This window comes from Schistocerca nitens, chromosome 1 (genome assembly GCF_023898315.1).
Source record: "Schistocerca nitens isolate TAMUIC-IGC-003100 chromosome 1, iqSchNite1.1, whole genome shotgun sequence".
NCBI lineage: Eukaryota > Metazoa > Arthropoda > Insecta > Orthoptera > Acrididae > Schistocerca > Schistocerca nitens.
Window position 1 is genome coordinate 476720032 of NC_064614.1, and position 288358 is coordinate 477008389.

The following is a 288358-nucleotide window of genomic DNA, read 5'->3' on the forward strand; positions in this document are numbered from 1 at the left end:
TGGGACTCAGTTTCACAGTAGACAACCTGCCACTATATTCTCTGCCCCTGAGATATGAAACATGTGAGTTGTGAATTGAGCAATGAATTCCTCCTGTCTGCATTGTCTCGGAGAATGATGGTCCATTATATGATGGAAAAAAATGTAAGTGGCTTATTATAAGTGAGATCAGTGAAAACTATGAAATGTCTGCCTTCTGGTGTTGAAAGGAAATGTTTGATTGCTACAAAAACTACCCATAGTTCACAATTGAAAGTGCTCCATTTTGACCATTTGTTACTGTGCCACACCAACTACTGTCTGACTTCTGTCTACCTTGAGAACTATTTCAGTCTCATTATGAGTGTGTGTTAGAGTTATAGCCTGTGCAAAACAAAATTTGATCATATTAAAAGCTTCCTTGTCTGCTGGCATCTGCAGTTTCCTGATGACTCCTTGCCACACAATAATAAATTAAGCTGTGCTATATGTGGAAGCTAGTGTTGGTAGTAATTGACCATTCCCAGGAAGCTACGTAATTGTTTCAGAGTTGTCAATAGCGGCATGTTTCATATTGCTTCCACTTGGTTTGGAAGTGGCAACAACCCTTTTTCAGATACCGCATATCCTAGGAAATGTACTTTGCTCCTACCTAGTATACATTTGCTGACATTGACCACTATTCCATACTCCTACCGCCACTGAAAGAGTAAGCTGAAGTGTGACCTATGTTCTTCCTTTGAAGTCACATTGCTGAGAAATGGCTACATTGTGCATGTAGCAGGAGAAAAACGAAAAGCTGCACAATATCTCATTCATGAATATTTGCCATGTTTGTGCTGCATTTCTTAATCCAAATGGCATGAAATTATACTGGAACAAGCTGAAGGGTCTAATTACTGTGGTTTTCCATATATCCTCTTTGCTTACTGATATCTGTAAATATGCCTTTGCACAATCTATTATGTTTATACCTTTGCCTGTGCAATAGCCTTATGAAAATTACCAGATAGCTGTCAGGAATTACAAGTGAATGAAATACTCTGTAGTCACCATATAACAACTGAGACCCCTCTTTCTTACATACCATGTGTGATAGTGAAGCCCAAGGACTTGTGGAACACTTTACAATGCCTGGTGTGATTATTTCTTCAAAACTGGCTTGTGCTGCTTGTAGCCGGTCTGGTGACAGTGTCATCAGTCTGGCTGCTACTGGTTGTCATGTTGATGTGGTGCAGGTTGTCTATCTCCATCTTCTTTCCACACTAAATGGTGTGATCTCTGGATATTAATGTCAGAGATTGTTGAATCCATTGTCATTACTTGTCATTTTCATTTGTATATTTGTTTATGACGAAGTTCCACTTGAGTTTTTTGTGGAAGTCCAAGGTTTACAACCCATTCTTGCTTTCTGAATGTGATGGCTATTGATTCATTTGCTGCAATGAGAATATGTTGTGTTGGTGTGATCAGGCTGTTTGCCATCATTTTGAGGGCACACACTCTCTTTGTACCCTGAGTCAGTCAGGCAACTCTTAACCAAGAAGCAGTCATACAAGGAAAGTCTGAATTCTTCATTTATCACTGATAGCATTGCAGTAGCATGTACCAGAATGACATTTTCAATCTGCAGCGGAATGCGCACTCATGTGAAACTTCCTGGCAGACTAAAACTGTGTGCCAGCACGCGTAAAAAATTTAGTTACAAAAAAAGTTCAGTTTAAAAGGAGTCTGAAAGACTTACTAGTGGCCAACTCCTCCTACTCCATTGACGAATTTTTTAATAGAAACAAATGACGTATTGTATATACTCATACCATTAGTATTGTTATTTCAGATTAAAAAATGATGTATTGTATATACTCATACTATTAGTATTGTTATTTCAGCTTAAAAAAATTGACATGTTCCACATCCACAAGGATCTCCTCAGCACGGATCTATGGAACGAAAAACTAATCTAATCTAATTTAATCTTGAAAAGCTTTCTGAGGATGAAATTCTGCTGACAAAGTATATTGACATATGAGTGCTTCCTTTAGAGTTGTGTAGCATACCTGTCATAATATGTCTTCCACTTCTTCTATAAGCACTCCGTCTAGATGTGCCACAGTGATTTTACATCTACTTTCATCTGTGCCCATGTCATGCTATTGAAAACACATTCGACATGTATAAACCATGTTAGTGGTTGGCTTGGTCAAAAGTGTGGCAACTTGATACAAAGCATATTATTTAACGGATGTCTTTATACTTTAATCACCTGCATAGTGGTGTGATATGGTGACATTGAGGACAGTGGCAGCTCTTCCTTTACGTCAGTTTCTGCATCTTGCTTGTCTTGCTCTGCCATCACATCACAGAAAAAAGATATGCTGTCTTAAAATTCTTCTTGTCTTTCAAGTCAGGGTCCCCATTTTACCATGGACAATAGTAGAGATTGAAAGTAACAGGTGAGGAATATTTTTATACTTTATTAACGTAAAACTAAACACAAAAATCAACAAAGGTAAATCAGAGAATAACGAGGACAAAGTTCCATCCATAATAACAGTTCCATGCTGCAACCAGTGATCATCTTCTGCTATGTCATCTCCTTGTCATTTGTACTTGTCCATCACCACAGAATTCTTAGACAAAAGAAACACTGTATCTGCTATGTTTCCAGATTCATGTAAAGATTTTGATGAAAGCACCAATGCAGCTCTGATTATAAACCTTGAACAATGTGGTGTATGTGGACAAGCAGTACAATGTACAAAATTATATGTTGGGAACAAAGAGCAATACCTGATAACAGAATTTAAATGCAGATCTGTAATCAAGGCCTATTGGGTATGGTGTAGTTCAGAAATCTGTACCTAGTCCACTATACTGGAGTCAATGTATGCTGCATGCTGACAACTTGATGTTAGTAAATTTAGAAAAAAATCTAGAAACACTTGAAACAAATGCATTTATTTCAACAAAAAACACAGTGTAGTGGCCTACAGACGATGTAATTATACATTTAAAAATAACAATATTCATCCTGTTCATTAATGAAGAAAAGGAAGAGCAAACATACATATTTATGGATGAAACAAAACTTGAAGTTAGTTTTGTAAAAGTTTTGGAAATTGCATTAGACAATAAGTTCCAATGGAGACAACATATAGACAATATCTACTCTAAATTAAACACTGTAATGTTTATTATTAAACAACTTGCACATTAACCCAATAAATAAATTCATTGTACAGTGTACCATGGTCTTTTGAACAATACTTAAGAGTGTAACTACTGCGTGGAGTTATCTTGAGCGGCAATACCCATTAGGACCATTCTGAATAAAAATAAGTTGACTCATGCAGAACTTCCTTCCAGAATCTAAAAATATTGACTTTTCCATCTATGTAGATGTGTAGAACATCAGTTTCATTAGTAAAACACTACATGTTACAAGGGAAAAAATGCAGAAGTCCCTTCAGATGTCACAAGAATCAAAGACTGCCTGAAAAGTGTACCACACAGAGAGTTGTCAAAAAAGGTCCTAATACATACAAGCGCAACCTATTAAGTCTGCAGGCAGTGTGAGTGACAAAGTGTTCCAGGAACTTTTTATGGATTATTTAATACTGAAAGAATTTTTCAGTATGGAGGAGTGTGAAGGTAAGTAATGTGTAATGCTTAATTATTATTATAGATTTATTGTAGTTACCTACATGAAAGAGTGCACAAAAATAATATTTTTACTTGACTATAAAACTAGAGATAAATGTCAATTATTGTAGTAAGCCCATTATGTTTTTGTGAGTCTGTACTGCAGTCATCTCATTTAAACAATATTTAAATAACTTCGGTCTCTAAATAAAAATATGGAGGTAAATGTACACTGAAGCACCAAAGAAACTGGCATAGGCATGCATATCCAAATACAGAGATAATGTAAACAGGCAGAATGGTGCTGTTGTCGGCAACACCTATGTAAGACAAGAAGCATCTGGCATAGTTGGTAGATCAGTTACTGCTGCTACAATGGTAGCTTATCAAGACTTAAGTAAGCCAGAATGTGGTATTATAGTCAGCACATGAGCGATGGTCCTCAGAATTTCTGAGTTAGCGATGAAGTGGGGATTTTCCCACACGACCATTTCATGAGTGTACTGTGATTGTCAGGAATTTGGTAAAACATCAAATCTCCAACATCGCTGCGGCCAGAAAAAGATCCTGCAACAACGGGACCAATGATGACTGCAGAAAATCATTCAGCATGACAGAAGTGCAACCTTTCTGCAAATTGATGCAGATCTCAATGCTGGGCCATCAACAAGCATCAGCGTGTGAACCATTCAATGAAACATCATTGATATGGGCATTTGAAGCTGAAGGACCACTTGCGTATCCTTGATGGCTGCATCACACAAAGCTTTATGCCTCGCCTGGGCCCATCAACACTGACACTGGACTGCTGCTGATGGCTGGAAATATATTGCCTGGTTGGATGAGTCTCATTTCAAATTGTATCAAGTGGATAGACGTGTATGGGTATGGAGACAACCTCATGAATCCTGGACCCTTCATGTCAGTGCAGGACTGTTCAAGCTGGTGGAGGCTCTGTAATGGTGTGGGGCATTTGCATTTTGAGTGATGTGGGATATCTGACACATCTAGATATAACTGATAGGTGACACATGCGTAACCACCTGTCTGATCACCTGCATCCATTCATGTCAATTGTGCATTTTGATGGACTTGGGCAATTACAGCATGACAATGCTACACCCCACACATCTAGAATTGCTACAGGATGACTCCAGGAATGCTCTTCTGAGTTTAAACATTTCCGCTGCCCACCAAACTCCCCAGACATAAACATTACTGAGCATAACTAGGCCACCTTGCAACATGCTGTTCAGAAGAGATCTCCACACTACCACACTCTTATGGATTTATGGACAGCCCTGCAGGATTTGTGGTGTCAATTCCCTCCAGCACTACTTCAGACATTAGTCAAGTCCATGTCATGTTGTGTTGCGGCACTTCTGTGTGCTCGCTGGGGCCTAACACAATATTAGACAGGTGTATCTTCAATGTATTTACCATTCTTTTGTTTTACACTGTAATATGTAGGCTAAATATTTTAAGACATTGAATTAAGGTGACTTTCCCTATGTTACAAATACACAGTCTGTACATAATGTGGTCAAATGTGCCAAATAAAAATTAATCCATTAACTAAGAGGCAGTTAATAAGTTGTGTTGTGAAAAATGAGTCAGTATTAGGTATTTCTGCCAATCATCTGGATTTGACGTCACAAACACAAAAATGTGGGCCAATTGCTTGGTGCCTCTTGGCTAGAATTGAAGTGACACATGTTGCTGGAATACATTTATTTGTAAGTGAGTTACTGAAAGTCAAGAGAGCTTGACACCTTCTCAGTTGCAACACCACCCACAATAACTAATACAGTATATTTTGTATCACATGGGATATCAGGGGGGAAATTCCAATTTTCCACTTCATGATGGCATGGGTTTTCCTGGCTAATTAAACTGCCTGGCACTGGGTCTTAAAAGCAAATCTTTAATGGTTCTCTCCCAGAAACATGACAGATTTACCAGTAAGGTTTGACTGTTAATGTGTGGATGTGTCCTAATGATGTGTCAAAATATATTTCTTTTGGGAAAATATTATACATAATGGCATGGCTTCTGTGTTTCATCCACAATGTTTGGTATTCAGAAAAATTTAATGACAAATTCGTTGTCTATGAATTACAATCAGCAACACACATTCAGATACAGATGGCTCAGCAAGAAAGCTTGCCAGCCAAATGCCATGTGCTTAGGAACAAAACTGAAATTCCAACAAAATCTAAAGTTCCACATTTCAACCTATTCAATTAGTATGAACTTATGGCCTCAACAGATGCACTTCACAGAGTTGAATGTACAAGAGAAGCACATGCTGCTTTCCAAGTGTTCACATCTACTCACAAGAATGTTCGGTTGACAGACACAAATACATCTACAGCATCTAGGAACTGCTGTGGTATTGTCTGGATTGCATAATGAGCTTTGGATCTTTAAGGTAATATAATTAAAAGAATCATAAATGTGTGTCTTCCATAAAATTGACAGGAATGTCTGTGGGTTGGAAACAGAAGCTCCTCTACCTACTGTTCATATTCAGTTCATCAAGTTGGTTTTTGTAATAGGTATAGATTTAACCAAGATACTTTTTGTCAAACTCAGAAATTTACTGAAACTTCCTGGCATATTAAAACTGTGTGCCGGACTGAGATTCGAACTCAGGACCTTTGCCTTTCGCAGCAAGTGCTCTACCAACTGAGTTACCCAAGCACAACTCATGCCCCATCCTCACAACTTTAATTCCGCCAGTACCTCATCTCCTACCTTCCAAGGAGAGCTTCTGTGAAGTTTGGAAGGTCGGAGAGGAGGTACTGGCAGATTTAAAGTAATTGAACGGAGAGAGTTCAGTGATTATAATTTCAGATTGTTTAATTTTATACTGTCAAGGGAAAAATTGAAGGATGCCTTCAGTAAAATTTAAGTAAATAGCATATTTGACTGTTTCCACAATATGTATCAGCATTAATTTCAAATAGCATTTCCAATGAAAAAAGAAGAGGAGTAAGATAGTTAAAAGCAAATGTTGGATAGCAAATAGTATTATAAATTCCAGTAGAAAGAAAAAATTCTCCACTTTTTCATCATGTAAAATAACCCTATTCCAGAATTTAGAAATTATGTGGGAAAAAAAAGGAGATGAAAGCTGTGTGGATGGTTATTAGAGTAGAAACTAACACAGAATGGTCATTATCAAAAAATAACTCTCTGCAAATTGAAAATAACACATCCTCAGATCCAAAAGAGGTAGCTAATACATTTAATGTGTATTTTACTAATACAGCAAATCATTTAATCCTCAATCAGTATGAAAACAGACCAAATAAAAAGGTCAATAAGAACAAAATATACATGTGGGCCAAATGGTGTGACATATTATGTATTAAGAAACGTCTTCTGATAAAGTAATAAAAACACTAATGTACACTCCTGGAAATTGAAATAAGAACACCGTGAATTCATTGTCCCAGGAAGGGGAAACTTTATTGACACATTCCTGGGGTCAGATACATCACATGATCACACTGACAGAACCACAGGCACATAGACACAGGCAACAGAGCATGCACAATGTCGGCACTAGTACAGTGTATATCCACCTTTCGCAGCAATGCAGGCTGCTATTCTCCCACGGAGATGATCGTAGAGATGCTGGATGTAGTCCTGTGGAACGGCTTGCCATGCCATTTCCACCTGGCGCCTCAGTTGGACCAGCGTTCGTGCTGGACGTGCAGACCGCGTGAGACGACGCTTCATCCAGTCCCAAACATGCTCAATGGGGGACAGATCCGGAGATGTTGCTGGCCAGGGTAGTTGACTTACACCTTCTAGAGCACGTTGGGTGGCACGGGATACATGCGAACGTGCATTGTCCTGTTGGAACAGCAAGTTCCCTTGCCGGTCTAGGAATGGTAGAACGATGGGTTCGATGACGGTTTGGATGTACCGTGCACTATTCAGTGTCCCCTCGACGATCACCAGTGGTGTACGGCCAGTGTAGGAGATCGCTCCCCACACCATGATGCCGGGTGTTGGCCCTGTGTGCCTCGTTCGTATGCAGTCCTGATTGTGGCGCTCACCTGCACGGCGCCAAACACGCATACGACCATCATTGGCACCAAGGCAGAAGCGACTCTCATCGCTGAAGACGACACGTCTCCATTCGTCCCTCCATTCACGCCTGTCGCGACACCACTGGAGGCGGGCTGCACGATGTTGGGGCGTGAGCGGAAGACGGCCTAACGGTGTGCGGGACCGTAGCCCAGCTTCATGGAGACGGTTGCGAGTGGTCCTCGCCGATACCCTAGGAGCAACAGTGTCCCTAATTTGCTGGGAAGTGGCGGTGCGGTCCCCTACGGCACTGCGTAGGATCCTACGGTCTTGGCGTGCATCCGTGCGTCGCTGCGGTCCGGTCCCAGGTCGACGGGCACGTGCACCTTCCGCCGACCACTGGCAACAACATCGATGTACTGTGGAGACCTCACGCCCCACGTGTTGAGCAATTCGGCGGTACGTCCACCCGGCCTCCCGCATGCCCACTATACGCCCTCGCTCAAAGTCCGTCAACTGCACATACGGTTCACGTCCACGCTGTCGCGGCATGCTACCAGTGTTAAAGACTGCGATGGAGCTCCGTATGCCACGGCAAACTGGCTGACACTGACGGCGGCGGTGCACAAATGCTGCGCAGCTAGCGCCATTCGACGGCCAACACCGCGGTTCCTGGTGTGTCCGCTGTGCCGTGCGTGTGATCATTGCTTGTACAGCCCTCTCGCAGTGTCCGGAGCAAGTATGGTGGGTCTGACACACCGGTGTCAATGTGTTCTTTTTTCCATTTCCAGGAGTGTATATAGTAAACATATAATTATCAACTGGAACCTTTCACAATAACTTAAAAACTGCTAAAATAGCAGGGGACACTGAAAATTTAAACAACTGTTGCCCAGTATCCCAAGTCAGTGTTTTCTCCAACCTATTTGAAAGAATTTTCCACAACGGGCTTCAAAGCTATATTACAAAAAATTCGTTACTCTCATCAAATCAGCATGGATTCAGAAAATCCAAGCCTACATTAACAGCTATGTATGAGTAGTTAGAAGCTCTTTCTAAAGCACAGGATGACAGAGAGCAAACTGCTAATGTTTTCTAGATCTCTCAAAAGCATTTGATATAATTGACCATAACAAATTAGCACAAAAAGATGTCAGAGGGGTACTAAACCAGGGAATAAGATCTTACCTACAAGACGGGTAGCAAATGGTGTTTTTAAGGCATGATAATATTAAAGAAAATGTCATTACAACAACACATCTATCCAATAAATCACCAATAAAGTATAGAGTGCCACAAGACGGTGTCCTAGGAGCTCTGTTGTTCCTGCTTTACTTTACTTTATTAACGTTAAAAAAAAAAAAAATCTTACTTGGTGATGTCACCAGCATTTCAATAACAGCTGCTGACAAAATCTCTATGAAAGTAGCAATAGATACTTTAATGGCCCCAGTTACTAGATAGTTCCAAAAAAATAAATAAAGAAAAAACTGTCCCCCCTTTTAGAAGAATTTGATGCAACACCATATCTTGACAATACATTACTGAAATCAGGTACTGAAACTGAAGTTCTAGAGATGCTGATATAAAACAATTTAAAGTAGGCTTGTCATGTGAAAGGACTTGAAAACAAGCTCTCGAAAGCTTATTATGTTCCTTGTGTGTTAAGCCAAAGTGCAAGCAGTTCAGCAGTCATTCAGGCATATTACGCATATTTCCATTCAGTACTCTGGCATGGGCTAATCTTCTGAGGAAAAGAGTGGTCAGAGCGATCTGCAACCTAAAGAAACTGGAAACCTGTAGACCACATGTCATATGGCTGAAAATAATGAGCCTGCCAAGCCTGTCCATATAGGAGTGCATCCAGTTTTCAAAAGAGTATCTTTCAAACAGTACTGGACATTTATGCAAAACATGAACATTCATAGCCACAACACAAGGAACATTAGTAATATCCACATGTCTCAGTGGAGAACAGAATTGTTTTGGAAAATGTTTCGCAGATAACAGTTGAATTATTCAACAGCTTCTCTGGTGAGTTAAGCTGCAGTGACATAAAAATTTGTTTAAATATAACTTTAAGTCATTTCTGATGGCACAGTGTTTTTCCTCCGTACAAGAATTTTTAAATTTAAAAGACAGCCTTGCAAACTGAATATGTAATTATGGTTAAATTCAAATTGTGTTATTTTTGTTACTTATAATTTATGATTGTTATTTGTAAACTGAATTTTGACTTGTTCTCTCTCTCTCAGTCTGTCTCCTTCTTCAAATTTGAGTTGTCCTATATTCATTTTACTATTTAAGTATGTAATGAATCAAAATGGACCAAATGACTGAAATGATATAAAATTTAAAAAAATAAAATATATTATCAATGCATGTGGTGCATGTAATCTACAGGTAAGACACTTCAAACTTACAAATTAATAATAAAATACAATACTCAAGATCACATAATGGAGTTACAACACACCAACAGAAACTGTATAACTACACTCAAGTATGGGTGTAATAACTACCTAGAGAACACATATTGGTATCTGCTTGTCCATATCAAGGCAATAAAGTTCATTCTGATGCTTGGAGTCATAATGATAGTCATGTTATCCCTTATCCTTCCAGAATGTCACTAAATAACCAAGCACAGAATGGCTATCCCAGTCTTTGATCCGTAAACACTTACCATTATCATACCTGCATCTCTGTACACTACAAATATATTCACTTTGAAAGTTATCTGTGCTTAAGATTCTGCTCATGTTGTTGTTTCCCACTTAAGTCAATATAATATGTAACAAATTAATTTTGTTCACTTACTCTGCCAACAAATGAGCACAAAATTACCCAAAATAATTATGAAAATGAACCATGCAATTTTTAAACAAAATTATCCAGCAATAAATGGTCACAGATAACACATGCAATTTAGAGTAATTTCTTGTTATCCTATATCAAACAATATATAATACTGAGACACTGTGCAGAAAAAAGTGGATCTCACTTTTGTTATGGAAGACATCACCTCATTGCTAAGTCTCACTGCTAGAATGCTCTTCGAAGTTATTATATGTCGTGAATGTAATCTTGCCGAGCTTCCAGGTGCATGGCTATACGTCAGTGAGATTTTAGGTGACCGTTCTTCAGCCACTGCCAAGTGATATCTGTTTGCCATGGTTGCTGGCTTCATCCTCATACTGCCTTGTTACTGGCTGTGATGTCTCTAGTGCTTAGTCTTTCACTGGTAAGGCATTGTTTTCATCCTAAGTTTACTATGCCCACAGGCCATGACGAGGATTAATGATTTTTGAGAAAGCATAATATAAAAAGTTATAAAGATCTAAATCTTTGACAACAACCTGAATATAGTCAGCAACTTGCAGCTGAGTGCAAGACTGAACCCAGCTATCAAGAGGATGATGTGGGTAGAGCCATATACCCTGTTACTATATTTCTAATCATGGCTACATGGAGTTTCTTTGAAACCAGATCTAAGGCTTGATGTTAAGTTTTTGATTTTATTATGAAAAATAAGCCTGAGGTTGCATATGTTCTCATCTTGGAATTTGGTGCTACACAATCAAAAGATGCAGTGAACTATAATTCTTAAGTATGGTTTTGGTTTATCAATTAGATCTAGGTCGGTTTTGGTATGGTAAACGACTTTTACGCTTTGAGTTAGTGTTTCGTAATGTGTTAGCCTTATGGCCCATCAGTAATCAGTTAGCCCAATATCTTTGTGACAGTGAATTTAGTTTTACAGTCAAATGGAATGTCATCAAGTTAAGGAGTGTTTGGAGTTTATGCGTCTAGATGACAGAACTCATATTGCGTACAGGAAGATGTGACCAGACAGCTGTCACAGTGTACACAGTAGACTGCGACAAACATATTAAAGTCAATACTGGACGTCAGTTTAGGAAATTGATCTGTCTCTGTTTGGTTTGGGAGTGTCAGATTCAGGTTGGCAGCACCACGAGGTTCCAAGAGCAGAGCTTACCTTACGCCACACTATCGAGTGAGTCTTGCCAGTAGCGTGAACTCCCTCATGATTTTTCAAGCAGATGGGGAGCTTGGCAGTGGAAATTTTAGATTGCTCATGAGATAAAAGTGCTTTTTATGTGATATCACAATCATCATATTAATAACACAAAAACGAGAAAAATTCACAAAACAACTCAGTAGCAGAAAATCACCTTTGTTTTGTCCATTGTATCAAAGATGTGTAATATCATGTCAATATCATAGCAAATGCTCACGTGACAGCCCGAAAAAGTCATACAGAGACCGCTATTTGTAAAGAAATATGAGGTAATAGCAGAAGAATTGCCGATCACTTTAATGTAGTTATCGTGCACATGTGTAGTCAGAGAATGCCATGTAACTGAAAAACTTCAGACGTATTTGGATGCGTTCAATAGGTATCGCATTTACTTCTGCACCAACATCGTATACATCACAGTTTACTGAATGCTGTGTGAATACATTGACTGTGTATTAGTTCTGTACAAAGTCGCATAAGTTGCTTCACTTCGGTAAGATCTAGTGGCCATTGCCATACTATATGTTTAGACGATAGCTGCAGCACATCATGTACACGTAATAACTGGCCGCAGCACTCGCAGATTTTGAGTTCTGACAGCGACCATCATTGACCAAGTTAACAGTTTGAATGGGCAGCGTCATTTAGACAGATTGTCTAAGAACCCAATTCATCATAAAGCTCATCTTCCAAGGGACGAATAGTGTGACGTAGAAGATATGGATTGCATTGCATTGTCTTCTCAGGTTAGTTATGTGTTCGCACTAGGCAACAATAATGGGCACACCAGAACATGGCGTCCAACTGCCCACTACAACAGGTCTGTCATTATAGTATAAGGTAATAGTGTTCCTAAGGATGAGTTTATGGTGTGGACAGTTCTTAGTTACCAGTACAACTATACAGATACCTAGATCTAATCTAGCGTTACGTAGACAGTTTGTAAATGAAAATTGATATAGATGCGACATTCTGTTGCTTGATTTGTGACCATCTCGACTTTTCATAGATGGCATTCTGTAGCAATATAACCATCGATTTCACACTGTGGCCGTGACTTAACAAGTTGTAAAGAGCACTGACTTTTTGCGAGGCCAGCACGTTCACAACTTAATGTCAATAGAGCATCTGTAAGACCTCAGATTGTGTGTGTTTTAGTTGTAGTAGCCTGCAAACAATGGGACGATTCTAACTACAAGGTAGTCATTTATACGCTTACTGCATCTAGTCTGTAATTACTTAAGAGTAATGGCATGTAGGAAATTCTTACTTTGGCAGTATTGTTAGCTGTTCCCACCACTGAAGGGAAATATGTTGGATCACCTGTCCCACAGAGGTGGGGCAGCCATTTTAGTCCAAATATTTGCCACGCAGCAGTTGGGTAGCGCGAAGTCTGTTACTTGTACTTCAGTTTTTTTATGTCAACTTTTAACAGTGCCTAATGGATGTGGTTAGGGAAGGTATTAAGATACACTTTTAATTTCTTTACTACATACTTATAAAATATATAAACATGTTCTGGTCGAACAGAGCCTGAGTTCTAGAACGATCAGAGTAGTAGAAAGAAGGCATGCATAGGGAGAGCGGTATTGGTGGGGGTTACAGGCAGGCGCTGTAGGGGAAATGTCGAGGGCTGGAGAGGAAGTACCGTTCTAATCTGAAACTTATGCTCACATTTTTGGTACATATTAAGTGGAGTCCCTCTACGCCCACACTTCAATGGTGACCATTTAAAAAGAGCTGTCATCTTTGCTTTGGTTAGTATCTAAAAAGCATTCCATTGAAAATGCAGCCATTTACTTTCGCCTGCCCTATTAACCATTTGTAACTTTCAGAGAAGCATCATGAGTGGTGAATTTTGAGTAAAACCTACACATTTCTCTTGCTGCCACATTAAAATTTGCTTTTACCAGAACACAGTGACGTTTACATAGTGTGACCACACGAACATGTTGTGCAGATGCAGTTGTGAGAGAGTTCTGAAACAGTGGCTTTTTAAGTTTATTAGATGAAGAATTGAGAAAAAGTAAGCTCCATAGCTTATGAAAAGCGTATCCTCGGTACAAAATAAAAGTGTGATGTCGTCTTCACCTGTGTTGCTCCAAAACCCAAAGCGTTTCTCGTTTCACCATCTACTGATGACCCTTAAAAATTACTTTCTTTCTTCGAAAAACTCTGTAGTTTGTGGAATTATACGGCAGGTAACTACGTTTTGCATAATAACCATACAGCAAAATACGCTCCTCTTTACATACTATCAGTTTCCAACATTTCATTTCGATATCTCAACTCATTTATGAAATAGAAGTAATATTGTGGGTATTTATTTCACTCTGGCTTTATCGCTGGTGCAGCGCGCTCGCAAATTAGTATGCTGCAGATCAATTTTCTCGAGACTGGTGACACATAGAAATTTCCATCGTAGTCTAAAGAAAAATTCAGTTTGTTAGCTAAATTTCATACGCAGCAACATATGACCGTAGCTCTACAGTGAATATGAAGCAGCACATAATTCATAGAATAGCATTTTTGCAGTAAAGTCCTTGCAGAACATGACGTGTGTTGCTGTTGGTGAGCTCGTGGGACAGTGAGCGGGGACACATTTTCATAAACGCCCACACACACACACACACACACACACACACACACACACACACACAAAGAAAATCATATTTGTAAATTTCCAATTGCAGCACAACACAGCACATTGTGCGGAGTGAATTTTAATGTTTCGACGCACTGTTTAAAACTATATGCTCAAACACCAGAAATTTACACTGAACTAAAATGCAGTAATGTACTTACAATGAATCTTGGTTCACTAAAAAGGTTTCACTTAATTCTTCAGGAGGAAAAAGTGATATTTTCTATTGAACAATTTATGGTGGACAATTTCACAGATTTTTGCATCTTGATAAATACAGTGAGTATTGTGTAGCTGAATCAGAGGAATACGTACACTACTGTTTGTAAAAAGTGAAATACTCGGAAGTGCAACACTCCACTTTAACAGGACACGTAGAACAGCGGAAGCATAATAAGTGATTTAAATGGCATTCAAGCGGTGTGCATGTAGGCCAAACAGCGCCGTTTTGTGTGTGTCTGAGGAGGTCAGTGTTACGCAAAGTTCAGTTTGTGTGGAGGCGTCATACCAAGTTTAAACCACTAAAGACGTGCCACTATGCCTTGCTGACATCACAGGGTGGAATATCGGCATGTGAGTACGATAGAATGGGCAGAATGATTGGTCTCTGGGAGGCAGGTCTGTCGTTCCGTGACACTGCCGCCTGTACGGGGTGTGCTACTTCAACAGTGAGGCATATGTAGAACCAGGCCCGGCGCAAGACCAAGTGCCGCCCCGTGCGAGCTGCTAAATTGTCGCCGCCCCCCCCCCCCCCCCCCCGTTTTTTTTTTTTTCAAACCGTTTGTGGAATTTTATTTAAACAGATCTGTAGGAAATGTCAGCAATCAATCGCAATTTTTGTTTTTACTTTTCAGATCTACCTAGGTTTCGGCCAGTGAGTGGCCAGTCTCAAAGCTTTTAATGTGTGCTTACATCTAGTGAGCGAGTAGTATCGTCAAACAAAAGTGCCGGTCAGAGTTTAATTGTTGTTCGTGCAGGCGGAGACAGGTGTTTCATGGCTCAAAAACCAAAACGTCCGACTATCACTCAGAAACGGATAGCAACAATTTTCAAAAATACGTCGAACCCCAACTTATGCCAGGATTATTAGCAATGTCTTTATCCCTTGTTATTACTCGCAGCGTATTTCCCCATTCGGAATACTTCTAGCCATTGTAGGTGTTGGACATGTTTGACTGTAGTAACGTTCAACAATTTTTTTCCATAATGTGGGAAGAATAAAGCACTTGAAGGGCTTAGCAAAATTGCTTCAGGCTTAACATGTAACTGTAGTATCGAACATTGCATTCGAATTTTCAAATTAGATTTCGTCTTCTGCAAAATTAGTTGAATACTGGCGTGTACGCCAGACTGCTTCCCCCTCTCTGTTCCTCCGGCGCAAACACGACGGTGCTGCCACAGTGGCGAGGAAGAAATTAGTCCTCCTCCCTCCCCTTGTTGAACAGGGGCGGCCGGCAGGTAGTCGAGGCGCCATACCACGGTTCCCGAAGCCGCTCCCTCCGAGGTTTGGTTTCGAATCCCCTCTTGAGCATGAATGTTGAGTTTGGGAAAAAAAGGGAGGGGACGGCAGATTTGCCTCGGAAAGTGCCGACCCGTGCGGCAGCACGTTTCGCACGTGCCTTGCGCCGGCCCTGTGTAGAAGCATTGGAGAGAAGAACGCCATACGCAGACCCGACAGGGAATTGATGAACACAGTGTGATCAGAGTGCGAGATGACTGCCATCATGTCCACGTGGCCATAATTGACAGAACAGCTTTGTCGACACTGTTCGGCACTATGATGGAGAGCTGCAACGAGGGGGGGCATGTCTGTGGTGGCAGTTCGAAGCTGTCTTCTGCAGGTTGGACTGGTGGCACACATACCGTTGCGTCGGCTTTCATTGACCAGAATCCACCAACAACACAGTGCAATGGGAATGAGAACCAACACTGAAATGCTGAGTTGAAAAATGTAGCGTTTTCTGGATGAGTCCCGCTTCAACTTGTCCTACAGTGATGGCCACATATGCGTTCGATGCCGCCATGGCGAACGTAATCGGGCAGACTGTACTCTTGAGCGGCATAGCAGACAAACGCCAAGTGTGATGGTTTGTGGCGCCATTGACGCCGTCGCAACTCCTACGTCTTGATCGCAAATTGAACAGCTACCACTACATCAGCTTTTACAGTCCCAAGTACTGCTCCTCGTGCAGGCTGTCTCACATGCCATATTTCAGCAGGATAACGCCTGGCCGCATGTGGCGACCGATGTGTAAGTCTTCTTTGGAGAAGGATACGTACCACTACTTCCCTGGCCTGCCCTTTCACGTAACATGTCACCCATAGAACATGTCGGGCGTACAATCGGTCGACAGCTTGTTCCTCCAGGTGCTCCTGCAGCCACAGTTGATGCTTCGTGGCTGTGGCTACAAACTGTGTGGAAGAGTATTCCCGAGAAGCATATTCAGGCACTCTTTGATTCCATGGCACAATGTCTAGCTGCTCTGATTGCAGCACATTGTGGCGCTACTCCGTACTGAATTTCTACAGTCACAGTGCATGTACAGGTCCTTAACCCTTAAATGCATGATTTTTTATTTGAAGCTGTAAAAATTACGACGTTTAGCTTATAGTGCCTACATTACGAAAAAATATTTAAAAAATGTTTTAATTAAAAAACAAAGCATTGTTGTTGACAATCGCTACAAACACAAAAACAGACCTAATTTCAAATCTATCGTAAAGACACTCAAATTAACTGTCTACGCCATATCTACTTACGTTTTCAAAACAAAAAAGTAATTTTCAAACCCACAAATCAGTGTACAAACACCAAAAAAGTCTCTACCTTCCGCCAAAACACACACGCGGCAGTCCATCCCCACAGCTGATTGTCGAACTAGTTCAGTTCATCCTGCCATTTACGATCGCTATGAAGAACGACTAGCAGCTTAACAGCTGCAATAGAGTTTTTTTGGTTCAAATGGCTCTGAGCACTATGGGACTCAACTGCTGTGGTCATAAGTCCCCTAGAACTTAGAAATACTTAAACCTAACTAACCTAAGGACAGCACACAACACCCAGCCATCACGAGGCAGAGAAAATCCCTGACCCCGCCGGGAATCGAACCCGGGAACCCTGGCGTGGGAAGCGAGAACGCTACCGCACGACCACGAGATGCGGGCTCTGCTGCAATAGAGTGTATACACTTAACTACATAACGAATTTGTTACAAAATGTTGCTCAGTACGGGATACTTCGAAGAAATTATGTCTGTAGCTGATGAGCTACACTATGCATTGAAGGGTTAATGCTAATAATTTGTGCAGTATCATGTCGCTAGTCTGTGAAATAAAGTCCATTGTGATCACATTTCTCTGTCTTCGTGTTTCACTTTTTCCAAACAGTAGTGTATATAACGTTATGTAAACCTTTTCTACCTGTATTTCTTTTAAAAATGTTTCATCGTAAATTTTATCATGTTTTCTCTAAACTGAAGTTGCACACTGCAAGCAGGTATATTCCGCTGCGCGTTCCTTAGATTCATGAAATTACTGTCTGCTTCAAAACGACAGGTGACTAATTGTTTACCCTATGAGCTTAGTTATGGAGATTCTAAGAGTGAACGTGTACTCCACCGATAAAATGTCAGAGGTTGTTCAGGAACATTTTTTGAGTATTTTGGTATAAAGGATCCGTGGTCTCCAGTAATTGTATTTCGTTTGATCTCCTGCTCGTTTTTATCTTTGTATCTTTACTGCGCTGAAAGAATCGGCGCAACAGTGCAAATGTCGACGGCATTGGTACTTTTCATGTTTGGAAACGTACTTGTTCCATTCACTCACGGTACTTACTATTGACAATAGTAATGCCCATTTCACTTTGACGCTCAACCTTGCTTTCCGTACTGCTCCGTTGTGTTGCAGGATTTGCTCTTACGGCTGTGTTAGTTGTATGTTAACTTTGATGCACAGCCGTATGGACTGATGTATTGTTGAAGAACTTAGAAATACCCAACTCATGTGTGCGTTCGCTGAATGTGGTGGAAGAGCAGCACGACGCCCACTGAGCTGTCACTGCAGTGACGGAAACCACAATACGTTTGCATCTGTAGGTGGGCCCCTAAGAGAAGTTGGATAGTCACATGTTAGAACTGAAGATAGTTGAAGTAGTAGGTTTGCTTTCGATTTTGAGAAGATACTTTCAGAGAAAGAAAGATCATCGGGATAAGAAAGCGAGTAACTGATGGTTACAAAGTACTCTATAACGATTAGGCGGAGGCTACGGGTCACTTGTACCAAAATACTCAGAAAACAGCCCTGAACAAGGTCTGGTAGAGTTCGGATTCGCCGTGTTCGGTGAGAGACGTGCGTGGTAGGAAGGATCGCCGCGCGGTGGAGAGCAGCGCGGGGCGGCTAGTTGAGCACGGCGACCCAGTAGGTGAGGTTGAAGAGCGCGAAGGCGGCGGGGAAGCCGGCGCGGCAGACGATGTCGAGGCGGCCGCCGACCGCCGGGGAGCCCAGCCAGGCGCGCAGCCAGCCGCCCTCCGAGCGGCTCTCCTCTCCCTCGGCCTCGGCCTCGTCCGCCGAGGGGGCGCGCGCCGCGCCCGCCGCCTGCGACAGCAGCTTCTGCAGGCAGTCGCCGAACCACCACACACGTAGCGGACCAACGCAGTTCAAACTTCAACTACACTACTGGCCATTAAAATTGCTACACCAAGAAGAAATGCAGATGATGAACGGGTATTCATTGGACAAATATATTATACTAGAACTGACATGTAATTACATTTTCACGCAATTTGGGTGCGTAGATCCTGAGAAATCAGTACCCAGAACAACCACCTCTGGCCGTAATAACGGCCTTGATACGCCTGGGCAATGAGTCAAACAGAGCTTGGATGGCGTGTTCAGGTACAGCTGCCCATGCAGCTTCAACACGATACCACAGTTCATCAGGAGTAGTGACTGGCGTATTGTGACGAGCCAGTTGCCCGGCCACCATTCACCAGACGTTTTCAATTGGTGAGAGATCTGGAGAATGTGCTGGCCAGGACAGCAGTCGAACATTTTCTGTATCCAGAAAGGCCCGTACAGGACCTGCAACATGCGGTCGTGCATTATCCTGCTGAAATGTAGGGTTTTGCAGGGATCAAATGAAGGGTAGAGCCATGGTTCGTAACACATCTGAAATGTAACGTCCACTGTTCAAAGTGCCGTCAAAGCGAACAAGAGGTGACCGAGACGTGTAACCAATGGCACCCCATACCATCACGCTGGGTGATTTGCCAATATGGCGATGACGAATACACGTTTCCATGTGCGTTCACCGCGATGACGCCAAACACGGATGTGACCATCATGATGCTGTAAACAGAACCTGGATTCATCCGAAAGAATGACGGTTTGCCATTCGTGCACCCAGGTTCGTCGTCGAGTACACCATCGCAGGTGCTCCTGTCTGTGATGCAGCGTCAAGGGTAACCGCAGCCATGGTCTCCGAGCTGATAGTCCATGCTGCTGCAAACGTCGTCGAACTGTTCGTGCAGATGGTTGTTGTCTTGCAAACTTACCCATCTGTTGACGCAGGGATCGAGACGTGGCTGCACGATCCGTTACAGCCATGCGCATAAAATGCGTCTCATCTCGACTGCTAGTGATACGAGCCCGTTGGGATCCAGCACGGCGTTCCGTATTACCCTCCTGAACCCACTGATTCCATATTCTGCTAACAGTCATTGGATCTCGACCAAAGCGAGCAGTAATGTCGCGATACGATGAACTGCAATCGCGATAGGCTACAATCCGATCTTTATCAAAGTCGGAAACGTGACAGTACGTATTTATCATCCTTACAAGAGGCATCACAACAACTTTTCACCAGGTAACACCGGTCAGCTGCTATTTGTGTATGAGAAATCGGTTGGAAACTTTCCTCATGTCGGCACGTTGTAGGTGTCGCCACCGGCGCCTACCTTTTGTGAATGCTCTGAAAAGCTAATCATTTGCATATCTTCTTCCTGTCGCTTAAATTTCGTGTCTGTAGCACGTCATCTTGGTGGTGTAGCAATTTTAATGGCCTGTAGTGTAGTAGCTTTTTTTACAAAAAAGTATTTTTTACACCTAAATTATATTTTTATGTAATTGCTCGACTCATTACGAAAAGGAGGATGTCACACTGATCGGATGATATATCAATGGAACTCCTAAACCTGATAGAAAATAACTAAATCCAGATACAACCTGATTTATCCCTCTAGTGACCAGTGGGAACTATAATTCCCACTTATTCGTTTTCGCTGTACGTTTAGCGGTAATCCGTGTTCCCACTTCTAATTTTGCTGCCATCTCTGTTAGAGTGTGCTAACTACATGTAGATTGTCAATGGGTGCGCAAAAGCGGTTGTATTCCTACCTTGTCAGTCAATCAATGGAGAAGCGCAGTTCCCGCGTGAAAACCAGCCACTGTTTCGACCGCTACAGCGTTTTTTGTATAGTGTGCTTTCCTTTCGCGCGTGAAGTGATTTATTTTTATTTGTATTTGAAGTGTTGCATTTATCTACTTTTATATTTACGAGGGAGATAGTATTCGTGTATATTTGCTGGATTTGTCTGAAAATTACACTGCCGGCCACCGTAAATGCAACAGCCTGAAGGAAGCATCCGAATCAAGTGAATTTTACACCATGGGTTTGCAGCGATGTGATATGCAACTGATTAGAATTTCAGCGCAGACGCACATCACGCGCGCCTGTGGCGCCACCTCATAGCGCCATTTAAGGCTTGGCGATTTCGACGAGTGTACGTTCGGCACGTGTGTTTACCTTGTGGTTGTTTCACAAGACGATCAGTTATGCCTCGTAGAAAACAGCGAACATCTTTGGATCAAGTATCCGAGTTCGACAGAGGAAGGATAGTGGCTTACCGAGATTGTGGATTATCATACAGAGAAATCGCTAGTCATGTTGGACGAAACCAAACAACTGTAATGCGAATATGTGACCGTTGGATGCACGAGGGTACGACGGACCGACGTGGTCGATCGCATTCACCTCGGTGCACCACTGCACGTGCTGATAGGCAAATTGTGCGCATGGCAGTGACGGATCGCTCAGTGACATCCCGAACCATAGCACAGGACATTGCGTCTGTAACGCATCATCCAGTGTCTGCGCGTACCATTCGACGCCGTTTACAGCAGAGTGGTCTGTCCGCAAGACGTCCATTGCTTCGTCTACCATTGACGCAGAACCACAGACGCCTCCGTCGCCAATGGTGTGATGACAGACGGATGTGGACGGCAGAATGGAATGACGTTGTCTTTACTGACGAGGCACGCTTCTGTCTGCAGCACCACGATGGTCGGATTCGAGTGTGGAGACACCGTGGAGAGAGGATGCTGGACAGCTGCATTATGCACCGCCACACTGGTCTTGCACCGGGTATTATGGTATGGGGCGGAATTGGATATTATTCTCGCACGCCTCTAGTACCCATTGCCGATACTTTAAATAGCCGGCGCTACATATCCGAGGTGCTGGAGCCAGTTGTCCTTCCTTACCTTCAGGGCTCGGCCACAGCCATATTTCAACAGGATAATGCGCGACCACACGTGGCACGCATTGTCCAAGGGTTATTCGTCAATAACCAGATTGAATTGCTTCCCTGGCCGGCTCGCTCTCCGGATCTTTCGCCGATAGAAAACATGTGGTCCATGGTTGCTCAACGAGTGACCCAGATTACATCCCCAGCTGCCACACCAGATGATCTTTGGCAACGTGTGGAAGCTGCTTGGGCTGCTGTACCCCAGGAACACATCCAACGTCTCTTTTACTCAATGCCGAGACGGGTGGCAGTGGTGATCTCCAACAATGGCGGCTACTCTGGCTACTGATTCTGGCAGGAACCACATGTCACAGACGTCTGTAAACGTAATCATTTCATACTTGGTCAACACGTTATCTACAAAATAAATTTTGTTGTGCTACCTCTTGGTGTTGCATTTACGGTGGCCAGTAGTGTACATAAACATTGTAAGGTAACTTCCCACTGAACTTGTGTGAAGTGCAATGCATATGGCTGCGCAATCGGCATCGTAGTTATTGTTTGTTTCTTATTGTTTAGAATGCCTGGACTGACGCCAGAAGAGGTTTTCAGAATTTTGTACGCGTTACTAGAAGATGTAGAAGATTCAGATATTGATGCTGACTCTGATGATGATTTTGAGTCACGAAATACTTCACGGATTTTGAACGAAAATGGTGATAACTTATTGTTTCAAATGTGGACAACTGTTTGAATTTGACAATAGACACTAGTGAAATTGGGAACATGTCTCCTTGTCAGGCAAGTGTATCTGATTCAACCCCAGAAACAGCTGCTGCAACATTTTCTTCTAGTGATAACATGTGGAATGAGAATATTTCTTATTTTGAAAATCGTCCACTGAAATTAGAAGAAAGCGCAGAAAATATTGTAAATTTCTCACAGTCTGATAAAGAAATAAAATTATTTCTAGTCTATATTTACAGAAGAGCTTTTGCTTCATATCTGCAATCAGACGAACTTAGATGCAAGGCAGGAAAGGTGTGTTGTGAAGTCAGGGAAGAAAACAACTGAAGTATCTTCCAACTGGCAGGACATTACTGTTCCAGAACTAAAAGCTTTTTTGGGAATGCTTACTTTGATGGGTGTTCATCAGCTTCCACAACTCAGAATTTATTGGAGCAGTGGTCCTATTCTTGGAGTAACTGCTATCTCACCAGTCATGACAAAGCTTTGATACAAAGAAATTGTTGAGAACCTGCATTCCAATGACAACAGCACTTGTGTCAAGAAGGGAAAACCAGGTTATGACAAGTTACACAAAATTCGACCTGTCATCAGCGCAATATCAAATAAGCTTTGTAAAGTGTACAAACCATCTTCTGTTTTAGCAGTTGACGAATGTATGATAGCCTTCAAAGGACGGTCAACACTCAAACAATATATGCCAATGAAACCAGGGAAGCGTGGATGTAATGTGTGGTGCATAGCTGATGCTAGTAATGGGTTCATCATTAATTTTGACATCTACACTGGAAAAAGAGATACAAATGATACGTCTGAATTTACTTTGTGCTTATTCTAACAAAGGCAATGGCTGGCAGCAAAAGGCTGGTAGCATTTGACAATTATTTTACAACAGTACGAATAATGGAAGAGTTACAGTCTCGTGGACTTTATGGCATTGGAACTGTTCGTTCAAACAGGAAGGATTTGCCTGATATGTTGGAAAAAATTCTAGATTTAGCAGGGGAGAATTCGAATTTTCTGTCAGGTCATGTGTTGCAGCAGTGAAGTGGCAGGATAGTAAACCTGTTTGTATACTATCAAATTACCACAATCCCAAACACATTACAACTGTTTTGAGAAGAAACAAAGATGGAAGCAGAAGTATTCTGCCCACTGGCTGTGGCACAGTATAATAAAATAATGGAAGGAGCGGACAGATTTGATCAGCTGCATGAACAGTATGCTGCAGGCCATTGTTCATGGAAGTGGTGGCACAGACTGTTTTTCTTTCTCGTAGATTTGGGAGTTGTCAGTTCCTGCATTATGTGGAAGCTACAGAAGACAGAATGAGACCAGCTAACATTTAGATTGCACTTGACAAAGCAGCTTATCTCTCTGGCTTCTCAAGTCGTAAGCGAAGAGGAAGGCCCGTTCATTTTTAAACACCAAAAAGAAGTGTGTCTGGAGTACCAGATGAAGTTCGTCTGGAGAAAGTTGGAACTAATTTGCCTACAAAAGGTACAACAAACAGAAGATGCCGCCAATGTAGTACCAAGAACAAAGAAAAGAGAACAAAAGTAATGTGTAGCAACTGTCGTGTACCTTTGTATGTAGCACCATGCTTCTCTAAGTTCCATAGTACATCACCTTCGTGACCTAAAGGACAATATGAACGAATACAAATATAAATGTAATGTTTAACACGTTTTTTGTATATAAAAATAAAGGATATACATTTTTTTTTTAAATTAGAAAGTGAAGTTACTCTGGAGTTCGTTGGGAACAATAGTTCCCAGTAATTTTTTTATACTCGTAGGCCAAACTGTCACTTTCAAGATTTAAACTAAGATTTTATGAATGGTTTCTTAGCCCAATAAAACATTCATAAAAAGTCTACAACTTCTGGAAATAATTTGGTCACTAAAGGGTTATATAAAACTACTAGCAACTCCCAGCCACACGTTGCTGTGACTCAGTCCGGTTACATGGCAAAGAAAGGAAAGAGAATGCATACCTTTACAAAACGTATGAGTATTGGATATACACTGTAGAGCCAAAGAAACTGGTACACCTGCCTAATATCGTGTAGGACCACCGCGAGCACGCAGAAGTGCCGCAACACGACGTGTCATGGACTCGAGTTACGTCTGAAGTAGTGCTAGAGGGAACTGACACAATGAATCCTGCAGGGCTGTGCATAAATCCGCAACACTACGAGATTTCTCTTCTGAACAGTACGTTGCAAGGCATCCCAGAGTTGCCCAATAATGTTCTGGTCTGGGGAGTTTGGTGGCCAGCGAAAGTGTTTAAACAGCAATTCTGGACGTGTGGCGTGTTGTATTGTCCTGCTGGAATTGCCCAAGTCCGTCGGAATGCACAATGAAAACAGAGTCGTATCCAGACGTATCAGGGGTCCCATATCACTCCAACTGCACACGCCCCATATCATTACAGAGCCTCCATCAGCTTGAACAGTCCCCTGCTGACATGCAGGGTCAATGGATTCATGAGGTTGCCTCCATAGCCGCACTAATCCACTCTGGTGGCCATTGTACATGTCACAGAGAGTTAAAATTCTAATCGTTTGTATACCCACCAGTGGTGCGTCTCTTTACAAAATTTAATCGAAATCCGACTATATCTTCTGGATGTCCCACTTCTTTGTCATACATTGTAAACCTTAAAAAAAAAAAAATAAGTTTGCAAGTTAAGGTCTTTGGTTTGTGTTATCGCAAATTAATTGGCACTGAGCACGCAACGTTGTGGAAGGCACAAAATCTCGACCCAATCTCTGAAGAACTGGATAAAATCCGTACATGGTATAAAAATGGATGTACGTTTGTAGGCATGTATGTATGACGCAAATCTCCCCCTAAACCACTAAACCAATTTCAACCAGTCCAGATACACATATCATTTACTGTCTGGCGGGCGTGAATCGCTGTGGTGGGCGGCGGGGGGGGGGGGGGGGGACGGAGGTAAAACCACCTTCCCTATGAAAGGGGCGATGGTGGGGGTGAAAAAGTAGCGTTGGTCACAACGCACGAATTCGCAGACTTTATTCATCCAATATTTGAGAATGAGAGCACTTAGTGACTTCCAACACACTTTACGCATCATTTGAAACATTTACGAAACACTTTCCTATTGACACCCCGACCGCCACCTCTCCCCCTAAAATGATGAAATGCAAAAAGTTTATCGCTTTCTACATTTTAACTCTTCATGCAGTAAAAGTGCAGCACCAGGCATGACGTTTTAATTTATTACTTCTTTACTACTGACTGTATTCATGACACATTTTTCAGGCAGTAGTCACATACATCACTGAATGTACCTGCAAAATTATATTATTGTACGAGACATTGTTCAGGAGATATGACGACATAGAAGTTTAACTGTGTGAAATCGAAACTGCAGGACGAAATTCATTACAGCTACATGTGGAATATGTTTACAAATATATCTGAAATATGTGAAATATATGTGGCGTGTGTATACTCTGGCAGATCAGCAGCTAAAATGCTGCTCCTAAACCCCTGTATCGATATCTGCTAAACGTCGCGCATATATTACTACCTGGAAAGAAATGCTGTTGGTGTAAGAACCCATTATTGGGGCGGAGGTGATAACAGAGAAACAGAAGGGGGGAGAAAGAGATGTACAAGCAGAGAGGGGGAGGACTACATGATCACGGATATGGGGAAGGAGGAAATGAATACAATGAAGGGAGGGGGGAATGGACAGAGAAAGGTAAGAGGAGGAGATGGACAGAGAGAGGGAGGAGGAGCAGATGGACAGTGAAAGGAAAGAAGGGGCATTAGAGAGAGACAGGGGGGAAGAGTAAATGGACTGAAAAGGGTGGAGGAAGAGATGGGCAGAGAGGTGGGAAGGAGGAAGCAAACAGAGAAAGGGAAGAGAAGATGATGAGAGAAAGAGGGGAGGAAGAGGTGGACAGAAAGAAGGGGGGGGGAGGAGATGGACAGAGAGAGGGGGAAGGAAATGGAAAGAGATAGACGGGGGAGGAGAAGAAAAAGAGAGTGAAGAGGAGACAAGATTGGCAGAAGGAGATGGACTCAGATGCACACCTGGACGACGCCTGTACTGAGCTACTTATTTAGATAAAGAAGCCGACCGGGGTGTTGCACTCCGTTCAGCTTTTGATGGGTTGAGGTGTTGAGTTCCTGAACTTAGAACAGCGATCGGGCGGGTCGGAAGACTCATTGTCCAGTCAGTGAATAACAGCGAAGGCAAGTTGGTAAGACTAACCATGCCGAAGGAGGAGTTGGTGTCGGCCGCGTGGCTGGGCGCCGCCTCCTGCTGCTGCTGCTGCCTCGCCGCCTCCGGGTCCGCCAGCCGCGCCCGCCGCCGGCACCGCTGGTCGTACGCCAGGTACGCCACCACCAGCACCTGCGTGCCACACACGTCAGGCTGCGCTCGTCAGTTTGCTTAAAAAAGCTTAGGAATAATTAGAAAACATCAATACTACCTCCATACAGCTTGTAACAGATTTGTCACGACCCACTTTGAACACCACATCTATAGTGATGGTTGTGTTGAGCCCTACACTGGGAGCCATTTGTGTAGTTCTGTAATCATTTAAACCTCACAATTGAAGTTAGTCAACGATTATTGTGTCTACGAGGGGCGTTCGGTAAGTAATGTAACGTATTTTTTTCCGAAAGCAGGTTGGTTTTATACAAGATTCCAATACATCTAGTTAATCCCCACTCTTTTGGCTACAAAACACTATTTTTGAACAGAATCTCCATTCAGTGCGACTGCCTTAGGTCACTTTAATGGGAGGTCCTGTATGCTGGCTTGGTACCATTTTACTGGTCGACACCGGAGTCAACGTCTTGCTGCATCAGTAAGTTACCCATCATCCACATATTGCTTCCGCAGAGGGCAACCTTGACTGGGCCGAACAGATGGCAGTCGGAAGGTACGAGGTACAAGGTAGAGTGAATGAGGAAGAACAATCCAATGGTGTTCTGTTAGCTCCTGTCGGATGCGCAGGCTTGTGTGAGGTCTTAGGTTGTCATGGAGAAGGAGAAGCTCGTTTGCATTTTGGTGGCGACGAATAAGCTGAAGTCGTTCCTTCAGTTTCCTGAGGGTAGCACAATGCACCTCAGAGTTGATGCTCGTAGCGTGAGGGAGGACATCAAACAGAATAACCCCCCCCCCCCCCCCTCCAAGTGTCCCAGAAGACCGTCGCCATGATCTTACTGGCTGAGGGTGTGGCTTCGAAGTACTTCTTCGGAGGAGAGGTGATGTGGTGCCACTTCATGAACTGACGTTTTGTTTCGCGTTAGAAGCGGTGACCCACGTTTCATCGTTTGTCACGGTGTCCGACAAGAAAGTGTCACAATCAGCCTCGTAACGCACAAGGAATTCAGTACGGATGGTCCCTGGTTGGTCTTTATGGTCATCTGTTAGGCGGTGAGGCACCCAGCGCGCAAACACCTTTCAGTATTCCAACTGGTGGACAAGTGTGTCAACAGAGACTTCCCGTTGAGCAGTAAGGTGTTTGCTTCTGATCCGTCGATCACCTTGAATGAGAGTGTCCACACGTTCCAACATTGCAGGAGTCACAGCCGTGTGTGCCCGACTGGCACGCGGGAGATTGTACAGGGTTGCTCCACCTTGTTGCGATGATGACTGACTTCTTGCCCAACGACTCTTCGTGCTTTTGTGACTACCAGGTCTCCTAAACATTCTACAAGCGCCTATGAATATTTGCAATGCTCTGGTTTTCCTCCAAAAGAAACTCAGTGACAGCTCTCTGCTTTGAACACAGCACTTTGAAAGCTACGGGGGCTGAAGCAGGAATATTCCACAATGTTTCACAACAAATTCCGTATTTTTCAGCTGGAATTGTGCGCGAAAAGGATCTGTTGCATTACTTATTGTAAATCCCTCCTAGGTCACGCTGAAGGAATTAGACTAAGAGACACTGAAAATAGTAGAAGAGTTTTGATATTTGGGCAGTAAAATAAATAACGGTAACTGAAGTAAAGACGAGATAAAATGCAGACTATGAACAACAACAAAAGTTTTTCGATATATGTTAACACTATATTGTGTGTAAGAAAGCCTTTCTTGGAAGTATATGTGCGGACTGTAGCTTTATGTGGAAATGAAACATATTGGTACGGTCGTGCTCCCTGCTGATAAGAGTAATGCTACGCTCCTTTTGACAAGGAAAGCCTACAACGAGAAGATATATAGTCAGCTAAGTGACTCTATGTACCGCAAAATCGATAAGGACCCAACGAGCCGCATATCCAGAAAAACTGCTACTCTTTTGAACGATAGTTATTTACCTGAACAGATCATCAGGAGGCTGAGACAACACATTGTTGTTCCACTAAGACTGTATGGGCTGTCCAAGATTCACAAGGATGGCGTCCCACTACGATTGATAGTGAGTAATATTGGTGCTTCTACTTATTCCACTGCCAAACGTCTGGCCGCCTTACTCAAGCCATATGTGCGTAAGTGCTGCCACAATATACGTAATTTCAAGGATTTTATAAATCGTTTGAAGACTATTAAGCTGAGCAGCTCGGATTTACTAGTTAGCTTCGATGTGGTCTCACTTTTTACCGAAGTGCCTTTATTTGACTCGCTACATCTTATTGGTAACTTGTTCAGTGATGATTTGACAGCTTTGTTTGAACATACACTCTCCTCGACTTATTTTTTAATTAATAACGAATTTTTTGAACAAAATGACGGTGTCACCTTGGAAAGTCCCTTGTCCCTTGTGGTGGCCAATCTTTTTATGGAAGACTTTGAGAAGAAAGCTCTTGAGTCGGCCGTCTTAAAGCCTACGGTTTTCTGGCGTTATGTAGATGATACTTTCATTGTATGGCCTCATGGCAGACAAGAATTGGAAAAATTCCTGCCGGCCGGTGTGGCCGAGCGGTTCTAGGCGCTACAGTCTGGAACCGCCAGACCGCCACGGTCGCAGGTTCGAATCCTGCCTCGGGAATGGATGTGTGTGATGTCCTTAGGTTCGTTAGGTTTAAGTAGTTCTAAGTTCTAGGAGACTGATGGCCTCAGAAGTTAAGTCCCATAGTGCTCAGAGCCATTTGATTTGAAAAATTCCTTTGTCATTTCAACTCCTTACATGAGAACATTAAGTTTACGACGGAGACTGAGAAAGATGGGACTTTACCCTTTCTAGACGTGTTAGTACACCGCAGGAATGCTGGGTCTTTGGGACATTCGGTGTATAGGAAAGCCACACATACAGATCTGTATCTTCAGGCGATCAGCTGCCATCACCCCGCACAAACCGCCGGTGTTCTTAGTTCGGGCGCATGTAATTTCGGATGCTGATAGCCTTCACGAAGAATTAGTGCATCTGGAGAAGGTTTTTAAAGAGAATGGCTATACATCGCGTCAAACACCCAAGGCCATGCACAATTATAATAACAGGAAACAGAGCTCTAAGGAGACTGATGACAACTATAAATCAACTGCGTTCCTTCCATATGCCGGGAACGTGTATTCCAAAACAGGCAGATTGCTTAGGAAGGATAATATTGACGTCATCTTCGGTTCACCAGCAAAGAGCAGGGCCTTAGTCGGATCCGTTAAAGACGATTTACAATTGAGGAAGGCGAGTGTTTATATAATTCCCTGTGAGTGCGGCTCTGCATATATAGGTCAGACGACGCGAATGGTCCAGGAGCGCTGTGTAGTACACGAAAGACACACGCGTCTGCGGCAACCTTTAAAAGAAGCAGTAGCAGAACGTTGCATTTCCATGGGACATTCAAAGGAATACAATAATACCAACATTTTAGACCGGGTCCAGTTTCTGGGACTCTGTAATTAAATAATCCGTGGAAATACGTCTTGCTGATAATTTAAGGAAACGTGGTAACGGCTTTCAGCTGGACAAAAATTGGAATCCAATTATTAAAATTATGCGGCCACAACGGAATCGACATGCTCAGTCGATACTCAGCGATTAGATTGTTTTTACTTCACACACAACTTGGCTGCCTCGCGCATGTGACCTCCTAACGCATGCGCCGTAAACCGCCAGTACGATTCGCATGCGTGGAATTCGCTATACCATGACTGCATCAGGTCTCTTCAGTACTTCGTCTACTCACCTGAGGATGGCCGGACGTCTCTGGGCCGAAATATCGTGACAGAATGTTGGTGGGATCCGGCTGCAAACCCAAAAATTACTGTAAGGTTTACGGTGTGCTTGATGCACAATAGAGCGATCTTCTCTTCTGGTATTGGGACGTGTGTTCAGACGTGGTCGAACAGAAGCTTGATGACGAGTGTGAATGCTCTTCAAGGGGCAGTTGCTTTGTAGCAAACTGTTCTGATTACGCTAACAATCTTGGTGACGAATGATGTTCCGTGTCTCCTTCTGCTTACTTATGGAGAATACATATATCTCATCTGTTCCCTTAATTACTCAGCTTTGTCAGAAATGAGTACCATGAATCGTAACTATTTACAGGACTACTTGTATTAGCTCACTAACACAGACCATTTTTTGTTCTTATAACTATTATCTGACACACATACAAAGAACCCAAAAGTTTCTGTTGTTCTATACTTATCTAAGTCAGTAGCTCTCTGAAGTGGAATACAGATTTTATTGCACACTGCTTACTGCTGCATGACCATCTCTGAGACGTCGCGGCTATGCTGGAGCACTCCACGCGTCTTACAAGGAGGCAACATGGCAGCTGGATTTTTGTAATTCCTTATATTTATGGAATGCGAAGATCAGAACTCAAATAATAATTTCTCAAAACAGTTCAATGCATGAATGCATAGTGTCAGGGCGAACTTACTTAATAAAATCTTCTAGGACTTCCAGCTGCGACAGGTGGTTTACGATGCAGCTCTCCTCGGCCATTGTCAAGTGGTAAATGATTGCTGTGTCGCCGTGGCCTCGCCTCAGTGTCAGTTAGACCGTCAGCGAGAGCGCACCGCTAGTTCCTGCTACTACTAAGGCGAGTACACCGTTCGCTTGTTACATATTTTACGAGCTTCAAACAGGAGGAGTGCAGCAATGGATAGGAACTGTGATTGTTGTGTACAGATGCGAGCTTAGCTGGCGACCCTTCGCTCACAATTTCAGGCTGCGTTGGCTTCCGTCACACAGCTTGACGCTGCTGCCTAGGGGCGCCACTGTGGGGGATTGGACGCGGGGATGCGAGGGACGTCGAGCACGTCCCACGTGTCCTCCGGTCGGCCCTCTGCTGTCACCTCCCTGGGTACTGCCTGCACTGAGGTTGACCCCTCACCCGTGGTCGAGTGGGAGATCATTCCAAATTCTGGCAAGCAGCGAAAAACTTTCCGTGGGGCCGATTGTAGGGCTTCCCCGGTCCGTTTGACGAACAGGTTTCGGCCGTTATCTGTGGCTGACGATGTATCTGAGCCGGATGCAGTCATCCACCCCGTTCCAGAGGAAGCTTCTCGGCCCGCAAGTTCTGGGCATTCACAGAGGGTGGGTTTGCTGGTAGTTGGGAGCTCCAACGTTAGGCGCGTAATGGGGCCCCTTAGGAACATGGCTGCCAAGGAGGGGAAGGAAGCCAGTGTGCACTCTGTGTGCATTCCGGGGGGAGTCATTCAGGATATGGAAAGGGTGCTTCCGGATGCCATGAAGAGTACAGGGTGTAGCCAACCGCAGGTGGTGGCTCATGTCGGTACCAATGACGTGTGTCGCTTTGGATCCGAGCAGATTCTGTCTGGTTTCAGGCGGCTAGCGGAAATGGTAAAGACTGCCAGTCTTGCTTCCGAGATTAAGGCGGAGCTCACCATCTGCAGCATGGTCGATAGAACCGACTGTGGTCCTTTGGTGCAGACCCGAATGGAGGGTCTGAATCAGAGACTCAGGCGGTTCTCTGACGGTGTAGGCTGCAGATTCCTTGACTTGCGCCATCGGATGGTGGGTTTCCGGGTTCCGCTTAATAGGTCAGGAGTCCACTACACACAGGAGGCGGCTACACTGGTAGCGGGGGCTGTGTGGAAGGGACTGGGCGGTTTTTTAGGTTAGAGGGTCTCAGAGAACCACAGAAGGGGCGTCCGTCAGAAAGTGGGCAAGTAAAACACAGTAAGGTAGTTGTATAAACGATTGGTATTGTAAATTGTCGTAGCTGTGTTGGGAAAGAACCAGAGCTCCAGGCCCTAATAGAAAGCACTGAAGCTCAAAGAGTTGTAGGTACAGAGAGCTGGCTAAAGCCGGAAATAAGTTCAGCCGAAATTTTTTCAAATGATCTAACAGTGTTCAGAAAGGATAGATTAAATACAGTTGGTGGTGGAGTATTTATTGCTGTCAGGGGTAGTTTGCCTTGTAGCGAAATTGAAGTAGATAGTTCATGTGAAATAGTATGGGTAGAGGTTATACCTGACAATCGGACTAAACTATTAATTGGATCGTTTTACCGACCCCCCGACTCAGAAGAAATAGTTGCTGAACAGTTCAAAGAAAACTTGAGTCTCATTTCAAATAAGTACCCCGCTTATACAATTATAGTCGGTGGTGACTTCAATCTACCCTCGATATGCAGGAAAAATTACACGTTTAAAGCCGGCGGCAGGCATAAAACATCATTCGAAATTGTACTGAACGGTTTCTCAGAAAATTATTTTGAACAATTAGTTCATGAGCCCACTCGAAGCGTAAATGGTTGCGAAAGCATACTTGACCTTTTAGCAACAAATAATCCTGGACAAATAGTGAGTGTTGTGACGAATACAGCGATTAGCGACCACAAGGCAGTTGCTGATAGGCTGAATACCGTAACACCTACAACCATCAAAAAGAAACGCAAAGTATATCTATTTAAAAAAGCTGATAAAAATGCTCTTAATGCCTTTTTAAGAGGCAGTATTCACTCCTTCCGATCTGATCATGTAAGTGTAGAAAAGTTGTGGAATATTTTCAAAGAGATAGTATCGACAGCAATTGAGAGATATATACCACATAAATTAATAAGTGATGGTACTGATCCCTCATGGTACACAAAACGGGTCAGATGGTTGTTGCAGAAGCAACGAAAAAAGCATGCCAAATTTAAAAGAGCGCAAAATCCCCAAGATTGGTAAAGTTTTACAGAAGTTCGCAATATGGCGCGTACTTCAATGCGAGATGCTTTTAATAATTTCCACAACGAAATTCTCTCTGGAAATCTGGCAGAAAACCCAAAGAAATTGTGGTCATACATAAAGCACACCAGTGGCAAGACATAATCAATACACTGCGCGATAACAACGGTGAAGTCACTGATGACAGCGCCACTAAAGCAGAGTTATTAAACACGTTTTTCCGAAACTCCTTCACCACAGAAGACGAAGTAAATGTTCCTGAATTCCAATCAAGAACGTAGAAGAGAAACATAGAAGTAGATATCCTCGGTGTAACAAAGCAGCTTAAATCACTTAATAAAGGCAAGGCCTTCGGTCCGGACTGTATACCAGTCAGGTTCCTCTTAGAGTATGTTGATTAAATAGCTCCATATTTAGCAATTATATACAACCACTCGCTCACAGAAAGATAGGTACCTATAGACTGGAAAATTGCTCAAGTAACACCAATAGTCAAAAAGGAGAGTAGGAGTAATCCGCTGAATTACAGGACTATATTACTAACGTCGATGTGCAGTAGGGTTTTAGAACATATTCTGTATTCGAACATCATGTAGTACCTCGAAGGAAACGATTTATTGACATATAGTCAGCACGGTTTCAGAAAAAATCGTTCTTGTGAAACACAACTAGCTCTTTATACTCATGAAGTAATAAATGCTATCGACAGGGGATGTCAAATTAATTTCATATTTTTAGATTTCCAGAAGGCTTTCGACACCCTTCCTCACAAGCGTCTTCTAACCAAACTGCTTGCCTACGGAGTATCGCCTCAGTTGTGCCACTGGATTCGTGATTTCCTGTCAGAAAGGTCACAGTTCGTAGTAATAGAAGAAAAGTCATCGAGCAAAACAGAAGTACTATCCGGCGTTCCCCAAGGAAGTGTTATAGGCCCTCTATTGTTCCTGATCTATATTAACGACATAGGAGACATTCTGAGTAGCCGTCTTAGATCGTTTGCAGATGATGCTGTCATTTACCGTCTTGTAAAGTCATCAGATGATCAAAACGACTTGCAAAATGATTTAGATAAGAGATATCTGTATGGTGCGAAAAGTGGCAATTGACCCTGAATAAAGAAAAGTGCGAAGTTATTCACATGAGTACTAAAAGAAATCAGCTAAATTTCGATTACGCGATAGTCACACAAATCTTAGGGCTGTACATTCAACTAAATACTTAGGGATTACAATTACAAATAACCTAAATTGGAACGATCATATAGGTAACATTGTGGGTAGAGCAAACCAAAGACTGCGATTCATTGGCAGAACACTTAGAAGGTGCAAGAGGTCTACCAAAAAGACTGCTTACACTACGCTTGTCCGCCCTATTGTGGAGTACTGCTGTGCGGTGTGGGATCCGCATTAGGTGGGACTGACGGATGACATCGAAAAAGTAAAAAGAAGGGCAGCTCGTTTTGTATTATCGCGAAATAGGGGAGATAGTGTCACAGACATGATACGTGAAATTGAGGGGCAATCATTAAAACAAAGGCGTTTTTCGTTGCGATGGGATCTTCTCATGAAATTTCAATCACCAGTTTTTTCCTCCTATTGCGAAAACATTGTGTTGGCACCCACCTACATAGCGAGAAATGATCATCACGATAAAATAAGAGAAATCAGGGCGCGCACAGAAAAATTTAAGTGCTCGTCTTTCCCTTGTGCCGTTCGAGTGTGGAACGGTAGAGAGACAGCATGAAGGTGGTTCATTGAACCCTCTGCCAGGCACTTTACTGTGAATAGCAGAGTAATCACATAGATGTAGATGTATATAGCCGCACTTCTGGCTGTGACGTCACTGGTGCTCTCTTCCTCGTCAACTGAGATAATGTTTTCGTCCGGCGTCCGTCGCGCCCGCTTCAACGTCGCGATGGCCGGGTCCCAAGCCGTGATGAACTGCAAAGCGCCGATCTTATTGATGATGTTTTCTGATATTTTTTATTTCTACTGCTTTTCTTTCGACGCTATCCCAAAATCCCTTCGTCCTGATAATGACAGATGTTTCGTCGAACAGAATTCGATGTCGGTTTCCTAAAGCATGTTCTGTCACGGGTGATTTTTCAGGATGGCGTAGGAGTAAGCACCTCTCGTGTTCCGCGCGGCGTTGTTCCACAATGCGTACTGTTTGGTCGACGTAGTAGCAGCCACACTGACACGGCATTTTGTTCACTCCAAGCGTTCTTAGCCCTAGACCGTCCTTCAGAGGCCTCATTAGCTGTCGTATTTTTGCAGGGGGCCTGAACACTGACGAGATGTTGTGTCTTTTCAGGAGCCGGCTAATCTCTCTCGACACCGTGCTACAGAACGGCAAAAACGCAAGTTCCTTGTTCTCTTCTTTGGTGTTTTTCCTGCGTGGCTCACCATAAATAGCCCGTGATGCCTGACGGTGATTGTGGCCGTTTTTCCGGAAGGCTTTTCGGAGGTGGCTTCGTTCTAGCGGCAGATCTTCAGCGCCCGAGACGAATTTAGCACGGTGGACGATGGTGTTCAGAAGCCACGTTTTTGTGCCGGGTGGTGGGGGCTAGGTGCATGCAGACACCGATCCATGTGTGTAGGTTTCCAGTACACACTGTGGCTGAGGTATCTATTAGTTCTCGGGCGAACGAGGACGTCAAGAAAGACCAGTGCTCCATCTCTCTCCACTTCCATCGTAAAACTAATGTGATCATGAATGCCGTTAGGTTTAAGGTGGAAGTAGACATATTTGATGAGTTCTGTATTTAAATGGCGTAGGTATAGAAACAGAACGAAATTAAAACGAAAAAAAGTAGATAATGATCGAAACGAGACATGAACCAACGATCAGGATTACTAGTCTCGAGCACTTTATCTATTTTACGTTTCGCGGAAATACTCGTAAAACATACACCTTAGTTTAAAAACACTTATCGAGCGGGAATCGAACACCGGCTGCACGTGAGACTGCCGAACATTCTACCTCAGAGCCACATGGCCCTTGGGAAAGCTGTACAAAATTTAGTGAACTGCAGTCACTCAAAGAACTTCAAAGTCGATTTTCTCGAGAAATTTTGAGTTTCGTAGACATGCTGTGGAGGACTGATGTTTGAGTTCTTAACCATCACGTACGATAAATATAAGAAAAAGAGCGGACAAACTTGGCATTGCCCGGGAATTCATTTTGATAATTTTCTATTGGAAACGAAAACAACAAATTAACTGTATTTGTGGCGTACAGCTTCAGTACGCTGGGCGCAACTGTTTCGCATGTCTACAACGAGATTTTGTAAACATCTATATGGATACGCCTCTTCCTAACTCTTTAGACGGCTATTGTTCTCGACTAAAGCCGTTTTGGGTCAACTCAAGAATGGGATACAACTCATCGGCTTCGACGAATAACGTCATAGTTTATTCGTAGATATTAATGTATTTATTTTCGAGTCATAGATTATAAAACGGTTATCTCTTGTGGCGAAGCGTCATCGTTGTAAATTGAAAAAAAAAATGAATGTGTTTTTAAAAGACAAGACTAGACATTGTGTACAATTTTTGTCGCTTGTATTAATTTAAATGATTTGTTCGTTCCTATTCATTCGGTACTTATTTTCATTCATAGTGAGTTTGAGATATTTTGGAAGAAATGTTTTTGATTCCGTACAATTTTTACTTTTCGATTTTCGTTTGTAGCTATGAATTTATCAATTCCTCTGAATATGAAAGACTTGAAGCATGGTTCGTCAACTGCAGTACGGAATAAAAATTTTACAGTTGTCGCTTTTTCTCGCCCTCGCTAGCACTAGTATAACTACGATATTTTTCAGTCGATAGTAGTACTATCGAATGCGAAAAGACTGATATACGAAAAAGGACCTATATATGTCAGCTGAGGAATAGGACACTAGTGCTAGCAAAGACGAAAAAAGCGGCATACTGAACATTGGCATACTGTACCTCAGTTGATCTACGAAGATAGTATCCTGTTCTTCAGTTGACCTATGTCGGTCAACTGAAGTACAGGATACAAATTTTACCTATGTCGAGTTTTTCGCCTTCGCTGACACTAGTATCCAATTCTTCAGTTGACCTATGTATGTCACCTTAAGTACAGAATATAAATTTTACTGTTGTAGGTTTTTTATCGTCAGCAGTACTACTATGTAATTTTCAGTCGATACTATTAGTATCGGAGGCGAAAAAGAATTGTATCCCATATTTCAATTGACCTAGTACTAGCATCAACTGAAGAACAGGTTGTTAGTAGTAGTGGAGGCGAAAAAAGCAACACCTGTACAATTTGTATCCCGTATTTCAGTTGACCTATATAGGCCAACTGAAGAATAGGATAATGGTGCTAGCGAAGGCTAAAAGGAAGATACGCTAAATTTGTGTCCCGTACTGCAGTCAATCTACACATATCAACTGAAGTTCGTGATACAACTCATATATGTCACAACTGAGTTATTGTATGCTAACGTTACTTCTGCCCTTTTTTTTTCTTTCTTCTTTGTATTAGTCTCGCATTCTTCAGTTGGGCTATATAGGTCAACTGAAGAATAAGATACTAGGACTCAAAGAAGCTATATCTCAACATTATGTTTGAAATATGAATGTACGTGATATACGTCTACGATCTGTTTTCTGTGTCCTACATTCCTTTGTTTCTCAACGTTCGTCTTTGCTATTAGATACGTGCAATACATCATCTCTGCTAACTTCTGATGTCATTGGTCAAAGCCAACGGCTTGTATCCCATTCTCCAGTTGTCCCTCCGTTTATGCTTCGCAGTAGGAAGCTGTCATAAAACGCTGCCCGGTGGCAGGGCTTTCCGTAAGTTGACTTGACTGTAGGAGTGTCTTAGTAGCAAAGAATGAATATATTAAAACTTAATGCATAATGCGGCGTTTTTCAGGCATCTCACTGTTTACACCATCATATCTCTTGAGCTATGTGCTGTACAATAGTATATTTGTGTCGGTACATTCAGCGGCTTATGTGGATACGGTTTGCGAAGTATGTTTCGAATCGAATTAGTTGCAAAAAAGTAATAAATTTAAAGGTCGTGTACAATGCGGGAGTTTTTCACGCATAACAGTGTTTATGGTGTCATATATCGCAGACTGTGTGTGGTACCATATATAATTTTGTAAATGCGTTTAGCGCAAATAGAGTTGCTAGTAGCGCAGAAGTAATGAATGTAAATGGCATGCATGATGTGGTATTTTTTTACGCATCTCATTGCTTATGACATCACATCTTTTGAACTATGATAGGTAGGTGGTTCTTACCCAGACAGCGATTATTACCTGACAGCAAGGGATATGTGCACGGCGTTTGGCTCATATCGGTCCAGTAGTTTAGGAGGAAATATGGAACTCATTCAGTGTACGACTGCGTCTGTGCTTCGATGGCTTCGATGGCTATTAACTCACTACTACTGACTGCCACTCACACTCTATGACCCCTTAATTGTACTGCACCAACGTGTTCGCAGATTACTTTGTCACTTTGTTTCTACTTTTCCTACTGCTTTCCTAATATCTGGAAATGTCCAGCCTCGGTTTCAGTGCTATTCAAACACGGGTGGCCCTGCTAACATTTCCGCAATTCCTCGGCTGCCTCCCCGGTGTTACATGTACTGAGGTGACAGAAGTCATGGGATAGTGACATACACATATGCAGATGGCGCAAGTATCCCATACACAATCTATAAAAGGGCAGTGCACTGGCGGAGCTTCATTTGTGCGCAGGTGATTAGTTTGAAAAGGTTACCGATGTAATTATGGCTACACGACGGGAATTAATAGACTTTTAACGCGGAATGGTAGCTGGAGCTAGACGAACGGTCCATTCCATTTCGTAAATCTTTACGGAATTCAATATTCCGAGATTCATAGTGTCAAGATTGTTCCGAGAGTACCAAAGTTCTAGGATTACCTCTCACGATTGACAACGCAGTGGACAACGGCCTTCGCATAACGACCGAGAGCAGCGGCGTTTGCGTAGAGTTGGCAGTGTTAATAGACAAGCATTAATGCATGAAATAACCGCAGATATCAATGTGGGACTTGCGACGAGGGTTTTCGTTAGGTCGGTGCGGTGAAATTTGGCCTTAACGGGCTATATGGCAGCAATCGACCAATGCGAGTGCCTTTTGGAAATATGGAAATTTGTGGTAAGGTCTTATGAGAGCAAATTGCTGAGGTCATCGGTCCCTTAAGCTTACACACTACTTAATCTAACTTAAACTAACTTACGCTAAGGACAACAATCACACCCATGCCGGAGGGAGGACTCGAACCTCCGACGGGTGGAGGTGCGTGGACCGTGACAAGGCGCCCCTGACCGATCGGCTACACCGCGTGGCCGTGTGCCTTTGCTAACGCCACATCGCCTGCAGCGCCTCTCTTGGGGTCGTCACCATATCGGTTGCACGCCAGACGACTGGAAAACCCAGCCTGGTCAGATGAGACTCGACTTCAGTTGGTAAGAGCTGATGGTAGGGCTCAACTGTGGAGCGGACCGCACGAAGGCAAGGACCCAAGTTGTTAACAAGGCACTGCAAGCTGCTAGTGGCTCCATAATGGTGTGGGCTGTGTTTAGATGGAATGGACTCGGGCCTCTGGTCCAAATGAACCGGAGATAGTTATGGCTGCAGATGATTATGTTCGGCCACTTGGAGACGATTTGCACTCATGGATTTCATGTTCCCAAACGAGGATGTCATCGGATCACAATTATTCTCGATTGGTCTGAGGAACATTCTGGACAATCCGGATAAATGATTTGGCCACCCAGATCGTCCGACATGAATCTCATCGAACATCTGCGGGGAATAATCAAGGCGCCATTTCTTGCACAAAATCCTGCACTGGCTATAGTTTCGCAATTATGGACGTCTATAGAGACAGCGTGGCTCAGAATTTCTCTAGGTGACTTCGAATGACTTGTTGAATGCATGCCACGTCGAGTTGCTGTAGTACGTCGGGCAAAAGGAGGTCAGACACGATATTGGGAGGTATCCGTACCTTTTGCCAGCTCTGTGCACATGTTGCCACACTGCACGGACCGTGGTTGTGAAAGGAACTACACTACTGGCCATTGAAATTGCTACACCAAGAAGAAATGCAGATGATAAACGGCTATTCATTGGACAAATATACTAGAACTGACATGTGATTACATTTTCACGCAATTTGGCTGCATAGATCCTGAGAAATCAGTACCCAGAACAACCTCCTCAGGCCGTAATAACGGCCTTGATACGCCTGGGCATTGAGTCAAACAGAGCTCGGATGGAGTGTACAGGTACAGCTGGCCATGCAGCTTCAACACGATACCACAGTTCATCAAGAGTAGTGACTGGCGTATTGTGACGAGCCAGTTGCTCGGCCGCCATTGACCAGACGTTTTCAGTTGGTGAGAGATCTGGAGAATGTGCTGGCCAGGGCAGGAGTCGAACATTTTCTGTATCCAGAAAGGCCCGTACAGGACCTGCAACACGCGGTCGTGCATTATCCTGTTGAAATGTAGGGTATCGGAGGGATCGAATGAAGGGTAGAGCCACGGGTTGTAACACATCTGAAATGTAACGTCAACTGTTCAAAGTGCCATCAATGCAAACAAGAGGTGACCGAGACGTGTAACCAATGGCACCCCATACCATCACGCCGGGTGATATGCCAGTATGGCGATGACGAATACAAGTTTGCAATGTGCGTTCACCGCGATGACGGCAAACACGGATGCGACCATCATGATGCTGTAAAGAGAATCTGGATTCATTCGAAAAAATGACGTTTTGCCATTCGTGCACCCAGGTTCGTCGTCGAGTACACCATCGCAGGCGCTCCTGTCTGTGATGCAGCGTCAAGGGTAACCGTAGCCATGCTCTCCGACCTGGTAGTCCACGCTGCTGCAAACGTCGTCGAACTGTTCGTGCAGATGGTTGTTGTCTTGCAAACGTCCCCATGTGTTGACTCAGGGATCGAGACGTGGCTGCACGATCCGTTACAGCCATACGGATAAGATGGCTGTCATCTCGACTGCTAGTGATACGAGGCCGTTGGGATCCATCACGGCGTCCCGTGTTACACTCCTGAACCCACCGATTCCATATTCTGCTAACAGTCATTGGATCTCGACCAAAGCGAGCAGTAATCTCGCGATACGATGAACTGCAATCGCGATAGGCTACAATCCGACCTTTATCAAAGTCGGAAACGTGATGTTACGCATTTCTCCTCCTTACACGAGGCATCACAACAACGTTTCACCAGGCAACGCCTGCCAACTGCTGTTTGTGTATGAGAAATCGGTTGGAAACTTTCCTCATGTCAGCACGTTGTAGGTGTCGCCACCGGCGCCAATCTTGTGTGAATGCTCTGAAAAGCTAATCATTTGCATATCACAGCATCCTCTTCCTATCGGTTAAATTTCGCGTCTGTAGCACTTCATCTTCGTGGTGTAGCAATTTTAATAGCCAGTAGTGTAGAACAGACACGGCACAAGCCGCACAGTGGGGAGGTACAAGACCACGCCTGCGACTGCAGGGAGGCGCCCGCTGCGCACCTGGAGGACGGCGCAGGCGAGGAAGCCGAGGCAGGCGTCGCGCCAGAGCCGCAGCGAGGGCGAGTAGGGCAGCGGCGGCAGCGCGGCCAGCGGCGGCGACGTCACGTAGGCGACACCGGCGGCGGCGAGGGCGGCGGCGGCGACGCGGCCCCAGCGCCGGCGCATCCAGAAGGCGGCCCACGACGTCGCCACCAGCAGCGCGCTCGGCAGGTAGGCGCGCAGCAGTGCCGGCCGCGGGTCCCGCCACAGCCGCACCACCGCCCGCAAGCAGCTCGTCGCCGCTGCGCACAGATTAGAGATTATATTAGATTAGTTTTTCGTTCCATAGATCGGTGGTGAGGAGATCCTCGTGGATGTGGAACATGTCGATTTTTTTTCAAGCTCAAATAACAGTACTATTAGTATGAATATATACAGTACATCATTTGTTTCTATTAAAAAATTCGTCAGTGGAGTAGGAGGAGTTGGCCACTAGTAAGTTTTTCAGACTCCTTTTAAACTGAACTTTTTTTGTAACAAAATTTTTTATGTATGCTGGCAAATTATTGAAGATGAGTGTTCCTGAGTAGTGGACCCCTTTTTGAACTAAAGTAAGTGCTTTTAAGACCTTGTGCAGATCAATTTTGTTCCTGGTATTGTATGAATGAACTGAGCTGTTTGTTGGAAAAAGAGGTATATTACTTATGACAAATTTCATTAAGGAGTAAATATACTGAGAGGCAGTAGTTAATATACCCAGTTCTTTGAAGAGGTTTCTACAGGACACGGACACTCAGCGCTCCGCCGCTCTCCAGTCAAAACCTCAAAGTACTGCATTTACGGAACTGAGTACTCTCTTACGAGCAGATGTCACTTTGCACAAACAGGAGGACTTTGAATTCTCTTGCTTAGAGGGTGATTCAGCTGTTCCTACCACTGTCGTTTCATGCAGACCGCAATTTTTTATCTGTCCTATTTAATTTGAGGCCAAAATATGGTCTAGGATTGTAAGACTGATGGACTTTGGTTCTATGGGTCTCTTCTGCTGCCCTTATTGCAGGCGGCTATGAGTTGTGCTTTCTTACAACCGCTGGACAAAGCCTTTTATTCGAGGGATCTACGTTACGAAGGTCAGTTTAGAATGAATATAAGTATTTGATACATAGCGACACATCGATAAGAATTACAGAGAATCTCAAAGAAAGTTCAGAAGTACAATCACCGCGTAAGCACAGTGAATCACAGCTGTCGCAATGGTTATATAGGACGTACATGACATGAAGACATTGCGATCCACTGTTTGTCACCTAGATCTCCGAACCTGACACTCATGATATATATATATATATATATATATATATATATATATATATATATATATATATATATATATATATATGTGTGTGTGTGGAGTTTTGTGAAAGACCTTTCGTATGTGTCCAAAACAATTCGAGGGCTCCAATTGGGTATTTGGGATGGTACATTTACAAGGATCAAAAAATTTGCTCGTTCTCGAGAATATAGGCCGTCACTATAGAAGATCTATACAAGGGCGATGTACTTGAGTACAATATTATGGAAATGGAAGTCGATGTAGATGAAGATGAAATGGGAGATATGATACTGCGTGAAGACTTTTACAGAGCACTGAAAGACCTGAGTCGAAACAAGGTACCCGGAGTAGACAACATTCCATTAGAACTACTGACGGCCTTGGGAGAGCCAGTCCTGACAAAACTCTACCATCTGGTGAGCAAGATGTATGAGACAGGCGAAATATCCTCAGTCTTCAAGAAGGATATAATAATTCCAATCCCAAAGAAAGCAGGTGTTGACAGATGTGAAAATTGCCGAACTATCAGTTTAATAAGTCACAGCTGCAAAATACTAACGCGAATTCTTTACAGACGAATGGAAAAACTGATAGAAGCCGACCTCGGGGAAGATCAGTTTGGATTCCGTAGAAATGTTGGAACACGTGACGCAATACTGACCCTACGACTTATCTTAGAAGAAAGATTGAGGAAAGGCACACCTACGTTTCTAGCATTTGTGTATATAGAGAAAGCCTTTGACAATGTTGATTGGCATACTCTCTTTCAAATTCTGAAGGTGGCAGGAGTAAAATACAGTCAGCGAAAGGCTATTTACAATTTGTACAGAAAGCAGATGGCAGTTGTAAGAGTCGAGGGGTACGAAAGGGCAGCAGCGGTTGGGAAGGAAGTGAGACAGGGTTGTAGCCTGTCCCCGATGTAATTCAATCTGTATATTGAGCAAGCAGTAAAGGAAACAAAAGAAAAGTTCGGAGTAGGTATTAAAATCCATGGAGAAGAAATAAAAACTTTGAGGTTCGCCGTTGACATTGTAAGGACTTGGAAGAGCAGTTGAACGAAATGGACAGTGTCTTGAAAGGAGGGTATAAGATGAACATCAACAAAAGCAAAACGAGGATAATGGAATGTAGTCGAATTAAGTCGGGTGATGCTGAGGGAATTAGATTAGGAACTGAGACACTTAAAGTAGTAAAGGAGTTTTGCTATTTGGAGAGCAAAATAACTGATGATGGTCGAAGTAGAGAGGATATAAAATGTAGACTGGCAATGGCAAGGAAAGCGTTTCTGAAGAAGAAAAATTTGTTAACATCGAGTACAGATTTAAATGTCAGGAAGTCGTTTCTGAAAGTATTTGTATGGAGTGTAGCCATGTATGGAAGTGAGACGTGGACAATAAATAGTTTAGACAAGAAGAGAATAGAAGCTTTCGAAATGTGGTGCTACAGAAGAATGCTGAAGATTAGATGGGTAGATCACATAACTAATGAGGAGGTATTGAATAGAATTGGGGAGAATAGGAGTTTGTGCCACAACTTGACAAGAAGAAGGGACCGGTTGGTAGGACATGTTCTGAGGCATCAAGGGATCACCAATTTAGTACTGGAGGGCAGCGTGGAGGGTAAAAATCCCAGAGGGAGACCAAGAGATGAATACACTAAGCAGATTCAGAAGGATGTAGGCTGCAGTAGGTACTGGGAGATGGAGCGGCTTGCACAGGATAGAGTAGCATGGAGAGCTGCATTAAACCAGTCTCAGGACTGAAGACCACAACAACAACTATTGCTCGGCAACAATCCCGACCAGATGGGTTGCAGCTATATGTTCGGTAAAACTGCCGCTTACAATAGCCCGGCAATGTTTGCGGCAATACATTTCCGGGCCAGAAGTATTAACGCGGGCCGCGAAAGCGAACAACTACAAGCGAGTGCGGCTCTCCTGCTTCTGTCTTTCGCTAGTTGAAAACTTAGCAAGAAAAAGAGACCACGGGCATTGTGGGTGCGTTCTTTTTTAAGAACGTGAACTGCTTCCGAATCTTCAACTCGAGAACTGATGCTGAATACATACATCTTGTGGAATGCGAAAATACAGTGAAGAGTAGACCGTAAAATGAATTGACCCAAGAACTCATAAGAACAATACCAATAGGCAAGACTGTATGCCAGCTCACAAGCAGACTGACGGAAATTCTGAGGGTTTTGGCTACTGCTGGTTCACACAGAAGACTGATTTAGGCGAACGTGTTGTACCTTGGAACCCTTCACAAACTTTTGCCTCTAGCCAGCCCTGTAGTAGAAGTTTTATATATATTTTTATTCCATTTTGAAATGATAGCCCGCATCTCGTGGTCGTGCGGTAGCGTTCTCGCTTCCCACGCCCGGGTTCCCGGGTTCGATTCCCGGCGGGGTCAGGGATTTTCTCTGCCTCGTGATGGCTGGGTGTTGTGTGCTGTCCTTAGGTTAGTTAGGTTTAAGTAGTTCTAAGTTCTAGGGGACTTATGACCACAGCAGTTGAGTCCCATAGTGCTCAGAGCCATTTGAACCATTTGAAATGATATTTTTGATCCTCAGTCTTTTCCGAACTTACAGAAATTACCCCGGAAAAGTAACGTTTTTCCACATGTTTGTATGTGAAGCACCGTCCCAATGTACAACATGATCGCGTATCTCGGTACAAATGTTCTCTTCAAATTTAGAAGTGTTGCAATCTGGGAAACCTACTCAGCACTGTAGCTGATAATCTATGAGTTGCATTGTTGCTCTGCCACACAGAAATTATCGGTAAGTGAAATCAAATTAACAGGAAATGTGATCGAAAACCAGTTAAAAGTTAAAAGCTTTTTGGTATAGTAGCTGTTGGCAACTAAGACAAATTTCGCGTTAGAGGAAGGGTTGAAGGAATTAATTAATTTTCTATAAAAATCAAAATTTTATGTCAATATTTTGTTGTGATTCACCCGTACAGTAAGAGAATGATTTTTGTAAATGCAATACATCTACGACCAGTGTTATGGGATGAGAAAAGTAATGTATACAAAGATCGTAATCAGCAAAAGGACAGCTGACGAGTTGAAGAGCATGGACCACGAAAGCACAAGTGATAGGGCTGAAGAATGTTTAGAAGTCTTAAAAAGGTATGTAGAATAAAATTACGGCTCACCACTGCAGATTCTCTGCTACGATGGTGGCAGCGAGGATGCCCTTTTTAAAATTACGGTCTTTGTATGCATTACTTTCGACGTTCCTAAGCTCCTGCCACAGATGTGCAAATAATATTCATGAATTTCATGTTTCTGTCGCTTGATCACTTCTGGATTTTCATAGACGTCGGATAAATAGATGGGCTCCACATAAGCCAAATTTCGAGCTGAGGGGAAATAATGTTAGCTATACAGGGTGTTACAAAAAGGTACGGCCAAACTTTCAGGAAACATTCCTCTCACACAAAGAAAGAAAATATGTTATGTGGACATGTGTCCGGAAAAGCTTACTTTCCAAGTTAGAGCTCATTTTATTACTTCTCTTCAAATAACATTAATCATCGAATGGAAACACACAGCAACAGAACGTACCAGCCGGCCGAAGTGGCCGTGCGGTTAAAGGTGCTGCAGTCTGGAACCGCGCGACCGCTACGGTCGCAGGTTCGAATCCTGCCTCGGGCATGGATGTTTGTGATGTCCTTAGGTTAGTTAGGTTTAACTAATTCTAAGTTCTAGGGGACTAATGACCTCAGCAGTTGAGTCCCATAGTGCTCAGAGCCATTTGAACCCATTAGAACGTACCAGCGTGATTTCAATCACTTTGCTACAGGATATGTTCAAAATGTTCCCCGTTAGCGAGGATACATGTATCCACTCTCGTTGGCATGGGTCCCTGATGCGCTGATGCAGCCCTGGAGAATGGCGTATTGTATCACAGCCGTCCACAATACGAGCGCGAAGAGTCTCTACATTTGGTACGGGGGTTGCGTAGACAAGAGCTTTCGTATGCCCCCATAAATGAAAGTCAAGAGAGTTGAGGTCAGGAAAGCGTGGAGGCCATGGAATTGGCCCGCCTCTGCCAATCCATCGGTCACCGAATCTGATGTTGAGAAGCGTACGAACACTCCGACTGAAATGTGCAGGAGCTCCATCGTGCATGAACCACATGTTGTGTCGTACTTGTAAACGCACATGTTCTAGCAGCACACGTAGAGTATCCTGTATGAAATCATGATTACGTGCTCCATTGAGCGTAGGTGGAAGAACATGGGGCCCAATCAAGACATCACCAACAATGCCTGCCCAAACGTTCACAGAAAATCTGTTGATGACGTGATTGCACAATTGCGTGCGGATTCTCGCCAGCCCACACATGTTGATTGGAAAATTTACCGCCAACTGGCGGTGAATCGAGGAAGTACAGTACATACTGACGAAAGTAAAATGAGCTCTAACGTGGAAATTAAGCGTTTGCGGACACATGTCCACATAACATCTTTTCTTTATTTGTGTGCGAGGAATGTTTCCTGAAAGTTTGGCCGTACCTTTTTGTAACACCCTGTATAGGAAATGTATTCGCAGTTGAGAATATGGACAACCATCAGTTGTATAAGGGAATACAGTGAAAATTTCTGGTGTACCGGGAATCGAACCCGAGCGGTGGCTTTACCATTAGGCTATCCAAGCACGTTTCATAGCCACGCCCTAACTTCAAACTTCCAACTTATCCCCCGACACCGGGCACTTTCAACTAATATATTTTCCCTGTATATCTACATAGTAGATGTACGAGTGCCCGTTGTAGACACATAGATGACGACATATGAAAGTTTGGGACTGGCCGTGAAGCGTGCTCGGATAGCCTAATGGTAACACTACCGCTCGCGATAAGCGGGATATCCGGATTGGAGGCCCGGGCCAGCACACAGTTTCACGTCGTCATCCCATTATACAGCTGACGGTTGTCCATATTCGCAGCTGCGAATACATTTCATGGATTTCATAACGGCTGTAATTGCCGCAGTGCATCTTACTTGTGAGCAACAAGTCACTGCAGTGTCGAAATAATGTTGTTTCACCACTCAGAAATGGGACACAGTAATGAGAATGAGAGGGGAGCATATACAGACAAGGACACTGATAAATATGGCACGGCGACACGAAATACACTCCTGGAAATGGAAAAAAGAACACATTGACACCGGTGTGTCAGACCCACCATACTTGCTCCGGACACTGCGAGAGGGCTGTACAAGCAATGACCACACGCACGGCACAGCGGACACACCAGGACCCGCGGTGTTGGCCGTCGAATGGCGCTAGCTGCGCAGCATTTGTGCACCACCGCCGTCAGTGTCAGCCAGTTTGCCGTGGCATACGGAGCTCCATCGCAGTCTTTAACACTGGTAGCATGCCGCGACAGCGTGGACGTGAACCGTATGTGCAGTTGACGGACTTTGAGCGAGGGCGTATAGTGGGCATGCGGGAGGCCGGGTGGACGTACCGCCGAATTGCTCAACACGTGGGGCGTGAGGTCTCCACAGTACATCGATGTTGTCGCCAGTGGTCGGCGGAAGGTGCACGTGCCCGTCGACCTGGGACCGGACCGCAGCGACGCACGGATGCACGCCAAGACCGTAGGATCCAATGCAGTGCCGTAGGGGACCGCACCGCCACTTCCCAGCAAATTAGGGACACTGTTGCTCCTGGGGTATCGGCGAGGACCATTCGCAACCGTCTCCATGAAGCTGGGCTACGGTCCCGCACACCGTTAGGCCGTCTTCCGCTCACGCCCCAACATCGTGCAGCCCGCCTCCAGTGGTGTCGCGACAGGCGTGAATGGAGGGACGAATGGAGACGTGTCGTCTTCAGCGATGAGAGTCGCTTCTGCGTTGGTGCCAATGATGGTCGTATGCGTGTTTGGCGCCGTGCAGGTGAGCGCCACAATCAGGACTGCATACGACCGAGGCACACAGGGCCAACACCCGGCATCATGGTGTGGGGAGCGATCTCCTACACTGGCCGTACACCACTGGTGATCGTCGAGGGGACACTGAATAGTGCACGGTACATCAAAACCGTCATCGAACCCACCGTTCTACCATTCCTAGACCGGCAAGGGAACTTGCTGTTCCAACAGGACAATGCACGTCCGCATGTATCCCGTGCCACCCAACGTGCTCTAGAAGGTGTAAGTCAACTACCCTGGCCAGCAAGATCTCCGGATCTGTCCCCCATTGAGCATGTTTGGGACTGGATGAAGCGTCGTCTCACGCGGTCTGCACGTCCAGCACGAACGCTGGTCCAACTGAGGCGCCAGGTGGAAATGGCATGGCAAGCCGTTCCACAGGACTACATCCAGCATCTCTACGATCGTCTCCATGGGAGAATAGCAGCCTGCATTGCTGCGAAAGGTGGATATACACTGTACTAGTGCCGACATTGTGCATGCTCTGTTGCTTGTGTATATGTGCCTGTGGTTCTGTCAGTGTGATCATGTGATGTATCTGACCCCAGGAATGTGTCAATAAAGTTTCCCCTTCCTGGGACAATGAATTCACGGTGTTCTTATTTCAATTTCCAGGAGTGTATGTCCGTCCTTGGTGTACAACAGCACCCACTCCCCGACTATACCTTAGCAATTACCAGCAACGCTTTTCTCCAGCAGCAATAGTGCCGAGAAATACCGAAATACTGCCGTATATTGCTGTTACTTTGAAGTAATGTTGACGACAACACTATTGCGGACAACAAGGTCGTAAAACGTGATCGTGAAAAGGAAGCTTAATATGTTCGTGATGGTGGCTCCGCGTATGCACTATCTTATCCGGAGGTCCATTAGTTGACATTTATATGGGGGGTGTCCAACCTTCATCTTTATGACGCCTTAAACTCTGCTGTGGACACTTTAAGAGAGGTGTCCGCATGTCTGTGGAGAATGACGGTCCATTCTTACTTAAGAGCCGAAACAAGAGAAGGCAATGATGTTGGATACTACGTTAGGGAGCGAAGCCGACGTTCTAACTCTTCCCAGAGGTGTTCCATTGGGTTCGGGTTGGCACTCTGGGCACACCAGAACATTTCAGCACTGTTATTGTCTACAAACCATTTCGTCACGGATGCTACTTTACGACCGGCTGCACTGTCATGATCATCGCGTGCGAACTGTTCCCCTACTGTACGCAATACACAGTGTTTTAAACTGTTCATTCCTTCCGCAAAAAGCGTTTTCCTAAGTGAAATAAGGGCACCTCAGCCTACCCGCCGGAATCACCCTCACACCGTAACGCCACCTCCTGCGTCCTTAATTGTTGGCACTGCATGTGGGGAAAGCAACATTATCCAGGCAGTTGTCAAACCTAAACCCTTCCATCGGACTGTAGGAGGGTACAGCGTAAGTCATCAGCGCAAATCACTCTTTCCAGGCATTCACTCTACAGTGCCGTTACTCTTTACACCACTTCAAGTGTCGCTACCCACTTAGCACTGAGTAGAGAGATATATAGCTTATGAGGAAAAGCTAGCCCATTGAACAGTCACTGTGGTGTTTGGACTGCTGGCAGCACTTTGGAACTCACGATTAACTGCTTCCGCTCTTTTCACGCGATGTTTTACAACCTCCCTCTGCGATGTTCGGCGTCCCCGTCAGTACGTTAAGTCTGCCCGGTCTTGTTTTGGCTGTGGTTGTTCCCTTGCGTTTCCATTTCATAGTAAAATCACCAACGGTCGACTAGGTCAGCTTTAGAAGAGTTGAAAAGTCCCTGACGGATTTCTTACTCGAATGATTTCTTACTCAAGTGACTTCCAATGACTAGTCCACGTTCGAAGTCACTGAGCTGTCCTGACCGACCTATTCTGCTGTCACTGCTTTTCCACTGAGAATAATACTACCCGCGTCCTTTGCTCGCCCGCATCTCGTGGCATGTACACTCATGCTCATAAACTGAGGATAACTGCAGAATGTGGTGCCACACAACGTGGCACTACAGAAAACTGGCGGTAATAGCATAGGCACACAGGGAACACACACGACACAGTTTTGTAAGTCCACGGTATTGGTGATAAGTTGAGAAAACAGTCCCGAAACACATGTGCTACAAAACGCCACTATTTCCTGCGCATGTAACCCGACGTCAAAAATGGTTCAAATGGCTCTGAGCACTATGGGACTTAACTTCTGCGGTCATCAGTCCCCTAGAACTTAGAACTACTTAAACCTAACTAACCTAAGGACATCACACACTTCCATGCCCGAGGCAGGATTCGAACCTGCGACCGCAGCGGCCTCGCGGTTCCAGACTGCAGCGTCTAGAACCGCTCTGCCACTCCGGCCGGCACCCCGACATCAATATGGCATTTGATCACCATGCACACGTACACAGGCCGCACAACGGGTTGGCATACTCTGGATCAGGTGGTCGGGCAGCTGCTGGGGTATAGCCTCCCATTCTTGCTCCAGTGCCTGTCGGAGCTCCTGAACTGTCCTAGGGGTTTGAAGACTTGCAGCGATATGTCGACCGAGAGCATCCCAGACGTGCTCGAGGGGGTTTACGTCTGGAGAACAGGCAGGTCACTCCATTCGCCTGATATCTTCTATTTCGAGGTGCTCCTCCACGATCGCAGCTCGATGGGGCCGTGGGTTATCATCCATCAGGAGAAAGGTGGGACCCACTGCACCCCTGAAAAGGCGGACATACTGGTGCAAAATGACGTCCCAGTACACCTGACCCGTTACAGTTTCACTGTCAAAGACATGCAGGGGTGTACGTGTTCCAATCATAATTACACTCCACACAATCAAACCACGACCTCCATACAGGTTCCTTTCAAGGACATTGAGGGGTTGGTATCTGGTTCCTGGTTCACGCCAGATGAAAACCCGGCGAGAATCACTGTTCAGACTATACCTAGACTCGTCCGTGAACATAACCTAGGACCATTGTTCCAGTGACCATGTACTGTGTTTTTGACATCAGGCCTTACGGGTTCTCCTGTGACCAGGGATCAGTGGAATGCACCTTGCAGGTCTCCGGAAGAATAAACCATGTCTGTTCAGTCGTCTGTAGACTGTGTGTCCCGAGACAACTGTTCCAGTGGCTGCGGTAAGGTGCCGAGCAAGGCTACCTGCAGTACTCCGTGGCCGTCTGCGGGCACTGATGGTAAGATATCAGTGTTCTTGTGGTGTTGTACGGGCATGGATGTGTGTGATGCCCTTAGGTTAGTTAGGTTTAATTAGTTCTAAGTTCTAGGCGACTGATGACCTCAGAAGTAAAGTCGCATAGTGCTCAGAGCCATTTGAACCATTTGTGGTGTTGTACACTGGGGATGTCCCGTACTATAGCGCCTGCAAACGATTCCTGGCTGCTGGAATCATTGCCATAATCCTGAGATCACACTTTGTGGCGCACGGAGGGCTCGTGCTACGACCTGCTGTGTTTCACCAGCCTCCAGTCGCCTTAGTATTCTACCCCTCATAACGTTATCAATATGTCTGAGCCATTTTCAACACACGGTCACTATTAGAACGTCTGAAAACGTGTGCACACTTACTCGCTGCACCGTATTCTGACATGCACGAACACACCTCTGCGCATGTGGACTGTTGCCAGCGCCACCGTGCGACGACCGCAGGTCAAATGCACCGCATGGTCATACCCCGAGGTGTTTTAAAACAGCAAATAGCCCACTAGAGCGTTGTTTCACCATGTATCAACATTGTCCTTAATTTTTGAGCATGGCTGTAGTTGTCAATTCCGCACTGCGTAGTGGCATTCGGATACTTTAGATCATATAGTGTACTTCAGCATGCGCGGCGTCAAATCGATAATCACTTCGATGTTGTCCATGGTACTAGTTATAAAGTTTATTAAAAAATCCAACTTTGTTTCACATTGTCTGGAACTCTTACCGATGTGTCGCTATGCATTAGACAGTTGTAGCCGTTAATAATCCCTGTATACATTTTGGCTGGTTAAAAATGGGATGTAAGTCAGGCGATGCTGCAAACGACGGCCACCCCAGAGCAGAACAGTGGAGTGGACGCTGACTCACCTCCGCGCGCCCTGGCGGTGCAGTTGGCGGCCTGCAGGCTGGCGATGGAGAACAGCCCGGCGGAGCTGTGCTGCTTCACGAAGTGCACCTCGTCACGGTTGCTCCACGACAGCCGCAGGTCCTCCTCGGTGTACCCGTCTGCCAGCAACGCACACAACATCACAGCGCAGCTACAGTGGTTTCTCTGTACCAAATACAGCCAACACTAGCGTTTACGACTCACGTTTCAAAATGCGCTAACCGAGACCGCATTCTCACTGGCCTATTGCAGCCAACCTGACCACTTGAGAAGTTTCTCATCTACTACGAACGTACCCAATATTTACCAGATGTTGTTGTTGTTCTCCTATTATTTCACAAAGTGTAACACTTTATATTGGTCTTACATTCTATCTTTTTAGCAAGTGAGTTAGGGTCTTTCTCGCTTCATCCTTGATTAAGATATACAGAAAAAATGGTTTTTTATTGTTCTATCTTATGTTTAGGAAGTTGATGATGTTTTATGTAAATAAATGCTTAAGGGACCAACGATGCCGTGTTTCTTGACTTCCGCAAGGTTTTGGATACAGTTCCCCACAGTCGTTTAATGAACAAAGTAAGAGCATATGGACTATCAGACCGATTGTGTGACTGGATTGAAGAGTTCCTAGATAACAGAACGCAGCATGTCATTCTCAATGGAGAGAAGTCTTCCGAAGTAAGAGTGATTTCAGGTGTGCCGCAGTGGAGTGTCGTAGGACCGTTGCCATTCACAATATATATAAATGACATTGTGGATAACATCGGAAGTTCAGTGAGGCTTTTTGCGTATGATGCTGTATTGTATGGAGAGGTTGTAACAATTGCAGCAGGATCTGCAACGAATTGACGCATGGTGCAGGGAATGGCAATTGAATCTCAATGTAGACAAGTGTAATGTGCTGCGAATACACAGAAAGAAAGATCCTTTATCATTTAGCTACAATATAGCAGGTCAGCAACTGGAAGCAGTTAATTCCATAAACTATCTGGGAGTAGGCATTAGGAGTGATTTAAAATGGAACGACCATATAAAATTAATCGTCGGTAAAGCAGATGCCAGACTGAGATTCATTGGAAGGATCCTATGGAAATGCAGTCCGAAAACAAAGGAAGTAGGTTACAGTAAACGTGTTCACCCACTGCTTGACTACTGCTCACCCGTGTGGGATCTGTCCCAGATAGGGTTGATGGAAGAGATAGAGAAGATCCAACGGAGAGCAGCGCGCTTCGTTACAGGATCATTTAGTAATCCCGAAAGCGTTACGGAGATGATAGATAAACTCCAGTGGAAGACTCTGCAAAGAGACGCTCAGTAGCTCGGTACGGGCTTTTGTTGAAGTTTCGGGAACATACATTCATCGAGGAGTAAAGCAGTATATTGCTCCCTCCTACGTATATCTCGCGAAGAGACCATGAGGATAAAATCAGAGAGATTAGAGCCCACAAAGAAGCATACCGACAATCTTTCTTTCCACGAACAGTACGAGACTGGAATAGAAGGGAGAACTGATAGAGGTACTTAAGGTGCCCTCCGCCACACACCGTCACGTGGCTTGTGGAGTATGGATGTAGATGTAGATGTAGATTCAAATACTGCTTCACTATGAAGTATTATACCAATATTGCTCACTAATACCGTGTAACTCAAGATAATTGTTAGACAAACAAATTTGTGAACCATCTGTCCTATTCCCATAAAGCATATATGTTCTGTGTGTATGTATATTTTTATCTACTGATTTTCGTGTGAAAATTTTCCATTCCATTGTGACAAGGTGCTACAGCAACCAGTTCCGGATTACTTCAGAATAAAAATAGTCTTGGTTGCGAAGTTACGTAATATCAGTGACGTGTTTTACTATTTTGGGGCATCATCAGAGTATATAAAAGTCGCTTGGTATATGACCCATCCGTCAAACATCCATATAAAATGGAAAATGGACGCAACAGTAGCTGGATGTGTAATCCACCCGTCATTAAAGCACATAAAATGCTAAGTGAACTTTGAGCACAACAGCTGATTCTGCCATAGCAGTACAAAATTGAAAACGGACATTGCGCTGTGTGTGGCTCATAATGTGTTTACTTTTGTAAGCGTATTCCTATTTTGTACTGCTATGGCGGAGTTAACTGGCGTATTCTTGGTCCATTTCGGGTTTTATATGTTTTTATGACGGATGGATTACATATTACTTACTGTTATGTCCATTTTCTACTTTATATGGCTGACAGGTTACGTATACAGCTACTTTTACACAATTTGATGGAGTCCCAAAAGGGTGAAATGCGTCATTACTATTAAATAACTTTGAAACCAAGACTGTTTTTATCCTGAAATACTATTGACTTTCACTTGTATTACCATCAAACTCCTACGTCGTTGTGACCTTGGATCAAAAAATTAATAAATCTAATGAGGTAACAGCACAGCTGTTGTATTTGAAACCGTTTAGGAAATAAACCAATAGTCGCGGAATATGTAGAGGTTATGACGGAGGGTAAAAGAAATATAATGTTCGTTTCTGTAATATTACAGTAAGTGCAGTACCACGTTGCTTTAAAATGGAACAATGAATCAAGAACACTGCTCATCGGATAATTTGAAATGTATTTACAACTTTAAGCGTAAATAAATGACGCATAACAACAAGAATTGCTAAATAAAGGTGCTGTTTAAAGTCGTTGTATGGCGGAAAACTACTAAATGGCGATGCCAGCGCCGAACATAATATGCTATAGCAAGTAAGCGCCATCCTATTATGAATTATTTAATCAGGTCCATCTAATAATATTTCATTAAAGTAACAAGTTTAATGCTAGCTAAATTTTGTTTCAATCATTGGATAAATAGTGTGTTTTTTACCCTGTGTTTATTATGAATTCTGAGGTTATTTAAGAAAAATTTTTGGGAACTGGTTAGTAACTAAAACGGAATAAATTATTTCGACCATAAGAAAGATAAATGGATCGTACTACGTTAAAATTAATATCTTATTAGCGACAGCAGAGAGCGGATAGGTGAAAAACTATATTGAGGACCTCTGCGACGTGGCACAGGAAGAAATGTGTATTGATGTGGAACTTATGAGCGATCCAGCACTAAAAGTCTTATTTTATGTATAGGTCCAAAGTTGTAGTAAATATGTTAAAGGAACTTATTTTTCTGTGTTGTTTTTTTATTTTGGAATTAAAAAGATATCACTATTCGGAAATTATTAAATGTCGATCTCTTCGACACAAGTTACATCCAATAAAAATTGTTATGCATCCAGATTGTTATGTTTAATACATCAGATTGAGGGATACGTAACATGTGTTGGCGTCCGTAATAAGTCCACACGAAAAAGTGCAACACTTATACATGTTTTTATTTGTGCCAGCGTACATGAAATATTAAAATACGTTAGCGAAACTACTAAAGTAGAAACACTCATTCTGTGGTCAAAGTGTTAAAATCAAATAGTGTGCACGTATTACAGTCAGCGTTCGACACTACTTTGGAAGACATGCTATCAAAGAAGGCAGAATAAACAGATAAAAGTCCTTCGGGATTTCTAAACTAGCTAGAGCAAGTGTTGAATCCATGAGAATGAAGATATAGCATCGAACTTTCGGAAGATAATTATTCATACAATCTCAAAGAGAGCAAAGCAAGGCAAATGAGAGAACTATCGCACAATCAGTGCACCAAAGTTGCCGACAAGAATAATACACAAAAGAACGAACTCCTTTTAGATGACTATTAATTTGGCTTAGGTAAGGTCAAGTATCCAGAGGCAACTCTGACATTACACTTAGTAATGAAAGCAAGGCAATAGAAAAATCAATAGACTTTCATAGAATTAGTGGACCTATAAAAAGATGTTTGCAGTTCTCAGAAAAATAGTTATAGCGAAAGACGGATAATATATGACATGTGCTAGGATTAAAAATTGTTACTAAACCTGTGCAACGAAGAACCAATAACGGAAATATAAGGAAGGTCCAGGATCGGTAAATTCAAGTTCAAAAGATATCAATGGTAAGATTCGCTGATGTCATTCCTGTGCTCAGTGACACTGAACCTACTGAATGGAAGGAACGCTCCAGTGAGCATAGAATATGGGTTCAGATCAAACCGAAGAAAGACGAAAGTACTGAGGAGTAGCAGAAATAAGATTAGCGATAAACTTGACATAAAAATTGAGAATCACGTCGTAGGACATGTGAAGGAATCAGCTGGTTTGGTTGCAAAATATCACATGACGAATGATGTAGATCTAGCACAGGCGAAGAAAGCATCCCTTGCTGGAATCAAAAATATGCTTTAATTCGGGAAGAAGAGTGTGAGAATATACGTTTGGAGCACGTCACCGTATGGAAGAGAGTCATGGAGTGGGGGAAAGCCGGAAAATAAGAGAATCGAAGTGTCTGAGATGTGATGTTATAGAAGAGTGCTGAAAATTTAATAGACTAATAAGGAACGAAGTAGTTCCCCGCAGAATCGTCGAGGAATGGAATATATGGGGAATGGACAATCAGAAGTGACACAAAGACAGACATCAGACAATAGCAGTGATTATCAAACTTCTCTGCTTAAGAGTCAATATTGACACTGTAGGGTAACGACACCTCTGGTCACATCGGAAGGTGGGTGGGCGGGTGTGTATGTGTAGTGGCCACTAAAAGGGAATGCCAGCTTTCTTAAACTATGGTTTCTTATAGAAGATTATCACTTAAACATTTTGAATCTAAAAATTGTAAGGTACGACACCAAATATTTTAAGTGAAAAGTGAATAATATATTGGAACTACATGTATTCTTCTGAAGGCTCAAAGAGAGATCAATTTTTCGTACCAAGGCGGGGAATGTGGCTAATACCATCACAGCAGGATCCCATGTTTATTGTTCTGATTACCGGGCACGTTTTCTGGGCATCCAAAAATGGCTCTGAGCACTATGGGACTTAATATCTGAGGTCATCAGTGCCCTAGAACTTAGAACTACTTAAACCTAACTAACCTAAGGACATCACACACATCTATACCCGAGGCAGGATTCGAACCTGCAACCGTAGCAGTCGCGCGGTTCCGGACTGAAGCGCCTAGAACCGATAAGCCACCGCGGCCGGCTTCTGGGCATCTTCACGCCTTACTGTCTGAAAGAAAACCAAGGGACTGCAGCACACCACTATGGATCCAACTTCTGTATTATGTCAAATATAACAGAACAAAGTCGGCTTTAAATAGTGCAACTTTATCAATTCAAAATTGTCACAATGAGACAGTATGGCGCCGGCCGGAGTGACCGAGCGGTTCTAGGCGCTACAGTCTGGAACCGCGCGACCGCTACGGTCGCAGGTTCGAATCCTGCCTCGGGCATGGATGTGTGTGTTGTCCTTAGGTTAGTTAGGTTTAAGTAGTTCTACGTTCTAGGGGACTGATGACCTAAGCAGTTAAGTCCCATAGTGCTCAGAGCCATTTGAACCATTTTTTAGATAGAATGGCGGATGATAGCTTTGCGTTTATAAAAGAACGTATAAGTCATTCTGATCTGTAGTATTTTTACTGAGGTGAACAAATCGACCACTTTTCCCGATAAGTGGTGTGGCCACTTTTCAAGATCGGACGCTATTTCGGAATTAGTAATCCAGAGAAGAAGCTATCAAACTGAAATAAATAACAAGTAACTGCATTTTAGGCCAATAGACGTTATCTAAACATTGCTATTGAAAAAAAAGAAAAAAAGCTTATGTATTTCTATACAAGTGAGACACGTGGAGAGATGCATCAAACCATCTTCGGATTGAAGACTACAACAACAAAAACAACAACAAGTAAGGTATTTAATTAGTAACACTAATTACAGTATGAGACATGATGACAAATGTTTATTAAATGTTTTGAATGTCATTTTTCTTGTACTCATTGCATTGTATTACAACAACCTTGATTTCATATTACTTGTTACAAACAAGTACCACATTTCAATATGACCGCGTATATAACGCGCATTCACGAATCCATGTTACTACCATTTGCCATTTATACCACAACAGCTGATCAGTTGAGCGGTGATACCTGCGCGCGCGGGTGAGTTGGCAGCATTGGAAGACCAGTAATGAAATATTCCCAGTCTCATTCTTGTTAACCCTGCTGTGACCACGCTACATACACTAAGTCCTCAAAAGTATCCGGACACCTGGCTGAAAATGACTTACTAGTTCTTGGCGCCCTCCATCGGTAATGCAGGAATTCAGTATGGTGTTGGCCCACCCTTAGCCTTGATGACAGCTTACACTCCCACAGGCATACTTTCAATCAGGTGCTGGAAGGTTTCTTTGGGAATGGCAGCCCATTCTTCACGGAGTGCTATACTGAGGAGAGGTATCGATGTCGGCCGGTGAGACCTGGCACGAAGTCGGTGTTTCAAAACATCACAAAGGGGTTCTATAGAATTTATATCAGGACTCTGTGCACCCCAGTCCATTACAGGGATGTTATTGTCGTGTTACCACTCCGCCTCAGGCCGTGCATTATGAATAGGTTCTCGATCGTGTTGAAAGATGCAATCGCCATCCTCGAATTGCTCTTCAACAGTGGGAAGCAAGGTGCTTAAAACATCAATGTAGGCCTGTGCTGTGACAGTGCCACGTAAAACAACAAGGAGTTCAAGCCCCCTCCATGAAAAACACGACCACACCATTACATCACCGCCTCCTTATTTTTACTGTTGGCACCACACACACTGGCAGATGGCGTTCACCGGCAATTCTCCATACCCACATCCTGCCACCAGATTGCCACATTGTGTACCGTGATTCGTCACTCCACACAACGTTTTCGCACTGTTCAATCGTCCAGTGTTCACGCTCCTTACACCAAGCGAGGCATCGTTTGGCATTTACCGACGTGATGTGTGGCCTATGAGCAGCTGCTCCACCGTGAAATCCAAGTTTTCTCACCTCCCGCCTAACAGTCACAGTACTTTCAGTGGACCCTGATGCAGTTTGGAATTGCTGTGTGATGGTCTGGATAGATGTCTGCCTATTGCACCTTACGACCCTCTTCAACTGTCGGCGTTCTCTGTGAGTCAACACACGAGGTCGGCCTGTACACTTTTGTGCTGTACGTGCCTCTTCACGTTTTCACTTCACCATCACATCAGAAACAGTGGACCTAAGGATGTTTAGGAGTGTGGAAATCTCGCATACAGACGTATAACACAAGTGACACCCAATCACCCGACCACGTTCGAGGTCCGTGAGTTCTGCGGAGCGCCCCATTCTGCTCTCTCACAATTTCTAATAACTACTGAGGTCGGTGATATGGAATACCTGGCAGTAGGTGGCAGCACAATGCACCTAATATGAAAAAAAGAGGTTTCTGGGGGTATCCAGATACTTTTGATCACGTAGTGTACCACTCAGCTCCTCATGTAAGCTCAAGATCGAATTCACCAACATCAATTAAAATTAAGCACATATTACTGTCTCTGTAAACATTTTTGTCTGTTACTGAACAAGAAAAATACGCTCTTAACTAACTTTTAATTTTATTTGACCTTTTTGGGATTCTGCTGCTAGTTGCTAGAAGCATATTATTATAAAATAGGCTGAGAACCGCGGGGTGTACTATTACCTGATTCCAGCCGCATGCGGCCCTTGGGCCTTAGATTGACGATCACTGGACTACAGGATTCCGTAGAGAGCAAACACAGTAAGAAAAGACAAAAACAGGAATATATCCAACAAATAATTGTGGTTTGGTTGTTAAGTGGTACTCTAAGATGAAGAGGCGACAAAATAGACGAGGTCATAGTAGACCTATAGAAGACTGATGACAAAGAAATAGTGAGAAACGGCTGGCAACCTGAGGAATCGATTATGCTGAAACGTTGCTAGAAATTAGTCCCAGAAAAAACAAGCTCTACCAGTAATTACTTATTAATCATTTACTTTTGGCTGTAGGAGTCTTAGTCACTGTAGAAGTTCAGAGCAGCTTTAACGACCGACTTAGAATTTTAAAATATTTTTTAACCCATGTTGTGCTTTCTTTAGTCCTATGTAGTCGTCTCATTTTTAGATATGGTTTAGTTGTTATAATAAATGTGGTATTACTGCTACAGGTTAATTATCCATTAACTTTAAAGAATTACACACACACACACACACACACACACACACACGCACACACACACACACACACACACACACACACACTGGAGCATTTTGATGAAAAGGATATAGTTAATGACGAGGAAACATCTACAAAATGTTTATTAATTGATATACATAAATGTAGCAATCTGTTGTCGACACCAAAAGAATTACAAAAATGTAATATGGACATGGGTTCAAAAATCCTTCGTTAGTGAGTTACGAAAGGTATTGCTTGAACTGACCTCTGAGTACGCAACGCACTTGAGACGTGCAATTTTACTTATATTCTTCTTCACGTTTGTTTGTGGAATTTGTTTTTAATTCGACTTGGTTGTCTTCTGTTCAACATGGCTCTGAGCACTATGGGACTTAACATCTCTCGCATTCGGGAGGACGACGGTTCAATCCCGTCTCCGGCCATCCTGATTTAGGTTTTCCGTGATTTCCCTAAATCGTTTCAGGCAAATGCCGGGATGGTTCCTTTGAAAGGGTACGGCCGATTTCCTTCCCCCTCCTTCCCTAACCCGAGCTTGCGCTCCATCTCTAATGACCTCGTTGTCGACGGGACGTTAAACACTAACCACCACCACCACTTAACATCTATGGTCATCAGTCCCCTATAACTTAAAACTACTTAAACCTAACTAACCTAAGGACATCACACAACGCCCAGTCATCACGAGGCAGAGAGAATCCCTGATCCCGCCGGGAATCGAACCCGGGAACCCGGTCGTGGGAAGCGAGAACGCTACCGCACGACCACGAGATGCGGACTCTGTTCAACAGCAACACGTGGTGTGGAATCATTCTAGGTCATCTTAATAGTCCCTGTTTCCTCACAAAATTTCTTGCTGGGCAGGCAAACCAAAGACGCTTAAAGATGAGGTACATAACTGTACATCTAGACGTGTTTTAAGCGCCATAGCTATCCACCTCTGTTTTATCTGAACGTTCGCCAGTATCTCAATAATCAGTTGTAAAATCGATGAGTTGGTTGAAGGGTGGCCCACCCGATCTCCATATTTGAATCCAATGAATTTTGACCTTTCGGGAAATTTGTAATAGTTGATGCATTCAGGTCCAGTACCTAACGTGGACGTTGTGAGGGAGCGTACGCAGATGGATGTGATGACATATGGCGCACTCCAAGAGTTTTCAACGGCGTACGGCAAGGCTTGGAACGCAGGCTCAGGGCAGGAATCGAAGCATCATTTCGAGCAGTTTTTTTAAATGTACGTCGTTAATCTTATCGCATGCAACATCAGCAACAACCCATGTAACTCCATAACGAATGGTTTTCGGACGCAGATACTTGTGGACTTACTTTAATTTTTCGGTGTCAGGAACACATCTCTACATTTATGGACACCAATTTAGAACTACCCTGTGTAACTGTTCCGCACTATTCTCAGGTCACCGTGGCACCTATACACACTAATTAACTCACGTCCACACACACTCTGGCGTTGTTTCCCATTACATACTTACAGCTCTGCATAGAGATAGTGCAGGTCTGTGTGTCCATCGGATACCGGCGGAAATCCATGTCACATGCGAACGCCATCGATGTCCTGAAACAGAGCAGGATGGCAGGCGTGATGTATCCGTGCTTTTCAACATATAAAAATAATTGAGTTGTCTCCTTTTGTGCTCGTAATTTGAGTCCAGTGATTATTTTGCTAATGGTCCACACTAATACATAATGCTAGGTCTTTTATTGCGGCGATTTTTCCAGTGAATCCCCAACAAAAAAGCTAGGTACCGATAACGGAAAACAATAAGTGTTACAGTTTCCTTTAAATCAAGTGATAGCGTTTCAAACTCTGCAAAAACAATGTAAGGGGTTCACCACCCTGCTGGAGCAAATGTAATCTCTATGTATTGTTCACTTGCTAGAACGACAAATCACAGGCGCTGCCCGAGACATAAAATATCTTTCCCCTGTCAAAAGAGAGCTGCAATAGAGTCGCAGGTCAGAGCAGTCTCTGCCACAGTTGCAATCGCTCACAGCTACTGTGTAATTGTAGTCTGTCACTGGTACAGCGAAGTTTATAGTTAGTAGTGGTTAAAGTCACAATGCAGAACAAATTGTAAAATTTTACTATATGGAACTGAATAGTAATTGTGATCAGCCGCAGAGCTAAATGATACCATGGAATGAGACGATGATGAACAAATGAATAATTATTAATATAATGAAAAATCAACAATGTAATTAAGTCAACCATCTATAGTAAGGTAAATTTTATTATTTTTATTGGCATGCGCGTATTTAAGTCACTTGTCTGAGATGTTAATATGAATTTGTTTCAGTCTTTTCTTTTGTGATTCGTCATCACCAGTTGACCCAGATTTGTAATATATTCAATTTTCCCGTGTAATGGACTGTAGATCTTTATCAATAACGTAAAAAGTTTTCAAAATATAATTGTTTTTACCAGTCAACTATAAAAGTATAATTTCTCCTTAAGTCACTGCCAGTCCCGATCCAGTCATTTATCTAAATTAAAATATTCCAGAATTTTTGCCAGATCATAGTCATGTGCTCTTTAGTAATCAGACGACCAGCTGTGCAGCTGTGTCACTAAGTAAAGTCAGTTTTTCTAGTAATTCAGATCTCAGACAAATGTTATTCAGTATTAATAGATAGGCCAGCATTGCACTAAGCTGTGCCATTTACGAGCAGATATATAGACGGCGTTATTCGGCGACACCATCACGAAGTAAGAATTTTTCAGTTTATTTCCCACGGACAGATTCAGATTGATTTCACAGGGCCATGGCGTAGCACTGCTTATGTTAAAATTTATCAGTTTTTCATGAGTTAAGATTTATCAGTTTTCAAACGGCGGAATTTAATTATCCAAATTTAATTATTTTTATTTTCTGTTGTGGAAGGTTACACATCATTATTTTATATTTTTTTATTAATATGGAAAGGTTACAACAAACTGAAAACATTATACGGTTTAGTGATGTGTTATAACACACGTTTCCAATCAGAAGCGTAAAGTTTCTTGTCACCTACAACTTTACCAATATAATCGCCGTTGCGTCGACCATAGTATCAATATTTCAAGCAAATATTGTTTCATCGCAAGTTACCAGTGAGTGTTAATGCGATGTTACGTGTAAAGTAACATACATATGTGGAAGGCGAAGGAATCACCAGAAATCGGTAGATGTGATGGATGGGATGTACATGTGCTGACAAACAAATGATTACAGTCTCAGAAAAATTGGATGATTTATTCAAAAGAAAGAACTTGACAAATTGAGCAATAACGCGTTGGTCCACCTCTGGCCCTTATGCAAATAAATATTCGGCTTAGCATTGATGACAGATTTGTTAGATATCCTCCCGAAGGAAAGCGTGTCTCATTCCGTGTAATTGGCGCGTTAGATTGTCAAAATCCCGAAACGATTGGAGGACGCTTAATGGTTCAAATGGCTCTGAGCACTATGGGACTTAAGTTCTGAGGCCATCAGTCCCCAAGACTTAGAAGTACTTAAATCTAACTAACCTAAGGACATCACACACATCCATGCCCGAGGCAGGATTCGAACATGCGACCGTAGCAGCAGCGCGGTTCCGGACTGACAACCAAAAGGGTCCTGCTATAAAATGAACTGGCACCCCAGACCACCAATCCTGGTTGTCGGACCGTATGACGGACGGAAGTCAGGTTTGTATCCCATCGCTGTCCAGGGCGTCTCCAGACACATCTTTGTTGGTCATTCTGGCTCATTTAGATGTGGGACTCATCACCGAAGACAATTCCACTCCAGTAAATGAGATTTCAGGCCGAATGTGCCCGACACCACTGAAAACGGGATTGGTGGTGTACAGGGGTCTATATAAGTCGGCGCAAGGGGCGCCTTGAGCTCAGCCCGCTTTCTGTGGACAGTCCATTAATGGTCCTTGTGGTCACTGAAGCACGTGTTCCACCTCGGATCGATCATAATGATGAATCTACGGCTCTAACGATTACTCGGTGCTCTCGTTCTGTCTTATCTCCAGGTCGATTGTTTCCTTCTTAACGCAGTGTTCGTCCATGTTCACCCATTCGTACCAACTTCGTTTATAGTGGCATCGGTCCTATTCAAAAGTCGAGCGATTCGCCGATTACTCCGATCGCCTTCTTTGAGTCCAGCTAGATGTCCTCTTTCAAATGCTGACATCTGCGTGCATTGTTCACGCGCCTGTCTGCAAGGCATTGTAACTGTCCATCTGAGTACACGGAATGAAATCCGCAAAGACGTTTGCCCTTGTATCGACATGTCCCCTGCTTACTACCCTATCCAGCTGCCTGGTGGAACTGCAATGCAGCGTTAAACATTCATCCATCGACCGATAAAGTTTACAATTTTGTATTTTCCACCGATACTTGAATGAACATCAGTTTGTGACTAATTTGCGTAAGTCATACGTGGTGCGTCGTTTTCTTTGTCGTAGAGTGTATCAGAAATCTCGCGATACCGTGCCTTTTTTCGTAGGTTTCTTCTATTTCGCTCTGGGAGTCTGCTTTCTAGGCGTGTACTGGATCTTTTTACACTGTTTGTGGCACAGGCAAGGAGAGCATTGCTCACAAAAAGAAGTGTACTAGTGTTAAACATACGCCTTAACTGGAGAAAAAAATCGCTGAGATTGTACTCGTGGGGTACAGAATTCTATGGAAATGAACACCGTAAATGAAGACAATAGAAGAGTTTGAGACATGGCGCTAAACAAAGTTTCTGAAAACTATTTGAATTGATTAAAATAGGAGAAATTACGAAGTTCACCGCAGGATCAGCCATGAACGGAATATATAAAAAGCAATACAGGAAGGAAAAGTGCCTTCCATGCCACTAGAGAGAGTCATAGAGGACAGAAATGTAAGGGAAAGGCAGAGTACAATATATGTAACAAATAACTGAAGGCATTGTGTGTAGGTGACACTTTGAGGTGAAGAGACTTGCACAAGAGAGGAATTCGTGGTGAATCTCAAGATCACTCAGAATACTAACGATCCGAAATAAAAGAAAAGATTATATATCCAATACCTAGCATTATAATCTTTGCTATCTTTGTTCACGAACATCCACGTACTTCGCGGTTTTTCATCAAATGAGTCCTGGAAACCACGTATCTAGCCGACTTACCACACATCCGAAAGTGTAAAACCACCATCTCCTTCGATTCTAAACGAAACCTTCACTGATAGTTTAAGATGAACTAAAGGCACATTGCGCCCGATGAAGGTCAATAAAGGTAATTTGTTTGTAAGTTATGTTTGGTTTACTTTATGATACCACAAGCTGATTATCCATCGTTTCCCGATCACTTGCTTATCCCACCCCTCTCCCCTCCTGTTTTCTCCCAGTCCCTCTGCAAGAGAACATCTACATCTACATCTATATTTATACTCCGCAAGCCACACAACGGATTCTAAACGAAACCTTCACTGATAGTTTAAGATGAACTAAAGGCACATTGTGCCCGATGAAGGTCAATAAAGGTAATTTGTTTGTAAGTTATGTTTGGTTTACTTTATGATACCACAAGCTGATTATCCATCGTTTCCCGATCACTTGCTTATCCCACCCCTCTCCCCTACTGTTTTCTCCCAGTCCCTCTGCAAGAGAACATCTACATCTACATCTATATTTATACTCCGCAAGCCACACAACGGTGTGTGGCGGGGGGCACTTTACGTGCCACTCTCATTATCTCCCTTTCCTGTTCCAGTCGCATATGGTTCGCGGGAAGAACGACTGCCGGAAAGCCTCCGCGCGCGCTCGAATCTCTCTAATTTTGCATTCGTGATCTCCTCTGGAGGTAAAAGTAGGGGGAAGCAATATATTCGATACCTCATCCAGAAACGCACCCTCTCGAAATCTGGACAGCAAGCTACATCGCGATGCAGAGCGCCTCTCTTGCAGAGTCTACCACTTGAGTTTGCTAAATATCTCCGTAACGCTGTCACGCTTACCAAATAACCCTGTGACGAAACACGCCGCTCTTTTTTGGAACTTCTCTATCTCCTATGTCAACCCGACCTGGTACAGATCCCACACTGATGAGCAATACTCAAGTATAGGTCGAACGAGTGTTTTGTAAGCCACCTCCTTTGTTGATGGACTACATTTTCTAAGGACTCTCCCAATGAATCTCAACCTGGTACCAGCCTTACCAACAATTAATTTTATGTGATCATTCCACTTCAAATCGTTCCGTACGCATACTCCCAGATATTTTACAGAAGTAACTGCTACCAGTGTTTGTTCCGCTATCGTATAATCATACAATAAAGGATCCTTCTTTCTATGTATTCGCAATACATGTATGAACAAGGAGAGCTGAGATTTATTTATTTATTAAGACGCAGTCAAATAAAAATGAAGCTGATGAAAAAGAAACTGGCTAGGAGCGAGTAGGACTCGGGCGCTAAGGGCCTCGTACATGCTTAATTACGTACAAACATAGATCATCCAATCCAGAAGGCGAGAATCTTGACGATTTCTGCGTTTTCAACATTGATAGTCGCAAGATATCAATCACAGGGCTTTCAAGACTTCCGAGAATATTTTAATTTCAAGTGTGAAGTCGGAGAACAAATGACAAAAGATATTATTTTCATGTTATATAATTACAAATTAACAAATTTCTGATTTTTTTCATTACTTGCACAGTGAAACTTTGCTTCTTGCCCGTTTCCATGATTCTCAACCAACAGCAAGTATCCTATAGGTTTTGATGAGTGAAGCTGCGAGTATCGAAATATGTGACAAATGACCGACTCTTTTGATTGCATTGACTTAGAAGCTTCAATCTGTTACACCGTTAGGGGACCGTAGACCTTAGTAAGTGACATACGTTTCAACATGATACGTCCAGCCTTGCCTGAGAAGAAGGGTTTTTTCTTCAGTCCGGAACCGCGCTGCTGCTACGGTCGCAAGTTCGAATCCTGCCTCCGGCATGGATGTGTGTGATGTCCTTAGGTTAGTTAGGTTTAAGTAGTTGTAAGTCTAGGGGACTGATGACCTCAGATGTTAAGTACAATAGTGCTTAGAGCCATTTGAACCATTTTGAAAAAGGGTTTTTAACAGTCGAATAGATAGACAGACAGACACATTGACAACAAAGTGATCCTGTGATTGCTCCGTTCTTACCGACTGAGGTGCGGAACACCAAAAAGTAAGTAAACGGTTTATTATTTTAACAATAATCTCCATAACTGTGTAAGGATGTGTAAGGGCTTCCTGGATAGCTTATGCAGCGTACTCAAAACAAACTTGACAACATGTGAGCCCGCCCCTTGTTGTCAAGGTTGTTTCGACAACGCTGCATAAGCTCCCCGGGAAGCACTTACACAACTTCCATGAAATCACAATCTCTCCCCCATGCGATTTCCATATTTCTGGAGCCCTGAAGAAATACATTCGTGGTCGTGGGTGAGGTGCACGCCTGGGTAGAATCGTGGTCCCGTAGGTAACCACAGAAATTTCCCCATGAAGGTATTGGTCGTCTTGTCTCAGAGTGGGTTAAATGTACTAAAAATTACGACGATTACTTTACAAATAATAAACAGTTTACTTACATTTCCGTACCTCAGTCAGTAAAAAAGGAACCCTTATATTATCAATTCTTTGTCCGTCTGTCTGTCTGTCTCACTGTCTGTCTGTCCGACGGTTCAAAATTCTCACGAACGTGTAGATGTATCAAGTTGAAATGTGTGTCATGTATTAATGTCTATGGTCCTTTGGCGATGTAAGAAAGAGAAGCTTCCAAGTCAGTGAATAATAAAATGCGCATATTTTGACACTCGCAAACTCACTCATCAAAACCTACAGGGTTCTTCTCGTTGACCTAGAATCATGAAACTTGATAACTTCTACATCTACATCTACGTGGTGAACCTGCTATTCACAATAACGTTCCTGGCAGAGGGTTCAGTGGTGGTTCAAATGGCTATGAGCACTATGGGACTTAACATCTTAGGTCATCAGTCCCCTAGAACTTAGAACTACTTCAACCTAACTAACTTAAGGACATCACACACACCCATACCCGAGGGAGGATTCTAACCTGCCACCGTAGCGGTCGCGCGATCCCAGACTGAAGCGCCTAGAACCGCTCGGCCACAACAGCCATCAGAGGGTTCAATGAACCACCTTCAAGCCGTCTCTCTACCGTTCCACTCTCGAACGGCACGCGGGAAAAACGAGCACTTAAATTTTTCTGTGCGAACCATGATTCCTCTTATTTTATCGTGATGATCATTTCTCCCTATGTAGGTGGGTGCCAACAGAATGTTTTTGCAATCGGAGGAGATAACTGATGATTTAAATTACATGAGACGATCCCGTCGCAACGAAAAACGCCTTTGTTTTAATGATTGCCACTCCAATTCACGTATCAATTCTGTGACACTATCTCCTCTATTTCGCGATAATACAAGAAGAGCTGCCTTTCTTTGTACTTTTTCGATGTCATCCCACACCGCACAGCAGTACTCCAGACTAGGGCGGACAAGCGTGTTGTAAGCAGTATTTTTAGTAGACCTGTTGCTCGTTCTAATTGTTCTGCCAATAAATCGCAGTCTTTGGTTTGCTCTACCCACAATGTTACCTATATGATCGTTCCAATTTAGGGTATTTGTAATTGTAATCCCTAAGTATTTAGATGAAGTTACGTCCTTCAGATTTGTGTGACTTATCGCGTAATCAAAATTTGCGGATTTCTTTTAGTACTCATGTGAATAACTTCACACTTTTCCTTATTCAGGGTCAATTGCCACTTTTCGCACCATACAGATATATTATCTAAATCATTTTGCAAGTCGTTTTGATCATCTGATGACTTTACAAGACGGTAAATGACAGCATCATCTGCAAACAATCTAATACGGCTACACAGATTGTCTCCTATGTCGTTAATATACATAGATCAGGAACAATAGAGGGGCTATCACACTTCCTTGGGGAACGCCGGATACTACTTCTGTTTTACTCGATGACTTTCCGTCTATTACTACGAACTGTGACCTTTCTGACAGGAAATCACGAATCCAGTGGCACAACTGGGGCGATACTCCGTAGGCACGCAGTTTGGTTAGAAGACGCTTGTGAGGAACGATGTCGAAAGCCTTCTGGAAATCTAAAAATATGGCATCAATTTGACATCCCCTGTCGATAGCACTCATTACTTCATGAGTATAAAGAGCTAGTTGTGTTTCACAAGAACGATATTTTCTGAAACCGTGCTGACTATGTATCAATAAATCGTTTTCTTCGAGGTACTACATGATGTTCGAATACAGTATATGTTCCAAAATCCTACCGCAAATCGACGTTAGTGATATAGGCCTGTAATTTCAGCGGATTACTCCTACTTCCCTTTTTGGGTATTGGTGTGACTTGATCAATTTTCCAGTCTTTAGTTACGGATCTTTCTGTGAGCGAGTGGTTGAATATAATTGCTCAATATGGAGTTATTCTATCGGCATACTCTGAGAGGAACGTGACTGGTAAGAATCGAAGATTCCACTACAACCAAAGGAAAAAATACGAACATCGTTTATTTTGTAATTACATCAAATAAAAAATTATCACTTGTTAGGAGGCTGTCTACCCGTCCGTCTGTTTAGATCCCATTTTCTCAGACAAGGCTGGACGTATCAATTTGAAATTCATGTCACATATTAAAGTCTATGGTCTCTTGGCGGTGTAATAAACGTTACCCTTTAACTCAATACAGTCAAAACATACGGCCATTTATGTCATATATTTTGGTACTCGAAAATTCACTCATCAGTACCTGTACGATACTTCCTGTTCGTTTATACTCATGAAATTTGACAAGAAGAAAGGTTTTACTGTAAAACTAAAGAAAAAATCCTAAAATTGTGAATTTGTGTTTATAACACACGAAAAAAATGTTGCAATTGTTATCAGATGCCGGCCGCAATGGCCGAGCGGTTCTAGGCGCTTCAGTCCGGAACGGCGCGACTGCTACGGTCGCAGATTCGAATCCTGCCTCGGGCATGGATGTGTGTGATGTCCTTAGGTTAGTTAGGTTTAAGTAGTTCTAAGTTCTAGGGGACTGATGACCTCAGATGTTCAGTCCCATAGTGCTCAGAGCCATTTTTGTTTTGTTTTTTGTTATCAGATTGTGTGTGTGCACATCCGTCTGTAAAGCTCCTGTTCTCTCAGGACCACGTACACATATAAAGTTGAAATGTATGTCACATTCTGAAACCTATAGTCCTTTGGTGGTGTAAAAGTATTAAGATTTTAAGTCAATTCTGTCGAAAGATACAGGCATTTATGTCACATATTTTGATAGTAGCAAAGTCACTCGTCAAAACGTACAGTGTACTCCCCTTTGACGTAGAATCATTAAATTCGGCAAGAAGAAAGGTTTCACAGCTCAAGTAAAGGAAGAAAATCAGAAAATTGTTAACTTGTATCACACGAAATAAATATTTCTTTTGTTATTTGTTAATCGACTTCAGACATGAAATTAAAACGTTGTCGAATGTCTTGGAATCCCTGGGACCGATATGTTGCCAATATCAGTGCTCATAATAGGTAAAAGTAGTCGAGCTTCTCGATTCCCGAAATCGATGAAATGTCTATATACATAATTCAGCCTGTAAGGAACCCTCGGCGTGCTAGTCGTACTCGCGTCTTGCCAATTATTTTTCCACCAGCCTTATTTTTGTTTGACTGCCCTTTATATTTATATTTACTTTTCGCAGACCATTGTAAAGAACAGTTGTGCCAAGCTTTTGCTGGGGAACATACGAAGCCAGCTGGCAGTCATCTTTCTATGGCAGGAAGACCCACACTATAGCGTATCCACAGAGAACTCGGCCTTCGACGAAGGACAAGCCTTGCTAACGTTAGTCGACCAGTTCTGTCCGTCAATACGTGAGCGCCAAATCCAGCAGCGAATCAGGAGCACGCTACGTATTAAGTTAGCTTTTAGTTATGAAATGGCAGGTGCAGTAGTACTAGACAAGCTAAAGTCAATTCTGGAGCTGTGACTGATACATCGAAGAATCATAGTAATATTCAAATTAAAAGGAAATGAGACTCAAAATTAGCGGCGAGAAGTGAACGGATTTCTTTGATTGTATATCAGCCATTCCGTTGTATGCAAGTGGGAGGGCGGCGTTTGGCTCTTGTCACGCCTTCCAAGATTCTGTTTTAATTTAGACTTTGTATACTAGAGACACGGGAACATCGTAAGCCACCACCCTGAGGCGAACATAAATGCTTGAATGGATTAACCTGATTTGATGTTGGCACATCTCTTGTAGACTAGAGACTAATCAGACTGCTCTACAGAATAGTTCCTGTTTCTAATAAGATTAAAAGTTAACATGTTTCTTTGTAAATTTGTTAACTGCAATATAAACAAATTATTGTAGCTAGATTTTGTGGTGTCCTGTCCCAGACAAGACACGAAAAAAAGCATACAAAATTGCACTGTGTTCTTCAGGTGTTCGACCTGCTACGACAACATCGTCCAAAGAGTTTGAACAGTTTGGAACTTGAGCGGTCAGCTGTTCCAAATACCGTTGGAAAATGGCGGGGTTGGTTGGGTTGTTTGGGGCAAGAGACCAAACTGCGAGGTCATCGGTCTCATCGGATTAGGGAAAGACGGCCGTGCCCTTTCAAAGGAACCATCCCGGCATTTGCCTGGAGCGATTTAGGGAAATCACGGAAAACCTAAATCAGGATGGCCGGACGCTGGATTGAACCGTCGTCCTCCCGAGTGCGAGTCCAGTGTGCTAACCACTGCGCAACCTCGCTAAAATGGCGGGTGCAGAAGCACTGTCAAAAGGCAAACGAAAATATTTAAACAAGCCCAAATGAGTATTCGCTATACACACTTTCTGAGATCCGTCATCTAGTGGGATTTGAAGATACGCGTCTCGCAAATCAATTTTTGAAAAGTAGCTACCAGCGTCTAATCTGTTCATGATATCCTCTGGGCGTGCAGTGGATAATTATCAATCACAGTTTGTGAGTTGACTGTATACAAAATCAACACAGAGACGAATGCGACCTAAAGCTTTGGGAAGTAAAACTAGTGGACTTGCCCATTGACTAGCTTGTATGGGCACAATAGTTCCGCTGTCTTGCAATTATTTAAATTCAGCAGCGACTTGGTCCCGTAATGCAATGAGAACAGTTCGGACCCGGCAAAATTTCGGCTGAGCATTGTCTTTCAGATAAATATGTGCAACAAAATTCTTAGCCTTGCCTAAACCTTTAGAAAAGAGTTCCGGGAATTCTGTCTTTTGCGTGGAATGCAGACACTGATATCACATTGTCCTGAATGTTAAAGCCAAACAAATCAAATGAATCAAGGCCAAATATGTTCGCACAATCGCGTGATTATAGTACCGTAAAATTCGCTGTTCGCGTATGCGAACGGTACATGACACGGAAAGTAGATTTTCCGAGAACGGGAATATCTTGTTCATTACAAGCTGTCAGTTACGTGCTAGTTTTAAACAGCCGTTGAGAGCCTAACATTTCATATGTGTGACAATTTAGCAGTGTGACAGAGGCACCTGTGACCAACTGAAATTTCCCACGTTTCCCACAAAGAAACAAATGAACAAAAAGTCTGTTGGAGTGGCGTATCACTGAAGAAACCGCACGCGTGGGTTCGAATCCAGTCCTCGTCGCCAACGTGGGATCCTGACCACTGGTGTAATGTAGGGTGCCTGGGAAGCTGCTTTCTCGGATAGCTAAACAACAATCCGACCAAATCTTATTCATGGGCTTTATTACAATATGTTAAATAGACAATATACAACTTTGCCTTTTTACAATGAGGTGTCACAAGCAATTGGCGACATTATAATAATCAATGTCCTTCGATATATACAATCTCCATGCAAGCAATTAGTGTAGATCACAAATGACGGCTAAATCGTTTGGATCACAGCTCGTCTTCTACTGTGCCCGAGGCTAGCTGGAGCGCCGCTTGTATTCTCTTCGTGTAGTGGCCGCGCCTGTCGTGGTGCAGTCCTGGTCGTCATACTTCTCGGCTCTTTCTTTCCAGGTCGATGTTTATGTTACGCTAGAACAGATCTGCTTATACTGAGCTACGTTACACAGGGTATACCTTTGAAATTCAGTTGTTTATTCAATAAATCATAACAGCTGTATTGGCACTTCTTATCGCTGTAATTCTACAGCAAGCCAAATTCATTTAAGGAGTCCCAAAGGATTCCTTTTAATTCGTGGATAACTGATCAAACAGTTAATTCCTCAGCGTGTATCAGCACACTGCCCTGTGAACACTTCGAAGTTCCTGTATGTTCCCAATTCAGAAAATATTCTGTCACGACGCGAACTGTCTAGCAAAAACAGTCCCAAGAGGTGCACTATATGGCCAATTGTTGCCCAAAAATTACAACTTGCTTCTTGGGGACAGAGATTTTCACCTTGTCGACATTAGTATAAAGTTCTCTTCTTCATACTCAAGCCAGTTTACTATTCGTTACCCATTCTTCCAAACTTTCTTCCCGTTGGATGCCATTTTCGTCTCTTCACTGCCGTTCCACTCTGTGCTAGTGATGTGCACTGCATTACAATTAAATAGAACTTTTGAAACAATCGGTCAACACTAATTAAAATAGTATCATGATAAAACGTGCTCAAACACTGATGAAAATGACATCTAACACCATAATTATATTCAAAATTAATAGGTACACACTGTGGTGTGTGCATTTAATGTTTATGGGTACCAATTAGTGAAAATGCCAACTCAATCGCTTTTGGCGGAGTTTCGTGTTGAGACCCGCCGGTGCCTGCTGGCTAAGCAACATGGGCCGGCCCAGCTTACATACTTATCTTTGGCAATATTTAAGCATTGTGACCATACCTAGTGGCATACCGCAGCACGTCCTGTGCAATAGCATCCCATTCAACTTTCCGAACTGGAAATACCTCGGTTTCATTTATACACACAGACGTCATGTCCTGCTATATTTGTGATGGTCCTACCACGAAAGTTTTCTAAGTCAGATAGAGAGCTCGTGGCTTAAAATTTGAACTCTCAAGTGCTTTCATGTTCACTGTTCCTCGCCAGAATTTTGTAACACACGGAAACCCAAACCAGGATTTCCCAAGCGACCGTTCTGCCTATCACAGAATGTTTATCTAAGCTATTCAGAACCCCTTTCTCCACAGTGTAATTACAGGTCCGCTCAAAACAAATCGCAATCTTTCAAAATTACAAGTAGATTTGGTCACGATCACAGGCCCTGAAATCAAGCATTCGGTTGGTAGGCACATCCAGGAATAGATGGACACAGGCCAAAATTTAATGATAATGAAGATTAGACTGAAGTTTAAGAGAAACTTGAGAAAGAATCAATACTGATAGACGTGGTATACTGTAGTACTGAGGAATGATGGGGTGTATTTAAAAGTTCTCTAGGACCGCATATATTATGATAATGAATAGCACAACAGTAAATTCTTTGAAGAGGAATGACCATCTCTAAAATAAGCACTCACAGAGACGGAGAGACTGATACAGGCACAAGGTAGGTAACTGCGAAGAAGAAGTGATCGGTGAAAGAAGGAAGTGCGAAAACCATCAGATAAAGAAAGGAAACCAACAATATAAGTTAAATAGGATTGAAACCAAAACGAAATGGCTGCAGGAAAAACGCGAAGAAATCGAAAAAGAAACGGTTATCGGAAGGACTGGTTAAGCATATAGGAAAGTCAAAAACACCTTCGATGAAGTTAAAAGCAAAGAGTGCAAGAGAAATTCCAGTTTTAAACCCAAAGGACAGAGCAGATGGATGGAAAGAGAACATTGAAGGCCTCTATGAGGGAGAGGAACTGGCTAATAACATGATGGAAGATGAAATGTGAGTCTATATGGAAAACATAGGTGATTCAATGTTAGAGTTGAAAAGAACTTTGAAAGACTTGCAATCGATAAGACGGGAGGCACAGATAACATTCTTCTGAATTCTGAAGAATCATTGGGGTATGTGACAGCCAAATGACTATTCAGGATCAAAGATAGCAAGGGCAGATAAGCGTGAGAACTATCGCACAATCAGCTTAATAACCCTGTTACTGAGAATAATAATGTACAGAAAAATGGAAATGAAAATCGAGCGTCTGTTAGAGAACGATCGATTTGGATTTGGGAAAGATAGAGGCAGTTCTGTTGTAATACTTGACAGTGAAAGCTAGATTTAATAAAAATCAAGACATGTTCATAGGATATGTCGACCTAGAGAAAGCATTTGGCATTGTAAAACGGTGCAAGACATTCAAATTCTCACAAAAATTGGTGTAAACTATAGGGAAATAAAAATAATAAACAATATGTTTAAGTATTCGAATAGAAACTTTTTGATTGCTCCTTGTAACACATGATGGACAAAGCAGTGGGAATATACAGTATAAAGGAGACTGCTACAGACATAGAAGGCATTCCTGGCCAAAAGAAGTCTATTGGTATCAAACTTAGGTCTCAGTTTAAGGAAGAAATTTCTAAAGATGTAAGTAGGGGAGTAAGGAGAGAAAGAGCACATTTTGTTAGTGTGAACTGCATACATTTAGGAGTAGCATACATACAGGGGCAAATTTATTGTTGTGGTAATTGGTTTATGGTCTCCTGGGGGTTGATTTATGACCCTCTGGGGATAATCTATCCTTCTGAGAAACCCCCTCCTCCTCCCATTACTCGTCCCCCACCCCTCTCGGAAAACCCCAACCCCATCCCCTCCCCTCGCCTATACAAGTACGCTTTTTATAACAAATTAAATGACTAATTAATTGAATCTATCAATTAATTAATCCCTCTGGGAAATCCGCAGACCTCCCCTCCAACCTCCCACTCCCCTCCCATCAGGCAATTGGCGGGAGAAGGACTCAGTCTGTGCTGGAGAGGAAAGAATCTCATGATACGAAACTAAAGTCAATGTCAATTTAGTAGCAGAGGATATACTGTTTATTTATAAAATTCAATAGTCAGTGGTTGGATCTCTTTATTTAGTGGGAAAACCTCACATCCAGCAACTACATGCCCTAACTATGTAATTACAGTGCTGCAGATTGGAGATGTTGTGTGGTTGGAAAATTTTCGTGTGTGTGCTCACCTTGACATGCAGGATCGACTGAGGTAGTGCACAATGCAACCACCAGATGACATAATATCCCGACCCCTCGCCCCCTCCCTCCCCACAACCCTCTCAGAAAAAACTGGTGAGAAAATGACGCAGTCCATGCACGAGAGGAACAATCTCATGGCATGAAATTCGGTTCAGTGTCAATAATATGTTGTTGCTTGTTCTTTATTTAATCACTTTTCAAGGGACAGGGCTCCCCCACTTGGTAAGAGCTCATATCTGTACGCCCTACCCCCACTTCCTATGACATTATAACTGTAAGCATCGAGAAAGAGAATGAAGTGTGGCATAGTAGCCACCGTTTGGAATCTCCTGCATGTGTGTTTTTCGTTGAGGCCCCACCACGAAAGATAAAAACCCCCCAATGTCCACATTAGAGATCATGATACTAAATCCACCAACCATGGACTGGATATCAGCCTTCTTTGATCACGTGGTTCCAAACAAGGCACAAGTGGAGGCATTCTGTTGATAAGGAAACACCAGACTTGCTTCCTGTCTCTGTCTCTCTCAAGTGGCCACTTCCAGAGCCAATCATACACCTACAACTCGCCTCCTCCCCTCCCCCCCTCCCAAGCCCTTCCAAAAAAATTACTGGAAAAAAGCCTCGGCGCTGGAGCGGAACGACACCAAACACGTAGATGGAGGTTTTTATCTCTCCCCAGAATACTGTTTTCCTATAGGCTTATGCTGGGGACGAAGGGAGAGATACGCAATTTCGATATCAAAAGTAGAGGAAAAGAATTTATTTGCACTATCCTATCGAATTAATTGTTTAACAATTTCCAGGAGCCAAATATATCGGCCGACCGGTGTGGCCGTGCGGTTCTGGCGCTTCAGTCTGGAGCCGCGTGACCGCTACGGTCGCAGGTTCGAATCCTGCCTCGGGCATGGATGTGTGTGATGTCCTTAGGTTAGTTAGGTTTAAGTAGTTCTAAGTTCTAGGGGACTGATGACCAAAGATGTTAAGTCCCATAGTGCTCAGAGCCATTTGAACCATTTTTGAACCAAATATATCGCTTAAAACACTCACCACCACCTTAAAATGTTTTTTCTTCATAATAAAAACATATTCAATGTTTCAATATCACACACAAACATTATGCAAATTTAGTATTTTAATTTCCGAGGCAACACAGATGGAGAATCGGAATGCGGACACTTAAACTGAGCGCTAATACACTGCCCGCTCGCGCCCTAGGCAGCGATTAGCGGTCGCACTTTTACCGCGTCGCTCATGCGAAGGCTGTGGCCCGTTTCTCCAGCAGGGGCACTGGATGTCGCCATGCTCTATTATTCACCTACGGTGAAGTTGTAGCCCCACCTCTTGGCGCCTACGCTTTCCTAGTCAGCCAGCGCACGTACTGATGAGCCACCACCGCAGCACGTCAGTAAGCACCTGTAGGCGACGAGCAACTGTTTAGTTGAAATATTGTGCAACTTCCACGACATGAACCGACGCGACGCCCATGAGCCAATGAAGCAATAAATAAGATGTTTAACGCCATACAATATAGCGGCCCCTATGTTCTGCTTGTGGCGCAAAACGACGTTGCATCTCATTGGTCGCGCTCCTTTCCACGAGGCAAAAACAGACATGCCAGATTCTTTATTTCATATAATGTAATTGACCGTAGAATTACATGCTGTGACGTCACCAGCTATTCGTCCATGTACGTTTTTACATCCGTGGGAGGACGGACTGAGGGGCAGTTGGCGGCCGCTGTGGCCTACTCGGTTCTACATCTACATCCATACTCTGCAAGCCACCTGACGGTGTGTGGCGGAGATAACCTTGAGTACCTTTTCGGTTCTCCCTTCTATTCCAGTCTAGTATTGCTCGTGGAAAGAAAGATTGTCGGTATGCCTCTGTGTGGACTCTAATCTCTCTGATTTTATCCTCATGGTCTCTTCGCGAGATATACGTAGGAGAGAGCAATATACTGCTTGACTCCTCGGTGAACGTATGTTCTCGAAACTTCAACAAAAGCCCGTACCGAGCTACTGAGCGTCTCTCTAGCAGAGGCTTCCACTTGAGTTTATGTATCATCTCCGTAACGCTTTCGCGATTACTAAATGGTCCTGTAACGAAGCACGCTGCTCTCCGTTGGAACTTCTCTGTCTCTTCTATCAACCCTATCTGGTACGGATCCCACACCGGTGAGCAGTATTCAAGCAGTGGGCGAAAAAGTGTACTGTAACCTACTTCTAGGCGCTTCCGTCCGGAACCGCGGTGCTTCTACCGTCGTAGGTTCGAATCCTGCCTCGGGCATGGATGTGTGTGATGTCCTCAGGTTAGCTAGGTTTAATTAGTTCTAAGTCTAGGGGACTGATGACCTCCGATTTAAGTCCCATAATGCTTAGAGCCATTTGAACCATTTTGAGGGTCAGTTTTTGCTCCACGACAAATCCCCAGCTCAGTCTGCACAAGCCACAGTCAGATATATTGCTATTTTGGGCTATCAAATTTTATCTCATCCCCTTTATTCTCCTGACATGGGACCTAGCGACTTCTTCCTCTTTCCTCTTATGAAGAAAAAACTTTGTGTTCTGCGTTAAGGCAGGTCTTGTCATGGGGGAAGCCACGTCAGAGACGTCCACCGCATGAGCGTCTAATGAAGTGATTCTAGTGATGGTTTCCCGTTGCCTTCCACTGGTGATGATGAAATGAGAATAACACAACACCCAGTCCCTGAGCGGAGAAAATCTCAGCCGGGAATCTAACCCGGGCCTCTTGACGTGACAGACCACCACGCTGACCACTCTGCTATCGGGGCGGACTGGCTGAAGAAACCATTGCATAGCAGGCATTTCCAAAATGATAAAAAGGTGACTTCCGAAGCGGTACGTTTCGTGAAGAGCGAAAACACACACCGCTACAACGAAAATCTCTATCAATTCATAAATTGCTGCGAAAAATATATCGCATTGAAGCATGAGCTTTTAGAGAAGGACCAACACCAATACCAAATATCACTGTTGCAGCTTGTTGTTTTCGAGGAGATAATTAAATCTTAATGACTTTCCCTCGTACAGCTTGCTTTATTGCTGGGTTTTATTTACTCAGACTTTTCCTTGATAGTGAAAGTTTTGTCTATAAAGGATGGAATTATGGTGGCTGTTTTGTTGATGAATACAAATAATCTTCTACATCAGCCACTTGTTTATTGCCGGCCGAAGTGGCCGAGCGGTTCTAGGCACTTCAGTCTGGAACAGCGCGACCGCTACGGTCGCAGTTTCGAATCCTGCCTCGGGCATGGATGTGAGAGCTGTCCTTAGGTCAGTTAGGTTTGAGTATTTCTAAGTTCTAGAGGACTGATGACCTCCGCTGTTAAGTCCCATAGTGCTCAGAGCAATTTGAACTTGTTTATTTTGCCACTACGGGTTTCGATGGTTCACACCATCATCGTCAGGTGGACAATTGTTTATTTACATTTTTGAGGAAGAGTGCAGACTTCTTTTCACAATACCAGACCAAGGGCAGTGAACGTAATGTTGCGTCTTTTGAGGAGCGGCAAAGTCGTAAAAAGTGTGCACATTGCTGTCTGTTTCAGGTGTTCTCCACAGTTGGTTATATTTACGTCGTCACCTGAAGATGATGCTGTGAACCATAGAAATGCGTAGTGGCAAAATAAAGAAGTGACTGATACAGAAAAATGTTTTATTTGTATTAGTTGCTTCTGCAGATTGCACAAGGTATGAGAACACAGTGAGCGCTGACCTGACACTGAAGCGCACCAGGCCGTCGGGTGAGATGCGCATGTAGACGTTGGGCGTGACGATGTCGTGCACGTGGCCCTGCTTCTCCTCGCTGAAGAACACGTCTGGCTGCCAGGCGCGGCTCACCTCCGTCAGCGTCACGAAGCGCCGGCGTCCCGCTGCGGCACACCGCACGGCTTGTTAGTTACTAAGTTAGCCCCATCTTCTGTACATCATATTCACCATAAACCTCGTTATATGAAACGTGTCAGTTGAACAAAAGACACACACACACACACACATATATATATATATATATATATATATATATATATATATATATATATATATATATATATATATATAGAGAGAGAGAGAGAGAGAGAGAGGGAGAGAGAGAGAGAGACAAAGAAATTGGTACATCTGCCTAATATTGTGTATGGCTCCCGCGAGAACTCAGAAGTGCCGCAACACGACGTGGCATCGACACGACTAATGTCTGAAGTAGTGCTGGAGGGAAATGACACCATGAATCCTGCTGGGCTGTCCATATATCCGTAAGAGTACGAGGGGGTAGAGATTTCATCTGAACAGCACGTTGAAAGGCACCCCATATATGCTCAATAATGTTCATGTCTGGGGAGTTTGGTGGTCATCGGAAGTGTTTAAACTCAGAAGAGTGTCCCTGAAGCCACTCTGTAGCACCTCTGGACGTGTGGGGTGTCGCATTGTCCTGCTGGATTTGCCCAAGCCTGTCGGAATGCCCAATGGACGTGAATGGATACAGGTGATCAGACACGATGCTTACGTACGTGTCACTTGTCAGAGTCGTATCTAGACGTATCACTCCGTATCACTCCAACTACACTCGCCCCACACCATTACAGAGCCTCCACCAGCTTGAACAGTCACCTACTGATATTCAGTGTCCATGGATTCATGAGATTGCCTCCATACCCGTACACATCCATCCCTTCGATACAATTTGAAAAGAGACTTGTACGACCAGGCAACATTTTTCCGATCATCAACAGTCCAATGTAGGTGTTGAGAGACGAGGCGTAAAGCTTTGTATCGTGCAGTCATCAAGGGTACAAGAGTGGGCCTTCGGCTCCGAAAGCCCATACTGATGATGTTCGATGAACGTTTCGTACTCTGACACTTTTTGATGGCCCAGCATTGAAATCTGCACCAATTTGAGGAAGGGTTGCGCTTCTGTCACTTTGAACGATTCTCTTCAGTCGTCGTTGGTGCTATTCTTGCAGGATCTTTTGCCGGCCGTAGTGGCTGAGCAGTTCTAGGCGCTGCAGTCTGGAACCACGCGACCGCTACGGTCGCAGGTTGGAATCCTGCCTCGGGCATGGATGTGTGTGATGTCCTTAGGTTCGTTAGGTTTAAGTAGTTCTAAGTTCTAGTCCCATAGCGCTCAGAGCCACTTGAATTTGGCAGGATCTTTTTCCGGACGCAGCGATGTCGGAGATTTGATGTTTTACCGGATTCCTGATATTCGCGGTACATTCGTGAAATGGTCGTGCCGAAAAATCCGCATTCCATCGCTTCTTCGGAGATGCTGTGTCCCATCGCTCGTGCGCCGACTATAAATTCATGTTCAGACTCACTTAAATCTTCATAATCTGCCATTGTAGCAGCAGTAACCGATATAACAACTACATCAGACACTTGTCTTATATAGCTGTTGCCGACCGCAGCGTCGTATTCTGCCTGTTTACATATCGGTTTATTTGAAAACGCATGCCTACTCCAGTTTCTTATATATTTACTGATGTGGCAAACGTCATGGGATACTCCCTAATATCATGGCGGACCTCCTTTTGTCCGGTGTAGTGCACCAACCTTCCCCCATGAACCATGGACCTTGCCGTTGGTGGGAGGCTTGCGTGCCTCAGCGATACAGATGGCCGTACCGTAGGTGCAACCACAACGGAGGGGTATCTGTTGAGAGGCCAGACAAACATGTGGTTCCTGAAGAGGGGCAGCAGCCTTTTCAGTAGTTGCAGGGGCAACAGTCTGGATGATTGACTGATCTGGCCTTGTAACATTAACCAAAACGGCCTTGCTGTGCTGGTACTGCGAACGGCTGAAAGCAAGGGGAAACTACAGCCGTAATTTTTCCCGAGGACATGCAGCTTTACTGTATGATTAAATGATGATGGCGTTCTCTTGGGTAAAATATTCCGGAGGTAAAATAGTCCCCATTCGGATCTCCGGGCGGGGACTACTCAAGAGGACGTCGTTATCAGGAGAAAGAAAACTGGCATTCTACGGATCGGAGCGTGGAATGTCAGATCCCTTAATCGGGCAGGTAGGTTAGAAAATTTAAAAAGGGAAATGGATAGGTTAAAGTTAGATATAGTGGGAATTAGTGAAGTTCGGTGGCAGGAGGAACAAGACTTTTGGTCAGGTGATTACAGGGTTATAAATACAAAATCAAATAGGGGTAATGCAGGAGTAGGTTTAATAATGAATAAAAAAATAGGAGTGCGGGTTAGCTACTACAAACAGCATAGTGAACGCATTATTGTGGCCAAGATAGACACAAAGCCCATGCCTACTACAGTAGTACAAGTTTATATGCCAACTAGCTCTGCAGATGATGAAGAAATTGAAGAAATGTATGAGGAAATAAAAGAAATTATTCAGGTAGTGAAGGGAGACGAAAATTTAATAGTCATGGGTGACTGGAATTCGTCAGTAGGAAAAGGGAGAGAAGGAAACGTAGTAGGTGAATATGGATTGGGGGGGAAGAAATGAAAGAGGAAGCCGCCTTGTAGAATTTTGCACAGAGCATAACTTAATCATAGCTAACACTTGGTTCAAGAATCATAAAAGAAGGTTGTATACCTGGAAGAATCCTGGAGATACTAAAAGGTGTCAGATAGATTATATAATGGTAAGACAGAGATTTAGGAACCAGGTTTTAAATTGTAAGACATTTCCAGGGGCAGATGTGGATTCTGACCACAATCTATTGGTTATGAACTGCAGATTGAAACTGAAGCAACTGCAAAAAGATGGGAATTTAAGGAGATGGGACCTGGATAAACTGAAAGAACCAGAGGTTGTAGAGAGTTTCAGGGAGAGCATAAGGGAACAATTGACAAGAATGGGGGAAAGAAATACAGTAGAAGAAGAATGGGTAGCTCTGAGGGATGAAGTAGTGAAGGCAGCAGAGGATCAAGTAGGTAAAAAGACGAGGGCTAATAGAAATCCTTGGGTAACAGAAGAAATATTGTATTTAATTGATGAAAGGAGAAAATATAAAAATGCAGTAAATGAAGCAGGCAAAAAGGAATACAAACGTCTCAAAAATGAGATCGACAGGAAGTGCAAAATGGCTAAGCAGGGATGGCTAGAGGACAAATGTAAGGATGTAGAGGCTTGTCTCACTAGGGGTAAGATAGATACTGCCTACAGGAAAATTAAAGAGACCTTTGGAAAGAAGAGAACCACTTGTATGAATATCAATAGCTCAGATGGCAACCCAGTTCTAAGCAAAGAAGGGAAGGCAGAAAGGTGGAAGGAGTGTATAGAGGGTTTATACAAGGGTGATGTACTTGAGGACAATATTATGGAAATGGAAGAGGATGTAGATGAAGATGAAATGGGAGATAAGATACTGCGTGAAGAGTTTGACAGAGCACTGAAAGACCTGAGTCGAAACAAGGCCCCGGGAGTAGACAACATTCCATTAGAACTACTGACGGCCTTGGGAGAGCCAGTCATGACAAAACTCTACCATCTGGTGAGCAAGATGTATGAGACAGGCGAAATACCCACAGACTTCAAGAAGAATATAATAATTCCAATCCCAAAGAAAGCAGGTGTTGACAGATGTGAAAATTACCGAACTATCAGTTTAATAAGTCACAGCTGCAAAATACTAACGCGAATTCTTTACAGACGAATGGAAAAACTGGTAGAAGCGGACCTCGGGGAAGATCAGTTTGGATTCCGTAGAAATGTTGGAACACGTGAGGCAATACTAACCTTACGACTTATCTTAGAAGAAAGGTTAAGAAAAGGCAAACCTACGTTTCTAGCATTTGTAGACTTAGAGAAAGCTTTTGACAACGTTAATTGGAATACTCTCTTTCAAATTCTGAAGGTGGCAGGGGTAAAATACAAGGAGCGAAAGGCTATTTACAATTTGTACAGAAACCAGATGGCAGTTATAAGAGTCGAGAGACATGAAAGGGAAGCAGTGGTTGGGAAAGGAGTGAGACAGGGTTGTAGCCTCTCCCCGATGTTATTCAATCTGTATATTGAGCAAGCAGTAAAGGAAACAAAAGAAAAATTCGGAGTAGGTATTAAAATTCATGGAGAAGAAGTAAAAACTTTGAGGTTCGCCGATGACATTGTAATTCTGTCAGAGACAGCAAAGGACTTGGAAGAGCAGTTGAACGGAATGGACAGTGTCTTGAAAGGAGGGTATAAGATGAACATCAACAAAAGCAAAACGAGGATAATGGAATGTAGTCAAATTAAATCGGGTGATGCTGAGGGGATTAGATTAGGAAATGAGACACTTAAAGTAGTAAAGGAGTTTTGCTATTGAGGGAGTAAAATAACTGATGATGGTCGAAGTAGAGAGGATATAAAATGTAGACTGGCAATGGCAAGGAAATCGTTTCTGAAGAAGAGAAATTTGTTAACATCTAGTATAGATTTAAGTGTCAGGAAGTCCTTTCTGAAAGTATGGAAGTGAAACATGGACGATAACCAGTTTGGACAAGAAGAGAATAGAAGCTTTCGAAATGTGGTGCTACAGAAGAATGCTGAAGATAAGGTGGGTAGATCACATAACTAATGAGGAGGTATTGAATAGGATTGGGGAGAAGAGGAGTTTGTGCCACAACTTGACAAGAAGAAGGGACCGGTTGGTAGGACATGTTCTGAGGCATCAAGGGATCACCAATTTAGTACTGGAGGGCAGCGTGGAGGGTAAAAATCCCAGAGGGAGACCAAGAGATGAATACACTAAGCAGATTCAGAAGGATGTAGGCTGCAGTAGGTACTGGGAGATGGAGCGGCTTGCACAGGATAGAGTAGCATGGAGAGCTGCATCAAACCAGTCTCAGGACTGAAGACCACAACAACAACAAAGTGCACCAACGCGACGTGGCATGGGACATGGACTCAACAAGTTGTTTAAGTCTCCTGAAGAAATATTACCCCATACTCCGTTCGCAGCCGTCCATGATTTCGAAAGTGTTGCTGGTGCAGGTTTTTGTGCACCAACTAACATAACGATTATGTCACATACATTTTCGACGCGATTTATGGCAGGAGACCTCGGTGGCAAATCATTCGCTCCAGCTGGTCTGAATGTTGTGCTAACCAATCGCGAAGAATTGTGGCGCATTGTCACCCATAGAAATACCAACGTTGTTTGCAAATATGATGTCCATCAAGGGCACCAAATGGTCTGCAAGCAGCTGAACATAACAATTGCCAGTCAATGATCGGTTCAATTGAACCGGAGGACCCAGTCCATTCCATGTAAACAGAGCCCCCACCATTATGGAACCACCACCAGCATGCAAATTGCCCTGTTATTAACTTGGGCCCATGGCTTCTGCGCAACACTTGAACCTTACCATCAACTCTTAGGAACTGAAACTGGGACTCATCTGACCAGGTCATGGATTTCCAGTCGTCTAGGGTCCAACCGATGTGGTCACGAGCTCAGGGGAGGTGCCGCAGGCGTTGTCTTGCTGTTACCAAACACGCTCGCGTCAGCTTCTGCTGCCATAGCCCATTAACACCAAATTTCGCCTCACTGTCCTAATGGCTACCTTCATCGTACGTCCGACATTGATTTCTGAGGTTTTTCCACTCAAGTTGCTTGTCTATTACCGCTGACAACTCTACGCAAACGCCGTTGCTATCGGTCGTTGACTGAAAGCTGTCGGCGCTGCGATATTTGTAGTGAGACGTAATACCTGGAATTTCATTTTATGGGCACAATCTTCATACTGTGAATCTCGGAGAACTGAATTCCGTAGCGATTTCCGAAATGGAATGTCCTGTGCGTGTAGCTGCAACTGTTATTCCGCTTTCAAAGTCTGCAAACTCGAATAAAACGATTTATTGACACGTAGTCAGCACGGATTCAGAAGATAACGTTCTTGCGAAACACAACTAGCTCTTTATACTCATGAAGTAACGAGTGCTATCGACAGGGGATGTCAAATTGTTTCCATATTTTTAGATTTCCAGAAGGCTTTCGACACCGTTCGTCATAAGCGTCTTCTAACCAAACTGCGTGCCTATGGAATATCGCCTCAGTTGTGCGACTGGATTCGTGATTTCCTGACAGAAAGGTCAGAGTTCATAGTAATAGACGGAAAGTCATCGAGTAAAACAGAAATAATATCCGGCGTTTCCCAAGGAAGTGTTATACGCACTCTATTGTTCCTGATCTACATTAACGACGTAGGAGACAATCTCAGTAGCCGTTTTAGATTATTTTCAGATGATGCTGTCATTTACCGTCTTATAAAGTCATCAGATGACTAAAGCAAATTGCAAAATGATTTAGTTAAGATATCTGTATGGTGCCAAAAGTGTCAGTTGACCCTGAATAAGGAAAAGTGTGAAGTTATTCACACGAGTGCTAAAAGAAATCCTCTAAATTTCGATTACGCGATAAGTCACACAAATCTGAAGGCTGTAAATTCAACCAAATACATAGGGATTACAATTACAAATACCGTAAATTGGAACCATCACATAGATAATGTTGTGGGACTGCGATTCATTGGCAGAACACTCAGAAGGTGCAACAGGTCTACTAAAGAGACTGCTTACACCACGCTTGTCCGCCCTATTCTGGAGTATTGCTGTGTGGTGTGGGATCCGCATCAGTTGGGACTGACGGATGACATCCAAAAAGTCAAAGAAGGGCAGCTCGTCTTTTATTTTCGCGAAGTAGGGGAGATAGTGCCACAGACATGATACGTGAATTGGAGTGCCAATCATTAAAACAAAGGCGTTTTTCGTTGCGACGGGATTTTCTCATGAAATGTCAATCACCAGTTTTCTCCTCCGGTAGCGGAAACATTCTGCTGGCACCCACTTACATAGGGAGAAATGATCATCACGATAAAATAAGAGGAATCATGGCTCACACAGAAAAATTTAAGTGCTCGTTTTTCCCGCGCGCCTTTCGAGAGTGGAACGGTAGAGAGACAGCTTGAAGATGGTTCACTGAAACCTCTGCCAGGCACTTAATTGTGAATAGCAGAGTAATCAGGTAGACGTAGATGTTGATGTAATTCCCGTCGTGCGACCCAAATCACGTCGGAAACCGTGTAAGCGATAGCACGCTGTGTGTATGTGTACACATAGTGTATGTGTACATGTCGTTATCCCATGACTTTTGTCACCCGACTGTAAATCGAGAACGAATAAACGTATCGAAATGTGGTTTCGCCAAGTTATAGCGGACAGTATGGTGAATATCCTAATGTTTGTAAGTAATTTTCATCATATTTTTCCACCGGATTGCACACCGACTTTGTTTGTTTTTCTAATAGGGCTATATACTTCATTATTTCATTTCATAGAAGCTTCTAAGTGTTTTATCAGTTTTCTGTATCACACTTAAACATACAGCTGTAATTTAAACATGCCATAGATGTGATGTAGTCATAAGAGTATACAATGAAAATGATTGAGGGAGTCTTTGCAGGGTTTTAAACAATGATAAAGATTTTTCCTTTTAACAAGTTCTTGTTTATTAGCGAAAATGATAAACAGTGAAAAACACTTCTTTTTAGGATACCGAATGAAGTTATATCTACTTGCCTTCGATAAATTTTACATTTACGATGAACTACACGGATAGGTGTAGATGAAATCCTCTTAATGGAATGCTAATCAAATAAACTAACGTGTTCGGTTGGCGTCGCCTCTGTGCAAGCATCAGTCATTCACAGATCGGAAGAAATGTGTAAATATCAGTGTTCCTATAGAGTTTGTAGGAATTCACACTCACACGTTAAACTACATTATAATAACAAAAGAAAATATGAAAGCAAAGCTGTTGGAATGATATTACTTAGTTGCAGTGTTCCAACCTAAACCGATTGCTCTCAGTGCTTTATGACAAATTTCTTTGCAAACTGACTTCAGAGAAAATGATTAAATCAGGGAAAGCGCTATACATTATCAGGAAAGTATTCTTTTTATTTCTCAGGAAACAACGGTGCGTCACTACTTAAAAATACCACTGAACATTTATTTTGTCAAGCATTGTAAACTGAAACAGTGAAACCGAGAATTGTAGTAACATCAATAAGGTTAGGAATTAATGAATAATGAGGAACCAAAAGAACTAATAACGATTAAAAAGCAGTTTTGGATCTGAAAAAACGGGGTAGTGAGTAACGAATGGGAATAGTTTCACCACGAATAAAATGTCCTGACCTGCGTAGTATATTACGTCGCGTGTGATCGCATTCGCGTCCGTGGCAGGTATTATTAGGTCCCAGTCACAGATCTTACTACAACCTATGTTATCGTGGGAATCTTCTTCAATAATGCCGATGCCACTTAAGAGCTGTGTCAAGTTCATCCCGAACAGCGACAGTAATTCATCCATTTATTTGTATAGTACTTATTATACATTACATAAAGTTACTCCAGTACCTTGCCAATGTAAAGGCGAAAGACAGACATTTAAGAGATCCTCTGCCAACTGTCATTTCTCAGGAAAAGGAAGTTAAACTAAGGAAGCTTAAGACTCTGCTATCCACGAATAGTAAACAATATCATTACTAAGGAACCTTAGTAGTTCATAGACAGGCCTGTATTTGTATTATTTACGAGGGAGCGCACATGGAGGAATCGGAGACGAAACCAGGGAGTGCACTTACTGTCCATGTCGTCGTACCTGAGGCGTGGGTCGTGCCACGTCAGAACCACCGTCAGCTGCGCAGTGAAGTCCTGCAACATAAAAAAAATACACAGAAAAATTACAGACATTGGCTGCTAGTGGGCACTGATTAAAATCAGGAAGGTTGAAAATTTGTGCAAGACCGTTATTCAAACCCGGTTCTCTTTCTACCTAAGCGGCCATCCGGGCGCAGTGGTCATTGCAGCTACACGGACTGCACTAGCATGACCCCCACAAGACACAAATTCTTAACTTACACACACACACTAATAATGTAGTGCCCATTGGCCTAACTACTCGCGGCATTTCGGCGATTCCCGTAATAGTTCGAGCCTGGTGTGCATCTGCACTAAAGAGATCATAGGGTTTTGAACCAACGTTCACAGCCGCCAATGCTAGGCCTCAAGGGCAATTCCCTTTTATTGGAAAGCTTCTACTCGGCCCATACCTCAATGACTGTTTCAAGGTACATCGCGTTGTGGAAAAGATAGCAGCCATACAATTTAAGCATCTATATCTGACAGCTCTGGATTGTTTACACGACTTCTAAAGAATGGGAAGTAGGATGCAACTGTAATCGGGCTCTTTCACTACCATTTTTCACGTGGCTCATCTGCAAAGGGGGTTGGTAGTGAACGGTTGCATTTGCGCCCCTACTATTGAGTCATATATTGGCTAGCTTTTGAACAGCAGTGACCTGAACTCTACACGTTCAGATTGAAACTTATTTATTCAAAAGAAATACTTTAACCTTGAGGCCATGCATTTTTAAGTCCACAAATAAATACGATCTGTGTAAATAATAATAATCGGTACAATTCGTACACTGTTTATTGTCTCGCACCTACACACCTAAACACTTACACGTTGTTTCTTCACATACACTGGCGTCCACGCTTACACTCGCGGCACTTTGCCGCTTCCCACTTACTACCACAACGGGCAACGACCAAAGACCCCGATTTTCCAGATCATATCCATAGTCCTAAGTCGGTTCACGTGACACTACATTAGTCAAAATAATCCTTAAACATGGCCACAATTCGTTTACAATTTTTATAAGATTTAAATACTTAAACCTGAATACATTATATAATTTTATAGACATTTATCACCACAATTTTGTAATTCATTGCAATTAAAAGAAAGACAAAACACTATGCAGCGGAACTACAACGCCCATCAAAACAGAAAACAAGTATTTTCTGGTCTATTTTGCCCAACATATTATTCCTGCTGCTGTGCTTTAAATTTAAATTACGAACTAGTTGAAAGAGCTCCACATTATCCCCTGTTACCTTGCAAGGATACATTTCTTACATTTATTATCCAGTTATGGGACGTCACGTAACAACAAGGATGGAGCTACTTGATCTGTAACTAATGAATTAGCACAGTGGCTATTTAATTACAAATTTTTCTCTATAATATTCTACAAATTATTACGTGACTACTTACTCTCGGCAGGCTAATCTTATGGTGTTTCCATGGCTTCCATAAACGACGCAGACTCCTAGTTATCATGCTAACTGCTGCTTTTGATTTCCTCTAACCGGCAGCCAACAGCGTGCCTTTTTGGAAGAAACCATTCTAGCATTCGCTAAATCAGAATGGCCGGGAAGGCATTTTATCCCCGCAGCACCTAAGGGCACATGCATTTCGTTAGTTATGTAGCAATCTCCCTTTGCCCTAGATTGAAGGCTACAAATCTCTCCGTTTTTTATATACACGATGTGAAGATATGTTTCAACAAGTGAACTCGTACTTCAGAATGAATCATCACCATCTGAACCGGCAGAAGAATCTCCATAGGCATTTGAATGTCATCGCTATGAAACTGCACAGTCATTTCATATACGAAGGCATAGAAGTCTATACTTTTCCTTAGAGGTTCACTGCCTACACACGGATGCTGCCTCCTCGGGATATTGAAGTGTGATAAAGCACCTGGTTTTTGATAAAGACCAACACATCTGTGAAATGAACCCGAATTCATCAGTGTGAAGAGAGAAACTGTCCACAAATTTGCTACCCAGTGCACAATGACGAGCCAAAGCATTTCGCCATCCGCTGGAAAGCGTGCTGGTCCAGCTTTGTAACGCAATATAGAAGTGATTGAGCGTACATGGACGCGAAATGACCTTGTTAAGTTTCTGGAGATATGTGGCATCACATGTCTATGTACATGTCGCCCAACTTCCGTGAATTACAAGCCGCTGGTTTATGGGCGTGGAGCTCGCACCCGAGTGCAAAAAAATGGTTCAAATGGCTCTGAGCACTATGGGACTTAACATCTGTGGTCATCAGTCCCCTAGAACTTAGAACTACTTAAACCTAACCAACCTAAGGGCATCACACACGTCCATGCCCGAGGCAGGATTCGAACCTGCGACCGTAGCGGTCACGCGGTTCCAGACTGAAGCGCCTAGAACCGCACGGCCACACTGGCCGACTCACCCGATTGCATCCCAACTATATATGTCATACTACTCCAACCACCGTAGCACGATTCTGGCCTTGTGACACGGACAATTGACCTGTTGCAACATCCCATCGCTGTCGGGGAGGACATCAAGCATGAAACGATGCAGGTGGCCGGCGATAATGTTCACGCAATGCTCGGCACTCTTGGAGCCGTCGATCACTACCGCATGTCCCATGGAAGCGGAGGTGAACCTCGCCCATAGCACGACACTGCTGCCAGCAGCCTTTGTCCGGGTCACGGTGCATGTTTAAAGCAGCCGTTCGCCATGGTGACGGCGTATCTGAACACGACCACCGACGTGGTATAACAAACGTGAATCATCCAACTAGGCCACACCTCTCCAGTGATCCGATATCCAATCTTGAAGATCTCATTCCTGCTGCAGCCATCATTGACGGTTTCGTTGAATCAACACGAGAACACGGACGGATCGTCTGCAGTGTAGCCACATGTTCAACAATGTGCACTGAATGTTGCGTCCGAAACACTTCTGTTCGCACCAGCATTGCACGCTGTCGTCAGACCTGCCAAAGGTCGTCGCATGTCCTCATTTACAAAGCAGGCAAACCTTCGAGCTCTACGTCCCCTGATGAGGCACGGATGCCCTTCCATCAGTCCACACAGGGGGTGGCCGTTCCCAGGCGCCGAGCCATAACGATAGCTCATGACAGCAACTTAGCCCGTTTAAAGCCCATATCGTCACTAGAATTCCTCAATTGCGATTCCTCCGCTTATACAAGACGGGCGTTCATAAGCAATATAGCTCATTCTTTTCTGAATGCAGATTGTTTGTTTCATGATTCCAATATACCTTATTACTCCCAGCTCTTTCGGCTACAAAATCCTGCTTTTCAACATGGATTCCGTTCAATGCCACGACCTTAACACCACCTTACTGTTAGGGCCTATATTCCCGCATGGTACCACTTAACGGGTACATATCGAAGCCAACGTCTTCCTGCATCAAAACCTCCCAATCATTCACGTAATGCTTCCCGAGGATTACATCCTTTGTTGGGCCAAACAGATGGAAAAACGGGATCTGGGCTGTAGAGCGTATGACGAAGAACAGTCTAACGAAGTTTTGTCAGCTACTATCGGGTGCGCAATCTTGTGTGAGGCCTTGCATTGTCGTGGACATGGAGTTCGTTTGCATTTTTGTGGCGACGAAGCCGCTGAAGTGGTTTCTTCGGTTTCCTGAGGGTACCACAACACCCTTCAGAAGTGATAGCTGCACCACGAGGGAGGATATTAAACAAAAGATACACTTCACAGTCGCAAAACACCATCTCCATGGCTTTACCGGCAGAGGTTCCAGTTTTGAACTTCTTCTTCGGAGGAAAGGTAGTGTATCTCCACTTCATGGAGTCGAAGTAATGAACCCATGTTTCGTCGCCTGTGACGACGTTCGACAAAAAATTGTCTCGATTATCCGCGTAACGCGCGAGCGATTCCTCACAGAGGGTTCTTCGTTGGTCTTTATGGTCTTCTGTTAGGAGATGAGGAACACAATGGGCACACACCTTTGAGTACCTCAACTGGTGGACGAGTGTGTCAGCGCTAGCAACTCAGTCGTCCAGTTATTCAGCCAGGTGTTTGATTGTGATCTGTCGATAACCTCGGATGAGAGTGTCCGCACTTTCCGACACTGCAGATTTTAAGTCGCAGTTGTGGGCGACTGGCCGGCACGCGGGAGTCATGTTGGCACGACTTATTTGCAGTGATGACAGACGCCTCGCCCAACGACTCACCATGCTTTTTTTTCACAGATAGGTCTCAGTAGGTATTCTGCAAACGCCTATGAATGTATGTGACGCTCTGGTATTCCGCCAAAAGAAACTCAATGACAGCTCTCTGACTGGAACACACCTCCGCTACAGACGCCAATTAGAAGGCTACGTATAGCGCCGCCACTTACCGGACTCCATGAAACTATAGGGGCTAAAATGGAGATATTCCACGATGTCCCACAACAAATTCTGGCCGGCCGTTGTGGACGAGCGGTTCTAGGTGCTCCAGTCCGGAACCGCCCTGCTGCTACGGTCGCAGGTTCGAATTCTGCCTCGGACATGGATGGGTGTGATGTCCTTAGGTTAGTTAGGTTTAAGTAGTCCTAAGTCTAGGGGACTGATGACCTCAGCTGTCAAGTCCCATATGGCTCAGAGCCATTTGCACCATTTGAACAAATTCTGCATGTTGTGGATCAAAATCGGCCGAGTAAAAATCATTTTTTGCATTACTCGTTGAACACCGCTTGTAAATTCTTACCATGTTAGGTGACCCCAATGTCACCAGGCGGCATTCAGTCTCGTGGGAGTGTGGGAGGGCCAGTGATCATAATGTTGTGGCACATCAGTGTGCACCACTGCAAATGCTCACTGCTATGGAAATTCACATAACATTCGTTTCAGCTGCATGGAGCCTTACACACATGTCTCGATTCCAATACACTTTAATGATGCTGTTCCAGTCTGCACGACAGAGTCGTGATCTTCATTGCCTTTTTTTTTATTTATTTTTTATTTTAGATCAAATGATTAACCTAGCGTGTTCACACACTTCAGCTTGAAGACCCATGTCGCTTGAGAAGAACATTTAAACACGCCGTGCCTTTATTCATTTACTACCACAAAGTCTATAGATGTTCCTGTGATCGTCGCATATGGATTAGACGGAGACACATGCAGGACATCGCGCATTGTTTGTAAAACATTTTTTGTCATATGGCACAATATGGAGCTGTAATGATGTTTCGACACTCTAGACCATGGGTGTCCAAGCTGTGGCCCGCAAGCAAGGGTTACTGCGGCCCAGTCACACGATCCGGAAAAAATATCCATAAAATTCCATTGATGTAATCTTATGACAAATTGAATATTTTCAGTTTGAAATAGCCGCCACAAGTTGCTATTCTCTTATCGCTCCATCCCGTTGTCTCTCTCGCAACCCCCTTTTATTCCCCAGTTGTTGGTAGTGTTAAGTTTATTATGTGCGTGTCCCAAATACCCGTCTTCTTCCAATGTGGTCCAGGTAAGCTACAAGTTTGGGTCTTGGAACGCCTGTAATTTCACAAGCACAACTCCTGGAACTCGAGAATCTTTTTCTGGTGACGTTCCAGTGCCAGAAAACAATGTCGCCTATCAGAGAGACGACTTTTATTATTATTTCACGACCGCATGCGATAAAGAACACATACAATCTATCTGTCTTAAGTAAAGGGCTGAATTTTGCCCCTACTCCAAAGACTTTGCCGATATCATCTTTCATCAGTGCCGTTGAAGAAGCTGTCCGACAACCTGTCGAGCAATCACGAAGCATCGTCCACAAAGAAGAAATGTTTCCAAGGAAGAAAGATGTGCGATACGAAAGCTGCGTGAGGATACTGACACAGTCGTCCTGCGTGCTGTCCTTTCGCCTCGGGAAGTCTACAAGGAAAATATATGTGGTCTACTTAGTTCTGGTGCATACCGGAAGATTAACAAAGATCCTACTAACAAGGTGACAATAACGACTGCTGCCTTGCTGAACGCTTCATCTCTACCGAAGGAAGTCATAAGAAGTTTAAAAGTACGAGGTGCAGTACCACCGAGATTTTATGGTCTTCCTAAAGTTCACAAGATGGGTAAGTATGAGCGTCTAGAGAAGTTGTCTATGAGACCTATAACAAGCACTATTGGTTCACCAACGTATTTTTCTGCCAAATATTTAGCTTCCTTATTAAAACCATTGGTAGGAGAATGTAGTCACCACATTCGTAGTTCTATGGATTTTATTCAGAGACTTAGCAATGACAGGCTAAATAGTACGGATGTGCTTGTTAGTTTTGACATGGTATCATTATACACCAAGGACTCTTTATCTCTTATCAGCCAACATGTTGATAAGAACATTACAGCATTATTTGAACATGTGCTTTTATCATCTTATTTTCAGTTTAATGGTGAATTTTATGAGCAGATTGATGGTGTTGCATGGGAAGCCCCCTCTCCCCTCTGGTAGCTAAATTATTCATGGAAGACTTCGAGGACAACGCACTGGACTCAGCAAGTTTTAAACCAACGGTCTTCTGGAGGTACGTGAACGACACATTTGTGGTATGGCCGCACAGGATGGATGAATTACATCGATTTCTTGAGTATTTGAATTTTACCCATGCTAGCATCAAATTTACTACGGAAATAGAAAAAGACGTCTGCCTCCCCTTTTTGGATGTTGTCGTTCGCTGTAAAGTTGATGGCACATAAGGACAGCTGACTACACGAAACAACACACACAGATCTATATCTTCATGCCAATAGCTGTCATCACCTTTCACAGACCATAGATGCCCTTAAGACCTTAGTACATAGGGCGCACTATATATCCGATAGAGACATTTTGCAAGAAGAGCTCACGTACCTCAAGAGCATTTTAAAATCGAATGGATTTTCTCCGCAACAAATTCGTAGAGCATTCAATGCAAAACCTAGAATGCAGGTATGTGATGGGGAAGAGGATAATAATTCCTTCAGATCTAGTGCGTTTTTGCCCTGTGTGGATGCTATTTCCTCGAAGATAGGCCGTATTCTTGAGAAACACTGTGTTAAGGTGATCTTCCGGTCCCCCACGAAGATTGCAGCTTTACTCGGCTCTGTGAAGGACGATTTACAGCTTCGTAAAGCGGGTGTATATCAGATTCCTTGCGGAGATTGTGGTAAGTCGTACGTAGGTCAAACAACAAGCACCGTTGTGTGGAGCATCGAAGATAGACACGCTTATTACAGCCAGACAAGTCAGCTGTGGCCGAACATTGTATTGATACAGGGCATTCCATGAATTACCGTGACGTGAAGATTTTAACATCCACTTCTTCCTTTTGGGAATCTGTCTTCAAGGAAGCTATAGAGATTAGATTACTTAATAATTTTAATAAATAGATATAGTGGTTTTAATTTGGACAAAGCATGGAATCCGGCTCTTGGGGTAATTGAACTGCAGAGAAGTCGTCATGGTGTCACTGCCGCCCATCATACATCGATAAGCGAATCGAATGTCTGTACGCCTTCGCCACAGGTGGCGCATGTGTAGGCGTATTCATTGTAAGTAGGCTGTTTAGCTTTTTTCATTGGTAACGCCACCTCTGTATGAAAATCACTGGCTGTGCTGTGTGCAGTCTGTGGCTGCTTTGCATTGTTGTAATACTCGCCATTGTAGTGTTAGGCAGCAGGCTGTGAACAGCGCGTAGCGTTGCGCAGTTGGAGGTGAGCCGCCAGCAGTGGTGGATGTGGGGAGAGAGATGGCGGAGTTTTGAAATTTGTCATGAACTGCTATATTTATATATGATGATATCAAGGTAAATACATTGTTTGTTCTCTATTAATATCTTTCATTTGCTAACTGTCCCTATCAGTAGTTAGTGCCTTCCATAGTTTGAATCTTTTATTTAGCTGGCAGTAGTGGCGCTTGCTGTATTGCAGTAGTGGGAGAAACGAAGATTATTGTGAGGTAAGTGATTTAGTGATTTGTGAAAGGTATAGTTTAATGTTAGTCAGGGCCATTCTTTTGTAGGGATTTTGTGAAAGTCAGATTGCGTTGCGCTAAAAAATATTGTGTGTCAGGTTAAGCACAGTCCTGTAAAATTGTTCAAAAGGGGACGTTTCATCATCTGCCGCCGACCAGCATATGTGACCCGCATGCACAGTACCGCAGCGGTGGAGCGTGTAAATCCGCGCTTGGTATCTTGTCGTCAGTCTTGTTATTCATTCTGAGGATGGCCGGACGAAATGCGGCCGAAATATCAGTGGAGGATATTTTATTTGCGCGGCTGCATGCCCGAAATTTAATGGACATACAATCTTCGTTAAATGGTTATAAATGTTACATGTCTAACGGCTATTTTAGAATTATTGCCGTCGACAAATACTTGTAGTTCATTGCAACAATATTATGAGAAGGATGATTTGTGGTTATCACGTATCATAGGGAGGTAATAACATTGTTTTTCCTTTATTGAATTTCGATTCCCCCCGAAGGGGGCGGGCTGGCAGCAGCTTATTACGCTGCTCTGCAGCCTACAGACTTTTTAAAACGCAAGAAGAAGATATGAAACAATAAAAGCGGGTGATAAAACGGTGACTTAAATTGTAAAATGGCGGAAAATTGTGGAAAGTTAAAACAGAAAGCAAAGGGTTAGCAATGCTAATAAAATACACAGGAAGCAGACAGGTAACATAGTAGACAGGCAATTAAAAAAAACATAGCGACAGTCTGGTTTCTGTTCGCAAGAGATATAAAAATCACACCCAGCGACAGTATGATGTCCGTTCGCAACACCTCGGAAAAGACACACAACACTGAACACTCACTGAAAACACTGCACTAAAATGTCGGCACGAAGATGGCACACCATAGCTATGGGCAGATGTGTGTGTGTGTGTGGGGGGGGGGGGGGGGGGGTAATAACACACTCTAGATGTCGTTTATCCATTTATTTAGCACTGAAGTGAGCGAGAACAAAATGGCAGTGCAAAAGTTGTACGTTGAGAGCACAGAACACAGGTAGTACAAATATGCTAGAGTCCAAAGATATGGCGCTTTACTCCAGAGGCGCCACAGAAAATCCCCCATGGCAGTGCGGAGCACGGCGGAGACAAGCTTCCTGACTCGAACTCGTAATCGTCGTGCCAGTGCGGTGGTTGAAGACGGCGTCCAGCGCGAGAAGTGGGCGCGTCGGAAACTGCGCTGCCAGAGTCTCATGTGTCGAACAGCTGTGTAGGCGGCGGGACGCTGCTCGAAGCGTTTGCGGCTTCGGGAGGCGGAGCGGCAGTGACGGCAGGCGGGACAGAAGCGTCGGAAAGCGGGTCCGAGAGGGACCACGCCGGTTTTAAGCGGTTAACGGAAACTGTTTGAGGTCGTCCAGATGAATTATGAAAATATTCACTCCGCGACGTAAGACGCGGTGCAGGCCCGAATAAGGTGGTTGCAAGGCCGCTCGCACGGAGTCGTCGCGCAACATCACGAATACACATGATGTAAGGTCCTTGTGGACGAACACCGGTGGCGTGGAATGAGGGCGAGGCAGGGGGGTGCGCAGGCGAGTGACGTGCGCACGTACCCTTTCCATAAGGGCCGGAAGATCGATGGCGGCAGCCGGCGGTGCGTCCTCCATGAACTCTCCTGGAAGGAGGAGGAGCTCTCCATATAGAAACTCCACCAGCGATGCATTCAGGTTTTCCTTACGTATGGAGCAGATGACGAGTAAGACCCAAGGAAGGGCCTCGGGCCGTAACCCACCATGGCACATGAGTGTGGCTTTGAGAGTTAGGTGCCATCTTTCGACCAGGCCGTTCGCCGGCATGTGATAGCCCAAGGTGTGGAATTTGGTTACACCACACAGATAGCACAGTCGAGCAAAAAGTATGGATTCGAACTGTCGTCCCTGGTCAGTAGTGAGGGAAAGAGGGCAGCTGAACCTCATTACCCACGTGGATATGAATGAGCAAGCAATGGTCTCTGCTGTTATGTCGACGAGAGGGACCGCCTTGACCTAACGACTTACGTGGTTTATCCTAGATAATATGCATTTGTACCCCTCAGAAGGGGGGAGTGGCCGACCACACCAATGTGGACATGCTGAAGGAGACCCCATGGATATCGAACTTGCCTAGTGGAGGCTGCACAGGTCTGCCGACTATACTGGCATGGGATACGTGCACAGGTCCAAGTGCGGCAGTCGTGCTGCACGTCGGGTCAGACAAAGTGTTCAGTGACTGGCCTCATCGTGGCCCTCGTTCTGGGGTGGGCCAAGTTGTGTAAGGCATTGAAGATCCCACGCCGAAGAGCAGGTAGTACCAAGGGGCGAGGAGTGCCCACAGAAACGTTGCAAAGGACCGGGGTCGTCGACCTGTACAGAACTAGATGTTGGATAGCGAGTGATGACTCACTGTCCGAAACCAATCGCTGTGTATCGGTATCTTCGGTCTGGAGTTGGGCGAGGTCATCTAAGTTCAAGGGTGCAGTAAGCACCAAGATATGAGATAGATAGTCAGCTACAACATTCTCCATGCTGCGGATGTAGCAAGCGTCTGAGGAAAGTTGACAAATATAGTCCATATGGCGGAAACGTCTCAGCGGAAGGTCCTTAGCCAGGTTGCGTATCGCGTCCACGAGAGGCTTGTGATCTGAGTAGATGGTGAAAGTTCGCCCCTCAAGGTCACTCCAGAAGTGTTTGCTTCATAAACCGTGAGAAGTTCGCAGTCGAAAGCTGATCACTTACACTGGCTCTTAGTTTCTTCGGTGGTATTTTTGCCGGAGAGGGTGTCGGTGAGGGCCAATTGGACGGAAGCAGCCTGAGAGATATGATGCTGCTAAAAGTTTACCTTACCTAGAAAACGATGGAGTTGAGCATAATCTTCAGGAAGAGGCAGGGTGAGAATGGTTTTGACATGAGAATCCATTTGTTGGAGACCGTCGGACGAGACAGTATGGCCTAGGAATGTAACTGTTGTAGAACGAAGTTGAGATTTATCTTGGGTGATCACCACACAGTTTGCCATCAGGGCTGAATGGATGGCATCATGGTGAACCTGGTGCTCCTCAGCAGAGGAGGAAAAAAACAGAATGCCGTCCAAATAAGCAAAAGCAAAATGCAGAGGTAGCAAAATGGAATCAATGAACCGTTGCCACATCTGAGCAGCATTTTTCAAGCCATAAGGCATGTAACATATTTAAATAGGCCAAAGGGTGTGATGAAGGTAGGCTTCGGAATATCCAGCGGGTGCATAGGAATTTGGTGATACGCTTTCGAATAATCTAAGACAGAGGAGAACTTGGAGCCATGTTATAATTGCATGGATATGAGGAATGGGATACTTATCGATAATTGTCCAAGCATTAAGGGGCCTGTAGTCCCCGCGCATGCATAACGAGGTGTACTTATAATGGACAAGGTGGACAAGTTGGTGTCGGATGGTCAGAGCACGCCTGAAGCCAATAAATCCTGAACGATTACTTTCGTGCACAGAAGTTAGGAAGTGTTAAGACGCCTAGCTTTATAACGAACAGGTGGTCCATCCATGGTGCGGATTCTATGACAAGTGCCATTGCTAATGGCTAATACCTGCCAAGGGAGGCAGGCAATTGGGGGGGGGGGGGGAGGAGCGAGAGGGGGCAGATGCGAAGACGATTCACTGACCTTGCCGGACCGGAATGGCGAGGGCGGGGCGTTGGCTGCAGACGACAAGGGAGGGCGTGGTGCAGCAGCCATGCGATGTGCGGAATCCCGCAAAGTGAGAACATGATCGTCCTGTAGAATCGCATGTGCCGATGCAGAAATGACAGCAGGCAAGGGAAAGCTCGACACAGGAGCAACGTAGTGTGAAGACACAGTAGATGTGAGTGTTAGTTCCTCTTGTTGTGGCTCTGCAGACAGGCCGTGAATTGAACTCCATGTGTGTGACAATTCAGCAGAGATGCCGGCAATGAGGGTGTGTAATGCCCCGTTCTGTTTGCAGAGCTCGTTGATTTGTGAGTGCACGTCCAACAAATCAGAGAGCCATGCAGTAATATGCTTGAGCAGAGATGCACACGAGGAAAGCATAGCCAAGGAGGCAGAGAGCGAAGTCATGCTGAACTCGTTCGACCATGGGACAGTAGAACCAGATGCGTGGCGGACCGCAGTGGCCTGCAGGTCTGTTGGAAGTTCGTAATGGTGTAAAAAGTCCAACCTGATCACAGCTTCATCCACATCAGCGATGTGGATAGTCCAAGGAAAGGTGGCAACTGGTGATAGGCAAAGCGACATCTTGATAGAGCCAAGGACCGCAATAGGAGAATGATTAGCAGTGATCAAAGCGAGGTTAACAGCGGAAAGCATGTTGCCCATGTGCTTGGCTGGGATAATGCTGACGTCGGCGCCGGTGTCGACGAGAAAAAGAGTGCCCGATGACAAGTCAGTGACGTATAGGTGTCGCGCCACTGGAGCGAGTGGTGCGTTGTCGGACGGTAGGCGCCGCGAAGGATCGCGGCGGGACAGGGCACCTAAACGTGCCACTGGAATCGTTTGGGTAGGTGCAAGGCACGCAACAGTTGCATGTGGCGTCCACGTAAGTAGCATGGTACCAGCATAGCTTGGAGGCAAGGCGGTGAGGAGCGCGAGGAGGCCGCAGCTGGCTGCATTGTTGCTTGTGGCCAGTAGAGTGCGGAACTGAAGCTGCAGGCGTGCCAACTGATGGCGATGGAGATGTCGTCCGTGACATGCGTTGTCGGTGACGAATGATAGTGTAGGCTTGGTCGGCCATGCCTAGGCGAAACTCAAGAGGATCGGCGACGTGAGAAAGCAGGTGAAGTTGTAGGTCTGAAGGCAGTTTAACCATCCAAAAGGTCCAAAGGGCGGTGTCAGATAATGCTAGGTCATCAGTTAATGCACGAAGGTGTCGCCAAAGCTACGAAAGTGTGCAGTCGTCGAGGTGTTCGTTGTGAATAATGTGGTGGATAGCCTCCGCTGGTGGGCGAGAAAGGCACTTGATGCGCACGGTTATCGCCGTCAAATACTTGGGCGATGTGGGTGGAGAGAGGAACAGATCACCGATGAGGTCTGGATGAGTGTGGAGGTGACTCACCAGGCAGACAAAATGTGTGTCGTCATCCAAAATCCCATGGACAACCAGTAGGTGATCCACCAATGCGAACTAAGTTCTAGGATTGTCCTTCCGCAAAGCAGTCAGCTTAGGAAACCTGCCAGGTAACACATGTTGATGCAGCACTGACAGTCAAAGGTCTGTGCGTCCTGGGCAAGAAGCCCCCGACACCGGGAGTGCAGAAGTGGTGGATGGTGCGTCGCCCGAGGTCTGCGCGTGAGTGTAACGGCCGCTGCCATTGAAAAAGCGGGTGGAAGGCGATCGTCAGCCACGGGGGCCTGATCTGGTAACTGGCGCAGGTGGAATGGCTGGTGTCATTACGAAAGTAGGCGGAAGGTGATCGTGGTGTAATCATGGTGCGACAGTCACGGGAACTGGCGCTATCGAGGCGACAGGCGTCGCCGAAATGGCGCGCAGGAGCCGGCAGGGGGGGGGGGGGGGTGTTGCGACATTACGTATATAAGAATGTGCTGCCCCATGCACTGGAATATTCGATTCACAGTTCTGGAACTTCGTTGACACATAGGAGACTGCGTAGCCGATAGGTAAACCAGTCCTTGACTGGGTTGTTGTTCACAATGCACTAGCAGCGTGCACTGTCCATGTAGCGGCCGTTGCTGCGTAGTTGCACTTGATGGTGGTCATGTTGAGCTGGTTAAGGTTTAGTGGCCGCAGGCGTGGCTGGGCGTAGACAATTGTTCATTTTTAACTAAATGCACATGAGGTACACTTGACCACTTGTGGTCACAAGCACCAACAATAGGATGCGTGGTACTAGCACCAAAAGACATTGGTAGATCCGTTGTTCTGAAGACAATGTGGGTTGGCACAGGAAGACAATTAATGATGAATAGAAGCACGAAATAACGAACATACGACGATGATGTTGGGGTCACCACTGTGGTTATCACGTATCAAAGGGCGGTAATAACACACTTTAGATGTCGTTTATACATATATTTAGCATTAAAGTAAGCGAGAACAACATGGCAGTACAAAAGTTGCGCGCCGAGAGCATAGAACAAAGGAAATACAAAGATGCTAGAGTCGAAAGATATGGTGCTTTACGCTACTCGCCGTAAAGATGACATGTTGAGTTGCAGACAGGCACAACGAAAAGATTGTTGCAAATTGCGTGGAGCGGCCAGAGATATTGGTCATTTGTGCGTGAAGTTTGCTTCCTGGAGTGAATGTGTGTATGTTTCTTTTCTAAAAAAGACTTTGACCAAAAGCTCAATGTGTAACAGTCTCTTCGTGGTGCCGGTCTGCAGCTAAATGTGTCGTCTTTACAATGAGTGACAATGTATCCTTTTCATAATCTAGTTGATATTACAATCTGGACTTTCAGTAGTTCACCACAGCTTGATCACCAGCTCACTCAAACAAGAATGTGGGAGACAACCTGCTGTGATTACTTTCTTGGTGGAACTACGTAACGTTCTCATAAGGTGCTGTAGTGAAGCCATGGGAACCTGGTGCATTGGCGACTGAATACAAGTTTGAGTAACGTTGCTCACGAATAGGAGTCCAGTGCGTTAACGTTTATTTTATTTTATAGGATTCCGAGTCGAGAGCCCTGTAACATGACACTTTATTTAATCACAAACACGCGACCGCAGACGCACAGGCAGCAGTTAAGGTCGGATCATATTCATGCTGACAGTTGATATCAGCTTGACAGGGATCAGTTTCACATTATGCTCCACGGATGGGGTTGCCTCTGACTCCCACCGGCTGCTAAGGCGACCGCGTGACCGGGGAAACCCGTCCGTTGGGCAGCACAATGGCCATTCGTTTCTCATGGCCGCTTTTCATGTGTAATGCAAAATTAAAGCCTACCCCAGAATTAATAAATATTGACCCACATGTGTCACCGAAGAGCCAGTAGGCTCATTTGAAGGAAAAAGATGGACTATTACGCACATGAAGACGCGCCTTCGACACCTTATTAGTTTATAAATTATTGTATCTTAAATGTTATAAGTAACTTTTGAACTGTAAAAAGAAGTATCTCGGTAATACATTATGCGACTGCAACAAACGAGGTGTCTACAGATGCATTTTGTAGAGCTGTATAGGACTGTGACAGTATATTTACTGAAATTATTCACATATTTAAATGAGGGTCCGAAAAGTGTACTTCGCGCAATTATGAAAAGCTTTTCTTACTAAATAAATAGGGAAACTTTAAAATTAGCGGCAATACTATGAACTTTAGATATATATATGAAATTATTTGCCGGCCGCGGCGGTCTATCGGTTCTAGGCGCTCAGTCCGGAACCGCGCGACTGCTACGGTCGCAGGTTCGAATCCTGCCTCGGGCATGGATGTGTGTGATGTCCTTAGGTTAGTTAGGTTTAAGTAGTTCTAAGTTCTAGGGGACTGATGACCACAGATGTTAAGTCCCATAGTGCTCAGAGCCATTTGAACCATTTTGAAATTATTTAGTGGCCGAGCGGTTCTAGGCGCTACAGTCCGGAACCGCGCGACCGGTACGGTCGCAGGTTTGAAGCCTGCCTCGGGCATGGATGTGTGTGATGTCCTTAGATTAGTTAGGTTTAAGTAGTTCTAGGTTCTAGTGGACTGATGACCTCAGAAGTTAAGTCCCATAGTGCTCAGAGCCATTTTTTGAAATTATTTAATGTAGCATTTAAATTTTTGTTAATATTTACTCTCATAAATCCAAAAACGGAGGGAAACCATAGAAATTATCGTTTATAAATAAACTATGGCAGATAAAAGAAAGCTGATAACAGCAAAATATTTCTCGGAAAATCTCTATGTGATTTGATGTATCATGTGTGAATAAAAGGTCGAAGTGAAGAATTTCAGAAATTTTCATGTAGAATAGTTTAACTGACTTCAGTGGTGCTTGTCGAGGTTTCCTGAGTGAACAGAAGCAGTTTGGAGGCAGTCTATGTTCGGACGCCGTTGGAGGCGGTATGCAGAGACCCTGCATGTAGACATAGAAATTTTTCAGCGTCTGATAGACTTGTTATTCTTCGGGTTGCGTGTGCTATAAGCCACACTTAGAAGGTTTCAGTGCGTAGCCATTGTGGAATTTATATTTTGGAACTTTAACGGTTTTCTGAAGATAACTCGTGTAATTAATTATGCCTCCAAGATCTTAAGAAACACCGTCAGGCTCTGAAATTAATTTGTTGTGAACTGTGACTTTCAATTTTTCTGTGTTACTATTGCAAATAAACTCGGATTTGTGAAACTTTAAAAAGTACGAGAGTGCGTACGTGATTTTTACATAGCAATGCCGCCTGCATTTATATTAAATACTTTTGTGGAATATTTGGTGCACCGCAACGAATATGAGTTGGCGTCTCACAAACGAAAAATAGCCAAACTTGTGAGTTCAACAGCAATTACGAGGGACCATTGAAGTGTCTGTGCTGTGTAATGTGTGGGTAAATCTTTCCGCGCAGTAGCACTTCGGGGCTCCGAGATGACAGAGAACTTGTGAACAGTTTGGAACTTTGATTTTCGGCGAGTTGATGAGAGACATTGTTTTTTATTCGTCATTCACATCACTTGCGCTATCCCATACAACCTGTACAGTCGCAGTCCTTACACCCAATTACACAAACAATGAGTATAACTGACATAACGTCATAACACTGGCGCAAATTATTTACAGTGGAGATAATAAAGACTTCACAAGATGACATGCTACAGATGAATATATACACTTAGATCCAATTTTTGTGTTGCAACAACTAGTTCATAATTAAATTTTAGACAATGGTAGGATTGTTGGACGCAAGCATTGGGAACCATGCATTATTATTATAAAAAAGAACAAAATATTATTTACATTGATATTTGACCTGTAACATACACGTGATTGCAGTGTTGATGGTGTTGTATGTCAGCCTTATTTTGCATTACTGACTTGGTAACGATACCAATTTTGGATGTTTGGGCTGATCGTGGATGTAAATAGTGAATAACTGACGAATTAGTGTGTTAACTGAGTAAGGAAGTTTGGTGTAAAAGCTTTCAGATATGGAACGGATCTCTTCTGAAACAGTTTTAATTTTTACATAATGGTGGATTCTTGAGATTATAATGAACCACAGAAAGTTTAATATTATTTGCAGTGTCTTATTTTGCATAATCTAAATGGTTCAAATGGCTCTAAGCACTATGGGACTTAACATCTGAGGTCATCAGTCCCCTAAAACTTAGAACTACTTACACCTTACTAACCTAAGGACATCACACACATCCATGCCCGAGGCAGGATTTGAGCCTGCGACCGTAGCAGGCCACAGCGGCCACAGCGACCGGCCATAATCTAAAGTTTGCTAACATGTGTAGACGCAGCTTGCCCCATATGGGGCAGTCATACAGAATTACTGGTTATGTTATCGACTTATAAAAGTAGGTGACTGTTTTACCTATTTCGAGACGTCATTCTGTTTATTGAGGAATATAAGGCAGCTAACAAACTGTTTGCTTTATTCACTATGCCAGTTATGTGTTTTTTGTAGATAAGGCGTTTGTTCAAGCGATCTCCAGATATTAAGCGGATTAAGTCCTAGCAATGCTTTCATTGATAATTAATCTCTCCCAGAATTGTAAAGAAAACTGGAAGCAAAAACACTATAAGGTTTATTCAAGTCTTGATAAAATTCACGACCATCACCAGTTTTACTTCGTAGCTGTAAGTTAAATTGTGTTTTATGCTACTGCCTGAAAGTGTCCATGTCTGTGTGTTATCAGACAATGTGAGTTCATCAATCGACCATAGACAGAAGGCTCGGACCCACGTCAGGGAAGCTCATAGGCTGAAGTACTGGACGTACGACCTAAGACTATTAAATATAGAAAGTCATGAAAGATATCAGCGATCATGAAGTACGATTATGATTAACATCTTAAAAAAACGCATTTCGACAGATTGTCATCATCACACTCAAAAAAGGAAGCATTAATTAAAGTAGAATAATTCACGAAATTTGATACTGAGTCGCACCACACACATGTGCGACCTCTGTTGGCAAATGACATTGTATATGGGACGCATAATTCACGGTTAATGATACCCTCTAAGAAAAAAAAATGACACACCACGAAGGAATTATCCGAAAGAGACGATAATCGGTAAACATGATGTACATGTGCAGACAAACAAACGACTAAAATTTAAAAAAAAAATGTCAAATGTGTGTGAATCTTATGGGACTTAACTGCTAAGGTCATCAGTCCCTAAGCTTACACACTAATTAACCTAAATTATCCCAAGGACAAACACACACACCCATGCCCGAGGGTGGACTCGAACGTCCGCCTGGACTAGCCGCACAGTCCATGACTGCAACGCCTAAGACCGCTCGGCTAATCCCGCGCGGCCTAAAATTTCAAAAAAATTGGATTATTTATGCAAGAGAAACAGCTTCACAAATTCAGCCTGTCAATAATGCTTTGGTAGACGTCTGGCCCTTATGAAAGCGTTATTCTGACTGGCATTGATTGATAGAGTCGCTGGATGTTGTGCCAAATTCTGTCCAGTTGGCGCGTAAAATCGACAAACTTCCGAGCTGGTTGGTGGGCCCTGCCCATAATGTTCCGAACGTTCTCAATTGGGGAGAGATCCGGCAACCTTGCTAGGCAAGGTAGGGTTTGGCAAGCACGAAGACAAGCAGAAGAAGCTCTCATCATATGTGGGCGGGCATTATCATGCTGAAATGTAACAGGGAGCTGAAACTGTATTTAAAGAAAAATTGGAAATAGAGTAAGTCAGTCAAAGAATCTGGTGCGCCACTATTTCAGCTAGAGGCTCTCTGATGACACCAGTTTACAAATGTCCGGAGAGTCTCTTTTGAGAACGTCCATGACTGAATACTCTCGCGGCTCACGACCAGCTGAAACGACTTTGGTAATAATTAACAGACCACTGTTTTGGAAATCACGACTCGTGAATGAACATCGCGAATTCGGAACTGGGATTGCAAAACGTTGGTAAAGAACTAGGATTGCGAATCACGGACAGAGCTAATGCAAGTGATAAATTTTGAAAGCCTGGAAAAAAGCGACATGTGACATTTTTATAGCGTTGTTGGTGCAGATCGCAGATGCAGTGTATATACGTGAATTAGTATGTGAGCTTCACTTTCAACATTTTGACATTATCAGGGTGAGGTTGCGTCGACGCTCTGAGATTGTGTATATAATAACTGATGGCTGGGGTTTCCCGTTAACGTACGTGACCGATCAGTGCTGCTGCACTTAACTGTAGGAAAATAAACGCGAGACCACTCAATGTGCTTACACGTTGTTTCCACGAACAGCTATGAGTATATGTACGTGTTTAAGCAACTGTATCACCACCATCTCTGTCACTGTAGTTAATTGTTATCTTGCATGCGTTATGTCTCAGACTTACCATATTAGCTTCGCTGACTGCCAATAGCCTGCGGAGGAGAAGATCTATTTTGACATCGACCGGTCCCCCTGAAAAGGAAGCAACGTAATCAGTGAATGCTTTCCCTTCGGTGCCTGCTAGCTGGAAGTTACGGAAACAACGTGTCGCCTTCAAGATTGGAGACGACACAAGGTATGTTGCGGAGAGGTAACTACAATATTATATGTAGACACGATAACGGATGAATGGAAACGTGCCAATGAACCAAGAATAATTAAATGAATTTAAACATTACTGCATGAGCTATATAAACTTGATATTGTCAGTCGGTTTCAGTTTTTAACACGTAAACCGAGCAATATTTACAGACAGACCTCACTGTCTTAGGAGAAAAAAATGGCTCTGAGCACTATGTGACTTAACATCTGAGGTCATCAGTCCCCTAGAACTTAGAACTACTTAAACCTACCGTAGCGGTCACGCAGTTCCAGACTAAAGCGCCTAGAATTCAGGGTCACACCGGCCGGCGTCTTGGGAGACTTAGGTGCGTTTACATGAATAACATTACCTATGCTGCTCCGCTGCTTGGCCACAGCTTTCTCTTTCTTTTTTTTTATGTGTGCGTCAGTCTTCTGACTGGTTAGATGCTGCCCGCCACGAGTTCTTCTCCTGTGGCAACTTTTTCATCTCAGAGTAGCACTTTCAACCTACGTCCTCAGTTATTTGCTGGATCTGTCTTATTACTGGATCTATCTTTTTACCCTCTACACCTTTCTTTAGTACCATGGAAGTTATATCGTAATGTCTTAACAGATGACCTATCATCCCTCCCTCATTCTTGTACGTATTTTCCACATATTGCTTTCCTCTTCAATTCTCTGGAGAGCATCCTTATTTCTTATCTTTTCACTCCACCTAATTTTTAACATTCTCCTGTAGCACCACATCTAAATCTGTCGAGTCTTTTCTCTTCAGGTTTTGATAGAATCCATGTTTCAATACCATACAATGCTGTGCTCCTGTGCTCCAAACGCACATTCTCAGAAATCTTTTTCTTAAATTAAGACCCTTGTTCGATACTGGTAGACATCTCTTGGCCACGAATGTCATTTTTGCCCGTGCTAGTCTGCTTTTTAAATCATCCTTGCTCCGTCCATCATGAGTTATTTTGCTGACTAAGTAGCAGAGTTCCTTAACTTGGTTTACTTCGTAATCCCCAATTCTGATGTTAAGTTTCTCACTGTTGTCATTTCTGCTACTTCTTACTGCTTTCGTCTTTTTTCGACTTACTCTCAGTCCATATTCTGTACTCATTAGACTGTTCGTCCTATTCGACAGATCCTGTAATTCTGTAATTCTTCTTCGCTTTCACTGCGGATAGCTATGTCATCAGTGAATCGTATCACTGATATCGTTTCATCTCGTATTTAGTCCCAGTCTTGAACCTTTGTTTCATTTCTGTCATTGTTTCTACGATGTATAGATTGAACATAGGGGCGAAAGAGTCTGTCTTAGACCCTTTCCAATCCGTTCTTTGTCTTCCAGTCTTATTGTTCCCTCTTGGGTCTTGTGTATATTGTGTATTACCCGTCTTTACCTACAGCTTAATCCTATTTTTCTGTGGATTTCGAACATCTTGCACCATCTTACATTGTCGAATGCTTTTTACAGTCAGAAAATCCTATGAACGTATCTTGTTTTGTCTTCAGTATTACTTCCATTGTCAGCCGTAATGTCAGAATTGCCCCTCTGGTGCCTTTACCTTTCCTAAAGGCCAACTGATCATCTAAGAGAGCCTTAATTTTCTTTTCCATTCTTCTGCATATTATCCTCGTTAGCAACATGGATGTAGGAGCGGATGCGATAATTCTCGCACTTGTCGGCCCTTGCTACCACCACTCTCATAGGCTACATTCTTAAATAGTAGTTTCGTTGCCGCTTCCCATAATGATTTCAGAAATTATGATGGAATTTTGTCAGTACCTTCTGTCTATTTGATGCTAAGTCATCCAAAGCTCGTTTATATTCTCACTCTAATACTGGATCCCCTATCTCATCCCTGTCGACTCCTGTCAAATCGTACTCCGATTATGCCATTTTCTGCTGGTGTTGATATTACCCTATACTCGTCTGACCAGAAATCCTTGTCTTCTTTCCATTTATTCCGTTAACCCTCACTATATCGAGATTGAGCCTTCGCATTTCTCTTTTCATATTTTGTAACTTCCCTACCAAGTTCAAACTCCTGACATCCCACACCCCTATCCGTAGAACATCACTCATTCGTTGATTACTCCGTCTTTTTCTAATGGTCATCTCCCTTTTGGCAGTCCCCTTACTGAGATTCGAGTCATTTGCTATTGGACAAATCATCATGACACTTTGCACTTATAGACCACATGTCTTTTGGATACACATTACGTGTCTATAATGTAGTGGTTTACATTGACTTATGCACGCTTATGCCGTTGATCATTGCCGATTCTTCAGCCTTCATAGCAGCAGTTTCCCACCCCAAGGGCAAGAGAGTCCCCTGAGCCTCTGTCCGCTCGTCCGACCTCTTTGACACGGCCGTTGGTAAAACGAGAGTTACTTCTTATGCCGGAAATTTCCAGCCATCACTGCTGATGATTTTTACTCAAAATTGAAGCAGTGAAGAGGTTCGAACCCGGGACCCAGCACGTTCTTTTTAGAAGTCAAAGACACTGAATCTCCCTTTTTTTTTGAACGTGCTTTTTTGTCTTTTTTTTTACGCTTCTCCCTTTTCCCCCTAGACCACGGGTACTGTTTGAGTTTTCTGTTAGCCGCTGAACCGATTCAGGATTTCTCTTATACATTGAATTTTCGATAATTCGAAACTTTACTCAAATGAGAAAAGGCTACCTGCACAGACGTGTTGTACGGAACCTGTAGTGTAATCCCAAAACCGATTAATACCGGTCAGTATTTTCTTTGATAACAGTTTTAGCAGTGTTTCAATATGCATCCTATATATCTGGAGTCATTACGTTTTGACTTAGTTCCATTGTTTTTCTAAAACTTCTCGGACGTAAATTGTGAAGCCTTTTGAAAGTACTTATAATTTCCAACCCAGATAAACTGAAACATAGTGTAATAAAGGTCAGCTCACTATTGGTGGACAATAATTTGATAAACAGTTTCGAAGGTAACTGAATTTGTCTATTTGTTATTTATTTGCGTTGATGCATTTATTTTTATGTATTTAGATTAACGTTATTATTTAGAGTACATAATTTACAGTCAACACAACGATATTGATAGTTAATGACACAATGTAATGAATTACCAAGTTTCGAAATTATTATGGATTTTACACAGGAGTTATGTTTTCAGAAAATTTGTATTCTTAATCTCACTAAAGTTAACAACAGTGGGATCCCGAATTTAACCAGAAAGCTATCATTGACGAAAGGCGACAGCACTGTTGCACAAATTGGACAGTGACTGTGACGAAGACGAGAAAAAAATACGTGTTCTTAAATTCGAAATAATTTTCCTAAAGCCATAATGTGAAACTCGCGTTTAGTAGATTCTTGATTAATGAAGTTACCAGTCGATTTCTACTTCACGTGTCATTTGGTTGTAATGATAGTTCTACTGGGTAAAAAAAGGACAGGAAGAATACGTTTTGGAGGTATACCGGAAGGGAAATGAAGGAAGAAGCTAAAAGTAGCAGCATAAGCTTAGAGAATACATTAGATAGCTCTATATTAATCCACACATAGACAAAATGAATATAAAATGTAGTCTCTGGTAAACTTCTAAGATCTGTGGAATGAACAGTTTAACAGGTAACGATGTGCTATGAGTGACTGCACAAGAAAGAAAAATGCTAGACAATCTATTTTATTACAATCGCACAAATGTTTTTCATTTTTATCAGACAGAGACTTGCATATCTTTTTCACTAGAACGACTGGATCATTCTGAGATAAGGAAGTTCTCTCTCTCACCACTTTCGTAATGCGTAATAATATACAGTTAATACAAAACTGAGCGAGCGCAGTTTTATTGCGACAGAATACGATAAGATCCTGTGTAATATTCCGTAACTAAACCAGTACAACGTGAGAAAAACGGAGTTGGCAGCAAGTTTCCAGAAATTCATTACTGCTGAGCATACACTTAGCAGACAAAACATTATGACAACCGACCTGCTGTCGATATAAACCCGGCCAGGTGATAGCAGCGCCCCCAGGCGAGGAATGACTGCTAGTCAGACACACGCGCGGATCGGTGAGCGTGCTGTCCGTGTGTAGAATGAGGAAGGCGTACGATCTATCTGAGTTTGACTGAGGGCAGATTGTGATGGCCCGGAGGCTCAGCACGAGCATTTCTGAAACTACACGACTTGTCGGGCGTTTGAGGAGTGCCGTGCTGAGGTCTTCAATACATGGCGAAACCAAGGTGAAACCACATCCAGAGGTCTTAGGGTTGGGCGGCCACTCTGCATCACAGATGTCGGACGTGGTAGGCTGGGCAGATTGGTTAAACAGGACACGTGGCGAACTGTGGCGGAACTAACATCAGATTTTAATGCTGGGCAGAGTACTAGTGTGCCTGAACACACAGTGCACCGTACATTCTCAACGATGGGCCCCCACAGCCGACGACCCATGCATGTGCCAATGTTAACACGACGACATCGGCCACTACGACTTAAAAATGGACACTTGACGTTGGTGCAATGGCAGAGCGTCGCATTGTCTGATGAATCGCGATGTCTACTTTATCATGCAGATGGAAGTGTCTGAATGCGTCGTGTTCCAGGGGAACAGCTCCTTCACACCTCTACTGTGGGACGGAGACGAGCTGGTGGGGCTCCGTTATTCTCTGTGGAACATTCACGTGTGCATCCTTGGGTCCAGTGGAGCTCGTGTAAGGCACCATGAGGACCAAAGAGTATCGTACATTGGTTCCAGACCACGTTCACTCCTTCACGCCGATCATGTTTCCCGACGGCAGTGGCATTTTTCATCAAGTTAATGCGCCATGTCACAAGGCCGGGAGTGTGATGGAGTGATTCGAGGAACACAGTTACGAGTTCCAGTTGAGGTGCTGACACCGTAACTCGCCGTATTTTAACCAGATCGAACACATCTGGGATGTGGTTGAATGAGGCACCAGAGCTCATCGTCCCCATCCCGACAATGTATGGGAATTAGGTGATTTGTGTATGCAGAAGTGGTGCCAACTCCATCCAGCGACCTACTAAACCTCGTTGCCATGACGTATTGCCTCTATTATCGGTGCCAAAGGTGGACATACCGGCTGTCAGGTAGGTGGTCATAATGTTATGGCTGATCAGTGTATACGAATACACAAAAATATGTTCAGTTACTAGTTTAGTCACTTTTAATTTAAACAGTAGCCTAGTATGCTTTTCAGTGGTGCAGCCATCATTATAAAGTGGACTAATGTTTTTACATAATGAAGTTTACTTGTGACATGCACATATGACGTCTGTTTAGCAGACCGCATGGTGACAAGATGTTTGTGTGAGGTCTTGGAGTAGTGTATAAAGGGTAGCGTTAATTCAAAGCATTGAAAGGTGCTTGATACATTTCTGCATGTATACAGGAGCTAAAGTTAATGCGGATCTGGAAGAATACACTTGTTTCATTCTGCCATAGTACACCACTTATACTTGTCACTGCCAGTTTAATACCACACTATTTTGCAAGGGTTACAAAGAAAAATTAAAATAATTAAATTCGTTTTGCTGTGCTATTATGTTGTTGTTGTTGTTGATCTCAGTCCAGAGACTGATTTGATGCAGTTCTCCATGCTACTCTATTCTGTGCAAGCTTCTTCATCTGAAAGTTAACTGCTGCAACCTACATCCTTTTGAATCTGCTTAGTGTATTCATCTCTTGGTCTCCCTTTACCATTTATACCCTCCACGCTGCCCTCCAATACTAAATTGCTGATCTCTTGATGCCTCAGAACATGTCCTACCAACCGATCCCTTCTTGTCAAGTTCTGCCACAAATTCCTCTTCTCCCCAATTCTATTCAGTATCTCCTCATCAGTTACGTGATCTACCCATCCAATCTTCAGCATTCTTCTGCACCACCACATTTCGAAAGCTTCTATTCTCTTCTTTTCTAAACTATTTATCGTCCATGTTTCACTTCCATGCATGGCTACACTCCATACGAATACTTTCAGAAAATTTAAATCTATACTCGATGATAACAAATTTCTCTTCTTCAGAAACGCTATCCTTGCCATAGCCAGTCTACATTTTATATCATCTCTACTTCGACCATCATCAGTTATTTTGCTCCCCAAACAGCAAACGTCATCTACTGCTTTAAGTGTCTCGTTTCCTAATCTAATTCCCTCAGCATCGACTGATTTATTTCGGTTACATTCCATTATCGTCGTTTTGCTTTCGTTAATCTTATATTCTCCTTTCATGACACTGTCCATTCCATTCAGCTGCTCTTCCAGGTCCTTTGCTGTCTCTGTCAGAATTACAATGTCGTCGGCAAACCTCAAAGTTTTTATTTCTTCTCCATGGATTTTAATCCCTTCTCCAAATTTTTCCTTTGTTTCCTTTACTGCTTGCTCATACAGACTGAATAACATCGGGGATGGCTACAATCCTGTCTCACTCCCTTCCTAACCACAGCTTCCTTTTCATGCACCTCGACTCTTATATAACTGCCATCTGGTTTCTGTACAAATTGTAAATAACCTTTCGTTCCCCCGCATTTGACCCCTGTAACCTTCAGAATATGGAAGAGAGTATTCCAGTCAACATTGTCAAAAGGTTTCTCTAAGTAGATGCTAGAAAAGTAGGTTTGCCTTTCCTTAATCTAACTTCGAAGATAAGTCGTAAGGTCAGCATTGCCTCACGTATTCCAACATTCCTACGGAATTCAAACTGATCTTCCCTGAGGTCGGCTTCTACCACTTTTTGCATTCGACTGTAAAGATTTCGTTTTAGTGTTTTGCAGCCGTGACTTATTAAACTGATAGTTCGATCATTTTCACGCCTCTCAGCGCCTGTTTTGTTTGGGATTGGAATTAGTATATTCATCTTGAAGTTGAGGATATTTGGCCTGTCTCATAAATCTTGCTCACCAGTTGGTAGAGTTTTGTGAGGGCTGGCTCTCTCTAGGCTATCAGCAGTTCTAATGTAATGTCTACTCCCGGGGCCTTGTTTGGACTTAGGTCTTTGAGTGCCCTGTCAACTTCTTCACGCAGCATCATATCTCCTATTTCATCTTCATCTACGTCGTCATCCATTTCCGTAATATTGCTCTCAAGTTACTATTATACAGAACAAAAATTCCATATCAGTAACTTATCTCAGTGCATGTGAACTATCTCTTGCCTGTATCCGTTATCTTTGGGAAAATGTGTCATTGCTTTGAAATGCATTTTCATTTTATTGTTAGTCACAAGTTACGTCCACACGATATGAAAGATTGGACAGGATATCAGTACACTCTGTTGAGCACTCAAATTTAAGGCATGTATCGCAAGAAATGCGCGCCGTCCATCGTGAACTCAGTTTTCTCTCCATCACGAAAGCCACGTATACAGACGAAATTTGATTAACTTCTCATGGTTGGGATTCACAGTCATATAATATTTCTTAAAGACATCATAGTCGCTGTTGACTGTATGAAATATTTATTATTACGATTGCAATTTCGGCCTTGGGGCCATTTTCAAGTAACTTTTGCAGTGTTATTTGAAAATGGCCCTAAGGCCGAAATTGCAATCGTAATAATAAATATTTCACACAGTCAACGGCGACTATGATATCTTTTAAGAAACAGACGAAATTGTTCGTGGGTGATGGCCGGATGTCAATGTTCAACGGGCACAGTATTCTGGCAAGCGGCCACGTTGCTACAACATCACACATGTTGATGAACTAAACTGCTTTTCACCTCTTCTCCCCTCCATCCCTCCCGCCCTAACCCGCCGTCCGATCCCAGCATCTCTTCCCCCACTCCCCTCGCCAGCATAATGTAACGTGTTGGTTTCGCTCTCAGGTACATGTGCTGGTGCCATCACTGCTGTTGCTCCGTTTGTTGCCCAAGTCTGTTATTTGTGCGGTATCTCTTTCCTCTTCTCAGTCATCAGACTAATGTCGCGCTCTCAGACCTTATTCAGGATGTAGCCGCTATCACGATTGGTCAGTGGCCCCTTTACTCGAATCTCGATACATTCTTTAATGACACGGTCCCAGAAGCTAGACGTCTGTGTCATACCATTACTATTACCGTAATCGATTACATGTAATTCTACAGGCAATATTTCACGACTGCCAACTTGTTTGTTACGTTGTTGTAATCTGGTGTGCTGTCGATGTTCTTGGCAACGATCTGCAATAGTACAAACTGCATGAATTATTGTATACGTCTTGCCATAGTGACAGAGTATCTGATAGACCACGGATTTCCTTAATCTGAGGTCGTCTTTGATAGTGTCCAGCAGTGCCTGTGTTTTAGCTTGTGAGAGGAAGATCATCTTCACCTGGTGTTTGTGGAGAATCCGTCCTGTCTTTCCAGATAATGCGCCAGAAAAGGGGATAAATGGCTTCATCCTCCTGATGTTCCTCTTCTGTTTCTGCCAGTGGTAAGGTGGGCGTAGGATATGGGGCTCCTCATATCTGCTACTACTTGTAGCCATTATACTGGAATCCTGTCCTCAGATCTTCAAGTTCGTCGCAGATACTTACAGATTGGTGTGAGCCCTATGTACTAGTGTTTTGAGTGCGCCATTTCTCTGCATCAGGTCGTGGCAGCTGTCCAAAAGTAACTATATTTCACTGTGCGTCTCTCTCTCATGATATGATGTATGGATCTGAGATGTACGAGGAAGTCATTCATCTTGGCCCTTACATGAGGCCATATAACGAGGGTATCGTCCCCATGCCGGAAGAAACAGGTAGATTTCCGTCTGACTGATTCCAGGGCTTCCTCCTGATAATGTTCCATATACAAGAACAAGTTAGCGACAACTGGTGAAATGGTTTCGCCTTACATCTTCTCGTAGTAGCTACAGCTGAAAAGAAATTATGGCGACGTCAAGATATGCTTAAAAAGGTTGGTCGTATGTCATATTGCTGGCCAATAAGTTCTAACGATTCTTGTAAAGGCGCTCTTGTTAGAGGAGAGACAATGTAGAAGCTCACAAGGATGTTGGTATCCTTAAGCTTAATTTTGTTAATAAGCCCACAAAATCCATGGAATTGTGAATGAGATGTCAAGACTTCCCGAAGTAAAGGATAAACAAATCTTTTGGGCACATAGCGAGTGAGTACATCAGAGCGCCAGGGTTGCTAACAATGGGGCATAAAGGCACCCCTTTTTTTCTGATCGTCCAGCAGTTCATAAAATGGTGCTTTCTGCTGTAGCTGATGCCACCAGTGGCAGTGGAATGGCCCGCTCAAAACATTGGTGCAAAGGGCTCACACATGCTCTGAAAATGAAAGTCTCAGCCAAGATCTTGAACATTTGAAGATAATGTTCCAATATAACAGCTACAAGGAATGATAAATAAGCAAAGCCCTATGTCCTACAGCCACTACGCAACTGGCAGAAACTGAAGAGGAACCTCAAGAGAATGTAGCCATTTATCACTTTTTATTTGCGCATTATCTGGAAAGACTGGATGAAATCTCCGGAAAAACCAAGTGGAGACAGTCTTCTGCTCACATGCTAAAACACGGAAACTGCAGGATAGAATGAAAGCCTGAGACTACGGAAATCCGTCGTCTATTAGATACCCGGCCAATGAGGCAAGACATATATCAGTCATATGGTGTGTACCATTGAAGATCATTGCCGAGAACACCAGCAGCACACCAGATTGCATCAACTTAACAAGTCGGCTGTAGTGCAACACTGCCTGCCGAAATTAGACATAACTGATCAGGACATAGAGTCTAACTTCTGGGTCTGCGTCATTAAGAATGTATTGAGTTTTGAGTGAGGGGACCACTGATCAATTGTGATAGTGGCTACATCGTGATTAAGGCCTGAGAACGTGTAGTATGTTGCATTAAAAAGAGGAAGTAGGTACCCCATAACGAACTGAATACGGCAGGATAAGAACCATCAGAGGTGCCGGCAGCAAACGTATTTGGGCGCGAACCTAGGATGGAGCTCAAAAATGGTTCAAATGGCTCTGAGCACAATGGGATTTAACATCTGAGGTCATCAGTCCCCTAGAACGTAGAACTACTTAAACCTAACTAGCCTAAGGACATCACACACATCCGTGCCCGAAGCAGGACTCCAACCAGCGACCGTAGCAGTCGCGCGGCTCCGGACTGAAGTGCCTAGAACCGCTCGACCACCGCGGCCGGCTAGGATGGAGCAGTGTGGGAGGAGACGCTGGGCGTGGACGACGAATAGAATGGCAGGTTGGAAGGCGGGGGTGGGGAAGAAACGAAAGTGCCGCGCCGGCCACCAAGCGGTCCCTTCATCAGCGCACCTCCTACTGGTAACATGGTCGCTTGTCGAAATGTTTTACTCCTTGGACACTGACATCTGCCTGTATATCGGTGAACTACACAATCCAGAGACATTAATGTAACCACCACCTATGTTCGATGTCAATGTGCAATAATCACTCACAGACAGCAGGTGGCGACACTAGCAGTGGAAGGTATATGCGTGTTAAATGTCTTTTTTGGGGGGAGGGGGGAGATGCGGAACAGAATGCAGTTGTCATAATGTGGAAGCGGAACGCTTTATCTGACGCCCGAGAGGGCATGATCACTGGCTTTCGGGCCTAGAGAGGACGCATTTTAGAATAGAAACAGCAAGGATTGTGCCACCATGGTTAAAATACATCAAGAATGATAAAATGGCGTTATCCAGAAGTGTCGCTGAGGCAGCACAGGCCATAGATGACAGAGATGAACGATGGCTGTGAAGAAGTGAATGGGCGAATACATGTGCTACTGTTTAGAAACAGACCGCCCAAATGAACCAAGGGCCTACCAGCAGCGCTTCCTCAATGACCGTGCAGGTAAAGTTCCTGTGTATGAGCTTCCACAGCAGGCACCTGTTTCACACACCCACGGTGACTGTTCATCAGCAAAGAAGGCTGGAGTTTGCACGCCAGCATCACATGTCGACGTCCAGCAACTGGCAACAGGTGATCTTTTCAGATGAATCACGTTTTATTCTCCATCGAGTCTACGCGGATCGTCTATACCTTGTATTCTATGAAAATGGTTCCCACAATAGATGTAGAATGTTGATGTAGAATGGTGCATGATGAGATTTGATTCACATAGCCATGTTCCCCATGAGGTGATAGATTAATGTCCTCACAAAATCTTCCTCTGCCGTTCTCTTTTGTCGACGAGCTGGAGGACCATTCCTCTCTCCCACGTTCCTTAACGAGGCAAATAAAGGTGGCACAAGGGAAAGCAATATCCAGAAAACAGCCGTTTGTCATATTCTCCTTCACTAAAGCATCATGATGGCTTGCGACAGAAGCGTTGATCCATATTACATTTACGTCTTGCCTCTTAGTCTTACTAATCAATACTTCTTTAAAAAATACGTTACTTAATTATTGCTATAGCTCCAGTTATTGCGATGATTCAGTTTTTTAAACGCACTTTTAAAGTCTCTTAGCACTAAAATTTTGTAAATCGTTTTTATGGTGTTTTATAAATGCAGTTATTGCCAAAATATCGGATATCCTTGGTAAGTGTATACATTTCAAATGTTTCAGTGTTAGGCTCCTAAATCCTCATGTATGAATATGGGTAAAATTGGGGATGTAATGTACTAAATTCATTACTTAAGAGGTGAATGGCCAAAGCTTTTGACTAATAGGAAACCTCTTATGGGAAGTTTCCAGTTGTCTGATCTAATGTGACAGCCAGTTCTCTAACTATTATAGCCACAGGTTGACTGGTAACTGTGAGCGGTCGTAGGATAAATTTGTTAGCCGACGATTTCTGCCGGATAGTAAAAAAATGGCGCCCTTTGGGTAGAAGCGTGCAACGGACAACGGAAGTTAATGAATCAATTACTATGTAGAATAACGCGCCGTACGCCCGGTATTAGGTAACACGTGCTACCGCGTGGACACGTGCTACCGCGTGGAGGTGTGTGTGTGTGTGTGTGTGTGTGTGTGTGTGTGTGTGTGTGTGCGTACGTGTGTGCCTGTGTCTGTGTGTTGTAGCTGAAGTGACACGCAGAGTCACGTCCTGCTAGAGTCGATCTCATAAATACAAATTGGTACGAAATATTTCACGGTGGTTACCTCCAAAAGACTCGTGACTTCTAAGTGTTAGGGACTTTTCGTTGACGCCGCAAAGTTCATCCAGCGAACACTATTCTTCGAAATTACTCCTCGCTCTCCTCACGCATCCATTCGGATACTTTAAAATAAAACTTCGAAATATGTTACTTTAAGGTTCACAAGTTGTATTTGTGATAACAGTCCCGTTTAGAAAAATTGGTCTTCTATTTTGACTCATTATGCCACATTATTTCACAATATTGCATGTTTTAACCTAATTACGGTCACATTTTGTGATGTTTTCGGTAGTTTTATCGGATTTTCAGAAATAAATTTATTGTACACTCTACTAGAAAAGATGATTCAAAGTATACGACTTTTTTTTTAGACTTAGGGATAGAATTCTAGCCCAATTCCGCAAGCGTGGTAGAGGAATTCACCTGCTATCTTATTTATTGTTTGTTTGTATATTTTCCGGGACCTTAGAACGTAAAAAACTAAACGCATGCTAAATATGGATCATACGTTAAAATGGGACTCTGTCCTGTTTAGGTAATCAAAAGTCATCTCCTGTTTCTAGGAGGATGAGTTAAATGGTCAACAGGGATATGAATCTCAGTTCTTGCTCTGACTTGGTGTGTGCGTTAGCGGTGCATCAGTATTATTAGTATACCACTAAGGGTATTTGTCTTCTTTATCTGTTCTATTACGGAGATATTTCTTCAAAACTTGATCGGTAATTCATCTGGACTGAAGCTACAGATACTCTTCTTACACTTCACTACAGGTGAATATTTCTGATTCCTTTCTGGCATGTCACGAAATAATGTGCCTGGCCGTTTCACCGAACCTGCAGATTAATGTAGTTCTTTTAGTAGCCCTTTAATCATTGCTGCTATAACTGTATGTTAAGCTCCGCTACCAGTCGTAGAGAGATCATCTTAAGAGTGAGGCACATTATCTGATTAAAAAATCACCTATTAACGGACACTGTTCACCTTGCACCTTTATGACATCTTGTACTCTGCTGGGAACATTTTAAATGAAGTGTCTGAATGTCTGTTTAGGAATGGCAGCCTATTCTTACTTAACAACCGAAACGAGAGAACGTACTGAGGTTGGAAACTGTGGTGTAAGCGAAGTTGACGTCCTAACTCTTTTCCACTGTGTTCAGGACGGGACTCGGGGCAGACCAGTCCATTTCAGAAATGTTATTGCCCACAAACCACTGTCCCACAGATGCTGCTTTATGACAGCATGCGTTGCCGTTTTATACAATCATCGTCCCCGAACTGCTCCTCTCCTGTATGCAGTACACAATGTGGTAAAAATGTATTCACATCCTTCCGCATTTAGACTTGTCTTAAGCGCAAAGAAGGGACCACACACTAACCACGAAAACACCCTGGTACGGTGACACCACCACCTCTGTACTTCAGTGTTGGCACTACACTTTCATGAGGCATCCACCAATCTCAAACCCTTCCATCGGATTGCCACAGGTTACAGCGTGTTTCATCACATCGAAACATTCGCTTCCAGTCACCCACTGGCCAGTGGCGTCCATCTCCACACCATCTCAAGCGTCACTTTGTGCTGACGCAGAAATGTGTGGCTTACGAGGAGCTGCTCTACCGCTTTACCCCATTCTTTTTCACTCACCACACACAGTCAGTGTGCTAGCTGGACTGCTGGTTGGTTACTCTTTGGAACAGACGATTGATCCCTTCCACTGGTGATTTCATGAATTTTTTCACAACAACCCTTCCCAATGCTCGTCCTTCACTGCATGAGAGCTGCCTGGTTTTGGCGTAGCTGTGATCACTCTCTCATGTTTCCACTCTACAATGACAGTCGGTCAAGAACTGACTTTGACAGTTTCAGGAAGACTGAAATTTCTTGATGGATTTGTTACTCAGATGACATCCAATGACATTGGAAGTGACTGAGCTCTTCTGACCGACCTGTTCTGCTGTTACTGTTTCTCTGCTAACGGCCCAATAATCTCTGCCTCCTTTTACATTTCCGCGTCCGTCTCTGGTGATATCTGGTGGTCATTTCCGTATTACATAGACAAATCCGGATTCTTCCGTTCAGATAGTGTACGTCTGACGAAAAGAGATACTTGATTGTGCATCCGCTTTGGGACAACGTATTCTATACAGTTTTCAGAGGTAACCAAGATAATTACAGATAAATGCGTGAATCATCTGCCTTAATTAGTAGTCCTTGGACGGTAAAAACTTCATGTATTTCGCCGTGCCACAGAAAGATTTGTGCTAATACTTATGCTTATGTTTGAGGTTTTCATTTAATGTTGCGGGTATGTTACAATTGAAGAAAGCAACTGTAATTTTTAACCTAAACTCTATAACAACCCTGAGCTATTTCGAACACAGGCTTTCTCATACAAAGATTTCATATTTACTACGAAAGTTATACAAACTAGAGTCATGGATAAAAATTTTGATGTACACTTCATTCTTTTTCTAGAAATCTCATCGAGGTAAACAGAACTCTTGTTTCTACTATTGTATCAGTTACTTGTCATAAGTGGTTGAAGTTTTAGTGACTTTTTGAGGTAGCTCAAGTATTTGATTTTCAACTATTTTCGATAAGCTTAATCACATCTCTCTAAATTTTGCTACGATATTATTCACTTGATAGAAATCGAAACTGAATTGTGTCATTATTCGAAAAAATACAGCTGACGTATACGCAGAGATGTTTTGTGAATGTCCTCTAGCAAACTTTTTCTCTTGGGAGAAGATGAAATTGCCATTTAATCAGACACAGGCAGTTTGCTCTTCTTTGACATTTGTGAACTGAACTCATATGTGTCACAGAATCATCAGTAGATTTGTTTATCACACTACCTGCGATATTAGTGCCTATTAAAATCTTACAGCATACAACATGTAAAACACTGCTTGACTCTAGGAACTCCTCCAAGTTAACTTAATTTACTAACTACTTTAAGATGTGGTGTCGCCATTGGCTATTGTGGCAAGCTTTGAAGACAGTTTACTTCAAATTTCTCTGGGATAACATACGTAACCCTTTTAATATAGTCATGTTATAATAGAAATTTAATTCAGCGTGAGATGACCAGTGGAGTAGCTCCTATGACGTCGATATTGAAGTGACTGGAGTGGTGCCAGATACTAACACTTCCAAAAGGGAATGAGACAGTGCTGTTGGAGAGTTTTGTATAAGATAAGATATCAACGATGCAATGATAAAAAAGGTCAAAGATGTAAATGTAAACAAGAGTGTCGTTTTCACAACAGTTTTTTCAAGTGCAAAATAATTTTACTTCTGAATTAAGGGAATCATAGCAAGAGAACGCTAGCTAGGAGTCGCGGTACATGGAACTACATACAAAACTGTTGAACCATAAGAGAGACTGCTGTATATAAGTGACATAAATTAATGGTAGCAGAACTACAGCAAATATCCGAATTTTACGTAAAAGAGAGACACAGAATAGTTTGCACAGAATTCAAGGCTGTCAGATTGTTAGAAGATATAAATTGGAATATAGTAATAAAAGGAAATGACCATAAAGTTGGTATAGCAATACCAGGACGTGTTTGGGTGTGAAATAACATATAACATTCGATTGTTACTATTAATTCATGATGCTACAAGTGCAAGAAAGGAGTATTACAGAAGCCCCTTCATATTGTCAATGACTCCTTTGATTTCCAGAGTAAAATAAGTAATAGTAGCCGCATTTGTTTTCGACTGTACTTTCATCAACTTACTGTTGTAGTTCACAGATGCCAGCCTACTATCTACAGACGCTCTCCACATTTTCTCAAGTCCGTCGTCTGTTAATGTCTGTTTTGTTCCAGTTACTTCTCGTTGCACCAGTGTCTTCCAAGCTCATTGTTTAGTCATCTCTCTTCTTGATTTTCTCCTCCATTAGACTGGCTGACCACATTATATTACGTTAATCCTTTTCCATAGATCATGAATACGACTTTTGTAATGATGTGGAACGTGTCAGCTTAGTATAAGTTTTCATTACACATGTTTTTCTTTTTACAGTTACTACTTCATATCTAAAAATTTATTTATTAAGTAGAAAGAGTTGCCGTTCAGAAATTCTTTTAATTTGTTTTTAAATGCTGGCTCGCTGTCTGCCAGACTTTTAATGCTGTTTGGCAAATGACCAAAAAATTTTGTGCCTAAATCAGATTTAACCCAAAATAGTGAATATCGTCCTTCCTTCTAGTATTGCAGCTATACACTCAGCTATTATTTTTGCATTGGGATGAGTTATTAATAACAAGTTTCATAAGTGAATATATGCTTTGCGAAGGTAATGCGAATATCCAGAGTTCCTTAAATAAATGTCTGCAAGGTGATCTTGGGTGGGCTCCAGCTATTGTTCTGATTACGCGCTTTTGTGCAATGGATACTTTTTCTGTTAATGATGAATTACCTCAAAATATGATGCCATATGAAAGCAGTGAATGAAAATCGGAATAGTAGGCTAAGTTACTGATATGTTTATCTCCAAAATTTGCAATAACCGTAATAGCATAAGTAGCGGAATCTAACCATTTCAGCAGATCATCAATGTGTTTCTTCCAATTAAATTTCTCATCAATGCACACACTCAGACATTTTGAGTACTATACATTAGCAACAGACGTCTTCTCAAAATCTAAATTTGTTAATGGTATTACGCCATTTACTGTACAGAATTGTATATACTGTGTTTTCTCAATATTTAGTGAAGTCCATTTGCAGAAAATACTTAATAATTTTGTGAAAGACATAATTTACAATTTGCTCTTTTAATTCTTGCTTGTTGGGTGTGATTACTATACTTGCATCAACAGCAAAAAGATCTAGCTTTGCATCTTCATGAACATAGAGTGGCATGTCATTAATATATATTAAGAACATAAGAGTACTGTTAATTTCAACCTTCTGCATTTTTCCAGATGAATATGAATGAAATGATTTTTGTCAGACATAAACACTGTGCCAGTGCGGAATGAGAAACAGTTAAGAAAGTGAAGTTTAAGTAATACAGGGCACAAAATACTGCAGAATGCCAAATACTGCCAAGTGCAAATGTGAACTGAAGCCTTTCGTCACCAACCGCTGCTAGCTAGGAGGGAAGGAACAGAATATCTAAAGAAACACCAATAACTATGGAAGATGCTTTATAAATAAAAGCGAAACGCGTCTGGTGTAATTCTTTGTAGTTAGATTGCAGTCAGCTCGAGAGCGATAACCTATAGTAACAAATTTTAACAGCTGCTGCGGACGATGTCGACGCGTACAAACACAATACTTAAGCTCATCTAGAAGAATTTCATGATTCACACAGTCAAAAGCCTTTGAGAGATCACAAAATATCCCAATGGGCGATGTTCGGTTATTCAGAGCATTGAGTATTTCATCGGTGAAAGCATATATAGCGTTTTCTGTTGAAAAGCCTTTCTGAAAACTAAATTGACATTTTGTTAGTACTTCATTTTTACAAATTTGTGAAGCTGCTCTTGAATACATTAGTTTTTCATGAATTTTGAATAGGTTTGTCAGTAGTGGTCTCACCATTGGGTGGTGGTCATTAGCATCAGACCTATCCCATTTTTATGCAATGGTTTAACAATAGCATATTTCAGTCTACCTGGGAAAGTGCCCTGTGTCAATGAGCTACTACATATGTGGCTGAGAATCCTACTTATGTATAGGTGAACAAGCTTTTAGTACTCAGTTGGAAATGCCATCAGTTCCACGTGAGCTTTTACTTTTGAGTGAATTTATTATTTTCTTAATTTCAGAAGGAGAAGTGGTTTGAATTTCAGTTTTACCAAATTGCATAGGTATAGCGTTTTCCATATACAGTATTGCATTTTATAATGAATAGCTGGATCGTATTTTCTCTACAACATTGAAAAATGATTATTAAAAATATTTTCTACTTCTGACTTTTTGTTAACAAACTTTTCATTGAGTCTGATAGCAATACAGTCTTCCTGTGCTCTCAGTTGCCATATTTCCCTTTTAACAATATTCCAAACTGTTTTAATATTATGATCAGACGTGCTTATCTCAGACATAATGTGCATACTTCTGGATTTTTTAATAACTTTTCTTAATACAGTGGAGAAGTTTTTATAATGTTTGACTCTTTCTGGATTATTATTCCTTCTAGCTATGAGATACAGTTCCCTTTTCTGTTTACAGCATATTTTTATCCCTTTAGTTAGCCATTGCTTTTTAGATGGTTTCTTACAATTATGTTTTACTGTTTTCTTAGGGAAAATGTTTTCAAATATACTCACAAAGGTATCATGAAAAAGGTTAAATTTTAAATTAGCATCAAGTTCCCTGTACACCTCATCCCACTCTAACTGTTACAAGCTTTCCCTAAAATTTACAATTCTTACATCGTTAATTGAATGCAGTGTTTTGGAGGACTGCTTTGCACTTCTGTATGGAGATATGTCCTATGCTGTAATTAGCTGTCATCATGATCAGGCTAACTATTCTTAGGAGGAAAAGTTTTTGTTTGATTAAATTTATGTTTGTATATAATAACATTATCTCTCAGTGTGCTGATTTCCTGCATTACCTGAGTAGGCAGATCAATAACTGATGTCAAATTGACAAAAAAAAATAATAATACTTCAAGATCATTCTATCAGACCCTTTGAGAAAATCTACATTGTAATTGCCACAGACAATAATTTTGCCCTTCCATCTGACAGACAGAACAACAAATAATCCAAGATTTTGAGATGCAGGGTGGTCGAAAATCGCCTGAAAAGGTTGTAAAGGTGTTGGATGTTAGGTTGTGCAGAGACAAAACTGTTAAGAAGAAACCGATACGTTACGCCGTTTCCGAGCCAATTAGCATTGAAGTTACCCAATCAGGCCGTTGCGCGCGCAAATTCAAATGGCCCATCAGATACACTTAGTGTCAGCTGATTTCATAGCGCAGATCATAGTGCACAAGACTGCTTAGTCTTTTACTCTAGTTCGATCCTTACAACCGTCCTATGTCCAATTTTTCTCTCGCTCTCTTGTTCGGTTTAAGGAAACCAGAGGAAGAATACGTTTGACTACACCGTTCCTGGACGGCCGCTTAAATTTGCGCGTGCATCGATCTAATTTTCCAACTTCAAAACTGATTAACTCGGAAACGCAACATCCAGATTTTTTCTTAACAATTATTTCTCAGCACAGCCTACCGTCTAACACCTTCACGCGATTATCACACTGTTTCTGACCATCCTGTAGAAGTGGAGCTCGGGGCATGGGGAATCAGTCAAGAAATGGAGAAAACCGCTCACATACACATACAGACAGTCGGCAGGTATATAAGTGACTAGGATCAAAGTCGGCTCTGACAGGTAGAACGGCCAACAGAGGGCAATAGTGCTGTTTCTGTTTAGTTTTGTTACAACCACGGATATATGAGGCGTGAACAGCGTCAGATGTACTTGTGTGGGATAGAGATCAGCACTTACCAATGTTGGAAACATACTTCATGGTGGGTCTCCATTTGGCCGGCTGCTGGAATCTTACGGTATCAATATTTGCGGGCATTCGGATGCGACACTGGCCCGAGGCATAAGAATACATGAGACCAGGCATACTCGTTGTCACCGCTGCAGTCGACAATGTAGATCACCACAAGAGAGGATCGCTGTTTATTTAGCTATGAAGTGTGGTGCGGGACGAGCTTTTCTGTGACAACACATGCCCACTTTATTGTTCTCTTCCGTTACAAGTCCTTTGATCGCTCCTTGTTGTTGTTGTGGTGGTCTTCATTCCAGAGACTGGTTTGAAGCAGCTCTCCTGCGCAAGCCTCTTCAACTCTGAATAACCACTGCACCTTATATCCTTCTGAATTTGCTTAGCGTACTCATCTCTTTGTCTACATCTAAGGTTTTTACCTTCTACTCTTCCCTCCAACACTAAATTGATGATCTCTTGATGCCTCAGAACGTGGCCTACCAACCGATCCCTTTTTCTTATCAAGTTGTGTCACAAATTCCTCTTCTCCCCAATTCTATTCAGTACCTCCTCATTAGTTACGTGATCTACCCATCTAATCTTGAGCATTCTTCCGTAGCACCACGTTTTGAAAGCTTCTATTCTCTTCTTGTCTAAACTGTTTATCGTCCATGTTTCACTTCCATACATGGCTACACTCCATGCAAATACTTTCAGCAAAGACTTCCTGACACATCTATACTCAATGTTAACAAATTTCTCTTTGTCAGAAACTTTTTCCTTACCATTGCGAGACTACATTTTATATCCTCTCTACTTCGACTATCATCAGTTATTTTGGTCCCCAAATAACAAAACTCCTTTACTACTTTAAGTGTCTCATTTCCTAATCTCATACCTTCAGCATAACCTGATTAAATTCGACTACATTCCATTATCGTCGTTTTGCTTTTGTCGATGTTCATCTTATACCCTCCTTTCAAGACACTGCCCATTCCGTTCAGTTTCTCTTCCAGGTCCTTTGCTGTCTCTGACAGAATTACGATATCGTCGACAAACCACAAAGTTTTTATTTCTTCTCGATGGATTTTAATTCCTACTCGAAATTTTCCTCTTGTTTCCTTTACTGCTTGTTCAATATACAGATTGAATAACATCGAGGATAGGCTACAACCCTGTCTCACTCCCTTCTCAACCACAGCTTCCCTTTCATGCCCCTCGACTCTCATATCTGACATCTGGTTTCTGTACAAATTCTAAATAGCCTTTCGCTCCCTGTATTTGACCCCTGCGGTCATCAGAATCTGAAAGAGAGTATTCCAATCAAAACTGTCGAAAGCTTTCTCTAAGTCTACAAATGCTAGAAAAGTAGTTTGCCTTTCCTTAACCTATCTTATAAGATAAATCGTAGGGTCAGTATTGTCTCGCATGTCCCAACATTTCCACGGAATCCAAACTAATCTTCCCCGAGATTGGCTTCTACTAGTTTTTCATACGTTCATGCAGAATTGGTATTAGTATTTTGCAACCGTAGCTTATTAGACTGATAGTTCGGTAATTTTCACACCTGTCAACACCTGATTTCTTTGGGATTGCAATTATTATGTTCTTCTTGAAGTCTGAGGATATTTCGCCTGTCTCAAACATCTTTATCACCAGATCACATGGAAGAGTTTTGTCATGACTGGTTTTCGCAAGGCCATCAGTAGTTCCAATGGAATGTTGTCTACTCCCGGGGCCTTGTTTCGACTTAGGTCTTTCAGTGCTCTGTAAATTCTTCACGCAGTATCATATCTCCCATTTCATCTTCATCTACGTCCTCTTCCATTTCCATAATGTTGCCCTCAAATACATCGCCCTTGTATAGACCCAGTATATACTCCTTCCACCTTTCTGCTTTCCCTTCTTTGCTTAGGACGGGTTTTCAATGTCAGCCCCTGATATTCATACAAGTGGTTCTATTTTCTCCAGAGGTCTCTTTAATTTTCATGTAGGCAGTATCCATGTCACCCCTAGTGATACATGCTTTTACATCCATACATTTCGCCTCTAGCCATCCCTGCTTAGCCATTTTGCACTTTTTGTCGATCTCAGTTTTGAGACGTTTGTATTCCTTTTCGCCTGGATCGATTACTGCATTTTTATATTTTCTCCTTTAATCAATTAAATTCAATATCTCTTCTGCTACCGAAGGATTTCTACTAGCCCTCTTCTTTTTACCTATCTGATTCTCTGCTACCTTCACTATTTCATCTCTCAAAGCAAACCATTCTTCTTCTGCTGTATTTCTGTCTCCTCTTCTTGTCAGTCGCTCCCTAATACTCTCTCTGAAACTCTCTATGACCTGTCGTTCTTTCAGTTTATCCATGTTCCATCACCTTAAATTCCTACCTTTTTGAAGTTCTTCACTTTCAGTCTACAGTTCATGACCAATAAATTGTGGTCAGAGTCGACATCTGACCATGGAAATGTCTTACAATTTAAAATCTGGTTTCAAAATCTCTGCCTTACCATTGTATAACCTGTCTGATACCTTCAAGCGCCTCCATGCTTCTTCCATGTATAAAACCTTGTTTCATGATTGGTAAACGAAGTGTTAGCTATGGTTAAGTTATGCTCTGTGCAAAATTCTACCAGGCGGCTTCCCCTTAAATTCTTTACCCCCTCTCCATATTCACCTACTACTTTTCCTCCTCTCCATTTTCTAAAATTGCATTCCAGTCCCAAATGACTACTAAATTTTCGTGTACCTTAACTATGTGACTAATTTCTTTTATCGCATCATACATTTCCTAAATCTCATCATCTGCGGAGATAGTTGGTATATGAACTTGTACTATTGTGGTAAGCGTGGGCTTCGTGTCTCTCTTGGCTGCAATAATGCGTTCACTATGCTGTTCGTAGTAGCTTATCCGCGTTCCTATTTTTTATTCAGTATTAAATCTACTTCTGCATTTGATTTTGTATTTATAAGCCTGTATTCACCTGACAAGAAGTCTTGTTCCTCCTGCCACCGAACTTCACTAATTCCCACTATATCTAACTTTAAAGTATCCATTTCCCCTTTTAAATTTTCTAACATACCTGCCCGAATAATGGATCTGACATTCCACGTTCCGATCCGCAGATCGCCAACTTTGTTTCACATGATGACGACATCCTCCTGAGTAGTCCCCGCCCGGAGATCCGAATGGGGGACTATTTTACTTCCGGAATATTTTACCCAAGAGGACGCCATCATTTCACCATACAGTAAAGCTGCAGTCCCTCGGGAAAAATAACGGCTGTAGCTCCCCCTTGCTTTCAGCCGTTCGCAGTACCAGCACAGCAAGGCCGTTTTGGTTGATGTTACAAGGCCAGATCAGTCAATCACCCAGACTGTTGCCCCTGCAACTACTGAAAAGGCTGTTAATCCTCTTCAGGAGCCATATGTTTGTCTGGCCCCTCAACTGATACCCCCTTCACTGTGGTTGCACCTACGGTACCGCTATCTGTATCGCTGAGGCACGCAAGCCTCCCCACCAATAGCAAGGTGCATGGTTCACGGTCCATGGTCCATCGTTGATGGTAATAAGTAATGTATATCTTTCTCAAATCAACAGCTCAGTTCATGAAATAAGTACTGGAAAAAAAAACTTACATAAAGATTTAAATTGAGCTACTTTGTTGCAGAAAGGCGTCCGTTACAAGTCCTGCTCAACAGTTACTTTTTGTGAGCCTTGTCTGAGAATTTGAAAACCTTAATTTTCTCCAATTTTGGCATTATACGAGAGAGTGAAGTACTGTTTGAAAATGAATGAGCGTCTAGGGATGATGTTTCCTTTTCAGATTCGTTAGTTTGTAATCGATTTAAAAATACATTTGTTCTGATTTGGGAGCTAAGGTGTATGGCTAATTTTAGAATAAAATTGCCGAGGTGAAATTTCGGGGACGCAGTAATAAGGAAGCCAGAGTTAGGCAGGCACACATAAGGGGGCTGGCAGAGTTTCCTCTCGGCAGTGCGGCCGCCTCCTCCATCACATCAGAGCGCTGACGTCTGGGGGTGGGTGGGCACGGAACAGGCCCGGGCGGGGGCAGAGGGGGGCGGCCGGAAATTGTGTTAGCGGCGCTCGCTCGGCGCGGCGGCCCGGCCTTGTCGCTGCGAATATAACATCAATGGCGCCACATGCAGGCCGCCTCCTGCTGCTGAAGTGGCAGCCGCGACCAACGCAAAGTCTCCAGGTGAACTCCCCACCAGGGGAAGCTCTCAATGGTGTGCTGCATTCTCCAGTAACGTTCATAAACAGGCTGCCATGCACCAGAAGAGAAAAAGTAAGGTGGAATATGTGTCGAATGTGCGATTTAAACTTATACAAATTCAAATGGTCACTTGGCTGTGTTTCTCAATGGTGTAAGCTACCAGTCCTCTTTTAGGGCTCATCAAATTACGAGTAGTCGTCCAACCACAATTTGGATTACATGTACACTACTGGCCATTAAAATTGCTACACCAAGAAGAAATGCAGATGATAAACGAGTATTCATTGGACAAATATATCATTTTAGAACTGACTTGTGATTACATTTTCACGCAATTTGGGTGCATAGATTCTCAGAAATCAATACCCAGAACAACCACCTCTGGCCTAACGACCTTGATACGCCTGGGCATTGTGTCAAACAGCTTGGATGGCGTGTGCAAGTACAGCCGCCCATGCAGCTTCAACACGATACCACAGTTCATTAAGAGTAGTGACTGGCAGATTGTGACGAGCCAGTTGCTCGGCCACCATTGAGCAGATGATTTTCATAGGTGAGAGATCTGGAGAATGAGCTGGCCAGGGCAGCAGTCGAACATTTTCTGTATTCAAAAAGGCCCGTAAAGGACCTACAACATGCGGTCGTGCATTATGATGCTGAAATGTAGGGTTTCGCAGGGATCGAATGAAGGGTAGAGCCACGGGTCGTAACACATCTGAAATGTAACATCCACTGTTCAAAGTGCCGTCAATGTGAACAAGAGGTGACCGAGACGTGTAACCAAGGACACCCGATAGCATCACGCCGGGTGATACGTCAGTAAGGCGATGACGAATACACGCCTCCAATGAGCGTTCACCGCGATGTCGCCAAACACGGATGCCACCATCATGATGCTGTAAACATAACCTGGATTCATCCGAAAAAATGACGTTTGCTATTCGTGTACCCAGGTCTGTCTTTGAGTACACCATCGCAGGCGCTCTTGCCAGTGATGCAGCGTCAAGGGTAACCGAAGCCATGGTCTCTGAGCTGATAGTCCATGCTGCTGCAAACGTCGTCGAACTGGTGGTGCAGATGGTTGTCGTCTTGCAAACGTCCCCGTCTGTTGACTCAGGGATCGACACGTGGCTGTACGATCCGTTACAGCCATGAGGATAAGATGCCTGTCATCTCGACTGCTAGTGATACGAGGCCGTTGGGATCCAGCACGGCGTTCCGTATTACCCTCCTGAACCCACCGATTCCATATTCTGCTAACAGTCATTGGATCTCGACCAACGCGAGCAGCAATGTCATTTGCATATCACAGCATCTTCTCCCTGTCGGTTAAATTTCGCGTCTGTAGCACGCCATCTTCGTGGTGTAGCAATTTTAATGGCCAGTAGTGTATTCCATCACCAACACTTCGTCTTTCTTAGCTGAAAGTTGGTGAAGCATCAGACCGTCCTCTTTAAACAGTTTGTTTCTGTTGATCCATCGTGGACAGGAGGTATCGGCTGGTCAGTAATTATCAATGAAATTCGCCAACAGCAGTGTATTTGAGATGTGATTTCATTTTATTTCGACTACCAATTTCAGCATTACACTATACCATCTTCAGGCCTCTGCATAATAAAAGAGTATACTTGTAATGTGTATCAGGCTGTACTAAAACAAGCTTTACAGAAAGTGATGGGTAATCATAAGAGCACTTAAAGCTACAAAATGAAAGCAGTGACGTTAAAAAAAAATTCTCTGTGACATCCATCACAATATAATAAACATGTGTACATATTTGTTATTCCTGGAACTATTTAACTACATGGATTTACAAGAGAGCATCCAAAAATATTAAAAAGATCAGAATTAGACAATATACAATCAGGAGGTCCGCCGAACAAAGCTTGTCAATTTTTTTAAACAAATATATACATACAAAATACTGTGTAATTCTTATAGATGAGCAAGCCCTGATATACATTACACTTACACTCTTTTATTATTCAAGGGCCTGTGAAAATGGCAGTCAAAATAAAATCAAGTTACATCTCAATTACACGGCTGTTGGCGAATCTCATTGATAATTTATTAGCAGTCTGTCTTCATTTTTCCCGGTCTTCTTCAGCTCGGGGAAGCTGGCCCCACGTCTGGTGTGTCTTCACCTTTATCTGGTCTATCCGTCATCTCGATTGTCTTCGGTGCAATCTTTTCCCTCCGATTTTGCCTTCGATGATCATCTTTCCCAACCAACTTTGATTCAATGTATAAGGAAGGAGAGGCATACAGCAAGCAGTGGCAATCACATTAGTCTTTATTATTCTTGCATATCTGGATTTCGCCCATGAATAGCCATCTCCTGTGCTAAAATGCAAGGAAAATTAGAGAATCAGAATTAATTTGCTTTACATAAAACAATAAATAAATTTCCGTTATCCATTCTGGTTAATATACCATGTGAGTTACAATCCAACAAGCTCGCGGCAGTAAATGTCACCACACGATCTTACTGGTGTAGGAACAGATGGAAACTGAGGCGGTTGTTCACAAGTACAACAGCCTTAGTTTACGTCATGTAGTGCAAGTAAAGCTCTATATATCTCGAATTAACTAACATAGTTTCATTTCAATACATTAGTTTAAAAACGCTGTTTTTAAGTATCTAAAATCAGCAAGCATGTTTTCATGTCATTTGAAATATTCAAGAAACGCAAACTTAAAACGTCCTTGCTCATATCTTAGTGGTGAAGCGAGCCCTCAAAACCTATGCAAAGAATCATTAACAAATTCATACAACTATCTGATACGAATTATTACATCATTTTAGAAATAAAAATTAAAAAATTAAAAAAGATTTGATGAAGATCGTCTCGATAAAATACAAAATTGAAGTTCGTCAAAAGCTAGAACCTAGCGAAGTGGCTCATATCATAGTGAATACGTGATCCACTAGATATTTAATATAAAAGAAATATAAAAGTCCTTATAAACACTTTTTATGAAGAACTGTTGACATAACAGTGTTCCAAATGTGTGTGAAATCTTACGGGACTTAACTGCTAAGGTCATCAGTCCACAAGCTTACACACTATTTAACCTAAATTATCCTAAGGACAAACACACACACCCAAGCCCGAGGGAGGACTCGAACCTCCGCCGGCACCGCTGCACAGTCCATGACTGCAGCGCCCCAGACCGCTCGGCTAATCCCGCACGGCTGACATAACAGTAAAATAATGAAGCTCAACATGACAAGGCTGATTTGACCAGGTGTAATTAATAAAACATACAAACGTCCTCGACTGAAGTAAAATTTCGTACATATGGTGTAGCTCCAACTCCTCAACTGCGTTACGCTCTTTGCAGAAAGACGATAAAACAAACTGCCATTATACCTATCCTTTAAGGCTAGATATGCAAGACTAATGAAAACTAATGGGATTACGACTGATTACAGTGTGCCTACGGGACGGGGTGACCGAGCGGTTCTAGGCGCTTCAGTCCGGAACCGCGCTGCTGCTACGGACGCAGGTTCGAATCCTGCCTCGGGCGTGGATGTGTGTGATGTCCTTAGGTTAGTTAGGTTTAAGTAGTTGTAAGTTCTAGGGTACTGATAACCTCAGAAGTTAAGTCCCATAGTGCTCAGAGCCATTTGAACCATTTGAAATGTGTGCCTCTCCTTGCATCTTTTCCAAGTTATCCTCCTGACGTCGAACTGTGTGGCGGGATTCGCTGGAAACAAAAACTGAACAACCTTTTCTCCACCCTGAGTTCTTGAAGGACTGATTTGTTCATCCGTTTGCCCATCCACGTTTCAAAAGCATCACTTCTATTGCGGTCCCCTTCAGTTATTGTCCATGTCTCAGCGCAGCAAGGGAAAACTGGAAACATCAGAGATTTCAGCACTCTCAATTTAACAAGTATGTTTAGGACTCGATCCTTCCAAATCACTGTCAGCTTCGATGCAGCATCCTTACCCAGAACAATTCCGCATCGTACTTCCTGTGTAAAGCCACCCTCTTCTGAACCACTGTGTCCAGGTAGACAAAGTGATCAACTTCTTCATATTCGGGTAATATATCAGTAGCTGCTAGTGACTCACCCCTGTTTATTATCATGATCTTGGTATTTTTCTTATTGATTGACAATCCAAGTTGCTCGCTTTCTCTCCTGACTCTATCCAGTAGTTCCTTGATTTGCACTTGTGATTCTGCGCACAGTGTGGTGGCATCAGAAAATCTTAAAATACTGATTCCTAGTCTTACGATACGGATCCCGCCAGTCCAGCCATGAAGACTTTTTCTCACAACATATTCTCCATAGAAGGTCCTGAGAAAAAGTGTTTCAACAGACAGAGAGCCGGATAACAAATGACAAAAAAATATGTTTTTCTCGTGTGATACAATGAAAATTTTACAACTTTTTCCCTTATTTTTAATGTGAAAGCACGCTTATGGCCAAATTTCATGATTCCATGTCAATGGGAAGTATCCAACACGTTTTCATTAGTGAGTTTGCTAGTATCCAGTACGTGACATAAATGACCAAATCTTTTGACTGCATCGACTTAGAAGCTCACATTGCTACTCTTTGCCTTAAATTTTTACTGATTATATAATTACAAATTAAAAATTTTCTAATTTTTTCTGTGCTTTTACTATGAAACTTTGCTTCTTGCCAAATTTCGTAATTTTACGTCAATGGGAAGTGCCACGCAGTGTTTGTTAAGTGAATACGCGATTATCTGAATATGCCACATGAACGACTGTATCTTTTCACTGAATTGACTTCAATGCTAGAATTTCCTACGCTGCCCAGCGACCATCAACTGTAGTATGTGACATGTATCTCATCTTGATACCTTTATCCGTTCCTGAGAAAAAGGGAAAAAGGGTTTTTAACAGTCGAACAGACAGATAGGCAGACAGACAGACAACAAAGCGACCCTTTAAGGGTTCTGTTTTTACCGATTAATGTACGGGACCGTAAAAAGAAAGTGGACTGACAAATGTACCGTACATTACCTTTGTTAGCGCAGACTCCATGACGTACACCACACCCGTAAGTCTTATATTAAAGTTGGGGAGATATATTTTTTATCAGTTCAGGACCTTATTAAAGTGATACACCACCCATCGAATTTCTGTACCGTGATGAATAATATCTAAATGAATGGACTCGTCTAGCAGACTTAAACCATTCCCTCTAAAATATTTGCGGTACAACGTGTTTGAATTTCTAAGGGACCAAACTGCTGAGGTCATCGGTCCCTAGACTTCACACTAATTGAACTAACTTACACTAAGAACAACATACGCACCCATGCTCGAGGGAGGACTCGAACCTCCGATGGGAGCGGATTTGCAGTATGAGACGCATATATGATACTACTCTTATTTTGTCTACTGGGAGGAATTCTCCGTGAGCCTATAGTCTTTATAATTATATACCTGTAAACCAGGAGCAGGAGATAGTTAACAAAGACGACATATGTTTAAAGTTGGAGAATCACATTTTTCGCGGTCTGTATTTGCCTTTAACGTTAATCATTGTCAACTAATATTTTATGATGTTAAAGTTAAATGTTGAAGCTTGATGGCGTTGCTTTCTCGAAGATAATTATGTGAGTTGCGAATATTAGCTGACATTTAATTTTAGGATCAATAAATTTAACTGCAAAATTTGTCGTGTTAATGGGCTAATGCGTAAACTTCAATGCATTCACAGTTCACTTAACGACCTCAAGATTTATTATAGCACGACAGATTTTGTCCGATTCGCTGCTTATTATTCACCACTGTGATGTGTGTCCTTTTCTGGTCATTGTAATAAATTTTCTAGCCAAAGGATTTGCGATCAAATATAATTAAGAGGGGAGTTAATTCAGCTGTAATATATGTGTAATTACTTGGTAGAAATTCCACTGTGCGCAAGATCCTTGTTGAATTTTATTAATTTCATTTGATTTCAAATCCCAATAACGTTCTTCTTCGACTGATCTTAGCGATGATACTGGAGCTGGGTATATCTCGATTTTGCTCTGAAAAGGAACATCTGAAGACAGAGTTCAGTATTTTTTATTTTTCGTTCTTTTGGCCCCTGTTTCCTCTAATACTTAACTCTGTCCCAGGCTGAATGTCTAACAGAATTTCCGGAACTAGTAAAAGAGGTTTCATGTTTCATTTCTATAGCTTTTTCCCAGAACAACGTTGAGCGGTTTCCTGAAATCTTGTCTTCCTATATAAATTCTTCGTTTTACGTCGTAATCGTTGGTAAATTTGCTGTTCAACAGTGTTCATCGCAATCTTAGGATCACACGAATGCCGCAGTACACTATCAATTACACACCTTAGTTAAAATAAGTAACTTATGACTCGACAATTATTACGTATGCACTGATGAAAGCACATAAAATTTTTCAGTGTAAACACATAAATATAACTAATAGAAGACTAAAAAATAGCTGTAACAACAGTGCTGTAAGTTGTTATTATAATAGCCAGAATGGGCAGGAAAGGAGAGAACAGTTAGTGGCGTACAGTTGCTGGTGACCTGATCTCGCGATTCCACCATAAGATGTAGAAACTCCGTTCGACGGCCTCTTTCGTACTATTCTTGAGGCGTATGCCACCTGCTTCCTTTTGTTTTCTCTATCTTTCATTCTTTCCTTAGCCATAACAGAAGCATACTCATATCACTTCATTCCACAAGCACCCAGAGGGGCCATCTTCATAATGAAGATGTGGACAGATCAGAATTGTGGACAGATCAGAAAATAAGTCAATGGCAAACGACCTCCATTACGGCGTTGCTGACAAAACTATTTGGGATTCTCGTTTCATCTTCTAATTTTAGCAATGCGTGTGGGTCTGACATGGGCTTTGAACTCTTATAAGGTGCATCTACAAGGATGGAGAGTACTTTTTATTCCTTAAATATATGACTCATAGATTGTGCAGAGTGAAGAAGAGGGGGTGGGCAGTTGGAAGAAAATAACATTATAGTTATCGTATCATTGGCGAGCAGTTGTGAGAACACGCTAGCGCTATCTGTTGTTTCTATAGAACATTAGCACACGCCAGGCGGAATTACCAGTAGTCGTTACCACTATATTAATTTATCTTCATCCAGAGATGATGCTTATGTAACTGTATGCAAAAGTACCTGTACCATGTTTTCAAAAGTAAATTGTAAATCTGATTGTACAAACGTTAACGTCGTAGTTCTGTTTTGTAAACTGTTTTAGGATCATGAGAGAGCATATTGTTTTGTTTGGTGTAATTTGGGTTTACATAACTAGATAGGTATAGTGTAAAGTGCACGATTCTACTAATGAACCATGAAAGAAAGTTAAGATTCAATATGGAGTGAACGGTGAAAACGAGAGGGAAGTGACACAGAAAAATGACATGTAAAACGGATTTACCTACTGTCGTGAGCGACCGAGAAGTATTTATGGTATTTTTATGTCATTGCCTCGGTCGAAAATAAATGGGCATAATTTGATAAACGAAGAATCTGATCAAGCAGATCCATTATTATACCTATACTTAATCGAATAACTGATTAAAGATCACTTGCTGTTTTGGAGATACAGTGGTATTTTTGGTACACTACTTCATGCAAACGAGAGTCACTTATAGTGTACAGGGTTGCTAAAAGAACACGTTTTTATCTTGCTGCGATTTATATTTGTCTTCAACTTCACTGCATATGTTAATTGGTTATAATCGTAATTTGATTCCAGAAAGGAAAGTTGTGGTGCGATAACTAAAGAGATAAAAGGAGAGAGAGTCGAACGTGCTTCGCCGCAAGTATAGGTACTGCGATCCTCATGTTATTAACTGTGCTAAGAAGTTTGTGTATCCAGATGATTTGGCATACTTTGAAGTATTGTTTTCAGTCTTAGTGACTGTGGTAAAGTCTTGTTAATCATAAAAATTGTATGTAACTTGTGATATAAGACAGTGCAAAGCAGGGATATTTGTTTTTTGTTTCAATGTTTGTTACTAACACATGATTTCTATTTGAGTTTTAAGTAGTCAGTGAGAACCTTAGCAATGCTATGAAACCCCACAATTTCAACATTCGTTAGGATGCACAGAGTCATTAAAGTGGTTTTAAGTTAACAAGAACCCCTTTTTTTTAATGTTGAGTGAAATCCAGGCATACATGAAGAGTTACGAAAAGAATAACACTTAGATGATCGATTAGTTATTTATTTACTTCTTTAACTTTTAGTGCTACACTTTCTAGCCAAGAACATTGTTTTGTTTAGAATGGGGATGGGAGGCATTACTGTGCCCATATCGACTCTTTTCAGTGATACTGGATGTTGTTATATTTACAATTTTGATTACACATTGATGCGCAGTAAACAAAAATGTTGACATCCCCAGCAGAAAGGCGGAAAAAGTGTATAAATTATGAAGCAGTAGGGAATCAGTATCACAGTTTAACAAAGAATGATTAAGGTGCAGTTCATGTTGGTCAATGATTGGAGAACAAAACTGCTATCATACAGACATATATTGCAGAACTTTTACTAATACGGCCGATACAGAACAGGTCTGCGTGTTTAGATCGTAGGGTGGCACAGAAATATCTCTGAAATCGGCGAATTTTGTTTCTGTTTTGTTAGGAAATAAAGTGAACCAGATCTGTAGAACACTACGTTTATACGCGTTTTAAAATAATCCTGTTGCGCGTGTTTCGTTCAAACGAATAAATTGAAATACTTTGACGACATAAAATACTTCTATGCGGATGGTTTGTCGCTAATGGTAATTCTACACAAGCTGATGATGAATGTTTGTAAACAAACGGTGCATTAATTTGCAGTAAATAAAATGGCAGCTGAATTCAAACGCTGCCGTACTTTCCTCAGGGTAATGCATGTCAAGGATATCTCATTCTTTCACCCAAAGATCAAAACTTCGGGGAAGTTTATAGACTAGCACTGGAAGATCGACAGTTAAATGTATCTGAAATTGCTTACGCCACAGCCGTAATAGAAGCTCTTACACGAGTATTAACTGTAAGAAGGTTCTTTCAAAATAGATTCCACATTAATTAAACTCTGGACAAAACAACAGGGGCAAACGGAATGCTAAGTAACGTTTGACTGGTTTTACAAAGAATCAATCCGATTTTAATGGCCAATTTGTTATTTACATGAGACGTGAGGTAACAGTTTCAAGCAAAAACGGTAAAAACCAGAAAAGTGGTAGGTGGAAGCGGGTGATTCGCCGCAAAGAGGAAACGAAGCTTATTTCATCTGCGTGAAAGGTTATGGACAGTGTTTCCTGAGATAAGAAAACGTTTTTGTCATCAGCTGCCTGGTAACGTATAACACAATAACGGGCGAGTACTATAAAACTCACTACCAAACTAAAATACGTGAGAATATACCAGTATTGAAAAATAAAAACAGCTGAAATGCATATGTCCTTAATAGTGCGATAAATAAGATATTTGAAGTACGTATAATTGGAACGGCCACCTCGATTCGTCAGCTTTCTTACAGTCTGCGTTCCAGATACTCTCACATCAACGTAACAAGTTAGAGCTGCCTAAAGACATCGAACGTATTAAACTCAGTAAACGCTGCCTTAGCTTGAACGTGAGGCCTGCGTATGCCAGATTCGTAATTAGAAGCCACCGTACCAACTTTGATCGAAATCTATTAAGTGTGTTTGTATTTTACGCCTACACCTTCTTCTATTAGAAATTGCTGTACCGAAGTTTTATGTCGAATGTAAGGAAACTGCTTGGGGAAACAAGTTGTCAACAAAAACATAATAAATAAAGCAACTTCTTGGTATTCTTAAGATGAAATTTTCGTACCGTTTCCGAGGATTTAAAGTACCAAATAAGTTTGTGAAAGACTTCCATAATGGACGGCTAGAATAAGATGTAATTTGTATTGCTAGCAATGCTGGAAAGCCTCTCGACCTCACTATGATGGTTCCTTTCAGTCTGTTATGAACAACAGAGGCTGGGAAGCTGGCCTACGCCCTGTGTCACTGGGTAGCCTGCTTACCTGTGCCGTTTTCTGCTGGCGGGTTCCTTTCAGTGTGTTATGAACAACAGAGGCTGGGAAGCTGGCCTACGCCCTGTGTCACTGGGTAGCCTGCTTACCTGTGCCGTTTTCTGCTGGTGGGTTCCTTTCAGTATGTTATGAACAACAGAGGCTGGGAAGCTGGCCTACGCCCTGTGTCACTGGGTAGCCTGCTTACCTGTGCCGTTTTCTGCTGGTGGGTTCCTTTCAGTATGTTATGAACAACAGAGGCTGGGAAGCTGGCCTACGCCCTGTGTCACTGGGTAGCCTGCTTACCTGTGCCGTTTTCTGCTGGCGGGTTCCTTTCAGTGTGTTATGAACAACAGAGGCTGGGAAGCTGGCCTACGCCCTGTGTCACTGGGTAGCCTGCTTACCTGTGCCGTTTTCTGCTGGCGGGTTCCTTTCAGTGTGTTATGAACAACAGAGGCTGGGAAGCTGGCGTACGCCCTGTGTCACTGGGTAGCCCGCTTACCTGTGCCGTTTTCTGCTGGCGGGTTCCTTTCAGTCTGTTATGAACAACAGAGGCTGGGAAGCTGGCCTACGCCCTGTGTCACTGGGTAGCCTGCTTACCTGTGCCGTTTTCTGCTGGCGGGTTCCTTTCAGTGTGTTATGAACAACAGAGGCTGGGAAGCTGGCCTACGCCCTGTGTCACTGGGTAGCCTGCTTACCTGTGCCGTTTTCTGCTGGTGGGTTCCTTTCAGTATGTTATGAACAACAGAGGCTGGGAAGCTGGCCTACGCCCTGTGTCACTGGGTAGCCTGCTTACCTGTGCCGTTTTCTGCTGGCGGGTTCCTTTCAGTATGTTATGAACAACAGAGGCTGGGAAGCTGGCCTACGCCCTGTGTCACTGGGTAGCCTGCTTACCTGTGCCGTTTTCTGCTGGCGGGTTCCTTTCAGTGTGTTATGAACAACAGAGGCTGGGAAGCTGGCCTACGCCCTGTGTCACTGGGTAGCCTGCTTACCTGTGCCGTTTTCTGCTGGCGGGTTCCTTTCAGTGTGTTATGAACAACAGAGGCTGGGAAGCTGGCCTACGCCCTGTGTCACTGGGTAGCCTGCTTACCTGTGCCGTTTTCTGCTGGCGGGTTCCTTTCAGTGTGTTATGAACAACAGAGGCTGGGAAGCTGGCCTACGCCCTGTGTCACTGGGTAGCCTGCTTACCTGTGCCGTTTTCTGCTGGCGGGTTCCTTTCAGTATGTTATGAACAACAGAGGCTGGGAAGCTGGCCTACGCCCTGTGTCACTGGGTAGCCTGCTTACCTGTGCCGTTTTCTGCTGGTGGGTTCCTTTCAGTATGTTATGAACAACAGAGGCTGGGAAGCTGGCCTACGCCCTGTGTCACTGGGTAGCCTGCTTACCTGTGCCGTTTTCTGCTGGTGGGTTCCTTTCAGTATGTTATGAACAACAGAGGCTGGGAAGCTGGCCTACGCCCTGTGTCACTGGGTAGCCTGCTTACCTGTGCCGTTTTCTGCTGGCGGGTTCCTTTCAGTGTGTTATGAACAACAGAGGCTGGGAAGCTGGCCTACGCCCTGTGTCACTGGGTAGCCTGCTTACCTGTGCCGTTTTCTGCTGGCGGGTTCCTTTCAGTGTGTTATGAACAACAGAGGCTGGGAAGCTGGCGTACGCCCTGTGTCACTGGGTAGCCCGCTTACCTGTGCCGTTTTCTGCTGGCGGGTTCCTTTCAGTCTGTTATGAACAACAGAGGCTGGGAAGCTGGCCTACGCCCTGTGTCACTGGGTAGCCTGCTTACCTGTGCCGTTTTCTGCTGGCGGGTTCCTTTCAGTGTGTTATGAACAACAGAGGCTGGGAAGCTGGCCTACGCCCTGTGTCACTGGGTAGCCTGCTTACCTGTGCCGTTTTCTGCTGGTGGGTTCCTTTCAGTATGTTATGAACAACAGAGGCTGGGAAGCTGGCCTACGCCCTGTGTCACTGGGTAGCCTGCTTACCTGTGCCGTTTTCTGCTGGCGGGTTCCTTTCAGTATGTTATGAACAACAGAGGCTGGGAAGCTGGCCTACGCCCTGTGTCACTGGGTAGCCTGCTTACCTGTGCCGTTTTCTGCTGGCGGGTTCCTTTCAGTGTGTTATGAACAACAGAGGCTGGGAAGCTGGCCTACGCCCTGTGTCACTGGGTAGCCTGCTTACCTGTGCCGTTTTCTGCTGGCGGGTTCCTTTCAGTGTGTTATGAACAACAGAGGCTGGGAAGCTGGCCTACGCCCTGTGTCACTGGGTAGCCTGCTTACCTGTGCCGTTTTCTGCTGGCGGGTTCCTTTCAGTGTGTTATGAACAACAGAGGCTGGGAAGCTGGCCTACGCCCTGTGTCACTGGGTAGCCTGCTTACCTGTGCCGTTTTCTGCTGGCGGGTTCCTTTCAGTATGTTATGAACAACAGAGGCTGGGAAGCTGGCCTACGCCCTGTGTCACTGGGTAGCCTGCTTACCTGTGCCGTTTTCTGCTGGCGGGTTCCTTTCAGTGTGTTATGAACAACAGAGGCTGGGAAGCTGGCCTACGCCCTGTGTCACTGGGTAGCCTGCTTACCTGTGCCGTTTTCTGCTGGTGGGTTCCTTTCAGTATGTTATGAACAACAGAGGCTGGGAAGCTGGCCTACGCCCTGTGTCACTGGGTAGCCTGCTTACCTGTGCCGTTTTCTGCTGGCGGGTTCCTTTCAGTGTGTTATGAACAACAGAGGCTGGGAAGCTGGCCTACGCCCTGTGTCACTGGGTAGCCTGCTTACCTGTGCCGTTTTCTGCTGGCGGGTTCCTTTCAGTATGTTATGAACAACAGAGGCTGGGAAGCTGGCCTACGCCCTGTGTCACTGGGTAGCCTGCTTACCTGTGCCGTTTTCTGCTGGCGGGTTCCTTTCAGTGTGTTATGAACAACAGAGGCTGGGAAGCTGGCCTACGCCCTGTGTCACTGGGTAGCCTGCTTACCTGTGCCGTTTTCTGCTGGCGGGTTCCTTTCAGTGTGTTATGAACAACAGAGGCTGGGAAGCTGGCCTACGCCCTGTGTCACTGGGTAGCCTGCTTACCTGTGCCGTTTTCTGCTGGCGGGTTCCTTTCAGTATGTTATGAACAACAGAGGCTGGGAAGCTGGCCTACGCCCTGTGTCACTGGGTAGCCTGCTTACCTGTGCCGTTTTCTGCTGGCGGGTTCCTTTCAGTGTGTTATGAACAACAGAGGCTGGGAAGCTGGCCTACGCCCTGTGTCACTGGGTAGCCTGCTTACCTGTGCCGTTTTCTGCTGGCGGGTTCCTTTCAGTGTGTTATGAACAACAGAGGCTGGGAAGCTGGCCTACGCCCTGTGTCACTGGGTAGCCTGCTTACCTGTGCCGTTTTCTGCTGGCGGGTTCCTTTCAGTATGTTATGAACAACAGAGGCTGGGAAGCTGGCCTACGCCCTGTGTCACTGGGTAGCCTGCTTACCTGTGCCGTTTTCTGCTGGCGGGTTCCTTTCAGTGTGTTATGAACAACAGAGGCTGGGAAGCTGGCCTACGCCCTGTGTCACTGGGTAGCCTGCTTACCTGTGCCGTTTTCTGCTGGCGGGTTCCTTTCAGTATGTTATGAACAACAGAGGCTGGGAAGCTGGCCTACGCCCTGTGTCACTGGGTAGCCTGCTTACCTGTGCCGTTTTCTGCTGGCGGGTTCCTTTCAGTGTGTTATGAACAACAGAGGCTGGGAAGCTGGCCTACGCCCTGTGTCACTGGGTAGCCTGCTTACCTGTGCCGTTTTCTGCTGGCGGGTTCCTTTCAGTGTGTTATGAACAACAGAGGCTGGGAAGCTGGCCTACGCCCTGTGTCACTGGGTAGCCTGCTTACCTGTGCCGTTTTCTGCTGGCGGGTTCCTTTCAGTATGTTATGAACAACAGAGGCTGGGAAGCTGGCCTACGCCCTGTGTCACTGGGTAGCCTGCTTACCTGTGCCGTTTTCTGCTGGCGGGTTCCTTTCAGTGTGTTATGAACAACAGAGGCTGGGAAGCTGGCCTACGCCCTGTGTCACTGGGTAGCCTGCTTACCTGTGCCGTTTTCTGCTGGCGGGTTCCTTTCAGTGTGTTATGAACAACAGAGGCTGGGAAGCTGGCCTACGCCCTGTGTCACTGGGTAGCCTGCTTACCTGTGCCGTTTTCTGCTGGCGGGTTCCTTTCAGTGTGTTATGAACAACAGAGGCTGGGAAGCTGGCCTACGCCCTGTGTCACTGGGTAGCCTGCTTACCTGTGCCGTTTTCTGCTGGCGGGTTCCTTTCAGTATGTTATGAACAACAGAGGCTGGGAAGCTGGCCTACGCCCTGTGTCACTGGGTAGCCTGCTTACCTGTGCCGTTTTCTGCTGGCGGGTTCCTTTCAGTGTGTTATGAACAACAGAGGCTGGGAAGCTGGCCTACGCCCTGTGTCACTGGGTAGCCTGCTTACCTGTGCCGTTTTCTGCTGGCGGGTTCCTTTCAGTGTGTTATGAACAACAGAGGCTGGGAAGCTGGCCTACGCCCTGTGTCACTGGGTAGCCTGCTTACCTGTGCCGTTTTCTGCTGGCGGGTTCCTTTCAGTATGTTATGAACAACAGAGGCTGGGAAGCTGGCCTACGCCCTGTGTCACTGGGTAGCCTGCTTACCTGTGCCGTTTTCTGCTGGCGGGTTCCTTTCAGTGTGTTATGAACAACAGAGGCTGGGAAGCTGGCCTACGCCCTGTGTCACTGGGTAGCCTGCTTACCTGTGCCGTTTTCTGCTGGTGGGTTCCTTTCAGTATGTTATGAACAACAGAGGCTGGGAAGCTGGCCTACGCCCTGTGTCACTGGGTAGCCTGCTTACCTGTGCCGTTTTCTGCTGGCGGGTTCCTTTCAGTGTGTTATGAACAACAGAGGCTGGGAAGCTGGCCTACGCCCTGTGTCACTGGGTAGCCTGCTTACCTGTGCCGTTTTCTGCTGGCGGGTTCCTTTCAGTATGTTATGAACAACAGAGGCTGGGAAGCTGGCCTACGCCCTGTGTCACTGGGTAGCCTGCTTACCTGTGCCGTTTTCTGCTGGCGGGTTCCTTTCAGTGTGTTATGAACAACAGAGGCTGGGAAGCTGGCCTACGCCCTGTGTCACTGGGTAGCCTGCTTACCTGTGCCGTTTTCTGCTGGCGGGTTCCTTTCAGTGTGTTATGAACAACAGAGGCTGGGAAGCTGGCCTACGCCCTGTGTCACTGGGTAGCCTGCTTACCTGTGCCGTTTTCTGCTGGCGGGTTCCTTTCAGTGTGTTATGAACAACAGAGGCTGGGAAGCTGGCCTACGCCCTGTGTCACTGGGTAGCCTGCTTACCTGTGCCGTTTTCTGCTGGCGGGTTCCTTTCAGTATGTTATGAACAACAGAGGCTGGGAAGCTGGCCTACGCCCTGTGTCACTGGGTAGCCTGCTTACCTATGCCGTTTTCTGCTGGCGGGTTCCTTTCAGTCTGTTATGAACAACAGAGGCTGGGAAGCTGGCCTACGCCCTGTGTCACTGGGTAGCCTGCTTACCTGTGCCGTTTTCTGCTGGCGGGTTCCTTTCAGTCTGTTATGAACAACAGAGGCTGGGAAGCTGGCCTACGCCCTGTGTCACTGGGTAGCCTGCTTACCTGTGCCGTTTTCTGCTGGCGGGTTCCTTTCAGTGTGTTATGAACAACAGAGGCTGGGAAGCTGGCCTACGCCCTGTGTCACTGGGTAGCCTGCTTACCTGTGCCGTTTTCTGCTGGTGGGTTCCTTTCAGTATGTTATGAACAACAGAGGCTGGGAAGCTGGCCTACGCCCTGTGTCACTGGGTAGCCTGCTTACCTGTGCCGTTTTCTGCTGGCGGGTTCCTTTCAGTATGTTATGAACAACAGAGGCTGGGAAGCTGGCCTACGCCCTGTGTCACTGGGTAGCCTGCTTACCTGTGCCGTTTTCTGCTGGCGGGTTCCTTTCAGTGTGTTATGAACAACAGAGGCTGGGAAGCTGGCCTACGCCCTGTGTCACTGGGTAGCCTGCTTACCTGTGCCGTTTTCTGCTGGCGGGTTCCTTTCAGTGTGTTATGAACAACAGAGGCTGGGAAGCTGGCCTACGCCCTGTGTCACTGGGTAGCCTGCTTACCTGTGCCGTTTTCTGCTGGCGGGTTCCTTTCAGTGTGTTATGAACAACAGAGGCTGGGAAGCTGGCCTACGCCCTGTGTCACTGGGTAGCCTGCTTACCTGTGCCGTTTTCTGCTGGCGGGTTCCTTTCAGTGTGTTATGAACAACAGAGGCTGGGAAGCTGGCCTACGCCCTGTGTCACTGGGTAGCCTGCTTACCTGTGCCGTTTTCTGCTGGCGGGTTCCTTTCAGTATGTTATGAACAACAGAGGCTGGGAAGCTGGCCTACGCCCTGTGTCACTGGGTAGCCTGCTTACCTATGCCGTTTTCTGCTGGCGGGTTCCTTTCAGTCTGTTATGAACAACAGAGGCTGGGAAGCTGGCCTACGCCCTGTGTCACTGGGTAGCCTGCTTACCTGTGCCGTTTTCTGCTGGCGGGTTCCTTTCAGTCTGTTATGAACAACAGAGGCTGGGAAGCTGGCCTACGCCCTGTGTCACTGGGTAGCCTGCTTACCTGTGCCGTTTTCTGCTGACGGGTTCCTTTCAGTGTGTTATGAACAACAGAGGCTGGGAAGCTGGCCTACGCCCTGTGTCACTGGGTAGCCTGCTTACCTGTGCCGTTTTCTGCTGGCGGCCTCACGTTGCGGTCGTACTTGGTGGGGTTCAGTATACGCTCCAGGATCTCAGACTCTCCAGTGATGGCTCTGGAAAGACGAAACAAATTATAACTCATCTGGAACAAATTCAAATGGCTCTAAGCACTATGGGACTTAACATCTGATGTCATCAGTCCCCTAGAACTTAGAACTACTTAAATCTACTTAAGCTAAGGCCGTCACACACATCCATGTCCGAGGCAGGATTCGAACCTGCGACCGTAGCAGCAGCGTGGTTCCGGACTGAAGCGCCTAGAACCACTCGGCCACAGCGGCCGGCCGTCTGGAACAACAGACACACTTAATGTCGTGACGCTGGTGTAAAATGCCACAACCCAAGTCACTCTGAGACTTCTTTCTTTCTCCTTCCCCATTATTCTGTACACTTAAAAGCCATGTTCCAAGAATCGTAGCGTTCTTCTGTTACTTCACTGCACACGTTGCTCCCTCGTTCAAAAATCATTTAGCGAAAGTTACTTTAAACGCGTAATCCAATTCTGGATAAAGTGTCATAAAATAAATTTTTCAGAAACATGCACTGATATCGCAAAGATCCAAGTCCGCAATATTGAGCTGCTACAACTCAGTGTGGGAGAAATGTTCAAATGTGTGTGAAATCTTGTGCGACTTAACTGCTAAGGTCATCAGTCCCTAAGCTTACACACTAATTAACTTAAATTATCCTAAGGACAAACACACACACCCATGCCCGAGAGAGGACTGGAACCTCCGCCGGGACCAGCCGCACAGTCCATGACTGCAGCGCCTTAGACCGCTAGGTCAGTGTGGGAGAATACAGTCGTCAACCAAGTCTATGTCTCTGGAGAAAGTAATGTGAGGTGGTGATATAAAAGCGCCCTGTAGTACGAAGCTCTTTATCCCAAAACAACTCTCACACTCGATGTGCTTTGAATCTATTTAACCCTGTTTTAGTACGGCATTGTGGAAACCAGAACGTCATTACAGGAAACATCAAATCTTAAAGTTATTTTTCAACTTTACATGGTTTAAAGGTTGAGACACTTAATCAAAATTAAAAAAAAATCAAGAAAGAAACTTACTAACTGTTTAATGTAAACCGTACTCTCGAGGTATTGTTTCCAACATTTATTCGATTAATCTATGGTTGGATATTGCCTATTGTAATTATACACATTAAATGTACTTCCAGTTGCGGGTATTGATAACCGTCTGCTGTATAATGGGATGACGAGAGTGAAAATTTGTGCCGCACCAGGGCTCGGATCGCGAGCGGTCGCCTCACCATTTGGCTATCCGAACGCGACTCACGGCCACACCGAAACTTCCATATGTCTTCAGCTATATGTTTACGCCCTGCACTTGTACATTAGTACAGGGGAGACACTACTTGAAATTCGCTTGCCCGGTGTCGGCGGATGAATACGATGTTAGAGTGCTCGCCTGTGCGAAGTAACACTGCATCGTAATTCGGAATAACACAGGCACTGCAATATCGTATATATTGCAACGCAACAATGGGACACACTTGCACTATCTGACCCAAAGTATCCCGCCATCTACACTCCTGGAAATTGAAATAAGAACACCGTGAATTCATTGTCCCAGGAAGGGGAAACTTTATTGACACATTCCTGGGGTCAGATACATCACATGATCACACTGACAGAACCACAGGCACATAGACACAGGCAACAGAGCATGCACAATGTCGGCACTAGTACAGTGTATATCCACCTTTCGCAGCAATGCAGGCTGCTATTCTCCCATCGAGACGATCGTAGAGATGTTGGATGTAGTCCTGTGGAACGGCTTGCCATGCCATTTCCACCTGGCGCCTCAGTTGGACCAACGTTCGTGCTGGACGTGCAGACCGCGTGAGACGACCGGTAGTTGACTTACACCTTCTAGAGCACGTTGGGTGGCACGGGATACATGCGGACGTGCATTGTCCTGTTGGAACAGCAAGTTCCCTTGCCGGTCTAGGAATGGTAGAACGATGGGTTCGATGACGGTTTGGATGTACCGTGCACTATTCAGTGTCCCCTCGACGATCACCAGTGTTGTACGGCCAGTGTAGGAGATCGCTCCCCACACCATGATGCCAGGTGTTGGCCGTGTGTGCCTCGGTCGTATGCAGTCCTGATTGTGGCGCTCACCTGCACGGCGCCAAACACGCATACGACCATCATTGGCACCAAGGCAGAAGCGACTCTCATCGCTGAAGACGACACGTCTCCATTCGTCCCTCTATTCACGCCTGTCGCGACACCACTGGAGGCGGGCTGCACGATGTTGGGGCGTGAGCGGAAGACGGCCTAACGGTGTGCGGGACCGTAGCCCAGCTTCATGGAGACGGTGGCAAATGGTCCTCGCCGATACCCCAGGAGCAACAGTGTCCCTAATTTGCTGGGAAGTGGCGGTGCGGTCCCCTACGGCACTGCGTAGGATCCTACGGTCTTGGCGTGCATCCGTGCGTCGCTGCGGTCCGGTCCCAGGTCGACGGGCACGTGCACCTTCCGCCGACCACTGGCGACAACATCGATGTACTGTGGAGACCTCACGCCCCACGTGTTGAGCAATTCGGCGGTACGTCCACGCGGCCTCCCGCATGCCCACTATACGCCCTCGCTCAAAGTCCGTCAACTGCACATACGGTTCACGTCCACGCTGTCGCGGCATGCTACCAGTGTTAAAGTCTGCGATGGAGCTCCGTATGCCACGGCAAACTGGCTGACACTGACGGCGGCGGTGCACAAATGATGCGCAGCTAGCGCCATTCGACGACCAACACCGCGGTTCCTGGTGTGTCCGCTGTGCCGTGCGTGTGATCATTGCTTGTACAGCCCTCTCGCAGTGTCCGGAGCAAGTATGGTGGGTCTGACACACCGGTGTCAATGTGTTCTTTTTTCCATTTCCAGGAGTGTATATGTAATGCTGAATTGAGCACTGCATGTCATGAGTGGCGGACCTGTCTATATAAAAGGATGCGTGGAGCATTGTATGAGTATCGTATTGTCAGTAGAGAAGCAGGAACAGCTGAAGGGGTTGATAGCCGAACTCCGCGTCTCCGAAGTGTACCAGTCTCTGGATGTCACCTGAACCGTAAGTCCGTAATCAATTGTTCATCCTTTCTAAAGCTGCCCAAGTAGACGTTTTGTGATGCTACTGTGAGCTGGGAACGAGAATGAACAGCCTCAGCCGAACCGAGAGCAAGCACTCTTCGCGTACTGACGGACAGGGGGCCCGTCGAGCATTGCGGAGTGTGGTGGTAGAAAATCGCGTGAACTCAGTGCAAGGAATCACTCGTGATTTCCACAGTGCTATCGCCAGTCTAGTTATCACAATTACTGTGTGTAGGCAGTTAAAAGGAATAAGGTACAATGGTTGAGTAGCTCCTCATAAACCACACATTTCTGGATTCAGTATTAACACGTCTTGTACAAATTTATTCGCTTGGCGCCGGCAGCGCTAATTCGGATTACTTGGCTTGTCGCCGGCCACTTGTCACCTTTCCGTTGATGACAAACTTCAAACACAGAGACTTTTGCGCGTTTTAATTTTTCCGGAAATCCTCTATTTTGGCGTATCGTTCCACAAACTCGAATTTTCCTTTCAAGTAACTTCTCTGCAAGTTCTACACTGTTACAATAATTATCCATGTAGAGATGATGCTACTTTCCATAAGAGGGTGTCAATAGTTCCATCACTATTTTTGCTAAAGGCTGTCCAGCCTCGGAATATATCTTGAATGAGGAAATGTACCCCATACTCGAATCATACAGCATCCGAATAAGTACCCCACGTTTCGTAATTTTCGACGGATTGTAAACTTTAAAATTTAACTGTCCACGCCACCGTATCATTCCTACATCAAATGAGACGTTTTGATTTAGATTAAACGTTTCTTTAAACTTTTTGGAAAAATAATCAATTACCAATTGCACTTTGAAAAACTGGTCGGCATTATCCGGTTTATTGGTGCTGTCTGAAAAATGTGAAAATGATAATATTTGTCTGAATTGGTTGCGGGACATCGTTTTGCGAAATATCGGTGTGCCTATCAACGGATTCGTTGACCAACAATCTTTTTTTACAATTCCCATAAGGACGGCAAGCCCAAACTATTTTCTAAGTTTGGGTCCCGTAACGTCGACAAATTTGGCATTTTTTAAAATCCAGTTTCTTTCTATTGCAATTTAGACTGTAATACTTGTTGCTTCCGTTGCTAATATATTCAGATAGATAGTTTCCAATATATAATTCTACGATATCCACGAAACTCTGTGTATCGTCTGGAAATATGTGAAGACCTGGAGATCCTTCAAATTTATTAATGGTCCTCAGTAAATCACAGTCTGTCTTCTCCGTCTGCTTCATCCGAATCAGTTGGCAACCGTAGAGTTCGCCGAGTTCTTCTTGGACGTAGTTCACTATCTTTCGACGACTCCGCTTCAGTTTCATTTTTTTGATACCAAATGTCTTCTCCCCAATCGCACAAGTCGTCCAGAACGCCAGACAAGACGTCCGCGCAATCATCGTAAATAATCGTATCGTCTCTTTCGACTGCCATGATGAAAGGGCGCAAATACCTGTAAAAACAAAAAACTTGTTGATGTATGTAACATATTGATACCTAAACAAACCACCAACAGAACGAAAAAGATACTAAAGTGCTGTCACCGGCCACTGCGAGATACTATGTTCACGACACCACTGTGGTGCCGCCGGTCGTTGACTGCTATTTCGCGCACGACACGACTGTGGTGCCGCCGGACACTGAACGATACTATACACATGACACAACTATGGTGTCGGCGGCCGTTGACCGCTAATTCACTCACGACACCACTGTGGTGTAGCTGGCCACTGAGCAGTAAAATACACATGACACCACTGTGGTGTCGGCGGCCGTTGACCTCTACTTCGCGCACGACACCACTGTGGTGTAGCCAGCCACTAAGCGGTACTATACACATGACACCACTGTTGGGTCACCGGCCGTTGACAGCTATTTCACTGACGACACAACTGTGGTGTCGCTGGTGACTGAGAGATACTATACACATAACAATACTGTGCTATCGGAGGCCGTTGACCGCTATTTCGGGCGCGACACCACGGTGGTGCCGCCGGTTACTGAACGATACTATACACATGACACCATGGTGGAGTCGGCGGCCGTTGGCCGCAATTTCGCGCACGACACCACTGTGGTGAAGCCAGCCACTAAGCAGTACTATACACATGACACCACTGTTGGGTCGCCGGCCGTTGACAGCTATTTCAATCACAACACCACCGTGGTGTCGCCGGCCACTGAGCAATACTATACACATGACACGACTGTGGTGCCGCCGGCCTTTGACCGCTATTTCGCACACGACACCACTGTGGTGTAGCCAGCCACTGAGAGATACTATACACATGTAACCACTGTGGTGTCGACGGCCCTTGAACGCTATTTCGCGCACAACACCACTGTGGAGTACCCAGCCACTGAGCGATACTATACACACGACACCACTATGGTGTCGCTGGTCACTGAGAGCTACTATACACATGACACCACTGTGGTGTCGCCGACCGTTGACTGCTATTTCACTCACGACACCACTGTGGTGTCGCTGATCACTGAGAGATATTATACACACGACACCACTGTGGTGTCGCAGGTCACTAAGAGATACTATACACATGACACGACTGTGGTGTCGCTGGCCACTGAACAATACTATACTCATGACACGACTGTGGTGTCGCTGGCCGTTGACCGCTATTTCGCGCACGACACCACTGTGGTGTAGCCAGCCACTGAGCGGTACTATACACATGACACCACTGTGGTGTCGCCGGCTGTTGACAGCTATTTTACTCACGACACCACTGTGGTGTCACTGGTCACTGAGAGATACTACACACATGACACGACTGTGATGTCGCTGGCCACTGAGCAATACTATACACATGACACGACTGTGGTGTCGCCGGCTGTTGACCGCTATTTCGCGCAAGACACCACTGTGGTGTAGCCAGGCACTGAAAGATACTGTACACATGACACCACTGTGGTGTCGAAGGCCGTTGACAGCTATGTCTCTCACGACCCCACTGTGGTGTAGCCAGCCACTGAGAGATACTATACATATGTAACCGATGTGGTGTCGACGGCCCTTGAATGCTATTTCGTGCACAACACCACTGTGGAGTAGCCAGCCACTAAGCGATACTATACACATGACACCACAGTGGTGTCGGCGGCCGTTGACCGCTATTTGGCGCGCAACACCACTGTGGTGTATCCAGCCACTGAGCGATACTATACACATGACACCACTGTGGTTTCGCCGGCTGTTGACAGCTATTTCACTCACGACACCACTGTGGTGTCGCTGGTCACTGAGAGATTCTATACACACGACGCCACTGTGGTGTCGCAGGTCACTGAAAGATACTATACACATGACATGACTGTGGTGTCGGCGGCCGTTGACCGCTATTTCGCGCATGACATCACTGTGGTGTAGCCAGCCACTGAGCGATATTATACACATGTCACCACTGTGGTGTCGCCGGCCGTTGTTAGGTATTTCAATCACGACACCACTGTGGTGTCGCTATTCACTGAGAGATACTATACACATGACATGACTGTGGTGTCGCCGGCCACTGAGCAATACTATACACATGACACGACTGTGGTGCTGCCGGATGTTGACCGCTACTTCGCGCACGACACCACTGTGGTGTAGCCAGCCACTGAGAGATACTATACACATGTAACCACTGTGGTGTCGACGGCCCTTGAACGCTATTTCGCGCACAACACCACTGTGGAGTACCCAGCCACTGAGCGATACTATACACACGACAACTCTGCGGTGTCGTTGGTCACTGAGAGATACTATACACACGACACCACTATGGTGTCGCTGGTCACTGGGAGCTACTATACACATGACACCAATGTGGTGCGCCGGCCTTTGACCGCTATTTCGCGCACGACACCACTGTGGTGCCGCTGACTACTGGCTCTGAGCACTATGGTACTCAACTGCTGAGGTCATTAGTCCCCTATAACTTAGAACTAGTTAAACCTAACTAACCTAAGGATATCACAAACATCCATGCCCGAGGCAGGATTCGAACCTGCAACCATAGCGGTCTTGCGGTTCCAGACTGCAGCACCTTTAACCGCACAGCCACTTCGGCCGGCGCCGCCGACTACTGAACGATACTATACACATGACACAATGGTGGAATCGGCGGCCGTTGACCACTATTTGGCGCAGGACACAAGTGTGGTGTAGCTAGCCACTGAGCGATACTATACACTTCACACCACTGTGGTGTCGCTGACCGTTTACTGCTATTTCACTCACGACACCACTGGGCTGTCACTGGTCACTGAGAGATATTATACACACGACACCACTGTGGTGTCGCTGGTCACTAACAGATACTATACACATGACACGACTGTTGTGTCGCCGGCCACTGAGCAATACTATACTGATGACACGACTGTGGTGTCGCCGGCTGTTGACCGCTATTTCGCGCAAGACACCACTGTGGTGTAGCCAGCCACTGAGAGGTACTATACATATGTAACCACTGTGGTGTCGACGGCCCTTGAACGCTATTTCGCGCACAACACCACTGTGGAGTAGCCAGCCACTGAGCGATACTATACACATGACACCACTGTGGTGTCGGAGGCCATTGACCACTATTTCGCGCACGACACCACTGTGGTGTAGCCAGCCACTGAGAGATACTATAGACATGACACCACTGTGGTGTCGGCGGCCGTTGACAGCTATTTCTCTCACGACACCACTGTGGTGTAGCCAGCCACTGAGAGGTACTATACATATGTAACCACTGTGGTGTCGACGGCCCTTGAACGCTATTTCGCGCAAAACACCACTGTGGAATAGCCAGCCACTGATCGATACTATACACTTGACACCACTGTGGTGTCGGAGGCGTTTGACCACTATTTCGCGCACGACACCACTGTGGTGTAGCCAGCCACTGAGCGGTACTATACACATGACACCACTGTGGTGTCGGCGGCTGTTGACAGCTATTCTCTCACGACACCACTGTGGTGTAGCCAGCCACTGAGAGATACTAGACATATGTAACCACTGTGGTGTCGACGCCCCTGAACGCTATTTCGCGCACAACACCACTGTGGAGTAGCCAGCCACTGAGCGATACTATACACATGACACCACTGTGGTTTCTCCGGCTGTTGGCAGTTATTTCACTCACGACACCACTGTGATGTTGCTGGTGACTGAGAGATTCTATACGCGCGACACCACTGCAGTGTCACTGGTCACTGAGAGATAGTATACACACGACACCACTGTGGTGTCGCAGGTCACTGAGAGCTACTATACACATGACACCAATGTGGTGCGCCGGCCTTTGACCCCAATTTCGCGCACGACACCACTGTGGTGCCGCCGATTACTGAACGATACTATAAACATGACACCACGGTGGAGTCGGCGGCCGTTCACCGCTATTTCGCGCACGACACCACTGTGGTGTAGCTAGCCACTAAGCGATACTATACACACCACACCACTGTGGTGTCGCCGACTGTTGACTGCTATTTCACTCATGACACTACTGTGGTGTCGCTGGTCACTGAGAGATATTATACACACGACACCACTTTGGTATCGCTGATCACTAAGAGATACTATACACATGACACGAGTGTGGTGTCGCCGGCCACTGAGCAATACTATACTCACGCCACGACTGTGGTGTCGCCGGCCGTTGACCGCTATTTCGTGCACGACACCACTGTGGTGTAGCCATCCACTGAGCGGTACTATACATATGACACCACTCTGGTGTCGCCGGCCGTTGACAGCTATTTTACTCACGACACCACTGTGGTGTCACTGGTCAGTGAGAGATACTATACACACGACAGCACTGTGGTGTGGCTGGTCACTGAGAGATACTATACACACGACACGACTGTGGTGTCGCGGGCCACTGAGTAATACTATACACATATCTCGACTGTGGTGTCGCTGGCCGTTGACCGCTATTTCGCGCACTACATCACTTTGATATTGCCAGCCCCTGAGCGGTGCTATACACATGACACCACTGTGGTGTCGCCGGCCGTTGACAGCTATTTCACTCACGACACCTCTGTGATTGTGCTGGTCACTGAGAGATACTATACACACGACACCACTGTGGTTTCGCTGGTCACTGAGATATACTACACACACGACACGACTGAGGTGTCGCCGGCCACTGAGCAATAATATACACATGACACAAGAGATGTGTCGCCTGCCGTTGACCGCAATTTCGAGCACGACACCACTGTGGTGCAGCCAGCCACTGAGAGATACTATACACATGACACCACTGTGGTGCCGCCCGCCGTTGACCGCTATATCGTGCACGACACCACTGTGGTGTAGCCAGCCACTGAGAGATACTATACGCATGTAACCACTGTGGTGTTGGCGGCCGTTGACCGCTATATGGCGCATGACACCACTTTGGTGTAACCAGCCACCGAGTGGTACCATACACATAACACCACTGTGGTGTCTCTGGCCGTTGACAGCTATTTCACTCACGACACCACTGTGGTGTCGCTGGTCACTGAGAGATACTATATACACGACACCACTGTGGTGTTGCTGTTCACAAGGTGATACTGTACACACGACACGACTGTGGTGTTGCCGGCCACTGAGTAATACTATACACAAGACACGACTGTGCTGTCGTTGGCCGTTGACCACCGTTTCGCGGACGACACCACTGTGATATGGCCAGCCCCTGAGCAGTACTATACACATGACAACACTGTGGTGTAGCTGTCCGTTGACAGCAGTTTCACTCACGACACCACTGTGGTGTCACTGGTCACTGAGAGATACTATACAGACGACACCACTGTGGCGTCGCTGGTCACTGAGCTATACTATACACATGACATGACTGTGGTGTCTTTGCCCACTGAGCGATACTATACACATGACACGAGTGTCGTGTCGCCGGCCGTTGACTGCTATTTCGCGCACGACACCACTGTGGTGTAGCCAGCCACTGAGAGATACTATACACATGACACCACTGTGGTGCCGCCGGCCGTTGACCGCTATTTCGCGCACGACACCACTGTGGTGTAGCCAGCCACTGAGAGATACTATACACATGTAACCACTGTGGTGTCGCGGCCGTTGACCGCTATATGGCGCATGACACCACTGTGGTGTAGCCAGGCTCCGAGCAGTACTATACACATAACACCACTGTGGTGTCGCCGGCCGTTGACAGCTATTTCACTCAAGACACCACTGTGTTGTCGTTGGTCACTGTCAGATACTATATACATGAGAGATACTATACACACGACACGACTGTGGTGTCTTCGGCCACTGAGCAATACTATACACATGACACGAGCGTGGTGTCGCCGGCCGTTGACCGGTATTTCGCGCACGACACCACTGTGGTGTAGCCAGCCACTGAGCGATACTGTACACATGACACCACTGTGGTTTCGCCGGCTGTTGACAGTTATTTCACTCACGACACCACTGTGGTGTCGCTGGTCACTGAGAGATTCTGTACACACGACACCACTTTGGTGTCGCTGGTCACTGAGAGCTACTATACACATGACACCAATGTGGTGCGCCGGCCTTTGACCGCTATTTCGCGCACGACTTCACTGTGGTGCCGCCGATTACTGAACGATACTATACACATGACACCACGGTGGAGTCGGCGGCCGTTCACCGCTATTTCGCGCACGACACCACTGTGGTGTAGCTAGCCACTGAGCGATACTATACACATCACACCACTGTGGTGTTCCCGAACGTTGACTGCTATTTCACTCACGACACCACTGTGGTGTCGCTGGTCACTGAGAAATATTATACACACGACACCACTGTGGTGTCGCTGGTCACTAAGAGATACTATACACATGACACGACTGTGGTGTCGCTGGCCACTGAGCAATACTATACTCATGACAGGACTGTGGTGTTGCCGGCCGTTGACCGCTATTTCGCGCACGACAGCACTGTATTGTAGCTGGCCGTTGACAGCTACACTCCTGGAAATTGAAATAAGAACACCGTGAATTCATTGTCCCAGGAAGGGGAAACTTTATTGACACATTCCTGGGGTCAGATACAGCACATGATCACACTGACAGAACCACAGGCACATAGACACAGGCAACAGAGCATGCACTATGTCGGCACTAGTACAGTGTATATCCACCTTTCGCAGCAATGCAGGCTGCTATTCTCCCATGGAGACGATCGTAGAGATGCTGGATGTAGTCCTGTGGAACGGCTTGCCATGCCATTTCCACCTGGCGCCTCAGTTGGACCAGCGTTCGTGCTGGACGTGCAGACCGCGTGAGACGACGCTTCATCCAGTCCCAAACATGCTCAATGGGGGACAGATCCGGAGATCTTGCTGGCCAGGGTAGTTGACTTACACCTTCTAGAGCACGTTGGGTGGCACGGGATACATGCGGACGTGCATTGTCCTGTTGGAACAGCAAGTTCCCTTGCCGGTCTAGGAATGGTAGAACGATGGGTTCGATGACGGTTTGGATGTACCGTGCACTATTCAGTGTCCCCTCGACGATCACCAGTGGTGTACGGCCAGTGTAGGAGATCGCTCCCCACACCATGATGCCGGGTGCTGGCCCTGTGTGCCTCGGTCGTATGCAGTCCTGATTGTGGCGCTCACCTGCACGGCGCCAAACACGCATACGACCATCATTGGCACCAAGGCAGAAGCGACTCTCATCGCTGAAGACGACACGTCTCCATTCGTCCCTCCATTCACGCCTGTCGCGACACCACTGGAGGCGGGCTGCACGATGTTGGGGCGTGAGCGGATGACGGCCTAACGGTGTGCGGGACCGTAGCCCAGCTTCATGGAGACGGTTGCGAATGGTCCTCGCCGATACCCCAGGAGCAACAGTGTCCCTAATTTGCTGGGAAGTGGCGGTGCGGTCCCCTACGGCACTGCGTAGGATCCTACGGTCTTGGCGTGCATCCGTGCGTCGCTGCGGTCCGGTCCCAGGTCGACGGGCACGTGCACCTTCCGCCGACCACTGGCGACAACATCGATGTACTGTGGAGACCTCACGCCCCACGTGTTGAGCAATTCGGCGGTACGTCCACGCGGCCTCCCGCATGCCCACTATACGCCCTCGCTCAAAGTCCGTCAACTGCACATACGTTTCACGTCCACGCTTTCGCGGCATGCTACCAGTGTTAAAGACTGCGATGGAGCTCCGTATGCCACGGCAAACAGGCTGACACTGACGGCGGAGGTGCACAAATGCTGCACAGCTAGCGCCATTCGACGGCCAACACCGCGGTTCCTGGTGTGTCCGCTGTGCCGTGCGTGTGATCGTTGCTTGTACAGCCCTCTCGCAGTGTCCGGAGCAAGTATGGTGGGTCTGACACACCGGTGTCAATGTGTTCTTTTTTCCATTTCCAGGAGTGTATTTCACTCACGACACCACTGTGGTGTCATTGGTCACATCACAGTGGTGTCGTGCGCGGAAACGAACAACACCTTTATGCACTCATGTTGACACCTGCATGTCACTGTTTGCAATGCGACTGGCAGCGTTGGAAGATTAATGCATGCTGCTGCTAGCTCTGTATAATGACGTGACGCGCTCGCGTGCCCTCTTGCGACTGGCTGTGACCTACCACGCTGTGGTCGGAACCACACCTCGTTACACACGCCACGATATTACCCTCCTGTCACCGGTTTGCGCATTCCAGACTCCGGCTTGTTTCTTTTTGGAAACCCCTTATATAAACTCCTTGCTGCCCGCCACTGCTTGTGTGGGCAGCCACTGCTGCAACTGTGAAGCCATCTCATCTACCTTTATATCTGCATGACTACTCTACACTTCACACGTAAGTGCCTGGTAGAGGGTACTTCGAACCACCTTCACACTATTTTTCTAAAGTTCCACTCTGTAACGGCATGTGGAGAGAATCAACACTTGAATCTTTCTATTACAGCTCTGATTTCTCTTATTTTGTTTTGGACATTTCTCGCTATGTAGGCTGGTGACAGTAAAATGTTTTCACATTCAGAAGAGGAAGTTTGTGATTGAAATTTCGTGAAAAGATCTCGCCGCAACGTAAAACTTTTTTGTTTTAAAAATTGCCATCTCAACTCGTTTACCATATCCATGAAGCTCTTCCCTATTTCGGGATAATATAAATCGAGCTACCCTACATCGACATTTCTCGGTGTCTTCCGTCAATCCTATTTGAAGCGGAGCCCACACCGCTCTAGCAGAGGACGAACAAGCGTAGTGGAGGCAGTCTCTTTACGAGTAGTAGAGCTGTTGTATCTTCGAAGTGTCAAACGCAGTCTTTGATTTGTCTTCCACACAACATTATTTAGCTATATGATCGTTCCAACTTAAATTGTTCTTAACTATAATTTCTAAGTATTTAGCCGAACTGACAGCCTTTAAATTTGTGTGATTTATCGAGCAATCGAAATTTAACATACACTATGTGATCAAAAGTATCCGGACACCTGGCTGAAAATGACTTACTAGTTCGTGGCGCCCTCTATCGGTAATGCTGCAATTCAGTATGGTGTTGGCCCACCCTTAGCCTTGATGACAGCTTCCACTCTCACAGGCATATGTTCAGTCAGGTGCTGGAAGATTTCTTCGGGAATGGCAGCCCATTCTTCACGGAGTGCTGCTCTGAGGAGAGGTATCGACGTCGGTCGGTGAGGCCTGGCACGAAGTCGGCGTTACAAAACATCCCAAAGGTGTTCTATAGAACTGGGGTCAGGACTCTGTGTAGGCCAGTTCATTACAGGGATGTTATTGGCGTGTAACAACTCCGCCATAGGCCGTGCATTATGAACATTTGCTCGATCGTGTTGAAAGATGCAGTCCCCATCCTCGAATTCTCTTCAACAGTGGGAAGCATGAAGGTGCTTTAAACATCAGTGTAGGCCTGTGCTGTGATAGTGCCACGCAAAACAACAAGGGGTGCAAGCCCCCTCCATGAAAAACACGATTACACCATAACACCACCGCCTCCGAATTTTACTGTTGGCGCTACACACGCTGGCAGATGACGTTCACCGGACATTCGCCATACCTACACCCCGCCATAGGATCGCCACGTCGTGTACCGTGGTTCGTCACTCCACACAACGATTTTCCACTATTCAATGTTTACGCTCCTTACACCAAGCGAGGCGTCGTTTTGCATTTACCGGCGTAATGTGTGGCTCAAGAGCAACCGGTCGACCATCAAATCTAAGTTTTCTTACCTCCCGCCCAATTTTCATAGTACTTGCAGTGGATCCTGATGCATTTGGGAATTAGTTTGTGATGGTCTGGATAGATGTCTGCCTGTTACACATTACAACCCTCTTCAACTGCCGGCAGTGTCTGTCAGAGCGGTCAGTACGCTTTTGTGCCATACGTGTCCCTTCACGTTTCCACTTCACTATCACATCGGTAACAGTGGACGTAGGGATGTTTAGGAGTGTGGAAATCTCGCGTGAAGACGTATAACACAAGCGACACCCAATCACCTGGCCACGTTCGAAGTCCGTGAATACCGCGGAGCGCCCCATTCTGCTCTCTCAGGATGTCTAATGACTAATGAGGTAACTGAAATGGAGTACCTGGCAGTAGGTGGCAGTACAACGCACCTAATATGAAAAGCGTGGGATTTTGGGGGTGTCCGGATACTTTTGATCACATAGTGAATCTCATTTTTGGACGCATTTGGATGACCTCAAACTTTTCCTTATTGAGAGACGCTCGCTGTTTCTTGCACCATCCTGCTGTCGTGTCTATGTGATTTTGCGATTGGTGTTGTTCTTATTTACTGGACGGTAAATGACAGCATCATCCTCAAACAATCTAAATCGTTAGGAACAGAAGACGACCTACTACACTTCCTTCGGAAACGCCCGGATATCACATCTGTTTTAGTCGATGATTCTTCTTCGATTGCTGCGTGTAGTGACCTTTCTGAGAGGAAATCACGGATCCAGTCCCACCATCGATAGATATGCAATTAGATTAGTCGTCTCTTGAGAGGAATGGTGTCAAAAACCTTCTGGAAATCTGTAAATATTGAATCAGTTTGAGATCCGCTGTCGATGGCACTCGTTATGTCGTGCGAATAAAGAGCTAGCTGTATTTCACAAGAACGATATTTTCTGAATCCGTGCTCACTATGTGTCAATAGACCGTTAAATTCGGGGTAATTCATAATGTTGGAACACTATATAAGATCAAATGGTGTAAGATTTCACGGCTGGTACTGACATAATTTAAAACTTCCGATCTAACAAGCCGATGTATAAAACTTTCTCCTAACGTTTCCTCTCTGATTGAGGGAGATATCTTCAGAGTTAAAGTGAAGAACAATATATGATCCAAAATTCTACTGCAAGTCGACGTTAGTGATATGTCTGTAATTCAGCGTATTACTCGTATTTCCTTTCCTGGGTATTGGTGAGACTGCTAATAGGTGTGATCAGATATTGTATTGCTTGTCGTTAACAGCAATATATTATTTCCATCCAAAACTTCTGATATTCCAGAGCTTTCTCATCTTTCTGTAAATTTCAGTGATCTGAATTGCTTCCACACACAAAAACAGAATGAAACTATGCACATCACTGATTTGAAATGAGAGGAAAAGAAATCCATAAAATAATATCCGTCCGCTCATCCTGGCAGTTGTTTAGGTTATGATGGCGACAGTGGTGTGGAGGAGAGGGAAGCTGTTATGGCAGGGGAAGTGTTGGGTGCGTGTATGTATTTAACTGAAGACATTGTACTCAGTGACTGATGCGTCCCCGTCTGTGAGCAGGAAAGTACTACTGAATCGTGCATCGTGGCTGGTCTTGTGCAGCACGCACAGAGAAACTAATAACGGCCATAGAACACTGAAGGATATACAGCATTCACAGACCGCAGTAATAGCTGCTGTAGTAAAATTGAGGTGGTGGTTGCAGAAATTGGGTCGAGCAGAATTAGTAATAGTAATTGTAGATTTAATAGTAGTGCAAGTAATTGAAGTCGTTATTGTGGCCATAACACCAACATCAGAATCTGACAAATTTAAATGTTGGAGCATCTAGGAGTAGGGAAAGTCATTGGTTCTTTTTCTGTAATAGGAAAAGAGCATATGTTTAGCACAACAAATAATTCTGTAGGAAAATTGCATAAAGAAGAGTGTATAAGTAGTCCCCAAAATGTTAAATGGTACTAGTAGTAGTAAATGGAAATGCAGCAAAATTGTTAAGAACAAATTATGAATTAAGATTAAAATTTACAGTGATAGTGAAAAGGACGACGTGTGGGAAGACATGCGTCATAGTTAAATAGCAAACACTGCGAACGCAATGGCTCAGGTACTAACTCGAAAATGAGAGGAACGTGGCTCAAACACCGCCTTTCGCCATTTCTGTGCACCTGAGCTCTATCTCCACTAAATGTTCAGCACATCCCTCACAACGCTCGTTCTTATTTTTACGAAGAAACGTAAGTTAGACTACAGAAATGAATAATGTCAAGTGGTGTAGGGAATGGTTTTGATAGCTAATTGAGGTACTCTATCCCACTAGCAAAACTGGGTCCAGTGAGAACAAAATTTCAAATGTGTATGAAATCTTATGGGACTTAACTGCTAAGGTCATCAGTCCCTAAGCTTACACACTACTTAACCTAAATTATCCTAAGGACGAACACACACACCCATGCCCGAGGGAGGACTCGAACCTCCGCCGGGACCAGCCGCACAGTCCATAACTGCAGCGCCTGAGACCGCTCGGCTAATCTCGCGCGGCCCAGTGAGAACACTAAGCTTTGTTTGCGAGAAACATATTTTCATTGTCTTGCATACAGACGTTCATGCCAGCCGTCGTCCCACGATCCATAATTGACCAACGAAGATTGTTTTTATTGTAGTCGTATTAGAGTATTCCGCTGTTATTAAATCTGTTGATGGTTGATATGGGCGAGGGGACCAAACAGCGACGTCATCGGTCCCATAGTATTAGGGAAAGAGGGGGAAGGAGGTCGGCCGCGCCATTTCAGAGAAACCGTCCCGGCATTTGCCTGGAGAAATTTAAGGAAACAACATAAAGCCTAAATCAGGATGGGCGGACGCGGGTTTGAACCGTCGTCCTCCCGAATGCGACTTCAGTGCTAACCACTTCGCCACCTCACACGGTGAATCTGTTGAGATTATAAGATGGAGGAATCTGTTCTGGTTGCCATAATCAGAGGCTATCCAGTCTTGGACAAATCTTTCGTGTGTCTTTGATCAATTTATCTACTGAAAATTCATTTGTGTTTTTTCTTTTGTATATTCACTGTTAACAACATTGTGACTACAATCGCGCCGGCCGCTGCGGCCGAGCGGTTCTAGGCGCTCCAGTCCGGAACCGCGCTGCTGCTACGGTCGCAGGTTCCAATCCTGCCTCGGGCATGGATGTGTGTGACGTCCTTAGGTTTGTTAGGTTTAAGTAGTTCTAAGTTCTAGGGGCTGATGACCTCAGGTGTTAAGTCCCATAGTGATTAGGGTCATTTGAACAATTTTGACTACAAGCGCAACATGAACTGAGATATCATTCACGTCCCATAAAAGCAGAGATAGATAATAACAGGGCTCAAGCTCGGTTGTGACAAAGATGGTTGAGAAAGCAGTCATGGCATTTGTTTCAAGTGATTTAGAAAACCACAAAAGCCCTAGATTAAGTAGTGTGGAGGAATGTTTGCTTCTTTTTCCACATACATTAACCACAACGCTACTTCGGCAATACTTGTGCGCCTTGTTGTGTTTGGGGCAGAGTGTACGGCCCTATAGATCGCCTCTGACAGTATTGGGACCGCCCACACTCGACGGAAACTCCCACATTGTCCGGGGCAGCGCTACCGCCTCCAGGAAACCGGCATTACGGCTAATTACAGCACCGAGCAGACACGCCACTCGCATTCTGAGCACCTACGTTTTCTGCGGAGCAGGGTGCAGGGTAGACTTCGGATGGCGAGGAGGCGGTGGTGAATAGGTCATTTACTGGCAGAGCTGAGACAAAGAACACGGTTCTCTAGATAATGACGCACTCACCTCCGTAGCTTAAGGAATCTTCGAAAGGTCATGAAACAACACGAAACACAAGGACAAAGTGGGAATTAAAATGCTACGTGGCAACAGTGCGGTGCGTTACACAGAAAGAGGGATATGAACTGTACAGGTACGACTGGTGAATGGCGCTTACCATGTTTGGCGTTCCGCAACCGGATGCAGACAGAACGTCTGATATTTTCATGTGGCACTATAGGATGGACAACGGCAGGAAGTGGACCAGATCTTTTGTTATGGATTGTAGGAACTTCTCTCAATGCTAGTAATGCACCATATGGAGGCCAAGTGGGATCTGCGGTGGCTGTGTTAGGACTGCAGTCAACCAGCTTAGAACGTTTCAGGGGTGTTTAAGAAGATTCAGATGCGGGGAGTCAGTTCTCTACTCTAGATGCATGATGTTCTCCTTCTACAGGTGCTCATTCATCAGACCAGTCCAGTCTTGTGTGCCATTACATTACATTCCATCACAATTAGCCTAGCTAAAGTGGCACCATAGAGAAGACGCACAAACAGTTTCAGGACAGGACACTTCTGTAGATTTTGGGCGCCACAGTAGCTCTAACATGTCAGTAATACACGTGTTCTTCACATGATGCTGCCACGGATGAGAACAAGGAGCCGGCCGGTGTGGCCGAGCGGTTCTAGGATCGTCAGTCTGGAACCGCGCGACCGCTACAGTCGCAGGTTCGAATCCTGCCTCGGGCATGGATGTGTGTGATGTCCTTAGGTTAGTTAGGTTTAAGTAGTTCTAAGTTCTAGGGGACTGATGACCTCAGGTGTTAAGTCCCATAGTGCTCAGAGCCATTTGAACCATTTTTTGAGAACAAGGGTGCCGTCATATTGGTTCCTTTCTACAATATTGTCGATAAGTTCCTGGAACACTCTGGGTGAACTAGCGGCGAGAACGACTCTCCAAGCAGCATCGCGACTAATCAGTGAACGAGACACTTCTCCACTGTTCTTGGGTATACTCTCGGTGGGCAAGACACCACAGTCGCCGAGCCATGGCATGCTTTGTGGGAGGGAGACTCACGTGGTGGGCTGCCCAGCGTGTAGAGCAATATGGTCGACGACGCGCAACCGTGGTGGGAGATTACCTCGAGAATGCCATGACGTGCCAGGTCGTCTGAGGAGCCATCCCGATGTATGACTGGTCAACCACTGCACACCAATTACTATAATTGCTCGGAGCTAGGTCCATGACGATCGATGAAAACGCAGAGGTGATCGCTCTACATGAGATAAAGTGTCCTGGGACGCCACATAAGCAAACACGTGGTTTATTTTTTTAGCTGGCTTCAGCCCATATCAATGGATACAGTTACGTCACGTAACGATATAAACGGGACATCTCTCTAACTTCATTACAAAATATGAAACACAATATATTACATAAGCAAATTTTATAAATATAAGAGAACAACTGCACGAGTCTGCTCTTCAAGTGTGTTGCGTGTTATCAGAACAGATTACTAACAAAAGAAGTAAATATTCCCTTATATTAGTTAATCTTTCCGTTATGCTATAGAATGATTTTACAGTGCAAGCTTAAAATTTTATTAAAGTTCTACCAGGCGAGCTTGGAGTAAAATTTGCTAGCTCTGGGCTGGTGTGCCAATTCGATAGGTCAACATAGCGTACCGCCAGTGCAACAGACCTCAGAATGGGACAGGCAGAAGAGCAAGCGCTGCAGTGCTCCTTTAGGTACTGTGAGGTAGGACAAATGCACTCATACACTCTGAGCTATCGCGTCATGGGCGCAGGTCTGTTCTATTAAATAGAGAGGCTTCTGGAGTACAAGAACACATTCTATCGTGGTACCATTCCGTCCACATCGCTGAAACCAGAGAATGACAGTCTTCTGAGTTTCAGGGAAACCACAACATGCGGGTCGATGATGGACAGCCTGCTACTTGCTTGCTCTCTGCAATACCGAGAAACAGCCAACATAATACGCACCACAACCGTGTTTTGCAGCTGCTGGGTGCGCGGTCATTGCGCGTGAAAAGACTGGTGAGCAGCCAGCCCTCCTTCGCCATTGTGTCATTGTGATCAATCTGCTAGCTGCTGTCTTCACAGAGACCAGGCGAGGGGAGTCCGTACAGCCTCCCGGCCAACTCGCGAGCATGTGCTTCAGTCTTGATCGATGTGTGGTGGATGACTAGGGCCCCGTCTTCACAACAACCATCTTTCTGGATCACAGTGAGCAGTCTCCACCTGAACACACGATAGGCTGGCCTCAAGACATCATCACAAAACATCCGCATGCGCAACACCTCCTTGCCCCGCCACCATGACCAGTACAGAACGCGGTCATGGCACACCTGTGGTGGCGCCGTCGCGACTTACTGATGAGGCGTCAGTACTCTTTCGCGGCATATGAGCTCACACCCGACCACCGACTGGAGCTGCGAAGACGCTTATAACTTTGTAAAGTGTGCACTATAAATAAACATTGACAGCACAGTATCACTGATGCCTCTGGGTGTGCACTGGATCACTCAGCCCCAATCTACAATGAACATCTTGATCACAGCGCAAGCGCATGGCAAGGGTCGCAACAGTTCTGTTTCTCCCCAGATGGCGACAGCAGATGGCAACACTATAAAGAAAAACCTTAGTATCTATATCTACTTTTACTAAATGTTTTTTGTATTGTATCATAGCCTGAAGATGAGTTCCGCATCTGGCAACATGTTGCTTTCTTAAATAATTTAAATATGTCAACAACAACAAATTTGCGACTGGTGTGGACTCAGAATAACCTTTTCATATTTTGTAAATATACATAATCGAATAACAGCCAAATTGGCTTCCAGTTGCGGAAATACCAACACTGCGCTATGATCCTTTGTAACAAGAAAGTCAGCAAACATATACATGTTGTTGGAGAAGTTCGGCAGCACATCTATAACAGAGGTATCTAATTTATTGTGCTGCCATTTTTCCGGAAACCATATACACTTTAAAGATGTACTACTCTTATCTGTCCTTTAGCATATTACTCAAGATCTTACAGACACACGAGATTAAGGACACTGTTTGGAAAGAGTGATATTTTTTTGTGAACTAGTATCATTCTGAACAGCCTTAGTTGCTCAGAAACGTAGGTGTTTTGAAGTAAATCGCTCATAAGCTCTAGAAGAGTGATCTTTTATTTTAATGGAACATTAAACTCACTCATGATTTTTTTTCCTTCGTTGGGCACCACCGTCGCAATTTACTTTTCAAATGAAATCATCGTGATTACGTACGACTGGTATATATGTTCACATACGTTTTGTAATATTACGAAGACATTTCAGACATGTCTGATGTTTACTGACTTTTTTTCACCTTGCTATCGAAATGGCTTTGCAGCCGAATTCGTGATAGTGAAATGAATAAATAATAAAAACTTGCAGTCAAATGACGGCAATACTTCACCTAAACATATACTTATAATCAAATTATTTCCCTACATCACCAATTTTGGTCAGCAAGTTAGAGTTTACAGTTTCTGTCCACCAGCTTATGATTTACTCAGTGTGTCATGTAAGCCACAAAAATTTGAGATCAAATTGTCTACTTTATCATTGACTACTGACTGAAGTAGGGTCACATGTCCCCACAGGAATTTAATGTCATACAAAACTATGCGAGACCTTTAATGGTGATCTCTCCGTCGGATGGAACCTTAGACTAGGCAGTCTCATACGATAGTATTAGCGAGGAGAAGATAATCAGTGAGTATAATTGTAAGAAGGTGAGGCGCATTATTAATGAAAGACATTGTAACTCACAAATACTCGTGACAGTGGTTTACAATCTTTCCACATATACCTTTACATATATACTCCGCTAGCCACCAAGCGGTGTGTGGCGGAGGGCACAATTCGCGCCAAAGTCATGCGAGGGAAAAACCACTGTCTGAACGCCTCAGTACGAGCTCTTATTTCCCTTATCTTTGAATGATGATCATTGCACGATTTGAAAGTTGGTGGTAATAATATATGTTCTACATCCTTGGCGAAGATTGGATTTCGGAATTTATTGAGCAGCTCCTTCTGTTTAGCGCGTCGTCTATCTGCAAGTGTGTCCCACTTCAAACTTTCTATGAGATTTGTAACGCTCTCGCGATTGCTAAATGTACCAGTCACGAATCTTGCCGCTCTTCTTTGGATCTTCTCAATCTCTTGAATCAGACCCAACTGGTAAGGATCCCATACAGACGAACAATACTCCAAGACTGGACGAACTAACGTATTGTAAGCTATTTCCTTTGTTGAAAGACTGCGTCGCTTCAGGATTCTACCAATAAACCGCAATCTAGAGTTCGCCTTACCCGTTACCTGTGTAATATGATCATTCCATTTGAGATCATTTCGAATAGTCACACCCAGATACTTGACTGATTTAACCGCTTCCAAAGACTGATCATTTATTTTGTACTCATACAATAATGGGGATTTTCGCCTTGTTATACGCAGTAGGTTGCACTTACTAATATTGAGAGATAACTGCCAGTCATTACAACACGCATTTATTTTCTGCAAATCCTCATTGATTTGTTCACAACTTTCCTGTAGACTACAGCATCATCGGCAAACAGTTTAAGGCCGCTGCCAATAGCATCAACCAGATCATTTATGTAAATCGTAAAAAACAGAGGACCTATTACGCTGCCCTGGGCACACCTGAAGTTACTCTTGTTTCTGTTGAAGTTACCGCGTTCTGGGCGATATACTGCTCCCCGTCTGTTAGAAAACTTTCTATCCAACCGCATATGTCATTGGATAGACCGTAAGCGCGCAGTTTTTGTAGCAAGCGACAGTGCAGAACTGAGTGGAACGCCTTTCGAAAGTCGAGAAATATGTCATCAACCTGGGAGCCGTATCTAGAGCCTGTTGTACATCATGCACAAAGAGGGCTAGCTGTGTCTCCCATGACCGCTGTTTCCTAAAACCGTGCTGGTTTCTGCAGATGAGCTTCTAAGAGTCTACAAAGGTCATTATATATGAACACAAAATATGTTCCATGATTCTACAACAAATCGATGTCAGTGAAATTTACCGGTAATTATGTGCATCCGATTTTCTACCCTTTTTATAGATTGCTAAGACCTGGGCCTTCTTCCAGTCCCGTGGAACTTTCCGCCGTTCCAGTGATCTCTGATAGATGACGGATAAGAATGCTGCTATATTTGTAGAATAGTCAACATAAAATCTTACGGGGATACCGTCTGGGCCAGATGCCTTTCTGGCGTCTAAGGATCTTAACTGTTTTACAATCCCAGATACACTAAACACTATGTCAGTCATCCTTTCGTTTGTTCAATAATTGAATGGGGGAATGGTGCTGCAGTCCTCTATCGTAAACGAGTTTTTGAAAGCTAGGTTTAGAATTTCGGCCTTCTGTTTTGATCTTACTTGCAACATGGATGCCGTCCCTGCAGCCGCAAGCTGTCCGGTTAGTACTCACCTCACGCCGGGCAGCAGCAGCAGCAGCAGCAGCACCGTCGCTAGTCCGGCGAGCCGCACCACCGCCGGACACTCAGCGGCAGCCATAGTGAAGTCTGCGAGCAGTCGGCCCCGGCCTCTCCTGCAGCAGACAGGAGACGGCATTAGGAAGCACCGAACTAGCAAAGGACCTCCGCGAGGTTCAGCAGGCGGCATTTGAGCTGCCTCAAGCCGAAAGTCTGCGTGGCAGTTAAACTCCCGTTTCATCTAGTGATTATATCTCTACTGGTCGAGACACTATGACGTCTTAATTGGCTAGTCGCACGTTACATAGACCACATTTGCTTCATACCACAATCATGTGGGATCTTTCAGTAGTTCTAAGAAAAAGATATTGTCGTCTATACACTTAGGCGACAAAAGTCATGGGGTATTATAAAATGACTCTTATCTTAATAATATGAATATTTATATACGTGTTTGAAGAGAGGGAGAGAGAGACTGATTTTTGATTGAGATTTTTGCTTTGAGTCGTAACTGGTACCTGAATTTTGGTTGCTGCCTCCTTGAATGATCAGCTTCTGCACCAGTTGGTGGCTTATTACAATTTGGAGGAAGTTATTGTTCTTTAAGGTTTAAAATACGACTCTGTTAGTTACTTGGCCGTATTGCGGATAGCTTTGAGCCCAAGTTTTCGTAGCTTTTCATACCTAAGGGACCACTGTTCTAAGTAAATAAAATCAAACAGCAATCTGCTTTTCTTGAGAAAAGGAGATTGCTTGGCACACAAACTTCTTTCAAACTACACGTCCTGCTACATCAAAATTGGTCACTGGAGTTCAGCACCATACTATTGTCCAAGAACATAATCCAATTACTATAATTAAGAAATTATGAAAGGTTCTTACTTATTGAATGAAAACTATAGAGAATGCATTTCTTTTCCTGTATTTTAGTGAACTTTGTACACGTACAATTCTGTCGATTGATAGACGGTGACGAGAATGAAGTTCACCTCCTTTTCCAAAAGATATTTCTATTTTTCACTTCCAGAAAATTTGTACACATAAATGTTTGGCAAATCTTACACATACTTTATTCGGTTTTATCACTAAAATATCAATTTTCATTAAATGTAACAATACGTTCTGGGCGACGGCCTAGCAACACGTCGTCTTTCCACAAGATACAGATTAACAGTCCTCTTTTTTTTCATAAATCGTCTCAATACTCAAAGATTCACAACTACTATCGTTGCGGGGATTGCACGCCAAAGAGTTTGTTGCTGTCCATCTGCTCTTCACTTCACTTCAAGTTCTTTTTGAATCAAATTTACATTTACGGTATTTACATTCATTACTGACCTGTTCAGAATAAAATCAGACACAAATAAGTTGAAAAAAGGGGGAGTGAGGCTCACATAACATTACAGTATCTCTTAATACCGTGTCGTACAAAGGTCCGGTGTAGTGAAGCAATCCGACATGCCATGGACTCAATAAAACGTTGCAGACCCCTGCAAAAATACTGAGCAATGCTGCCTCTAAAGCCGTCCATAATTCCGTAGGTATTGCCGATGTAGGATTGTGTGAACGAAGTGACCCCTCGATTATGTTCCAAAAATGTTCCAGCGGAGGTACGTCGGATGATCCGGTTGGCCAAATCATTTGCTCGAATGACCCACAACGATCTCCAAATCAACTGTGAGCAATTGTTGCCGGTGATATGTTATACTTTCATCCATAAAAAATTCCATCGGGAACATATAATCCACGAACGGCTGCAAACGTTCACAAGTAGCCGATGGACCAGTCCATTCCATGTACTCACAGCTCACACGATTGTGGAGCCATCAGCAGCTCGTACAGTGCCTTGTCGACACCTTGACGAGCACCTTCATGATGTCTGCGCCACACTCGAAACCTGCCATCAGTTCTTACCAACTGAAATCGGGACTCGTCCGACCAGATCATTGTTTCCCAGTAGTCTAGCGTGCAAGCGATATTGTTGGCCTTCACTTAACGACCGAGAGCAGCAGTGTTTTACTAGAGTTTTTAGTACTAACAGGCAAGCAACACTGTGTGAAATAATCTCACAAATCAATGTGAGACATTTGATGAACGCATCTGTTAGGACTGTGCGTCGAAATTAGGCGTAAATGGGCTATGGTAACAGTCGAGCGACGCGAGAGAGTTTTCTAACAGCACGTCATCGCCTGCAGCGCCTCTCCTGGGCTTGTGACCGCATCGGTTGAACCCTAGACGACTCGAAAGCCGTGGCTTGGTCAGATGGATCCCGATTTCAGATGGTAAGAGCTGATGGTAGTGTTCGCGAGAGGCATAGATCCCACGAAGCCCTGGACCCAAGCTCTCAACAATGTACTGTGAAAGCTGGTGGTGCCTCCATAATGGTGTGGGCTGTATTTATATGGAGTGGACTGGGTCCTCTAGTCATCTGAACCAATCATTAACTGGAGATTATTTCGACTACTTGGAGATCTTTTGCAGGCATTATTACTGTACTTCATGTTCCCAAACAAAGGTGGAATGTTTATGGATGACATTGATTCATGTCACCTGGCCACAATTCCTCGTGTTAGATTGAAGAACGTCCTGGACAGTTCGAGAAATGATTTGGCCACCCAGATTGCCCAACATAAATCGCATCGAACTTTTATAGGACATAACAGAGACGTCAGTTCTAGTTCAAAATCCCGCAGTGGCAACGTTTAGGCAGTTATAGACGGCTATGTTAGGTGGTATCCTATGACCTTTGTCACCTCAGTGTAAGTATTAGAGTACGACATGTCTACCTCCGGTTATCATACAACGTCCGCAGCTCGTGGTCTTGCGGGAGCGTTCTCGCTTCCCGCGCACGGGATCCCGGGTTCGATTCCCTGCGGAGCAGGGTTTTTCCCAGCCTCGAGATGAGTGGGTGTTGTTGTGTCGTCTTCATCATCAACATTCATCCTCATTACGGTCGGAGGAAGGCAGTGGCAAACCACCTCCGCTAGGACCTTTCCTAGTACGGTAGTGTGCGTCTCCCGCATCGTCCGCTAACACTCCTCGGAGAATGGGACCTCATCATCATCATACGCCATATGCTCGCCAGCAAGTCATTTTCTGTTGCGCTACATTAGATTAGTGCCATACAGGCTGTAATTTGATTGTTAACCATGATTATCGAAGCAGCAGGCAAAGGGGCTGACACGAGGATCGGTCAAGGGCGATGAACCAGTTCTTAGACTAATTTCAGTGGTTTGTTTTGCATCTCATGCCCTAATAACGAATCAGTTCACAAAAAAAGAAAAATTCATTAACTTCCACGAACAAACACATCTTTCACTTAACGCTTCCCTGCTAGAATATCATCTTCAGTCCCTCCATCCAGCCAGCTGGACGTTACTTCTCTATTTTGCTTTAACTGAAATTACAGTTTTTTCAACTCTGTAACCGTGTGTTCAGTACGCTGGACATTTTATGTGTCACCTGAAAGTTTTTGTTAGTGATATTTGGTTTCTTCTCCACTCACTGCGTCATAGAGGCCGTTTATGGCGATCTCTCTGCAATGCCTTTCAGAAAGAAACCTAAGTATGAATGTCATACTCAGTTTTCTGTTATTATTCATTGTTGTTGTTGTTGTTGTAAGTAGATCAACAAATTATGTTACAGTCTATGTAGTAACCTAACACCGTTACTCCTTCATTATTTACATGAGTAAGCAATGAAGTCCAGCCGGCTGGACAGATGATCACATCTTTGTTTATTTTTGGTCACTGACTAATTTCTCTGACCACAGTATCTACTGTAAAACATGTCTGTGTTTCTTATTGCTTTGTAAGATGTATGAAATTTGTTGTTCATTGGGAATCACAATAATACTTTCATAAATACTAATTTGTAATTAGCTTTAGAAGTTCACAATTTGTTTTTCTCACAACTAACGCAGACATGAATAGACCTCTCACAGATGCTGGAATCGAAAGTGAACTGCTAAATGTAATATAAGAGGGCAGTGATTTGAGTGTCATAGGGGGCTTTTCAGATGAGAAAGACCTTGACATTACTGCAGATGCAGACTTGTGTGTTCCTGAAGCATGAAATCACACTTCGTTGAAGCGGTAAACTTCACATAATTACTTCCATTTGCTACAATAGATGCCACCTGAGGCACACGTGCAAAAAGTACTGAAGGTTAAAAAAGATATTTAATTTATAATGTTTCATAAATAAATGAGGTACTTTCTTCTGCCAGGATGAAATCGAACATAGGAATCTATGTCAAAATACATCAGCTACGAGAAAAAAGGCTCCTCGGAAATCAGAGCTCATACCTAGACAAGTGTTTTGGAAAAAAGGATCTTCTATTGATCGAACAGTCGATTTTGCCGACAAGGGCTGGTCAGTGGGAGGCAGGGGACTGTGGACATCACTAGGATATTTTGAACAGTATTTTGGAAGTGATATGTGGCATCTCACTGCTGAGCTGGAAAACATAAAGGCTCGTAAGGATATCCAGGATCTTCTAAATGCAACAGCTACTGAAATTAAGAAGCTTGTGGGTGCACACATATTAACCGGTTGTATGAAATTACCAAGACTGAGAACGTACTTTCGCAGAAGATTAAGGGTCCCTGCTGTAATTCCAAGGAATTGAGGCACTACGTGCGCTTTGTAAATAATGTGTTTTGGATGAAATCAAGGAAAATAATAAGTTATGGAAAGTGAAACCAGTCTTTGATAGCATTAGGGGAAAATGTTAGTCATTGCCAGCTTCCACATATCTTTCTGTAGATGAGCAAATGATTCCTTTCCATGGCAAAACATCTCTTAGACGGTAGGTAAAGAATAAGCTTGGCCATCCGGGAATCAGAGCCACAGCTCAGTTTGGGGGATTCTGTGGTGAAGAAGTCATAGACAGCAAAGTTGCCAGTGAGCATGTTGTGTATTTTGTATCGATACTTCACATCCATTCCATTACTACAGTGCCTGCTGGAAAGACAAATATAATGAAGTGGTAACCATTTTAGTTAGCCATATTCCATTTCGTCTCAGATCAAAACTCACTGAAGACAAGGAACTGATGAAGGGAGGTGCAGGATCATTTGATGAGTTCGTCAGAGAAGATGGGAACATTTTTGTTTTGCTGTGGACTGATAATCGTTCTGTTACAGTAGCGTCTACTTTCTGTGGTGCTGCTCCCACTAGTATAGTAAAATGGTGGGACAGGAAAGCAAAAGAATTCGTTGGAGTATCTCAATCCAAATGTATCTATGATTACAACAAATCAGTGGGAGGTGTGGATCTATGTGACACAATGTTTTCTTACTATCGAATATCCTCATGCACAAAGAAGTGACCAGTAAGAGACTTCCTTCATTTCATTGACATGGCGATTGTGAACTCGTGGACTGATTACAGAAAGGATCAGCAGGTACTATGTGCTAACAAGAAATCAATCATGGATCTATTAGATTTTAAGACTTATATAGATGAATCCCTGAGTCTGAACTCAGGCACGACAGGACAACTGCAGCACGACAGGACGTTTGGTCTTCAGACTCTGAATCTGAAACTTATGAAGTAGCTCTTACAATGCGCACAAAGATATTTAAAGTTCCAAGCAGAGATGTTAGGAAAAGTGAGAGTAGACATTTGTTTCTCTGCCTGATTGCAGACAAAAGTAAACAGATGAAACGCCGAAACAAGGGCTACAAAGCTAAAACCAAGTTCATATGCTCTGAATGCCAAGTATATCCGTGTACCGCTAATGAGAGAAAATGTTTCTTTGACTTTCACAACAGAAAACTGTGCTACAACCATTTCTGGATTATTGATGACTGTAACTGCTTTTCTTGCGTTTTACTTTCGCAATGACTGATGACCTCAGATGTTAAGTCCCATAGTGCTCAGAGCCATTTGAACTTTCGTAATACTATGTAAATACTGTATCTACATGTTAAATAAAAAAATTAAAATAAACAGTAATTTTGTGTTATCATTTTCATGGCCATGTATCACGAATAGTCACATTGAGACCCAGTGTCCAACCAGCTGAACACAGGTAAATCTCAATCCAGATGAGCAGTAACAAAAACTACCATTACAGTGCTCATTTCTGACGTCCATATGCCACGCCCTTATCAAAAAACATCTGAAATAACAGCAAATTTTGCTTGGGTCTGAAGAGGATACACATTTTAGATATGTAACAGACTTCCATTTCATCCCAGCCGGAAGTGTGTTTCGCGGGAATCTTCTGTGAAGCAAAGGGGTTTTTAGGATGACTAATAAGTAGAAACCGGATTATATGCATCATAAAAACCTTAAAATATGCACGCAAATAAACAAGAAAAATGCTTAAAAATGCATGAAAAGTGTCGAAACATGCAAGATCAAATAATAAAAAGATATGGTAGCTACTGCGTGCATTGTATCTCAAAGTCGAACCAGGGCATATCAGTTAAGAGGAAGAGCGCCGGCCATGTGAGTAATTGTCACATTTAGAACGCTGGTATCATTTTCTGAATACTTTCTGGTAGAGGTTAGGAAGGGGACCTTTCTGGGATTTTTTTTTTTAATTTGCAAAATGGGGACACATACCGTGTTTCAGGAATTGTTCTTTCTTTGCTATTGTCGATAATAAGAGGATGCAATGCGAGTGAGTAGCAACGAAACAATCGATATGCAGAGGACCAACTTCGATGTATATCGCACGCATAGTGGCAAGCTCAAACACTCCGTAACATTTAATTTTAGAAACGACATACAATCATGAATTTTTTTGAACACCATTAACTTTATCAGTTAATACCATTGGACCAAAGCACAATTTACAATCTATTTTACATTTTTCTATTATTGTAAACATAAATGACCAAGTACTGTTACAAATGTTTGGTAGTAAGATTGAGTCTCCGATCACTCAAAAAACATTTATAAGGAGAAGAGGACCATTCTACATCAACTGAGGTAACTGGCCAGTATTTGAATTTGGGCGCTATGTTGGCACTTATTGTTTCTGGTAAAAGTTCACCTGTCGCATTAATGAAACTAACAATTTGCCATAAAGGTTCAAAGCCTGGTTATTGTTTAAAATGTTTGCAAAACTTTTTTTTAAGTTTTCTTGGGAATACCTCCGACAATGAGGAGTTCACTAGAGTAATTTTATTCATTAACTGAGTAGATTCATTCAACGCCAAACCTTGAGTTTCAAAGTTTTTAAGGGAAAAATAGTGCTAATCACAACAATGTCTTTCTTAATACCGGAAGCATTAAAAGCTTCCTTGCACTGACAAACTGTCAAGGGCTTTGCACCATCGAAGTCGTTTACTACCCCTCTAATGGCCTCGAAATGTTCATTGTGAAACAAAACAGCTTCGACTCACGTACCCCAACGAGTTACCATTGGTTCGGAAGGTAAAGGCACATTTGGTAGTTTTTCTTTGTAGATCTTGATTGGAGAATGAGCCTTTAGAAACACTTTCTTTGTGGATGAAATGAGTTGATTTACATTCACAAACGTCGAACGTACTTCTTCAGCAAGGCGATGTACTCCATGAGCAAAGCATGTCACATGAATCAAATTGGGATAAAAGACCCTGAGGATTTTTTTTTGCTTTGATCGTATGAGGAGCAGCATCTGAAATAAACACAAACACCCTTTCATCTGCAGAAGATTCTGGGAATATTTTTCTAATACCGTCATTCACAAATTTGGTGAACGTAGAATGATTTACTTTTTGAAGTTCTTTGCAGGCCGCTAAATAGGAAGAAGAAGGCTCTTCTTTTGAAGCACCGACAATTATATTTGCACTGTAACGGCCGCAATTGTCTGTTGTTTCGTCAACTGAAATCCAGATAATGCTGTCTTGAGTTCATTGCGTATTTCTTCCAGAAAATTTTCGTAAATTGTCGGTATGTAATTTTCACGCAATGTTGATTCATCTGGTATACGAATTTTGATTTAAGCAATATTTGCGCAGTAAGGCTTGGAGGATAGGGTTTGTAAGTTTCTGAAGAACCCCGTTTAAACAGAAGCTGCTCAAAATGAACATAATAATAGATGACAATGTTAATGCTGTACAAACTTAAATACATTGCACTATAAATTTTACTTTTTGCTATACTTTTATTGCTCATTATGCATGCAATAATAAAAACATAAGAAACTGACACAAATTATTAAAAGAATGAAAATTACACTAGTCCATTTCAGGTTATTAGTTTGCTTCTCAGAAGTTTTCCTTGCACTCGTTGCAAAGGTTTTGCAAAGCATTCAAGGCAGATCAGCTTCTTGCAAAATAGCAAACATAAGGCGTCATCTTCTTTTTAGGGTCACAGGTGAAGTATATTTTCCGTTTCTCCAGTTGTTCTACAACGGCTCCTGCTCTTGGTTCTGCTACACCCAAAACACAGCGAATGGGTTCAATAAGTCCACGGGGGTATGTGACAGTTGTTGACTCACGTATCCATCTGTCTTGTCCCCAACGAATTTGCAAGTTTCTTCAAAAAATTAAAGCGTTTGACTTGAGTATTGTCTTTTGTAGGGGTTGTGAAGGACAAACACATTCATTCCACTTATGTCCATCATGTGGGAAAACAATGCGATTGGCCATCAGTGGGTACGTTTGTAACGCCGGAAATGCATATCCTCCTATTTCCATCTATTGTACTATAATTTTTTTTCCTTATTTTTGTTACCTGAATATATGACATTTCTGTGTCTTTACATATTGTAATTGTTTTACTATATATATATATATATATATATATATATATATATATATATATATATATATATATATATATATATATATATATATATATGCATTTATGTCGATGTATAATTGGTTTGTTTCGTAAATATTATTTGTATTTTTACGCTGGGTCTTGCCTAGGGAAAACTGCTATCGAACGATTACATCGATAGGTCGTGTGAAGAATCAAAGTGTGTAGGATCTTTGGTAGTGTTAACTCTGCCGCGTGGAGCGCGGGCAGAGGGAGTCTGGCTGGAGTAGCGAGTGGAGCAGGTGTGTTGTGTGAAGCTCCCGCGAGTTGCCGCGCTTTTGGGGTTTGGCAGCATGTAATTGGGCTCGACTTGCGATGATAGTTTCTGACATGGTGTCGCGGACGGGAAGCATTAGCTGGCGCACATCAAGAGCCCGTTTCGTCTGGTGACCGTGTCGAGAAGAAGGCGCGCCAACATCCAGCTTCTGCAACAGCGACGGCCGACAATGAGTGACTGTCGCCACCTCCTCGATTGATGGCTTCAAACCTTCAATCAACCAATAAGGAAGACTGGAAGCACGTAAAGTTTTAGAACTGTATGGCAGACCTCAGCTTTTCAAACTTTTAAAATTGTTGCATCACAAAATTACAGCTACTTATCATGAACCTTTGTTGCTCATTGTCCCAATTGCATTACCAAGCAGGGCCCCTTCCTATTTCCGGAATGAACCCGAGTGTCGTTCAAATTCAGACGCCAGCATTAAAGTAGAATCATTCCATTTCACTACTTTAATTTCAAAGTTCAGTTAAAGTATTCATAGCTGGCTACAATACTTAGATTACACAAGCACAAATTAAGAGTGCGAGTTTTGTTACCATACTTTAGCTTACCTGTGACTGCAGCTCAGCTTGGTACGTACTAAATTTTACTATTTTTAGTTGTTCAGAATCATTTAATTCAAGTTCAAAGTTAAATCTCTTATTTCTAAATTGCGTAGATTCAAGTAGCTTTTGAAATGATTGTTGAGGTAGTCCAAGACTAACCGTATTTTACTGAATTTCGATGTGCTTCAGAAAGAAAGCTCACTATTAACTTCAGTCACTAAATTAAGTTTCGATTTTCCGGTTTTATTAATTCTTTTGCTAAATTAAGTCAGAGTGTAGCGAAATTTATTACTTCTGACAAACTTTCAGTTTTCACACTACACGTGTCAACCTTCAGTTGCCACGCTTCTAGTGCTAATTATATGTGTGATAACACTTCTTTTTCAGTTATTATAGTAATTGTCCATAGGACTGGCGACCGTAATTTTCCCCAAATCTCAAATATCTAATTACCGCTAGATAATTGTTAACGTAACGGCCGCACATTTACTTTCTTTATTAACTTTACCCCTTTTCAAAATTAATTTCCACCAGTTTCACTTGCATTTTTCCTTTTATTTAGATGTAACCCTTCCTCCCTCTTTACCGACAGATTAACTTCGGTGACGATTACTTTTTCCCAAATTTCCATTAGGTACACGCAGTTTAATTTTTCACTGTCATTAAGGTCGATAAGTGAGGGGGAGGTTACACGTTCCGCTGTTGAACTCTTGTCACACTTATCATCTAGGCCCTAGACATCAACACCATCTTTCGTATGATTATATAATGTGGTGACCAAAGTTATCGGATACCTCCTAATATCGTGTCGGTCCTCCTTTTGTCCCGCGTAGAGCCGCAACTCGTCGTGGCGTGGATTCAACAAGCTGTTGGGAGCCCCCTGAAGAAATACTGACCAAGTTAACAAGTGCTGTAAACGATTTGACTGCTGCAGGAAGGTGGAGATGCGACGGTGTTAGTGATCAACAACAAACTGATACTACTGCCGCAGTGCTCTCAAACTGTATCATTCTATGTGTTATACATCACAAAGTTAGCATAGATGGCACTATAGCAAGCCTACGAGCTTATAACACAGTAGTAGCATATACTGGTGGCACTGTAAATACTGTTGGCTAATGCGAATTTCCCAATTATGTCTCTACTTCATAGTCAGAACGCTGGTGTATTTGATTCAGACACTCAGTACAGCACTTTTTAATAGATGTATGAAACACATAAAAAAATTCGTGGATAGGGTTATGAATTGCACATGTGAACTGGCTAACAAAAAAAGACACTTATTGTGCTTGACAACAGATACATATTAATTTGTGAACTGTGAAGTTTAACATGTTGCAATGGCAAAAAAATTACACTATTTGTTGAGACTGTCTTAACTACATTCAATGAATGCTGTAGATGCTATTAGCTCCCAAAAAGCAACATGTGAGAAAACAGAGAGTGTACATTTAATACAGTTACTAAAGTTTACACATGGGTGGCACATTGCACCTTCTAGTCCTAGAAGCAAATTTTATAGTTTTTTTTATATTTTACACATGTGTTATCAACCTTATAATTGTTTTTATAAAGTAAAAATTTATTACATATTTCTCTATGTATGTAGGCGTTTTTCTCCTCTATCAAAACCATATACCATGCAGCAATAATTGTAATTAATTTTCTTTAATGCACTCTAAACCCACATGTTGTCCTGCACATTGGCTGCTACGAAATCACTCAACTCATATCCAAACACAGGCAGTGTTGGATAATACAATGCACAATAGCATCAAATATATTGTTCACATCATCACTTAATAAAAATATCCGGCCAGCAGCAAAACATTTCGCCTCATATGGCACTCAGATGTTTTCAACATTTTATTTTTTAAATAATACACAGTAAACTGTCATACAGCCCAATAGTTTAAGTGCAGAGCCAGTGGAAACACTTGCTACTGTGGTGCTAAGACGCTCATTGCTGGAGAAACCGTTAATATCGACGTTAACTTTGTCTGCCCCGAATTCGTTGGTTAATTGGCTCTCAATGTACAATAGTCTATGGCAGAAGCGATACTGATTTGTACATGTGAATTGTACTGTCTTACAACGTATCACGTCCTTAATTTCAAACACCTCATGCCATAATCTATTGTCAGGAGAGATGCCAATACTGACGTGCTAACTGCAGTCTCTCAAATAAAATATTCTCGTGAACAGCAACATTGCACTAAGAATTGGGAGAACTGGTGGGTTTATATGTTTGCATTATGTGCAACTGCAGTGGAATCAGAGAGCTGACGACTCAACACACCCATACCATGCCTGCTGCCACCTGCTGGGGCAACCTGAGAGACAGGTCAGGTCTGCAAGGCTCTTCCTGGTATCAGCCTAAGTTGACAGTCTGAGAACCAATGACTTGGCACTGTGCCTGTTGCGACCTGCTGTTGTAATTAGAGAACAGGCAGGGCTCCCACTTAGCAGCAACAGCTGTACAGCATGAAGTCTGTTTAACTGTTTTACTGTAGTCATACATCTCCAAGTTGTTAAAAATCCCAGCAAAATCTTGCGTTACGCCAAAAACCAAAATATAATGGTCATCTACATTTACTTTGTAGGAAACAGTTAATTGATCCACACGTCTTCTTTAACATTACAAACTACCCCTTCTTTAACTGCACCTGACAGTTCACTTTATCACATATTTTAACAACAAAATGTTATCGCAAAATGATTCTGTAAGGGGTATAAGCAAACTAAAATTCTTCCTGCTAAGAAGTGTACCATGTCTGGTGTAATTTATAATAACAATATCAGTAACAAGATTGTCCACATTCTTCAGTAATAACCATAAACCAAAGCATTAGCGTTCGTACATTGGTATCTTCTTCCTCCCTAACAGCCAAGGGATATTTAGCACATTGGAGGAAGATAGGTTAATGCATTTTACTATCATGGAAGCCACCTTTTACACTCAATAGATCAACGATGGGGGCACTTCTGATCACACGATCTTCTTTCTCGGTTTGCTTGTACTTGCAGTATAACTGTAAACTCCTAGCTCAATTATGCCATAGTTTGTATGCATGTGTCAGTTTCTTGCACGGCTGTCAGGTGTTGAGCGTTGGGCTACATGTGTCAGGCATCAAGTGTCGGGCATCAGGCATCATGCATCATGTGTCAGACGGTGGTTACCAGATGTTGTGCATCAGGTGTTATGTGTCCGGCAGTCAGCACATCCATTCGAATCTATGTTTGGTTAATGATAGACAGTAAGGCAACACATTATCCTAGGATGCTGGTACAACACATTACAACCAAAGGTGCAGCTACATGGGTGTAAAGTGGTCAGTGAAGCAAGGCATCCAATGTGACGCACAGGTAAATAGAACCACCAACGGAATTTGAAGTTAATGATCACATAATCAGTGCAGTAGTAGATACATTGCAGTTTGTGAACCTTGGGATATAGATGCCAGCTATCTGTAATATGTGTATATAGGACAATACTCATGCAGTCCATAGTGTTCTCGATGGATGTGGAAGCCGGTGTGCTTTGATACTCCTTCTACTGATGCTGGAGGTATCTTAGGAAGCAGAGGAGGCAGTGGCCAAGGCAGCAGTGGGGACAGTGGTGGTTGCAACATCCCTTGATGTGTTTGGAGATGCATCTGACAAGTGGAATATTGTTCAGGTTGGCTCCAGCATTCAGTACATCAGAGAATATTGTCCAGGTTGGCTCCAGCATTCAATACATCAGAGAATATTGTCTGGGATGGATCCAGCTTTCACCACATCTGAGATATTGTTTGGAGCAGGTCCACCAGCACAAAGGTTGGGATAATCGTTGTATGGATCCATCTATACGAAAAATTCTTGGATGATGTTCTGTAGGTATCCACCCTTGTACCATCTAAGGTACCATCAGAGAAGTGGATCCACCAGTGCTACTTCCAGGAATTTTTTTGGGCAGTTCCATCACATGGTACACCATGGAAAATTGTTCAGGTTGGATCCAGCACATGTTACATCTAGTGATATTTTGTGGGGCCTATCCACCTCTGCCAAGAATAGGATTATGCTTGGGGTGGATCAGTCTATACAATAATTTTGGAATAATGTTCAGTATGAATATACCCTTGTATGGTCTGTGGTAGAAGGTGTATGTTCCTGCATTAGGTCTGATGTTGCAGCCACTATCGCCCCCATTGCCACACCAGCCACTGACACCATCATCACCACCACCATCACCACTGCGTCTGATGATGCCTTCAGCATCCGACCTCCATACTTATTGAGGAAGCTACAGACTTCAGGGCTGTTGCAGTATAAATATACATTCAGATAGTTGCCTACATCTGTATCTCGAGTCTCACAAACTCCAATGTATCTATTGCAGCACTGCTCATGTGGCCAGTAACTTCAAATTCCTTAGGTGGTTCTGCTTACCTGTGAGTGACACCGGACGCCATGCTTCTCTGCCCACTTCACACCTAGCTTGTTCCACCACTGGTTATAATGTGTTACACATCAGGCTGCTGGCACACTTATTGAGATCTATGTTCAGTAAGGCAACTGCTTATCCTGAGATGCTGATGTCAGAATGAAGTTTTGCCTTACTATCCTTCACTAACTGCACATAGATATGAACAGGTGTGCTGGTTGCCTGACGCCTAACACCCAACATTCGACATCTGATGCTAGATATCTGACATGTAATGCCTGATGCCTGGTGCCTGATACGCGATGCACAATGCCCAATGCCTGATAGCCGTGCGAGAAACAGACACATGTACACTATGTGTATCCAGACACCTGGCTGAAAATAACTTACAAGTTCGTGGCACCCTTTATTGGTAATGCTGCAATTCAATATAGTGTTGGCCCACCCATAGCGTTGATGACAGCTTCCACTCTCGCAGGCATACGTTCAATCAGGTGCTGGAAGGTTTCTTGGGGAATGGCAGCCCATTCTTTACGGAGTACTGCTCTGAGGAGAGGTATCGATGTCGGTCGGTGAGGCCTGGCACGAAGTCGGCGTTCCAAAACATCCCAAAAGGTGTTCTATAGGATTCAGGTCAGGACTCTGTGCAGGCTAGTCTATTACAGGGATGTTTTTGTCGTGTAACCACCGGGTGATAGGCCGTAGGTTATGAACAGGTGCTGAAAGATGCAATCGCCATCTCCGAAGTGCTCTTCAACAGTGGGAAGTTCAAATGGTTCAAATGGCTCTGGGCACTATGGGACTTAACTTCTGTGGTCATCAGTCCCCAAGAAATTAGAACTACTTAAACCTAACTAACCTAAGGACATCACACACATTCATGCCCGAGGCAGGATTCGAACCTGCGGCCGTAGCGGTCGCGCGATTCCAGACTGTAGCGCCTAGAAACGCTCGGCCACTCCGGCCGACAGTGGTGATTAAAACATCAATGTTGGCCTGTGCTGTGATAGTGTCACGCAAAAAAGGGGTGCAAGCCGCCTCCATGAAAAACACGACCACACTGTAACTCCACCACCTCCGAATTTTACTGTTGGCACTACACATGCTGGCAGATGACGTTCACCGGGCATTCGTCATACCCACACCCTAACTTCGGATCGCCACATTGTGTACCATGTTTAATCGTCCAATGTTTACGCTCCTTACACCAAGCGAGGCGTTTTTTTGCTCTTACCTGTGTGATGTGTAGCTTATGAGCAGCCACTCGACCATGAAATCCAAGCGTTCGTACCTCCCGCCTAACTGTCACAGTACTTGCAGTGAATCCTGGTGCAGTTTGGAATTCCTGTGTGATGGTCAGGTTAGATATCTGCCTGTTACACATTACAACCCTCTTCAACTGTCAGTGGTCTCCGTCAGTCAACAAGTGAGGTCGGCCTGTACGATTTTGTGCTGTACGTGCCCTTCACGATTCCACTTCACTATCACGTCGGAAACAATGGAACTAGGGATGTTAAGACGGTGGAAATCTCGCGTATGACACAAGGGACATCCAATAACCTGACCACGTTCGAAGTCCGTGAGTTCCGCGGAGTGCCCCATTCTGCTCGCTCATGATGTCTAATGACTACTGAGGTCGCTAATATGGAGTACATGGCAGTAGGTGGTAGCACAATGCACCTAATACGAAAAACGTATGTTTTTGGGGGTGTCCGGATACTTTTGATCACATTGAGTATATTACAAACTACAACAAAAAATTTGCATCATCCCAGTTCCCAGTACTCTTGAAGATAGACGTTGCCTGTGGATATTGTATCAGAAACACAGTCGCTTTTACTGTTCAGAGATGTCACTAAACCCGCCCAAAGATGTAAACAGCCATGCATGAGCAACGCCTATTAGACGAAGGGGGTCCGACAGCTGATTGGTTCCAGTCATTTCGCCAGGAGAGAGGTATACGGCTCGTCTGTAGTTCAGCCATGCCTAGACGGTCAATACCGCGCTTCGATCGCGTACGCATTGTTCCTTTGTACCAGGAAGGGCTCTCAACAAGAGATGAGTTCAGGCGTTTCGGAGTGAACCAAAGCGATGTTGTTCGGACATGTAGGAGATACAGAGATACAGGAAATGTCGATGACATGCCTGAGGCCACCCAAGGGCTACTCCTGCAGTCGATGACCGCTACCTACGGATTATGGCTCGGAGGAACCCTGACAGTAACGCCACCATGTTGAATAATGTTTTTCGTGCAGCCGCAGGACATCGTGTTACGACGTAAACTGTGCGCAATAGGCTGCATGATGCGCAGATTCACTCCCGACGCCCAAGGCGAGGTCCTCTATGCGACCACGACACCATGCAGCGCGGTACAGATGGGCCCAACAACATGCCGAATGGATCGCTCAGGATTGGCATTATGTTCTCTTCACCGATGAGTGTCGCATATGCCTTCAACCAGACAATCGTCGAAGACGTGTTTGGAGGGAACCCGGTCTGGCTTAACGCCTTAGACACACTGTCCAGCGAGTGCAGCAAGGTGGAGGTTCCCTGCTGTTTTCGGTTGGCATTATGTAGGGGCCGACGTACGCCGCTGGTGGTCATGGAAGGCGCCGTAATGGCTGTACGATACGTGAATGTCATCCTTCGACCGATAGTGCAAACATATTGGCAGCACATTGGTGAGGCATTCGTCTTCATGGACGAAAATTCGCGCCCCCACCGTGTAACGACATCGCTCGACCAGAGTGGCCAGTATGGTCTCCAGACATGAACCCTATCGAACATGCGTGGGATACATTGAACAGGGCTGTTTGTGGACGATGTGACCCACCAACCACTCTGAGGGTTCTACGCCGAATCGCCGTTGAGGAGTGGGACAATCTGGACCAAAAGTGCCTTGATGAACTTTTAGATAGAATGATACGACGAATAAGGCACGCATCAAAGCAAGAGGACGTGCTGCTGGGTGTTAGAGGTACCGGTGTGTACAGCAGTCTGGAACACTACCTCTGAAGGTCTCGCTGTATGGTGGTACAACATGCAATACGTGGTTTTCAAGAGCAATAAAAAGGGCAGAAATGTTGCTTATATTGATCTCTACTCCAGTTTTCTGTACGGATTCCGGAACTCAGGGAACCGAGGTGATGTAAAACATTTTTTGATGAGTGTGTATAGTATAACCCTGTCATTATAAAGCTTCTATCGAGCCTTCTGACTACAAACTGTAGTAGGCCTGTGTCATTCATAATAATAGCAATAATTGTCAATGAGTAGCTTCTTTTATAAAGTTTATAGTAACAGAATGCATTATCTTTGTACTTCCTAACCTGGTGCCTGAGAACTATTTAAAAATGCTGAAATATTGCCTCAGTAGACAATGTGAATACCGCACTTTTTGTGCTGTCTCAGAAATATTTTATCTGAGGCTCTGCCTAATTAGTCACATTCAGACTGTCTATTTGTCTGCTTAGCTAACAATAATGTTCCTGCTGTTATAACCCTGGCCAGTGTAGTTTTACATCATCGAATTTTTAGACCAACATTCTCACACGTCAGCTGTTGAAATCTACCGCTGGGGTACATACTTCGGTATTTTGGGCACTAATTTGGCAAATATGTGTGTATGTGGAAATTAACTCATGCTTTGCAGACTTTTGTTTTGCAATATTGTTAAGTCAGAAGCGTTTTTCATGTTAGCCTCAACAAGCGATGTAAACATCGTACATTTTCATTGCCTCAGAAAGATTTTATATTCGCGTGTGTTGTGACTAGTTACATTTGGTCTTTATGTTAGCTTGCTTAGATAGCATTTATTTTTCTGCAGTTATCGGCCTGGTCGGGCTAGTTTTATGACATAGATTTTTAGACCTAATTTCCAGAACGTCATATGTTGAAATCTACCATTCGCGAATATGTGCATAATTATCTGGAAATTAATTCCAGCTTATTTTTACAGATCTTTTTTTCAATACTGTGACATAAAACAACGTTTTCCGTGTATTAACCTCTACTAGCAATGTAAACATCCCTTTATCGCATTGCTGCTGTATTTTGTGGCCATTTTAGAATATGTGAATGTCTTAGATACGGAAATTAATTAATTAATCGATCTGTAGCTGTTTAAAGTGCTATTGGAGCATCTATTGGTATGATATAAATATCGAACTATGGTTGTGATTTTGAAGTGCAGCCATCTGCTGGTGACTAAAGGAACTGGGATTCGCTTTTATTTCGCGTTTTCTGGGTTTGTGGGATGGTACTTAAGGTAAAACTTATGTTTAACAAATCCATTATTTATATTTTCTAAGCAAATGTTTCCCCCAGGAACCATGGACCTCGCTATTGGTGTGGAGGCTTGTGTGCCTCAGCGCCACAGATACCCTTACCATAGGTGCAGCTACAACAGAAGGGTATCTGTTGAGAGGCCAGACAAACGTGTCATTCCTGAAGAGGGACAGCAACCTTTTCAGTAGTTGCAGAGACAATAGTGAGGATAATTGAGTGATGTCATCTAGTAACATCAACCAAAACGGCCTTGCTGTGCTGGTACAGCGAACGGTTGAAAGCAAGGGGAAACTAAAGCCGTAATTTTTCCCGACAGTATGCAATTCTACTGTATGATTATATGGTGATGGCATCCTAATGGTTAAAATATTCCGGAGGTAAAATAGTCCCCCATTTGGATCTCTGGGCGGGAACTACTCAGGAGGATATCGTTATCAGGAGAAACTAATCTGACATTCTATGGATCGGAGCTTGGAATGTCAGAACCCTTATCGGGCAGGTACGTTAGAAAATTTAAAAAGAGATATGGATAGGTTAAAGTTATGTACAGTGGGAATTAGTGAAGTTCGGTGGTAGGAGGAACAGGACTACCCGTCATATGAATATGGGGTTGTAAATAGCAAACCAAATAGGTGTAATGCAGGAGTAGGTTTAATAATGAAAAAAAAAATAGGCACACGGATAAACTACTATGAACAGCCAAGATAGACACGAAGTCTACACCCACCATAGTACTACAAGTTCATATGCCAACCAGCTCCGCAGGTGAGGAGGAGATTGAGGAAATGCATGATGAGATAAAAGAAATTATTCAGATACGAGGGTTGAAACTTTAATAGTGGCAACTACTTACTTACAGCTCGTAGAAAACAGATACTTGTTTCAAAGTTTTACTGACCTTCAAAGTAGTCACCAGCATTGTGTATAAACCGTTGCCAGCGATGTGGAAGTCGTAGGATAGTCTGAGCAGTGCCAGTTGTGTTGACAGTTCGAGCGGCGCTGTCTATTGCCTGACGAATTTGTAGCAGTTCCGAAGCGAATGCCGTGAAGTGTTTCCTTCTGTTCAGGAATCGAGTTGAACTCACGAGGGCTTAAGTCAGGGGAGTGCAGTAGGTGGTATAGCACTTAGCAGCCCGATCAGTCAAACAAATCAGCTACAGCTTGCACTGTACGTGCTTGAGCATTGTCCTGCAAAATGATGGTCAGGTGCTGCAGAAAGTGTCATCACTTCTGTCTCTAAGCTGGTCGCAGGTTGTGTTCCAAAAATGAACAGCACAGAGACAGAAGTGATGACACTTTCTGCAGGACCTGACCATCATTTTGCAGGACAATGCTCAAGCACGTACAGTGCAAGCTGTAACTGATTTGTTTGACTGATGGGGCTGCTAAGTTATAAACCACCTACTGCACTCCCCTGACTTAAGCCCTCGTGAATTCAACTCGGCTATGAACGGCAGATTAATACTGAAGAAACTGCAAACAGGCAGAAATGTAAGGAGATGGGACCTGGATAAACTGAAAGAACTAGAGGTTGTAGAGGGTTTCAGTGGAAACATAAGAGAACTATTGACAAGAACAGGGGAAAGGAATACGGTTGAAGAAAAATGGGTAGTTTTGAGAGATGAAATAGTGAAGGCAACAGAGGATCGAGTAGGTAAAAAGACGAGAGTAGTAGAAATCCTTGGGTAACAGAAGAGATATTGAATTTTATTGCTAAAAGGAGGAAATATAAAAATACAATAAATAAAGCAGGCGAAAGGGAATACAAACGTCAAAACAATGATAACGACAGGAAGTGCAAAATGGCTAAACTGGAATGGCTAGAGGACAAATCTAAGAATGTAGAAGCATTTGTCACTAGGAGTAAGATAGACCCTGCCTGGAGGAAAATTAGAGACCTTTTGAGAAAAGAGAACCATCTGTGTAAATATCAAGAGCTCAGATGGAAAACCCGCTGTCTAAAGAAGGGAAAGCAGACAGGTAGAAGTACATAAAGAATCTACGCAAGGGTGATGTACATGAGGACAATATTATGAAAATGGAAGAGGACGTAGAGAAAGATGAGAAAAGGGATATGATACTGCGTGCAGAATTTGACAAAGCGCTGAAAGACCTAAGTCGAAAAAAGGCCCCAGGAGTAGACAACGTTCTCTTAGTGTTACTGATAGCCTTAGGAGAGCCAGCCACGACAAAACTCTTCCAACTGGTGAGCAAGATATATGAGACAGGCGAAATACTCTCAGATTTCAAGAAGAATATAAGAATCCCAGTTCTAAAGAAAGCAGGTGCTGCAAGGTGTGAGAATTACCGAACTATCAGTTTAATAAGTCAAGGCTGCAAAATAGTAACACATTCTTTACAGAAGAATGGAAAAGCTGGTGGAAGCCGTCCTCAGGTAAGATCAGTTTGTATTCCAGTGAAATGTAGGAACATGCGAGGCAATACTGACCCTCCGACTTCTCATAGAATATAGGTTAAGGAAAAGCAAACCAACGTTTCTAGCATTTGTAGACTTAGAGAAAGCTTCTGACAGTATTGACTGGAATACTCTCTTTCAAATTCTAAAGGTGGCATGTCTAAAATATAGGGTGCGAAAGGCTATTTACAATTTGTACTGGAAGCAGATGGAAGCTATAAGAGTCGAGGGGCATGAAAGGGAAGCAGTTGTTGAGAAGGGAGTGAAATAGGGTTGTAGCCTATCCTCAATGTTACTCAATCTGTATATTGAGCAAGAAGTAAAGGAAACAACGAAAAAGTTTGGAGTAGGAATTAAAGTCCAGGGAGAGGAACTAAAAACTTTAAGGTTTGCCGATGACATTGTAATTCTGTCAAAGACAGCAAATTAGTTGGAAGAGCAGTGGAATAGGACAGTATCTTGAAAGGAGGATATATGATGAACATCAACAAAAGCAAAACGAGAATAATGGAATATAGCTGAATTAGGTCAGGCAATGCTGATGGAATTAGATTAGGAAATGAGACAGTTAAAGTAGTAGATGAGTTTTGATATCTGGGAATTAAAATAACTGATGATGGTCGAAGTAAGAAGGATATAAAATGTACACAATGGCAAGAAAAGTGTTTCTGAAGATGAGAAATTTTTTAACATCGAGTATGAATTTAAGTGTCAGCAAATCCTTTCTCAGAGTATTTGCATGGGGTATAGTCAGGTATGGAAGTGAAACATGGACGACAAACAATTTAGACAGGAAAAGAATAGAAGGTTTTGAAATGTGGTGCTACAGAAGAATGCTGAAGATCAGATGGCTAGATCACATAACTAATGAGGAGGTACTGAATAGAACTGGGGAGACGGTAAATTTGCATCACAACCTGACTATAAGAAGGGATCGGTTGGTAGGCACATTCTGAGGCATCAGGAGATCACCAATTTAGTAGTGGAGGGCAGTGTGAGGGGTAAAAATCGTGGAGGGTGACCAAGAAATTAATACAGTAAGCGGATTCAGAAGGATGTAGGTTGCTGTAGTTGCCTGGAGATGAAGAGGCTTATGCAGGATCGAATAGCATGGAGAGCTGCATCAAACCAGTTTTTGGACTGGAGACCACAATAACAAGCAAATGTTGGTTTTTAATTATTTAGAGAGGAATCCAGTCATCTGCTAGTCATAGGAGCAAGTAGGATGTGAAAGTGGACTTGTCCTCATTGAGGTTTCCAGACCTTGTGGAAAAGTGGTTTTGGTAAGAAACGGATTTTCAATTAACAAGAATTTCTATTTCGTTATCTGTACTTTATGTGCAAATGTTGATTTTTAATTGATTATAGAAGACTGTGGTATCTGATTGTTGCAGTTTTCTGTGGTGAATTATGTAGCTGCAAATCAATCGGACTGAGGACTCTTGAGCCAGTGCTGAAGGCCATTTTTGGAAGTCAGTAGTGCAATATAACTGCAGAGCAGAGGCACGAGGCACAAGGCACGATGAATGTGGTATTGTGGGCGTGGTCGTGGACGTGGGGTGGAGGTGCTTAATGCAAAATTAGCAGAAGCGCAGGGGGAGGGGATGCTGATATAAACAAAGTATCACATGCTTCTAAACTGCAGTCGAGTCTCACTGTTGCAAATTCAGGGAGCCAAGGGGACACTTGGGGTGGGGGTTGCTTCATGAAAAATCTGCAGAGCTGCAGTTAGGGTGGCGATGCCCACTGGGAAAGCCTACCCCTCCTTGACCTTGGCACGTGGCAGAATGTCAGGATTCCTGGCCTGCCCTGGAGATCAGGAAGTGCTGTTGTTGACATCATTGAAATATTATATGCACAATTGCCTCAGCTGTCATACGACACCACAGATAAAAAAGTGCTGATAGATAATGAGTGAGCGTTTTTTGTTAGAACTCCCCTTGCGCTACTACTTTGACTGTCTACAAATATCGCTTCACAGACGCTGCTTTATGACACGAGGCATTGTTTTGCTGATACAAACTATCACTCTATCCGAACTGTTCCTCTGCTGTATGTTGTACACAATGCTGTAAAAGGTTATGATATCCTTTGTAACACCCCAAGAAACCGGAAAACACAAATAAAAATGTCATCATAATTTAAAGTAGGGAACAGTGTTATCCTTATGGATACGACAAGTTCGACAATAATATAACACCTTAAAGTTCTGATGAACACCAATTTCAATAATTACTGAGTATGCCATGATATAAAGGTAGAAAGAAGGAAAGGTTATTTTTAATTAGCTATCAAACATCTCAGTAATAACTGCAAATCAGTACGACGAAAGTTAAGTCCAAAATAATGTCTGTCAGAGATAACATTTATTGTGAAAGAGAGTTGTAAACACGATGAAAAGGAAATTCAATGCGTCTACAATGCTCGATCATGGACATGTTAGTCGCTTGCTAGCTTGCTTGCTATCAAGTCGTGAGAGAGCACCGTTTGTTACAGTACTACAAACGGAATGCTACGAAATTGTTTCTATCCCAAAAAAGTACTATTGCGTGTTAGAGATGCGCGGACTTTGTTCTCAGTTATTCTGACTTGAGAACTTGAACTGAAGTGATATTCTGATAGTGTACGACGAGTTAATGAACTTTAAGTATTGGAGATATTATTGTTGGACTCAACCTTCATCAAAGTGAACAGTTACAACGAAGAATGGACATACTATCGAAGACTGCAATACCTGATTAGCCTTGAGTAGGAAACATTAATACGCCCACACGAAGATAATACAAATACGCCGATTGTAAAAGTTGTAATTGACACGATCACCGAACTTAAAAGAATCGTAATTGATCTGATCCATCGGTGTGAGTGTGGTGTGATGGTTATAAACTAACTGCTAAGAAGGAACAATAAAATTTGTTCGTCAGTAATGGAGATCTCACGTGTTGGCTCCATATTTAATCGAACTGTGTGATAGTTGATGATCAAAATTAATTAACTGTTAACATTGTAATTGAAAGAGTGACTTGATGAACATTGAGCATTGAAAGGAGTGTTTTGCAGAAATAATATTACGACTTACGAAAGCCAGATAGCATTATAGATTATCTCTGGATTTGCGTCGTGCCGTAGTGAACAATTCTGCCTAGCAACGTAACAACAACTACCGATACTGAACCGCAAATGAATTTTTCTTCGCTTCAGTGGTGTGAAACGACGCCAGTGACGAATGATTCACTCAATGCTGCAATAACGAAATAACCGGACATATCAAATTATCATAAAACCATAACAGACAATTAAAATGAGCAGTTCGCATCGCTGAGAAGACTGTGAGGACTCGCAAACGGACTTTCATACATTACGCGAGGAACAATTTTCTTTAGAGATTTTCAGGTGCTGTTCCACGTTATCCGACGGGGACAACCGTCACTGCGCGTCGCGTCTCCATTCCACCGACCGAGCTGTAGCAGTAGCGGCTCAACATCAACATCAACAGCGACAACAAAAGGGGAGAGCGGACGTCACACATTCTGCTCTTAGAGTTTTCTTAAGCTCAATAAGGGGTCCACACTCATACCCATAAGAACACCCCCATACCTCTTCTGTACTCCACTTTTAGCAGTACACATGTGGCAGATGTAGCGTGATTCATCACTCCAAATAGCACGTTTCCAGTCGTCCTCTATGCAGCCTCATCGCTCTTTACACCATCTCAAGTACCGTGCAGCACCCACAGCTGCTATGCGTGGGTTCTTATGAGCTGCTCCACCAATGTATGCCATTTTTTTAACTTTCTATACACGGTCATGGTGCGAGCCGGACTGCTGGTAGCACTTTAGAAAAACGAGAGATTCCTCCGGCTGAATTCACGCGAATTCTTACAGCCACTCTGTGTAATGCTCGACGCTCCCTGTCCGTCAGTACGTAAGATGTGTCTCGTCTTGCCTTAGCTGTAGTTGATTGTTCGCGCCTTCATCACCAAAAGTCGACTTGGACAACTGAAACGTCGCTGATCGGTTTGTTTCTCAGGTGACATTACGTAGTGGTGTGCCTTTACGTTTGATCTGATAGCGTGGATGCGCATTTAATTCAAAAGTTAACATTTCAAACACATTTGTACTACCTAAGACAAGACTCCGCAATGTAGCCTTGCTGGCTCCTTTGCGGACTTGTGTTTACTTGAACGTGTTTGCTTTAGATTCATAGAATATCTCCTAAACCGTGTCGAACCTCCTTTTGCTCAGCATAGTGCAGCAACTCGACGTGGCTCGTTGGAAGTCCCCTTCAGAAATACTGAACCATGCCGCCTCTATAGTCGTCCATAACTGCGAAAATATTGCCAATGCAGGATTTAGTGTACGAACTGGCCTCCCGATTATTTCGCATAAATTTTCGATGTGAATCATGCGGGGCGATTTCGGTGCCCAAATCATTCGCTCGAATTATCCAGAACGTTCTTCAAACCAATTGCGAACAGATGTGATTATGTGACATGGCTCATCGTATTATGGTAACATAAAGTCCAAGAACTGTTGCAAATGACCTCCAAGAAGCTGAACATAATCATTTTTAGTCAACGAGCGGTTCAGCTAGACCAGAGAATCCAGTTCATTCCATGTAAGCACAGCCCACATCATTATGTATCTACCACCAGCTTCCACAGTGGCTTGGGTCCATGGCTTCGTGGGGTCTGCGCCACGCTCGGACCCTGACATTAGCTCTTGCCAACTGAAATCGCTGCTCATCTAACGAGGCCACGGTTTTCCAGTCGTCTATGGTCCAACCGATATGGTGACGAGCTCAGGAAAGGCACTGCAGTCGATGTCGTCATGTTAAGAAAGGCAGTCGCGTTGATCGAGTGCTGCCATAGCCCATTAACGCGAAATTTCACCGCACTGTTCGAAGGGATACGTTCATCGTACGTCTTGCATTGATTTCTGCGATTTTTCAAGCAGTGTTGCTTGTCTGTACTGACAACTCTACGCAAACGCTGCTACTCTCGGTCTTTAAGCTGTCCATGGCGAGAGGTAATGCCTGAAATTTGGTATTCTCAGCACACTCTTGACACTGTGGATCTCCGAATACTGAATTCTCCAGAGATTTCTGAAATGGTATTTCCCATGCGTCTAGTTCCATCAGTCATTCTGCGCTCATTGTGTAATTCCCACGGTGCGGCCATAATCACTTTAGGAATCTTTTCACATGAATCATATGAGTACAAAAGACAGTTCCGCCAACGCACCTCCCATTTATATCTTGTGTTCGCGACACTATCGCCATCTGTATATGTGCATATCGTTATCCCATAATTTTTGTCACCTTACTATGCTACCGTATATCTTCACCCATGTCAGTTCTCACTATTAATAATAATACATCCTGTATAATTCGCTGGGCAAGCAATTAATTTTTTTTCGTTCCAACCAAAAAGAATATCGTATTTCTTTACAGGCTTTACTGTTGCTTTATGAAATCGTAGACTTCGGATTTATGCTGAACGAGTTGGAACGTGATGAGTGTAAAGACGCGCTGCAAATGAAGATGCCGGAGCCTGCGCCAGGAGCAGCCAGAGGAGCGGAGTTATTGATTACCTGGGGCTGGGGCTGGGGCTGGGGCTGGGGCTGCGTGCACGAGGGCAGCCGGAAGCCCATTCGAGAGCCTCGGCCGACTGTGGTGCTGGCTGCGGCTCTGGCTGTGTCCGAATGGCGCAGCCTCTCGCCCCGCCTCAAACCTCGCAGTGACGTCACAGCCGTACTGTGCCGACGGCTCTCACCGCAGGCCGAATTAGAGGTCTGCATCTGCCGTTTGTGCCCGTTCGAACTGCATCGTGCATGTAGTTACAGGAAAGTTCGGCAGATGTCAATGTAGCTGCCTTCGATGCGCGGATCGACTGTATTCAACTTCCTCCACGCTCGTTCGAGCTTTCCAAAACTGTCGAATGTCCCGACCGTCCACTCTTACCCGATCGCCACTCAGTCTTTCGCTGCAGGATCGTGTCGCATGAATGTAAGACTAAGGCGACTATGAGAGGGAAGCTTAATTCGAAGTAATGCATACTGAGTGCGATAGTAGATGGTCGTAGCAATTTCTGGGACAGATTTTCATTAGTTACTGATAAGGATGGAAATGGCTACGTGTTCTCGCTAAACACCCATCTTATGAGACCATAAACAATACCAACTACCGTATCTTCAGTCCCACTGCAGGTGTGCCGACTTTCCGGTATGCCTTCCACATAGTCGATTTGTCAAAGACCCCGAATTTTGTTCATTTCCTCTAGTATGCCGGTGACACCTCTGTCCTCGACTTCTACGCTACCCTTCAGAAAGCCCTCCTGCTCCATCCCAACTAGTTCACCCTCTGGTACAACCAGTGCTTCCTCAGAATCAATGCTACCAAAACCTAGGCAATAATTACAGCCGAACCACCTAAAGCTTCCACACTAAAATACCTCGAACTAACAGTTGATAGCTGACAACATGGAAGTCCCATCTACTAACCATTCAACAGAAAGTCCACAATAGACTAAAATTACTGAAACTATTAACCACCCGAACACGGGGATTGCACCCACATCCTCCATACCTATGAAGCCCTCATCATACACATCCTCTGCTATGCCAATGTGACATGAACTTTCTCTCATCTCTCGTTTTATCATGTGCTACAGACCATCGAACGCCATGGATTCCACCTAGTCTTTCGGATCCGCTTACTCCCCCACACACATCCTCTACAACACCTCCATATATCCTAAGTTATCTATAAACTCGACAGTAACCACTCCTCTAGTTTCCCAACTATTCACTGATCCTGGTACTCTGCCACACTTCCGCCATTCTACCACCACATTCCCCCAACACTACACCTTCATACTCTCCACATCTTCTCCCAATGAAACTTTAATCACCTTCCCTTGCCCGACCATGAAATTCGCCCACAAATATACCCATTCTACCAGATGTAGGAGGTCAGTAACACCCTCCGCATGTCAGGGCTCCCATCCTGTCCAACCCTCTCCACCCACCTCTTAAGTATTGGTTTGTAACCGCATCCCTCTCCACTCATTCCCCATTCCGCCTCTAAACATCCAACCACACAAACCTCTTCTATGCGCGACGTTTAAATGCTGCACTTTACATCCACTCATCGCTACACTCGTCACTGTAAATATTTTAATCAGTCTCGACATCGGCCTTTATGTTTAAACTTACGCATCTATCTGTTTTTATATATTCGTGTATGACACTCATTTTCCATTCATCTGTGTCTATATTTTAATAAATCTCCAAATCAACCTTTTATATTTTAAGTTCTACCACTGATGATCTGTCTTTTTATTGTAAAAAACGTTTATTTTTGTCAACGGCCATGTCCAGCTTTTGTACACTGACCAGTCAAAGAAACTGGTACACCTGCCTAATATTGTGTATGGCTCCCGCGAGAACTCAGAAGTGCCGCAACACGACGTGGTATGGACACGATTAGTGCCTGAAGTAGTGCTGGAGGGAACTGACACCATGTATCCCGCAGGGCTGTCCATAAATCCGTAACAGTACGAGGGGATAGAGATTTCTTCTGAATAGCACGTTGCAAGGGACCGAGCGAGGTGGCGCAGTGGTTAGCACAGTGGACTCGCATTCGGGAGGACGACGGTTCAATCCCGTCTCCGGCCATCCTGATTTAGGTTTTCCGTGATTTCCCTAAATCGTTTCAGGCAAATGCCGGGATGGTTCCTTTGAAAGGGCACGGCCGATTTCCTTCCCAATCCTTCCCTAACCCGAGCTTGCGCTCCGTCTCTACTGACCTCGTTGTCGACGGGACGTTAAACACTAACCACCACCACCACCACCACCACGTTGCAAGGCATCCTAGATATGCTCAATAATGTTCATATCTGTGGAGTTCGGTGGCCTGCGGAGGTGTTTACACTCAGGACAGTGTTCCTGGTGCCACTCTGTAGAAATTTTGGACGTGTAGGGTATCGCATTGTCCTGCTGGAATTGCCCAAGTCCGTCGGGATGCACAATGGTCATGAATTGATCCAAGTGATCAGACAGGAAGCTTACGGATGTGTCATCTGTCAGAGTCGTATCTAAACGTATCAGGGATCCCATATCGCTCCAACTGCACATTCCCCACACCAGTACAGAGCCTCGACAAGTTTGAACAATAGCCTGCTGAAATGCAGGGTCCGCAGTTCGATGAGGTTGTCCCCATACCCGTACACGTTCATCCGCTCCATACAATTTGAAACGAGACTCGTCCGAGCAGGCAACATGTTGCCAGTCATCAACAGTCCAGTGCCAATGTTGACGAGCCCAGGTGGGGCGTAAAGCTTTGTGTCGTGCAGTTAAATGTACATGAGTGGGCCTTCGGCTCTGAAAGCCCATATCGATGATGTTTCGTTGAATAGTTCGCACGCTGTCACTTTTTGATGGCCCAGCATTGAAATCTGCAGCAATTTGCGGAAGGGTTACACTTCTGTCACGTTGAATGATTTCCTCAATCATCGTTGATTCCGTTCTTGCAGGATCTCTTTCTGGCTGCAGCGATGTCGGAGATTTGATGTTTTACCGGCTTCCTGGTATTCACGGTACACTCGTGAAATGGTCGTACGGGAAAATCCCCACTTCATCGCTACCTCGGAGATTCTGTGTAGTATCGCTCGTGCGCCGTCTATAACACCACTTAAATCTTGATAACCTGCCATTGTAGCAGCAGTAACCGAGCTAAAAACTGCGTCAAGCACTTGTGTTATGTAGGAGTTGCCACCGTAGCGCCGTATTCTACCTGTTTACATATCTCTGTTTCTTTAGCGCTCCAGCGTATTATGTTTTTAAAATTTTACTATCATGTGGCTGAAGGGGAGCAAATTGTATCCTCTGACAGTACACCCCCTTCTGATATGGGCGGCAGGATGGCTGAAAAGCGCGTAGAGAGGTGTGTGTGTTTGTTAGGAACCTTCGTTCACTTAGTTTAATATCGGGTGGAGGATTTCGCTCTTTATGTCGGCAATTTGTAAATGTCGGTTCCGAATTTTTCCAGGTGGATGTTTCCAGCATTCTGGCTCATCCTACGACGGTGGCACCAAAGTTGAAAGACAAATCATTGAAATACGGACGAGCATGATGCCGGTGCACTGTTCAGGCCTTGGCTGCGAATGCGTGTGCATTTACAGTGGATTTGTGGATAGCTCCATATCGGAAGAGGTGTTACCTATCGGTAGATGTACACTTTGTTTTTCAAGTTTGGACACTCAAAAACGTGGTATTGGCAAAATCTCACTTTTCTGAGAAGAAAACTTTGGAGAACTTATTGAGAACCATACAGAGATACTGAGGAAAGGCGTTAAATTCCAAAGGCACTGCGATCCTTTCCGCATAAATGGTTCAAAAGGCTCTGAGCACTATGGGACTTAACATCTGAGGTCATCAGTCCCCTAGAACTTAGAACTACTTAAACCTAACTAACCTAAGGACATCACACACAGCCATGCCCGAGGCAGGATTCGAACCGGCGACCGTAGCGGTCGCGCGGTTCCAGGACTGTAGCGCCTAGAACCGCTCAGCCATTCGGCCGGCCTTTCCGCATACCCATGCACCGAATATATATTTTTTATAGCCCTAACAGACGTTTTCAGTAACGATTATTTGAAAAATGAGGTTGCATTGGCGTATTCCACGATTTATACCGCCATACACCCTGTCCTATTTATGGAAAAATAAAAAACAGGTGACGAATTCGTTACAGACAAACTCCAAGCAAGAAACGGACACGAGGTGGAACAGCTTATGCACGAGTAGAATACTACAGTCTATAGTTAGCAAGTAGGACGGTCACGGAGATAGATGCGGAGAAAGTTGTCCCTGGAAAACTTAATGCTTACAAAAACGAACCTACAAAACAACTCGTGCCATTTTTGGAACAGTTCAAAGATGCAACAGAAGTGCTCGAAGGCGAGAAATATCCTATAGCTTAATTTGTTTTATTATGGGTTCATAAACTGAAAAGTCGTTGCAACGCAAGTGCCGATGACACAGAAGCACGTTTCTTTTAATTACCGTAAATCTACTTCACTATTTAATATACACTGCGTGGCCAACAATTACAAACTGTATTTAGCTGCAAAACACCAGTTTCAGTGTCACTGTTATTTGGCTACACATTACAAAAAAAAAAAAAAAATGGTTCAAATGGCTCTGAGCACTATGGGACTTAACAGCTGTGGTCATCAGTCCCCTAGAACTCAGAACTACTTAAACCTAACTAACCTAAGGACAGCACACACATCCATGCCCGAGGCAGGATTCGAACCTGCGACCGTAGCAGTCGCGCAGTTCCGGACTCCAAGCCTAGAACCGCTCGGCCACCGCGGCCGGCTACTACACATTACAGATTTCACATTATTTTAACTGTAGGTTCTACGTGCGCTAAAAGAGCGTTTTTCCGTCTCACGAAAGAGAAAGCAGAAATTTGGGCGCTGCATAGCATAACAACAGTTCTGTGGCTAGCCTTCCGACTACTGGAAATAAAGGTGATTGCTGACAGAGACGAGACAAATGGTGTGAGTAAAATCTGTGACGAAATATCAGTTCCAGATAAACAAGAATAAAATTATAACATGATAGTAATATGCTGTTCTGTTTTTGTCTTCATCTCCTTCAAGCATGAGATCAGTTGATAATTGCGATTTCTTGATCAGCCCATCTTCTCTTGGGTGTATCTATGTTCCTTGTTCGATTAAGGATATAATGTAGCATTTCTTTTGAAATACGTTCGTTTTTTCTTTCTATACGTGCTTTCAGTTTTTCCTGTATTCCTTAACACTTTCATAAAAGTTGGAAATTTCATACATTATTCCGCATAGTCTCAATTTTTAACCAGTCGCTTATTGTTACGCCCTGGACTGTTCTAAAAAATCTCATCTCGGGTGCTTGTAGGCTACTATGAGTGCTATAGTTCATAGTCTAGTTTTCACTTCCATGTAGCCCACAGGGAACTGCCCTAACTTTATAAAATTGTAGCATAGCTCTATTCGTACTTTTCTCCTGAGAATTCTTTTGATGGTGCCACACATCATACTGAAACTCTCAATCTTTTTTTCTATATCGACTTCGCCGGGATATGATATGTCACAACCCAAGTAACTGAAGGAGTTAAATGCTTCAGTAGTTATGTTTTCCAATATGAATATATACTTTAGGAGTTGTGTGCCTTGGTACGCCATGGGCTTGATTTCATTTATAAAATTACTTCAATTATTACTTTCTGTTTTATTACTTTGCTATTTTGTATAGTTCATATAACGCTCTCTGTAGGTTATCTTCGTTATCGGCAACTACAATCTGGTCGTCAGCAAACATGAAGAGTTTTCGTGAAATTTCTTTCTTTGAAGCTGCTCTCTATATCCAGTTTCATAATACTCTATTTCCATTCCTCCACAATGTCGTAGAAACTTAAATTAAAATGTATCGGTGAAATACACCATAGTTCCCACGATTTATCAGTATTTCCTTGGGCGATATTTCGAGGCTCTAGCTTTACATTTATCTGTGTTCCTGTATATACAATGGCGAAAATAAATCGCAACACCAAAAAGTAATTAATGTAGACTGATGAAAGTTTGGAAATATATTTATCTACGTAACATATTTAAGTGATTAACACTGCAAGAGCACAGGTTAATTAAGCGCAGATAAGCTACTGCAAAAGTGAAATGCTGGTACATAAATAACCGGAGTAACCGCCAGAGTGTTGAATGCAAGCAAGGAAATGTGTATGCATTTTGTCGCACAGGTACCAGATGTTAGTTTGCGGGATGGAGTTCCATATCTATTGCGCTTCGTCCGTCAGTACAAGGAGGGTTAACGCTGTGGATGACGCTGGAGCTGTCGTCCGATGATGTCCCCTATGTGCTTGATTGGAGACAGATCGAGCAAGCCAAGGCAACATTTCGACACGCTGAGAGCATGTTGGGTTCCAAAAGCGGTAAGTGGGCGCGCATTACCCTGTTGGAAAACACCCCCATGGAATGCTGTTTATGAATGGCAGCACAACAAGTCGAATCAACAAACTGACGTATAGTTTTGCAGTAAGGGTGCGTGGAATAACCGCGAGAGTGCTTCTGTTCTCATACGAAATCGCCCCCAAATCGAAACTCCAGGTGTACGTCCAGTGTATCTAGCACACAGACTGGTTGTAACCCCACAACTGGCTTTCTTCTAACCAACATACGGACATCACTGGCGCCATGCATAACCACCACTGAAGTCCTAAATGGTCATGGTTTGGGGTCAGTGGAATGCACAAGTAAGGCGTCTGTCTCGGATTTGTCCTTGAAGTAACAGATTTATAACAGTTCGCTGTGTCACTGTAGTGCCAGCTGCTTCTCAAATTGCTGCTGTAGATGCAGAGCGATGCGACAGAGCCATACGCCGAACACCACTGCCTTCCACACCACTGTCTTCCCTCACTGTAATGCCGAGTGGCCATACGGAGCCCTGTATTCTTGCGACCGTACATTCCTGTGACCAGAGCCGCCATCAGTCATGTACAGTGGCTGCATTCCTGCCAAGTCTTTCTGCAGTATCACAGAAGGAACATCGGGCTTCTCGTAGCCCGATTACACGACTTCATTAAAACCCAATGAATTGTTGATGATGGCGTCTTTGTCACGTTAAAGACATTCTTGACTAACATGAACTCACCACGTCCAGTCTCAAAGGTAACTAACGCTCACGACCGTTACAGCGTGTATTTAAAACAAACCTGATTTGCATCCTCATAGTGGCACTACCGGCGCCAGCCTTATGCTTCTGGCGCGAAATTTTGATAGACATAATCTTTCAGATGTAGAAGCAAGCCTACCAACTTTGCTTATGTCGCACAACTCCTTCTTGATGTTGCGATTGTTTTCTGTCTGTGTACATAAGTACTTCGGATAACTTCTGTCAGAAGTACCTCTTTTTCCATGATATTCCACAGTCTTCCTCTGCTTACACTGCAAACGTTTCCATATAGTCTGTAAAGACTATGCAGGCTTTTAAATAGTATTCTCTCCTTTTTTGTAATATTTCTTTTGACGAGAAAACATTGTCTTAGCAGAGTCTTCCTTTCCGAAAAGTAGTTTTTCCTTCGAGTAACATGCTTTTTAAAATGTTTCTTATTCTCTTTATTGCTAATCGTTGCATTTATTGTGAATAGTATATTTAAAAGGCTTATACTTCTAATTTACAAAGTCAGTTATTGATCCTCTTTTGAAAAAAGGTATTCCTATTGCTTTCTTCCATTCCATTGATAATTTTCTTTGGTGCCAGCATTGATATACAAAATCAAAAGCCCGCACCTAGCTTCTTGTGATAGATATTTAAACACTTCCATATCTAGATTGTCCGTTCCAGGAGCTCTTCGGATCTTACAGATCTCTGTAAGGCCTCTTGAATTTCCTTCAAATCTATTTTATCAATTTCCGGGAGACATCAGTCGATTTCTTCAAGCTCCTCATTCTCATCTCCTTTTACACAATAGTTTTTCTTTCTGTGCTTGAAAAACTTATTTCTCTCCACAACGAATTTAAGTTCACGAAGTCTGGTAACAATTATTCATTCTGATTAACTGCTGATTCTCCATTTTGTCCTTACTGGGCTGTTTTTCTATTATAGAATTCATGTCTCCTTCTATGACAATACAGTTTTTCTTGTTTACGGAATCAAGGACACTTTGCAAGCTCGTGTAAAACTTATCAGATACTCTTTCTTCCTTCTTCCAGGGGATATGCTGATACACAGGATGTTCGGAAATTCTCTTGTAGAGAGGAATGAGTAAATAATATTTTGAACAGGAAACCATGTCCGGAAACTTCATCCAACGATGCTGCAGAGCGTCAAGTTATAGATGCCGGCGCCTGTAAATGTACGTACATACAGAATGATTCCGTCATGATGTTACATGCTTTCTAGGATGATGAAGAAGGATAAATGTATCAATTTGAGATGAACGTCCCTCTATCGGAAAGTAACGATTTGTGAGTTATAAGCGAAAACCGTTCTGATACCTGTGTGGAAACATGTACTGCTACTGTTGTCGCTAAGGTTGTAGGGAATGGAACATTCAGAGGTGGTAGTATGGGCCAAAACAAAAAAAGGTCTAGTAAAAATTGACTCTAAAATGCATATCTTAAGACCTATAAGCACTTGTTCAATAAGGAGATGTCTTTCACAGTAGTGAAGATGAACAAATACTCATAGCTCCTCAGGTATGCATTTTAGAGTGCATGTTTAGTGGATATTTTCCATTGTTTTGGTCCATAGTACCGCCTCTGAAAGTTTCATTCCCAACAATCTTACCAACAACAGCACCAGTACATGTAGTCCACTGTCGGGGGTATCAGAACGGTTTCGCTTAAAACCTTCAACTCTTTCGTTTGCGGTACAGGGACTTTTATCTCAGACTGGTACATTTACCCTTCTCCGTCGCCGCGCGGTCTATGGCACCTTGTCACGGTCCGCGCGGCTCCCCCTGTCGGAGGTTCGAGTCCTCCCTCGGGCATGGGTGTTTGTGTTGTCCTTAACGTAAGTTAGTTTAAGTTAGATTAAGTAGTGCGTAAGCCTAGGGACCGATAACCTCAGCAGTTTGGTCTCATAAGACCTTGCCACAAATTTCCAGATTTCCTTCCCTATCATCCTAGATAGCGTGTAACGTCTTCACGGAATCACCTTATATGGACATACATTTGCAGCCGCCGGGGCCTATTCTGTGACACTCCGTAGTGTCACTGGATGACGTTTCTGGTCATAGGTCCCCATCCAAAATATTATGTACTCATTCCGCTCTACAAGTCCTAGAAGTTCGTAACGGGAATTTCCAAACGCCCGATATACACTCCTGGAAATGGAAAAAAGAACACATTGACACCGGTGTGTCAGACCCACCATACTTGCTCCGGACACTGCGAGAGGGCTGTACAAGCAATGATCACACGCACGGCACAGCGGACACACCAGGAACCGCGGTGTTGGCCGTCGAATGGCGCTAGCTGCGCAGCATTTGTGCACCGCCGCCGTCAGTGTCAGCCAGTTTGCCGTGGCATACGGAGCTCCATCGCAGTCTTTAACACTGGTAGCATGCCGCGACAGCGTGGACGTGAACCGTATGTGCAGTTGACGGACTTTGAGCGAGGGCGTATAGTGGGCATGCGGAGGCCGGGTGGACGTACCGCCGAATTGCTCAACACGTGGGGCGTGAGGTCTCCACAGTACATCGATGTTGTCGCCAGTGGTCGGCGGAAGGTGCACGTGCCCGTCGACCTGGGACCGGACCGCAGCGACGCACGAATGCACGCCAAGACCGTAGGATCCTACGCAGTGCCGTAGGGGACCGCACCGCCACTTCCCAGCAAATTAGGGACACTGTCGCTCCTGGGGTATCGGCGAGGACCATTCGCAACCGTCTCCATGAAGCTGGGCTACGGTCCCGCACACCGTTAGGCCGTCTTCCGCTCACGCCCCAACATCGTGCAGCCCGCCTCACGTGGCGTCGCGACAGGCGTGAATGGAGGGACGAATGGAGACGTGTCGTCTTCAGCGATGAGAGTCGCTTCTGCCTTGGTGCCAATGATGGTCGTATGCGTGTTTGGCGCCGTGCAGGTGAGCGCCACAATCAGGACTGCATACGACCGAGGCACACAGGGCCAACACCCGGCATCATGGTGTGGGGAGCGATCTCCTACACTGGCCGTACACCACTGGTGATCGTCGAGGGGACACTGAATAGTGCACGGTACATCCAAACCGTCATCGAACCCATCGTTCTACCATTCCTAGACCGGCAAGGGAACTTGCTGTTCCAACAGGACAATGCACGTCCGCATGTATCCCGTGCCACCCAACGTGCTCTAGAAGGTGTAAGTCAACTACCCTGGCCAGCAAGATCTCCGGATCTGTCCCCCATTGAGCATGTTTGGGACTGGATGAAGCGTCGTCTCACGCGGTCTGCATGTCCAGCACGAACGCTGGTCCAACTGAGGCGCCAGGTGGAAATGGCATGGCAAGCCGTTCCACAGGACTACATCCAGCATCTCTACGATCGTCTCCATGGGAGAATAGCAGCCTGCATTGCTGCGAAAGGTGGATATACACTGTACTAGTGCCGACATTGTGCATGCTCTGTTGCCTGTGTCTATGTGCCTGTGGTTCTGTCAGTGTGATCATGTGATGTATCTGACCCCAGGAATGTGTCAACAAAGTTTCCCCTTCCTGGGACAATGAATTCACGGTGTTCTTATTTCAATTTCCAGGAGTGTAGCTCATATATCCTCTAGCTATTTTAAAGTTGCCTGTTACAATTCTTTCATGTATCCATCTGTAACAAACAATTTTAAATGCAGGGCATCCCCAGCTGCTGAAGGTGATTATGAATGAAAACACCGCTGACAGCTGGTAAAACTTGGTTTAAATTGGCCACGCTACTGGTTTCACGGCTTACAGCCGCATCTTCAGGTGCAATAAATATTATTGCATTAACGCATCATAGGTGAACGAAGAGTTCTTAGTTATTCAGAGAATATTGTATTTATAAAAAATAAAACTAGATGAACGAAGGCTACGTGAGAGCAGCTTGCAAGAGTAGGTTATGCCTAAACCGCCCACCAGTAAATCGGGAATATTTTCTGAATGTCTATACCTTGACTAAGAACGTTGGGTTCACCTACGAAGGATTAGTGCAACAATTTTTGTTGCACATGAAGATGTGGCTGTAAGCTTTGTAACCGGTAATGTGGTTAATTAAAACCAAATTACTAGATGTCAGCGGTGTTATCATTCATCATGACCCAACTGTAGGATATAGTTGCCCTTCTTCTGTTTTTGTGATATGGGCGATATATTCATTTAGGGCCAACTAGTGAAATGCCAGCTGCACTCACCAGCCGGAAAAATGAAGTCTGTGACTTATCACCATCCCAGAGCTTATCAAGGCTGGTAACGGAATTGCAAGTTTCAGTCTGACACCGAGCGGAATCTGGTGGACCCAATGGTGCATGTCTGCTGGTCACACCTCCCGCAGCTCTGTAGTATGTCCGCCCTCTGCTGTCACAATATACAATGAAGGGCCAAAGAAACTGGTATAGGAATACGTATTCAAATGCGGAGATATGTAAACAAGCAGAACACGACGCTGCGGTCGGCAACGCCTACATAAGACAAGTGTGTGGCGTAGTTATTAGACCGGTTACTGCTACTACAATGGCAGGTTATCAAAATTTAAGTGAGTTTCAACGTGGTGTTATGTTGGAGTCGGCGCACGAGCGATGGACACAGCATTTCCGAGATAGCGATAAGGTGGGGATTTTCCTATAAGACAATTTTACGAGTGTACCGTGAATACCAGGAATCTGGTAAAACGTCAAATCTCCGACATCGCTACCGTCGGAAAAAGGCACTGCAAGAACGGGACCAATGACGACTGAAGAGAATGGTTCAATGTGACAGGAGTGGAACCCCTCCGCAAATTGCTGCAGATTTCAATGCTGGGCCATCAACAAGTGTCATTGTGAGAATCATTCAACGAAGCATCATCGAGACGGGTTTTGGATCCGAAGGTCCACTCACGTACACTTGATGACTGCACGACACAAAGCTTTATGTCTCTCCTGAGCCCGACATTGGACTGTTGATGGCTGGAAACATGTACCCCACTCGGACGAGTCTCGTTTCAAATAGTATCGAGAGGATGGACGTTGAGGGTATGGAGACAACCTCGTGATTTCATGACCCTGCATGTCAGCAGGGGACTGTTCGAGCTGGTGGAGGCTCTGTAATGGTGTGGGGCGTGTGCAGTTGGAGTGATATGGGATCCCTGATACTTCTAGATACGACTCTGACAGGTGACACACACGTAAGCATCCTGTCTGATTACCTACATCCATTCATGTGCATTGTGCATTCCGACCGACTTAGGCAATTCCAGCAGGGCAATGCGACATTCCCCACGTCCAGAACTGCTATAGAGAAGCTCCAGGAACACTCTTCACTTTCACTGGCCACCAAACTTCCCACACATGAATATTATTGAGAATATCTGGGATGCCTTGCAGCGTGCTGTTGAGAATAGATCTCCACCCCCTCGTACTCTTACGGAATTATGGACAGCCCTGCAGGATTCATGGTGTCGATTCCTTCCAGCACTACTTCAGACATTAGTCGAGTAAATGCCAAGACGTTTTGCGGCACTTCTGCGTGCTTGTGGTGTCCCTACACAATATTAGGCAGGTGTACCAGTTTCTTTGACTCTTCAGTGTAGAATAGCCAGTGGAAGCGACTCAGCCCTGGCGCGTGGAGTCACTACGCTACGACACCGTCGTTCGTCGTTAGGAGAACGATATTTTTCCTTGTTTACATTGTGATAGCTGGACTATTTCTTGTTACAGTATTTGTAATAGTTTTCGTGAGCTTGAGGAAATACAAGTTAAGCGTATCTTCTGCTTGTTAGCTTGTTCGCTAATCATTTCTGCACCGGGCCAGCTTTCCAACGTCGGTACCACACCACTCGGTAGCGTACCTTACCTTACCGTTGTGTAATAAGTCGTGCACAACAAGAGTTCATGCTTTTTGAGTGGCTTAGCTGTCGGCGACTCAATGCTCAATCTACTGATGAGATTTACCTGTATTTAACGCGAATGGATGGTGATGATGATCTACTTGAGTCGTGGAAACGTAAGAGTAGTCTTTCTCCCAAGCTATCTATTTTATCTAAAAGAGTGTCCTGTGTACCTGCCTCAAATGCAGCTATACTTGGAGTCAAAAATGATGGCGGGCGAGTTGAGAACTGTTTCGCGCAGCCGGCCATGGTGGCCGAGCGGTTCTAGGCGCTTCAATCCGGAATCACGCTGCTGCTACGGTCGCAGATTCGAATCCTGCCTCGGGTATGGAAGTGTGTGATGTCCTTACGTTACTTTAGTTTAAATAGTTCTATAGGGGACTGATGACCTCAGATGTTAAGTCCCATAGTGTTCAGAGCCATTTGAATCATTTGTTTCGCACACCTACGTCACGTATTCTCCGACAGCAAATGAGTGTTCATTGGTGTTCTGAGTGCCCTGCTGTGAATGCCGTACTCAATGCGAGGATCAAACATGATCGTAATGAGTTATTTAGTGGATTATTATGCTATTTGTTGCGAGCTGTCATGGCTGATGGTGGTGCTAATCAACAAATTCTAACAAGCAAGTGAGAGACATTATTTGCAGGATACACGCTTACAGCCCCGCGGTTTGAGGCGCTATGTCACGGATTGCGCGGCCCCTCCCGCCGGAGGTTCGGCTCCTCTCTCGGGCATAGGTGTGTGTGCATTGTTTTTAGCATAAGTTAGTTTAAGCTAGTGTAAGTAGTGTGTGAGTTTTGGAACCAATGACCTCAGCAGTTTGGTCCCTTAGCAATTCACAAGCATTTGAACACGCTTACATCAAGCGCAAAACACGTATACAAGTACACACATATACACAGTTTTTGCGCTTGATGTAAGCGTGTTCAAATGTTCCAATGTGTATGAATTCCTAAGGGACCAAACTGCTGAGGTCATCGGTCCCAAGATTCACACACTACTTACACTAACTTAAACTAACTTATGCTAAGTTCGTATCCCAACTGTCGCTTGGAACCGGCAACAACGCAACCCCCGTATGTTTATCGGCCTGCGCCATAGTTCGTGGATCGGATTGCATTGAAAGAAATTCCAGTGCTGCAGTGAACCTACGGACGAAGCAGACTTTTTCGTAACGAGTCGACAATATTCTAACAATTCATTGCAGTTAGTCAGGAGATAATTTTATTTTATACTTCTGAGTCTTTAGGTCATAACAGTCACATATGTAAATCTGAACCAATAAAGCGGATGACGTTACAAAAAACAACTGTATTTTTTTCACTTCAAGAGTGGCCAACATTACTAAAGCTGACTGTTTCTTAGTTTTGCTTTGAAATTTTTAACTGGTTCCAAGTATTGTTATTGTCTAAAGCAAGATTTCTTCTCTCTTATGGGTAATAATGATGTCGCGATTAGACGCTAACATGCGTAACTAAACGGTTCTTACGGTATTACCATCAGCCGAGGCGAGTAACACCAGCCTACAGACACACGGAGCTACTACAACGCTCATGGCAGTAAGGCGGCCAGTTCGACCACAGCTTGCCCGCTCCGAGCTTTCATACTTGCGCACTCCATGACCCAGAGCGGCGAGTGAGGACGATACAACGAAACCCCCAATTTGCAGATCTCTACTTCGGACCATTGAGCAGTACAAATACAGCTTGAGTCAGGAGGAAAGATACATGCTTTGAGAGGTTATAGTATTGTTGCAACAGCACTGACGCGCGAATCGAACCAAAGGGACATTAGACTACGTAGTTTTGTCTTTACTGACCATTTCAGTGCGCACTTCATACAATGCCTCACTGACACCCATCCTGGGCGTTGTATCGGTCGTCATTGAGTCATTTCTTGACCCCTGAGGTCACTCGATCTTAGCCCATTAGATTACTATTTGTGTGATTGGCTTAAGAGAGAAGTCTACAGACGCAGATTATACACTAAGGAGCAATTACATCTGCGTTCTTAAATTCAAATGGTTCAAATGACTGAGCACTATCGTACTTAACATCTGAGATCATCAGTGCCCTAGGACTTAGAACTACTTAAACCTAACTAACCTAAGAACATCACACACATCCATGCCCGAGGCAGGATTCGAATATGCGACGGTAGCAGTCGCGCAGCTCCGGACTGTGTGGTTAAGTAAAGGACCGTACGGATGAGTTCAGATCAGCAACACAGCAGCTGTCTACAAGAACTGCGAAATGCATTAGTGTTGACACCGAACTTTTTGAAAACATTTTTGATGTTATGCACACAATTAAATAGAACATTAGATCACAATGATTCGTTTACTATCACCTGCATTTGTCCTGTTCCCCACTCTTTGCATTAGTTTCCTCGGAAACTTGAAAGAACGGGACATACATTCATATTACGATTTTTGTTCAGAATCACTAATACTATCACGTATCAAAGCGTGTACGTGTCCTCCTGACTCGCCCTGTAAAAGGGATTGACAGTTCGATACCCCCGGCGAGGCAATAACTAGGTAGGTTAGTACGAGCGGGCTCACACTTCGGTGTCACTCACTATTCGTTAAGTACCACGATTAACCCCATATCGTCTGCGATAGCGGCTTGTCTCTCGTTGAGGCCTCACTTGGTACGGAACCGTCCGCGCGAGCGAACGCCGCTGTTTGAATTCACTGCTCTTTTAAAAAATCCAAGATCGACTGCGACCACTCTATATACTCCAGCTTTAAATGGAGACTACTTTAAACGTCATAATCTAAAATTCTACGTTATAAAATTGGTTCTGATGTAAGATAACACACACTTCCGGCCACTACGAAAAATTGATTTCCATGTATATCTTTTCACTTATGTTTACTTTGTTAAATTTCTTTCGTGTGATTTTTTTAGCAAAACTGAGAATTTGTTTTTGCATATGTGCGACCTTATTTCAGTGCAATATGGTATGACAGTCCTACAAGACAACAGCTACCGTTCATACCGGGTTCGTCTCATGGATGATTATCTTAGGTAGCGAAGAGCTGTTATGACGCAGCCAGTTTTTCCGTTTGACAGTGCTAATCTTTTAATTAGGTACAAAATATCACACTTATAACGCAATTTTGTTGACTGATCACTTTTACTAACTACTGACCTGCAACATGTGCAAAGAGAGATGTTTTTCTTGCAGCCCAATGGCAGCAGAAGTACAAGCTCTCCTAGGAACTAATATGAGGCACTTTTCTAGGATTCCGCATCTCAGTCGGTATAAATGGAGTACTTACGGGATCATTTAGGTGTCCGTCTCTCAAGACCTCTTTTTCTCACGAAAGGTAAAGGCTCTGAGCACTATGGGACTCAACTGCTGTGGTCATTAGTCCCCTAGAACTTAGAACTACTTAAACCTAACTAACCTAAGGGCATCACACACATCCATGCCCGAGGGAGGATTCGAACCTGCGACCGTAGCAGTCGCACGGTTCCGGACTGCGCGCCTAGAACCGCGAGACGAAAGGTAAAGGAACCAAGTTGAAATTTATATCAAACATTATGGTCTAGAGTCCATTGAGGGTGTAAAAATGTAAGATTCTAAGTCAATGCAGTAAAAAATACGATACTCGCAAACTCACTCATCAAAACCTGTAGATGAACTATCTATATGCATAATTAAATTTGTATGAAGCCCCTTGGAGCTGGAGCCCCATTCGCACTTGTCCGGCTTTTTTTAAAGTGCATCTACAGTCGTCTGATAGTTACCTGTATCAGCTCATCTAAACCAAAGTGGGGCGAGTATCGATGAAGTCATTAAATCTATTTCTAGGTATGAATTAACGAAGTGTGAAATACGTGGCGCATTATTTCAAGTAACTGATCTCTCAGAAGTGCGGAACACAGCCTCATGAGGTATGTGTATACACCGCACTGACTTAATTTGACTCATCAGGTGTTTTAGCATTGAACTGTACCAAATTCAGCGACGAGAGAATTTAAACAAAACAGCTGTTTTATAACTGCCACTACCAGAAGGTTAGTAATGAATCACCGATAGAGCCCTTATACAAAGGAAACGTTTTACTACGGCTGTACAATGAGTTATGTGAAACAATGAAAAATCAGGAAAATAGATTCAGACGTCTGTGTGATTATTTTATTTATTTATTTACCACGACGGTTTCGTTTGCCCTGTCTTCGCTATCAGTAGCTCCACACGGAATGTGAAACATTCAGTCAGACATGTTTCTCATATGACTGATATTTAAAGTTGAAAAAAGGTAAGGAATTCTAAATAAGGCACACAGGGGCCTTCTTTTTATTCAGTCCTCCTACTGCTCCTTTGCACATTCGAAACGTTGCTCTCCCGTAACTGCTTAAGTAGTCCTGCAACAATACAGTACATTCTGATGACACCACACGCTCTCTATTAGGATCAAACACAGCAGCCTACACTTCTGAGCACCTTGACACCGAGACGACTACTGCACGACGCGACACAAGGTCGATTTCCATCATAAGTGGTTTAGGGTGTTGATCGAAACAAATTTCTCACTGACTTTCAGGTATCATCTGGTCTGATTAAAACAAAAATTGTTACATTATAGTCACACGGGGTGACGGCTTCCACTAACACATGAGGGGCGAGACTTCGCTCATTAACTCAGCGTGTACTGCACGGGTCACATGTTCGGAACTTTTGCCCCTTGTTAGGAAACTTCTAATGTGATCCATTCTTCCATAGTAGATTCCCAACTACGCAGAAACACTGTAATGCATGATATAAATTTCTTCATACACGAAGGGCGTGGCGTGGTGATTAACGCTAAATCTGATAAACAGATCTCCGCAAGAAGAACAAGGCAAGTGCCATAACCCGATTACCCACAAACTTCGCTCAGTGGAAGAGGAGTCAAAATGAGCGAACACGTGTCTCGGTTTATGCGTAGATACTCGACTGATTTTAAGGAAATGGTGGTCAAAGTTTCCTCCGTAGGTTATGTGTGTGTGCGTGTTGGGGTTTATGGGCGCTCAACATCGAGGTCATCAGCGCCCTCGTAGGTTATGTAGTTTTTGGCGAGTAAAGGCACTCACCGAACCAGTGGCACTGAGGCTAACGTCGGGGCTTCACTATTTTGCGTCCCGTGTTCGAAATCCGAGTATTATTTTTATTTTTGTTTTTTTTTTATCTACCCAAGTCTGTAGAAGATTAGTATACGAATATTTTCCAGTGTTTATTGAAATAATGTTGTCCTTATTCGTCTACTAATTGTATAACTGGTGAATAAATTTTTAAAAAATAGGTAAACGTGTGGGAAAATTATTTGAAATCGTTTTTCGTGAAATTCCTGCGGTGTATCTCGATTTACAATCAGCTGCAGGCATCGGTTTTGGGAAACGTGATCCGCTATACATTGTTTGCCGCGAAATTATTGGTGGCGTGTGAAATCTTCAGCAATGGTAACGATGTTTTTTTTCCCGAGTGACAATCCTGCCTTTGCGTTACGCTCATGGTGTTCACATTTTCTATCTTTGGAATGTTTCTACCATCGGTATCATCCAGCGAAATGCATAATATCTTCCTCAAGAAGAAACATAAAAATAAGATATAAGAATTAAGAAGAATGAAATATAAGAACTGAAAATTTAAAAAGGGTATAGCCACTGAAAATACCATTCGCACATGTATTATACGCATATTAAGTGTATGACAATTACTGTGAAAACTTTTTGTAATTTCACAATTAATATAACGCCTTTAAATGCCCTAACTTGATAAGGAACATTCGTGTGGTAACTTTCTATGTATGGATAGAAAACTAAAAAAATAAAAAAATAAAAAGGCCATAACCTGGTAGAACAGGGGACGTAAAACCAAACTCCACGGCACTAGCCATATGCTACAGTCAGGCTGAGTACAGTGCACGCTAAAGGCATCTACATTACATTCAAAACGTTGACGTTCGTTTTGTCCTAAACGGTGGAGAATCTAAGGATAAGCCGAAAAAAGTGCTCGCTTATTTTGGCTCCTCATCCACTGAGCGAAGTTTCTGGGAAATAGGATAATGGCACTTTCGTCAGCAAGATTTTAATGGAAATTATTTGATGTGATAAAAGAAACGGCATCGTACTGAACTTAAACATAAACTTAAATATGAATTCTTTGAGTCATGTGTTTTTGCGGCTTCTCCTTGCCGTCGTCCGTAACAATTTAATTGACAGATAATCTGAGGGTATTCATCAAAAAATAGTGCGCTGAATCTTAAAGTTACAAGTATGTGTAGGGTTGTGATGTCTTTGGGTAAACACTCTATGGGTTCACTGCAGACCGTAGATGTGGTCTGGATAATAGTGACAATGTAGCAGTCCACCATTCTCAATGGAGAGAAGTCTTCCGAAGTAAGAGTGATTTCAGGTGTGCCGCAGGGGAGTGTCGTAGGACCGTTGCTATTCACAGTATACATAAATGAGCTTGTGGATAACATCGGAAGTTCACTGAGGCTTTTTTGCGGATGATGCTGTCGAATACCAAGAGGTTGTAACAACGGAAAATTGTACTGAAATGCAGGAGGATCTGCAACGAATTGACGCATGGTGCAGGGAATGGCAATTGAATCTCAATGTAGACAAGTGGAACGTGCTGCGAATACATAGAAAGAAAGATCCTTTATCATTTAGCTACAATATAGCAGGTCAGCAACTGGAAGCAGTTAATTCCATAAATTATCTGGAAGTAGGCATTAGGAGTGATTTAAAATGGAATGATCATATAAAGTTCATCGTCGGTAAAGCAGATGCCAGACTGAGATGCATTGGAAAAATCATAAGGAAATGCAATCCGAAAACAAAGGAAGTAGGTTACAGTACACTTGTTCGCCCACTGATTGAGTATTGCTCAGCAGTGTGGGATCCGTACCGGATAGGGTTGATGGAAGAGATAGAGAAGATCCAACGGAGAGCAACGCGCTTCGTTACAGGATCATTTAATAATCGCGAAAGCATTACCTAGATGGTAGATGAACTCCAGTGGAAGACTCTGCAGGACAGACGCTCAGTACCTCGGTACGGTCTTTTGTTGAAGTTTCGAGAACATACTTTCACCGAGGAATCAAGCAGTATATTATTCCTTCCTACGTATATCTCGCGAAGAGACCATGAGGATAAAATCATAGAGGTTAGAGCCCACACAGAGGCATACCGACAATCTTTATTTCCACGAACAACACGAGACTGGAATAGAAGGGAGAACCGATAGAGATACTCAAAGTACCCTCCGCTACACACCGTCAGGTGGCTTCCGGAGTATGGATGTAGATGTGGATGTAGATGTAGTGTGCACTAGCGGCTGTAGACGGGTTACATCACCTACTTCACAAGATGTAAAGAGTACCTGAAGACTGTAATGGACCGTCTGCTATTTATCTGAGAACTGAGTGGGAGGATAAGGAAGAATGTTAAGAGTTAACGTCACGTTACAAACGAGGTCGTTAAATAAAGATCACAGTCTCAGTAGGGCATCACTGTGCAGCATATCTGCTGTGGTGTTGTTGAAACAAGCATTCCTGCATTCGGCTGTCGATTCGACTAGAATATGGCTTATATTGCGAGGTATTCGCTTGTGCAGGGAACAATTCTCGAATGTACACAGCTGGTCATTAGAACTGCAACATCAGGAAGGATACCAAATAGCGAAGTTGTGAACATTCAGTAAAGTAGGAACTTTTTATGTGATCTGGGTGAGGACAGTGTACGAAATTTGTTACACAGTACTGTTCCATCCCCTTCATTAACAATGCTTCCAACACTGTGGGCATAGCGTTGAAGTGCGCTTCGAAATAGGGCAAAGACATAGTCCAATGCACGTCAAAAATACCTTTTACGGCTTCTGTCTAAATTAACGACTATGATAACCAGAGATGATCGTATTGCTCACGCAATGGCACAGCACACAATGGTCGTACCTATGACAGTCCATGTTTCACTGTTTGTATGGATATTTGCTTTGTCGCAGACAAGCCACTCTCCTGACTCAGTGTACGTGACACTGTTGTGTGATCAATATGTCTGATCTGTGGGGCGCTAGTCACTTGGGTTCGTTGAGATCTTGCATGGCGTTGAGTATGGCGGCGCTGCAAAACCCTTCGATTCCGTATTCGCTAATAGCCGTGGGACTTCTAACTAGAGATGGGTCGAACTCGTTCATTCCAGTGAACTACTTCATTCATTTCACTCTTTGCCGTGAAGCGTTCAAATGAAGTAGTTCATTCGTGAAGTACGGAAGCCTGTCGAAGTTGCCCAGTTCGCCGCTCAGCCGCTGCTACGCTCGCTTCGCCTCGCTCGTACAATGAAGCTTCGTAATACTTCATAATTTTACCAACAGATGGCCGAACTATGCAGTAACGTACACGCAACGTTTTACGCTCTTACTGCGTCTGAGTTAACTTAAATAGAGCATGGTCGAAGGGGACAGAGGAAAGATAAACAGAGAAGCCTGTCACATATAAAGAAGGTATTACATTTAATCTTGCTCGAAATTTTCTCATGAAGCGTCCAAAAAAGTCTTTATCTGCCAAATGAAATATTATTTGTTGTATTCATGAACTGAAAAATAGGGCTACCAACGAAATGCAGTCCAATTTTATGTTCCTTGTAAAATTTAATCCAAAATAGAATGAGTATGTTTACCACTGTTACAGTCTATATACCTAAGTTAAGTAATTATTCAGAAGTTTTCCTGTAGATTTTATTTTTGTTGAGAACAATAACCCTCCAGATTCAAAACGTAAACTGTCACCTGTAGTAATTGGTACGATTTCAGGTAAAATCCCTCTTTCAGTGTTATTAACAAACCTTTTATTTTCATGTTGGCTGTGCGTGCTCACACAGCCAGCCCCTTCGTTTATATCTTTAATATTCATTTGTCTGCAAGCGCTGCCAACGGTAGGCTACCCGTAGACGCGAAGTTTAGCTGAACTGCACAAATAGTCACGAGTAATGTCAGCACTGCACGTAGCAGCTGACGCTGCCTTCCCCTCGTCCCTCACCTCCCCAACCCGTCGTAAACCTATCGTTCCCCACAAACCCCGCGCGATTCGTCGACAGGCAGCAGAGGGAGGACTGAAGTGAAGGGAGGATGAGTGACGTAGCGCCGATGTAGTGGGAGAGGGAGAGGGGAAGAGAGTGAGTGAACTAGAAAAAAGTGTGGAGTGTGCTATCTGTGAAGAGTTTGAAGTACCAGTTCATTGAAATTGAGTGATTAGTTCACACTTCACGGAAGTGAAGCGTTCATTTGAACGACTCATTCACGAGCTCTCCATCACTACTTCTAACAACGCCATCAGCAATATATAGCGATATACAGGAACACATATACAGATGGCGGCAGTGTCGCGTACACGAGGTACAAATGAGCAGTGCATTGGTGGATATGTCATTTGTACTCAAGTGATTCATGTGAAAATATTTCCGGTGTGATTATGGCCGCAAACGGAAAAAGAGACTTTGAACACGGAATAGTAGTTGCTGCTAGATGCATGGAACATTTCATCTCGGAAATCGTTTGCGAATTCAATATTTCGATATCCACTGCGTCAGAAGTGTGCCAAGAATGACGAATTTCAGGCATTACCTCTCACCACGGGTAACACAGAGACCAGCGGCCTTCACTTAACGAGTAAGAGTAGCGGTGTTTGCGTAGAGTTGTCAATGGTAACAGACAAGCAACACTGCAATAGATAACCTCAGAAATCAATATGGAACGAAATACAAACGTATCCGTTAGGAAAGTGCGGCGAAATTTTGCGTTATTGGCCTGCAGCAGCAGTCGACTGACGTGAGTGCTTTTGATCACAGCACGACATCGTCTGCATTGTAGTTAGTTAGTGTGTGAATTTCTAAGGGACCAAACTGCTGAGGTCATCCGTCCCTAATCTTACACATTACTTAAACTAACTTATGCTAAGAACAATACACTCACCCACGCCCGAGAGAGGACTCGAACTTCCGGCAGGAGGGGTCGCGTAGTCCGTGACATGGCGCCTCAGACCGCACCTGCATTGCATCTCCTGGTCTTGTGACCATAGAAATTCGATCCTACACGACCGGAAAACCGTGACTTGTTCAGATGATTCCCGATTTCAGTTGCTGAGAGGTGATGGTTGTGTTAGAGTATGGTGCAGACCCTATGAAGCCATGGACACAAGTTGTCAACAAGACACTGTGTAAGCTGGTGGTGACTTCATAATGGTGTGGGCTGCGTTTACATCGAATGGAATGGGTCCCTTGATCAAACTGAACCGATCATTGACGAAGTGGTTCTGTTCGGCTACTTGGAGAAAATTTGCAGGTATTCACAGACTTTATGTTTCCAAACCACAATGACATCATTAAGGATGTCAATACGCCATGTCACAGGGTCACAATTGTTCGCGATTTGTTTGAAGAACATTCTGGACAGTTCTAGCGAATGATTTGGCCACCCAGGTCGCCCGACATGAATCCCATCGAACATTCATGTGATATAATCGAGTAGCCAGTTCTTGCAAAAAAACCCTGCACCGGCAACGCTTTCGCTGATGTGGACGGCTGTAATGGCAGCATGGCTCAACATTTCTGCAGGGGACAACGACTTGTTGGGTCCATGCCACATAGACACGATGTTAGGAGGTATCCTATGACTTCTGTCATCTCAGTATGTACTCGAACGCGTGCTGGTAGACGTGTCCTGCTCTTAAACGAACGATACATAACACGATATTCCCACAAAGCATTCAACACTCAAATGCGATAGCTGATGAGAAACCCTCGGCGTAACTATCTCTTATTTACAGACTGTAGATGGTGTTATAACCGTCTAATTTGTGTGGTTGTGCCGAAATACCAATCATTTCATGTAGCACACTCCACGTAATGAGTTAATAGATACGGTTTTCCGTAATTCTTTCGCCAAAGAAGACGAAATAAATATTCTAGACGTCCAAACAAGAAGTACTACCAACATGAGTAACTTAGACGTAGATAACTTCCGTGTAGCACAGCTGATGCTGTCGTTTAACATACAGTACAGGGATCAGAATATGAAAAGCAATCGCAAAATGATTTTGATATTTGTATGGTGCAAATAGTGGCAATTTACCTGTGATGAAGAAACAGAAGGAGCAGAAGTGATATCTATCTTTCCCAAAGGAACTGTTATAGGCCATCTAGTGTTCCTAACCTATATTAATGATTATATTGTTGGCACATACTGTCATTTACCTACAGTACAGGCATCAGAATATCAAAAACAATGGTAAAATGATTTTGATATTCGTATGGTGCGAAAAGTGGCAATTTACCAGTGATAATGAGAAGTTTGCATTTTTCCAAACAACACTAATAGGAATGCGTTGAATTTCGGTTACGTGATTAACCGCACAGGTCTAAAGGCTGTAAATAGGACTGAATTCCTAGGATTACAATTACAGGCAACTTAAATTGAACGATGACATAAGTAATGTTGTGGGTAAGGCGGACCGAAGAGTCCATTTCATTGACAGAACACTGAGAAGCAGCAACAGACCCACTACAGAGACTGCCTATACTACGCTTGTCCTTCCTCTGCTAGAGTATTGTTGTGCGATACGGGATTCTGACGAGATAGAGTTGATGGAGGACATCGAAAGAGTTCAAAGAAGGGTAGCAGTTTTATGCTATCGCGAAATAGGGAAGCAAGTGTCACGGAGTGATACGCGAGTGGAGGTGGTAGTTATTAAAACAAAGGCGTTTCTCGTTAAGGGGAGATCTTTTCTCCAAATTTCAGTCTCCAACGTTCTCCTTCGAAAGAGAAAACAATTTTGTTGAAAACCACTTACGTAGGGAGGCATTATCAGTTTAATAAAATAAGAGAAATCAGAGCTCGCATTGGAAGATTTAAGTATTAGCTTACCGTGCGATATACGAGAGTGGAATGACAAAGAAACGGTGCTTCGATGAACCCTCTGTCAAGCACTTAAGTGTAAATTGCAAAGTACTTACGTAGATGTAGATGTAGACGACTGTTATTTGCCATGTACATACTGTTGCAATTTTAATGACGAGCACTGTAGGTGATTTATATATGATCGTTTTATAACAAAATGTTTTAATCAGGATGCGAGAGCTGCACATCGTCAATTAATGAAATTAAGAGGTGTAGTATTTCAAGAAACAGTAATTATTTCTAAGCGTATATCAAGTGACTATCGCAAGTGTGTATTCGAGCGTTATTTAATACTACACCAAACCGTATTTTCATTTATGTACGAAACTACCAGCCTCGATTGCTTTAATGAAACCAACCTTTACGTAGGTTTCAGCCCAATTAATTGAGCCTTCTTCAGAAAATATACCTGAATCTATAGTTTGTCTAAGAGGCCATGGTCTAGAAATGAAACTACAACAGCCTGAATAGGCGTAGTCACATTTTAAAAATGCGGTACATAAGTACTAAGTCAACACCAAGACTGAACTTAAGCTCTGGCGTGCCCCTCGTCTCCATGGACGCCGTGCAGTGGGCCTCGGGAGCTCACGTGAAACTAAGCAGGACTAGATAACGCGCTGCAAGTCCAAGGAGACGAGGCGCACGCCAGAGTCTTGGTGTTGACTTAGTACTTATGTACCGCATTTTTAGAATGTGACTATGCCTATTCAGGCTGTTGTAGTTTTATTTCTAGACCATGCCGTCTTAGACAAATTATAGATTCAGGTATATCTTCTGAAGAAGGCTCAAGTAATTGGGCTGAAACCTAGGTAAAGGTTGGTTTCATTACCGCAATCGAGGCTGATAGTTTCTTATATATTAGATTATCACGATTTCTGACTGTGCTGCAATGTTGAAAGTACGTATCCTCATTCTCTCTCTCTCTCCCTCTCTCTCTCTCTCCCACACACAGACACAAAACACACACTCACATACGCACACATACACAGGCGCGAGCACAAAGTTAGTGGATCTACGGAACATTCATAACGCTGAGAGACGTAAGTGTGTTCCCCGCACACCATCCGCCAATGATACGCTACTGGACAGCTGGTAGAAAGCAGTTTACATTACACCCTTAAGATTTAAGTCGTATGCCGGTGTGAACGTAGACGTGGAACGCTGAGACGCTGGGAGGGCCACGAGCCTCCAGTACGTACCGTGTACCCTGTGGGTGGTGGCGGCGGCGCGCAGCTCGCTCTGCAGGCCAGTCGGCTTCTGCGGCCGCTGCCCGCGGGGCAGCCGCGGCGCCGCGCTGACCACCGGATGCGGCCCATCATGGCGCCCGCCGACGTCCCACGCCCCGCGCCGCCGTCTGCTGTACTCCTACTCTCCTCCATACAGCTGCAATCTGCCGCCGCCATTAACCACTTTGCGCTGATATTGTCCTCCGTACGGGCTTACGATGGGCCTCACGTCGAGTCGTTGCTCTCTCGCTGCCGAGGGCCTACGTGGGGTGCTGGTGGCCACTGCCATTGAGACTGCTGCCTCCTAAGCGAGCGTCATCTTAATGCTGTTCTCATAGCCATCTGGTTGGGAAGGTTTTAAGCTTATTCCGATCTTGTGTGATCATGTACCAGTCCCTTCAGCACCTTGAGCTCCAATAAGTACTCCTTTCTTGGTCAGCCCTCTTACTGCATGTGTTTCTGTCTCTCTTTAATCTGGGTCCGTGATATTTCGGGGAAGCAGTTTCCGCCATCCCCCCAAACAGGCGCTGAGCTAGAGTTCGCTTTTGTAGGAGATCATACTTCAGATCGCATCAACTGGTGGCAGGTTGACCAGAATGCGTAGGTTCAGCCGCCTAACAGCAACTGCTTACACTCTTGTTACACCTACGCAATTGATGCTCCCCTCAGCTCAAAAATACACTCAGGTGATGGAAGTCATGAGACACATCCTAATATCATGTCGGATCTCATTTTAACCAGGTGTAACTCTGCAACTGCATTTTTAAAATGTGACTACGCCTATTCAGGCTGTTGTTGTTTCATTTCTAGACCATGCCCTCTTAGACAAATTATAGATTCAGGTATATTTTCTGAAGAAGGCTCAATTAATTGGGCTGAGACCAAGGTAAAGTTTGGTATCATTATCGCAATCGAGGCTGGTAGTTTCTTATATACATGAGAATACTGTTTGGTGTAGTATTAAATAACGCTCGAATCCACACTTCCGATTGCCACTTGATATTGTAAGTAGGCTGTTTATGTTTTCTTATTGGCAACGTTACGTAGCGCTCTGTATGAAAATCACTGGCTGTGCTGTGTGCAGTCTGTGGCTTGCATTGTTGTCTGCCATTGTAGTGTTGGGCAGCGGCAGCTGGATGTGAACAGCGCGTAGCGTTGCGCAGTTGGAGGTGAGCCGCCAGCAGTGGTGGATGTGGGGAGAGAGATGGCGGAGTTTGGAAATTTGTAAGACTGGATGTCATGATCTGCTATGTATATTATGGTTTTTCAACACTATTAAGGTAAATACATTGTTTGTTCTCTACTAAAATCTTTCATTTTCTAACTATGCCTATCAGTAGTTAGTGCCTTCCGTAGTTTGAATCTTTTATTTAGCTGGCAGTAGTGGCGCTCGCTGTTTTGCAGTAGTTCGAGTAACGAAGATTTTTGGTGAGGTAAGTGATTTGTGAAAGGTATAGGTTAATGTTAGCCAGGGCCATTCTTTTGTAGGGATTTTTGAAAGTCAGATTGCGTTGCGCTAAAAATATTGTGTGTCAGGTTAAGCACAGTCTTATGTATAATTGTTTAAAGGGGACGTTTCAATATACGCTTAGAAATAATGACTGTTTCTTGAAGTACTACACCTCTTAATTTCATTAATTGACGATGTGCAGCTCTCGCATCCTGATTAAAACATTATGTTATAAAACGATCGTACATGAGTCACCCACAGTGCTAGCCATTAAAATTGCAACACTATGTACATGGCACGTAACAGTCGTCTACATCCACATCTACGTAAGCATTGTGCAATTTACACTTCAATGTTTGACAGAGAGTTCATCGAAGCACAGTTTCTTTGTCGCGCCACCCTCTAATATCAAATGGTTCAAATGGCTCTGAGCACTATGGGACTAACTTCTGAGGTCATCAGTCCCCTAGAACTTAGAACTACTTAAACCTAACAAACCTAAGGACATCACATACATCCATGCCCGAGGCAGGATTCGAACCTGCGACCGTAGCAGTCGCGCGGTTCCAGACTGTAGCGCATAGAACCGCTCGGCCACTCAGGCCGGCTCTCTAATATCGCACAGGTATGCTAAGACTTAAATCTTCCCGTGCGAGCTCTGGTTTCTCTTATTTTATTAAACTGATAATGTCTCTCTATGTAAGTGGTTGTCAACAAAATATTTTTCTCATTCGAAGGAGAACGTTGGAGAATGAAATGTCGGTAAAAGATCTCGCATCAACGAAACGCCCTTGTTTTAATAACTGCCATCTCCACTCGCGTATGACTCTGTGACACTTACTTCCCTATTTCGCGATAACATAAAACTTCTGACCTTCTTTGAACATTGTGGCATGGATTCAACAAGCCATTGGAAGTCCCCTGCTGAAGTTTCAATCCGTGTTACCTCTGTAGCCATCCATAACTGCGAGAGGGTTGCCGATGCACGAACTGACCTCTAGATTATGCCATATACATATTCCATAGGATTAATGTTTGGCGATCTGGATCGCCAAATCATTCACTAAAATCGTCCAGAATGTTCTTGAAAGAATTGTGGCCTGGTGACATGGCGCATATCATCCATAAAAATTCCATCGTTATTTGGGAACGTGAAGTCAGTTGGACCAGAGGATTCAGTCCATTCCATGTAAACACAGCCTACACCATTATGGAACCACCACCAGCTTGCACAGTACCTTATTGGCGACTTGGTTCTACAGTTTCGTGGGGGTTGCGCTACACTCGAATCCGACCATCAGCTCTTACGAGCTGAAACCGGGAGTCATCTGACCAGGCTACGTTTTTCCAGTCGTGTAGCATCCAACCGCTATGGTCACGATTCCCAGGAGAGGCGCTGCAGGTGGTATCGTGCTGTTAACAAACGCTCTCGCTTCGGTCTTCTGCCGCCTTAGCCCATTAACGCCAAAATTTCACCAAACTGTCGCAACAGATACGTTCGTCGTACGTCCAATATTGATTTCTGCTGTTGTTTCACGCAGATTTGCTTGTCTATTAGCAGTGACAACTCGACGCAAACGCCGCTGCTCTCGGTAGTTAAGCGAAAGCCGTCGGCCACTGCGTAATCTGGTGATGCATGAAATTTGTTGTTCTTGGCACACTCTTGAATCTGTGGATCTCGCGGTATTGAATTCCCTATCGATTTCCGAAATGGAATATCCCATGCATCTGGCTTCAGCTACCATTCCGTGTGCGAAGTGTTAATTCACGACTTGTGGCCACAATCACGTCGGACACCTTTTCAGACGAATCACCTGAGCACAAACGGCAGCTGTGTCGATGCACCTTGTGTAAGCGATACTACCACCGTCTGTATATTGCATACGGCTATGTCACTACTTTTGCCACCTCAGTGTAAACTTCCAAGCCGGCCGAAGTGGCCGTGCGGTTAAAGGCGCTGCAGTCTGGAACCGCAAGACCGCTACGGTCGCAGGTTCGAATCCTGCCTCGGGCATGGATGTTTGTGATGGAAATGGAAATGTCGTGTGGCTAGGGTCTCCCGTCGGGTAGACCGTTCGCCTGGTGCAGGTCTTTCGATTTGACGCCACTTCGGCGACCTGCGCGTCGATGGGGATGAAATGATGATGATCAGGACAACACAACACCCAGTCCCTGGGTGGAGAAAATTTCCGACCCAGCCGGGAATCGAACCCGGGCCCTTAGGATTGACAGTCTGTCACGCTGACCACTCAGCTACCGGGGCGGACGATGTTTGTGATGACCTTAGGTTAGTTAGGTTTAAGTAGTTCTAAGTTCTAGGGGACTAATGACCTCAGGTGTTAAGTCCCATAGTGCTCAGAGCCATTTGAACCATTTTGTAAACTTCCATGACCACGTCTTTTAACGTGCCACAGACGTTAAGATTTTTATAATCAGTGTAATACAGGGTGATTCAAAAAGAATACCACAACTTTAGGAATTTAAAACTCTGCAACGACAAAAGGCAGAGCTAAGCACTATCTGTCGGCGAATTAAGGGAGCTATAAAGTTTCATTTAGTTGTACATTTGTTCGCTTGAGGCGCTGTTGACTAGGCTCAAATGGAAACAGATGAATCTTTCGTTTCAAAGATTGTGTTTAGTGATGAAGCAACTTTCCACACTAACGGGAAAGTCAACCGTCACAATGTCTGTATATGGGGCACTGAGAATCCGCGGGAAACAACTCAGTATGAACGTGACTCGCCTAAGGTGAACGTTTTCTGTGCCATTTCAGCCAACAAAGTTTTTGGTCCCTTTTTCTTCGAAGGTGCTACTGTAACTGGACTACAGTATCTGAAGATGTTAGAGAATTGGCTGTTCCCTCAGCTCGAACAAGAAGCACAACAATTCATATTTCAGCAGGATGGAGCGCCACCACATTGGCACTTATCTGTCCGTAACTACCTGAACGTCAACTACCCGAGGCGATGGATCGGCCGCCAGGCAGCCCGTGACAGAGCACTTCATCACTGGCCTCCAAGAAGCCCTGATCTAACCCCCTGCGATTTTTTCTTATGGGGGTATGTTAAGGATATGGTGTTTCGGCCACCTCTCCCAGCCACCATTGATGATTTGAAACGAGAAATAACCGCAGCTATCCAAACTGTTACGCCTGATATGCTACAGAGAGTGTGGAACGAGTTGGAGTATCGGGTTGATATTGCTCGAGTGTCTGGAGGGGGCCATATTGAACATCTATGAACTTGTTTTTGAGTGAAAAAAAACCTTTTTAAATACTCTTTGTAATGATGTATAACAGAAGGTTATATTATGTTTCTTTAATGAAATACACATTTTTAAAGTTGTGGTATTCTTTTTGAATCACCCTGTATATTTCGGTTGGGAAAGCGGTGAGCTGACCACATGCCCCTCCATATCCGCATCCAGTGACGCCTGTGATCTGAGGATGACACGGCGGCCGGTCAGTACCTTTGGGCCTTCATGGCCTGTGCGGGAGGAGAGAGAGAGAGAGAGAGAGAGAGAGAGAGAGAGAGTGTAATATATGAAAATTAAAGTGTCTATTCGTGACGGTGCTTCCAGAATTGCCCTTCTGTGTTTGGTGCCACCTTCGTTTACCCTTTGTGCTCCATAGCAGTCGTGTGGTGGTGGCTGTCGGGTTGTGGAAATATGAGTGGTCGAAGAGAAAACCTCGGTTCACTAGTACGTTAAGTTCCCCCGTCATAGTCTACTGTCATCATTGGACGCTTCAGTCATCCACCAGCCAATTGGAAACATTACAGTTTTGTAAGTTGTGGGCGTGAAAAAATGCCCTGTGACACATTACGAAAGACTTTCTTTGAGAAACTATCTAGAACATTTCGGAATACCACTCATGATGGAAATATGTATATTCGATCTAATGGCAACAATTAAACGGTTCTAGGCGCTACAGTCTGGAACCGCGCGACCGCTAAGGTCGCAGGTTCGAACCCTGCCTCGGGCATGGATGTGTGTCATGTCCTTAGGTTAGTTAGGTTTAAGTAGTTCTAAGTTCTAGGGGACTGATGACCTCAGAAGTTAATCCCATAGTGCTCAGAGCCATTTGATTTGTACAATTAAACCTGACCCCTTTGAGGATGTTCACACCGAAACTGGTATCAGTGCCCATGAAACAGTTGTAGCAACAATAATAATCAAATTGTGACAGAAATTATATTCAATAATAACCAAAGTACAAATAAAACAAACAGATAGATTTATTTGTTAAGCAAAGGCGATAAATAGACAATAGTTTTGTACCTCAATAAGGAAGTACACTACTGTAAAAAAAATGCTACTCCCTCAAGGACGGTGTTCATTGGCACGAGGGTATAGTATGTGACCACTGAGGTGTGCAGTGTTAGTGATTTGTTTGTAACTGTCATCGACGATCACATGCCGCTCAAATTTTCAAATGCGTGTGAATTCATAAGAGACAAATCTGCTGAGATCATCGGTCCCTAGACTTACACACTACTTAAACTAACTTTTGCTAAGAACAACACACACACCCATGCCCGAGGGAGGACTCGAACCTCCGGCGGGAGGGGCCGCGCAGTCCGTGACATGACGCCCTAAACCGCGTGGCCACTCCGCGCGGCCATGCTGCTCAGGTGCCTTGTCCGTGCACCTTCTGTTTTGACTGCGCTGAATTTAGAGGTGAAAACTGTTTGCAACATTCATTCTATGGGATAATTATGTCCCAGCGACGAATACCTACTCCTGTTGAACAGTGTCGTCCATTTGAACGGGGTAGCATTGTGGGCTTGCGGGAAGCTGCACGGACGTGTCAACGGATTGCAACATATGTTGGGCACAATGCATCGTTGCTGTATCGATGCTTTCAACAGTGGTCTGTGGAACATTTCTACAATTATAGACCAAGTTCTGGACATGCACGTAGTACAAACGCACATAAACATCGGAGCATTTTGCCAGCAGCGGTGGCAAAAATCCAGAGACGAAATCCGGGCACATTTTGCACCTGCTGTGTTCTCGGAAATAATTGGGAACCGTCTGCTTGCAGCAGGATTAAGATCATGTCTCTCTGGCCAGGCTACCCTGACACAACGACACAGCTAGGCATGGCTACTCTGGTATCATGAAATGGTTGTTGAGAGTGGAATGGTTCCCTGTTGCCTTCAATGATGGGTGTAGGTTCTGTCTCTATGCAAGTGCTGGACATGCACAAATACGGCATAGACGTAGTGAGCTGTCTACTCCAGATTGCACTGGCCCGTAGGTTCCATCCGAGGCTTCATGGTATGGGGACCATGAATTACAACTTGTGGTCACATCTGGTGTTTCTGCAGAGCAAAGAAATCCATACCCGCTACATTGCACAGGCTGTTACCCCTGTCTGCTGCCACTTCTTCTACAGGCAGGTGATGCGCTGTTTCATCAGGACAATGAACGTCCACATACGGCACGTGCGACGCAGCGTGCTCTTTGTGGTGTACAACCATTGGCTTGACCAGCAAGATCACCAGATCATTCGCCAGTTGAACACAATGGGACATGATGAAACGGTAACGTACTCGTTCTCGAGGACCTGCAAGAACCACCGCCGAATTGCGACGCAGGCTATCGCAGGATGCCATTCAGCAGCTTTACTTTCGTTTGCATGCTTTGACGCCAGAGGGGGCGTACTGTGTGTCGATGCAACTGTTTGGGCACCGTTTACTGCGACATGAGTGTTTCATTCAGTTTAAATTTGTTATCACATACTCCTACAATAGTGAATTACCTATCCCCACAGTAGTCAATAAAAAGACCGTGGGACCATGTCTTTTCGGGTGTTGCACTTTTTCTGGCATTTTATAAACGTTTATCTCTGGAGAGGAGTATGCACAAGAGCTATAGCTCAGGTTTAAAAGAGAAGTTGTTCGTGCACTTGATAGATTTTACGTCGTAAAACAGTTTATGATGGGAGGGACCTTACATGGTGTACAGACACTCTAAGGAAACTTCAAAAGAAACAGGGACTATAGAATAATAGGTGAAAAACAAAGGACTATATATAGAGAGATGTCGAATGAAGCGCGTTTGATTGTCAAGAGTGCAATACCTAAGGCATTCAAGCAGCAGAATATTATTAAAAGATTTCTCCCAAAACTCAAAGAAATTCTGGTCATTTGGAAAGGCTGTTAGGGGTACCAAAGTCAGTGTCTAAAACACATGGAGGAAAGAGAAAGTGGAATTGAGGTTAGAGAAGCGAAATCAGAGATTGTGAACTCCGTTTCAAACGTTCCTTATCAAAGGGAAGTCCAGTTGTATTGCCCTGGTAAAATTCTTTCACCCGTCCAAATATGAGTGCTACAGATATTACTTACGTTGGACAAAGCTCTAGCATCCTTTACAACCCCTGTCAAATTCTATACCGACTTCACGGTTCTTTCAACCATAATCTACCATTGATTCCTCGAACAAAAAAGATGCTCAGTAGTTGGAAGAAAACACAGGTCGCTTAAGGGTATGAGAAGTGACCCACAAAAGTACAGTCCAATATCCTCGACGTCCATTTGTTGTGGAATCGTAGAACATGTTTTGAGCGGTCAGCACTTCGTTGACTGGAGGGAAAGTGTTACGGAGATGCTTAAGTAGTTGAACAGGCGGATGCTTGAAGATAGACGTAAACTATCCAGGGAAAAACTACTTACACAGTTCCAAGAAACTGCTCTATGTGATGAATCTAGAGATACGAGTGTAATGCAATCCCCTATGTATCACTCGCTTAGAAGATCGCTGTGCAGAACATAAACGGTATACAAAAAATCTACAACTGGAGAAATCCTTGGTTTCTGAGCACAGCCTCACAAAAAACATGAAATACCGTTTGACAAAATAAAAGTTTTGTCCTGGGCCCCTACGTAATGGCATTCCGTAACTAAAGAGCCTTCAGAAAATAAAAATGTATGAGAAGATCTCCAATAGTGACAGCGGATATAATCCTAGTGGTGCTTGGAAGCGATACCTCAATGCAGAGAAGAGTCAGAGATATTCATCCCAACGTTTACGTTACGGCGGGAGCAGTGGCACCACCAGTGCAGACGTTGACACGATCTGCGACAGTATTACGTAATTACCGACCAATCAGAAGCCGTCTATGGGCTTGTACTATCAAAAATGCGGATAAAGTACCTTCTGCACCATCCAAAATTTTCACCATTTAATATCCGTCAATAACTTGCACTGTATTGCTAATTCTGATTCTGCAAGCTTTACTACAGAAAATATATTTAATATGCAGTGGATGTAACAGTGTGTTTACTTCTGCCTGTATATAACTTATTTCAATTATAATGAGAATATTGTAAATTGCTGGGTAGACCCTAATAGTCAAGGGAACTTTATTTAAACGTATCGATAGCAAAGACGAAATGGCAGTAACTGTGTTGTTGTTTATCTTTGGTACGAAGAGCTCCTGTCGCGCTGCGAATAGAGAGGAAGCAGAGCAGCTGAGTCATAAAAGAATGCGGAAATTTGTTGGGCGCTCCCACAGGCACGGTGTGTAGCTATGATCGCGCCAGGGTAGGCGCACCTACTTCGTTAACTTGCGAGTATCGAGAACACGGTAGGAGCCGACAGACAGGGAAAGCTGCAGTACTAACTGTTGCCTGCCCCATAATTATCAGTGGCTCTGGAGACGACTCGTGGTTCTCAACCAGCAGCAGCAACAGCAGAAGCTCAGGATTGTCGTCGGCTACGTTCTTCGTTGTCCACACAGCTATAACATTGTAAGACTGTTAACTGACAGAGTATGAATAATATTGTACAAGCATTACTCAGTGACATTTCTTTCACAAACTTTAATAATTTTCTTGAATAATAACCTGCAATACTTAAAACTTGTAGCGCACCTGTGTTGTCATTGTCCTCAGACATTATTACCAAGTAGGGTCCCTTTTCCTTTCCTTGCAATCACTGAGTGTCGTAAAAATGTGGAAATTGATTAATTATTTACTGCCAGTTTTGTTTGTTTGCTTATGGCCAGTTTCAGTCTAAATTTTGCTGCCTCAGTAACTGTTCATTCTTGTTTTGTGTAACAGAGACTCAACAGATTTGCAATTTTGAGTATTAACGTAAGAGTTCACTGGTAAAACTAATAACTAAAGATGCAGCACAAATTAAGATAGCACAATTTCATTTATTCTATATTTAGCTTAGCGAGCGACTTCTGCTGGCTTGGTACAGTACGTATCTCATTGTTCTTCTGTTAAAAGCAAATCAATTATTCATTCGCTTAAAGTAATTTCGGTCCAGCCTTTCAGCAATTAAAAGTAATTTGCTTGCCTTTTTCCAAATTTTGCATTACGTTATGCTCACATTAGGGAAAGTAATTTTACTAGGTAACAAACTTTGTTACAGTCAATCATTTGTTTAACCAGCAACTTTATTTAATTTTACTTTCAAAATTTAGTATTTCAGATTAAGTAACTGCAAACTCAGTGCTTTCTGATTTATTTATTTTCTCGTGAATTATTGTGTTGTGGAAAAGCGTGACAAACTCCTGTTGCCACGCCAGTGATTATTTACTTAATTTTCTTTGTCATTACCTTTCTCAGGATTCTGTTATTCATTGCTCTAGAGGGCTGACGACCGTTTAATTATCCTTATTTTGCTAATCAGTATTTTTTGTGTTAAATATTACGTGGTACCCTTTTTCCCCCTGTGTGGTTCGTGATCGATTGAACTAAATTCCACCCATTTCAGAATGATTATCAGTATGTAGATTAGGTTTAGAATAGTTTCTTCATTGAGAAGGGTCTGTTGCACACTTTCCTCCTACTAACCGGTAATAGTTTCCTTCGGTGACGATATCCTCACTCATTGTAAAATTTCAGGAGGCATACGTTATCACTGTCGATTATATCGCACTCCAATACGGCTATCAGGAAGGGGAACGTTACAGGCTATATAAGGCCACCTCAGCAGGAGATTTGACAGTCAGTTGCTCCTAACGAAGACGGTGGAGATAATCGTCAAAAGCAGAGGTTTTACACTGTACTGACGCGAGAAGCAGGCAGAGAATGTTTTATACGACAGTGCCATTGTGAAAGACTTCGTTCTCACCAGGTAAAAGCAATTACAGCGCGCACAGGGGCGTTTAAACGACAATTCATCCCGCACTGCATACTTGAATGAAACGAGGAGAAACCGTAATAAATGATACAATGGGAAGTACTCTCTGCGATGCACTTCGCAGTGGCTTACTGAGTATGGATGCAGATGTGGATGTAGACAGAGGTATAACATATTTTTCAACGGAAAAATTCTAGAAAGTTCTATAGCCCGCATCTCGTGGTCGTGCGGTAGCGTTCTCCCTTCCCACGCCCGGGTTCCCGGGTTCGATTCCCGGCGGGGTCAGGGATTTTCTCTGCCTCGTGATGGCTGGGTGTTCTGTGCTGTCCTTAGGTTAGTTAGGTTTAAGTAGTTCTAAGTTCTAGGGGACTGATGACCATAGCTGTTAAGTCCCATAGTGCTCAGAGCCATTTTTGAAAGTTCTACAACAATCTCGATCTTTTACGATTATCCTCGAACGTTATGCAGTGTTTCCAAGTGTAGTACATCTCGTATGTTCTAGAATAAAACTTGAAAATATACCGCTTTGATCCACACTCCAGCAAAATTGTCTTCACCGATGAGTTGTGCAACATCGTAAAGACAGAGAAACAACTTGTCGATAAAGTTGGTTAGCAGTTTGCCGGCCGCGGTGGTTTCGCGGTTCTAGGCGCTCAGTCCGGAACCGCGCGACTGCTACGGTCGCAGGTTCGAATCCTGCCTCGGGCATGGATGTGTGTGATGTCCTTAGATTAGTTAGGCTTAAGTAGTTCTAAGTTCTAGGGGACTGATGACCACAGATGTTAAGTCCCATAGTGCTCCGAGCCATTTGAGCCATTTGGTTAGCACTTTGAGAGATACTATGTAAACACTGAACGGTTGTGTAAGCGAACAGTTTTTACAGCAGAAAATGTTTTAGTTCAATAAATAGATACGCGAATACAGAATAAGACAGCAGTAGAAGAAGAAATACTTAAATTTGGCCGCGCCGGAGTGGCCGCGCGGTTTAAGGAGCAATGTCATAGATTGCGCGGCCCCTCCCGCCGGAGGTTTGAGTCCTACCTCGGGCATGGGTGTGTGTGTTGTTCTTAGCAGAAGTTAGTTTAAGTAGTGTTTAATGTTTAAGTCTAGGGGCCGATAACCTCAGCAGTTTGGTCCCTTAGGAATTCACATACATTATTATTATTACTTAAATTTGTTGATACGGTGCTGAACCAAGACGATGTCGTAAAGTTCTCAGCAGAAGTCGTAAATTTTCTTAATGTTGCCGGTACATCCTCGCAAAAAGATCTTCTAAGCAACGTCATGAAAGCGAAGATATTGACCAGAAAAGAAAAAGGCAAGTCAAAATTCAAACCACGAATTTCACTTATTTCCACTAACTTACCATACAGCTTTAAAAGGCTCAAATTTAGTACAGTGTGAGCAAATATTGAAACATTGCGGAATGAATTTAAGGAAACTGTGTTTTTTTTTCGCACGGACTACAATGTGTAACGTTTTCACGTATAGAACAGCCACAGAATTTTTACTCATCTTTGCACCTGAAAGCAAAACACGAAATGCAGTTTATAACAAAATACACTGAACAACGTGGATGTTATACAAATAGGCGGTTAATTGCATCTTTTTCTCCAATTCAGAAAACAAATGACTAAGCGAAGCGGTTGTTTCCGGGTAATAACAGTATTATGAAAAATGTTTTAATATGTTGATAAACTTAAAATTTGTGTTCTGCCTTACGGCAGGTCTTGTCATGAGGGAAGCCTCGTCAGAGAGGTCGACAGTATGAACGTCTAGGGAAGTGATTCCAGTGGTGGTTTCCTGTTGCCTTCCACTGATGATGAAATGATAATGAGGATAACACAGCACCCAGCTCCAGAGCGCAGAAAATCTCCGTCCCAGCCGGGAATCGAACCCGGGGCCATTGGCGTGACATACCGCCGATAATAATAATAATTTGTTTACATTAATATTTACAACGCAACTTTCACGTAAGTTTCAAGAAATTTCAGGCCAGAAAAATACGTCATTTGAAAGGTATTCGTTCGAAAATTTAAGATCTATGTATGTCATGCAGTTGATTCAACAACAACGTGGACGAGTCATATTAATGTGACTTGACCGCCTATGAGCCGTCTATGACCCTGCCTACGACCCGCCTTGACCCCCGCCTATGTTCGACGTCAGCGTTAACCACGGCAGGTGGCAGCACTAGTGGCGCAGACGGTGCATAAAGAGTGTCTGCGGCACGCGGAAAACAGTGCGGTCATAGTCGTAGTGTGGAAATGGAGCGATTTATCTAACATCCAAAAGGGCATGATCATTGGCTTTCGGGCCAAGCGTGAAAGCATATCCGAAACGGGTAAGTCAGTAAACTTTTCTGGTGCCTCTGTGGTTAAAGGTTACCGAGCATGGCAAAATGGCGCCATCCAGTACCGGCGGCAAGGTAACCGTGCTACACTACACACTGTAGATGACAAGGGCGAACGACGACTGCGGGGATGTGTACGGGCGAACAGATGCGCAAGCGCTGAGCAGCTTACCGCGTAGAGGAACCAATGGGCTATCAGCAGCATCTCTTCAGCAGCCGTTCAGCGAACGTTGCTGCGTATGAGCTTCCGCAGCAGTAGCCTGATTCACGCATATATGCTGACTGCTGCTCGTAGGCGACGAAGGCTGGAATTTGCACGTCAGTACAGCAAATGTATGTACACTCTTTGACAACAAACTTGACCGGCGGCCGGCCGCTTCAGAGGCTAAGTCCGCGCCGATCGCGACATGGGACAAAAAAACTGGCCAACTCGCTAATTCTCTAAGTCCGGTTATCTGCACAATCTGGCAACACTGTAGACTGCGGCACTTCCTGGAGGAAAACTTGTCCCATGATAGAGAAACTCTAGGCTGATTACGCCTGTGGTCTAGCGGTAGCGTGCGTTGTTTCTGTTCATAATGGCAGTGGATCGAGAGCAGCTGGCATAAAATATTTTTATAGCCTCTTCTGTCTGAATGCTGAAGACGTGAATGTAATGGTAGCGCAGATTCAATCCATTTCGCTTTGTGACACACCGATTTCAAAATTTTATCCAGTAACGATTTTGCGGCAGATTTCCTGCAGACTGTCCTCCTCTGGACGCCGTATGCGGCAAAGCTCCGGGATCCATTTGCTGGCTACTGGCAGCGGCCGTGGCGACAGCAGCGGCGCTGCACTCCCCCGTTCTTTATCGAAAGCGCCTGCTACCGCTCATCGCTTTTGATGATTTAAAACGCTTTATTATTAAATGTTGCTCCACATAAAATTTCTACAATTTCCATTCACGCTCAAAAGCAACGGAGACAGACGCCCTGATTAGTATGGTTCAAATGGCTCTGAGCACTATGGGACTCAACTGCTGTGGTCATTAGTCCCCTAGAACTTAGAACTAGTTAAACCTAACTAACCTAAGGACATCACAAACATCCATGCCCTAGGCAGGATTCGAACCTGCGACCGTAGCGGTCTTGCGGTTCCAGACTGCAGCGCCTTTAACCGCACGGCCACTTCGGCCGGCCCTGATTAGTAGGCGGGTATTATATTACATTAATCGGCAAGAGCTGAGTATGGCCCGAAATTAATTTTATAGACTGGGACGAAATTAAACCACCTCACTACATTCGATGAATTTATAAATGCTTCATACCTCGTTTCTTTTCCTTTCAAACTCAATTATTTGTGCAACTTTTGGTCAATGTTTGGATGTTTTCGTCAAGCCAGAGTGAGCGTCTGTGGTGTAAAGTGTATTACAGTTCTTGTTTCATTCCTTATGGTAAGTCTATGCGATAAACTGTGTGAATACCTTGCAATGCATGCTCTGTAGCAGTGCAGGAACACTGCACATTTGGAGTTCCATGTATGGGTTCATGAAGTATTTATTGTTGATCGGAAGTGATAGTTAAGGTCATCAGATTTAAACCAGAAAAATTTGTCGTTTTGAAGGTTTCAGAGAACGGAAAGGAATTGCTAACGCCAGTGTTAGAAAACGTCTACAGTTAAAAGCTATTGCAAAAATTTAGAAGAAGGGAACTATATTAATGAACATGTGCACTTCATAAACAACCTTCTGACATGTTAGACCTATATGACGAACAAAGCTCAAATTTATATCTTTGACAGTCGGTTTGAATCTTTTCAGGGTCTATTTTACAGTGAAGCACCTTGGAATTTGCAAAGCAGAAATCCATGATATTAACTTAATTTACTAAGTCGAAATCGGACGAAGATTGATGTTTAAAAGGCATTCTTCAGATTTCGCACAAGAAATTTTTACTAGCAGTTTGCAACTCCATTAATTAAAATGGAAAATAAAAGGTTGTAGTCAGCGGCTTCTACCGTGATTCGAACTGCTATGTCTTATAGTACAAGCACTGCAACGCACAAGGGAACCTTTGAGCTAACGACACACTGGCGGCCAGAGGCGGAATATAGTCACTGCGATGTTGCCTGAGCCTCAAAACGCAACCTTAAACACACGAACAGAGGAGGTGGAGATTACTGTTTTAACGTCCCGTCGACAACGATGTCATTAGAGACGGAGCACAAGCTCGGATTAGGGAAGGATGGGGAAGGAAATCGGCCGTGCCCTTCCTAAGGAACCATCCCGGCATTTGCCTGAAGCGATTTAGGGAAATCATTGAAAACCTAAATCAGGATGGCCGGGCGCGGGATTGCACCGTCGTCCTCCCGAATGCACACACAAACAGGTGTTACTTATGTGAAGAACGCCGTTCTTGGAGTCCAGAAATTAAATATACTTTCTAATTGTGTCATCTTGCAGTGGATTATATCGTACGAGTCTTCGATGTGGAAAACGAATGTCAAGTGAATTTAGCGAGGTAACGCCGACCTACACCCGGAAGTAAATGCACTATCAGAGTGTTGACAAATACTTGCTACGACGCTGCCATTTCTAGGCTCTCTGACGAGGCAGCTCTTCAGCGAAATGCTTGCCGTGATTCTCCGATACGGTTCTTCAGAGTGGAGACGCGCGCGCACGTTTGGTTTTTATGCGGCGTTCTCCCCTGATGGTTTCTGACGTCGCCTTGTGGGCTATGTATACATATGAGACATTCAATTATCATTAATCCAGAATGATACAAGTTTCAGCTTCCGGCGTGGAAGAAGGCTGTTGACGCCGACATTATATCATTTCAAAGTAGGAAAAGCAAAACGGATCATTCAATGTTTCTCATTCAACATAAAGCATGTGAGATAATTTTACGCAACGTTCATAATCATCTAAAAATACAAACGAAGTAAAAATACACCGGAAGCTTATTCGAATTGAATATAACGCTTTGCACCTCGATGTCGAATTTGTCCACTTGCAATCTTTTGCAGCATACACATAGAATGTCATGATTACCATGAGAATGAAGAAATATGTTGGTAAGGATGGAAGCAAGAAGAGACGCAGTCAACAAATATTCTATTCCTCATGGCATTCATTTCATCTGACACGTAAGAAGAGGTAAAGCGGGAATTTACTTTCGTTAACACGAAAGATATGCCGCACATATTGATAACGAGGAAGTCTGCGTCTTCATACGTTTCCTCCTTGAAATCTGTATGCTCTATCATATACTAAGTAGCCCGATCATTGTTTCAGTAATGTTACCCTCTTGTTTGACCCCGTAACGATGAACAGATTCCAAATGCATGTCTCCCTTCCTGGGTTGTTTTTTGTGTTTTATTGCTTGGAATTCCTGAAGCAGACCACTGTGCCTTCCCCCCTCGTGGGTTAGGTCTCAAAACTAAACCGCTTTGTATCCAATGGCATAATTTATTCAGACAGCATCAGCATAAGACTATCAAACAAAGCCTTCCATTTACAGTTGCAGCACTCTAACCAGCACTGACCAAAGTGTAATCCACGGTCATGGTCCTAAATTACCAGCTGTCTGCTACTGTGGCAAAGTCCGTACTACACTTTCGATTCCGCAGCACCATTTTATCTGGTAACACTGTGTAGTTGCACAGTTGTGCTACCAGGTCTGTCCTCACACTGTCAACTTTATGTATCTCACTTCTCCTGTAGCGTAGATCACGAGGAGCCGAAGTAAATGAGTGTATTCTGCATGACGTAACATTCAGTATTCCCTTCTTTCATAGCCACTCTTCATGTGCATCGATACCAAATAGGAATGCGAAAACTCTTGCGAGTGAGAGAATGACAATAACAATCGTAACAAGAACAAGCAAATAATGATTGATGTTTATTCCAACGCAGAACGAGAATGGCTTTAAATATAAAAATCTGTATCTATATCTATATCCATATCTATTGATCTTTGAGTTGGCACAATGCAAATATATTCTTAGCATTTAGTTACTGAATTTAGTTCTGGATGTTTGCAGAGAAAAGGAAAAGTCGGTACTTTTCGCTAGTGTAATATAATGTGAACCAGCAACTATCCTTTCCTTAGAACACGACTCAAGCAGGCCCTCAAGTAGGTAGCAAGGCACTGCTGCATTCTGTTCCCTGACATTGCTCTGATGACGTTTAATGCAGATAGTTCCGATTATGAAATACAAAACGTATTGCAGGTTAGTTCCTAGGATAGTAACATTAAATTTGCGTTGTAGACGGCACATGAACGTGACGACTGTCCATATTACTCATCAATATAAAAAGACAATATTTTGGGAATTTAGCAGGATTACTCAAAATGAATTCTGAAATTGGGTGATTGACTGCACAGGTGCTAAACGTCGTCAAGAGTATACGATGTCCTAATCGCATTAGGAATATGAAGATCGTCTTCGACAGCTCGCAACTTTCACATTGCTATCTCCACCCTACTCCAGACAGCCCTCGGTGGAGTTGCACTACGTTGCCGATGTTATGGAAGGCCTTCAAACCGACAACAGACCACATATTGAAAAATACAAGCGAATTCTCTTGCAGCGTAAGCTTATTGTAACTAATCTAAAAATTACTGGAGAGGAACATTGTCCTATTCAAAAAAGGTAAAATGTTACACACTGTTGACGTCAAACGGACATTATCTATGTCCTGTCTTGTGTCCTACTCATCTATAATATCAAGTGTACTATGAAAATGATTATATATAATGGATGATAGGGTAATGCATTGATACCAGATGGTGGGGGCCGGTCGGTGTGGCCGGGCGGTTCGAGGCGCTTCAGTCTGGAACCGCGTGACCGCTACGGTTGCAGGTTCGAATCCTGCCTCGGGCATGGATGTGAGTTATGTCCTTAGGTTAGTTAGGTTTAAGTAGTTCTAAGTTCTAGGGGACTGATGACCTTAGAAGTTAAGTCCCATAGTGCTCAGAGCCATTTGAACCATTTGAACTATTTAACACAAAATGACATTAAAAATTAAAGTTATTCACGAGCAGCTAGTTGAGAATATGTATGAACATTAAATGACACGACGAACTGAAATAATATGACGAAGAGTTCAGCGCTCACTGGGAATAGAGCCCCACACATATCGTTGTTGACTACACGCAAAGAGACGTCAGCTACCGAATTTTTCTCCACCAGCTGCTCAGAATAGCATCTTGAACTTACAGTCATCTCGCAAATAGTTCTGTGTCTCACTGGGAGTTAAAAACGTCAGATATCGTTAGTGTTGACAACGAATGAAAATACATTAAAAATCAAAATTATTATCCACCAGCAGATAGGTGTTCTCATGATAGAGCTTGATAATACATAATTAAATCTTTAGTGCCGGGCCAGGACTCGATCCCATTCACGCGTAATATGTGAAGGTGTTGAGGAATCTGCAGTTTTGAACAAACAACAAATTGTAGCCGAGCTGTATTGCCACGAAGGGATCAAATTCCGCGTTAAGGGCGGTCTGAGTTGCATTCCCAGTTTAGAACCAATTTTATCGACATACAGAAGCTCAAATAAAAGATGGAATAAGTGTCCTGTGACCATACATAGCGTTTGTGTCGTCACTTGAAATAAATAACTAGTATAAGAAAGGTTACTGGTGATAGAGTTTCTACATGTCGCCACTCCAGACTTTATTGTGGTTCAACCTACCGTCTACTTGGTAAAGAAGGAATATCACCTTTAATGTGAATTTTCAAACCACGCAGCCATTATATCTCCTTTACTTGGTGTAGCCAGGAGAGAATGGAATCTGTCTCTCCCTATCTAAAATCATTGACGGAAGTGGGAATCGAACCCAGACCATAGGTATAACAACCTACCATCCGTCCAACAGACCACGAAATCCTCTTCTCTGCGAGTCATTTTTCTATCGTAACGCAGTTGCGCCACACTGGATGAGAATTCTGACACACAGGCTCCCTGTAGTAATTTGCAGCATGTTCAGTAAATTAATTTACTTGGTTGACCGAATCACCATGAACTAGCTGCCTCGGCTACCCAGTGCATACATTCGACTATTTTGTAATCACAGAAATAAAATCACGTAACTGCCACCTACACACAACTGCCAACAATGTAGGATGCAGAAGTTTAAATAGGAAGTGTTCCTTTCCACTTGAGCTATTCTATTGCGCTATCTGTTACTAGAAAACGTCGTTCAGTCCAAAAGAAAAGCTGTAACTGTTTGTCTCTCAGAAGTCAAGACCTGGCCATATGCATAATCTCACAGTGCTGTGGAATCCAAAAGTTCTGGAGGAATAGTTGCCGAGCTCTGGAGCTGCTGTAGCTACGTGTCAGCTTGCAGCATAGATAAGATGTCGCGAGTTCGAATACATTCAGTGCTACATTTTTTAAAACGCAATTATGCTCTCTGCTGAAGGTATCAATCTAATGGAACTTTGAACATAATTCCCTTCACTTCTCAACCCAAAGTAGTCGCATGTGGAAAAAGGGCTAACTACTGTGACATGTTGTTCTATTCAGGTTTAATAGACAGCAGGCAGCAGATGCATCTCGAAGATGTGCAGGGAGAGCGCATCGTGCCATAATATGTCAGAAAAGTATTTTCTACATTAGCCGTCGTGTGGTAGTGATATTTTATTCTTCTTCAAACTTTGTTTGACAGCTTTAACGCAGAACAAGTTTTCTACATGCATGTAATCAATAAACTGCATGTGCATTGTCAGACTGTCATAGGTAACATCAGAGAATTCGCATATATCGTTGATGATTAATTTCTCTCTCATGTTTACTATTGTTTTAACAACACTAAAGGAAACCTTACGAAAATTGTGCACTGTATTATAAGAAATGAAATAAAACTAACCATGATAACCTTACGACGAAAGTATCTGTACACAAGCATGCCTCTATCGACACGAATTAGTAAAATACTACTCACTTAGATTTTGATTGGGTCTGTGTTTAATTGGTATGCTGTGTCATACTCAAGAGGTATGCAAATGTGGCATTTCATAAATATAGTTACGTATTCCTAGAAACCCAAAATTCGCTTGTCAGCAGCGGAAAGAGGCCTTACCTGTTGTGCAGCATTGTAAGTTTTTCAACATTGCACTATGAGCTGAAAGCATTTTCTTGCGATTTCCTTATTGATGTTTGATCTGACTGCTTGTAGCTCTTTCACAGAAGGGATAAAAACGTTACAGTCAGTGAGACTGGAATTGCGAACCGTAACAGACGCTTTTTCACAGGTTAGCACGTTACCACAGAGCTGGCGAGGAGGTATGGGTTTTAGCTTCCTATTACGAGGGCAATAGTAACTAGAACTCGTAAACCGCTATTTGAAGGTCGAGATTAGTTGCGGTTTCCACCTGCAACGACTTTCCTGGGCTGAAAACCGTAAATTTTCAATCTTTTGTTACCCTGCAAGCGATAATAACTCAGATTATTCAATGGAAATGACAGGTAAAATCAAGTGAACTTTGAGGCTTAATTCCGTGCACACCAGGAAGTAACTCGTCGATCACAGAGTTGCCAAACATACTATGCCTTGTTGCCAAATCTCAGTTACAGTACCAGCAGGAAGAAGACGAACCGATGTCTGGGAAGTCACCATAGCTGGTGTCTCCAAGTCGCGGCTGCTACGGCCTGGAATACGTAATGCGTCTGATTCGCTTTCTGTAACTAGGTTTAGGGACTTGAGCGTAGTTACTAATAATACTCAGAACTGACTGCAAACTGAGCATCATAAATCAGTAACTCTCATTGTTGTTTTTATATTTCTTTCGTAAGTGTACTCAAAACTAAGAAAGTCATTCACAGGCGTTTTCGAGCCTCACCGATAGTCGAGCACAACATACAAATAAAAATAAAAAAGAATGTGTGTGTGTATGTGTGTTTGTGTGTGTGTGTGTGAGAGAGAGAGAGAGAGAGAGAAATAAAAAGCAATGAGAGAGAGTGTAAAAAATTGTTGTAAAGAAATTGAATCATGGTATTTAAAGAAATCTTTCATTAAAATGACACGTTCCACATCATTACGAAATGTCGTATTCATGATCTATGGAACAAGAGTTAATCTAATGTAATCTAATCTAATCTAATCACATCATATTGATGATTAGCCGTGAAGAGTCATGAATTACCAAAATTTTGGCCAATACCAGTAACCAAATCTAAACTTGAAAATAAAAGACGACAATTTTTGTATTAAACCGTGACTCCTATCAAGACCCTTTCGTCCCTGTTATCTAACCACGAAAGATGTCTGATATACCTCCATTCTGAAGTAACAAAGTGTGCATGCATTTAAAGATGAAGTGAATGATGTGAAGTTCTGTGACGGAGATACGAACCCAACACGTAATCCGATTGTTAACTAAGAAAAATCAAACGTTACGTATCGGTTTTTCTTACGAGCCGCTAGGTGTCTGAATCTAAAATAAGGATACAAACTTTTGTGCCTAAGCGACAATCGAACTGCACACCTACCGTGCATCCACGAATATAGCTTAAGTATCAGTTGCTTACTCATGAACAGTAAGATGTGTGCGTGTTTGACCAGAAATAACGACACCTGTTGCGATTGTTGGAAACACATGAACAGACATTGAAATTGCGCGTTAATTTTCACTAGCAGGTGGGTGTGCACTTGATAATGCTAGAAATGAAATTATGAATATTTTTGTACTGGATCAGGTTTCAGACCCACATACTTACCTTTGAAGGAGACCTAGAGAAGATTGCAGTCTTGGGAAAAGGCACGATATGACTGAACTATACTGTTCCGAGAGATTCAGATCCTCGAAAGAGGAGATACGAATTCGAATCACAGTCCAGCACCAAATTTTTAAACGTTTCTAGTTCAATCAAGTACAAGTAAAACATGAGCCCTGTCCCTTTAAATGGCTATCGGTTCATCAAATAAAATAAAATTTTCTAATGTAAGTAAGCTTACTGGCGACTGTATTTCTGTTTACCATGACTTCCGCTGTGTCATTTCCCAACGTAAACCGGCTCTGCCCAGTTGGTAATGAAGGAACGTGATGTTTAATGCGGATTCTGGATTATAACGTCTTTCTCTTGAGGTTACCAGAGGTAAAATAAATCTGTTTGTGCCTCTTAAAAGTAAATGCCTGAACCCACGCATTGCACCTGTGATAGCTCGTTCCACCATACCATTGTGGCGACATTACCCAGCCCCAAGAGTGTGCTGTAACGGATGATGTGCTTAGCTTACAAAATTAGTCACGGTGGAAAAAATGCGAGTCTTTTAAATGGTCAAGTAGAAGCAAGCCTCTGACGCAGAGATTATGCTATTCTCATGTCAGCAGGATGTAAAGACTCTTCTAGGCATCATAGGCTGGATGTGAAGCCATTTTGATTTTTCACAAATTCAGCAAATTTCTTAAGTCGAGAAAGTCCACTGTGAAGTGTGAAGTTACCGGATAATTCGATTATTACTGTTATTATTAATATCATTTTATTCATACCGCTGCTGTAACACAAGTGCTTGAACGTCATTTAATGCCTTTTGGTCACTATAGATGTAGTTTCCCAAGAATAGGTTCTTTCCCTGTCTACGGAATCCTTTTCATGTTAATATCAAACACCAGCAATTACTCGTAGATTACTTTAAAACCAAAGTAATTGACGAAGACGTTACTTGGTAACAAAAACGCACTGCCTTTCTTCATTTACTTTCGCCTAGAAATGGCTATCGAGTACTGACAAACCAAAAGGCAAGAGATCTTACTGCCTTCCGATATACGTTGCTGTTAGTTCTTCAACATGATTTGGTCGACATGACCTGTTTCAAGTTGTGTATGACAGACAGTGTTTTAGAAAATCTATTGTTTCCCTTTGAAATAAACAGAAGTATTTTCATTCTAAGCTGTCCAAGTACAAAATTTTCGCAATATTAGTTCAAATTTAATATTCGCTTCTATAATGTAGGAAAGTATTTCACAGTCGCAAAACTCGCATCCGAAACGCTGACCTTAGTCGCTGACCATAAATTCTAGCTCAGAGTGACACCAGTTTAAATAACCTAATGTAGCGAAGACTGTTTGCCAGTGCTCTTTCTCACCGGAAAATACGCAATTCACTCATTTGGCTCCATAAGTACACTGTAACAGTAATTTCTGTGTGAAATTTGTCAGTAAGCTTTTGCCTTCCAACCGGCAAAATACGGCAGAGTACGGCCGGTAAACAATTCACAAACCACGATTTAGTGCCAATAAGACGATTTCTTTAAACATTGTCGAAGCTGAGGGAATTTAGTTTCTGCTTAAATCGTCTTAAGCAGCAACGTTCACAGATATCTCAAATAGGAAAAAGCTGAATATCCAGGTACGAAGGTTGTAAAACAAACTTCCCACAGTTTGTGTCAGGTTGATCTTTTCGTCTGATAACACTGCTTAAGTATTTTGTCTAAGAGGTATCACAAGTAGTATCCCTGTAGCTGTGGGAATCATTGGTTGAAAACGAGTTTAACACCATTGCTAAATTTTCACAATTATTATCAACCTAAGTCTGAGTTCATCCACAAACTGAGGCGTATTTATAATATTGGAGCTAGACTGTGTATCCTTGTCTTTCTTGAGTGGTCATTGGAAGGCGTTTACACACACGTATACAATACTATGAATACTTCGAACGCTATGGTTAACGGCAACTTCACACTTCACAGTGGATTTTCTCGACTTAAGAAATTTGCTGAATTTGTGAAAAATCAAAATGGCTTCACATCCAGCCTATGATGCCTAGAAGAGTCTTTACATCCTGTTGACATGAGAATAGCATAATCTCTGCGTCAGAGGCTTGCTTCTACTTGACCATTTAATAGACTCGCATTTTTTCCACCGTGACTAATTTTGTAAGCTAAGCACATCATCCGTTACAGCACACTCTTGGGGCTGGGTAATGTCGCCACAATGGTATGGTGGAACGAGCTATCACAGGTGCAATGCGTGGGTTCAGGCATTTACTTTTAAGAGGCACAAACAGATTTATTTTACCTCTGGTAACCTCAAGAGAAAGACGTTATAATCCAGAATCCGCATTAAACATCACGTTCCTTCATTACCAACTGGGCAGAGCCAGTTTACGTTGGGAAATGACACAGCGGAAGTCATGGTAAACAGAAATACAGTCGCCAGTAAGCTTACTTACATTAGAAAATTTTATTTTATTTGATGAACCGATAGCCATTTAAAGGGACAGGGCTCTTATTTTACTTGTACTTGATTGAACTAGAGACGTTTAAAAATTTGGTGCTGGACTGTGATTCGAATTCGTATCTCCTCTTTCGAGGATCTGAATCTCTCGGAACAGTATAGTTCAGTCATTTCGTTCCTTTTCCCAAGACTGCAATCTTCTCTAGGTCTCCTCCAAAGGTAAGTATGTGGGTCTGAAACCTGATCCAGTACAAAAATATTCATAATTTCATTTCTAGCTTTATCAAGTGCACACGCACCTGCTAGTGAAAATTAACGCGCAATTTCAATGTCTGTTCATGTGTTTCCAACAATCGCAACAGGTGTCGTTATTTCTGGTCAAACACGCACACATCTTACTGTTCATGAGTAAGCAACTGATACTTAAGCTATATTCGTGGATGCACGGTAGGTGTGCAGTTCGATTGTCGCTTAGGCACAAAAGTTTGTATCCTTATTTTAGAATCAGACACCTAGCGGCTCGAAAGAAAAACCGATACGTAACATTTGATTTTTCTTAGTTAACAATCGGATTACGTGTTGGGTTCGTATCTCCGTCACAGAACTTCACATCATTCACTTCATCTTTAAATGCATGCACACTTTGTTACTTCAGAATGGAGGTATATCAGACATCTTTCGTGGTTAGATAACAGGGACGAAAGGGTCTTGATAGGAGTCACGGTTTAATACAAAAATTGTCGTCTTTTATTTTCAAGTTTAGATTTGGTTACTGGTATTGGCCAAAATTTTGGTAATTCATGACTCTTCACGGCTAATCATCAATATGATGTGATTAGATTAGATTAGATTACATTAGATTAACTCTTGTTCCATAGATCATGAATACGACATTTCGTAATGATGTGGAACGTGTCATTTTAATGAAAGATTTCTTTAAATACCATGATTCAATTTCTTTACAACAATTTTTTACACTCTCTCTCATTGCTTTTTATTTCTCTCTCTCTCTCTCTCTCTCTCACACACACACACAAACACACATACACACACACATTCTTTTTTATTTTTATTTGTATGTTGTGCTCGACTATCGGTGAGGCACGAAAACGCCTGTGAATGACTTTCTTAGTTTTGAGTACACGTACGAAAGAAATATAAAAACAACAATGAGAGTTACTGATTTATGATGCTCAGTTTGCAGTCAGTTCTGAGTATTATTAGTAACTACGCTCCAGTCCCTAAACCTAGTTACAGAAAGCGAATCAGACGCATTACGTATTCCAGGCCGTAGCAGCCGCGACTTGGAGACACCAGCTATGGTGACTTCCCAGACATCGGTTCGTCTTCTTCCTGCTGGTACTGTAACTGAGATTTGGCAACAAGGCATAGTATGTTTGGCAACTCTGTGATCGACGAGTTACTTCCTGGTGCACGGAATTAAGCCTCAAAGTTCACTTGATTTTACCTGTCATTTCCATTGAATAATCTGAGTTATTATCGCTTGCAGGGTAACAAAAGATTGAAAATTTACGGTTTTCAGCCCAGGAAAGTCGTTGCAGGTGGAAACCGCAACTAATCTCGACCTTCAAATAGCGGTTTACGAGTTCTAGTTACTATTGCCCTCGTAATAGGAAGCTAAAACCCATACCTCCTCGCCAGCTCTGTGGTAACGTGCTGACCTGTGAAAAAGCGTCTGTTACGGTTCGCAATTCCAGTCTCACTGACTGTAAGGTTTTTATCCCTTCTGTGAAAGAGCTACAAGCAGTCAGATCAAACATCAATAAGGAAATCGCAAGAAAATGCTTTCAGCTCATAGTGCAATGTTGAAAAACTTACAATGCTGCACAACAGGTAAGGCCTCTTTCCGCTGCTGACAAGCGAATTTTGGGTTTCTAGGAATACGTAACTATATTTATGAAATGCCACATTTGCATACCTCTTGAGTATGACACAGCATACCAATTAAACACAGACCCAATCAAAATCTAAGTGAGTAGTATTTTACTAATTCGTGTCGATAGAGGCATGCTTGTGTACAGATACTTTCGTCGTAAGGTTATCATGGTTAGTTTTATTTCATTTCTTATAATACAGTGCACAATTTTCGTAAGGTTTCCTTTAGTGTTGTTAAAACAATAGTAAACATGAGAGAGAAATTAATCATCAACGATATATGCGAATTCTCTGATGTTACCTATGACAGTCTGACAATGCACATGCAGTTTATTGATTACATGCATGTAGAAAACTTGTTCTGCGTTAAAGATGTCAAACAAAGTTTGAAGAAGAATAAAATATCACTACCACACGACGACTAATGTAGAAAATACTTTTCTGACATATTATGGCACGATGCGCTCTCCCTGCACATCTTCGAGATGCATCTGCTGCCTGCTGTCTATTAAACCTGAATAGAACAACATGTCACAGTAGTTAGCCCTTTTTCCACATGCGACTACTTTGGGTTGAGAAGTGAAGGGAATTATGTTCAAAGTTCCATTAGATTGATACCTTCAGCAGAGAGCATAATTGCGTTTTAAAAAATGTAGCACTGAATGTATTCGAACTCGCGACATCTTATCTATGCTGCAAGCTGACACGTAGCTACAGCAGCTCCAGAGCTCGGCAACTATTCCTCCAGAACTTTTGGATTCCACAGCACTGTGAGATTATGCATATGGCCAGGTCTTGACTTCTGAGAGACAAACAGTTACAGCTTTTCTTTTGGACTGAACGACGTTTTCTAGTAACAGATAGCGCAATAGAATAGCTCAAGTGGAAAGGAACACTTCCTATTTAAACTTCTGCATCCTACATTGTTGGCAGTTGTGTGTAGGTGGCAGTTACGTGATTTTATTTCTGTGATTACAAAATAGTCGAATGTATGCACTGGGTAGCCGAGGCAGCTAGTTCATGGTGATTCGGTCAACCAAGTAAATTAATTTACTGAACATGCTGCAAATTACTACAGGGAGCCTGTGTGTCAGAATTCTCATCCAGTGTGGCGCAACTGCGTTACGATAGAAAAATGACTCGCAGAGAAGAGGATTTCGTGGTCTGTTGGACGGATGGTAGGTTGTTATACCTATGGTCTGGGTTCGATTCCCACTTCCGTCAATGATTTAAGATAGGGAGAGACAGATTCCATTCTCTCCTGGCTACACCAAGTGAAGGAGATATAATGGCTGCGTGGTTTGAAAATTCACATTAAAGATGATATTCCTTCTTTACCAAGTAGACGGTAGGTTGAACCACAATAAAGTCTGGAGTGGCGACATGTAGAAACTCTATCACCAGTAACCTTTCTTATACTAGTTATTTATTTCAAGTGACGACACAAACGCTATGTATGGTCACAGGACACTTATTCCATCTTTTATTTGAGCTTCTGTATGTCGATAAAATTGGTTCTAAGCTGGGAATGCAACTCAGACCGCCCTTAACGCGGAATTTGATCCCTTCGTGGCAATACAGCTCGGCTACAATTTGTTGTTTGTTCAAAACTGCAGATTCCTCAACACCTTCACATATTACCCATGAATGGGATCGAATCCTGGCCCGGCACTAAAGATTTAATTATGTATTATCAAGCTCTATCATGAGAACACCTATCTGCTGGTGGATAATAATTTTGATTTTTAATGTATTTTCATTCGTTGTCAACACTAACGATATCTGACGTTTTTAACTCCCAGTGAGACACAGAACTATTTGCGAGATGACTGTAAGTTCAAGATGCTATTCTGAGCAGCTGGTGGAGAAAAATTCGGTAGCTGACGTCTCTTTGCGTGTAGTCAACAACGATATGTGTGGGGCTCTATTCCCAGTGAGCGCTAAACTCTTCGTCATATTATTTCAGTTCGTCGTGTCATTTAATGTTCATACATATTCTCAACTAGCTGCTCGTGAATAACTTTAATTTTTAATGTCATTTTGTGTTAAATAGTTCAAATGGTTCAAATGGCTCTGAGCGCTATGGGACTTAACTTCTAAGGTCATCAGTCCCCTAGAACGTAGAACTACTTAAACCTAACTAACCTAAGGACATCACTCACATCCATGCCCGAGGCAGGATTCGAACCTGCGACCGTAGCGGTCACGCGGTTCCAGACTGAAGCGCCTCGAACCGCCCGGCCACACCGACCGGCCCCCACCATCTGGTATCAATGCATTACCCTATCATCCATTATATATAATCATTTTCATAGTACACTTGATATTATAGATGAGTAGGACACAAGACAGGACATAGATAATGTCCGTTTGACGTCAACAGTGTGTAACATTTTACTTTTTTTGAATAGGACAATGTTCCTCTCCAATAATTTTTAGATTAGTTACAATAAGCTTACGCTGCAAGAGAATTCGCTTGTATTTTTCAATATGTGGTCTGTTGTCGGTTTGAAGGCCTTCCATAACATCGGCAACGTAGTGCAACTCCACCGAGGGCTGTCTGGAGTAGGGTGGAGATAGCAATGTGAAAGTTGCGAGCTGTCGAAGACGATCTTCATATTCCTAATGCGATTAGGACAGCGTATACTCTTGACGACATTTAGCACCTGTGCAGTCAGTCACCCAATTTCAGAATTCATTTTGAGTAATCCTGCTAAATTCCCAAAATATTGTCTTTTTATATTGATGAGTAATATGGACAGTCGTCACGTTCATGTGCCGTCTACAACGCAAATTTAATGTTACTATCCTAGGAACTAACCTGCAATACGTTTTGTATTTCATAATCGGAACTATCTGCATTAACCGTCATCAGAGCAATGTCAGGGAACAGAATGCAGCAGTGCCTTGCTACCTACTTGAGGGCCTGCTTGAGTCGTGTTCTAAGGAAAGGATAGTTGCTGGTTCACATTATATTACACTAGCGAAAAGTACCGACTTTTCCTTTTCTCTGCAAACATCCAGAACTAAATTCAGTAACTAAATGCTAAGAATATATTTGCATTGTGCCAACTCAAAGATCAATAGATATGGATATAGATATAGATACAGATTTTTATATTTAAAGCCATTCTCGTTCTGCGTTGGAATAAACATCAATCATTATTTGCTTGTTCTTGTTACGATTGTTATTGTCATTCTCTCACTCGCAAGAGTTTTCGCATTCCTATTTGGTATCGATGCACATGAAGAGTGGCTATGAAAGAAGGGAATACTGAATGTTACGTCATGCAGAATACACTCATTTACTTCGGCTCCTCGTGATCTACGCTACAGGAGAAGTGAGATACATAAAGTTGACAGTGTGAGGACAGACCTGGTAGCACAACTGTGCAACTACACAGTGTTACCAGATAAAATGGTGCTGCGGAATCGAAAGTGTAGTACGGACTTTGCCACAGTAGCAGACAGCTGGTAATTTAGGACCATGACCGTGGATTACACTTTGGTCAGTGCTGGTTAGAGTGCTGCAACTGTAAATGGAAGGCTTTGTTTGATAGTCTTATGCTGATGCTGTCTGAATAAATTATGCCATTGGATACAAAGCGGTTTAGTTTTGAGACCTAACCCACGAGGGGGGAAGGCACAGTGGTCTGCTTCAGGAATTCCAAGCAATAAAACACAAAAAACAACCCAGGAAGGGAGACATGCATTTGGAATCTGTTCATCGTTACGGGGTCAAACAAGAGGGTAACATTACTGAAACAATGATCGGGCTACTTAGTATATGATAGAGCATACAGATTTCAAGGAGGAAACGTATGAAGACGCAGACTTCCTCGTTATCAATATGTGCGGCATATCTTTCGTGTTAACGAAAGTAAATTCCCGCTTTACCTCTTCTTACGTGTCAGATGAAATGAATGCCATGAGGAATAGAATATTTGTTGACTGCGTCTCTTCTTGCTTCCATCCTTACCAACATATTTCTTCATTCTCGTGGTAATCATGACATTCTATGTGTATGCTGCAAAAGATTGCAAGTGGACAAATTCGACATCGAGGTGCAAAGCGTTATATTCAATTCGAATAAGCTTCCGGTGTATTTTTACTTCGTTTGTATTTTTAGATGATTATGAACGTTGCGTAAAATTATCTCACATGCTTTATGTTGAATGAGAAACATTGAATGATCCGTTTTGCTTTTCCTACTTTGAAATGATATAATGTCGGCGTCAACAGCCTTCTTCCACGCCGGAAGCTGAAACTTGTATCATTCTGGATTAATGATAATTGAATGTCTCATATGTATACATAGCCCACAAGGCGACGTCAGAAACCATCAGGGGAGAACGCCGCATAAAAACCAAACGTGCGCGCGCGTCTCCACTCTGAAGAACCGTATCGGAGAATCACGGCAAGCATTTCGCTGAAGAGCTGCCTCGTCAGAGAGCCTAGAAATGGCAGCGTCGTAGCAAGTATTTGTCAACACTCTGATAGTGCATTTACTTCCGGGTGTAGGTCGGCGTTACCTCGCTAAATTCACTTGACATTCGTTTTCCACATCGAAGACTCGTACGATATAATCCACTGCAAGATGACACAATTAGAAAGTATATTTAATTTCTGGACTCCAAGAACGGCGTTCTTCACATAAGTAACACCTGTTTGTGTGTGCATTCGGGAGGACGACGGTGCAATCCCGCGCCCGGCCATCCTGATTTAGGTTTTCAATGATTTCCCTAAATCGCTTCAGGCAAATGCCGGGATGGTTCCTTAGGAAGGGCACGGCCGATTTCCTTCCCCATCCTTCCCTAATCCGAGCTTGTGCTCCGTCTCTAATGACATCGTTGTCGACGGGACGTTAAAACAGTAATCTCCACCTCCTCTGTTCGTGTGTTTAAGGTTGCGTTTTGAGGCTCAGGCAACATCGCAGTGACTATATTCCGCCTCTGGCCGCCAGTGTGTCGTTAGCTCAAAGGTTCCCTTGTGCGTTGCAGTGCTTGTACTATAAGACATAGCAGTTCGAATCACGGTAGAAGCCGCTGACTACAACCTTTTATTTTCCATTTTAATTAATGGAGTTGCAAACTGCTAGTAAAAATTTCTTGTGCGAAATCTGAAGAATGCCTTTTAAACATCAATCTTCGTCCGATTTCGACTTAGTAAATTAAGTTAATATCATGGATTTCTGCTTTGCAAATTCCAAGGTGCTTCACTGTAAAATAGACCCTGAAAAGATTCAAACCGACTGTCAAAGATATAAATTTGAGCTTTGTTCGTCATATAGGTCTAACATGTCAGAAGGTTGTTTATGAAGTGCACATGTTCATTAATATAGTTCCCTTCTTCTAAATTTTTGCAATAGCTTTTAACTGTAGACGTTTTCTAACACTGGCGTTAGCAATTCCTTTCCGTTCTCTGAAACCTTCAAAACGACAAATTTTTCTGGTTTAAATCTGATGACCTTAACTATCACTTCCGATCAACAATAAATACTTCATGAACCCATACATGGAACTCCAAATGTGCAGTGTTCCTGCACTGCTACAGAGCATGCATTGCAAGGTATTCACACAGTTTATCGCATAGACTTACCATAAGGAATGAAACAAGAACTGTAATACACTTTACACCACAGACGCTCACTCTGGCTTGACGAAAACATCCAAACATTGACCAAAAGTTGCACAAATAATTGAGTTTGAAAGGAAAAGAAACGAGGTATGAAGCATTTATAAATTCATCGAATGTAGTGAGGTGGTTTAATTTCGTCCCAGTCTATAAAATTAATTTCGGGCCATACTCAGCTCTTGCCGATTAATGTAATATAATACCCGCCTACTAATCAGGGCGTCTGTCTCCGTTGCTTTTGAGCGTGAATGGAAATTGTAGAAATTTTCTGTGGAGCAACATTTAATAATAAAGCGTTTTAAATCATCAAAAGCGATGAGCGGTAGCAGGCGCTTTCGATAAAGAACGGGGGAGTGCAGCGCCGCTGCTGTCGCCACGGCCGCTGCCAGTAGCCAGCAAATGGATCCCGGAGCTTTGCCGCATACGGCGTCCAGAGGAGGACAGTCTGCAGGAAATCTGCCGCAAAATCGTTACTGGATAAAATTTTGATATCGGTGTGTCACAAAGCGAAATGGATTGAATCTGCGCTACCATTACATTCACGTCTTCAGCATTCAGACAGAAGAGGCTATAAAAATATTTTATGCCAGCTGCTCTCGATCCACTGCCATTATGAACAGAAACAACGCACGCTACCGCTAGACCACAGGCGTAATCAGCCTAGAGTTTCTCTATCATGGGACAAGTTTTCCTCCAGGAAGTGCCGCAGTCTACAGTGTTGCCAGATTGTGCAGATAACCGGACTTAGAGAATTAGCGAGTTGGCCAGTTTTTTTGTCCCATGTCGCGATCGGCGCGGACTTAGCCTCTGAAGCGGCCGGCCGCCGGTCAAGTTTTATGTCAAAGAGTGTACATGTGTGCTGACAGGTTGTCTTTTCGGATAGATCACGCTTTATGATTCATCGGACAGATGGTCGTTGGCATGTACAGGGTATATAACGTCTGAAATCGAACACCCTACAATAATCGTCGGAGCATTGTGGCCTACACTCTAGAGAAATTTTTGGTGACATTCCCTTGGTGATCTCGTCATTGTGGAATGCGTAGTGAATCAACATACCTATGCATCTATCCTTAGGTGTATGTGGTTTAAATAGCAATAGGATAGTTTACTGTACTTTCGTGCCGCCAAACTCCCCCAATTTAAACCTAATCCAGAATGTATGGTACCGCCTCGACAGGACTGTACGCGCCTGGGCACGGCACTGGAGTCGGCATGGCTCCACATCCCTGTCAGTACCTTCCAGTACCTCATTAACTACCTTCCTGCACGTTACGCAATGTTCTGTACTGGGAAAGTGCTTTTGACAGGTGAGTCACATCAGTGCGACTGAACAGTCTATAACTGCAATAACTTCGACAATGTTAAAATTTACACAATACAAAAATCGAAATGTGCACTCACTAAAATCAATATTTCATTTATTACTACTACTGTGAACATAGGTCTCGTAGACTATGGCAGTAAGCGTGTGTAAAAGGAGTGAATGCTCTTTTTTCCGCCTATGTTCGGAAAAGCTCAGTCTTTCTGTTATTTTTTTTCTCTGTGTTGAGGGTCAATTTGTTATTTCCAGCATATATGGTCAGTCTGTGAATGTGAGTCTTTGCCTGGAAGGAATGTTTTCGGCAAATGGATGAGAACACAAGGTCATCCATGTAAGCTACCAACTCAGAAGTCTCCTGCGTTCAACATAGTATAGTTCGTAATTTTCTAGATTACTTGGCATTTTCTTCATTCGAAGTTGAGAAATTTGGAAATGAATGCATGTGATAATGAAAACGCTTCGAGTAAAATGTTGTTTTCATCAGCACCTAAAGGAATGCAGACAGCCGGCTATGTCAGGGTTTGGCACTCCTGTGGCACCTCAGCTGGAGACTGCACAATGACGCCATTCCTCTAGTACCGTAACCTCTGGACACACTTCAGTAACCACCACGAGGTGTGACACAGTGGTACGTTGTGTGTCTCAGAGACTGGGGGTTTGGCTTAACCATCCTGTTGCGAGCCTAGGAGAAACCTCTATGTGGAACCTAGTACAGAAGGACCAGACTGGGATTTGAGCACTATGACTCCTGAATGTGGGTCCAGTGGCTAAATCGATGCGCCACGATCACTGCGTGTGAGTTCTGCTTTATCGAAGAAAGCATCCCACGATCTGTCTGAAGTGAATTAGGGAAAACTAAGGAAAACTTAAACTAGGGCTGGCCAAGAATTCGGCTTGCTAGCCGCGCTCTGGCATGAGTGTCACTGCTCTCAGCCTCGCATCACATTTCCCCCATCGCCACCCCAAGCTGCCGCAGCGTGCGGAGGGGGAAGAGGGGTAACACTGCGAACGTGCCACACTTAAATGGTAATACAGTCGATCTGTATAGGACTTTGTTTCATATTTCACATTTCTCAAACTCTTAGATAAGAAACGAAACAAATTTCCAGTATTATTTCATTATTTTTGGGGCGCTGAAGACATAATATAATTTTTATTTGGTTCAAGCTGTAGACATGTGGACAGACGCAGAAAATTTCACAGATTTTCACATTCAAGTTGCCACATAATTGACTTATTTAGTTTTCACAATAGAAAAAAAAGTCTTTACACACATATGTTGGTCGAAATATTGTAGCATTTTTGCAATCTCATTATGGAGGCGTGGAATCTCTACCTGAGAATAACAATGTCGGCGTCCTGGAAAGTTTTAGCGTTAAAGGGATTTGTTTGTAAAATGAGAATTATCTTGCAAATCGGTCAGCTACATCTATACATTCACAGTGACTCTTTTTTCTGAAACGGCAAACGGTATCGAAAGTAGCTCGAAAATAGGTGTAAGAGTGATTGACAGTGTCTTCAAAACGTTTAGGAAACCTTCCTTGTAATTCTTTAAAGACCAAAACTAAATTTTCAGGCTTCGCGTTTGCTTTAGTGGCAGTGAGCTCAGGGATATTGACTGTGTTCGCTAGACAGTGTCCCTTCTACAATGCGATTTTCTTTTTAAATGTGTCCCCATCAAATCAGAAAGAAGTTGTACCTCACCTTGCAATTTTTTAATGTGAGTGGTCAAGTCCATATAAAATCGGTGGCCTGCAGTCAATTCTAGCTGTTGTAACATTCTTTGACTTACTCCTTTTTTCTTTATCAATTCGACAATAGTGAGTTTTAAATCGAAAAATCTTTACAGGAATGCCCCTTGAATTAATCAACGTACTTTAGAGTAATGTATAAAGTCATCATATTGTTCGTTTGGTTCCATCACAAACTGTTACTACTGCTGGTGGAATAATACGTATAACTTAAGAAATTTTGCTATTCGTACCACCTATTTCTTCATGTGCTCCATTCCTGCAAATTTAGCACTAAGTGCTTGTTGATTTACAGAACAATGAATTGCATCTGTCGATCACTGTAATTTTTCTCTCTTTCATTGTCAGCTAAATCTTTCAATTCTTTCTGTATCGTATTCTAATGTCGTTTCACAGCAAATTTGCAGCACCCATCGCTTATGCGACTGCATAATACTCACATATATTCTGTCATTCCCATTCATTTTTAAACGCTTGTGACAATAGGTCACTATACTGCCTCTTTTTGTGAAAATGGGCACTGGACCTGTGAGTGTCCCTCTAACCACGAACAAAGAGCGAAAGGTAAACAGCACTGACACAACGATTCTGCCGAAATTAAGAGAGTTGTGTCGCCCGAAAAATGCCTCATCGTTGGGCTCAATGAATGTTGCGCAGTTCCCGGTGCCTCCGAGAGAAATCGAGCAAGGCCGAGGAAGGCCAGACTTTGGCCCGCACGCAACCCACACAAACGGCGCGCGTTTAGTTTGGCACTTTGTAGCTGGTCCTGACTTAAAAAGTATGTCTCGGTAATCGCAACCCGTCTGCTGTCGGCCACAAATTCGGTATCACCAGTACTGCACCATTGCATCATTACGACGAGAGGTAGCGTTGTGTGCTGTCGCTTATTACTTCGGTCACTTCTGCCGTTGACAAACGACATTTCTATAGCTCAAATCATCCTTCAGTTTGTGAGTCTCTAAAATCAGAAAAAAATTATTAGACAATTTTCAGCTTGTTTTTGGAAAAGACGTTTTCTTAGTTTTCCCCAACTTATTTCAGTACCACTGTGTCACCCTCAGTGGGTATTTATTTCATTGACGATCAGAAAATATTATATGTTTTTCGTTAATAATTACGAGTGAAACATGCTTGTTGTGTCTATTGAGATCTTTGTTTTCCACCTGAAGTTTAGCTTTTATGACATTCATGAAGTGGAGAAGTTATCATTTACAACAACATTTTGCTTTCATTTAGATGTTCGGAAACTGATGAAAGTCATGTATTTTCACTACAGTTGGTTACGAAAAATCAAATTAAGAGTACTTCCTAATGTTTTTGATGTTCTCCTCACGATCATATTCCCCATGCGAAGGCGGAACGGTAAAAACATTGCGAATTCTAGTGCTAGCGCTAGTGTTTCGACTGTTAACGTAACTTCTGTATAAATGTGAAGAGATGTGCTGCAAGGAAAATCTACGTTGATCTTCTCTGTTAATAAATGGATATCATAAGAAGCGGAGGGACTGCTACTTGTGAGATAGAGCGCTATAGATTAAGTGATTATAGGAGAAACAAATAATCCTACCGATGTGGGCACCATGAGGTGATCAAACTGCATAAGATGCCCGGTTTCAATTAATTTTCTTCTCTTATAGTGTAAAGCGTTCATAGTTACTTGCAGAATTTCATTTTCTTACGTAAATTTATCGCTGTTTACTATTAACACTTAGATAGGAGCATCGTTTTATATTGCCTCCTGAGGAACATCAACCTCGGAGGTGAGTAGATGGTTGGAACATCCGCCTGTTGGGGAATATCTCTTTTTTCTAACATCGTGTGCTACCACTGACTGATCGTTTTCGTCCAGAACATATGAATCACCGGAGCCAACTTCTGAGTCAGAGTCTTCAGAAAACATCTGCTCCATCATTTGCATAACTAGTCTGCTTCTATTAGACACATTTACAGCCATTGCACTCTAAAAAACAGCCATAGTTAGTAACCAATATACGCTAGGAGTTACTTGTTGAGTGCGACTAATGAAAGGGTTGTAAAAGGAGTAGCTACCTATTTTCCTAAACTAGCAGTCAACCAAGAAACAGGGGTAAAATGAATAGCCCATAATAAATGAGATCAAAATTGATGCTGTTTGAAGTACACATGTATGTACGTACATAAAATATTTCGAAAGAGTAAACTGGAGTTTATGAAGACAGAGTACTACAGTAAGAGGAACTGAAACCACGCTTAAAAATAAGTTATATGGTTCCAGAATGAGATTTTCACTCTGCAGCGGAGTGTGCGCTTATATGAAACTTCCTGGCAGATTAAAACTGTGTGCCCGACCGAGACTCGAACTCGGAACCTTTGCCTTTCGCGGGCAAGTGCTCTACCATCTGAGCTACCGAAGCACGACTCACGCCCGGCCTCACAGCTTTACTTCTGCCAGTATCTCGTCTCCTACCTTCCAAACTTTACAGAAGCTCTCCTGCGAACCTTAGCACTTGCCCGCGAAAGGCAAAGGTCCCGAGTTCGAGTCTCGGTCGGGCACACAGTTTTAATCTGCCAGGAAGTTTCATATCAGCGCACACTCCACTGCAGAGTGAAAATCTCATTCTGGAAACATCCCCCAGGCTGTGGCTAAGCCATGTCTCCGCAATATCCTTTCTTTCAGGAGTGCTAGTTCTGCAAGGTTCGCAGGAGAGCTTCTGTAAAGTTTGGAAGGTAGGAGACGAGATACTGGCAGAAGTAAAGCTGTGAGGCCGGGCGTGAGTCGTGCTTCGGTAGCTCAGATGGTAGAGCACTTGCCCGCGAAAGGCAAAGGTCCCGAGTTCGAGTCTCGGTCGGGCACACAGTTTTAATCTGCCAGGAAGTTTCAAGTTATATGGTAGTTGTGAACTTATGAACAAAGTTCTTCACTCCAAATTCCCCTAAAAAACTCATTAAAATAGGAATTAAGCTGTAGCGTAGGGAGGTAACTAAAAACGTCATGTAAGAGAATATAAAAAATTGGATTATCTGCTCATGAGGCACAATAGCGCGAGTTCGGAAACATTAGTCTGTGAGGGGGGTGAGTATTTGATCTTACCTGGAACATCCGCCGGTGAAGCGGTGTGGATCTGGAATGGCAGTAAGTTTTGTTGTGTAAATCGGCACAGTAAGGCTCGCCACCTTCACTGTGCTACGACTAAATACCGAATGAGAATCTCGTAGCCAGCTTGAACCATAAGGCGCCTCGAGTGGTTTAAACGTAAACCATATGCGCCTGTCACAAGTGTGTTCCGTTCTAAGTGCTAATAATTGCAGCTGTATTGCATACACAATGTAAATAAAGTTGTGAAATTACTGTTCTTGGAATGCAAAAAATTACCATGTTGACACGATTATGTTTTGACATTCTATAAGGTACGATCAAAAGATATCCGTTCTAGAATGTTGCTGCAGCATGTGTGAGTATGCAGCGCAGTGCAGTTCCGATGTGGGTATATAATTACTGATATGTGGGCAAGGGATTAGTGTAGTATTATTGTCTTTTCGCCGTACTTGCGGTTAATACAGAAAGGTGAACTATGGCGACGTTATTACGAAATGTGTCCAAACAAGACTAATGTGCTGTTATTCTTTTCTTTTCTGCCGAAGGAAAAACACCGGTAGACGTCAATCGAACTATGAAGATTGTGTATGGGGCAGCATGTCTGTCAGGAGCAGCGTTGTGGAACGGTGCGTTACAAGGGATGCTGTTGCTTCATGACAACGCACGTCCCCATATCGCAAAAGCTGAAGTAACGTCAGCTCAAGTGGGAGACATTAGAGCACCCGCCCTACAGTCCCGATTCCTCCCCATGCGATTACCATCCCTTGTGTCCCTCAAAGAAGGCCTTGAAGGGTCGGGCGAGAATGTGCAGCAGGCAGTAACGGACTTCTTCACGCAGCAGGACATAGTATTTTACCAAACGGGTCTCTTCAAAGTTGTGCGTCGGTGGAATGTTTGCCTCAATGCTTACGGCTATTTTTCCTGATTGACATTCCGATTCTGGACAGTACGGTCTTTGAACGGAAACTTTTGATTGCCCCCGCTACATAAGTCGTCCATAAACTCGTTTGGTGGTGAACGTTTGACAGTGTTCGGAAATGTTTCGTTTTGTGTCGAGCATCTTTCGTAATGGTAGCTCTAATTAAAATCTGCGTTATTAAAAAGTAATAAGAGGTGTGTTTACACATCGTAACATATTTCACGCAAGAAGAGCTTAGTAACAGTGAAATATATTTTTCTGATAGTGAGGGGTTGGGGTTGGGTTGTTTGGGGGAGGAGACCGGACAGCGAGGTCATCGGTCTCATCGGATTAGGGAAGGACGGGGAAGGAAGTCGGCCGTGCCCTTTCAAAGGTACCATACCGGCATTTTCCTGGAGCGACTTTAGGGAAATCACGGAAAACCTAAAATTTCTGATAGTGACACATATCCTGTGCAGAAGAAATGAAAGACTACGTGCTTATCTGAGACAAAGTCAGTTACCTGCAAGGAATAATGTGCAACAAATGGGACAGGATATAACAGTTCGTTTCATATGAGACTGAAAAGATAATACACGCCCGTAACGCAGAAAATAAATGATATTTTTGTCACAGCTTTGTATATGAAACGGTTTCACTTCGCCACAAAATGCTGACTTTGTAATGCCAGAGGAACTTATAAAAATTGAAAACAAAACCTTGCAGAATAATTCCCTGTTGTGTATTGTTGTACCTATTCCTCAGTCGGGACAGTGCCAGGTAACGTAGACGAGTACAGTCGCCTCAAAACTCACCTTGGCGTCAAACATTTCAGCATGATGAGTGGGCTGAACGTGATCTGTGTACACCCGCAGCAGGAACTCTGTTATTACACAAGGTACGCTGAAATTTTAACACAGTCGCAGGATAACTGCAAAACGTGGGTCGTAATGTATGACGAACATGAAGTTTCTTCTGAATTTAAACAAGACCACTTCTGTGATAGAATTGGAACTCAGTATAGTCAGTTGTGTGGCACTATTAACACAAATTTTATGAGCCCTATTGTCTTAAAAACACATAGTTTTCCTAGAAGAATTAAAAACGGTTATTTCTTACAGTCACCCTAATGTTAGAGCGGTCTGGGATAAGAGGTGACCATAAATTTGTAGGAGAAACTTCATAGAATTTGTCAACATAAATCTGAAAATGAATTGCAATCTTTTCTAAATTCAAGTTACCATCTTTCTAAATTCGTATAATATGTGTTATTACTGCACTGACTAAGAAATCTGGCACAACGTTTAAAGCACGGCACTAGCATTAGAGAAAAACTTGGTTCTAGTTCTCATAGGGCTACTGTGATTAAATCTTAAACTTTTACACTTAATTATCGAGGTAAATCTTAATAAAATTCCATCGGTAATGCCACGGCCATTTATTGCCTCATCCTTACCTTATACTAGTCTGCAAAAGCTTTAGCGACGACCAGGTTTGTGGTTTGCCCGTCTGAAAATGAGCAACTGCTTATTCCTCATATTCTAGCGTGAGTATAGGTGTGTGGCCGTGAAAGTGGAGCCCGATAAGCTGATAAGTGGTAGTCCAGTTCTACCTTTTCTGTAGCGTTATGCAGATGACGTCATGTAAAGGACATCGAGGGCCACAAGAAAGACAGGCCACGGCCTGCATGTGACACTGCAGCCGTCTCCAGCAGGGAGCGTGTAACTATTTCAGACGTGCTTAATAATTTTTAACTGCGAATTTAAAATGAATGCAAACTTTCGAAAGTACACGGCAAAACTAAGATCTTTTCATTGACATTGATTCCCTGTGGGCCCTGCACGGAGCCTAGCGTTCGCGAAGTACGGCGGACAGAGCGACTAGTGTGACGTCACAAGTTCGTTGCGGGGCCCGTATTTCTCGTGGGCGCCGAAACCCCTACGGAGGAGAAAAAAGAAAGAGTCAGTGCGTTGACCATAAGGTTTCTCGTAATCTGGTCTGCTGACTCACACATTGATTATAATGAAAATTTTAGAATGTTGAAAATTCTCTCAACTCGTTGCCGTTGTAGAACGTCAGGGTGGTCGGTACCTTCAGTGAACGCATTTAGAAAAACTTGAGAGAACAAAGGTCTTGCGTTTCAACCTGATGTTCATCTTGTGGGTGAGAAAGCTGTAGAGGGTTGAGGAATGTTTCATGAGACCCTTAGGTTGTGAGACGAGTGAAGTGCTCTAAACATGGAATGAAAATATTGCTCTTTCTTCGCCACGACTCTTTCCAGATAGAGCTTTATTTGGTGAACTCTCTTACCACCTGTTACACATGTCACACTCATGTTTTCTTTCGGCCTAATGTAAACCAGATGAACGAGGCGGTGCAGGGGTTAAAGAACCTGTCTACTAGCGTAACAGCGGTTAGTATGGGCTGATGGGAAGTATGCGCCATTTGGTATTTCTCGTGTTTGCAGTTAGACAGCAAGGGCATGCAGTAGTTGGAGCACAGCGCACACACTACTCTGCTATTTGTTCCTATTTGAGTGATGAAGCTGTGGAGTTTATGTCACAAATAAATATTAATTGTTCTTGAGGGTCGATGTCGCTGAAAAGGGTGATTGTCTGTATAGGTTGTTACTGTTGAAGGTGAGAAGTAATATTTTCATACTAGTAGTAATTTTTAAGTTGTCTAATGTAGATTGTATTGTAATAATGGAACACTCATTCAAGCCGGTTTCTGATTCTGCCATGTCTCAATGTGCAGTGTCAGTCGGGTAGTGCAGGCCATATCGAAGTCGGGTGATACGGGCGACGTATGTGAGTCTTTTGTTTGACTGTGAGGGTCGAGGGGACTGGTCTGACACTGTAGTGAAGCAAGCTGATTCAAGTGCTTTGGAATGCAAAATGACCGAAAGGGCTGCTGTCGAACGTTTTAATGTTCCTAGAAGTATACTGAAAATCAGTTGTAGGGAAACAGCAGGCATTTATGACACCTCAGACGGGATTTTTCAAACCTTCTGAAACAAGAAAATTATATATTCTCTAAAAAATAAAAGCTCATCTGGTTTTGATGGTGTTTCCAATAGAGTACTGAAAATTTGTTCCCGTGTAATAAGCCCAATCTTATCTGAAGTATGTAATGCATCACTAACTCAATGCATTTTTATAGAGAGACTGAAATATGCCCTTGTTAAACCCCTCTTTAATAAAGATGATAAGAGAAATGTCAGTAATTAATTACCTCCAAAATTTTTGAGAAGATAATGTTCTCTAGAATAATATCTCACCTTAGCAACAATAGTATCCTTAGCAAATTACAAAAATTGTTCAAATGGCTCTGAGCACTATGGGACTCAACTGCTGAGGTCATAAGTCCCCTAGAACTTAGAACTACTTAAACCTAACTAACCTAAGGACAACACACACATCCATGCCCGAGGCAGGATTCGAACCTGCGACCGTAGCGGTCGCGCGGTTCCAGACTGTAGCGCCAGAACCGCTCGGCCACCAGCGGCCGGCAGTAAATTACAGTTTGGGTTTCAGAAGGAATGCTCTTCTGAGAATGTCATTTAAACGTTCACTCACCAGATTTTACAAGCATTAAATAATAAAATGGCACCGGTTGGTATTTTCTGTAGCCTTTCTAAGGAATTTGACTATGTGAATTGCACTATTCTCCTACATAAATTAACAAGTGATGGATTGATGGTATAGCCAACCAATGGATAATTTCATATCTAACCAAAAAATGCAGAAAGTTGTACTTAATAATTGAAGCAATATATTCCAAGGAAATAATTCTGACTGGGAAGAAATCACGTAGGGGGTTCCCTGAGGTTCAATCTTAGACCCACTACTGTTACTCACACATGTAAACGAACTTCTGTCTAGTATACAAGAAGCAGAACTAGTTCTTTTTGCGGATAACACTAGTGTTGTAATCAATCCAAGCAAACATACAGAAACAGCGAAGGGGTAAACAAAGTTTTTAAAAGTATCATTTACTGGTCTCAAACTTAATTTTAATAATGGTCACACCCTTAATTTTCTAAAGACCCAACATATTCAGTTCTGCACATCTAGAGGTACTAAAAGATAAGTGTAAACACATGGTGACAAAATAATGAACATGATGGAAACTTCAAAATTTTGAGGGATCCACATTGAAGAGAATTGAAGTTGAAAAAAAAAACCTTATGTTGGAACTTCGAAAACAACTTAGTTCAGCCATATTTGTGCTTAGAATCATTGGAAGTCTTGTAGAGAGACATATCAATAACTTGGCAATTTTGCATATTTTCATTCAATAATGTCATATCGGATAATGTTCTGGGGTTATTCACCTTTAAGAAAGAAAGTCCTCATTGAGCAAAAACTTGCTGCGAGAATAATATGTGGTGCTCACCAACGATCATCATGTAGACATGTTTAAGGAGTTGGGCATTCTGTCTACTTCTTCACAATATATTTAATCCTTCAGGAAGTCTGTTGTAAATAATCCACTACAATTCAAGAGGAGCAATGAACTACAGAATTACAATAGTAGAAGAAAAAATGACATTCATTACTCCACATTAAGATTGTCTTTAGGAAAAAGGACATGCATAATGCTGCAACAAAAATTTTTGATCATTTACTCAGTGATAGAAAATGTATGACAGACAGCAAAGTAACATTTGATAACAAACTGAGAAAGTCTCTCCTTGACAACTGTTTCCATTCGGTAGAAGAATTTCTATTATTGTAATGTGTAAAAGGTGGCGGATAGGAACATCTGACTCTTTTCTCTTTCTGTCTTTGTAAAAAAAAAAAAAAAAAAAAAATTGAATTATTCAGAATGTAACCGTTTGTAGAAATTAAGTTGCGATGTGAATGTATAATGACACGTTCCACATCATTACGATCTATAGTACAAAATGATCCATGAACATGTTACTAACTAACCAACATTGTTTGTGTTGCATTTTTTGAAGAAAAGTGGGTACATTTCGAAAGATATGATGATAGGGTCCATTATCTTGAGACATTGAGGATTCATTATATTACATTAAAAACAGTTTTTCTTTCAACTTTTTACACTGAAAATTCAACAAGCATTATTCAACTAACTTGCATCGTGTGAACGAACCACAATGTTATCTACCACACAAAAATTTACATTTCTGTTGCATGTTTTTAATTTAATTAGGGTTCCGTACCTAGATCGGTAAAGGAGAAACCCTTATAGCACTGCTTTGTTGTCCATCTGTCTGTACAACTGTTAAAAACTATTTTTCTGAGGAACGCGTAGACGTATCAAGTTGAAGTTTATGTCACACACTCATGACAACAGTCCATTGGCGGTGCAAACAATTGAAGTTTCTAAGTCAATGCGATCAAAAGATACGGTCACTTATGTCTCACATTTTAATACTCGCAAACTCACACATCAAAATCTACAGGATATTTCCGTTGGCCTAGAATAATGAAAATTGACAAAAAGGAAGGTTTCATAGTAAAACCAAAGGGAAAAACCCGTAAACTGTAAATTTGCAACTATGTTACACGAAAACATTTTTTTTTGCCATTTCTTATCCATGTTGGTCAGTCTAACTTATTCCTTTTTATTAGGAAGGGGTAGATGTATGAAATTCAATTTCATGTCACATACCTACAGTCCCTGGCAATGTAAAAACTTGAAGCTTGTAAGTCAGTGCAGTAAGAAGAAACGACAATTTTTGTCACATATTTTGATACTCGCAAACTGACTCATAAAAGCCCATAGGGTACTTCCCGTTGATCTACAATGATGAAATTTGGCAATAAGTAAGATTTCACAGTACACGGAAAGGAAAAATTGTATAATTGTTAATCTGCAGGCTAATTATACCAAACGAAAAAATATTTTTTTTGCCTTTTGTTATTCGACATTAAACTGGAATTTAAAAAAGTCAGTAATTCCGCATTCAGGCTGACTGGGTCGCAATGGTAAAACTCAAACATCAGGCAAGGAATGCCTTTACCGCTCATTTGAGGTGTTTCCGAATTTATCCGTCATCAGATATGCAGGAGCAATTGCTGCTCGTGGATATGGCATTTCAAATTGTACGTGACGCAGACATTCGCAGTCTGCGCGTATTTGCCATACATACACATTTAAGTTCCCTGTAGTCGCGCTAAATCTCTTCAAAAGGATACAGACAAGCAGGTTTTCTTGTGCTAGACCGCATAATGTTCGTTCCAGCATTATACCTATCTGAGTTAGAGATCCGTCTCCAGTGGTTACACGCAGTTCCTCTCTTTCTTCCTACGTGCAGGAAAACTTTGATGGGTAACAAAGCTCTCCATGGAGGTAGACACTCAGTTATGTACACCGGTTACAACCTCTCAGAAATTCCATGATGATTCTGTAGTTGTGTTTTCTGATGCGATGATTATAGTAAATACTAGTGAATAGCGACACTTCAACTCGATCAATCTCCTACGCATAGTGGCTCAACACCGCGATACTTCTTGCAAGAAGCCTCAAGTGATTTAAATTCGTTTCTGGTACAGAGTCAGACGATCAATCTGGGGAGCCTCCGACATCTATCTTCTGGGAGTGACTGGAAGTTCTGGTGGTGGAACTGCATCTTCATGAGGGAAGTCCGAGACGTTGACAGTTATTTTCAGCAAGTAGCAGACTGCATATTATGTTGCTGGCGGATCCTCTAAATGGTTCAAATGGCTCTATGCACTATGGGACTTAACATCCACGCCCAAGGCAGGATTCGAACCTGCGACCGTAGCAGCAGCGCGGTTCCCGACTGAAGCGCCTAGAATCGCTCGAGCACAACGACCGGCGCGGCTCCTCTGCTGTCATATTTGTTCTCATTCTTCTTATGCCCTTAGTACATTTCGTCCTTGAGCAGATCCACGTGCTCACATCGTTAAATGCCATAGTGCGCTTGTGCCCACAAAGTTTGAAAGGGGCCTGTTTTAGCCCCCTTCGTGTAATTGTTATTTGTAATAGAAAGTTTACTCTGCATTTGTGTAGCAGACTAGTCTACTGCTATTTTTTGGTATATTTTTGTGCTGGGAGAAGGACTGCGTAGGGATCCATTTTTACTGATTATTATTTTTGTGCTTCACATTGCATTCTATTTCAACCGTTTCCGTAATCCCCGACACGAATAAGTTCTACAATGTGTGGATAACTGGATGTGCACATGTACCAGTGACGATCAGGGTAGTTTTTCTCACTTCTCTTTGTAGAGTCTAGGTAATTTTCCGTAGAATCTTGTTCAAAGATAGCTTATGGCCTGATGTGGCAGAGGACAACGTACATCCCGCCTTTTTTTTACGTTGGGTGTGATCAAGCAAGTCAACGCTTGAAATCCTGGGAATTTTCCACCGAATTTTATCCACAATTTTGTCCGGTAAAGTGGTGTGGGTCCAGACAATGATCGGCCGCCTTTTTTAGCATCCTCCAGATTGGGCAAACGCCTGGGGCTTCGTCGGCGGTTTTTGTGAATGGTTCGCCAACACCCATCTGTGAAGACGCGCCGAACAACGGCGGCTAGCGAGGGAAGCTAAAAGGTTTTAAGAAGACTCTGTTTCTCGTGACGTCGTGGAGCATGAATCGTGATCTTTGGAACATGCTTAGTATAAGTTTCAGTTTCGGTAGAGATCAGTTAAACATTTCGCTTTTCGATGTATGTAGTTAACCATTACGTTCATGTAAGTTAAAAACCAAGGGAATTAATCCTCTTTGGCATCGTGTGAAGCGAATGTTTACTTAGATTCGTTGTTTCCTTTTCGCGAACCGTGAGCACGATCTCTGCTTCAAATTATAATCCTAATAATCAAAAATATCGTTTCTTGCCGAGTGAAGCGAATACCTGGACATATATCCAAATTTTCGTGTTCCGAATTTTAGCACTGTTAACATATTGTTGTCAGGTTGACTTTGAAGCAGGCGTCCACCCACAATAGAACCATACAACAAGTGCTCCCTGCCGCCGTTGGATAAGCAGCTGCCAGCAGAAAGTCGTATACTCCTAGCTCATTTATTTGTTACATAGTTTGGATTCCGTAGAAATGTTGGAACACGTGAGGCAATACTAACCTTACGACTTATCTTAGAAGAAAGATTAAGAAAAGGCAAACCTACGTTTCTAGCATTTGTAGACTTAGAGAAAGCTTTTGACAATGTTAACTGGAATACTCTCTTTCAAATTCTGAAGGTGGCAGGGGTAAAATACAGGGAGCGAAAGGCTATTTACAATTTGTACAGAAACCAGATGGCAGTTATAAGAGTCGAGGGGCATGAAAGGGAAGCAGTGGTTGGGAAAGGAGTGAGACAGGGTTGTAGCCTCTCCCCGATGTTATTCAATCTGTATATTGAGCAAGCAGTAAAGGAAACAAAAGAGAAGTTCGGAGTAGGTATTAAAATTCATGGAGAAGAAGTAAAAACTTTGAGGTTCGCCGATGACATTGTAATTCTGTCAGAGACAGCAAAGGACTTGGAAGAGCAGTTGAACGGAATGGACAGTGTCTTGAAAGAAGGATATAAGATTAACATCACCAAAAGCAAAACGAGAATAATGGAATGTAGTCGAATTAAGTAGGGCGATGCTGAGGGAATTAGATTAGGAAATGAGACACTTAAAGAAGTTAAGGCGTTTTGCTATTTGGGGAGCAAAATAACTGATGATGGTCGAAGTAGAGAGGATATAAAATGTAGACTGGCAATGGCAAGGAAATCGTTTCTGAAGAAGAGAAATTTGTTAACGTCGAGTATAGATTTAAGTGTCAGGAAGTCGTTTCTGAAAGTATTTGTATGGAGTGTAGCCATGTATGGAAGTGAAACATGGACGATAACTAGTTTGGACAAGAAGAGAATAGAAGCTTTCGAAATGTGGTGGTACAGAAGAATGCTGAAGATAAGGTGGGTAGATCACGTAACTAATGAGGAGGTATTGAATAGGATTGGGGAGAAGTTTGTGGCACAACTTGACTAGAAGAAGGGATCGGTTGGTAGGACATGTTCTGAGGCATCAAGGGATCACAAATTTAGCATTGGAGGGCAGCGTGGAGGGTAAAAATCGTAGAGGGAGACCAACAGATGAATACACTAAGCAGATTCAGAAGGATGTAGGTTGCAGTAGGTACTGGGAGATGAAGAAGCTTGCACAGGATAGAGTAGCATGGAGAGCTGCATCAAACCAGTCTCAGGACTGAAGACCACAAAAACAGTTTAATTCTTAATTTCTTTGCGTGTTTTTGGTACTTGCATTGTTTAATTCTAAATTTCGGACGTATTATAGTATTTGAGAGTTGTAGAATCGCGTTTTTGTACCTGAATAGTGTAAAATCGCGTAGTCTCCTTCCGCCGCCGAGCAGTGTGTCAGCAGTGCGCAAGTAGCAGCATTACTGCATTTACTAGGCAATCTTGTATTTTAATAACCGTTTAAATTTTGTATCGATTTGTTTGTGCTCTCTGTAGATTAGTTCAGACGTTCTTTGCATACAGTTTTTAGCATGGATAGGGACTGCAACTGCTGTGTTCGGATGCAGGCTGAGTTGGCATCCCTTCGCTCCCAGCTTCAGGCAGTGTTGGCTTCGGTCACACAGCTTGAGGCTGTTGCCAATTGGCATCACTGTGGGGGTCCGGATGGGGGTTTGTTGGGGACGGCCAGCTCGTCCCACGCATCCCACGATCGGACTACGACTGTGGCTGCCCGGGATACTGCCCACATTGAGGCTGATCCCTCACCTGTGGTAGAGTGGGAGGTCGTCTCGAGGTGTGGCAGGGGGCGAAAGACATTCCGGAGGGCTGAACGGAAGGCCTCTCCAGTTTGTGTGACGAACCGGTTTCAGGCTCTGTCTCAGGCTGATACTGATCTTCAGCCGGACATGGCTGCTTGTCCTGTTCCAGAGGTTGCCCGTCAGTCTGCAAGATCCGGGCGGTCGCAGAGGGTGGGCTTACTGGTAGTTGGGAGCTCCAACGTCAAGCGCGTAATGGGGCCCCTTAGGGATATGGCAGCAAGAGAGGGGAAGAAAACCAATGTGCACTCCGTGTGCATACCAGGGGGAGTCATTCCAGATGTGGAAAGGATCCTTCAGGATGCCATGAAGGGTACAGGGTGCACCCATCTGCAGGTGGTCGCTCATGTCGCCACCAATCATGTGTGTCGCTATGGATCGGAGGAAATCCTCTCTGGCTTCCGGCGGCTATCTGATTTGGTGAAGACTGCCAGTCTCGCTAGCGGGATGAAAGCAGAGCTCACCATCTGCAGCATCGTCGACAGGACTGACTGCGGACCTTTGGTACAGCGCCGAGTGGAGGGTCTGAATCAGAGGCTGAGACGGTTCTGCGACCGTGTGGGCTGCAGAATCCTCGACTTGCGCCATAGGGTGGTGGGGTTTCGGGTTCCGCTGGATAGGTCAGGAGTCCACTACACACAGCATGCAGCTACACGGGGTTGTGTGGCGTGGACTGGGCGGTTTTTTAGGTTAGATGGCCTCTGGCAAGTACAGAAAGGGCAACAGCCTCAAAGGGTGCGGGGCAAAGTCAGGACATGCGGGGACCAAGCAGCAATCGGTATTGTAATTGTAAACAGTCGAAGCTGCATTGGTAAAGTACCGGAACTTCAAGTGCTGATAGAAAGCACCAAAGCTGAAATCGTTATAGGTACAGAGAGCTGGCTGAAGCCAGAGATAAATTCTGCTGAAATTTTTACAAAGGCACAGACGGTGTTTATAAAGGATAGATTGCATGCAACCGGTGGTGGCGTGTTTGTCGCTTTTAGTAGTAGTTTATCCTGTAGTGAAGTAGAACTGGATAGTTCCTGTGAATTATTATGGGTGGAGGTTACACTCAACAACCGAGCTAGGTTAATAATTGGCTCCTTTTACCGACCTCCCGACTCAGCAGCATTAGTGGCAGAACAACTAAGAGAAAATTTGGAATACATTTCACATAAATTTTCTCAGCATGTTATGGTCTTACATGGAGATTTCAATTTTACCAGATATAGACTGGGACCTCAGATGTTTACGGCGGGTGGTAGGGACAGAGCATTGAGTGACATTATACTGAGTGCACTATCCGAAAATTACCTCGAGCAATTAAACAGAGAACCGACTCGTGGACCCACTGATAACAAACAGACCTGAACTTTTCGACTCTGTAAGTGCAGAACAGAGAATCAGTGATCATAAGGCCGTTGCAGCATCCCTGAATATAGAAGTTAATAGGAATATAAAAAAAGGGAGGAAGGTTTATCTGTTTAGCAAGAGTAATAGAGGGCAGATTTCAGACTACCTAACAGATCAAAACGAAAATTTCTGTTCCGATACTGACAATGTTGAGTGTTAATGGAAAAAGTTTAAGGCAATTGTAAAATACGTTTTAGACAGGTACGTGCCGAGTAAAACTGTGAGGGACGGGAAAAACCCACCGTGGTTCAACAACAAAGTTAGGAAGCTACTGCGAAAGCAATGAGAGCTTCACTCCAAGTTTAAACGCAGCCAAAACCTCTCAGACAAACAGAAGCTAAACGATGTCAAAGTTAGCGTATGGAGGGCTATGCGTGAAGCGTTCAGTGAATTCGAAAGTAAAATTCTATGTACCGACTTGACAGAAAATCCTAGGAAGTTCTGGTCTTACGTTAAATCAGTAAGTGGCTCGAAACAGCATATCCAGACACTCCTGGATGATGATGGCATTGAAACAGAGGATGACACGCGTAAAGCTGAAATACTAAACACCTTTTTCCAAAGCTGTTTCACAGAGGAAGACCGCACTGCAGTTCCTTCTCTAAATCCTCGCACAAACTAAAAAATGGCTGACATCGAAATAAGTGTCCAAGAAATAGAAAAGCAACTGGAATCACTCAACAGAGGAAAGTCCACTGGACCTGACGGGATACCAATTCGATTCTACACAGAGTACACGAAAGAACTTGCCCCCCTTCTAACAGCCGTGTACCGCAAGTCTCTAGAGGAACGGAAGGTTCCAAATGATTGGAAAAGAGCACAGGTAGCCCCAGTCTTCAAGAAGGGTCGTCGATCAGATGCGCAAAACTATATATACCAATATCTCTGACGTCGACCTGTTGTAGAATTTTAGAACATGTTTTTTGCTCGAGTATCATGTCGTTTTTGGAAAACCAGAATCTACTCTGTAGGAATCAACATGGATTCCGGAAACAGCGATCGTGTGAGACCCAAATCGCTTTATTTGTTCATGAGACCCAGAAAATATTAGATACAGGGTCCCAGGTAGATGCTATTTTCCTTGACTTCCGGAAGGCGTTCGATACAGTTCCGCACTGTCGCCTGATAAATATAGTAAGAGCCTACGGAATATCAGACCAACTGTGTGGCTGGATTGAAGAGTTTTTAGCAAATAGAACACAGCATGTTGTTATCAATGGAGAGACGTCTACAGACGTTAAAGTAACCTCTGGCGTGCCACAGGGGAGTGTTACGGGACCATTGTTTTTCACAATATATATAAATGAGTTAGTAGATAGTGTCGGAAGTTCCATGCGGCTTTTCGCGGATGATGCTGTAGTATACAGAGAAGTTGCAGCATTAGAAAACTGTAGCGAAATGCAGGAAGATCTGCAGCGGATAGGCACTTGGTGCAGGGAGTGGCTACTGACCCTTAACATAGACAAATGTAATGTATTGCGAATACATAGAAAGAAGGATCCTTTATTGTATGATTATATGATAGCGGAACAAACACTTCTGTAAAATATCTGGGAGTATGCGTGCGGAACGATTTGAAGTGGAATGATCATATAAAATTAATTGTTGGTAAGGCGGGTACCAGGTTGAGATTCATTGGGAGAGTCCTTAGAAAATGTAGTCCATCAACAAAGGAGGTGGCTTACAAAACACTTGTTCGACCTATACTTGAATATTGCTCATCAGTGTGGGATCCGTACCAGATCGGGTTGACGGAGGAGATAGAGAAGATCCAAAGAAGAGCGGCACGTTCCGTCACAGGGTTATTTGGTAACCGTGATAGCGTTACGGAGACGTTTAGCAAACTCAAGTGGCAGACTCTGCAAGAGAGGCGCTCTGCAGCGCGGTGTAGCTTGCTCGCCAGGCTTCAAGAGGGTGCGTTTCTGGATGAGGTATCGAATATATTGCTTCCCCCTACTTATACCTCCCGAGGAGATCACGAATGTAAAATTAGAGAGATTCGAGCGCGCACGGAGGCTTTCAGACAGTCGTTCTTCCCGCGAGCCATACGCGACTGGAACAGAAAAGGGAGGTAATGACAGTGGCACGTAAAGTGCCCTCCGCCACACACCGTTGGGTGGCTTGCGGAGTATAAATGTAGATGTAGAAACTGATCAGAGTCAATGCTCAGAAGTCAGAGAAGATATTAACGGATTTGGATGTACTGGAATAATTAAACCTTTAGTCAATACAGTAGATTTAGCATCTTGTTTCATTTGAGAACCGTCTAATTCGACAGTGCATGATGGCATGCAGATCCTGTGTAACCTCGTTCCATAGTGTATTCTTTTCTGTCTCGTACGATTGTTGCGTGTTGCAATGTTCAGAGGTCATTGCATTCCCAAGATAATCCATACCATATCTTCACTGAACAAATATCCTTTGCTGGTATTAAATGTCCCGCAGCCCACTTAAAGGGATCATACTTATAAGATTGTTCTTGGTATACGATTTGTCAAACGACAGGGTTGGTCTGTCTAGTCAATAAATCTTATTTTCAGTGCATGTAATTCTTCCTTCTTTCTCTTCCCATGTTCTTTCCACCATTTTCCCATATTCCCTGTGAAATCACGGAGAAAGGTCCCTGCTTCACAAGTGAATAACAAGTATTTAAGTAAGCCCATTCCGTCGATCGTTGTGCTGAAGACTCAATATTAATTTTCTTTGCACTTTTCAATCGATTCAATGGGACAAACAAAAGTACACTTGCATAGAGAATTTAAATGACATAACTGACGCTGGAACTGGAATATAGTAAGCCTTTCCCTACTATTAATAAAAAAATGTGGTCGTTTCCAAATGTCCAGGTGATACGGCAAAAAGTGTCATGCGAAAAATAAGAAATCAAATATGAATAAGAATCAGGAATAGAAGCAGCAAGGTTTCAAATGAGTTACGGACACCTTTTAAGTTCACCGTAAATTAATCCCGCAGTAGCTGAACCATCTACTTTATTATGTTCGTAAGATGAAAGTTATTGTTTTTAAGTATTTCTGTAGTTTTGTGTGCCTGTAGTAAGATACGATCTGGATCCTGTCCAGTCTAAGCGCCTTTGGCACACTGTTGAGACTGCACGACGGCCGCTGCCTACGAGGAAGTCTCCGACGTGCGCTGAGAAATGTAGTATGACTGCTTTGCTTGGAGATTAGGACAGAAGAACGCACTAGCTAGAAATGGTTGATCAGCTGGGAATAAAATCCATATTGTAGCTGGCAAAAAGGAATTCTAAAGGGTGGGAACTCTAGTAATCAGGTATTTAAGAAAAGTTTCTGTTGAGTATCGTTTACTACTCGGCATTGTATTCCATGTTTCAGTAAAGAAGCGAAAAACGGTAGGTAAAAGTTCCAATGGGTAAGTGATTTCTGATGAGTTGGGAGCTCCGCAACATAAATTTATTTTATCTAATCTGCTAAGTGCTAAGTTTACAATCATAGGTTAAATGAAACGATATACTGAATGAAAAGAATGATCCGCTAGTGACGTAACACACAAAATTCTGCGTAGTGGGGAGGAAGCTCACTGTGAATTTCGCTTACCATCTATAATCACAGAGTCATATAAATGTTTGGAGGTAAGTAGTAATGCAAATAACAGATTTGTGCGTGAGATGTATACATAACAGAATAATCCATCCAACTTCACAATATCTTTAGAAAAAAATTGATGTAAATAAGATCAACGACTCAATGTCTTCTGAACCTTACAAGCTCTTGTCGTGATCTTCATTTCGAAGACTGGTTTGATGCAGCTCTCCACGCTACTCTATTCTGTGCGGGCGTCCTCATATCCGAATAACTATAGCAACCTACATTTTATTGAACCTGCTTACTGTATTCATCTCTTGGTCTTCCTCTGCAATTTTTGTCCCTCATACTTCCCTTAGTACTAAACTGGTGACCCCCTGATGTCTCAGCAAGTGTCCTATCAACCGATCTCTTTTTATAATCCAGTTACGCCACAAATTTCTTTTCTCCCTGTTCAGTACCCCTTCATTGCTTAAATGATCAACCCATCTCGTCTTCAGCATTCTTCTGTAGCACCACACTTCAAAACCTTCTACTATCTTCTTATCTGAACGATTTATCGCCTACGTATCGCTACTGACACTCAAATCTATATTCAGTGTAAACAAATTTCTCTTCTTCGTGCATTGCTATTAATCGTACATTCGTGTGAAGGTAAATTATCATGCCATACGGTTGGAGAGAAGGAGGAAATACGCGGTGTTCAAGAAGACTCTCCGCAATGCCGTATGCTTGTTAGCAGAGCGTGCCGTATGCGTTTGCCTGCCGGGATTACTTCCCTTCAAGTGGACTCTCCCAACATTCCACTGTTTCGTTGATCTCAGACAGCGTCAGTAGTATCGTTGGTATGTGTCGCTACGTGTTGACGTTTAAGTTTAGTTCCTTTGTTCGTTTGTTTCGTTCTTGTCACTGTTAAAATGTCAACCGTTCAAGAACGTGTGTTTTCAGTCGAACAAGTGCTCAAAGCTGGCGGTAAATACACAGTTTCAGTTCGTCAAACATTTAATTCAGTTTTCCCGGAGACAACACTCTCACATCGCGATACTGGGACCACATTTGATTAACAAATTTCGAAGTACGTGTTCAGTGACAGATGCACCGAGAAGTGGTCGTCTAGCGTTTTGTCTGAGGATAAAGTACTCGATATTTCCGATAAAATGTCCTTGAGTCCGAACAAGTCAGTAAGAAAACTCGCCCAGGAAATCGATGTTAGTGTCAGAACGGCCCACACAGCTGTAAGGAAAAAATTAGAACTTGTCCCATACAAAGTGACAGTCGAACAAGAACTGAAAAATACTGATCACGGCAAGAGACTGCATTATTGTCAATGGTTAAAAAATTTCGTTCAACAAAATGGAGGGGATATTCTTAATGAAACGTTTTTTACTGATGAGGCGTGGTTTCATTTATCCATGTACATGAACTCGCAAAATTCTCGTATGTGGAGTATTGCAAATCCATTGTGTATTGATGAGGAACCGCTTCATTCTGTGAAAATAGGAGTTTGAATTGCAATTTCTAGACGTCGAATTGTGGGTCCCATATTTTTCAACGAAACAATAAACGCACAACGATACTGCAGTGATATTCTGTACCCATTCGTAGGAGAACTTGTGTTAAGTGAAATACTGAACGGTTATTTTCAACAAGATGGTGCGACCGCGTATACAGCTCGCGTTTCAATGTAACTGCTTGCTGATGTTTTTAGTGATCGCGTAATTTCACAGTGACTTTGGCCTCCACGATCGCCTGACCTGACACCACCTGACTTTTTCTTCTGGGGTGCAGCGAAAGCAACTGTCTATAAAAATCGTCCAAAATCCATGGATGAACTGAAAACTGCAATATCCACTTTCACTGTTTCTGTTACAGAAGAAATGTTACAGGTTGTGTTTGGAAACACGATTAGACGAATTGAATTGTGTATTCAACAGCCGGCCGCTGTGGCCGAGCGGTTCTAGGCGCTTCAGTCCGGAACTGTGCTGCTGCCACGTTAGAAGGTTCGAATCCTGCCTCGGGCATGGATGTGTGTGATGTTTTAGGTTAGTTAGGTTTAAGTAGTTCTAAGTCTAGGGGACTGATGACCTCAGATGTTAAGTCCCATAGTGCTTAGAGCCATTTGAACCATTTGTGTTCAACAACAGGGGGGACACTTTCAACATGTAATGTGAAAATTTGTAAGTAAAAATGAATATTTAATAAACTAATAACTTGTATATCACTGAGTTTCGTTTCAGTATGTTCACTGCGGCATACGGCACGCGCGGCTAACAATCATACGGCACTGCGGAGAGACTTTTTGAACATCGCGTATAAATAATAATACTCGTTCTGATATTCTGTTGTAGAAACGTGGAGTGAAGTTGCAGTATGACATGGCAAGAGTTGAATGCTCGGAAACCGAGTCAATACGAAGCTGCTAGAAACCCATCGGGCTGTAACGTTGTTGGAACTTCATTTCCACTCCATTTCAGCGCCATTCAAACTTCCGTTCGCTATTTCCAGTCGGCATCTTTTAGAAGGTTTGGTATCAGCTCCATTTCCCTTTGTTATCGTTACACGGCTGCAAAGCGAAATTTTGCTACCATGGATACAAGAAACATGTTCACCTCCCACAAGTGAAAAAGCCATCTATTGTGCACCGTTGATCTAAAAACAATCTCCAGCACTTTTACTGCATATCGTACCTATCACTATAAGTAGCTCCGACAGCATAAATATAAGGATAAATGATCTCAATGGGTTTATAATGGTAAGTTAACTTAGTGACAATTCTGGTTATGGTAGCGTCCTGAGCGCCGGTCTTTATCAGCTTGCTAACAGGTAATTTGCTCTAGACCTTCAGTTTCTTGTTTTTCTTGTACTGGCTGAATGAGATACGGTTACCACGTGTCAGCTCAAGGTTACAAGGAAGGAAGGAATGAAGGAAGGAAGGAAGGAAGACTACGATCAACATCTTTTTTTTTAATGAAATTTTCATTTAATCTTACGAGCTTACGTAGTTAATTAATTCAACATTGTAAATGAAAAATGATTCGAGTCCAAATACAGTCATTGTGGCTAGGTGTTAGTGGAAGGTGGACTCTGTGTGGAGGGATGCTTTGAGCGTCCGGCTGTTCCTACGTCTTAATGTAGATAGGAGCCAGTCGGTTTGTTGTTGTTAAACTGCATTGTCGACGTTCACCACAATTTTTTGGAGGCTGTGTATAATGATATCGTTAAAGAATCCATAAAATCTTCTTCATATTTTTGAATTTTTTTTTGTCTTCTCATGTTAGTCCCGTAAACAAGTTAGAAATTTTAATTTCTCGGTGTGACGCAGGTGATGGGTCGAGGGCGCTGTAAAGGTGACTATCCATGTGATAGCAGATCAGTTCAGGCAGGGAATGGCTTAATGCACGATCGTAAGACTGCAACCAGTATTCGTGCAGCCCGCAGTTCTCACGTTCAGTCGTATTTTCCAACACAATGCGTATAGCAACTGAGAAGCGAACTGAAAAACGTTAAGAACTTCTTAAGGAAGTTGTTTTACTGCTCAGAAAGAAACAAAAATACTTACAGAGACAGTAATATTTTAAGATGTACTTAAATATTAACTGAAGTTGGTGAATTACCTCGATAACACGAAGCTAAAAGTCAAACCGTCAAAACGACGTGTTCCAACATCCGACACCTGTGAACGCATCCCTCGAAAACTAGTTAGCAGACCAGCAAGCGTAAGTTTAAAATTTATGTTCCTTTTATTGTAGGATGTTAATACCATAAACATGGCTGCTGAATGCTGGCAAGTGCAGAACAATTTCATTCGGCGAAGGAGTTAGGTAAAATCCATAGTTGCAATTGAAGCATTTACTCTTTACCAGTTTCGAAAATATATTTCCTTTTGTAAGAGGTGTTAACGTTTAATAGCTTCTGAACAAGGATAACCTATATATATCCGATACTGGTAAAGAATAAATACTTACCGTTTGCAGCTGTAGCCTCTACCTGAATCCTTCGTCGAATCAAAAATATACTGGAGGAATTACAGCAGTACGTGAAAAGTTAGCCACTCAGCTCAGGGGCGAAGCTGGTTGCAGGGGCAGATAGATGCTTCCTTGAGGGGCCAGTGGAAATGATAGGAGGAATATTTCACTGTTTGTCTTCCAGTACTGACAACTTGTGGCGTGTATGCCTCATTTAGATCAGTTGCTATACTATAAATTTCAGACAGAAGTGACATGGATTTTTGAATTCTCGTTAAAGAGACGGTCCTCTTCAAATGTGGTGCATGTTTGTAGCAAGGACTATGAAACAAAATTAATATTTTTTAGGAGAAAAATGACTTTCAAAACATTTAGTAAACGCTTGTGATCGTGTCTCACATTACAGAATGCATTTAAATGTGAGCACAGTTACTGTTATTAATTAGTTAGTCATCCACTAACACAAAAAACATAACAAAAGTTCGTCAGGCAATTGCAGTGTCACAACTTTGATTTCCTGAGGTTGACAGCAGTTTGAAACAGAACAGTCGACATGAAGTGTTCCAAATGGTATCGATTTTTAACGATCAGTGCTTGGGGTCGGAGCCTACCTTATTGCGCCCTTTCTGTAGTTAGCCCATTGGTAGCTATTAACATATTAATTGAAGTAAATTACCAGTTAATGATAAGATCGGTATATATGCTGTCCCAGGTGCCTCCCCACAATCTCAGTATTGGCTTCTGAGCAAAAACTTTGACGACCACTGGCTTAAAAATCTGGTCCCATGACTGTTGTTGCCGCGAAATAGTCTGCCGCTGTTCTGTTTGTTAGGCTGATTATTAGTTTACTAGTTTTCCAAATGTTTGCGACCGTTCGACACATATTCCTGTGAGCCAGTGCGTCTGGCTCACTGCACTCGTCGCAGGCGTCTGTTCTGACCTGTTGTACACGGCTAGTTTTTCTTTGGTCAGTATCGTCCTGTTAAGAACCGTCTACTACATGCTGTGGACTTCTGGTGCTAAAAATCTCGCTGAGATATTTTGCCATACGATGTTCCACCGATCTTTAGAGAAGGAGCAGAAGCTCGGATTGCGCCAACGATTTGGAAGGAAATCGCCATGCCCTTTATAGAGGAACCATCCCAGATTTTGGATGGAGCGATTTAGGCAAATCATGCGAAACCCAAGTCAGGCTGGTCGGACACGTATTTGAACCTCGTCCTCCCGCAGCCGAGTCCAGCACGCTATCTCGTTTTGTTTTGTTTTGTGTGTGAAATCTTATGGGACTTAACTGCTAAGGGCATCAGTCCCTAAGCTTACACACTACTTAACCTAAATTATCCTAAGGACAAACACACAAATGGCTCTGAGCACTATGGGACTTAACATCTATGGTCATCAGTCCTCTACAAACACACACACCCATGCCCGAGGGAGGACTCGAACCTCCGCAGGGACCAGCAGCACAGTGCTATCTCGCCTCCAAAGTACGAAAGAAGATGACAGCACTCTGGTCCCTGTGATGTATGGACGGTGTCATTCGTTACTAGTCTTGGACGTCTTTATGGGGGTGTGGGGGAGGGGTAGGGGAGACGAAAGCACTGGTCTTAACTGAAGAGCGCATTTTGAGTGTTTGCAGTACTCTCTAATACTACGCACGACGTTCGTTGTAACGAAAATATAACACGGGAACTAAGTAGTCACATTGCATTTTTCTCATAAACTACAATGTGCTTTGTGTATATGATTTAGATTCTTACAAAGATATAAACATGAGATAAGAGTCAATTAACGCAGAAAAAATCACCAAAGAGTAAAACTATTGTTCTTCAAACTAAAGAACACTTTACAACTTTCATCACTTATTGATAAAACTGTGGTTCACGCTATAAAGTATCATTCAAGCTTTCCCTTTTTACTTTTACAGTTTATTTGCTTAAACTGCCATTTCTTTTAAAACTTCGTCGAGTATTCCTACAAAGTTATGAGCCCAGTTTATGACCAGCAATACATCCCCAGACAGTGAATATGACACACACACACACATAAGACGATGTGACTTTTGAGTAGAATCTAGAAATCGAAAAGGTTATGCAAATCACAACGAAAAGAGGGGACCGTTACTCAAAGTAACACAACTGATTATTTAATGCGTGCATGAACTGAAAACTAAATACGAGGACAACAGAGCCTTAAAGTAGAAGAAATCGTACCTTATAAGTCCCATTTATACGAGAACAGAAATTTGTCTCGTGTTACTTACACTGCCTAATAACCTGAAAACAGAGAGCTTGTGTGGTGATTTGCAAATTCTCCACTGCTCGATATCTCGAAGAAATGCATCAGCGTCAACTTACATGGATTACTAAAAATTTCTGACAATAAATAAAATAAAATAAAAGTAAAATAAATACAAAAAATGCTTGCGGGCTACACATGTGCATTGTAACATTTGAACAACATCTAACGTAACGGTTAAGAAATAAGTTTTCATGATATGAAGCTTAAAGATTCAAACATGGAGACAAAATACACGTGGTGGAATTGATTCGAGGGTCAGCTGTGGCGGCTGTCCATGTCCCGCTGAGATAATTTGTCCTTTTAGGACAATTATCTGGGCAAGCACCCACGCCAGCAAAAGGTTGGCGCGTGTAAACTTGTCTTTTTGGAGTGACAGACATGTCAGTATTGATAACTGACATTGCTTAGCAACCAATCTAGTATATAAGGGGCATGAAATTGTCGTCTTCACAGTATGTCATCTGAATCCACCGCGACAACGTCTATTATCTCTGACGAGCTGCCAGAAACAGTAAGTACATTTCTGTATAATGGACACTTTGTACAAACTTGCAAGAATTGCCGTTTGTGGAAGACTCCAAAATGCCTTAGATGTCTATGAATTGGAGCTACCACAAACTGTACGAGAAGATATTTTATTGCAGTTTCGTTATTCAAAATTTAATTACATGCTAAATTCATATAGACTGCCAGAATGCTACATATTTGATAAAAGTGAAAATGTTCCGATGATTAATGAAATAGTTACTGATGCAATAGAAGCTTGTTCAAAAATTAGAGCGGGTATTCCACTTACGTGGCAAACACTCTGTTTGGTTACAATGTCTTTCTTTGATACTACTACATTCTGGCAAAGTAGATTTAAAATTAAAGTATATTTTTATGAAATTACTTATAAAGAATTTGTATATACTATCTGTGAAAATTGCTTATACAAATTAACTGATTCATGGCAAAACCCGCTACTACAACCACTTATAAATGGAATGAGAATTAATATGTTTACGAAGGCACCATATTTTTCATATGGTGTAACTTGTCCGCCTCTTCTTAAACAATATAGCCATTGGTGCATGTTTTGTGCAAACAGTCCATTATTCAGAAGTGTACGTTGTGGTGGCGCGTTAAGTGCGGTATCTGATGTAAGTGCGGTATCTGATGTAAGACAACGAAGTCGCGAAATCGAAATGAATAGTAAACTCAGTGTAATACACAACCAGATTAGATTTACTGGTTAGCAGTGGTGGGTATGAACAGACATCGGCTCGTCATATCTAACATTCGTTCCGAACATCGTACCACAGAATTACAAAAAAATAACTTTACAAATGATTTAGAATCATAGTCGCGAGCGAGAGAAGCTGTTTGTAAACCGCTTGAATTTGCAAATGCTTAGCGTAGAGATGGATTCCGATCACCACGTGTTCTAAAGCAATTGCAAATGAGAACAAATAACCAACATTCTTCACATGAAATCCGTAGGTAAAAGACAACGTGAAGATGACGCGAGTTTCCCTAACCTAGATGGTATCATGGATCCCAATAATGTACATTGAACTGAAATTCCCGCTGCTTGCTACAATCTCACCATTACACCAAAGGCTGCCGGTCGATTGCGATGGCGAAAGAAGATGAGACGTGAGTGCCTTTGTATTTCAAAAGCAGGTTGGAAGTAAACGAACGTTGCGCGCCTGCCACTCTCTCTGGCAGATTGTGGTCAAAGGTTTGGCCTCGCAATAAGAAGACTCTTACTTTCTTGTTTCTGGAAAGATGTGTCGTCCTCGTGGACAGAGGCGACTCATGACT

General features: G+C 43.4%; 1 protein-coding gene across 1 annotated transcript; it reads right to left on the reverse strand.

Annotated features, from left to right (window-relative positions):
- Positions 1-18743: 18743 nt before the first annotated feature.
- On the reverse strand, positions 18744-226920 carry LOC126254879 (glutamate-gated chloride channel-like). Its single transcript, XM_049955350.1, has 10 exons — positions 226873-226920; positions 174398-174517; positions 150712-150803; positions 110063-110130; positions 90541-90610; positions 81663-81819; positions 63258-63340; positions 53608-53745; positions 42406-42548; positions 18744-18956 (listed from the first exon to the last, which is right to left on the reverse strand). Exons 2-10 carry the CDS (start codon positions 174481-174483, stop codon positions 18744-18746), a joined length of 1050 nt encoding a protein of 349 aa, XP_049811307.1. The 5' UTR covers positions 174484-174517; positions 226873-226920.
- Positions 226921-288358: the final 61438 nt, after the last annotated feature.

Excerpts from the sequence above, each read along its gene's own strand:
- LOC126254879 (XM_049955350.1), bottom strand. The coding sequence starts at position 174,483 with ATGGCTGCCGCTGAGTGTCCGGCGGTGGTGCGGCTCGCCGGACTAGCG. Across the intron at positions 110,131-150,711 it reads GCCAGCAGAAAACGGCACAG|GGGGACCGGTCGATGTCAAA; the intron begins GTAAGCAGGCTA and ends CTTCCTTTTCAG. Across the intron at positions 81,820-90,540 it reads CAGGTACGACGACATGGACA|CGGGACGCCGGCGCTTCGTG; the intron begins GTAAGTGCACTC and ends GGTGTGCCGCAG.